We start from the raw sequence: 288,358 nt of genomic DNA, 5'->3' as shown, positions 1-288,358 counted from the left end.
GTGGCTTTAGTTGGGGGGAAATTCAGAGTACCTTTGTGAATATCTCTAATTGGTCTGTTGGAGGAGTGTAGTTTGAAGGGGATTTCGAGGTCGAGTTGGAGTTGATGATGGATGGATTTGTGTATTAGGGTGATTGATTTGTAAATGATTCTAAAATTCACTGGTAACCAATGTAGGTTTCTGAGGATGGGTGAAATGTGTTCTCCACGGCTGGTGTTGGTCAGTAATCTCGCTGCGGCATTTTGTATCATCTGCAGTGGTTTGGTGGTAGATTTGGGGAGGCCTAGGAAGAGGGCACTGCAGTAGTCTATCTTGGCAAATAGCAACGCTTGGAGGACTGTCCTGAAATCTTGGAAAAATAGTAGTGGTTTGAGTCTTTTTAGAACCTGGAGTCTGTAGAAGCAGTCTTTGGATGTGGTGTTGACCATTTTCTTTAGGTTTAGTCGATTATCTAGAAGTACCCCAAGGTCTCTCACATGCTTATGGGTGATGTAGGAGTTGTGTGGGGATGGTGGGGGGATGTTTTCTTCGTTTGAAGAGATGAGGAGGAGCTCCGTCTTCGAGGCATTAAGGACCAAGTTTAATCTATTGAGGAGGCTGGTGATAGATAGAAGGCAGTTATTCCAGTGGGCGAGCGCTTTTGAGATAGATTCTGTGATAGGGATTAGAATCTGCACGTCGTCTGCCTACAGATAATGAATTAGATTAAGATCCATTAGCAATTGGCAGAGGGGGAGGAGGTAGATATTAAAAAGGGTTGGAGATAGAGAGGATCCTTGTGGTACACCAAGAGTGGATTTTGTTAAGGGTGATTCTTTATTATTGATTTTTACTTTGAAGGTTCTATTGCAGAGGAAGGACTTGAACCAACTGTGGGCTGATCCGGAGATACCGATATCTGCTAGGCGATCCAGAAGGATGGAGTGGTTGACGGTGTCAAATGCCGCCGAGATGTCTAGCAGGACTAATAGAAAGGAGTAGCCTTTGTCTAGACCCATAATAATATGGTCTGTAAGTGAAATGAGGAGGGTTTCCGTGTTGTGTGATTTGCGGAAGCCATATTGTGAAGGGTATAAGATATTGTGATCTTCTAGGTACTCTGAAAGCTGGGTGTTTACCAGCTTCTCCGTTAGTTTGGCTAAGAATGGGAGATTGGAGATGGGTCTGAAGTTGGCTGGTTCATTAGGGTCTAAATTGTGTTTCTTAAGAAGGGGTTTGATTGCCATGGTTTTTAGACTATCTGGGTAGCTCCCTTGAGTTAGAAGGCAATTTATGATACTTGTCAAAGGTCCTGAGATCGTGTTTGGAATGAGAAGCAAGAGTTTCGAGGGGATATTATCTGCTGGATGGCTAGATGGTTTCTGTCTTTTTAGTAGGGATTCAATCTCTTTGGTGGATATAGATTCGAAGCTGTCGAGCTTGGCTCTCATGAGGGAGTGAGGATTCTCGTCTGAGGTGAGAGGTATAGTATTTGGAGGCAGAAGGGCGAGCGTATTCAGGATCTTCTGTTGAAAAAATGAAGCAAGTTCATTAGCCTTAGATAGTGCTTGTTCGTCTGGAATAGACGGAGGGGTTGATTTTGTGATTTGAGTTACGTATGAGAACAGGGCCTGGGCATCATACTGGAGATGGTGTATTTTGTTGGCATAGAATTCCCTTTTTGTTAGTAGAATAGAGGTCCTATAGTGATGTAAAAAGCCTTTGTACATTGACAGGGTAGCTGTGTTGGGGGTTTTATGCCATATATTTTCCTTGTGACGTAGCTCCTGTTTCATCTGTTTTAGTTCAGGGGTGAACCAGGGTTGATTTCCTTTTTTTGTAGGATTGATTGTTTTGGAGACTATTGGGCACCATTTGTTTGCAACTGTTTCCGTGATCTTATGCCAGGAGGATAGGGCTGAGTCAGGATTGGAAAGGTCTAGGTTCATGAGTTCCTTGGAGAGCTGATCACTAAGTATATCGGATGGGCATGATTTCCTGAATTGAATGGTAGAAAGGTGAGGAGAGGTGTGTGTCTGTTTGTCTATGGAGAAGGAGGATTCTATCAGGAAATGGTCTGACCAGGGGATTGGGGTGCAAGAGGGTTCTGATGTGCAAGAGAAATTAGAGTTGATGAAAATCAGATCCAGGGTGTGTCCTGCTTTATGTGTAGGGCTATTGATGATCTGCGTGAATCCCATAGCACTGAGGGTGGTGAGGAGCGCTTCACAATTAGAGGAGCGAGGTGTGGTGTCAGTGTGAAGGTTGAAATCACCTAAGATCATAGTTGGGAGGTCTGAGTTGATATGTTTCACAATGGATTCTATGAGTCAGCGGGCGTTGTGAGTGTCTGTCTGAGAGAGGAGAGGACTGGAAGAATGCTGAAGGCGTCTGTATGCGTGCTGGATTCGGCTGGAAGAGTGCTCTGTCCTCATCGAGAGTGCTAGGGGTTGTCTGTGTGATTGCTGGAGGTGTGTCTATTAGGGGTGTGCATTCGGATTGACCGCATTAGTAAAACGCAACTCATATTTTTTTTTTACTTAAAAAATTGATTTCGACATAAACGATCGGATTTCCCACATATCGAACATAGATATGTTCGATATGTGGGAAATCGCGATTGTTGAGCCAAAATAAAAATATAAACCCCCTCACCCTCCTTAATCCCCCCCCCCCGACTTACCACAACTCCCTGGTGATGGAGCGAGGAGTGAGGACGCCATTTCTGCAATCCTTGGCGAGAAGCATGTGACGTCGGCGGCACGTCGAGTGACGCCGGCGTCACGTGATTCCCGGCTCGTTCGCGCCGGACGGCTCGTTCGGCCCAAAAAGAACTTTTGGCCAGCTTGGGGGGGTCAGGAGGCCCCCCCAAGCTGGCCAAAAGTTCTTTTTGGGCTGAACGAGCCGTCCGGCGAGAACGAGCCGGGAATCACGTGGCGCCGCGTCACTCAGACGCGGCGTCACGTGATTCCCGGCAAGTTCGCGCCGGACGGCTCATTCGGCCCAAAAAGAACTTTTGGCCAGCTTGAGGGGGTCAGGAGGCCCCCCCCCCCAAGCTGGCCAAAAGTTCTTTTTGGGCCGAACGAGCCGTCCGGCGCGAACTTGCCGGGAATCACGTGACGTCGGCGTCACGTGATTCCGGCTCGTTCGCGCCGGACGGCTCGTTCGGCCCAAAAAGAACTTTTGGCCAGCTTGAGGGGGTCAGGAGGCCCCCCCAAGCTGGCCAAAAGTTCTTTTTGGGCCGAACGAGCCGTCCGGCGCGAACTTGCCGGGAATCACGTGACGCCGCGTCTGAGTGACGCGGCGCCACGTGATTCCCGGCAAGTTCGCACCGGACGGCTCGTTCGGCCCAAAAAGAACTTTTGGCCAGCTTGAGGGGGTCAGGAGGCCCCCCCAAGCTGGCCAAAAGTTCTTTTTGGGCCGAACGAGCCGTCCGGCGCGAACGAGCCGGGAATCACATGACGCCGCGTCACTCGACGTGCCACCGACGTCACATGCTTCTCGCCAAGGATTGCAGAAATGACGTCCTCACTCCTCGCTCCATCACCAGGGAGTTGTGGTAAGTCTGGGGGGGGGATTAAGGAGGGTGAGGGGGTTTAAATTTTTTTTTTTGCACATATGTACATATACCCAACTCATTGGATTTTTTTTATGTCCATATTGGCCGCAAGTGGGACCCCCTTTCGGACATAAAAAATATGAACATAAAATTTTGCTCTGCACATCCCTAGTGTCTATCCTGGAGGAGTTTAATAGCCACTAGTTATGAACAGTGAACTGTTTTTGGGGCTCCGGGACTTACTAACTATTTGGGACTTACTAACTATTTGGGAATATTATTTAATGTGTTTCTGTGTTTGTGCTTTTAATAGTAAGGCAGTGAATAAACAGCAGTTAGACTGTTTGTATTTTCAAATAGTCAGTCAGAAAGGCAGCTAGTAAGCAGAAGTTAGAGTGTTTGCATATTAAAAACAAACAAAAAACAAACAACAACAACAAAAAAAGAAATAAGTAGCCAGAAGTTAGAAATAAGCTAGGAGTAGTGTATACCTAAGTAAAAAGATTGAAAAGTTCAGTTCAGTTACTCACCTTGGAAAGGTGTTGAGGTAGTGTGATTTGGTTTCATTAGGTATCAACATTTGTTAATCAAGAGAGCAGTGAGTCACTCTGGCTAACTAACTGAAATTAGACTGTTTGTATTTCCCAACCCTCCCACCCCTTGCCCACCCACCCCTAGCTCATCCTTTAATTTATAGGCAGGTGCCACTTTAAAAAAAACAACAAAACCCTTATTGAGAGTTTGATCATTCCCCTGTAAGCCACTACTAGACATATAGTGAATTCACTAATACATTTAAAGGACATTAATTAGACACATTCCTACTCCCATAGCAACCTAAAATTTAAGTAGGATCTGAACAAATTTGACATGAAGGCAGCAGTCCAGCAGCAAGAGGGGGGCTTCCCAGTCTTTTGCATCGAGTGCCATATGTATGGTTTTTTACCCACCGGTGAGAAATTGTACATGTGCATGTGATGCAAAGAGCTCCTGCCTCTCAGAGAATGAGTCCAATCTCTGCAGGCTAGAGTGGCAGACCTGGAGGAGCTGAGGCAGACAGAGAGGTATATAGATAAGACCGTCAGGGACATAGTAGCCAAGTCCCAACTTCAGACTGGCAGCCCTGGTGCTGCCTTGGAGGAAGAAGGTCTCATGATTGGAGAGCATCAACCTGGTGCAGCAGGAAAGGATCCTATAGCAAGGACCTGCTCTCCAGGTGATGCATTTGTCCTTTCACACCGAGGATATCTCCCCCAAGGCCTACTGCCCAGGAGGGAAGGGTTAGGTCAGCCGTCATGGTTGGTGATTCTATTATTAGGAATAGACAGCTGGGTGACAGGTGGGCTTGAGGATCGCCTAGTAACAATGCCTACCTGGTGCGAAGGTGGCAGACCTCATGCGTCACCTAGATAGGATTTTAGACAGTGCTGGGGAGGAGCCGTCTGTCGTGGTTCATGTTGGCACCAATGTCATGTGGGAGGGAGGTTCTGGAAGTCAAATTTAGGCTCTTAGGTAGAAAGCTTAAATCCAGAACCTCCAGGGTAGCATTCTCTGAAATGCTCCCTGTTCCACACACAGGTCATCAGAGGCAGGCAGAGCTCCAGAGTCTCAATGCGTAGATGAGACGATGGTGCAAGGAAGAGGGATACAGTTTTGTTAGGAACTGATGAACCTTTTGGGGAAGGGGGAGTCTCTTGTGAAGGGATGGGCTCCACCTTAACCAGGGTGGAACCAGACTGCTGGTGCTAACCTTTAAAAAGGAGATAGAGCAGCTTTTAAACTAGAACAAAGGGGAAAGCCGACAGTCGCTCAGCAGCACATGGTTCAGAGAGAGGTATCTTCAAAGGATACTAATGATGCATTAGAATTAGGGCATCCCGACAGCGAGGTTCCAATAATAAGAAAAGTAGTCCAAGTGCCTGTAACTAAAAACTCACCTGAGCTAAAAAATTCTAATTTATCCCAATCAATTAAAAAGCAGAATGAAAACACAAACAAAAACAAACTTTGAAATGTTTGTATGCTATTGCCTGGAGTCTAGGAAGTAAGATGGGAGAATTAGAATGTATAGCAGTGAATGATGACATAGACTTAACTGGCATCTCAGAGACATCGTGGAAGGAGGACAACCAATGGGACAGTGCTATACCGGGGTACAAATTATATCAAAATGACAGAGAGGAGCACCCGGGAGGCGGTGTGGCGCTTTATGTCCAGGATGGCATAGAGTCCAACAGGATAAACATCATTTATGAGACTACATACACAATTGAATCTTTATGGGTAGAAATCCCTTGTGTGTCGGGGAAAACTATAGTGATAGGAGTATACTACTGTCCACCTGGTCAAGATGGTGAGACTGACAGTGAAATGCTAAGAGAAATTTGGGAAGCTAACCAAATTGGTAGTGCGGTAATAATGGGAGACTTCAATTAACCCAGTATTGACTGGGTAAATGTATCATCGGTACATGCTAGAGATATAAAGTTCCTGGATGGAATAAATCAGTGGTCCCCAACATTTTTTGCACCAGGGACCGGCTTCAAGGGGCGGGGTGGGGGTGGGGCAGGGGTGGGACTTTGGTCATATGGGGGCGGGGTTATGGATGAGGTTGGATTTTAGTGCATACTTATTTAATTATCGGGTGGATTTTAAAAGCCCTGCTCGCGTAAATCCGCCCGGATTTACACGAGCAGGGCCTTGCGCTCCGGCGCGCCTATTTTCCATAGGCCACCAGCGTGCGCAGTGCCCCAGGACGCATGTAGGTCCCGGGGTTTTTTGAAGGGGGCGTGTCGGGGGCGTGTCGGGGGCGAGACCGGATGATGCGGCGTTTCGGGAGCGGGGCGCGGTGTGGCGTTTCGGGGGCAGGACCGGGGGTATGGCGCCGACCCAGGGATGTAGTCCAGGCCTCTGGACCAGCCCCCGGGTCAGAAGACGACGCGCCAGCAGTCTGCTGGCGCGCGTAGATTTACGACTGCTTCTCGCAGGCGTAAATCTATGGACAAAGGTAAGGGGGGGTTTAGATAGGGCCGGGGGGGTGGGTTAGTTAGAGGAAGGGAGGGGAAGGTGAGGGGAGGGCGAAAGAGAGTTCCCTCCGAGGCCGCTCCGGTTTCGGAGCGGCCTCGGAGGGAACGGAGGCAGGCTGCGCGGCTCGGCGCGCGCCGGCTACCCAAAATCGGCAGCCTTGCGCGCGTTGATCCAGGATTTTAGAGGATATGCGCGGCTATGCGCGTATCTTATAAAATCCAGTGTACTTTTGTTTGCGCCTGCTGCGCAAACAAAAGTACGCGATCGCGCTGTTTTTAAAAATCTACCCCTATGACATTTATAAATCCTGCACCTCCAGTTCTCTAACTCTGTGCATCCACTGAAATTCCCCCAAAGAATGGAGCTTGGATGTTTCCCTTACAGCTCATAATACTAAAAGATATTCTGGTGTCACCTCACAGTAACAGCAGAACAAACACCTTCCACTGCCAGACACATTTTGAACTAACACAAAATCCCACAAAAAAAGTAATAACACCAAGGACTCAAACAATAATAACCCTACCTGTGAATAAGCAAAGGTAAATTTTAGGGATGTGCATCGTGTGCCCGATCGTCTTAACGATTGAAATCGTCTGGCAGGAGAAGAAAATCGTGTTTGTCACGATTTTTTAGTTAAAAAATCGGTTTTTCCGGTTAGTGCGCGCTAACAGAAAATGATACAATTTGACACTTTTCAGGTCAGTTAAGGTCAGTTTAGGAATGAATATGTATTCCTATTGGATGCCCTCTTATTTATTCATGTTACCAAGGTTCCCACTGACAATATATGGGAGATGGGAAATGGATACAGTTGGTAGCTTGACAAAAAAAGTAATGTGATCAGTCAATGTGACTAGAACTTGTGCCCTATCCCTGATAGCGGGAGTGTTGTGATCTTCCTGCATGCAGTGCTGTATCCCTGTTACTGGGAGTGTTGTGATCTTCCTGCACGCAGTGCCCTATCCCTGATACCAGGGGTGTTGTGATCTTCCTGCATGCAGTGCCCTATCCCTGATACCAGGGGTGTTGTGATCTTCCTGCACTGAGCAGGGATACGGTACTGCATGCAGGAAGATCACAACACTCCCGGTATCAGGGTTTAGGGCACTGTGTGCAGGAAGATCACAACACCCCTGGTATCAGGGATAGGGCACTGAGTGCAGGAAGATCACAACACTCCCTGTATCAGGGATATGGCACTGAGTGCAGGAAGATCACAACACTCCCGGTATCAGGGATAGGGCACTGTGTGCAGGAAGATCACAACACTCCCTGTATCAGGGATATGGCACTGAGTGCAGGAAGATCACAACACTCCCGGTATCAGGGATAGGGCACTGTGTGCAGGAAGATCACAACACTCCTGGTATTAGGGATAGGGCACTGCATGCAGGAAGATCACAACACCCCTGGTATCAGGGATAGGGCACTGCGTGCAGGAAGATCACAACACTCCTGATATTAGGGATAGGGCACTGCATGCAGGAAGATCACAACACTCCCGGTATCAGGGATAGGGCACTGTGTGCAGGAAGATCACAACACTCCCGGTATCAGGGATATGGCACTGAGTGCAGGAAGATCACAACACTCGCGGTATCAGGGATAGGGCACTGTGTGCAGGAAGATCATAACACTCCCAGTATCAGGCATAGGGCACTGTGTGCAGGAAGATCACAACACTCCTGGTATTAAGGATAGGGCACTGTGTGCAGGAAGATCACAACACTCCTGGTATTAGGGATAGGGCACTGCATGCAGGAAGATCACAACACTCCCGGTATCAGGGATAGGGCAGGGCACAAGTTCTAGTCACATTGACTATTCACATTACTTTTTTTGTCAAGCTACCAACTGTTTCCATTTCCCATCCCCCATATATTGTCAGTGGGAACCTTGGTAACATGAATAAATAAGAGGGCAGCCAATAGGAATACATATTCATTCCTAAACTGACCTTAACTGACCTGAATAGTGTCAAATTGTATCATTTTCTGTTAGTGCGCACTAACAATGGTTAGTGCACACTAACTCCCGGTTAGTGTGTACTAACTTCCGTTAGTGCGCACTAACTCCCGGTTAGTGCGCACTAATCGAAAAAAACGATTTTTTAGCTAAAAAATCGTGCCAAACACAATTTTCTTCTCCTGCCAGACGATTTCGATCATTAAGACAATCGGGCACATGATTCACATCTCTACTCTCTGCCTCTTGGTCCCGGTGTCCCCGTGCTTGCTTGACGCTACAGATCCGCCATATTCCTGACGACGTAAGGGCACGCGCGTGTGCTCCAGACTTGTACCAGCAAGGGTGCAAACCTCAGGGGTGTCCCCCTGTAGTGACGTCATCAATTTCCACTTTAAAAGGTCTTTGCTAACCTCTAACGAGTTAGCAAGGAACTCCAACTGGACTTGCTTCGGCAGTCCACGATACTTGCAACAACGATCCGAGTCAGCCGGGGAATCCGTCCCCACTGCTCGGCCTTTTCAAACTTACTACGTGTACCCACTCCACGAGGGCTCCGCTCTCTATTCTTGATTTCAGATTGCCGGAATACTCAGAAGACTCCTCATTGCCTGGAAGTGATCACGGACATGAACACAATGAGTTCTGTTATACATAGGAATCGGTACTCTCTCCACGAGGGTCTAAATTCCTATAGCTCTGAAGACTCCCTTCTGTCCAAGACATTATCGCAGGTACGGAGATCGAGAGTTAGATTGGCAAGATTGCAGATAGGAACCGGTACTCGATTCACGAGGGCCCATGTTCCTAGAATCCTTTACAGACTCTCTTCTATGCTAGAAGAGATTTCATATACAGCTATTGCAAGTTCTTATTACAGACTGTGTAGAGGAACCCGTGCTCGTCTACGGCTCCTGTTCCTGAATATACTGAAGACTCTCTGAGGCATATAGACCATTGCAGACATCTACCATTGTGAGTGTACCATCTTGTATCCAGTATACCCTGTCTACTCACTCCTTCTAGTCTCTCTCTACATCTCAGTGACCCAGAGATTACATTCCAGTATCAGAAGGACTTCAGCCCTCCCGGACACCTTGATTCTCTACTGCCACCACTGGTGGTCCAGCTTCCAGCTTAATAAAGAACTATTTGTGCTTACTTCATATTCTAGCCTAGCCGGTGGTTCCTCTCAGGATCTCCTCCTGGGGGCTCTGTCATCTGCCATCGGCCCAGGGATTCACCACTTCCTCCTAGTGGTCATTTCTTACACTACTATCACTCTGTGAGAGCCAACCACTACAGACCACTAGCACCGCTCACGGAAGTTTTATATAGACTACTACCTTCTCTTTCTTTGGGACTTGCCAGCAGCCTATATATAACAGATTGCTACTCCATAGCGGAGGCATGATTGATTGCTATCTCAGTAGCGAAGTACAATATCCTATTGTTTGCTCCTCTCCTCAGAAGAATATCATAGAACAGATTGCCGCCTCCTCTTCCCTGGGGAGTTGGTCCTTAACAGCTTGCTACCTTCCTTTCTTACAGGACTAACTCTGCCCTCCTGGCGGGGTCAGCACTACAGATAGCTAACTCCTCCCTTCTGGAGGAGCAGATCATGACAGATTGCTACTCCTCCTCCTTTCAAGAGAAAAGCAGAACAGTTGCCAACTCCGCCCTCCTAGCAGGGTGAGTGACAGCAGATTGCTAACTCCTTCCCTCTGGAGGAGGAGAGTGCTAACACACTGCAACGTTATATATACTGTGACATCAGCTTGCTATGTCTCCATTTGCTGGCAGAGGAGCATAACCCACTGGTCCTGAGTCCATCTGTTTACAGGTAAGTAATTTCTCCATTAGTCTCATTGAAGCATTTTTCATTGGGCCATAGACTTCAATTGGAAACATAAATGAATACAATTAACTTTTTTTGTTTAATTCATGGATCCCCTCCATTTGTTTTGGGGGTCAATGAATGAAATGAAAATGGTCTCATTTATTGTATTTTACCCATTTGTTTCAAAGGAATGTACATCCCTAGTATTGTGCTAGCAGGAGTGGAATATACAGCCTTTTTTTTATTGTTGTATGACTGCTGCTGATGCAGGATATTGTCCATGTATATGATAGATGAGGTTCTACTGGCCAGTGCCCCCCAACTTTGCTGACTTTTGTGTAAGGGGGTTATGAGATACTGAGACTATGGCAGCAATACAGGGATTGACTATATAGCATGATCGGAATAAGGGGAAGTTTTGTAACTAGCATCCTGGGATTGCTGTCCTTTCATGGAGAGGATAGCTGTGAGTAAAAGATGCAGAATAAAGATTAGTATATAGATGAGAGAAAGTGTGTTTTCTTTATTTGGATACATGTTAGCCTCACATTATATTTTACAGCTCACTTTGGCATTGGCTGCTTATTTTCTAATTGTGAAATGCTTTTCTTTTTCTGTGTATGAAAGCTGGGATTTTTCCAATTGATTGTGGTACAGGGAAGCCCCATTATAGTAAGTTATCTGAAACATCAAAACAGAGCAAACTATGACCTAAATCCTGCAAAATAAATTACGTGTATTTTGCTTTCTGTTCCCAAATAGTGTTTGAAAAAAAAAATAGAATTTATGCCCTCATTTGGGCATTTAGTGAAACTCAACAGGACAATCATAGGTAGAGTCCCAGCACAGATTTTATATCAATATTAGGATGCCAACAGTGTTTTATTTTTATTGTATAGAGATATTTAGCCCAGATTTTAGTCATTTCTGTCACTGACAAAGAAATTGGCTGAAATTGTAGAACATAACAGGTTTCATGCTGAAAAACAATACTTAAAATACATCATTGCTGAAAAATGTACATGTTGCATTAATGTGCATTTCCTGTATATGCTCCTTGACTTGTTTCCTGAGCTTACTGGTTAATAGAACTTTTCGGTGCCTTTAGCCCTCCAGGGTATGGAGTTGATGCAAGCCAATGCTTTCTTTTCTTTATTTCCTACATCATTAAGAAAAAGTATTCTGAAATTTGAACCTTTGCCCTGCTATCTGGCTATTGTTTATAGTGATAGATGAAACTGATAGAAGACAGGTTTCTGTGATTAAAGCACAAAACTGAGCAAAGAGAAACCAAACCTTTTTGATTAGTAAACTTAGATAACAATGATATAATATCATCTACTACTATTACTGGTACTGGTACTATTTAACACTTTAATAGTGCTACTTGACGTATGCAGCACTGTAAAAAAACATGTAAGAGATAGTCCCTTCTCAGTAGAGCTTACAAAATAATCAAGACAAACATAGAGGGCAAAACAGATTTTGGGAATTTCATTTATTAAAACAATGGTTAAAAATTAATGAGGCTGTGATATAGAAACATAGAAATGACAACAGAAAAGGACCAAATGGTCCATCTAGTCTGCCCAGCAAGCTTATGGTAGTAACTGCTGACCATACAACCCACCTTTATAATTATCAGTTTCCCAGACTGTCAAAGACAGAGCCCTTATTGGTTGCTGTTTGAGTCCAATTCCCCATTACCTCTTGCCATTGAAGCAGAGAGCAATGTTTGAGTTGCATCAACAGCAACTCAACTAGCTCCTGGTTACTGGTTAAGGGTAGTAACCAGGAGCAAAAGAGTCTAAAAGCAAAGGAGTGTATAGTGTTGTAAGAAGAAACGTCCTCATCAACTGACTTAGACAATGTAATGGAGGAAAGGAGAGACAAAACAGTAATGGAGAGGATGTGAGGGTCGACAGCTTAGAGATTTCTTAAGATGATGGTGGTGACTGGATGAGACTGTGGTGGAGGGTGGTTTAGTGTGAAAGTTATCAGATGATGATTTGATAGAGCAGCGCTTCTCAACCGGTGTGTCGCCAAGCACCAGCAGGTGTGTCGCGTGCTCCAGGTCTCTCCCGCTGCTCTTCCTTCTCTGCTGCCGTTGCCACCGGTCTATCAGTATGTTCAAGCCCAGTGGGAACAGCAGCAGTGGTAGAAGAAGCAGTGGCACCTGCGGCTGGCCTTTTCTTCTTCCCACGCCCCTGCCCCCCCCCCCCCCCGTGACCCGGAACAGGAAGTGATACGCGGTGCACAGGAAGGAGAAAGAGCCGTGCTGCATGGAAAAATAGCAGCGGCGGCAGCAGCAGCAGCCCCCGAGTAATCAAAGCAGCCGGTAATCGAGAAAGGAGACAGCAGCATGAGCCTCCCGCGGCCAATGGGATTCTTCTTTCTTGGCCTGTGAGGGCTGGAGGAGGAGGCTGCTGCAGCTACCATTTTTGCCCGGGGGGAGGAAGAGGAAGTGAGTGAGAGAAAGAGAGAGAAGCAGCCAGCCTGCCTGTGTGTGATTGAGAGCATGTGTGTGATTGAGAGAAACTGGTCAGAGAGCTGATGTGTGTGTATATGTGAGAGACAATGAAAGTGACTGCTCAGGGAGATGACTGATGTGTATTTGAGATTGTGAGACATTAGTCAGGGAGGTGACTGATGTGTGTGTGTGAGAGAGAGAGAAAAAGCATGGAAGTGAGAACTCAGGGTATGTAAGAAAGCATGGGCGTAAGAAGCCTGGTGTTGTGGTGTGTGTGTGTGTGAGAGAGAGAGAGAGAGAGAGATAGCATGGTAGTGGGAAGCCTGTGTGTGTGTGCATGCATGAGAGAGAGAGACTGGTTGGTAAGGTGACGGTGTGTGTGAGAGAAAGAGACTGGTGTGTGTGAATGTGAGAGAAAGAATGTGATTCAGGGAATGAGAAGCCTGTGCACGTGGAGAGCGAGCATGGAAATGAGAGATAGACTGGGGTGTGTGTAACAGAGAGAAAGTGATTATGGGAATGAGAAGCCTGTGCATGTGAAGAGAGCATGGGTGTGAGAAACCTGGGTGTGTGTGAGAGACAGCATGGGAGGGAGAAGCCTGTATATCTGAAAGAGAACATGGGAGTGGGAAGCCTGTGTGTGTGTGTGTGTGCGTGTGTGTGTATGCATGAGAGAGATCAGGTGACTGGTGTGTGTTTGTGTGTATGTGTGTGTGTGAGAGAGAGAGAGAGAAAGAAAGTGATTATGGGAATGAGAAGCCTGTGCATGTGAAGAGTGAGCATGGGAATGAGAAACCTGGGTTTGTGTGAGACACAGCATGGGAGTGAGAAGCCTGTATATCTGAAAGAGAACATGGGAGTGGGAAGTCTGTGTGTGTGTGTGTGTGTGTGTGTGCATGTGTGTGTATGCATGAGAGAGGTCAGGTGACTGGTGTGTGTTTGGGTGTATGTGTGTGTGTGTGTGTGAGAGAAAGAAAGTGATTATGGGAATAAGAAGCCTGTGTATGTGGAGAGAACAAGCATGGGAGTGAGAGACTGGTGAGTGTGTGTGTGTGTGTGTGTGAGACAGAGAAAGTGATTATGAGAGTGAGAAGCCCATATATGTAAGTAGAACAAGGGAGTGGGAAGCCAGTGTGTGTGTATGGCATGAAAGAAACTGTTCAGGAAGGTGACTGGTGTGTGTGTGTCAAAGACTGTTTGGGAGATGATTGGTGTATGAGAGACAGAAACTGGTCATGGGGGCATGACTGGTATGGTGTGTGAGTGAGAGACATGGGCACTAAGGAAGAGGACCATGAGTATAGAGCTTAGCTTCTACTGCTGCTTCTGGCATGTGCCACGGCCTGCTTGGAAGGGGAGTAGGAGAGCTGCTGGAGGGGGTAAGTAAAGGTGGCTTTTTAAGTTTATTTTTCTTGATTGACTGCCATTTTAATTATTTAATATTATGTGATGTCTGCTTTTTTGAAATATTTTATTGGTGTTTGGAGAATGTTTAATAGTTTTTATGAGTTTTTAATTATTGGATGTTATTCTGTTCATAGCTGTTTTCAAACATTTATTCTCCTTATTAGTATAGGTTTACAATTATTTCTGTGTGGGGATCTATAGCTGTTTGCTAGTTCTGTTTTCCTAATAAGAGGTGTATTGGTTTTTAGGGCCTGATTTAATATTTGTAGTGTTGCCTTTTCATAGATAGGGTTGCTCCTGTTTGAGTGTATTCCATAATACAGGTGTAACTGTGTGCAGATTAGTTTATATGCATTACTACAGATCCTGGGAGTATGTTAGGTCGGTTCTGTGTCTGTTACTGAGATTAGATATTTTACTAGCATGTAAGCATTTGTATCAGTCTTATTTGTTGTGTTTTCTCAAGAGGACATGCATTGGTGGTAAACTGCTGTCTTTTCATAAGTAGGGCTATTGAGCCTGGAAGTAGAAGGAGTTTGAGTTGCTGTTACTGAGATGACACCAGAACCAGAATATCTTTTTTGTAGGGTGAGTTGTATGGTGAATGTCATAATTCTGCTTTACATCCATTATTGTGGGTCAGGGGGTTCCCGTGAATGCAAACTATACTTTTACATCTAGCCCCGTGAGGATCATGGGTCAGTGTGTCATGCATGTGAGAACCATCTGTCAGGTGTGTCCTGACAGAAAAAAGGTTGAGAACCACTGTGATAGAGGATGAACTGAGGTGAAGAAATCTGAGAGACAGCAGTTGGAGGAAAAGATTAGGTCAAGACAATGGCCATGCTTGTGAATAGTGGTGGTAGAGCAGAGTTGGAGATCAAATGAAGAGGTTAAAGAAAGGAGTTTTGAGGCTTAAGAATCAGAGGGTTCATCAACATGGGGCCTACAATTACCAAGAATAAGGGAAGGGGAAGATGGGTTGAGGAAGAAGGAAAGCCAGGAATCAAAGTTAGTGAGAAAAGAAAAGGGGGATTTATCAGGTGATGGATAAATGACAGCTAACTGGAGAGATAGTGATGTGAATAGATGGATGGATTGGACCTCAAAGGAATAAAAAGAGTGAAACTGAGGTGAAAGAAGGAGTTAAAACCTACAGGATGAAGAGAGTTACAGTCCAACACCATCATTGCGGCCTACTGTTTGAGGTGTATAGGAAAAAAGATAACCACCATGACAGAGAGCAGCAACTAGGGGTGTGCATTCGTATTGAACATAAATGTAAAACGCTACTTTTTTTTTTTTAACTTAAAAAAGTGATAAGACATAAACGATCGGATTTCCAACTTATTCAACATAGCTATGTTGAATAAGTTGGAAATCGCGATTGTTGATCCAAAATAAAAATTTAAACCCCTCACCTTCCTTAATCCCCCCCCAAAGACTTACCACAACTCCCTGGTGATCCAGCGAGGAGTGAGGACGCCATTTCTGAAAGCCTTTCCGAGGAGCACGTGATGTCGGCGCCACGTCGGAGTGACGCGGCGTCACGTGATTCCCTGCGGGTTCGCGCCGGAACACTCGTTCGGCCCAAAAGGAACTTTTGGCCAGCTTGGGGGGGTCAGGAGGCCCCCCCAAGCTGGCCAAAAGTTCCTTTTGGGCCGAATGAGGGTGCCGGAGGGAACTCGCGGGGAATCACGTGACGCCGCGTCACGCCGACGTCACGTGATTCCCCGCGGGGTCGCTTCCGGGCTCCTCGTTCGGCCCAAAAGGAACTTTTGGCCAGCTTGGGGGTGTCAGGAGGCCCCCCCAAGCTGGCCAAAAGTTCCTTTTGGGCCGAACGAGGATCCCGGAAGCGACCCCGCGGGGAATCACGTGACGTCGGCGCCACGTCGCAGTGACGCGGCGTCACGTGATTCCCCGCGAGTTACCTCTGGCACCCTCATTTGGCCCAAAAGGAACTTTTGGCCAGCTTGGGGGTGTGAGGAGGCCCCCCCAAGCTGGCCAAAAGTTCCTTTTGGGCCGAACGAGCGTTCCGGCGCGAACCCGCGGGGAATCACGTGACGCCGACGTCACGTGCTCCTTGCAAAGTTGGTCACAAATGGCGTCCTGACCCCGCTGGACCACCAGGGAGTTGTGGTAAGTCTTGGGGGGGGGGGGGATTAAGGAGCGTGAGGGGTTTAAATTTTTATTTGCACATATGGACATATACTCAACTCATTGAATTCTGTTTATGTCCATATTGACCACAAATGGGACCCCCTTTGGACATATGGACATATGAACTTAAACTTTTGCTCTGCACATCCCTAGCAGCAACTGAAGCAGAGTCCTGAGGGGAAAGCCAGGTATCAGTCAAAGCAACTAGATGAAGAGTATGAGAGATAAAGATGTCATGAAAATAGGCAAGCTTTTTGGAAATAGAGTGTGAATCTATTTAGATTCATATTCCGCTTTTTGCAGATCTTCAAAGTGGATTACATTCAGGTACTGTAAGTATTTCTCTAACCCCAGAGAGCTTACAATCCAAGTTTGTATCTGAGGCAATGGAGAATAAAGTGACTTACCCACCGTCACAAGGCACAACAGCAGAACTTGAACACTGTTTTCCTGGTTCAGAGCCCACTGCTCTAACCACTAGGCTACTCCTCCACTCACAATTCCACAAGGAGCACGAGAAAGTAAGAGATGAGGGAAGAAGAAGGGCAATAGTGATAAGATTGGAGGGGTAGCTGTTTGATATTGTAGACAGGTCAACAAAAAGAAATAGGAAATAAAGAGAACATAGTTTAAATGCTTGAGGACTGGTGTCAGTGCAAGAGAGGCATCCAACATTTCTGTTCAGTTGTCAGCAACGAGCAGGAAGGAACATAAGATTCAGTTCTAGAGCAGACAGGCTGCTAGCATTTAAGAAAAGCATTTGCTAGACTGAAAACTTCCTCTGATGCATTGGAATGCACTGGGGCATGCATGTGATTCTGGAATGGCCCAGCAGTACTTGGGACAGGCAAATGAGAGAATGCTGGTGGAAACATGGAAAACCCACAATAGAGTAGCTCCTGGAAAAGTATTTCAAATTATTTGTTTCAGGCAGGAGTGGTAATGGGGTGCCCTGCATTTGTTCCCTAACCTGTGCCAGGATGGTTATGTATGGTTTTGGTGTCCACAAAATTCCTTGAGACAGCTCTCCAGATTCGACAGGGATCCGGTCCTCATTTTGCCCTATAAAGCACTGTGATCAATGACAGCCTTTCTAAACAGCACAGACTTTTAGGGATTTGCAGAAGGAAAAAATGTGTTTCGATTTGGTTTTCATTTTGCCGGGACCCAAATTCGATGCTTAGTTTCATAGGGGGAAAAAACAATTCATTGATTAGTTTTATTTGTTTTTCATTTTCCCATTAAAATCAATGGGGGAAGTATTTGCAGCCTATTTTTGCTGCAGAATTGGGATTTTTTTTATCAATTCTAATGAAACTTCTGGGGAGCAATTATCAGAACGAGAAAAGAGCTCCAAGGCACTTAGACTGTGGCAAAGTGGCACCAAAGTGGCATGAATAGCCTAAGGCACTGTAAAGGGGCAAAGAGGTACCAGGAGTGGCAAGAGTGCTTTAACAGAGGTGCAAAGCAGCAGCGAGAGTGTCAAAAACACCATTGTTTGAGGTCAGGCCCTTGTAGGGACGTAAGGCCTAGATGGACAGGCACAGCATTAGAGGTCAGGCCCGTGTAAGGACATAAGGCCTGGACGGACAGGCACAGCATTAGAAGTCAAGCCCTTGTAAGGACGTAAGGCCTGGACAGTGGATGGACAGGTACAGCATTTGAGGTCAGGCCCTTGTAGGGATATAAGGCCTGGACGGACAGGTGCAGCGTTAGAGGTAAGGCCCTTGTAGGGATGTAAGGCCTGGATGGACAGGCACAGCATCTGAAGTCAGGCCCTTGTAGGGTACATAAGGCCTGGATGGACAGGCACAGCATTAGAGATCAGGCCCTTGTAGGGACATAAGGCCTGGATGGATAGGCACAGCGTTTGAGGTCAGCACCTTGTAGGGACGTAAGGCCTGTACGGACAGGCACAGTGTTTGAGGTCAAGCCATTGTAAATACCCAGAAGTTATTAACTGTACTTATGCACTTCAGCTGATGACAAAGGAACTTGAAGAGCTCTCAGAAATAACAAAACCGCTACTCAAGTCCAAATCTACAATATCAACCTATGTTGACTTTGTAGTTTACACAGTGCCTCTGTAAACTATGGGAACACGGAGGATGAACTAGAGAGCAACTACCACCAGTTTTCTATAGTACTAGAAACATTATTGTTGGCACCTAAGAAAGATTTAGGGAAAATGGCTCATATTATAAAGGTCATGAAAACTATTGAGCACATGAAATATGCATGCCTCAAACATCTTCAGTCAGCTTTTTATGTTCTTACATTCCAAATGTTGCAAAACAGGAAAAAGAATATTCTGGAAAGAAGTGATGCAATAATACATGAAACTGAAATTAGAAATACTAGAACTAAACAGAGACAGGCACAGCATTTGAGGTCAGGCCCTTGTAGGGACGTACGGCCTGTCAGTGGACAGACTGGCACAGTGTTTCAGGTCAGGTACATGTGCTGATATTATCTGGAGCATAAGAGGTAGTTGGAGCTGCTGCAAGGCTTTTAATTGCTTTTATTCATCTTGCCATTCACAGGGAAAATTTGGAAACCCAAGCAAAGGCATGTTTATTTTCAAAAACACTTAGCATTTCCATCAACTCTGGTGCCAGCCTTGAGCGGTGGGGGCTCATGATATCCCCTGTCATTGAAAATACACGTTCACTGGGCACACTGGTTGGTGGACATGACAGATATCACTGAGCCACTTTGTCTAGGTGTGGCCAGACAGTGGACTTGTGTGCCTAATATGCCAGCGGATCTGTCTGCATTTCCTCTGTGGGTTCTGAGACATACCGTGTCACTGACATTTGTGCTAGTGTCTCCTTTGCTTGGGAGGGCTGAGAGTCCTTCATGCCAGCTGCTTTCTCTCTAGCCCATTCCAGAACAGATGATTTTTTATGGACAACATGGCTTTGGCGTACTGAAGTGGAGGAGGAAGTACTAGCTGTCGCTGATAGAGTGCTGCTCCTGCTTGGGCTAGCACTACTCTCTGAAGTGCCTGCTGTTTCCTCCTCTGCTACATGCCTAATCTGTCTCTGCCTATGGTACTCCTGTTCATGGACTTTTAATAACAGCAGGTCCTTCACAAATATGAGACAATCAGACTATAGGGTGAGTTTCCCTTTCACACGGGGATCACAGACTGTGGCGAGCATGTATGTGCAGTCTTCTGTTAAAGGTCTTAATCTCTCTTGTACCTGCTTCTGCAAAAAGTCCAGACAATGCAGCACCTCTGTTGTCATTCCCTCTTCCTGTTTAAAGCCCTCAAAATTTTCCTACAGAAAATTAACTTTAGGGATGATGTCAGCCATGATGGTACTTCTGGAACTCATCTCCTCCATGGCATCCTTGAAGGGCTGCAGGATTTTTACTAGCTGACTCATGATTAACCAATCATGATGCCCTAGGGGACTATACACACCTATGTCTATTGCCGCAGAAAGTTCATGAAGGAGTATCTGCTAGGGGTGTGCATTCGGATTGACCGCATTAGTAAAACGCAACTCATATTTTTTTTTTACTTAAAAAATTGATTCGACATAAACGATCGGATTTCCCACATATCGAACATAGATATGTTCGATATGTGGGAAATCGCGATTGTTGAGCCAAAATAAAAATATAAACCCCCTCACCCTCCTTAATCCCCCCCCCCCCGACTTACCACAACTCATGGTGATGGAGCGAGGAGTGAGGATGCCATTTCTGCAATCCTTGGCGAGAAGCATGTGAGGTCGGCGGCACGTCGAGTGACGCCGGCGTCACGTGATTCCCGGCTCGTTCGCGCCGGACGGCTCGTTCGGCCCAAAAAGAACTTTTGGCCAGCTTGGGGGGGCCTCCTGACCCCCTCAAGCTGGCCAAAAGTTCTTTTTGGGCCGAACGAGCCGTCCGGCGCGAACGAGCCGGGAATCACGTGGCGCCGCATCACTCAGACGCGACGTCACGTGATTCCCGGCAAGTTCGCGCCGGACGGCTCGTTCGGCCCAAAAAGAACTTTTGGCCAGCTTGAGGGGGTCAGGAGGCCCCCCCAAGCTGGCCAAAAGTTCTTTTTGGGCCGAACGAGCCGTCCAGCGCGAACTTGCCGGGAATCACGTGACGTCGCGTCTGAGTGACGCGGCGCCACGTGATTCCCGGCTCGTTCGCGCCGGACGGCTCGTTCGGCCCAAAAAGAACTTTTGGCCAGCTTGGGGGGGTCAGGAGGCCCCCCCAAGCTGGCCAAAAGTTCTTTTTGGGCCGAACGAGCCGTCCGGCGCGAACGAGCCGGGAATCACGTGACGCCGCGTCACTCGACGTGCCACCGACGTCACATGCTTCTCGCCAAGGATTGCAGAAATGACGTCCTCACTCCTCGCTCGATCACCAGGGAGTTGTGGTAAGTCTGGGGGGGGATTAAGGAGGGTGAGGGGGTTTAATTTTTTTTTTTGCACATATGTACATATACCCAACTCATTTGATTTTTTTTATGTCCATATTGGCCGCAAGTGGGACCCCCTTTCGGACATAAAAAATATGAACATAAAATTTTGCTCTGCACATCCCTAGTATCTGCTGCTCCACTAACCTCTGCAGCATCATATAGTTGGAATTCCACCGGGTGGCAATGTCTTGAATCACTGCTTTTGTTGGAGAACCTGTCCCGCCTTCACACTTATATGGAAGTGTGCTGCTATATTCCTGCAGTTGTGTATTAATGTATGCAGTTATGCATTCTCTCAGTGATTGGACTCCAACCCCAGAGCTGACTTCACTACCAAGTGCACAGTGTGTGCAAAACATCGGATGTTCTGAAAGCCCCCGTCACATATTGCCTTTACCATGTTTGCACCATTGTCTGTGACAAAGAACCCTATCTGAAGATTCCTGTCTCATTGGTGTAGATACCAGCCCACCAGCATCTGTCCGATGCATGCTAGAATATTGGCTGAGGTATGGGCATCGTCTATCAGGTGGGTGTGCAGTAAAGCCCACCTCCACCCTGCCCCTGCTTCAGCCAAGTCCCACCAGTGTGCTGTCAGAGAGGGGTAAGAGTGTGCAGCATTCAGTGCGGTCCAGATATCGCAGGTGAAATGCACACTCCCCTCTGCCTTAGCTAGCAGAGCTTGGATGTGACTGCGACACTGGTTATACAGGCTGGGGATGACCTTTCTGCTAAATGTGGTTCTGGAGGGGACTTTGTAATTTGGAACTAAGACCTTCAGCAAATGCTTGAAACCCACATTCTCCACTATCTGCAAGGGCTGGTCAACAAGGGCAATCATTTCTCCAATGCTCCTTGAGGCTGCCTGCCTCCTTCCCCGGGATAGCGTTACCGAACACCACCCTATTTCCTCCATGGTGGGTTGTCGCTTCTGACCCATGGCAGGGGGTTTCTGGCCTGCCACCTGACTGCTAGAAGGGGCTGAGGGCATGGGGTGACTTTGCTCCTTTTCAACCACTTTACCTGCCTGGAAAAAGGGGTCCCCTGAGTGGTACTACCACCATCCCCAGATGCCAGTACTGTTGGGTGTTGCTTCTGCATATGATGATTCATGCCAAAATTAGTTAGATATCCCTTTGCTTGCTTCTGCTAATAGCCCTGGCACAGTAATTACACTGAGCAAAACGCGAGTTCTCTGTCACTTTAAAGTGGCTCCAGATCACAGATTTATTTCGTGATCCCTTCTTTATAGCCTTCGGGGTGGACGTTGGCACTGGAGCTGAAGTAATGGGTGCACCCTGAGAAGCAATGCCAGGGGCATCAGTCACACTCTGTGCCTGCGCTGAATGTTCTTCCTCCTCATTATCATCAGTTTCATCTCTCCCCTGCAGCACTGAAGTGGAGGCTGACAGTATTAAATAATTCTCTTAAACCTTCTTCAGCTATTAATTCTTCCATTTCTGATGATGAGAATCCCACACAAGATGATTCTTCATTGGAATCAGAAGCAAACAGTGCCTGCGCTACATTTTCAATGCTAAGTCGAGTCTGCTGTCGCACTGCCCTTTTGTCTTGCATGACTCAGCCTCCCCTTCCTTCACCTCCAAAACTACAGGGTCAGAAACAGGTGGTGGCGATGCATCATCTTTAAATTTCAGTTTTTTACAGATGGAACTGCCTGCCCCTCCAGAGATTTTAGATTGGAACAGTTCCCTTTTTAATTTTAATGGGGGACTGGCACTGCCTTTTGAGGTGCCTCCTCTGCCAGTGCCTCCTCTGCCAGTCCCAATCACTCGACAACGTCTAGCTTTCCCTGACATCATGGATTTAATGTCACTGCCTACTAGGGATTTCAATTAAAATAATTATTTCCAAAAGAGACCTACTGGAGATTTGGCTTCAAAGAGCACTGGTGTCGCAATATATGTGAGTCTGCAAAACTGCCCACAGATGCAGTACCTTGAGGCACACTACAACTGGAACCGCTGTATGTGCACACACCAAATTGTAACTACAAAAGAGGCCTACTGGGGTTTTGGCTTCAAAGAGCCCTGCTGTCCCAATATATGTGAGTCTGCAAAACTGCCCACAGATGCAGTGCCTTGATGTACACTACAACTGGGACCGCTGTATGTAGACACACCAAACTTGTAACTACAAAAGAGGCCTACTGGGGATTTGGCTTCAAAGAGCACTGTTGTCCCAATATATTTATTTATTTATTTATATATTTATTTGTTTTTATATACTGATGTTCGATTTTACAGGAAAGCGTTTCCTTTTGTCTAATACAGGGAACGTTTATAACAGCAACAATATAAATAGATAAAAAGTTAAACAAATAGTCAAGGTGTAGTTATTATATATTACAAGATAACATCTATAACTGAATGATGGTTAAACAAATTAACAAAGATATATATATATTATATATCAATTCAGTATACAGGGAATTGAGGTGGAGGTAGGCTCAGGGGCTTCTCTTGTTAGTTACAACATAACAACTATGACAGATTAGCAGTTGGGCAAATATCAAAGAGGTAGATATTGCAGGAAGACAAGTGTTGATGGATTTGGGGGGGGGGGGGGGGGGGAATGGAGGAGGAAGTTAACTAATGTGGTAACGGTAATATTTTTCCATGGATGTTTGGGGAAAGGGTCTGGTTTGGGATTAGGTCATGTTATTGCTGGAAAGGCTTTGTGAAATAGCCAAGTTTTAAGGTTTTTCTTGAAAGATTGAGTTTATGGATCTGTTCTTAGTCCAATAGGGAGTTTGTTCCACAGTGTGGGGCCGGCAAGTGATAGCGCTTGTTCCCTTGTTGATAACCTGTGTGTTGCTTTCGGGGATGATGTTTGTAGGAGTCCGGTGTTTGAGTAGCGAAGGTTCCTTGGTGGAGTGTGGAGGTGAAGGGGTGTAGTCAGCCAGCTGGGTTTGTCGTTGTTGAGAGTTTTATGTATGATGGATAAAGCCTTGTATTGGATTCTCTGATGGACGAGCAGCCAGTGCAGTTCTTTGAGGATGGGGGTGATGTGTTCTGATCTTCTGCTATTTGTGAGGGCTCTAGCAGTGGCGCTTTGAAGTAGATGGATAGGTTTAAGGGTAGATGCTGGGAGACCTACTAGTAGGGAGTTGCAGTAGCTGAGTTTAGAAAACAGAAGGGCCTGAAGGACAGTTCGGAAGTCTTGTGGGTAAAGAAGTTGTTTGAGTTTTCTTAGGAGCTGGAGTTTGTGGAATCCATCTCTTAACATGCTGTTAATGTGTCTTTTGAAGTTTGTTTGGCTATCTAGGACAATGCCTAGGTGTTTTACTGAGGAGAGTGTCTAGTTTTTTAGTTGATGTGTGATGGGGTCAGTGGCGGGAGGTGGAGTAGGTTTGTTGGATATGTATAGGATTTCTGTTTTGTTGTGATTGAGAGTGAGGGATAGCTGAGAGAGTAGGTGTTTTATTGTAATTAGGTGGGAGTTCCATTTATTTAGGGTTTGTTCCATTGAGACTGTAATTGGGAGTAGAATTTGCATGTCATCGGCATATACATAGTGAAGCAATCCCAGTCTGTTTAGGAGTTTGCACAGGGGGGTCATGTAAATGTTGAACAGTATGGATGAAAGGGAGAAGCCTTGAGGAACACCGTGGGGAAGGGGGATCTGCATGGATTCAGTGTCGTTGATTCTGACTTTGTAGGACCTGTTGGATAGGTATGAACTGAACCAGTTAAGCGTTGCACCTTGTAGGCCAGTTTCTCTTATTGAAAGCCGCGGAGATGTCAAGGAGGATGAGTAAATAAGAGTAATCATAGTCCAGTCCTCTGAGGATTGTGTCCGATAGGGAGAGTAGCAGGGTTTTGGTGCTGAGGGATGTTCTGAATCCGTGTTGGGCTGGATATAGTATGTTGTGTATGTCCAGGTGATCAGAGAGTTGACAGTTCACAATACAATACAGTCATCAAGACGTGACGTCACGACGTTTGGCGTCACGGCATGTGACGTCACGTCTTGAGCGGCCAATTGCATGCACAGGGGCCGCTTTCCCCCGTGCAGGCGTCCATCTTCACCGGGAGGGGAGCCACGATCCGTTTCTGCTGATGGCCGTCTCCTCCGGAGGGCTGCAAAAAAAAGTAAGTCGCTTGGTCGCTTCACACTGCCAGTTTTCTCTCCCCTCCTCCCGGAGCAAGGCTGCTTTTCTCGCCTTGCCTCGGGAGGAGGGGTGAGGGACTGGCCATCCCGAGCGTAGGATTGCCCGTCCTCTCTTCCCTCTCTCTCTTGCAACTTTTTTTTCCGATTTTTTTTGCTTTTGTTCCTTCGGGAGGAGGGGAGAGGACTGGGGCTGCCCCGGAGACCAGCACCCATGGACACAGCCAGGGCAGGAAAGCGGGGGCTGGGGGAAAGTTTGCCGCCTACCCTTACCCCTGCCTCTAACGCAGGGGTAGGGGTAGGCGGTAAGTTAGCAGATTAAACGTGCGGCAAAACGGCAGGGTAAAGAAGGGATAGTCGGGGCGCGCGTTACTGTATGGCAGGGAATAGCTAATTCGATCGTTTGCATGCAATATACATGCCGCGTGCGGAAGGGGTTGCCCGGGGATTTTAGGACGCGGTAGGAGTAGGTTAAAGGGGATAGTGTATCGCAGGAAGGGCTAAAGCGGCCAGAAAGTGAGTAGAACGCGAGTTAGGAGCGGGGTAAACGCGGCCGCACTTTACTGGATCGATCTGTTTGTGGGTGGGGGTTTCTATAATTTTTTTGAAGCCGATTGCATTCATGGACTCAGTGAGAAGTTGGCAGGTAGATGTGGGAGGAGTTCTGTCCATGTGTATGTTGAAGTCGCCTAGAACTATTGTAGGGATGTCCATGTTAATGTTGTTTGCAATGGTTTCTATTAGTGGGGATAGGTTTTGTTTAAGGAGTCTTGGTGGTGCATAGATGAGGAGGATTTGGAGGTTCTTTGATTTAAAGAGACCTATTTCGAAGGGGGGGGGGAAAGGTTGATGGGGTGGATTTTGAATTTGAGTTTCTTTGATGCTATGAAAAGCAGGCCGCCTCCTTTTATGTGAGTCTTCAAACCTCCCCACAGATGCAGGGCCTTGATGTACACTACAACTGGGACCACTGTATGTGCACACACCAAACTTGTAACTACAAAAGAGGCGTACTGGGAATTTGGCTTCAAAGAGCACCGCTGTCCCAATATATATGAGTCTGCTAAACTACCCACAGATGCAGTGCCTTGATGTACACTACAACTGGAACCGCTGTATGTGCACACACCAAACTTGTAACTGCAAAAGAGGCCTACTGGGGATTTGGATTAAAAGAGCACTACTGTCCCAATATATGTGAGTCTGCAAAACTGCCCACAGGTGCACGATGCAGTGCCTTGATGTACACTACAACTGCGACTGCTGTTTGTGCACACAACAAACTTGTAACTACAAAAGAGGCCTATTGGGGATTTGGATTAAAAGAGCACTGCTGTCCCAATATGTGAGTCTGCAAAACTGCCCACAGATGCAGTGTAGTACCTTTATGTACACTACAACTGAGTCTGCTCTGTGTACACAATTCCTAGTGATGCTGCTTCTAGTTTTAAAATACCAACTCACACTATCTCCCACCCACACCCTGCCTGTGCCTGCAACTACCTACCCCAGGTGGATAAGATAAGCAGCAAAATGCCACTGCTAGCAGCTTGTCTCAGAGGGAGAGACAAAGAGACTGTCTGAGATTAAAAAAAAAAAAAGTGCGGTCAAAAAATGCCTGGCAGGCTGGCACTGCAGCAAAACCGAACAAAGAACTTTTTCAATGGAACATTCTATCAAAGTAGCTAGCAATTGAATATATCTCCCATGCACATCACCCAAAACCTGCCTGGAACCTACCCCAAGGGGGTAAGATCAGCAGCAAAATTCCACTGCTAGCAGCTTGTCTCATTGGGAGAGACAGAGATACCATCTGAGATCAATAAAAAAAAGTACCGTCAAAAATAGCCTGGCTAGCTGGCACTACAGCAGAAATGAACAAATATCTTTTTCAATGGGAAATTCTATCAAAGTAGCTAGCAATTGAATACAGATTTGAGACACTTGGACTAGCTCTGAGAAAAGCCACCATCCCCGGACCACCTTCTCGGACCACCCCCGCAAAGAAAGAGCGTGGCACGCCACGTGCTTAAGGTATAAATAGTTCAGTGTCATCAGGAACAACGTCACAGAGCACTGAGTGAGAGCGGTGATTGGCTGCATTAGAAAAATGCTTAACTCTGATAGGTTGCATTCTCGTCTCCTTGCCAACCTGTCTGACCCACTCTATGACAGGGCTGTGAGGTCACTTATGACTGACAGGAAAGGGCTGATTTTTCTTATGGATACTCCCACATGGCCTTCTCCTATTTCAAACGGCCACTAAGAAATCACTACGAACCAAAAGAATGAAACTAATATGATATGTTTAATTTGTGGGGAATTGCCATGCGTTTTGCGAACCCATGAATAAAACGAATAGGGACTTATGTGTTGCGGATTGCACATTCGTTGAAAACAAATGGACATCCTTACAGGCTTTCTCATGGTCTTTTGGAGGTGAGAAAGCTAGTGGAGGGTTACCATTAAGGAGGTCAAGTGACTATCCCCTGGGATTTCTGGGCATTTGTTATTTTGAAATGCAATTTGAATATAATAGCGTTGGCTGGCACCTGTGCCATGCTATGGGGAAGTTTGACAGAGATAACATGTGAGAGGATGAACAATTTTAAATCTGAAAGTCTTAGTTATGACATCAAAGATGTATTGATTTCTTTGGAAAAAAAAAGTGTATGGAGAGGTTCTTGAAGAGAGAGATCCTCATGGACTGAGTTCAGATGCAGAGATGTGTTGTGCTGCTGACTAGAGAGGCTGCTGTTTGCCATAAGGAGTTTGCAGCTGCTGAGGGAGCAGTATGGGACACTAATATGTGTTTTGTGAGAGCAAGAAGAGAATGTTTTAAACATTTGGAATAAGGTAAAATGAAAACAAGGTTAAAACATTGAAGAGAGACAGTTAAATGTTTAAGATCTGCTGGGGACACAGAATTTTAGACCTAGCATAAGCAAGCACAAGAGGAACACTGTATATAAATGTTTACAAACTATAGAGTTGGAAGTGAGAATTTGACAATTTTCTGCCTGTAAGAGGTTAATCACTTTGCTGATCTGTATTACCAGTATAAAGTGAATGATATTACCAGTATCAAGTGAATGAGTGACAAGTAAAGTAAGGACATTTGGGACTCAGATCCAGTAACATTTATCCCCAGCGTCACTGCATAAATTGAAACATTGCCACCCAGTGCTCTGAATTTAAGACTTTATATGGGCCTAGATTCACAAAATCCTATAAATTTCAGATGAATAATACCTGTGATAAGGAATAGGGTTGTGGCTAGGATAAATGGATGCTCCTGGAGAGAGAGAGACTCTTTATAAAGATCTTAAATTAGTCAACTATTTATACCACTATAGGAGGATCATCTAGTAACTCAAGGTGAGGTTTTGGTGGGGGACTAGGGTTTTGGGGCCAGTTTTACATGCATAGTCAGATGTGGAACAACACAGTGAAGACTGGATGTGATTTGGAATGAGAAAAGATACACAAAGATGAGATTTCTCCAATGTTCTCTTGCCCTAACTTGATGCATCTATACCTGAGTACTATCAATTTTAGTGGTATAAATAGATGACAAATATGTGTGCTACCCTAGAGGCCTCCTCTCTCTCTATCTCTCTCTCCCCAAAAACAGAATTCACAAGTTCCATTTCAGGCATATCACATAGTTTAACATCAGGAAAAAAGGTATAGCTATTTCCAGCATTAAAAACATGTGATAACACACTGCATTAATGCCCCTCATTTTTATAAACTCCTCCTCTTTAAATCCATTAAAAAAATTTGCATTCGCAACTCACAATGCGATAAATAGCACATGCGTTATGGCATTATCAGGGAGATTTGAAGGAATAAGAGAATGTGATTTTTTTTCTTCCAAGATCCTCACTGATCTAGTTTGCTGATCCCTCTGCAAGTAGATAGAGCTTGCTGCAATTTTCTTCTGTTTCTCTCTAAGATAAGCAAGTGCAATTAGACGATGAAGATTCTCACCAAGCAAGATATTAGCATTTGTAGAAGATTGCGGTGGTAGTAGCCAATTACACTCTGTAATTTTATTTAAAGCATAGGGAAGAATTTTCTTTCTTTAGGAGAGGAACATCATCTGAGGAACCTGTGCTCCAAGGTTACTGAGGACCAGAGGAAGAGAGGCAGTGGAAAAAAAAGGTCAACAATAGAGTTCCAGCAGCACCAGCTTCAACTGCTAGCCAATGGCATCCAAGTAACTGGAAGGAGAGGGCCATACTTCTGTCTGTAACAGATAAGTGGTTGCACTCACTAGAACACAAAAACACAAAGTATAGAGAAAGAGAGGAAAAGGACAGACATCAACAGAGGCTACAAACATATAAATAAAACCACAGAAAGAAAGAAGGGCAGAGAAAAAATTACTTTCTGTTTCTTGCTAATTGCATTAGTTGAAATTTGATAACTGATTTCATCTGGAGGGAAATGAGAAGGAAAATACCAAAGTATCAAAACCTTAAGTTTATCTGATAGTTCACATAGCCTTGCAAATTCTGCAATGAACTGTTATTGAGTGAATCATATAGATATTAGATACTTCTCTGAGAGAGCTTATTGTACTGTTCTTATTTAATGAGAAGTGAAGATCCTGAAATTTTAAAAATAACCTGTGCAATATCTAGAAACTTTTACTATTAGTACAACTTTATTTTTATTACTGGTGTTTTTTTGTTTCTGTTTAACCTTATTTTCTTTTATTCTAAACAATGAATCTTGTTATTTACTAGCAGAAGATATCCAACTCCCTGCTTCCCCTCCCAACCTCTGGGAGCCTCACTGGCTGGATGGAGGTTCCCAAACACACAAAATTCCCCATAGGAAGAGGGCAACATGTAGAACCCCTCTGGGTTGTAACGTTGGCTCCAGTACCACCCGCATACCCAACACCACTTCGAACACTTTAGCCTCCATAATGGAGAGAGTCATCATTTCACTGGTTGCCTATTGGGGGCACTACAATATGCACTGATGAGATGAACATTGCTTTGGAGGGCCAGGGTTGGGATTGATATCCCCTGCTACGAGTAGAAGGATGAGCAGGAGAACATGTAGAAGAGAAGTAGATGTGTGATGACAGCAACAAGAATGAGATGTTATCAGGGAGAGTGGAGATAGCTGGATGAGAATAAGAAAATTGAGAAGTTCAAGAGCAGGGACATTTCAAATGACAGAATGGCAGGTGAGATAAAGAATGTAGGAAATGGGGAAGGTGGACTTGATGTTAGTAGTGGTTTGCAGCAAGGAGAATACCTAAATGAAAAGCCATGGCAGATGGGAGGAAAGTACCCTAAAGTGTATGCAATCCAGGTATTTCTGGTTTTGACTTCAGATCCTATGGACATACAACAGTTATTTTTCTATTTATTTATTTATTTTGAATTTTGTAGATTCCACTTATATCGAGAAATATCTTTGTATGCTATAGAAATAAAACATTGAAAATCATGATACATATTAACATATTTGGTCATACTACTCATACAATACAACAACAACATGATGTATTGTTTTTGTGGTTCTTTACAGTATCAGATGTGCCACTTTCTCAAAAAAGAATAGTGTAATTTATTATTTAACATTATTCGGCATCTAAACCTTAGTTTTCTCTGTTGGGGAATGATGAGCTGATATCATACAGCACTATTTATAGAATGGCATCTGAAAATGAGTACAGTGACCAAATAGAATTCTTAAGACATTTCTGAATTTTCTATGAGGAAAATGCTAAACACTAAAATGTGCATTTTGAAAACTACATACATTGTCAAAATTGATCTTTTTTTGGTGGTGGTAAAGAGAATATAAAAGAGTCTAAACCTTGATATCAACAAACAGAGTTTAAAAGGAAATATAAAGGACTATCACTCACTAGTAGGTAATGTCTTAAGGTGTCTAGTCTTATGATCTGCACTATATTTATTTATTTATTTATTTATTTATTGGTTTTTATATACCGGAAGTTCCTGTATACAATACATATCACTCCGGTTCACATTTAACAGATATAGCTATCGCCGGGTAGGCGGTTTACATGGAACATATTAAATATAATATAATGAACAGAAGAACTATAATACAGTGTAATATATTATATTAAGAAACAACTAAGATCAACTTAGGTAACAACTTGGAACAAAAAACTGACTCAATGTGAGCATTACATTATTGTGGTAAGACAAGGCTGGATGTTTGTTCTTCCTGCTTTAGCTCTCTGGGAAAGCTTGAAGGAAGAGCCAAGTCTTGAGTTTCACCTTGAACGTTGTGTGGCACGGTTCTAGGCGGAGGTCCGGTGGTAGTGAGTTCCAGAGTGACGGGCCCGCTGTGGATAGAGCGCGTTTCCTCAGGGTAGATTTTGCAGGTTGGGTGATCATTCTGTTCTGGTATGCCCTTCTGGTTGGTTTGTTAGAAGAGTGTAGTTGAAGCTGGAAAGTTAGGTTGAGGGGGGAGATGTTATGTAGTGCCTTGTGAACCATCATGCAGGTCTTGAACTGGATCCTATATTTGATGGGGAGCCAGTGGAGGTGCTGTAGGATTGGGGTGATATGGTCCCTTTTTTTGGCATTGGTAAGGATCCTTGCAGTGGCATTCAGAACCATCTGGAGTGGCTTGGTAGTGTATGCTGGAAGGCCCTGCAGGAGTGAATTACAGTAGTCTAATTTAGTTAGAATGATGGCTTGGAGTACTGTGCGGAAATCCCTATAGAGTAGAAGGGGCTTTAGTTTCTTTAGCACTTGTAGTTTAAAGAAGCATTCTTTTGTGGTGTTATTTATGAATTTATTGAGGCTGAGTTTGTCGTCAAGTAGTACACCCCAGTAAAGCATGATGAAGTTTGTTTTTAAACATACAGAATATCAGGGGAAAAGGTAATAGATAATAACCACTGCTATTACTAGCAACAGTAACATGGAATAGACTTAGTTTTTGGGTACTTGCCAGGTTCTTATGGCCTGGATTGGCCACTGTTGGAAACAGGATGCTGAGCTTGATGGACCCTTGGTCTGACCCAGTATGGCATGCTCGTATGTTCTTATCTGGTAAGCTATGTACACTAATGCTCCTAATATGAAAAAAAAAGTCCCAGATCTAAATGCAGTCATTGAAGAGGCTGACTTTGAAATAGTGGTGGTCTCAGATACATGGTATACAGAGAACCACAACTGGGATATAATTATACCAAGCTATAATCTATTCAAGAAAGACAGGATAGGAAGAAAGGGAGGAGGAGTGGTGCTATATATAAAAAATAATATTAAAGCAACAGAACGACAGGGCTTATGGGGTAAGAGGAGGCATTGTGCGTTAATCTGAAAAAAAGAGAATTGATTAGAGGGAAGAGCGCTAACGTCACACTAGCACCAGGGACTATAGAAAGCACCCTGTGAGGTACCTGGGGGTTCCCACAGACGTTTTCACCATCCAGGCTTCCCAGAGATCCTGAGGTCCTGCACCTTCTCTCTCCTGGAGGAGGTTTATTGTCGGAAGAGCATTGAAATCACACTAGCACCAGGGACTAAAGCGAATGCCCTGCAGTGCACAGCTGCCAGCGTGCTGAAGCTGCATGCCCCTTGGATCAATGGAAAGAAAGAGGAAGGGTAAGGTTTTACCATTTCTCTAATACACTGCAACCAGTTAGAGGACCCATGGATCTTCATCTCCAATGTCTGAGTGCCTCTGCGATGGGTAATCTTAGCTAGGAAACATCAGAAGTCTCTCTTAGTCCAGCAGAATGTAATGCCTCTATTTTATCTCTCCCCAATGTGATTATTGAGAGGAATGTTTTGCTTGAAATGGGCCCAAGGGAATCTAGCTTGTGCCTAATAGAAGGCAACCAAGGATGGCTGCCAGCCTTTAGTTCCTCTCCTATTAATCTCCCATTGACTGAATATCAAGCGAGAATATTGTCTCCATCTGCTAATGGTGAAGGCTCTGCAGTTGTCAGAACATTGATCCCAATAGTAGTGCCTCTTCCACACATTCTGGGTGCGTTGAGAGCTGGTGAGAATATTTTTTAACCAGTTGACATCACTCTAAGAGACATTTAAAAAGTTGTTACAAGAACTGAGACATCCTTAGCACACACAGTTTCACAATTGTGCAAGTTTTCCGCTGGACTATGGTGAAATTGTCTGATTATAGAGCACAGAATGGAATCAGATGAAACTCAAATTCTTCCCTTAACTAGTAAGGTTACTAATTTGCAAGCTTCTGCAATGGTGGACATGAAGGATAATGTTCTCTTCATCATAAATTAGAACTAATGTAAGATTTAAGATTTAAGATTGCTGAATTTTCTGAAATCTATGTTACTGTAGTGTCCACTAAGGAGTTACTTAAAAAGTATTTTCATGAGACATTGCAATATGATGCCGATAAAGAAATTCAGCTCTCACAATGTTTTTATATGCCTGAGATGAAGAAAAATCCTTCTATGAAGGAGGGAGCTCTGGATAAACTGGTTCCATTTGAGAGCTCTGACTTTACAGCTTTGCCTCAGGATTCACAAGATCCAATTACCTCTAGAGTCATCTTTATTATCACTTGTGTTTGAGAATCTGACAAGGATTTCATTTTGATGCAGAATTTCAAAAATAAGTACCAGATGTTTTGTGGTCAAAGGGTTCAAAAATTCCCTGATGTTGCAAGGGACACCCTGTTGAGACAGAGAGCTTTTTTACAACTTAAGCAGTGGGTCATCTCCCTGGGTGTATCCTTTTTATTAAAATGCCCTTGTAAGTTGGTTGTATCAGGGTAATAAGTTTATCTTTTTGGATCCCATACATCTGGAAAAATTCCTAAATGATAAAGCTGTGTGAAAACTTATTGAGATACTGGGGCTTATATACTGTATATATATCATTTCTGTACTCTGCTTGGATGGTAGCTACACTTTTTTGTTTTCTTTATTTAATTTCTTCCCCCCCCCCCCCCCCCCAGTTTTTAGATGGGAAGTTGAGATGTATAATGAAATTAACTTTTCCTTGTGAAAAGCTTAAATGTTCCTTTGATAATCCATCCGATGTGGATTTATTCATGTTCTTCTATTCATGATTAAATGCTAATAAAAAGATAAAAAAAAATATTAAAGCAACAGAATGGCAGGGCTTACGAGGTAAGAGGAGGCATTGTGCATTAATCTGGAAAGAGAGAATTGAATATCCATTTACATTGGTGTGATATACAGACCGCCTTTGCAGCAGAACAAATGGATAGAGATTTAATTGAAGACATTCAGAGAATTGCTATGAAAGAGGAGGTGCTATTGCTAGGTGATTTCAATATGCCAGATGTTGATTGGAACATCCCAGCAGCAGAATTATCTAGAAGCAGGGAAATCCTGGATTCTCTTGGATCCCCTCCTTTTCAGGTCAAACGTGGTCATTACTGTGTAATATGTTTTCTTCGTGTACTGCAGGGACATATCGTCCATATGCCCAGTGATGCAAAGGCACCACCAACTTTAAATCGGGGCCTGCCATGCATCATTGACTTTAGATGCTGTTAGCAGCAGTGTTCCTTCTAACAGGAGTGCAAACCGTGCAATTGCATGGGATGGCAGGGGTCTAAAAAAGAAAAAGAATGAAGAGGGCCACCAATGGACACCATCCCGCTGGTGGTGAAGAAAAGAAGAGGCCCGTGAGGCCACTGGTGGACCCCATCCCACCAGCAATGAAAAAAAAGGAGGCCCATATAAGATCTGACCAGGAGCAGAAGGGACTCAGTCAGCTGCTTCTCCTCCTCCTGTGCCAGCTCCATGGTATTCAAAACTTGCAGCATTACCACTTCCTTTATGCTGGTCTCATGCACTGCAAAAGCAGCATAAAGGAAGTGTTAGCCTTTCAACTTTTTAAATATTGTGGGGCCAGCATAGGAGGAGAAGCAGCTGAATGGGACCCTCCTGCTCCTGATTGGATCATGCATGGGCCTCTTCTTTTTATTTCACCACTGGTGGAATGGGGTCTATGGGGGCTAACGAGCCTCTTCTTCACCACCGATGAGATAGGGTTCACTGGCAGCCTGTGTGTCAGAGATCATGGGAACCTGCCTGGGTTGTGTGTGTGTGTGTGTGTGTGTAAGAAAGAGAGCATGGGCATCTGCTTGGGTGTGTGTTTGTGTAAGAATATGGGAGCTTGCCTGCCTTGGGGTATGTGTGTGCTTATGTGTGTGTGTGTGTGTGAGAGAGAGAGAGAATGGGTCTGCCGGTGGATCCCAACCTTCATGTAGCCAAAGTGAAGAGGAAAGCCCAGTGCTATAGGTAAATCCCAATGAAAGAACTGCTGGAGATGTCCAGGTGTGTATGATAGAGGAAGCATGTATGTGAGAATGTATATGTTTGTGTGTATAGATATAAGAAAGACAGGAGCAAGTTTGTGCAACCCAATCCCAATATCAGGGCAAATGGAAATCAAAAGTTCTGAGGTATGAAGAGCATGAATCTTTTCTTTATCCTTAGTTTTATTTTTTGGGTATTATTGTCTACTATTTTGAAATATTTTATTGGTGTTTGGGAAATAAAAAAAAATTGTATGAGCTTTTAATTATTTGAGCTATTGTTTTTTAAATATTTTTATTAATATTTTTATTAGTATATTTTTATTATGATTATATTTTTATTATATTTCTTGATTATATTGTTTGATGTTTAAGGAATGTAATGGTTCTGTTTTTCAATTGTCGCACTGCATAGAAAATCTGGCTTGTTGCAATTTCTAGTACAGTTTTTGCTTGTATGTTTCTATTTATGCTTTATGGTTGTTTTATTCTGTGTTTGATGAGGGTCTGTTTGTGTTCTATATGTGTGACTGAGGTTATGTATTCTCCTTTTATGTATGTAAGCCTCTTTCTGTAAGCCGCTTAGATTTATAATCCAATTGTATAGGCAGTATATAAGAATTTTAAAATAAATACATTAAATTAAATAAATAATAAGAAATGCATTGGTATTTTAGGGCCTGGTATACTAATTGTGGTGCTACCTTTTCATAGATAGGCTTGATACTGTTTGCGTGCTGGCATTTAGTGCTGTTTTGGTATGGGAAGTTTATTATATTGTAATTGTAATTCTGTTTAATCATGGCTTTCTGAAGGTCAAGCACATATCCAACAAGTGTTACAATAGGCTTATTGGTTGCAAGTGTCTTTTTTGCAGGGATTTCAGTTAGGCACCACAGCTATGTTTGTAAGTATGATGCAAGTGCTATTTTTACCTTATAATAGTGTACTTTGATCTTTTTCATGTAAAATATATTATAAATGTATAATTCTTAAGTGTATATGTGAAGGGATGGGTGCTGGACACCTGATACCCTTGCACTGGCCAGGGGTTCTGGGGGAGGGGTAAAGACCCAGGCATTGGGGGAGGTGTCAGTTTTTAAATGTTATATAACTGGAGGGAGCTGGGCTTTTTTTGATAGGCCCAGGATGAGACTGAATGAATGGGAGGGGGTGGGGGGGGGGGGGGGGATCAGCACAGTAATTGTTTGCACAGGGCAGCAAAAAACCTAGTGTGTTCTTGTACTGTGCCTCTGCCTCCTTTCCTCCAGCTCCAGAGCAGACATTAAGGCTTAAGCTTGGAGCTGGCATACATTCATCTAATCAGAAATAACATTGTCCCTGGGCCAACTAGCCTACTGGGAAGAGAGTGTACTGCAATTGCCTCCTTCCACTTCCTTTTTAAGCTGCCTGTTGCCATAATGTCCATGCTGGGCTGGATGGCCTGGTAAAGAGGTGGGTCTGCTGTTTGGAAGCCAGGAAGAAAGAAAATAGGAAATGCTCATGCTACTGGGCAGAAAAGTGGAGAGAAAGAGCAGTAAAGACAGGCAGAAGGTGGAGTGGGGAAAGAGAGAAGATGCTGGGATATTGGTCATAGAAATGATGGAGCTCGGGGAGATGGTGGGCAAAGACTGAGGAGGAGAGGCTGCTCAGGGGTGGTGGGCAGAGGGAATAGAGGAGATTAGGAGGATGGTGGGGGTGGGTGGGTAGCCGAAATAGTGTGTCAGGATGAGGGGAATAAGGTGGGAAGAGGGTGGGTGTGAGAGGGGGACTCGGGAATAATGGGTAGAGTTGGGGTTAGGGGAATGATGGGCAGAAGAGGGGCAGTTAGGGAAGTGCAGGGTAGAGGGTATGGGATCTTCTGGCCTACAATCAGCAGCATCTGGAGAGGATAGGAGTAAGGCTGGGGGCAATAGTGACAATGTTATTTTCACTTTTGCACTGCACAGTTTGACTTCTTGTGGTTTCCAGTTTTGTCTGCATATGTCTATTTTTAATTTGTGGCTTCTTATTTTGAATTTGGTGAGCACCTGTCTGTGTTTTTCATATGTGACCAATGTGAGGGATTTTGCTAGTGTATAGTTTCTGTGTAGAGGTCTAATTGCAGCCTGGCTTGTTCCTTTTTTTTTTTTTTTCAATTAGAGAGGTGTATTGTGTTCTCTGGTCCAATGTAATATTTGTAGTATTGCTTTTCCTTGTATAGAATTGTTGTGGTTGAGTCTTGGAAATTAGTGCTGTTTCGGTATGGCAGATTTGTGCAGTGAATTGTGAGCCATCACAAGATGAATTTGAAAGTATGCATCACAACAAGGGTATTGAACTTTATTTGCAAAAATAAGGTGATTTATTGTATCACCAAAACATTTATTGCTCTCCGCATCCTCTTGACCATCCTTGTTTCTATCACCAGTGGTGAGCGAAGCTTTCCAAACTATAGTTGATCAAAGCATGTATTTATTCCTCAATGATGCAAAAAATGCTTGGCCTATCCACTTTATCAATAAAATTTGAAATTTATGTTAGAATGCTAAATTTGTATATACTAAATAACACTCCTTAAAAGTTTGACGACCTCAAAATGATATACTCAACACAATGTCAACATTGAAATACCTTTAAATTGACTCTGGAATCTAGAACGGAATCCCAATATTCATAATTTCATATACACCTGGTATGGGTTTAATCGACCTTCATAACACCCCATAGTATTTAGGGCATTACTGCTCAATTTTTAAACCGCTGAAGGGGCCATTTTTAATCACTGGTCATATTCAGTCCTACAATCAAAAATATTTTTACTTCTTTTTCTATTTGCTTTTTTTCTTTTTTCCTTTTTTTAAATATATTAAAATCAATATAGTATGGAAATCATGGTGCTTTCCTTTCACCAATATCACAGCTCTATTCAGTTTAAATTCAGGTACTTCCCTTGAGTAGATAATAGAGTTCAGTCCAACGTGATCACGTTTCACGTCCCAGCTGCCTCAGGGACTTCTCTGGTATCTAGTTTACATTCCGTTACTCAGGTATCATGGGATTATTCTCAATTTTATTTCATGTTTCTTCTAAAAAGAAAAAGACATTATCACAACCACATTCATGGGATTTCAACTTTCTTGACTTACTGATCCGTGAGCATTTTCATTACGTCCTCGTAGCATTGGAGATGCTTCCTACTAAACTCTCTATTTTGTCTTACATTTATACGCATGCCCGTGATTTGATCTGTGGGCAGGCTACTCTTGATTGTGCACAGATAAGAACATAAGAACATAAGAAAATGCCATACTGGGTCAGACCAAGGGTCCATCAAGCCCAGCATCCTGCCTCCAACAGTGGCCAATCCAGATGATTGGGATGTCTCTGCTGATGTTCCCTTCATAAGTAGATAGTCTCTATTCACATACAGTGCTCTTCAATATACTTTCTTCACATGGGGTATGGGATATCCTCTCTGTATAAACTGATCGGCCATTTCTTTGGCCTGATGTTTGAAATCAGTTTTTAAATGCATAAGTGCCGCAGTCTCAAAAATTATCCCAGAGATATCCCAAAACAGACTATAGTCCTGAGACACACCATGAAGTCTGCTCACATTAGTCAGGTCATCCGTGACCATTGGAAAATCTTACAAGAAATACATCCAATCTTCAAAGATCCAATATGGTTTGCATATAGTAGGGGCTCCAATGTTAAAAATCATGTAGTGCACGCCAGTAATAAAGTCCTTGTTGTAACCCCATTAGCGACAGAATGTAAAGGCTGTAGCTATTGCACATTGTACATATTAAAACATTCACATCCAACAGAAAATAATATAATAACATTAATCAAAACTTATAAAAACAAATACAATAAAAATCAATAAAATACTAAAATTAACAAACCATTCTTACCATAAACACTTCCTACTAACACTAAAATTAAAGGGACAGGAAGGCAAGGGTAAGAGGAAAACCCTTAATTAGCAAAGGCCTGCTCAAACAGCCAGGGTATAATTTGATGTTTTAATTATTAAATTTTTTAATCATCAGATGTTTTGAAAAGTGTTATTTGTGTTTGGGAAATAGAACAAATTTAGGCAAGAGTTTTAATAATTGGATATTCATTGGCTGTTGGTTTTAATATTATGAATGATGTTTTATTGCTTGATATTTTGCAGGGAATGATAATTATAATGTTTCTGTTTTTCCATTGTTGCACTACATAATACAGTTGGGCATAGTTTCCTTGTACAGTTTTTGTTGGCACTTTTCTATTTATACCTTATAGTCATTCTATTCTGTATTTGGTGAGGGTCTATCTCTATTTTAAAGGTTCAGTTTCTGTGTAACTAATTCTTGTTGTGAAAATAATGGTACTTATCACTGGCTTTGACGGCAATATGGTCATCTCTTCCTCATGTTACACGTGCCGGCCGCAGCAGACCTGTGGCCCGGCCCCCACACCATTCTCAGACAAATCCAGTGCCTGGTTCATTATCCCTGGTGGTGGTGGGCTACCGGCTCCGTCCTCGGGCCACCCCTGGTGCCTCTGGCTCAGCTACAAATACTTGTGCTCCGCATCGGGCCTTGCCGGGTAGCTCGCAGAGAGACACCATCACTCAGTGCCATGCCCCTCCTTAGGAGAGCGCGCACGCATCACTATGTCTTAAGTAGGGCCCGCGGCAGGAACCTAGCCACAGCCCCGAATGATGACATCAGCAGAGCTCTGGTACTTAAGCCTGAACTCCGCTCCTAAGGATTGCCTTTGCAAGGTCTCCACGCTGGTCATGTACTCATTGCCTCCTGGTGATTCCTCCTCATTCTTGGTTCCTAATCCTCGCTGGCTCCTGTTCCTGGTTTCTTCGTTCCTGTGTTCATGATCTTTAACCTTCCTTGGATTGCCTCCTTGGACCTTGACTTCTGCTGTGCCTGACCACATCATTGACTCTCTGCAAGCCCGGAACTCTGCTTTGCCTGACCACGCCGTTGACTCTCTCCAAGCCCGGACCTCTGCTTTGCCTGACCATGCCGTTGATTCCCTCCAAGCCCAGACCTCTGCATTGTCTGACTACTCTATTGCCTCTCTCCAAGTCCGGACCTCTGCTTTGCCTGACAATTCCATTGCCTCTTTCCAAGCCCAGACCTCCACATTGCCTGACTACTCCATTGCCTCTCTCCGAGCTTGGACATCTGCATTGCCTGACTTCTCTATTGCCTCTCTCTAAGCCCAGATCTCTGCATCACTTGACTATGCTTTTGACTCTCTCCTCGTCCAGACCTCAGCCTAGTTTGTCACTGCTTCCAGATTGTCACTGGCCCTGACTCCAGCTTGCCTTATGAAGCCTCTTCAGTCTTCGTCCTGGACTTGGCCTATTCAGGCTTCAACCTGTTCTTACTCGGGTGCTGCCTGTCTGACTTTGGTTCTATTGGTGCCTGGATCTCCGGGACACCGCCTTATCCAGTACAGACTTCTTCTCTCCACTGTTGCTGCCTCTGGGCTGACATCTCGATCCTTCCATCGACGATGACATACGGAAGCCCACCTAAGTCCAGCCAGCCCCGGTACCCAAAGGCTCAACCTGCGGGGAACGAGGGCTGGTATTGGTGAAGCGCCAGCCGGCCTCCGTCCTTCAGCCCACTCCGCCTGCTGATGGTGGGGACCCGTAGGATTCCTGCTAAGGGTAGCGTCAACCCCACCTCAGCCCAAGGGTCCACCTCCAGTGCAACACCTCATTTCTATTTTAAACAGAAATTTTCCCTTTATTAATGTCACTTGCATGCAGAAAGCATATTTAAATGTTCTTGCATAACATATTTTTTCATTCAAATATTTTATTGTAACTGCTGTTAGTAGATTAGGTGATTGTTTTAAGGGATGGACTTAACCAATGTTCCCTCTAATGGCTGGATTGCTTTGAGCATAAAATGATAGACTTTTTGCATTAAAGAAAGTAGTGCTCACAGGGTAATATAACCAAAATTGTTTGCACACAGAAACCCAATCCTTAGAGGGAACACTGTTTTCCTCTGTGCTCCCCCTGGTCCCATTCCTCCCCTACTCTTCCCCTGTCCCAATTGGCACATTGTGCTGCATTTTAAATATGGGTGCCTCCTCCCTCCTGCAGCTCCGTTGTGAAAGCATCCCCTCTTCCAACCACGGAGCTCTGCATTTACAGATGCCCGCATGGTTCAAATATCTGCTGATAGAACTGTGCGGCCCGGTGCAGTTCGAAACAGCAGATGTTTGAACCATTAAGGGCCCCCCAAAAAAGCCCCCCATGGTTAAAACAGGTGATGTTTTCAATATGGACTGCAGGAGAGAGGAGGCATCTGGACAGTGCAGGAGAAGAATATGACTGAAGAAGGAAGCATGGGGAAACGGAAAGCAGGCATGGGGGCAGGGGACAACAGAAGAAGAATGAGACGCAGAGAGCAGAGACTGAGGGGTTGATCAAGGGAAGAATGGTATGGGGAGAGCATGGGAAGAATGGGATGCAGGGATGCAGGGAGACCAGATACTGGGGAGGAGAGCAGTAGAAGAATAGGGACTCGGGAGAGCAGGGACTTGTAGATTGGGGACAGGGTTAAGAGCTAGAACTCTTGACAAAGATCAGGACAGTGGGGACTTGGCAATTGAGTGGGTACTAGTGGGGGTGTTAGATTAGCTGGGGAGAGTAAGTGTGAGAGTGTGAGATGGGAGAAAGTGAAAGGGGCTGAAGGGTGTTGAATGATTAAGAGGTGGTGTGAATGAAAGGCAGTAGATAAGGGTTGAGGGTGCTGTGGAGGGTAGTGGGGAAAGGGATAGATCTCTGATTTAGTGACTGAGGGTGAGAATGGACTGGGGATATGAAAAGAGGGGTAATAGGAAGCAGGTGGGGAGTAAGAGAAAGAAGAATGGATTGGAGGAGGCTAGGGAAGAAAAGAGTGATAGGTAAAGAAGAGGGGCTGGTGAGGGAATAAGAGGCAAAGGAAAGTAAATGACAATAGAGTGAGTGCAGAGGGAGTGGAAGTGGGGGACCAGAGAATGGGTGAAAAAACAGAGGGGAATAGGATGCTGGAAAAGGAGTGAGAGACGTGGTAATGGGAGAGCTAGAGGGGGTTGAGGTAGGAAATGGAAAACTGGAAGATAGGTGAGAGATGAAGAGGAAGATTGAGGACTGAAGTGTTGTGTAATGGGTGTTTTAGTGTGCCCTTGGGCCTCAACCTGACCACAGACAGATCCAGCACCGAACCGAGGGTTGGCAATGTGTCCCAGGATGGCAGAGACACGGTCTTACCCTCTGCTGGGCCTGCAACCTCCCAGCGCCAACAACATGATGATGTTGATAGAAGAACGGTCCTCTGACCGTTCCGAGCCCTTTCGGACCTGCCGCTTGGATCGGCATGGAGCAGCAGGCCAGCCTGAGCTTGAGGGCAGACGGAGGCCTTGACATGAAGACATGACACCAAGGCAGTTGAAGACATGACACCAGGGCTGTTGAAGACATGACACCAAGGCTGTTGAAGACATGACAACAAGGCTGATGAAGACATGACACTAAGGCTGATGCAACAGTATCAGAGACAAGACGAGGAACTTGACGAAGTCAAGATGGGATGAGAAGCTGGGCAGGTAGACATTGGCATTGTCTCTCAGGGCACCCTACTCAACCCACCTTCATGGGCGGACCCAATGGGCTGGTCGCGGACCACCCTGTCTCACTACGTGCCCTACACAGCCCAAGAAGGCTGGTCACGGACCACGAGGAGAGCAGGACGAGCACAGGGAAGAATCCAGCCAAGGCAGAACTTCGACGACAGAGCCAGATGTTATCCGAAGGACCACAAAGGCTGGCAGGACAAGACGGCTCAGGAGCACAGGACACCAGTCCACTGCTGGCATCTCCCATGACAAAGCTGCATCACCCGGAGATCCTCAGCCGGCAGAACAGAAGGCTCTGGAGCAAGAACGAACACCAAGGAGGGCTGGAACACCAGGAAGTGATACACCAGGAGATGAGACACCAGGACACCTGGACGGGGACCTCAGGCAATGAAGTCATGGCATGACGAGAAGACAAGACAAGATGAGGAGCTCCATGAAGAAGACAGAAGACCTGATGGAGCTCTGGCAGGTAGGAGCCTCCAGAGTAAAGTAATTCCGATGCAAGGCAAAGAACAATGGCAAAACCAGCCCTTTTATAGGGCTGAAGCAGGAAATAGTCAGAAGGTGGAGCCCAGGGCATATCCGGCCATGGGCCCTTTAAATACTAAAGAGAGGCGTGGCTGCGCACCTAGAGGAAGGAAGCAGGGCTGTGCAGGACCATGGACAGTGGTCCTGCACCGACATTGCCAATGCAGACGCAGGGCTGGGTCTGGAGGCAAGCCCTGAAGATGGCAGCGGCTCCAGCTGCTGCAGGAGGTCCCGAGGGCGGCTCCAGCCGCCAATCAAGCTCGGGGATGCGGCCTCCTGCCGCGAAGGTGATAACAGTGGCGGCGGCAGCTCCGTGCCGTGAAGGTCAGAAGTCCGTGGCTCCGGCCACAGTGAAGAGCGACCCGATGGGCGGCCTCAGGGCGCAGGTGGGAAACGAGTTTGCAGCTTTGGCCACATGGGAAGGCCCGACTTCGGCAGCATCCGTGCCACGTCGGGTGAAGAAGGCAGCAGAAAAGGTGAGCGGAGCCTGCTCTTGGGGATTAGCTCCACGGGCAGGGTTCATAACATGAAGGGCTAGAGAAGGGAATAGAGAGGGGAGAAGAAGGGTGAAATGTAATTGTTAGTTAGTAGAAAGGCAAAGAAGAGGGAAATGGAGAAAAAGATGAAAGTAAAGGATCAATGTCTGAGACAGATGAAGGGAAGGAAGGGAAGAAGACAAGAGGAGAGGTGAAATGGAAAGTGGAAGGGAGAACAAGAGACCAGGACTAACTCAACCACAAAAATAAAATGCCCCGACCAACAAAGATAGAAAATATTTTATTTTCAGTTTATAGAGTGGAATATGTCAGCTTTGGAATGTGCATTTCTTATATCTTTGCATTTTGCTCATTTCAGTAGGAAATGTATTTCTGTTTCATTTTCATTGGTGTTGCTCTGCAGTCAGGCTTCTCAGGGTTTCCATTTCAGTTTTTATTGCATTTTTTCTTTTCTTAATTTGTGGTCAGTTTGTGTCCTGTGTGTGCATGAGTGAGGTGAGGGATTCTGCTGGCATGTAGTGCCTGACTTGTTCTGTTTTCCCAGTAGAAGGTGTAGTGGTGCTCCAAGGCCTATAGTAATATGTGCAGTGCTGCCTCTTCCCAGGTACAATTATTGATGTTTGAGTCCTGGGAGTTAGCTTGTTATGGTTTGGCAGGTTTTCTATACAGATTCTGAGTGTTTATTTTGAAGGATTTTGTGTTATTTCACAATGTTTCTGGCAGTAGATGTTTGTGTGACTGTTACTGAGGTGACAACAGAATTTGAATTTTTTTTTTTTTTTGGTATGGTGAATTGGTGAATGCCTGTATCTTGGTAAGAGTAGCATCCCTCGCCACAGGCAGCAGATTGCCTTGAGCCATTCCTGACTGTTGGCACCATTTACCGATAAAGTAAAGCTCTGCTCCTGCTCTGCGCTACCAACATTCTGAATTACTTCCTACAGCCTGATGTCATGATCAAAGGCCGGCTCAATGTTGCACATGTTAGCATGTCAAAGGAGATATTTTGGGCCTGGCCTTTGTTGATGATGTCAGGCTAGGGAGGCAGCTCAGAGGTTTGATCACATGGAACCAGCAAATTTTCTGATGCACCACCAACTTCAGAAGTCATTCTACACCCTTGATTTGCTGCTAATATGTTTGAACACTCCAGTACTGTTTTGATCTGTTTTTTCTATCTCAGGTTTGTAATTGAATGGCTTTATTTGAAAACTCATAAATAAATAGTAAAAAAAAATCTCAAACCCATCCTCGAATCTGCCCCAGAATGCTGTCTTTGTTAAGATCTTACTTACCCCACCAACATTTTTTGATTGTGATAGAATATTCAAAATAAACATAACACTTATAAACAATATTTTTGCATTTTTCCTCATCTGTAGTCATAAAGATGAATTTTAAAAGACTGGTGCATGGCAAAACTGGGAGATACACGCAAATATGTTGGACTGGCATACCCCGAGCGGATTTTAAAAGCTGCCCGTGAACGCGCATATGTCTAGCTACATGCACAAATGAAAAGTTGCAAAAAGGGGGTGGGGATGTGGGCGTGGTCTGGGCGGGGCATAGGCATTCCTAGATTTCAACTTCGCATTTGCGTCAAAATACGTATACGCACAGGCTTGCGCTGGGATCCCCTGCTGCATAACTTTACTTCTGCTCTGGATGACAAGTAAGTAATAAAATAAAGAGAAATAGGCAGATCGGCGGAGTATAATGTGTCGGGGCTAACAGGGGAAAACGGAGGCAAGTAAACTAGGGGGGTTTGGAAGTCCTATTCATTACCTGGGCGAACTGGGAGCGAACTGTGAAAACTGGTAATGTCGTCAGGAAGCATGTGTTTTAAAATCCCCCCACTTATGCAGAAGAAGTGGCCTTTGCGCACGTAGGTACGCATCCACTTTCAATTGCGTGCATGCATACACACATTTAAGATATTTTATAACGTGTGCTTATACGTTCTTGTGCCATAAAATAGCCGTCTCCCTGGGCATGGGCCGAAGAATGCGTGCACATGTGCGCCCACATGTCTGTTTAAAAGTTACCATCCCTGGATATAAATGTATTCTTATGAGCTTTTCCATTCTCAGTGTTAGTGCTTTTCACTCTCTTGCCTTTTACTAGATATCGTCCAAAAGGTTATATTGAATGACTTCATATTAGCACACAAAATCATTATTTCCTTCTCAGAAGAGAAGTGGGAGAAGACAGAATTAGGACTGTGCTTCATCAACACAATATTTATAGTCAAGCGAAAAAAAAAAACATTTCAGCTCTGCAAACCTTAAGTTTGTGGCCAGTCTGCCAGACAGTATCTGGAAATTGTTTTGTGTGTTTTGATTAAATGCAGATTCCTTTAGTTTAATTTAGCTTAGTTTAACAAAAAATAAAACAGAGTCCTGTTTAAGCCCTCCATGTCCTTTGTTTTCCTTTGGTCAGGATCTAAGATAAATGAGATGACCAATTAGTGATCCCAGCATGCCTTGCTAAGCAAGTGACCTCTTTGTTCACAGCATAAATTTAGTATAATTTACTTTTAATATTATTGCAAAGTATAAAATTCTGTCTGAAGAATAAATGGGAAACAAATGACAAAATAATTGGTATATTGATGCCTTTGCAGTTTTTACTACAACTACACAGCAATACGCTTTTGCCTCTAAAGCTGTATTGCTAATACACTGAACCTTCTTTTCTACATCAAAAGATGAAGATGAAATAATGAAATATTCTAGCTGGAAGAAATTAAAATGCAATTCACAGTTCTGGTCCAAAGAGCTTATCTGCTTCTAAACATTCCAACACAGTTTAAAAAAATAATATTTTTATTTGTAATGTGAAAGACATATCTGTTATTTTATCAAGCATCAAGTCTGTTTTTCTTTCATAAATCCATTAACTGTGTGCAGTTCATTTAGATTAGTTGGTTTTCAGGCTGCTAGAGGAATTTTTCTCATGGTCAGTTTGACAGCTCGGGTAGAAGGTGGGATGGTGGGAGGCAGAAAAAAGTATGCAACTTAAAGATATGTTTTTCACACAAAGATATTACTTGCTGTATGTATGCCCTGATACTTTTTCTGACCTTTCCAACTATTGTACTGTATGATACTTGCATTGTCTTCTATATGGCAGTCTCTCTACTGTATGCCAGTTTTAAATTCCATTGGTACTTGCCTGGAATTTGGGAAGGAGAAGAGCCAAAAGGAGTAGCATGTGGGATCAGTTTTAAAAGGAACTGGACAACCTTTTGGGGAAGGGGGAGACTTTTCTGAAAGGACGGGCTAATGGCGATACCTTAACTGAAAGCATTCCTTAAAGCTTGCAGGTGAGGGCAAGGAAGGGTGGCAGAAAACAGCTTCATTCCCTTTGGGTGAAAAACGAAATCTCTGATCAAGACACTTCTCTCTCCATGGTCACTGCGACCTCCTCTTGGACTGGGCAAACAGGCACAAAGCTCTGCCTGTCAAAAGGTTCAGGACAAAACTGTGAGCAAACTTCTGAAAACTTCATACATCTTTCTGCTTCTTTCTCTTCCCTCCGATCCACTTCTAGAGACCTGTCAGGGCAGTGTTTCTCCTCTCTGTCCTAAGCTGAGGGCACACTAAAAACAATCCTTCTCCCATGAAATCAAATCTACACTGCCACACACTTACAAGGGCTCACTCCCCATTGTGGTCTGGGAGATCATCAACTATAGGCAGCTGCTGGGGGAGGATCTATGTAGGAACGCTGTCTCCATTTAAGCTGATTTCCATCCTAAGGGCCGGATTTTCAAAAGGTTACATGAGTAAAACCGGAGGATTTACGCACTTAGCCGGTCATACGTGCGCTGGGTCTATTTTCAAAAGGCCTGGTGACACGCGTAAAGCCCCGGGAAGCGTGTAAGTCCTGGGGCTTGCAAAAAGGGGCGATCCGGGGGTGGGGCGGGGCCAGAGGCTCCAGGCACAGCGGCCATTTGCTGCTGTGCTGGGGATCGCGTGCCGGCAGTTGCCCGGCTCGCGCAACTTATTTCAGCCCCAGGGCTGAAGTAAGTTTTGGAATAAAAGAAAAAAAAATAAAAAGGTAGGGGGGAAAGGGCGGGGGAGGAAGGGGAAGGGAAGGTGGGGTGGGGAGTAGGGAACGGGGGAAGGCAGTATAGCTTAGCACGGGCTCAGTGAGCATGTGCACAATTGTGCACCCCCTTGTGCGCGCTGACCCCCGATTTTATAACATGTCCATGTGTGCACGCCAGGTAGCACGCGCACATGGATTTGCTCACGCTGGTTTGAAAATCTACCCCTAAGGCTGGGAGCTAGGGTCAATTAATGGCTGACCAAAGATTAGTATATTATTTCATACAGACAATATCATATAACATGTTTTAAATACACAATCCTTTATTAAATGTTACTTCAATATTCCAACATTGATTATATATCAATATTTTAAACACACTGTAAAACCTTTACCATATGACACAGTGGATAAAATACAACTATATACCAAATACACAATCACTTAAATATTCTCCCTAAAAAATATATCTCATTCATTCAGACATTCACACTACCTGTTCCCCGTAGGGACACATTAAAATTCACACCACCTCCCAATACACATATTATATTACCATTACCTATATATATCCAAATATTTTTTGTCAACAACCTGGGTATTCTTTCACTATTTTTTTCTCTATTATTATACTCCTATACATTTATCATTGACTCTACAATCCCACAATTGTCTTACAACATAACTAAGAACCACACCACACTCCTCCCCATGAATTCCACACCTAACTACATGGGGACCCAACTTATACACGCTGCAAAAAACCTTGGAATAACAATTGACAACGAACTAAACCTCAAGCAACACATTTCCATAGTGATCAAAGATGGATTCTTTAAACTACAAACCCTGAAAAAGCTCAAACCCCTCCTTCATGCCCAAGACTATCGAACCATCCTCGAAACAATACTCTTTTCCAAGCTCGACTATTGCAACACACTCCTCCTTGGCCTCCCTTCTTCTCCCCTCAGACCTTTGCAGGTACTACAAAACGCCGCCGCCATATCCATCACAAACAACAAAAAAATGTGACCACATTACCCCCATTCTCAAAGACCTGCACTGGCTACCCATCAACCACAGAATCCAATACAAAACCCTAACCCTCATACATAAAAAAATCGTCAACAATAAGATGGACTGGTTAAATTCAGCTCTACTCTCATACACACCACATAGAAACCTCTAGGGATGTGCAGCAGGGACGGATACGTTCGATTCGGTATTCATATTCGTCGGGACCCAAATCCGTTACATCCATTTTCGGGGGGACCCCAATTCGTCCATTAGTTATGTATGATATTCATTTCCCATTAAAGTAAAAAAAACAAACCATACCAACCCTTTAAATTTAATCAACTACAACACCCCACCCTCCTGACCCCCCCAAGACTTGCCAAAAGTCCCTGGTGGTCCAGTGGGGGTCCTGGAGCGATCTCCTGCACTCGGGCCGTCAGCTGTCGGTATTCAAAATGGCGCTGATAGCCTTTGCCCTTTCTATGTCACAGGGGCTACTGGTGCCATTGGTCGGCCCCTGTGACATAGAAAGGGCAAAGGCTATTGGCGCCATTTTGAATACCGGCAGCCGACGGTCTGAGTGCAGGACAATGCTCCAGGACCCCCGCTGGACCACGAGAGACTTTTAGCAAGTCTTGGGGGGGGTCAGGGGTTTTATTTGTTAGTGATATGTTGCATTCGTGGGGGTTCGCCATAAGTTTCAGAACCCCATGAATGCAACAAATAGGGACCTATATGTTGCGGATTGCGCATTTGTTCAAAACGAATGCACATCCCTAAAAACCTCTGATCCACCGACTTAGGGCTCCTCACTGTCCCCACCTCCAAAGCAGTACACCTTTTCTCAATGCGAAAATGCGCCATATCAGTAGCCGGCCCCACACTATGGAACTCCCTCCCACCACATCTCAGAACGGAACCCTCGACTCAAATCTTAAAAAAACACCTCAAAACATGGCTGTTCCTGAAAACCTTCCTGCCAGAAACTTAGCCCTCCTCGCCCAAGCCCCCTCCCACTGCATATAAGTGAGTCCTCATTCCTCCATAATTGTACCTCCGATGAATGTATCTCCCATCTAAGCCTTGTTTATGACATGCAAGCCACCCATTCTCCTTGTCTCAAGTGTATCAGTTAGTTCCCTGTTAATCAAGCTAGATGCCCCAAATTACCCAGTAAAGAGTAAAATTTTCCAAATCATATTGTAAAATGCTAACCGCCCTAAGTCCTACTGTTTCTATCATGCAAGTCACCCATTTTCCTTGGCACACTTGTAATATTTAGTTCCCTGTTAACTGTTCTAGATGTTCCAATTGCCACTGTAAATAGTTAAATGTTCCAAATCATATTTTAAAATGTTAACCATTCTAAGTTACTCTGTAAGCTACATTGTGAAAATAAGCAGCCCATGCTTTATTTACTGTTCAGTTACATGTGAACCGATGTGATATCTTGATCGAATGTCGGTATACAAAAGCCAAAAAATTAAATAAATAAAAATGGTAAAGGTTTTACAGTGTGTTTAAAATATTGATATATAATTAATGTTGGAATATTGATGTAACATTTAATAAAGGATCGTGTATTTAAAATTTGTTATATGATATTGACTGTATGAAATAATATACAGGTTCCCTTATTTGTGTGATATATTCATTAAGTAAGGAAGTGACAGACTCTCTGGTTTGTTACAATAAACGGTGACCAAAGATTTGGCCACAATCGTATTTGAGAAATGTTTCTGTTCTATTTGCTGTATTAAAGCTTTTAATTTTGCATTTATGAAACTGCAAAATGTATGCTAAATCAATGAGCTAAACAAATCATGCAAATCAGCTTATTAATGATTTAGCATGAACAAAAATATTTGCAAAATTTAACTACACCTCATTCATTCATTTCATTTCATTTGTATACCATCGTTCTATTTAAAAATACAATCACGGTGGTTCACAGAAATGAAAAACATTTATACATTTAAAAAATAATACAAATACATACATTCAAAAACAAACAGAAAAAGAAAACCAAGCCATTGTTAATTAGCAGGGTATTTTCTATTGAGATTATTTCTGCACTCCCCTTCCATAAAGACCCCCAACTTAATCTTTCTCAAAAGCAACTCTGAACAGCCACATTTTTAACTCTTTCTTGAAAACGTTGAAGTCCTTTTGTTACCTTAAATGTTCAGGTAAAATATTCCACAGTCTTGGACCAACAATGGATAGAGCTATTTCCCTAACTTCAGATAAGTATGCGCTCTGTATTGATGGAATAGTAAGAAAACCTTTGTTAGCAGATCTCAGATTACATTGTGGGAAGTGGAAATATAATGCTGCTCCTAACCATTCAGAGTTTTTATTGTGTATTATTTTATGAATAGTGGTTAAAACCTTGGGTTGTATTCTTTGTTTAAATGGAAGCCAATGCAAGGCCTTCAATACAGGAGTAATATGATCATGCTTTTTACATCCCGATATTACTCAAGCAGTGGCATTCTGCAACAGCTGCATAGATCTTAATGTTGTAGCTGGTAAGCCCCCCCCCCCCCAAAAAAAAGGCATTACAGTACTCAAAACTGGAGAAAAGCATAGTTAGCAAGACAGTATGGAAGTCACATGGGTTAAGTAATGTTTTAAACCGTTTTAGTAGACAGAGTTTATTATAACCAGATTTAATCATTCCAGTGATATGTTTTTTCATAAATAGCTACTTATCTATTATCATGCCTAAATCCTAAGCATATTCAGCTAACTCAAACCTATGGGGCGGATTTTCAGAGCCCTGCTCGCGTAAATCCGCCCAAAACCGGGCGGATTTATGCGAGCAGGGCCCTGCGCGCCGGGAAGCCTATTTTACATAGGCCTCCCGGCGCGCGCAGAGCCCCGGGACTCGCGTAAGTCCCGGGGTTCTCCGAGGGGGGCGTGTCGGGGGCGGGCCCGGTCGTCGCGGCGTTTCGGGGGCGTGTCGGCAGCGTTTTGGGGGCGGGTACGGGGGCGAGGCTACGGCCCGGGGCGGTCCGGGGGCGTGGCCGCGCCCTCCGTACCCGCCCCCAGGTCGCGGCCCGGCGCATCCCCCGACAAAGGTAAGGGGGGGGGTTTAGACAGGGCCGGGCGGGTGGGTTAGGTAGGGGAAGGGAGGGGAAGGTGAGGGGAGGGCAAAGGAAAGTTCCCTCCGAGGCCGCTCCGATTTCGGAGCGGCCTTGGAGGGAACAGGGGTAGGCTGCGCGGCTCGGCGCGCACCGGCTATACAAAATTCATAGCCTTGCGCGCGCCATCTACTAAAATCCAGCGTACTTTTGTTTACGCCTGGAGCGCAAACAAAAGTAGGCTATTCGCGCGCCTTTTAAAATCCGCCCCTATTTGTTCCTATTGTAATCTGCTATGGAGCATTGATAATATTTTTCTGCACAACCAGATAATTTCTGTCTTTTCAGTGTTCAGTACTAATTTGAGGTGAGAAAATAGTCTTTGAATAGCAGAGGAAAATATTCAGAGTCTTTAAAGTATAGTCCATTGATTTTTCTTTTGGTACAATAAATTTTAAGTCATCCACATAAAAATAAAAGTTAAGACCCAAGCCAGATAATAATTTTCACAATGGTAATAAGTACAAATTAAATAAAATTTCTGGTAGGGATGAAACCTGTGGGACCCCAGTCATTATCATTTTTTGATCAGATAACATATCATCTATTTTGACTCTAAAAGAATGTCACAGGGGCTACCAGTGCCATTGGTCGGCCCCTGTGACATAGAAAGGGCAAAGGCTATTGGCGCCATTTTGAATACTGGCAGCCGACGGCCCGAGTGCAAGAGATCGCTCCAGGACCCCCGCTGGGCCACCAGGGACTTTTAGCAAGTCTTGGGGGGGTTAGAGGTTTTATTTGTTAGTGATATGTTGCATTCGTGGGGGTTCGCCAAACGTTTCAGAACCCCATGAATGCAACAAATAGGGACCTATATGTTGCGGATTGCGTATTTGTTCAAAACGAATGCACATCCCTAAAAACCTCTGATCCACCGACTTAGGGCTCCTCACCGTCCCCACCTCCAAAGCAGTACACCTTTTCTCAATGCGAAAACGCGCCATATCAGTAGCCGGCCCCACAGTATGGGACTCCCTCCCACCACATCTCAGAACAGAACCCTCGACTCAAATCTTCAAAAAACACCTCAAAACATGGCTATTCCTGAAAACCTGCATCTTTCTGGGAAGGTGCGGCATCAGGAGGCAGCAAGGATGGGCCCAGGCTGGAAATAAGAATGGAAGGTCACGGGATGAGCTCACGGTTTGCCAAGTGCAACTTTCAGAAATTGGTGAGAGAGGATGGGGGTGAGTTGGTGGTTAGTTGGAGTTTTGAAGGAGTTTTTTCTAGTGATTGAGTGAGTTATCCTGTTTTATATTCTCATCCATTTTCCTTTACCTTTCTCTTTATCGTCATTTACGTTCTCTCTATTTAATCCCCAGCTTCTTTTCTATGCTCCAAGTTGTATCACTCCCTTGTTTTATTGTAACTGCATACCTTAACCTTCTCTTGTTTAATGTTTTATTATTATTATTACTACAACGATTATTATTATTATTATTAAGATAAATGTTTCTTACCTTTTTTTGTTACCTATCTACTTGTTAATTGTAAACCGACATGATGCGATATCTATTGCGAATGCCGGTATAGAAAAACTTAAAATAAATAAATAAATAAATAAATCTGTGTGTAGAAGTTATTGTGTGTTTGCCTTTTTTGACTGTCCCTTTATGTGGAGGAAAGGATTAGTGAAGGAGTGTTGATGAGAGTAGTAGTGGAGGAACAGTGTGGAGAGAAATGGTCAAGGAGTGGTGAGGAGAGGAGTAGTGGTAGAGAGAGGAGTGGCGGAGATGTTGTGAGAAGTGGTGGAGGAGTGGTGAGATGCAGGAAAGTACTGAGCAAAGAAGGCATGGAGAGAGAGGAGAAGCATAAGAAGAGGGAGGAGGAAGGCAGGAATGGTAACAGGAGTAGGAGTAGGGACAGTATGAGTAGGGATAGGAAGGAGGGAAGGTATAGGAGGAGGCAGGAGGGGGTAGGGGCTAGGCAGTTGATTGTGGCAGGAGGACAATGTCAGGGTAGGGTGGGTGAGTTGTCAGAACAGGTGAAGGAGGGAGGAAGGGAGGGGAGCAGGGAGCGGGAGTGAATGTGATGATATTGATACCTCTCCAGAACTGGAAGTGGCAATTGATCCTCTGGCAGCCAGGCAGCAGGTCAGCCACATCTACACACTTACAAGTTCAGAGTGGAGTGCAACAAGCTACTCATAGCTGGGATCCCTGAGAATTGTAACCTGCTCTTCAGAAACTGGGTTGCAAAGACCTCCAGGGCTGCTAAGGGCCAGATATGGTGCACCATAGCCCAAGTGATATCTCAATGCAGTGGCATCAAGAGGACTGGAGAGCAGGTGGCACAACACTACTGGTCAATATACAAAAAACATACAGGGTTTTCACCACAGGAAATTATAATCATGAACAATATAACAACAACCTGTGTGTGTATTTTTCTATGAAAATGTATTTAAACAAATTATATCCAAAGTTCATTTAAAATGTATAATACATACAAAACAGTATACATTTATTCATATAAACTCATACACTCTCCATATTCCTACCAATACAAATTTATCACACATAAATTACACATCAAAAAGCTTGTTAAACACTCCCCCTTCAATTTTTCATTGTATTATATATATGTATCATCCACGGTGGTACCCTCCTTTCCATTTCTCTTCATTTCCTCTTGTTCTGTTTCATTGTAAATACTTCACAACATTTTCCTCTTCCCAACAAGAGACTCCTGTTTCACCCAAGATTTCATCAGGGGATGTAACAGCTATTTTACACAGGATCATCACTAATGTGACAGGGAGCCATGTATCTAAAATCTTCCCGTTGCTCAAAATCCCAAACCAAATCTTGGATGATACATATATATATATGATACAACAAAAAATTGAAGGGGAGAGAGAGGAGAGAGACCGGAGGGCCCTGTTACCTACCCGCATCGGAGAGAGTCCCCGGGACATTCATTTTGGGACTTTTAGTCAATATCTACAGCCCTGAGGAGCCTTTCCAGGGCGTTCCTCCTGGTGACATCATCGGGCCGCGTCTGCCGCTATTTAAACAAGCGGCAGACGAGAGATCTCCAGGAGAGAGAGGAGAGAGACCGGAGGGCCTGGTTACCTACCCGCATTGGAGAGAGTCCCCGGGACATTCATTTTGGGACTTTTAGTCAATATCTACAGCCCTGAGGAGCCTTTCCAGGGCGTTCCTCCTGGTGACATCATCGGGCCGCGTCTGCCGCTATTTAAACAAGCGGCGGACGGCGCGTTGTGCCGTCGGCGCGCTCTGTAAGGGGCGCGCGGCTTTGACCGGCTTAGACCGGCGAAGGCGAGGAGGCGAGAACCCCTGTCCACCCTCTACTCACGGAGGTATTTATATACCAATACTCTTCGCTTCTCTTTTCACAAATTTTGGTTATTTAAATAAGGGAGAAGAATACCTAGGTGAAAACTATTGTTATATTTTTTTTCTCCGTTGTGAGTGGCTTCCTAATAAAGGGATGCCACACACTAAACGGAAGGGGAAGGTAAGGCAGGATGCCTCGACCCCAGCCCGACCTATACCCATTCAAACCACTTTGCCAGGATTCTATCTTAAAGCAGGTAAAGAAACCCCGGAGAATCCCGTTATAATGGAGAGTGGAGAGCAAGCACTCACATTATTGGGAGATGTGAGCCTAAGTCCCGGGGCCCCAAAGACACCGACCCCACCAAAGAGCATTGCATCGCCCAGTGAACCAGGCTTATTTCAAAGATGGATGGCGTCCTTGGAATCAAGCCCGATCGAGGAGGTGAAAGGCGTAGAGACAGCAATGCCAGAAAAAGTAAGAGGAGATTATCCTCTTACTGATGAAAAGGGCCTCTGTCCAATTAGAGACAGAGAGATAACCGGCATAAGAACTGCACCGGTTAATGGATTGGAAAATTCTTCTTTACCAGATGGCATAGATATCTCTGAGAATCCCAATGTTCAGCTCTTACAAAATGAAGGGGACCCATTTAGAAGGGATACTGAAAATGTTAATTGGAAATTATATGGAAGGCAGTGAATGTAATTCATAAGGATACTGGGAAGTTAAATTTAAATGTAAGTGATATGCAAAAAGTAATATCAAATATGAATCCATTGGTAGTAAACAATGAGTTAGCAATTAAAAAGGTAGAACAGGAAATAACTCAGCTGAAACAAACCCAGACAACTATTATAAAGGGTGAAACAATGCTCTCTAGGAAAGTAGAGATGTTAGAAAATAGCATTCGACAAGTAAATTTGCGGATGGTCAATTTTCCTAAGTGTAGATTGACCTCCCCAAAAGAACAGTTGAAAAACTATCTCCAGGAGATTTTATTATTCCCTCCTGAGAAAATACCAAAAATAGTAAGTGCTTATTTTATTAATTGGAAAAATGCTGAGGAAATATCAGAGCAGCCAGAAACAACTTTGAATGTAACAGCTTTGATAGAGACGTCTTTTAGTGCTCAAGCTGAAAGGAAGGGTACATTATTGGTAAAATTTTCCCCTTCATCTGAAAGGGAAAAAATATTGAAAACATTTTTGGAAAAAAGGTCCTCTTTATATCTTGGCCAAAAGATATGGGTATACCCTGATGTTGCTAGGGAAACTCAGCTGAGAAGGAAAAAGTTTTTGGTATTAGCTAACCAGGCGAGAACATTTGGAATTAACCTAGCTGTTAGATTTCCATGTAAAATAATGATGTATGTTGAAGGTAAGAAATATATATATTATGAGCCAGAACATCTTGAGAATTTCTTAGAAGAATATCGTAGTCATAGGAGGGAAGATCAGTCCTAATCCAAGACATAATTGGGTTTACAGTAAATCCTGCAAATACCTTTATATTTTGTTCCTTAGGGAAGTTCCTTTTCTTTTTATATTCTTGCTTATTATCTCTACCTGAGTATCTTGTTTAGTACTTTGGAAATAAGAAAGAAAGAAGTTTAAATGATATAATAAGATGTATGTAATTATGTATCTTATTTCTTGTTTGAAAGTTCAATTGTATTATTGAATTATGTAATTTGAAATTCAGAAAAAAAAAATTGAAGGGGGAGTGTTTAACAAAAATTTTGATGTGTAATTTATATGTGATAAATTTGTATTGGTATCAATGTGGAGAGTGTATAAGTTTATATGAATCAATGTATACTGTTTTGTATGTATTATACATTTTAAATGAATTTTGGATATAATTTGTTTAAATAAATTTTCATTAAAAAATACACACACAGGTTGTTGTTATATTGTTCACAACACTACTGGGACGTGAAAACACAGTTAAAGAATAAGCAGGAACAAATACATGCAGCAGGCAGGAGGAGGAGCAGTTGATTCAACAGCTGTGACTGGATGTATTTTAGGGGATGGACGAGGCACTGGACATGATGTGAGCCGGGGTCGGTAAACAGAGATGTGCATTCATTAGGCCATTCATTTCGACTATGTGCATGTTTCTCCTGATTGAAAGGTATGCACTCAAAACTGATTGTGTGCATAGGCTCGGGTAGGCACCCACAAACACGCATACCAGTGGTTTTGTACATGTACAAGCCAATCATAAGATATTGTGCACAACTGCAGAAACAAATCATGAGATTCTGTGAACCATGTCTCTGTGATAGCAACGATGTCCAGTTCTGCCTCTGTCATTAGGGCCTGCAGATCTGGGATTTTATTTCCCAAACTATGAGCATTTGTAGTCATAGCTTTCCAGGTACTCTCTTTACGGTTATTGCTTTTCCTGTACTCCTTATGAGACTTTAGTTGAGATTTGTTATTCACTTTACTCTTTCCTTTTGCAGTTGTGCCATTGATGACAAGAGTTATCCATCTAATTAGCTTTTTCTTTTGGTTATGGATCTTGAAATTCTGCATGCATTGGTTTTTTCTCTTTTCTGGTAACACATCAATGTTTTTCTCTAGAATTTCTTCAGTTAATATAGGGAGGGCTGTATGTTCTTGTTGCATTTGATACTGTGTGTGTCTCCTTGTTACAGTTCTAATTCTACCAGAGCCCACTGTGATCCTGTTTTTTAATGATTTACTTGATGAACTGATTGAGTGGGGGGGGTATACTTGTTGGCTTCCCATCTGTCAAGAATGGGTGACTGTGGGACACATGTGTTATCCTACCTGAGTCTACTGTATTTCTTTTTCTTGACTCCTGGTTATTCTTTGGTGTTGGGGAATTATTTTCTGAGTAATGCAATGTGGATCCATAAAGTCAAGAGGCTGCCAATGAAGAGTGGGTGACTCGCCAGAATGATGGCTACTGCCTGGAGTCAATACCCTTATTAAATAAACATACACATGCTTACTGTGACTCCAACATCGCTCTAAGCTTCAACAGCAAGAGGAAATGTGGAAAAAAGGATTCGCACTCACAAAGAGGGGAGTAGCTGGCTTGTTACGGCGGTTACTACCCCAAATCAAATAAGCCTGATACTTCACTTTCAATGCATATACAGCATAGTTCTCTGATTCAACGGCAGGGGAGAAGAAAAACTGATACTTCACACATCCAGCAGAGCTCTCTGCTTCAACGGCAGGGGAGAAGAAAAAAGGGTTCGCACTCACAAAGCGGGGAGTAGCTGGCTTGTTACGGCGGTTACTACCCCAAACCAAATGTGCCTGATACTTCACTTTCGATGCACATCCAGCATGGCTCTCTGCTTCAACAGCATGGGAGAAGACTGATACTTCAAGCATATCCAGCATAGCTCCGTGCTTCAACAGCAGGGGAGAAGAAAAACAACCGATAAGGGCTGTATAACATAGTCTGGGTAAAACAAATAAGCATGGGTGTAGCTTGCTTATTGCGGCGGCTACTACCCCTAACTAATCAAGCTAGATATTTCACTTGGATGCAGCTCCATCACTGCTCTCTACATTAAAGGTGGGGGTGGAAGGGAAATAGAACCAAGAGCTAAGAGAAACAGATAAGTATGAGAGAAAAAATGTGTGAAGCTTGCTGGGCAGACTGGATGGGCCATTTGGTCTTCTTCTGCCGTCATTTCTATGTTTCTATGAATGGCTGGAAAAAAAAATAACAAATGCACATCCTTACCGGTAAGTGAAATCACTTGTAAATGTGAAGTCTGTTACAGATGGCCACACCTTTTTTGCATAGGATGTGCACATTGAATGATGCAAAGTGCACATCTTATGCAAAACAGTACAATGTGCACTTCTTCGGTTCATACTTAAATCTTCTTCTTTGTTTCCATAGCTCTCACGCAGGAAACTGCTGGTCCTAGCTGTGAAGCCCTAGGTACCAGCAGCACAGCCCCAGGTCTTAGCAGCCCCCTTTGAAATAGATGCAGAGACTCAGTGGAAGTAAGGAAGAGGAGAAGGAGCAGCAGCAGCAGTTGCTACTTGAACCCCTTCAGTTTTCCTTAACCCTTGACACCAGCCCTATTCCTCTCTGGCTTTAGGGAAGGAACTGCCTTGTAATAGGAGGAACTAGCCCAGTTGCCACCTGCCTCCAGCACACCACATGATCAGCAGGATGTACAAGAGAACCAGCCTGAATGCGCAGCCCATGAGCCCAGTGATGGAACCACAGAGACCATCTCAGCGACCACCAACCCCACTACTTGCAGCACCAACAGTGGATCCAACAGTGCAGACCACACTAGACAGCATTGAGAGGAGGTATGGGCTGCAAAGTCACCATATACGGGCAGAAATGGTCCGACTGAGGAGGGTTCAGGTCGCCCCTACCCAGGCCATTCAGCAGCAGACAGCAGCCCTTACACAGGGCTTAACAACCATCTCAACCTCCATCAATAATTTGACAACAGCCATCCTACAACTAATTCAGCATTTGCCACAGCTTGCACCCATGCTATCACCCTCCTTGCAGGAGTCCACTTCATGAAGCAGGCCCAGCTATCAGGATAGAGCCAGGGTAGGACAGCTAAAAAAAGGCCACCCCCAGCCAGCAAAAAGCCCCAGGGAGAAAAAGGTCCATGAAACCAACTGGTGCCAACCAACCCTTAACAATTGCACTCAAAGATGTAAGTTCTAACCAAGCTAGGTCTGTCTTCACTACAGAGTCCCTGTGCTAGCTAGATGGACCTATCTTGTCTATAGAGTTCCTGTGCCAGCTATATGGAAGAAGACTGCTGGGCAAAATCTGTCTTCACAGTTCTGGTACCAGCTTTCTGATGTGGCTAGTCTGCCAGTGCTGTCCTGCTGCTTCCGTCTTATGCCCTCCTCTATGCCTTGCCTGTAGTCCACTCTCCTTGCTGTGGTGTCTAGTCATGGTCCTGCAGCTGTTTCATCTCATCAAGTCTCATCTCATCCTGCTGCTGTCTCATCTCTGGGGGCTACTGCCTCCATGCTGCTCTCTCCAGCCACCATGCTGCAATCTCCAGACGTGGAACTTTTGCCTCCATGCTGTCTCTCAAGTCCTGGTCCTGCTGCCTGTTATGTCAAAAGTGCTGCTGTGGTCCTTTGCAGTCCCTTTTGAGTGCACTCTTTCAACATGGACTGCTGGGGACTTTCTTTTGAACTTTGCTACCATGGCCATTTGCTGTCCCTATTGAGTGCACGTTTTCAACATGGATTGTTGGAGGCCTTCTCTTAAACTTTGCTGCCAAAGCCCTTTGCTGTCCCTTTTGAGTGCACTCTTTTAACATGGACTGTTGGGATCTTTACTTGCCATCACATTGTTGTACTGGAATCAGTTCTAACATTAGAGCTGTACTGTAGAAATTGTGTTTCCACTCCCACTTCCTAGGTTCTTTCCTGTAATCATCATTTTGCCAAAGGATCAGATCATTTTTTTTGTATATGTAGTGTTGCCAATTCTAACAATGGATGTAGTAAAGTCTGATCTCTGTGTTGTTAATGTCTCTTGTTTGCATACATTATTTAAATATTTGCTTCCATGACCTTAAGGGAAATTAATAACACTGAGATCAGACTTTACTACTAGGTATCTACATATCAACAACCAAAGGCAGTGAAGGAGTGGTGAGGAGAATGAGGATGTTTGCCTGATTCCAAGCAACCACTAATCACCAACAGACCTCGTTCCCTCTATCCAGAAATCGTCCACAACCCAACATCAAGGGATCTCCTTGGAGCAGTATCACGGAATCAATAGCCAATAAACTCTGCCCTAAAATGACGAAAACCATTAATTGGTCACAAAAAAAGAAACAACCCTGGTTCTCCCCTGAACTTAAACAAATGGTGTTGGAACCCACGAGAGAAGGTGCTATACTCGACTTATTGCTCAATAATGCAGATAATGTCTCAGATGTCCAGGTGGGCGCCCACCTCAGCAGCAGTGATCATCGAACGGTATGGTTTAATATCACTAATAGAATAGGGAAAAGAACCACAAAGACCCGAGTTTTACAGTTCAAAAACACAGACTTTGAGGAAATGGGAAAGTACCTGGAGGAAGAACTTAAAGGATGGGAGAACGAGAGAGATGTGGATCAGCAGTGGACCAATCTAAAAGGAGCAATCACCAAGGCAACTGCTCTATATGTTAGAAACATAAAGAAAAGCAAAAGAAAATTGAAACCTATCTGGTTCTCAAAGGAGGTGGCTGACAAAATTAAAGCTAAAAGAACAGCATTCAAGAAATATAAAGGATCCCAAAGGGAGGAGCACAAAGAAGAATATTTGTATCAACTGAGGGAAACGAAGAAAACAATCAAGTTGGCAAAAAATCAAGCAGAAGAGAGGATTGCCAAGGATATAAAAAATGGTGACAAAACATTTTTCAGATACATCAGCGAAAAGAGAAAGGTCCAAAGTGGTATAGTGAAATTGAAAGGTGGTAATGATCAATGTGTGGAGACAGACGAAGAAATGGCAGAAATATTAAACGAATACTTCAGCTCTGTGTTCACTAAAGAAGACCCTGGAGAAGGACCATCTCTACACAACAAGAAACTGGAGGGAAGTGGAATAGATGAAAATCCTTTTACAGTAGAAAATGTGTGGGAAGAGCTAAAGAACCTGAAAGTGGACAAAGCCATGGGGCCTGATGGGATTCATCCAAGGATATTGAGGGAGCTCAGAGATGTTCTGGCGGGTCCGCTGTGTGACCTGTTCAATAGATCCCTAGAAACGGGAGTGGTGCCGAGAGACTGGAGAAGAGTGGTGGTGGTCCCGCTTCACAAGAGTGGGAACAGGGAGGAGGCTGGCAACTACAGGCCGGTTAGCCTCACTTCGGTGGTGGGAAAAGTAATGGAGTCTCTGCTGAAAGAGAGAATAGTGAACTATCTACAGTCCGGAGAATTGATGGACCAGAGGCAACATGGATTCACCAGGGGAAGATCCTGTCAGACAAATCTGATTGACTTTTTTGACTGGGTAACCAAGGAATTGGACCAAGGAAGAGCACTCGATATCATATACTTGGATTTCAGCAAAGCTTTTGATACGGTTCCGCACAGGAGACTGGTGAATAAAACGAGAAGCTTGGGAGTGAGTGACAAGGTGGTGACCTGGATTGCAAATTGGTTGACGGACAGAAGACAATGTGTGATGGTAAATGGAACCTTCTCTGAAGAGAGAGCGGTTTTAAGTGGTGTACCGCAAGGATCGGTGTTGGGACAGGTCCTGTTCAATATCTTTGTGAGCGACATTGCGGACGGGATAGAAGGTAAGGTTTGTCTTTTTGCGGATGACACTAAGATCTGCAACAGAGTGGACACGCCGGAAGGAGTGGAGAGAATGAGACGGGATCTAAGGAAACTGGAAGAGTGGTCGAAGATATGGCAGCTGAGATTCAATGCCAAGAAGTGCAAAGTCATGCATATGGGGAGCGGAAATCCGAATGAACTGTATTCGATGGGGGGGGAAAGGCTGACGTGCACGGAGCAGGAGAGGGACCTTGGGGTGATAGTGTCTAATGATATGAAGTCTGCGAAACAATGCGACAAGGCGATAGCAAAAGCCAGAAGAATGCTGGGCTGCATAGAGAGAGGAATATCGAGTAAGAAAAGGGAAGTGATTATTCCCTTGTACAGGTCCTTGGTGAGGCCTCACCTGGAGTACTGTGTTCAGTTCTGGAGACCGTATCTACAAAAAGACAAAGACAAGATGGAAGCGGTACAGAGAAGGGCAACCAGGAAGGTGGAGGATCTTCATCACATGACGTACGAGGAGAGATTGAAGAATCTAAATATGTACACCCTGGAGGAAAGGAGGAGCAGAGGTGATATGATACAGACTTTCAGATACTTGAAAGGTTTTAATGATCCAAAGGCAACAACAAACCTTTACCATAAGAAAAAAATCAGCAGAACCAGGGGTCACGATTTGAAGCTCCAGGGAGGAAGATTCAGAACCAATGTCAGGAAGTATTTCTTCACGGAGAGGGTGGTGGATGCCTGGAATGCCCTTCCGGAGGAAGTGGTGAAGACCAGAACTGTGAAGGACTTCAAAGGGGCGTGGGATAAACACTGTGGATCCATAAAGTCAAGAGGCTGCCAATGAAGAGTAGGTGACTCGCCACAATGATGGCTACTGCCTGGAGACAATACCCTTATTCAATAAACATACACATGGTTACTGTGACTCCAACATCACTCTAAGCTTCAACAGCAAGAGGAAATGTGGAAAAAAGGATTTGCACTCACAAAGACGGGAGTAGCTGGCTTGTTACGGCGGTTACCACCCCAAACCAAATATCCAAATTACTACCTCCACCTTCCTCTATTCCTGATGCCTTTCAACTAGCTTGATCACTCCATTCTTATACTTCACTTTCAATGCATATCCAGCATAGTTCTCTGCTTCAACAGCAGGGGAAAAGAAAAACTGTTACTTCACACATCCAGCAGAGCTCTCTGCTTAAACGGCAGGGGAGAAGAAAAAAGGGTTCTCACTCACAAAGCGAGGAGTAGCTGGCTTGTTACGGCGGTTACTACCCCAAACCAAATGTACCTGATACTTTACTCTCGACGCATATCCAGCATGGCTCTCTGCTTCAACGGCATGGGAGAAAGACTGATACATCACAAATTTCCAGCATAGCTCTCTGCTTCAACGGCAGGGGAAAAGAAAAACTGATACTTCACGCATATCCAGCATAACTTCAACGGCAGGAGAGAAGAAAAAAGGATTCACACTCACAAAGCGGGGAGTAGCTGGCTTGTTACGGCGGTTACTACCCCAAACCAAATGTGCCTGATACTTCACTTTCGATGCATATCCAGCATAGCTCTCTGCTTCAACGGCAGGGGAGAAGAAAAAAAGTGATACCTCACGCATATCCAGCATAGCTCCCTGCTTCAACGGCAGGGGAGAAGATAAACAACCAATAAGGGCTGTATAACATAATCTGGGTAAAAACAAATAAGCATGGGTGTAGCTTGCTTATTGCGGCGGTTACTACCCCTACTACCTCTAACTAATCAAGCTAGATATTTCACTTGGATGCAGCTCCATCACCGCTCTCTACATTAATGGCGGGGGTGGAAGGGAATTAGAACCAAGAGCTAAGAGAAACAGATAAGTTTATTAAGTTAGTCAGTGCTCTAGAGATGGTGCTGGGGATAAGGAGCAGAAGTTTGGTAGGGATGTGGTCCGTCGGATGGCTGGCAGGTTTCATATTCTTAAGGGTGGATTCTATCTCCAGGGTGGTAGTGGGTTCGAAGGAGTCGAGGGTGGCTCTAGGGTGATGGGTGGGATTAGAGTCTAGGGCTGGGGGCATAGGGTTAGTGGGGAGAAGTGCAAGTGTGTTTGTAATTTTATCCTGAAAGAAGCGTGCTAGTTCATTGGCTTTTGATTGAGCCTGTTTATCAGGGATGGTGGGGGCAGAGGGTTTAGTGAGTTGGTATACGAAGGAAAACAGAGCCCTGGCATCATATTGTATATCGTGGATTCTGCTTGCATAGAATTCTTTTTTGTCTGTAGAAGAGAGATCTTGTATAGATGGAGGGTACGTTTGTAATCTGATAGTGTTGTGGTATTGGGGTTATTACGCCATAAGCCTTCTTTGTGTCTGAGGTCTAGCTTCATCCATAGGCTATCGATTCCGTATAGCCGGCGCGCGCCGAGCCGCGCAGCCTACCTCCGTTCCCTCCGAGGCCGCTCCGAAATCGGAGCGGCCTCGGAGGGAACTTTCTTTTACCCTCCCCTCACCTTCCCCTCCCTTCCCCTACCTAACCCACCCGCCCGGCCCTGTCTAAACCCCACCCTTACCTTTGTCGGGGGATTTACGCCTCCCAGAGGGAGACGTAAATCCCCGCGCGCCAGCGGGCCGCTAGCGCGCCGGGACGTGACCTGGGGGCGGGTCTAGAGGGCGTGGCCATGCCCCCGGACCACCCCGGGCCATAACCACGCCCCGGGCCCGCCCCCGAAACACTCCCGACACGCCCCGAAAACGCCGCACGGCCCGCCCCCGACACACCCCCCTCTGAAAACCCCGGGACTTACACGAGTTCCGGGGCTCTGCGCGCGCCGGTAGGCCTATGTAAAATAGGCGCACCGGCGCGCAGGGCCCTGCTCGCCTAAATCCGCCCGGATTTAGGCGGATTTAGGCGAGCAGGGCTCTTAAAATCCGCCCCAATGTGCGGTGGCTTTTTTCTAGGATATCCCTTTGTGTGACTACCCTATTACTCAGCCACTGTAGTTTATTCTTCAATCTTTTTATTCAAAAACCGCTTTTTATATTTATTTTTAAGATTTTTATTTTGTTTTTCTGTGCTTCTTTTTCTCCCCCCAGCGTTTCATCTGCCCCCCCCCCTGATATTTATCACTTCTATGCTGATACTTATCTAAGAGCGTGAAGGTTATCAGTCATTTAATGCCACTCATGTAGGTCCGGATCCGCCCGCTCGACATTGGCCATGTTTCGGCACGTACTGCCTGCTTCATGGGCCGCGGGAGCAAACTGTTATGTGTCCGAAATTCAGGTCCACCAGTAAGGAAGAACATCTATTATCTTTAAAAGACAACTATAATAAAAGATAGGTATATAAATCTTATATTAAAAATTAAAAATGTATTCCTGCCACTATTCAGGTTTATATATACTCACTGTTTATGGTGCATGACAACGTTTATGTGAATGGCGCCTTCATTTGTGTTCCGGCGTCTCTCTCTACTCTGCGGCTTTTAACTTCACCCTGGGCCAATCCCCGTTTGCCCCTCCAGAATGAGACTGAGAGCACCCTAGGATGCTTACTGGTCATGTTAGTTCGTGCCGTCACCAGTTAAAACTTTATTGATAGTTTGATAGACCATTAGCTCCGGTTCCCTTCTTTTTATTGTGTGCCTTTTTTATTTAGTGTTTCATTATTTGTTTTTCTGTTTTTCATTTTACTATTTTTCTATTAAGAATCCTCTTTTATTTTTTAACCACGATTCAAAAATAAGTAATTTTACTTTTCACTCGGACCTGATGAACCTGATGAACCTGATGTGTGCTTGTTCTTTCTGGACCTAATGGAGCCCTGATTATCGAATGTAATGAATGTACTCTATGTATGACCGACCTGATGGTAACCTATCTTTACTCTTCTCCATCCACCTTTATTGTATCATTGCCCCGATCCCAGAGTTTCTTCTGCCCGCCTATATCATATTATTCCCCCGATCCCGGGGCTTTCTCTTCTGTTTGAAGAGCCACCCCATGCGTTTAGATGGTTATTGTTTCTATAGTGTCTGAGTAAATGTCAAGTACTATACTTTTCATTTAAATGCGATTTGCATATCGTTCATTATAGTGTCCTGTTTTTTACCCCTGCACATATTTTGATTGTCCCTCGCTGGGTGAGGCACTCTTAGACCCATTTTTTGTATCATTCATTGAAATGTCCCGCACCCTTCCCTTACATTCATTTTATGGGTGCCCCTCATTAGTCCTATTACCCGATCCCAGAGTTCCTTCTGCCCGCCTATATCCTATTACTCCCCCGGTCCCGGGGTTCTCTCTTCTATTCAAAGAACTACCCCGTACATTTAGATAGTTGTTGTTTCCAAAGTATCTGAATACATTTATATCAAGTTCTGTACTTTCTGTTCAAATATGTTTTGTGCCATTAATTGGGATGTCCCGCACCTTGCCTTTGCATCCATTATATGGATGCCCCTCATTAGATGAAACACAATTGCTACTATTGGAGCTCTTTTTTATTCGTTTATGGGAATACATAAGTTCTTGTGTGTTGTTCTTTTTCTAAACATCGGTCCTGTTATCCTAAAAGATAGACCACTCTATTTCATGATTTAACCCTTTTGGGACAACTGTGTCCCATGTGTAAATAAATCTTTGTTCCATCTGTAGGAGTTTTAAATTCAAATCTCCCCCTCGTGGGTGTTGCTGCATCTGAAAAACCACTGCCACTGTTAATTCTTGTGCCTGGTGTTCTGTTGCTTGCCAATGTTCTACTAATGGTGCTCCCTCTATTTGGTGCTTCAGGCGGCTTAGATGTTCCTGTATCCTTGTCTTGATCTTCCATGTGGTCTTCCCTATATATACCTTATTGCATGGGCACCATAGTGCATATAACACGTTGGCCGATGCACACATATAGTGATCCTTTAGGTAAAATGTTCTCCATCCTGGTATTTCCAAGTGTGTGCCATTATATATGTACACACATGCGCTGCACTTTCCACATGGTACTTGGCCTGCTATATGTGTCACTCCTTGTGTTGTTTCTGGTAACAAATGAGATTGTACTACAAGATCCTTCAGGTTTTTGGCCCTAGTTAATGCAAACATGGCTTTTTCCTGAAAAATGGGGTGCATCTCTAACAGGGACCAATGTCTCAAAATGCTCCTTTTTAATTGTTGCGTGTGAGGTGTAAATGGCAACACACAAACTATTCTGTCATTTGTCTGTTTTGATTTTGTTTGTAAAAGCAAATCTCTATTGGCCCATCTGGCCCTCTTATAGGCCTTACTTATGACAGATCTGGGATATCCCCGTTGGAGGAATCTGTTCTTCATGTCCTCTGCTTGGATCTTAAATTCTGTCACCGTTGAACATAATCTCCTAAGTCGTAGGAACTGGCCTACTGGTAGATTGTCCCTCAAATGATATGGGTGGAATGAAGAATAATGTAATAACATATTCCTATCTGTGGGTTTATGAAAGATAGAAAAACTGAACTCTCCCTGGTTCAGTGTGATTTGTAGGGATGTGAATCATTTTTGAACGATTAAAATTATCGTCAGATAATTTTAAAATCGTCCAAAATCGTTTGAGTGCACAATACAATACAAATGCCCCCGATTTATCGTCAGGGGATTTGTATTGTATTGTTAAATAGGGCGCGGGAAAACCGGCACACCAAAAAACCCAAAAGTCCCTGGGGGTCCAGCGGGGGTCCGGGGGAGATCTCCTGCACGTGTGACGTCGGGAGCCAGGAACCAAAATGGCGCCGGCGCTACCTTTGCCCTGTCACATGATAAGAATCCAAAAAAACATATAAGGGAATAATTGCTCGGTGGTACTCCTGTACGGTGGTAGTCCTGTGAGGATGACCAATTTATGGTTATCCTCTTGTATACCTCCGTCTATTATTCTTTTATTAAGTTTTATTTTACCAACATTTTCTGCTTTTTGAAATTTTCCGTTTTTCTTAAAATCCCTTCTCCCCTGCTGCTTTTCCGCCCCACCGGTGTTTTATTTGATACTTATCGGGTCGTCACCTCTACAATGTCTCATGGGTGCGGAGCTGCTTGTCCGACACGGGCCATGTTTCGGCACGGAGTGCCTGCTTCAGGGACTGTGGGAGAATCAGCTGTGTCCTACTCTGGTTTCACAGCGTTTGGCGAACCTTCAGTACATGAAGAAATCATTTCAAATAACACAAGCTTTCTGTAAACTTTGTATCTTATTTAATAACACAAGAACCACTTAGCTTTCTAAAAAAACTTACTGTTATGTCGCTTTCCTTTGTCATACTCGGGACGCCCGTAGTGCTTATCTGGGCGTTGTCTTTATTCTAGCCGTTTATATAGACCTGCTTGGGCAACCTACCTCCTCCTCTTTTTCCAAACTGAGGATGTCTCAGATGTAACTAATCACAATTGTGTTTTGAATTTCCGGTGTGAGCAGAGCTAATTGTTGTTCTGTGGGTGGCTTTGAAGCATCATAGGGCGTTTACCAGGCGGAGCTGATTGCTTTCAATTTTTCCTACTGGCGGGCGGGCCAAATTCAACCGGGGGCATCTTCTAGGCGGGGCTAATCGCTTTCAATTTTTTCTTTTCTTTTGGTAGGCGGGTCCGATACCGCCCGGGGCGTTTTCCAGGCGGGTCTAGTTGCTCTCAATTTTGTTTTTCCCTTTTTACAGGCGAGTCTCTCAGACGGGGCTGATCTCTTTCAATTTGATGCTTCAACTTTTTCTGTTCTAATGATAGGCAGATCCTGTTGTTCTGCGTAATCATTGATCACACATCTCCCACAGTCCCTGAAGCAGGCACTCCGTGCCGAAACATGGCCCGTGTCGGACAAGCAGCTCCGCACCCATGAGACATTGTAGAGGTGACGACCCGATAAGTATCAAATAAAACACAGGTGGGGCGGAAAAGCAGCAGGGGAGAAGGGATTTTAAGAAAAACGGAAAATTTCAAAAAGCAGAAAATGTTGGTAAAATAAAACTTAATAAAAGAATAATAGACGGAGGTATACAAGAGGATAACCATAAATTGGTCATCCTCACAGGACTACCACCGTACAGGAGTACCACCGAGCAATTATTCCCTTATATGTTTTTGTTGGATTATTATTATTGAAAGGGAAAGAGGTTGGTTAGTGACTGTCATATGATAAGGGCAAAGGGCCACCGGCGCCATTTCTCAATGCAGCCGTGGCCAGAGAGAGAGGGAGATTGCGCCGGGAGCCCCCCACTGGACCCCAGGTAATTTAAAACATTTTGGGGGGGTTCGGGAGGGTGGGGGATTTGTTTTAAAGGTTCGGGGTGGGTTTTAGGGTTTTTTTGGTGTGCCGGTTTTTCCGCCCTCCCCCGATTTACGATTTTTAACGATTTTTTAAAAATAAAAAACACGACGATCAGATTTCCCTCCCCCCCCAGCCAAAATCGATCGTTAAGACGATCGATCACACGATTCACACCCCTAGTGATTTGTATATCCAAGAATGCGACCTGCTGTTTGTCGTATTGGCTGGTGAATTGTAAATGGGGATTCCGGCCATTAAGCCACTGATTGAATTGCAACAGTCTTTCTTCCTCCCCATGACAGATCATAAAAATATCATCTATGAACCTCTTCTATAGATATATATTTACTATATGTAAACCATAGTGATAAGTAACTCTGTTATTTGAACTTCGGTATAGAAAAGTTATAAATAAAATAAATATATCTGTTGTCCCATATCCATTTCTTCTCAAACGCTGCCACATATAAATTTGCAAGGTCGGGAGCCATTGTGGCTTCCATTGCTGTACCCTTTGTCTGTTTGTAATATTGTCCTAAGAAGGTAAAATAGTTTTGTCTCAATGCTATTTCCACGAGTTCAATAATGAATGTATTTGGTGTCCTCTGCCGTGTTTGCACCTCTGTTAGTACCTCTGTAATGGTGGTCAATGCTCTGTAATGGTGGTCAATGTGGGACATTGGAATATAATGCTGCGATGTCAATAGTGACCAGAAACATTGACCTCTGTGTTTGTTGGTATTCCTGTAGTATAGTAATCAGGTGGGTGGAATCTTGAATGTATGCGGGCATTTGTGGTACAAATTTTCTCAATGCACGATCTACAAATCGAGATAGTGGATCTAGTAAAGACCCCTTTGAGGATACTATTGGTCAGCCGGGCAGTTGTGTCAATGATTTGTGTATTTTGGGTACTGTGTAAAATACCGGATAGACCGGATGATCTACAGTAAGCAATGGGAGCCACAATGGCTCCTGATCTTGCAAATTTATATGTTTATTTTATTTTATTTAAAGCTTTTTTATACCGGCATTCATGATAAAATCACATCATGCCGGTTTAAAAGTAACAAGGGGGGTGATAACCTAGAACATTTAACAGGTGACGAGAAGCAAAAAAGTTACAATAAAACAGGGGAAGCAGGAACTGGGAGAAGACAAGAAGCCAGAATAGTTTTAGGAGTAAGAACAAAAAAGGAACAGCTATTTACATAGTGCTGGAATGTAACTTGGTGGTTGTTGCAGTCAGTCCGTTAGGTCCATTGGAGGAGTCAGTGAGATTCAGGAAAGGCTTGTCTAAATAGCCAAGTCTTAAGTCTTTTTCTAAATGTTAATAAGCATGGTTCCTGTCTAAGATCTGGGGGAATTGCGTTCCAGATAGAAGGTCCCGCTGTGGAGAAGGTTTGTTCCCTGAAGGCGAGGTGGTATGTCGCTTTGGATTGGGGGACATGTAGCGATGGCTTCTCTGATGGGTCTGAATGAGGAGTGTAGTTTGAGCGGGATTTGAAGGCTAAGAGGGGCTTGGGAATGGATGGTTTTATGGATGATGGTAATGGACCTATGGAGGATTCTGAAATGTATTGGTAACCAGTGCAGATTTTTGAGAATGGGAGAAATGTGATCTCTTCTTCTGGTGTTTGTCAGAATTCTAGCTACCGCGTTTTGGAGCATCTGAAGAGGTTTAATGGAGGAGGAAGGGAGACCTAGCAAGATGGAGTTGCAGTAATCTATCTTGGAGAAGATCACGGCTTGGAGAACTGTTCTGAAGTCCTGGAAGTGGAGGAGTGGTTTGACTCTTTTTAGTATTTGCAATTTGTAGAAGCTGTCCTTGGTGGTGCGGTTGATGAATGATTTTAAATTCAGCCTGTTGTCAATTAAAACTCCTAGGTCTCTTGCTTGGGTGACAAAGATGTTAGATGGTGCGCTTTGTGTGATATTGCTGTTTTCCGGGGAGATGAGGAGGAGTTCCGTCTTAGCTGCATTTAGTATCATATAATATGTCTTAGCTGCGTTTAGTATCATATAATATGTGGCAGGGTTTGAGAAGAAATGGATATGGGACAACAGATATAGTAACTATATATATCTATGGAAGAGGTTCATAGATGATATTTTTATGATCTGGTATAGGGAGGAAGAAACACTGTTGCAATCTATGAGGAGGTAACACATCAGCAGCTTCTTTTGAGAATACATCTTGGTAAGATGCATATTGAGGCGGCAACCCAGGCAACAATGGGGTAGTTGGCATGCATGGTATTGGAGAGACTTCCATTAAGCATTTATCATGACAATCTGGACCCCAACGTGAAAGCTCCAACGTGGTCTGGTTGAATTGTGGCATGTGTTTCTGCAGCCACGGTAGCCTAAATACCAAAGGGAGCATGGCCTTCTCTAGCACAAAGAAGGAAGTAGTCTCTGTATGAAGAGCACAGGTACGCAAGCTCACTGGTTCTGTAAGCAGAGTTACTTCACCTGTTAAGGGCTCTCCATGAATAGAGGATAATAGGAATGGAGGCATCATAGTAGTGGTAGGGATCCGCAAAAGTTCGACTAGTCGTTTCAAAATGAAATTTCCTCCTGCCCCAGAGTCTACTAAGGCAAGGGTCTGATATTCCAAACGCCCGCAGATTAAAGATACTGGAAGAGAGAATGGAGGAGAGGGTGCAGTTAGACTTAAGAAGAGTCCTCCCACAGGACTTACGTCTGCCAGCTTCCCGGACATATAGGGCATGTTTGTACAGTGTGACCAGCTTGTCCACAATACATGCATAGTCCCAACCTCTTTCGGACTTGTCTCTCTTTAGAAGTTAAAAACTGCGGGCCAATTGCATTGGTTCTTCTTTGCCAGCAGCAGGCCCTGGGAGTGTAGTCCTGGGTGCAAACTTGACACAAATCTCTCCCTGGAGTGGTCTTCTGGGACTCTTGATCTCTTGAACTTTATCGCGAATTTGGCAATCAATCTTTGTTGCCAACTGCACAAGTTCCACTAAGGTCTTGGGCATCTCACGAGTCACCACTTCATCTTTCAACCGGGCGTTCAGGCCTTCAAAAGATAGGGTTTTCAGGCACCTAGGGTCCCAACATAATTCAGAAGCCAACATCTTGAATTCAAGGGCGAAGTCTGGTAAAGGTTTGTTACCTTGTTTTAGATGAACCAAAGTTGATCCTGCTATCGAGAACCGGGCAGGGTCATCAAATACTGACTTAAATAGTTAAAGAAACCCAGCAAGATCATTCAGGATTCATTGTGCTCCCACAGTGGTGAGGTCCAAGCCAGTGCTCTTCCATCCAGATACAAAAGGTTATTTTATTTATTTATTTAGTGCTTTTATATACCGACATTCATGATACAGATCATATCATATCGGTTTACATGGAACATAGGGAAATAACATTAAAATAAGCAAGATGAAGCGAAAGTTACAATAAAACAGGGGTACTCAAAACTGTGAATAAGAGAAGCCAATGGCAGAGGAACTCTGAACTAAACTAGATATAAGTGGTCTTGGCATACGCTGTAGGGAAATGGTTAGGTTGCAGAGAAAAGTGCATGCAACACTGATTAATAAATCCTCTATGCTTCCAAACTTCACCCGCGAAGCGTGTCGGAGCAGAGCCAGGCACTGTAGACTTGACAGTCACTTCTGGCGGTGTAACTTCTTTACCTGCGGCAGCCGGTGTATTCATCTGTGCATGTAGCTGATTAAAGGCAACAGTCAAGTTGTCTAATGAATTCTGTTGTTCGGAGATTATCTGGGCCAGGCCTAGAATGGCCTGTAAAGTTGTGAGATGAGACAAATCTATGGAGTTAGCAATCTGTTAGGGTTTGAAGTGTTGGAGTGGATTCTTGGGTACTGCGGAGATGGCCACTCCCACGGGGAGGAGCCCCATGAGGAACCACAGTACTAGGCTAGACTCTATACACGCAGACACAGAGAAGTTTTATTTATTTTATTTATTTATTTTATTTGTATGCTTTTATATACCGAAGTTTAGCGAAAAGCCTTCACTCCGGTTTACAGGTATAACAACAGTTTACAGGTGTAACAACAACAGGTATAACATCAGTTTACAAAAAGATCAACATTTACATTCATAACTGTGGGAGGTGGTATACGCCTTCACTCTGAAGAACAATTAAGAGAACATAGGTTTATAAGAACAGACATGAGGATTAGAAAGTAGGGATGTGAATCGTTTTTTGACGATTTAAAATATCGTCCGATATATTTTAAATCGTCAAAAATCGTTAGAGCCGCGATACAATAACAATTCCCCCGATTTATCGTCAAAAAATCGTAAATCGGGGGAAGGGGGAGGGGAAGGGGGAGGGCGCGAAAACCGGCACACTAAAACAACCCTAAAACCCACCCCAACCCTTTAAAATAAATCCCCCACCCTCCCGAACCCCCCCAAAATGCCTTAAATTACCTGGGGTCCAGAGGAAGGGTCCCGGTGTGATCTTTTACTCTCGGACCTCTGACCTCCGTGCGTTGTAGAAATAAAATGGCACAGGCGCTACCTTTGACCTGTCATATGACAGCCCGGCGCCATTTTGTTTTTTTGTCTCCCAATGTCAGGAGCGTAGGAGATCGCTCCCGGACCCCCGCTGGACCCCCAGGGACTTTTGGCCAGCTTGCCGAATGGCCGGCGCCATTTTGCGCAAAATGGCACTGGCCGTACAGCAACACGAATCGACTGCAGGAGGTCATTCCGGACCCCCGCTGGACTTTTGGCAAGTCTTGTGGGGGTCAGGAGGCCCCCCCAAGCTGGCCAAAAGTCCCTGGGGGTCCAGCGGGGGTCCGGGAGCGATCTCCTACCGCGAATCGTTTTTCCATACGGAAAAATGATTCGACTGCAGGAGGTTGTTCCGGACCCTCGCTGGACTTTTGGCAAGTCTTGTGGGGGTCAGGAGGCCCCCCCAAGCTGGCCAAAAGTCCCTGGGGGTCCAGCGGGGGTCCGGGAGCGATCTCCTACCGCAAATCGTTTTTCCGTATGGAAAAATGATTCGACTGCAGGAGGTCGTTCCGGACCCCCGCTGGACTTTTGGCAAGTCTTGTGGGGGTCAGGAGGCCCCCCCAAGCTGGCCAAAAGTCCCTGGGGGTCCAGCGGGGGTCCGGGAGCGATTTCCTACGCTCCTGACATCGGGGGACAAAAAAACAAAATGGCGCCGGCACCATTTTGTTTCTACAACGCACGGAGGTCCGAGGTCCGAGAGTAAAAGATCACACCGGGACCCTTCCTCTGGACCCCAGGTAATTAAAGGCATTTTGGGGGGATTCGGGAGGGTGGGGGATTTATTTTAAAGGGTCGGGGTGGGTTTTAGGGTTGTTTTAGTGTGCTGGTTTTCCCGCCCTCCCCCCCCACTGGACCCCAGGTAATTTAAGGCATTTTGGGGGGGTTCGGGAGGGTGGGGGGATTTATTTTAAAGGGTCGGGTGGGTTTTAGGGATGTTTTAGTGTGCCGGTTTTCGATTTACACGATTTACACGATTTACACGATATTTAAAAAACCCAAACTGCGACGATCCGATTCCCTCCCCCTCCCAGCCGAAATCGATCGTTAAGACGATCGATCACACGATTCACATCTCTATTAGAAAGTAACTGTGGAGGTGTTAAAACTAGAGACAAAGTTGTACTTATTGTACAGCTCGATGGTACTGCCCAGGGAGCAGGCAGCAGTGAAGGTAACCCAGTGAAGTAGTCCAGGGGTCCTCAGCAGAGGAAACCAGTGTCACACTCAAGTAGGTGATAGGCAGTAGAGATGTGAATCGTGTCCTCGATCGTCTTAACGATCGATTTCGGCTGGGAGGGGGAGGGAATCGTATTGTTGCCGTTTGGGGGGGTAAAATATCGTGAAAAATCGTGAAAAATCGTAAAAAATCGAAAAAATGTAAAATCGCAAAACCGGCACATTAAAACCCCCTAAAACCCACCCCCGACCCTTTAAATTAAATCCCCCCCCCTCCCGAACCCCCCCCCCCCCAAATGACTTAAATAACCTGCGGGTCCAGTGGCGGTCCGGAACGGCAGCGGTCCGGAACGGGCTCCTGCTACTGAATCTTGTTGTCTTCAGCCGGCGCCATTTTCCAAAATGGCGCCGAAAAATGGCGGCGGCCATAGACGAACACGATTGGATGGCAGGAGGTCCTTCCGGACCCCCGCTGGACTTTTGGCAAGTCTTGTGGGGGTCAGGAGGCCCCCCCCAAGCTGGCCAAAAGTTCCTGGAGGTCCAGCGGGGGTCAGGGAGCGATTTCCCGCCGCGAATCGTTTTCGTACGGAAAATGGCGCCGGCAGGAGATCGACTGCAGGAGGTCGTTCAGCGAGGGTTCCGGCGCCTCGCTGAACGACCTCCTGCAGTCGATCTCCTGCCGGCGCCATTTTCCGTACGAAAACGATTTGCGGCGGGAAATCGCTCCCTGACCCCCGCTGGACCTCCAGGAACTTTTGGCCAGCTTGGGTGGGGCCTCCTGACCCCCACAAGACTTGCCAAAAGTCCAGCGGGGGTCCGGAAGGACCTCCTGCCGTCCAATCGTGTTCATCTATGGCCGCCGCCATTTTTCGGCGCCATTTTGGAAAATGGCGCCGGCTGAAGACAACAAGATTCAGTAGCAGGAGCCCGTTCCGGACCGCTGCCGTTCCGGACCGCCGCTGGACCCGCAGGTTATTTAAGTCATTGGGGGGGGGGGTTCGGGAGGGTGGGGGATTTAATTTAAAGGGTCGGGGGTGGGTTTTAGGGGGTTTTAGTGTGCCGGCTCACGATTCTAACGATTTATAACGATAAATCATTAGAATCTCTATTGTATTGTGTTCCATAACGGTTTAAGACGATATTAAAATTATCGGATGATAATTTTAATCGTCTTAAACTGATTCACATCCCTAATAGGCAGCATGGCGTAGCAGGAACAGGTCCCGGATGGGAATACCGAGCGCTGAAGCTGAAGATGAGACAGACTGGAAAGGTTAGTACTCACTGAAGGTCCTGGCAGGCAGAAGTAGTTCAGTGGCAGGCACCAGATAAGGGAAAGCAGGCCCTCGAGGAGTGAGTACCCCAAGATAGGTACCTGAAATAGAGCAGAAGAGCCCCCGAGGTACCCAGGTTAGTGGAGAGATACCCCGAAGGGTAGAGAGAGCTTCCTGTGGCAGCTGGGAAGTGGCAGAGCAGCTTAGACTAGAGGCAATCCAATCCTTGATAACTCAGTTTGTTAGCAAACGAAGGGCAGGCTAAATACCAGGATGTGATGAAGTCACTTGGAGGGGACGCCCCCGAGGTTCCCGCCATGACATGGATAAAGACGTGGGTGGCGTGCGTGCGCGCACCCTAGGAGGCCCTCAGAAAATCATGGTGAACACCATCGCCGTTGCCGATCTGGGGACACCGGAAAGAGCGGCATGAAGATGTGGCAGCAGCCATCTTCCCAAGGCTTGAGGAGAGAGAAGGATGAAAGGTGAGGCACAGAAGTTGAAGCCATTTGAGACCGACGGACGCAACAAACAGAGTGCAACAAAGAGCCAAGCCCTACGGGACACCCATCTTTAATGCCAGCCATGAGTAATGCTCTGAAGATATGTGAACTCTTTGGGGCAGATTTTAAAACATACGCGCGAGCGAACATTTGTTCACACAACCCGGCGCGCACAAATGTACGCCCGATTTTATAACATGCCAGAGGCAGGCACGCAATCCCCTTATGCCGGAGTCCTCAGCCAGGCCTCCCGGACTGGCCCTGGACCGCCCAGCCACACCCCGGACCGCCACACCATGCTCCAAGAGCACCTGCCCTGCCCCCGTCCTGCCCCCTGCTCACCCATTCAGAAAAGCCTCGGGACATACACGGGTCCCCCGGGCTTTACGTGCGCCACCGGGCCTTTTGAAAATAGGCCTGACGTGCGTAGGTCTTTGAAAATCTGCCCCTTTGAGTTCTATCAGAAAGATAAGAGGAAAACCAATTCAAGGCAGCATCACCAATAGCATTTTCACTGAATCTATTCAGTAAAATGGCATGATCAAGACATACCAAAACATAGCTAGAACCATTGTTGAAGTCTCATTTCATAACATGGAGACAAGAGATTAACACAATTTCTGTGCTTAGACATTTACAAAGGCCACATTGGAATTGTTCAAGAATAAGATTATCTTGAATGAACTCATCAAGCTGTTTCAGCACTGCCGATTTGATGATTTTAGCAACATAGGCAAGTGATGAAATGGATCTATAATTTTTAAAATCTTTTGGGTCAATGTCATGTTTTTTTAGAAGAGGGTGAATCATGGCCTCTTTCAGCCTAAAAAGTGTGTGGCTATGGGGGCAGAGTTAGAGCAGGGAAACAAAGTTAGGATCTTAACACTGATTTTCAGAACTAGGCACCTAATTTGGAAGCCTAAACCTAGGCAAATAAATAGCAGTCCTACATTCAGGACTTTTGGGGTCCTAAATTTAAGTAATTTTCTGTTGAAAACTTAGACCCTAAATTTGGCTGAAAATAGGCACCTAATTTATAAACCTAAAAAGCAGTCACTAGACTTTTAAAAGCATTTTTTATGGGGAACTTTAGTCACTATAATAACATGCAATAAAATAATGCCAGAGTTTTAACTATCTGGGCATACTAGGCACCTCTTTATGCAGATCAAATTAGCAATAAAACACTCACTAACCTTTATTTAATTCCTCCAGAAAGGTTACATACTGTGAAAGGATGTTGAGCTCCCAGAAAAAACAGATTGAAAGATTATCTCCTCATTATAAGGAACTATGGCAGAAGACAGTGTTGATGGCATAACACCACACATACTAACAGAAAGTTGGAATGAAGTTCTACATGCAGTTGAGAGAAGATGACTGGGTGAGTATCTAAGGGAAGGATATGAGATGTTTATGAAATTCTTACACCCTGAGAACAGGGTCCTTGTGTTTTTTGTTTGACTTGATCCTTGTTCAACTGAAGAGTGTTAAAGGGGGTGTGGCAGTTAAGGTACATACCTTCACATCTGGTAGACTTGCCCATTTGTGCAATACATTAGGCACCAGGTGGAGATAGAACTATCAAATATACATGGTATCAGGTTATCCTTCTCAGTCAAACCATGCCTGTAGAATGTTTGGGACAATGACTCTATAATAAGATATGTTAAAAAGTTAACTTTTCAGTGTATTCACATTGTCAGATTTGCAATGAAAATCCAGTGGAAACAGAGACCCAGAAATAAGGTGTGGAGGTCTCAAACAATGTTCATTGTTGAATGATTGACCTGTGTCACAGCTTGGGGTACCACTAAGGGTTACTCCCAGAACAGGAGCAGGCCTGCACCCAGGAACAGGGCTGGTCAAATGCCAGGGTCTTCTGCCTGAACTGGACACCTCCCTCTCGAGTTGAGATCCCAGGTTTTGGTGGCCAGCAGGACTTAGCAGGGATGGAAGAATACCCACTGAGGCAGAGCTGGGCTACAGGATACTGAAAGGTGTCCACAAAAAATAAGAAACAGAGAGTGCACCACAGGACAGTCAGGCAGACAGACAAAAAAGTACAAAACCCCAGAAGACAGAACAAGAGCCAAAAACAGAGCAAAATAGAAAACAAGAACAGAAACAGACAGGGTACCAGAAATCCAAAACTAAGGTCAAACAAGCAGGATAAACAATGCACAAATAAGACACAGGACACCACTGGAAAATTTAGAACTCATAGATTTACAGTAACCTCTTGATAGCATTTTCTAAATTTTCCAGTGATTTCCATGATTTCTTCAGCAGAATTATTCAAACTGTATGTGTGAGATAACCTTAGTATTTCATCAAGTGCTATGCCTTTCATCAGGAAGGCATTTTACCTTCCTGATAACAGAAGGACAGAGGCGGGAGTGGATGGCCAGGTACCATCTCAAAAGAAGAGTATTCCTTTGATATTTCAGCTATCATGGAATATATGGTGGTAGATGAAGCATGTAGCACCACTCTCTTGGTGACATTTACCTCTCAGCAGGATCATGACTTGATTCTCCGACTGCTTTTCCACTGTGCACAAGCTTTGTTTATGGGGTCCAAAGTTAAGATATTTCCTGATTTGTGTTGAGCTTAGCAGGATCCTAGGAGAAAATCTTTACTAATGCATCAAGAGGTTATAGATTTAGGGGCTCATTTTTTCCTTAGATATTCTTTTGCTTTAGAAAAGTTTGTTTTCTTTAAACCTTCTCAACTTTGTTTCTTTATTGATTCTAGAACTCCTAGGGATGTTTGATCTTTTGGATCTTCAAATATGTCTGGGGCACGTAGATTGTGGGTCTGATCCTGCTTTACATTTGGGGGGGGGGGGGGGGGTGTTCCAGGAGTAAATTTCTTATTATTTTTTCCTTGAATTCTTCTTAGTTTTTCTGGTTCATTGTGATCTATGTAAATAATTGTCTGTTATTGGTTTTTTCTCTTACTTGCTATTTTCTTTCCATTGTCATCAGAGTGACTGATGTTTTTTGTTTTCCTTTACAAAACTATTCTTGTATTTAATTTTGTGAAAGTTATAAAGAATTAAAAAATAAAAAACAAGATACAGGAGGCTACGATAATAGGGCCAAACACACAGCCAAGAACTAGGACTAGGAGAAGAACCAGGAGAACAGAGGCCACGACTAGGATCACAGTTGACTCCAAGCTGAGGCAAAGTACTCTGATTAAGATAGGTTGTTAAGGCTGTGACAGTACAGGAAACATGGCCACCAGCAGGACTTCCAAACTATAGGGCTTGCAGAATTGAGCAGCAGGGAACGTGGCCCACTGAGGGCCCCTTCTGCCAGAAGATAAGCACTGCACAGATATCCTCATAATGAGGCAGATTTTCAAAGACCTACGCACTTAAATCCAGGAGGATTTACGTGCGTAGGGGGGTTACATGTGCCGGGCCTATTTTCAAATGTCCCAGCAGCGCGCGTAAAGCCCTGGGACGCGTGTAAGTCCCGGGACTTGAAAAAAAGGGTGGGGCGAGGTGGGGCATGGGCGGTCCAGGGTGGTGCATGGGCGGGGTCAGCGGCTCCTGGCACAGCGGCCATTTGCCGCTGTGTCAGAGATTGTGCGCCTGGAGGCAGGCACAAAAGGTAAAATAAAGATCGGGGGGGTTAGAGTAGGGCTGGGAGGGGAAGGTTAGGGGAAGGGGTGGGAAAGTCAGGCTAGGGGGAAGGGACGTTCCCTCTCAGGCCACTCCGATTTTGGAATGACCTAGGAGGGAACGGAGGAAGCCAGCGTGGCTCGGTGCATACAAGGTGCACAATTCTGCACCTCCTTGCGCGTACCGACCCCTGATTTTATAACATGCGCACGCCTGTGCACACATGTTATAAAATCGGGTGTATATGTGTGCACGCCAGGTAGCGTGCGCACATAGAGGCCGCGCGCTACCCCAATCTGTTCCTTAAGAAATGACTTAGAAGGTTTTCTTGAAAGAATATAATCCATTCTGGAATTACTATGAACTAACAGCTTGAGCCATATTGTTTCAGTGCTGGTGGAAAGGTGTCTGGAGGCCCTAGGCGGTGGTGTCGTCTTGTGATATCTGTCTCTCTCTCTCTCTCTAAATGACCCCAGTTCCTCAAAGAAATACATACCCAAAAACACCTTCCAGCTCCATGCCTCACCCACGCCACTTCTCATTAAGAACATAAGAACATGCCATACTGGGTCAGACCAAGAGTCCATCAAGCCCAGCATCCTGTTTCCAACAGTGGCCAATCCAGGCCATAAGAACCTGGCAATCCAGGCCATAAGAACCTGGCAAGTATTTCATCCTATCTTTCAAAACTGCCACCCTTACTGCCTATTCTGCCGCCTCACACACTTCCAGCACCCCAGGCCATTCTCTACCCTACCTAATGCTGCTGCTTGCCTGTGTTGCTTTAAAATACTAAGTGCTGTTTGAATGTATAAGTGAATTTATGTGCAAAAGCATAGGTATGAACTTCTGAGTTGTACTACAATGCATCTTGTTTGATCAATAAATTCAAAAAGGGGCAGCATGTTAATATTTTGGGTGGGTGCTATATGACAGTATAAAGGAAGATGTTTTTCAAACTAGTTCTCTTATTTTTAACAAAGCATAAAATGATTTAATAGAGTCTAAACCTCCCTGACAGGAAATAATGAGAGCTGCAAAACTTGGGCAATATTATGTTCCTGACTTACTCTTAACAGTGTGGATTCTGTACCTTTTGTATCCAAATAATCAAGGGAGAAATTTGGATGCACTTTGCTCTTTTCACAGGAAAAGCCTGGTTGTTAAGATGTAAAATGGACATATCTGGCTACTGCTTATGACATATACTAATGTCATCCCCTGAGAAAGAGTTCACATTCAAAACATGGATCCATGTCAAGATTGAGCTTAGTAATATTTTTATTACGCATAAAAAAAATACTGAAAACATTATGTGGATTTATGGACAATGTTTTGGACTGAAGATTAGTTGTAAGAAAGAAACTTATTGGCCATGAGTTACCTGAGTGAGACTGATTTTATTACTTATCTATGATACTTTTATTAGGAATTGATAATCATTTATTATGTAATTATGATTCTGACAAAGGTGGTAATATTTATGTTATATCATTAATTTTTGATTGTTTAGTTGTGAACCACTTAGATGTATTGATACTGTGGGATATAAGTGCTCTTAAATATATAAACAACAATAAATCGACTGGTCCTTGGTTCTATATCCTCCTCTTTGGATGCCCTTCTTTTATATTACCACAATGCTATTAAAATCTATATGATCATATATTCTATTTGCTTCTAGTGCAATGGATAGCTACTAGGGTGTAGGTAGACTCACTATTGTTTGATAATATTTAGAAATGTTGCTTGGGTCTTCTGTTGTGATTGTGGCATTGTGGACCCTTTATTGCTGTGGAGATGACTCCGCCCATGGGGAGGGGCCCTGTGGGGAACCACAGCGATAGGCTAAACTCAGATAGCAGACACAGAATTAATGGAAGGCTTTATTGTACTGCTGTAGATAGATGGTATGAAGCAGGAAGGTAAGGCACTGAGGTCCGCGAGGTGCCAATATGTTCAACAGTCTCAGATGTAGAATCTCACCCAGATGTTCAAGAGAGGTGGGGACCCGCAGTGCGGGCAATGCCGAGCCTGGTGGGTGGAGTTGGAGCACCGGATCATAAAGGTACTCACAGAAGTGTAGGCATCTTTCTGGTAGTGAGATGGTGGGACCGAAGGTCCGTGGTACAGGATACATAGACTGGAAGGCCCTCGAGGAGTGAGTACCTGATAGGTTGGAGATCCGAAAAGAATAAGAAAGAGAGACCCCCGAGGAGCGGTTGTCTCAGTTAGTAGAGGCCCCAAAGGATGGAAGCGAGAGACCCCTGAGGAGCAGGTGTCTTGAGCTTCTAAAGGAGCGAAGCCCTTGGAGTGTAGAGCGGCGTCTAAGCATGTAGCTTAGAGAAGCTTAACCGAAGTCCTTGCTAACTCAAAGGTGGTAGCGAAGCCGAGGCTTTAAATACCTGGAGGTATTGACATCATGCGGTGGGGACACCCCCGAGGTTCCCACTATGACTTGTATTTGAGCGTAAGAGATGGGCACGCACGCGCCCTAGGAGGCCATGGGAGTGAGCATGGCAGACTGGAACGGCCATGCTAAGCTGGAGCTGCCGAGGCCCTCGGCACTCAGCACCGGAGGCAGCCATCCTGCCCAAGGAGGAGGAAAAGGGAAGAAAAATGGTAAGGTAGAGCGGTCACAGCTGTCTGCGACCGATGGACGCAATAGTCTTCCTTGAGAAGGAGAATTGTTCTTTATGTTATCAACTTTTGTGGTGCTGATTCTGAGTGTTTGGTCAACTGATTTTTGCAGTTTTCCAGATCTTGGTGGAGAGATGTTTACTGCTTGAGCCAAAAATCAGGTACCCTATCAAGGCCAAGGCTCTTTCAATTTAGGGCTCTTTTAACCTGGCTTCCTACTTTCTCATTATTACTTCAGGCCTCTCCACAGTTAGGATGTTTTCCCTTTCTATATTCTCCTATATGCTGAATACCTAATCTGCTTCTCTGTTATATTCTACAAGATCCTCATATATATGGTTGCCAACTGGTTTCCGATTTTATGGGCAGGTTGATCCAGTCCTGATTTTATCCCACTGCATGTAAGAAATTGTAGTTTTGGGTTTGTTAATGCATGCATAGGTAAGTTGAAACTACAGATCCCTGTATGCAATGGGATAAAACTAGGACTGGATCAAACTGTCCTGAAATTCTGGAACCAGTATATATATATATATATATATATATATATATATATATATATATATATATATATATATACAAAAAACCCCCAACATACAACCGCGGGGAACTGTAAGCACTATTGTTATATTTAATAAGTCAAATGCAATATGTGATATTTTTCAGAAATATGAATCTTTTATTAAATGTTTTAACAAATGTACTAATAATTTAAGTGAAAAATCATGTATAAATGACATTAAATATTTCAATACATACTAAAATCTAACTATTAGTCCAATTAATGATAAACCCCAGTCTTCTCCTGTATCTGTCCTCAATCTGACCCTAATTGAACTAAATATACCCTAACCTCATTGATGTTGACATGGGTCTATACAAAGGAATACACCACTTATTGTTTTAACAATCTTGTATATTATATCTTAATGTGCATTACTTATTCAAAAGCAGTTAATATATAATAGTAGTGTAATTCCTTTGATGGAATCTCTCTGTTGTCCCGACAAGGTCCTCGTTTCGCCAATGTTGGCTTCTTCAGGGGAATACTTCTATTGAGACCACACATCAATGAAAACAAAAAACTTCCATCACCCGCATCTGAAAGCATAAAGCTCTTATTATATCAAACTCAACACTTCATCTACTAAGTCAATATATACCAATTTTGTCACATAAATCCATATATTGCAACCAACACAGTTTTAAAACATTGTATTTATAACGAAATGTTCATTACTGATTGAAAATTAATAGTAAATAAATGGTGAGCTTCCAAAAAACTTATATCCTGATGTCCACTCCTACCTGCGTTTTGAACGGAGTGGATTCAGAAAAAACACATTCTATTCAATCCGGCTCATTGGCTCCTTAAATCTTAATATGTAAAATCTCCCGAATAGGAATGTGTTCCTACAAAATAATTCAAAAAAAGAAAATTTACATCCCCATCTTTTTGCTAGCTATATATATATATATATATATATATATGTGATTCTCCCAAATTTTTCTGCTTCAATTTTATAAGTGCACTAATGATCTTTCCCAGTTCCCATCTCCCCTTTCTATTTTCTTCATCTCTCTTCTGCTGCATGATCCCACTGGTACTAAATTTTGCCAAGTAACAGCCCCGAGCATCAGGGAGGTACATTTCACAAAAATACATAAAACTTTCTGTATTTATTCCAATTACCTTTTTATTTAAATTGATAATAGATGCATATTTTTAAAGCTCATAACAAAGGAAATGATGTATTTCCAGATATTTTCCCTCTTGTACTTGCTAATGTCATGAATATGAAGAGATGCCTTCAGGTACTCAGAGAAAGATTTATTGCATTCTTTTATTCTACCCCCTTACTTTCAACCTGAGGCTAAATGCAAGGGAGGAATGAAGAAATTAAACAAACCTAGCAGTGTGCACAGGAACATTTTTCAGTTTGGTTTCCATTTTTTGTTCATTTGTTTTAGTTGTCAAGTTCATTTAATTTGTTATTAAGGATATGCCTTCATTTGAAACAAATAGGTAATCCAAAACAAAGCAGGGCATTTTTATTATGTTTCATTAAAAATGAAACAAATTGAGTGTGCCCCTGAAAATAACAAAAATGTTTATTTTCATTCATTTTTGGATCCCATTCAAGTCCATTGGGCAAGTAAAACTGCAGGGTTTTATTTCTAATAAAGCCAAGCCAGTAAAGCAACCGAAGTTAGAGTGCCCGGAGCCAAGGTGAGAAAGGACAAGGAAGGAATAGTAATAATCAAGGGCAAGCATCTTCATGGATTGTCAATGAGGTCCTCTATTTTTCTCAACCTGAAATTGAAACAACTTTTGAGCAGTCACCAATTTCTTACCTCATTTTTCTGTTGGATTTCAGACAGAGAGTTTAAGTCTCTGAAGCTCTTTGAACCAGAGAACAATAAGAAAAATATTTAGAAAGTAAAGGAAATAGATCTGGGGTTTGTGTGGAATTTTGAAATGAGCCCACTCCAGCATAACCAAAAGTATGCACGTACTAAAGTTCCCAAGTATGTGTAGCAAAGGCTTGAGGGAGTGGAAAGCAGCATGGATAACCAATAGGATAAGATGAGATCTATAGGTGGTCAGTTTGGGGAGGCCAGGTATGGAAGAGAGGGGACGTGATAAAGTAAAGCCCTGCTCTAATAAGAGCCATGGTGGGAGAGAGGGAAAGGCAATGTGATCAGGAAACCAGACAAGACCCTTTTGTAAAAGAAAGGACAAGTGGTAGCTGACAAAATTGGGGAAATTGACACCACCCCATTGTCGAGATAGTTTAAGGGTGCACAATGAAATGCGGGGGGGGGGGGGGGGGATTGTTCCATAAGAAGCAAGATAGCATACTATCAATTGTGTGGTAAAAGAAGGGGGAGGGGCGAAGAACGGGAAGCTTTTTAAAATAAAATTAATTTGGGGAGCCAGTACCATTTTGATGGTGTCTAAATGACCCCACCAATAGAGAAAGAGAGGGGACCACCGCTGAAGCCCACCAGTAGTTAGGGAAATTATCCGATCTCTAGCTTTAGATAGTGTGTGCGAAATAGAGGGATAATAATAGATGCTTAATTATTTCTGACCCTCAAGTGAACTGGGGTAGTTGGGAAGTGAGACTGGTTGCTCAGTTGTTGAGGGGCATCAGCTCAGACTTATTCCAATTAACATGATAACCTGAGATGACACCGAAGGAAGAGATGTGCTATATAATCTGAGGAATGGTATATATAGGATGGCGAATAAAAATGAGGACATCATCCGCATATGCCGCCAACTTAAATTCATGGCCAAAGGAAGTGATACCCTTCACAGCAGGATCTTGATGGAGAGAGAGCAGAAGAGGTTCCAGAGAAATATTAAAGAGGTATGGAGAAAAAGGGCACCCTTGGCATGTTCTTCTCTGAAGAGTAATTGGCTGAGACAGAGAACCAATGACTGAGAGGTAGGAGATTGGAGAGTGGTATAAACTTTTAGTTAGGGACAGAAAAGTATTGCCATACCCCATCCAATATAAGACTTCAAAAAGGTAATCCCACTCCACATGCTCAAAAGCTTTCTCAGCAACTAATGACAAAGCAACCAGGGGCTCTGAGATTTCATTAGAGAGATGTATAAGCTTTAAAAATAATCAGGCATTATCTGTGATTGATCTTCCAGCCATGAAACCAGATTGAGAGGGATGTAACAGGGTGCCAATAACATGAGAGAATCGTTGAGTCAATATTTTAGTAAATATTTTATAGTCCACGTTGAGTAGGGATAATGGTCTGTAGTTGGAAACTAATAGAGGATCCATATTAGGTTGAAAAAGAAACAGAAAAAAATGGAGGCAGGGAAGGCATTCAAAATAAGAGGAATGAGTATATATGAGAGGGTACTCCATGGGAGAGGGAAATAGCTAGACATTGTTAAAAGGAAGAGGGGGCAAAGCTGAAGGGGTGGGGGTGAATAGAAAAAAAGGCACACTTAAAAAAGAAAATCACACTCCTAAGGTCCCACAATGGGAAAAACAATGTGATGAGGGTGGCCGGAAAAGGAAACAGGGTGCTCCGAATTTCCTCTAAACAGCAATGTGTGGATGGAGCCCCAGATATTAGGGAGAGCAGCCAAAAAGGGAACTAAAAGTAACTATGAAAAGCCGATAATAAGGTGAACAGGTAGTGCCTGGTGGCTCCCAAAAAAAAAGGAAAAGAAATAAGGTAATAACATCCACAATAATGGAATAGGCAGAAATATGCAAAAAACTACACTAGAGTTCCCTTCAGGCACATCGGGTGCAGAATGGAGAGTCAGATCCAATGTTCAAAAAAGGTAGAGAGATGAACTAAAGTAGCACTGACCAAAATCAAGTCATCATAGAAGAGTCAGATCAGAGGCCATCTAGAAAAATAGTGAGCTCCACCGGATCATCATAGTAAGTGGTGGCATTGTTGTAGGTGATCCGCATCCGGGCGGGGTATAAGATATCATATTGAGCACTAGAGATGTGAATCGTGTCCTCGATCGTCTTAACGATCGATTTCGGCTGGGAGGGGGAGGGAATCGTATTGTTGCCGTTTGGGGGGGTAAAATATCGTGAAAAATCGTAAAATCGTGAGCCGGCACATTAAAACCCCCTAAAACCCACCCCCGACCCTTTAAATTAAATCCCCCACCCTCCCGAACCCCCCCCAAATGACTTAAAGAACCTGGGTGTCCAGCGGCGTCCGGAACGGCAGCGGTCCGGAACGGGCTCCTGCTATTGAATCTTGTTGTCTTCAGCCGGCGCCATTTTCCAAAATGGCGCCGAAAAATGGCGGCGGCCATAGACCAACACGATTCCACGGCAGGAGGTCCTTCCGGACCCCCGCTGGACTTTTGGCAAGTCTTGTGGGGGTCAGGAGGCCCCCCCCCCAAGCTGGCCAAAAGTTCCTGGAGGTCCAGCGGGGGTCAGGGAGCGATTTCCCGCCGCAAATCGTTTTCCGTACGGAAAATGGCGCCGGCAGGAGATCGACTGCAGGAGGTCGTTCAGCGAGGCGCCGGAACCCTCGCTGAACGACCTCCTGCAGTCGATCTCCTGCCGGCGCCATTTTCCATACGGAAAACGATTCGCGGCGGGAAATCGCTCCCTGACCCCCGCTGGACCTCCAGGAACTTTTGGCCAGCTTGGGGGGGGCCTCCTGACCCCCACAAGACTTGCCAAAAGTCCAGCGGGGGTCCGGAAGGACCTCCTGCCGTGGAATCGTGTTGGTCTATGGCCGCTGCCATTTTTCGGCGCCATTTTGGAAAATGGCGCCGGCTGAAGACAACAAGATTCAATAGCAGGAGCCCGTTCCGGACCGCTGCCGTTCCGGACCGCTGCTGGACACCCAGGTTATTTAAGTCATTTGGGGGGGGGTTCGGGAGGGTGGGGGATTTAATTTAAAGGGTCGGGGGTGGGTTTTAGGAGGTTTTAGTGTGCCGGCTCACGATTCTAACGATTTATAACGATAAATCGTTAGAATCTCTATTGTATTGTGTTCCATAACGGTTTAAGACGATATTAAAATTATCGTCTAATAGAGGCACCCTTGGCATGTTCCTTGGCATGGTAATTTTAATCGTCGAAAAACGATTCACATCCCTATTGAGCACCAAGGGTGCGTAGACGAGGGCGCAGGCCAAGAAAGACCTTCCGATGCATCACGGTGGTTTTAGCGACATCTGGAACAAATATTAACCGGATCCCCTCATAGGTTATAGGCATTTTGGATCGAGCTGTAGACAAAATCTGTAAAACCCGGTCTGTCAGCTAAGATTTAGTGTTAAAAAATGCGAAGTCATATATTTGTTGTGGAGGTGGACCCTTGGCCCGAGGTGGGGTTGGCACTACCTGTGAGGGAGAACCCCTACAGGTCCCCACCGTCAAGAGGCGAAGCAAGACGGGAAGCAGAGGCAAGCAGGAACTTTGCCAATACCAGCCCATGTTCCCCACAGTTTGAGCCCTTGGGTACTGGGACCAGCTGGTCTTAGGTGGGCCTCTGCATGGATGATCCTGGGGACGGCCAAGTGTGAAGTGTGATGAAGAAAAACTAGGATCCAGTCCAGAGGCCACAGCAGATAACGAAGTCAAGTCGGGTCCGATCCAGGGATCAGAGGCAGGCAGCAAACTCATAGTCAGGAGTAATCCAGGTCAAGAGCCAAGGTTGGTCCAGAGAGCAAGGAGAAGGAACTGGAGCAGGAACGGAAGCTGGAATGCAGGAACTGGAACAAAGCAGGAATGGATACTGGAACTCAGGAACTGAAGCAAAGCAGGAATGGATATTGCCTTATATACCCTGAGCCATTGATGTCATCAGTAGGGGCTGCAGGAGCTTTTCCCGCCACTGCTTCTTTAAATCTTGGCGGGTGGCGTGCGCACGCACCTAGGAGCAGGAGGCTGAGAAGGACAGCGGCACTGGCACATCCCACGTGACCGCAGCTGCTGGAGGAGGAGAGGAAGTGTGGGCCAGCAGAGGGGAATCCCTCACCAAGCCAGAAGTTCTCAGGACATGCGACAGCAGCACGGTTGCGAAGACGGCTGCCCACTGCTCCGAGAGAAGGAGGGGCTGAGCTCGGGGCCCTGCATTGGCGGGTAAGAGATCCTGGCCCAAGGCCTCTAAGGCTGGGAATCGCAACAATATTTGGCTGCAAACCCCAAAGGGAGCTGTACAGCACAGATAGTAAAATTATTTTTATGTATGAATCAAGAGTGGGAATTAGAGATGATCATATTTTATGATCTCAAGGTAGACAAATAGGTTGATAAGGTGATGGCAAAAGCCATAAAAATGCTTGCGTGTATAGGGAGAGGAATATTCAGCAGAGAAAAAGAACATGATATTGACCTGTATAAGTCTATAGTGAGACCTAATTTAGAATATTGTGTACAATTCTGGTGGCTGCACATTTAAAATGATTCAAACTGAATGGAGTTGGTCCAGGGAGTCACTGCTAAAATGATTTGTGGTCTTCATTTTAAGGAGTGTGGGTAGAGATTTGAAAATCTAAACATTTATAATCTAGAGAAAAGGTAGGATAGGGGAGATATGATAGAGACATTTAAAATGCCTCCAACATATCTATACACAGGAGGCAGATTTTTTTCAATGGAAAAGAGGCTCTGTAATGAAGGATCATGGGATGAGGATGAAAGAGGGTAAACTCAGGCGTAACCTAAGGAAATATTTCTTTATAGTGAGGTGAGTGGATGTATGGATTTCTCCACCACTTCCCAGTGGTTAGTTGCAGCATGGTGATAGTGTTACATGCATTCCTACCTAGAAGCCATCCCCTGGTGATATGGACTTCCTGGAAGTGGTCACAAATTCCTGACAGTGAGAGGCTGTAGGCATCATGTCTGGATCACAAAAACCTGGGCACAATGTCCAAGATGATGTCTTGGCAGTTGTGGTAGGTGGCCTTGTCTCTCCTTGGTGCTGTTATAGAGATGTGAGTACAATTGATAGCCCCCAGGACAGGGGAAGCATACTATATTGTAGAAATCAGTCATTATTTGTTGTTGTTACTGTATGCTCTGGGAAAATGATATATATTATTGAGTTTTCCTGAGAATCGCAGCCAAAAAAATATTCTATACATGTGGAGGTGCAGATGAGCTTATTCTAGCTGTGACCCTTAGAGCTTTCAGAAAGGTGCCAGTAACCAACAAAGCCAGGTCAGTAGTGATCTTGATGAGTACTGATAAGCAATATTCCCTCAACGTTTTGAAAGTCTGTATGGTTAAAAGGATTCTTTTTGTGCAAATTTGTGAAAGTTGTGCTCTGTGTGTTGCAACCAGGAATGTGGACTCTTGAGCCGCCTTGTGGAGAAGAGTTAGAAGAGAAGATGGACTCCAAAGAAGAGAAGACCGGGTTGGCGGCAGGTTGACTGAGAACCGTGTAGAAACTTCATCCTGGAAGTCCGTGGCACACCCGAGAGGAGCTCGTGAGCACCCGGACCGCAGGGACTTAGGCGAGAGTATTGAGGAAGAAGTCTTCACCCTGGAAGTCCAAGATCCCCCCAGGAGAAGCCTGTGAGGACCTTGACCGCTGGGACTTAGGCGACGGTGATGCGAAGCGATTAGAAGATGATCCAGGTGACGAAACAGGTGGCAGACAGGAGAAGCGGAAGAGAAGAACATAAGAACATAAGAACATAAGAAAATGCCATACTGGGTCAGACCAAGGCTCCATCAAGCCCAGCATCCTGTTTCCAACAGTGGCCAATCCAGGCCATAAGAACCTGGCAAGTACCCAAAAACTAAGTCTATTCCATGCAACCATTGCTAATGGCAGTGGCTATTCTCTAAGTGAACCTAATAGCAGGTAATGGACTTCTCCTCCAAGAACTTATCCAATCCTTTTTTAAACACAGCTATACTAACTGCACGAACCACATTCTCTGGCAACAAATTCCAGAGTTAATTGTGCGTTGAGTAAAAAAGAACTTTCTCCGATTAGTTTTAAATGTGCCCCATGCTAACTTCATGGAGTGCCCCCTAGTCTTTCTACTATCCAAAAGAGTAAATAACCAATTCACATCTACCCGTTCTAGACCTCTCATGATTTTAAACACCTCTATCATATCCCCCCTCAGTCGTCTCTTCTCCAAGCTGAAAAGTCCTAACCTCTTTAGTCTTTCCTCATAGGGGAGCTGTTCCATTCCCCTTATCATTTTGGTAGCCCTTCTCTGTACCTCCTCCATCGCAATTATATCTTTTTTGAGATGCGGCGACCAGAATTGTACACAGTATTCAAGGTGCGGTCTCACCATGGAGCGATACAGAGGCATTATGACATTATCCGTTTTATTCATCATTCCTTTTCTAATAATTCCCAACATTCTGTTTGCTTTTTTGACTGCTGCAGCACACTGCACCGACAATTTCAATGTGTTATCCACTATGACACCTAGATCTCTTTCTTGGGTTGTAGCAACTAATATGGAACCCAACATTGTGTAATTATAGCATGGGTTATTTTTCCCTATATGCATCACCTTGCACTTATCCACATTAAATTTCATCTGCCATTTGGATGCCCAATTTTCCAGTCTCACAAGGTCTTCCTGCAATTTATCACAATCTGCTTGTGATTTAACTACTCTGAACAATTTTGTGTCATCTGCAAATTTGATTATCTCACTCGTCGTATTTCTTTCCAGATCATTTATAAATATATTGAACAGTAAGGGTCCCAATACAGATCCCTGAGGCATTCCACTGTCCACTCCCTTCCACTGAGAAAATTGCCCATTTAATCCTACTCTCTGTTTCCTGTCTTTTAGCCAGTTTGCAATCCACGAAAGGACATCGCCACCTACCCCATGACTTTTTACTTTTCCTAGAAGCCTCTCATGAGGAACTTTGTCAAACGCCTTCTGAAAATCCAAGTATACTATATCTACCAGTTCACCTTTATCCACATGTTTATTAACTCCTTCAAAAAAGTGAAGCAGATTTGTGAGGCAAGACTTGCCCTGGGTAAAGCCATGCTGACTTTGTTCCATTAAACCATGTCTTTCTATATGTTCTGTGATTTTGATGTTTAGAACACTTTCCACTATTTTTCCTGGCACTGAAGTCAGGCTAACCGGTCTGAGATCAAAAGCCAGAGAGTCAAGCTATGGAATTTGAAACTGATCTGGATCAGCAGGGCAGGAGCTGTAGAGTCTGGAGCTGGAATCACAGGAGCTGGAGTCACATATCAGGAGCAGAAGTCACAGGAACAGAAGTCACAGAATAGAGACGAATCACAGGAGCTGGAGTCGTAGGATGGCAAAAAGACTCTGAAGCAAAACTCTGTTGCTAAGCGATTCTAAACAGTCAGACGCTGGCTTAAGTACTTTGCCGGCGTCTGACGTCAACCAGGGGGCTGTCCTTTGCCTGCAGGTGCTGAACCATTAGCAGGACATTTCCTCGCACGCGCTCCCCGAAGGGGCAGAGCCAAAATCAGACCTCGGCGATGTCTCCCTCATGGAGACGCCGCTGCAACGCGGCCTGGCAGGCCCAGCTCTCTCCACGACTCGGCCCGGCCTCCCTTGAAAGAACCAAGGTAAGGACCTGGTCTCTAGTCTAGCAACTGGGACCGCAACTGTACCCCCTCCTTTACGCCCTCTCTTCGAGGGACCGGTTTATCAGGATGATCCAAATGAAATTGTTGCAAAAGTGTTTTGTCTAAGATGTTTTGAGCTGGTTCCCAGGTGTTGTCCTCAGGACCGCAACCCTCCCATGCCAGTAGGTATTCCCATCGTCGATGGAAAAAACGAACATCGAGAACTTACGGACTTGGTATGTCACATCATTTTGGGTGGAAGCTTCCGCAGGTTCTAGAGACCAACGATGGTATCTGAAAGGATCAGTGGTTTTAATAAAGAAACATGAAACACATTATGTAAACGTAAAGTAGTGGGTAGGAGTAGCCGGTAAGATACTAGCCCTAATCTCTCTGCCACACAAAAAGGACCACAATACTTGGGAGCTAATTTTTTAGATGGAACCCTAAGATGAAGGTTCTTCGTACTCAACCAAACTCTATCACCAGGAAGAAACACAGGTACAGGTCGTCAATGTCGGTCTGCACATTTTTTGGCTAGTTTTGTAGATTGAGAAAGTCTCTGTTGAACCGAGTTCCAGAGGTTGTGCAACTGTAGTGCGGACAGATGAGCAGCTGGTGAAGGAACGGATATTGGAAGAGGCATGGGAGGTCCGAGTTGCCTCCCATATACTACTTGAAAGGGTGACCTTCCAGTAACCGAATGTGTGTGATTGTTGTAGGAAAACTCGGCCCAAGGAAGTAGTGAAACCCAGTTATCTTGCTTCTCGGTAGAAAAGATACGTAGGAATGTCTTCAAAGAACGATTCATCCGTTCGGTCTGCCCATTTCTTTGAGGATGAAAGGCCATAGACAAATTGAGCTGGACTCCAAACGTCTTACATAACGCCCTCCAGTATCGGGTGGTAAACTTAGGTCCCCGGTCTGATACGATGCTTTGTGGTAGACCATGGACTCGAAAGATGTGCTGGATGAATAATTGGGCCAATTCTGGTGCCAAAGGTAATTTGGGAAGAGGCACAAAGTGGGCCATCTTGGAGAAACTGTCCACTGTTACCCAGATGACTGTATTTCCCTCAGAATTAGGCAAATCCACCACAAAATCCGTGGCAATGTGAGTCCAGGGCTCTATTGGTATGGGCAAGGGTTGCAAAAGACCCCAAGGTTTTCCTGTTTGAGGTTTCTGTTTAGCACAGGTGGGACACGAGCTAACATAAGTATAAACATCCCGTCTTATACTAGGCCACCAATAATATCTGTTCAGAAGATCCAGAGTTCTTTCGCGGTCAGCATGACCACTAATGAGGGAGTCATGGGCCCAACTAAGAATCTCCCGACGATTTCATCTAGGAACCACTGTCTTCCCAAGAGAACTTACCCTCTTAGAAGAAACGTTGATCTTTGCCGGATCAATAATGTACTGAGGAAATTCTCCCTCCTCCTCTAATTCAGAAGTGCGAGACAATGCATCCGCCCGGATGTTCTCAGCTGCGGGTCGGTAACGTAATGTGAAATCAAAGCGGTTGAAAAACAGAGACCAATGAGCTTGCCTAGGGTTTAGGCGTTGTGCTTGACTCAAAAATTCTAAATTCTTGTGGTCAGTATATACTGTGATAGGATGAATGGCGCCTTCAAGCCATTGTCTCCATTCTTTGAATGCCAATTTGATGGCCAAAAGTTCTTTGTCTCCAATACTATAATTACATTCTGCCACGGAGAACTTCTTGGAGAAGTACGAACAAGGCCACAATTTTCCCGTACTAGATATTTGAATGAGAACAGCACCTACCGCTGTATTGGAAGCATCCACTTCCACTATAAAAGGATGTAGCGGATCAGGATGGTGAAGACAAGTATCCTGTAGGAAAGCTTCTTTAAGATCCTCAGCCTGACAAGCTGGTTGTGGCCAATCCACGGCATCCGCCCCCTTCTTGGTAAGGGCGGTAAGAGGAGCAACTACCCTGAGGGAATAATGAGGAATAAATTGTCCGTAAAAGTTTGTGAATCCGAGGAAACGTTGTAAAGCCTTTATTCCTCTAGAGCACGGTCAGTCCTTTATAGCAGACATCTTTTCTGGGTCCATTTGAAACCCTGCTGTGGAGACAATGTATCCAAGAAACGGTAGGGACTGCTGCTCAAACATACATTTCTCAAGTTTTGCATACAAATGATTGTCCAGAAGAATTTGTAGCACTTGTCTCACATGCTTCCGATGCGATTCTAGATCTCTAGAATAAATTAGTACATCATCCAAATAGACTATGACAGAAGTTTGTAACATTTCGCGAAGCACTTCGTTCATCAGATGCTGGAAGACTGCTGGGGCGTTGCATAGTCCAAACGGCATTACTAAATACTCATAATGTCCGTCCCTAGTATTGAAAGCAGTCTTCCATTCATCTCCAGGTCTAATGAGGACTAGATTGTAAGCACCACGTAAATCAAGTTTAGTGAAAATGTTGGCACCTTGTAGTCTATCCAAAATTTCAGGAATTAGCGGAAGAGGATAACGATCCCTCTTAGTGATGGCGTTCAGGCCTCTGAAATTGATACAAGATCTCAAGGAGCCATCCTTTTTCCCTACAAAGAAAAAACCCGCTCCAGTGGGTGATTTAGACGGTCAGAGATATATTGTGACATAGCTCTTGTTTCAGGCAAGGATAAGGGGTAAACCCTTCCTCGAGGCGGTGTGATTCCCAGTAGAAGTTCTATAGCACAATCAAAAGGGCGATGCTGTGGTAATATCTCCGCCTTCTTTTTGGAAAAACTTCTGTAAAATCTGCATAAGGCAAAGGAAGCAATACAGAGGTATGAAGTAAAGGCATACTTGGGACGCATGGAATCTGGAGACAATGGTTGAAGCAAAAAGGACTCCATTGAGCAATTTGTAAAGTGTCCCAGTGAATGACAGGAGAGTGCTGCTGTTACCATGGTAATCCCAGTACTACAGGATGGACTGCCTTTTCCAGAATGAAAAAAGAAATCTCCTCTGAATGAAGAACTCCAGTTGGAAGCGTGAGAGAAGCTGTGCGAGCAGAGATACATCCTGGGAGCACGGTTCCTTGAATAGAAGTGATCCACAGTGGGGGGGTTACATGGAAGAATGGGAATTTGTAGCTCCTGCACCAGATCAGACAAAATGAAATTCCCTCCGGCTCCAGAGTCAATGAAAGCAAGAGTCTCGAAAGTCCCTCCAGAATATTTCAATGTAACAGGAACAGTGCATTGAGGAGCAGAATTAACGCAGCCTAGGAGTATCTCCTCCATACAGCCTAGGCTCTGGCATTTTCCGGCCGATCTATACACTGAGCTAGAAAGTGGCCCTTGCTGCCACAATACAAGCATAAGCCCAATGTTCGATGTCGTCTCCTCTCCTCCGCCGTCAGAGGTGTTCGCCCTAACTGCATGGGCTCCTCCACTGTTGTTTCTGAAAAGGCAGTTCCTTGAGCACCAGAAGAAGTCAATGGTCGGTTAAACATGGGTGCCAATGATACAGTCCGATGAAGCGGGCGTACCTCCTTTGCCCTCTGCTGACGACAACGGTCAATTCTTCTGGCCAAATCTATTACTGCATTGAGGTCATCAGGAATGTCCCTGGCGGCCAGCTCATCTTTGATGCATGGTGACAGCCCCTCTAGGAAAACTCCTCGCAGACGATCATCTCACCAACCAACCTCCAGAGCAAGGGTGCGAAACTCAATCGCATAATCTGCTAAGGAACGGGAACCTTGACGTAACTGCAGAAACTCCGAAGTTCCAGTGGAGAAGCGTGCCGGTTCGTCAAAGGCCTGTTTGAAACTGACAGTAAAGTGCTGCAGGTTATTTAAAAGAGGATCATTACGTTCCCACATGGGAGACGCCCAATTCAGCGCCTTCCCATCTAGAAGCGACAGGATATAGGCCACTTTTATAGCATCTGTAGGAAACTGGCTGGGTAGAAGAGAGAATCTAATGTAACATTGGTTAGATTTGCAAAAGATATGCAGATTGCCCAAGTCCAAACTACAAAAATTACACAAACTAATATATAGAATGTAGTCTTTCAAAAGGATAACATTATATAAGATAAAATTGTTAATTTACAGCATTTATCTTACCTGTTGTGAGCTTTTATATACAGATTAGTGGAGACAACAGCCATAGTATACAGTCTGCACCTTCACATTTTCATCACAAAGGTAAATGTCAGTATTATAATGGTATATCAGCAAGGCAGGTCACACCAGTGTCTAGTGAAGATCTCAATATGTTCTATGACCCCTTGGGCAAGATTGAGTTCAAAGTATATTACCAAGGAGATTTGTGTGTCACTCAATGGCTGAGAGAATGGTTTGAAAAATATCTCACAATGGTACATTCCTACAGTTTTTTTTTCCATTTGTGGCTGTCTTATACAAATGGGACTCCGCCTGAGGGAGCAGTTTGCTCAGACAATATAGCAGTGGTTCAGTCAGTCAATCAGTCAACTAACAATCTGCCAAATGTGCCAGGATGGATGTTTTGTTAAGGATTTTTGTCTTATGCTGCTTACACTTGAATATGCAACCAGAGTAAAACATATCCCCAGCATTGGCTTTGCCTCATTTTCGATCTCTTTACAGGAGCCTAGCCCCAGGGATGGATGAGCAAAGGAGCAGCAGCACTAGAGGAATTATGGAAAATTGGGATACTGCAGCTCCTTTACCAATCCCTCACCTCACCTTCTGTATCCTTATATATATATATATATATATATATATATATATATATATATATATATATATATATATATATATATATCAAACAAAAAAACTTTTGGCACTATCGTCTCCTCAAGTGCTATCTGCTCATATATTGATCAAAAAAACCCCCAACGTGAATTACGTGGGAGATACCTAGCACCCCTTACATATGATAATCCAATTTAAATACCCCACAAAATTTAAAAATATCAACTTTTTATTAGTATTTTGACATGCACCTTACAAATATATTAATACAAAATTGTATCACATACATTATTATTACATACATTAAAATATCTAGTTAGTCCAATGAATGTTAGCCCTCAATTTCTCACCTGATTGCTAAACTCAATCTTACCCTCATTGGACTATTATCCTCACTATAACGTTGTACTTGGTCTCCTGTAAATGAATCCACCACTTAGTTATTAAACAATTTTATCTGCATAGCCTAATTACCACTGCTATGCCCATCAATCTTAACAGAAATTAGTGGCGTATTCTATCTTGATGGTTCCATCTTCCGTCCCGACAAGGACCTTGTTTCGCCAATGTTGGCTTCTTCAGGGGAATACTTGCATAGAGACCAAACATCAACAAAGACCAATATCTTCTATTTCATATATCTGAAAATCACACAACTGTATTAAGACAAATTGTTAGCATCATTCCCCCCTAACATCCATTATTATATGTATACCCACTCTTCAACAATATTCAAACATATTCATTAACCCATTATTTATTATCATCAATATTCAAAAATATACCATGATGATTCATTAATAATTACAACTGAAACCACAATATTTAAAAATTCTATCCTGATACCCACTCCTACCTAGACTTTAAAGGAGTGGATTCAGACCAACACATTCAATTCACTCTGGCTAAGTAGCTCCAAAATTTAATTGTTAGAAAACTCCCGAATATGAATGTGAACCTATAAAGTAATTTCAAAAAAAGAATTTTTCTTTATTCAATTAAATCCCCAAATTTAAGGCAATTTTTAAAAGTTAATGATTTCAAAAAATGGCTCAATTATGCTTTTTAATCTGGCATCGTCTCAAGATGTTCCCGCAGAAAAACAAATAGAACTTTACCTTTGCCTCATCACAAATTCATCTCTACCGGCGTCAACCATGGATAAATGCTTTCTAAAATTGTTCTTTGATTCACCACCTATAAACATCACAAATTGCATTTTTTCATTACTTTAGCACCTGAGACTAAACAAATAGCACTTTCTCCCGTTATCTTTATGCCTATTTAAATTACCTCTTCTTCCGCAGTAAAAACTACTATATTTTCACTATGATGTTAAAGGTTCAAGCTCTTCTCAAACTTCCAAATAACTCTCAAAACAACTGCACGCTACTGCTGTTCAATTTCTTCTCACTCAACTTCAAAGTTGTTCCTGGTAATTCTCAACCACCTTCATTGTCTATAAATTTAAAATCAAATAGGTAACAACTCAAGCAGTTCTCTATCAACCTCCTATATCACAAACATCTGTCGCGCTCACCTTCTCAATGTTAAACCGTGCGTCGTCCTCAAAGGTTTTTCCATAATGAAACTTCTCCTATCAAAACTGCCCTTATATACACCTCCATGGTTTACTATAACATCCAATCCCAACTCACGTCCAAATCTCTCTCCAATCTGTACTCTTCTAAAGAATACGCCTCCACGGTTTACTATTGCATCCAATCCCAACTCACGTCCAAAACTCTCTCCAATCAATGCTCTTCTAAAGAATACGTATCATACGTAATTATTTCCTTCCCCCATACGTACTACCTATTCCTCTCCCCGTACATTGCTCTCTCACTTACACGAATGCTTCCCATTCTATTGTGGCATTAAGTCCCTTAGGTGCTGTAGTTTGCCAATAATAGATAAATCTTTGCTCTGTTTGCCGCAAATCTTGGGAAATATGTCCACCTCTTCTATTTAAATGTTGCTGTAATATGCAGAATTTTAACTGATCTTCTGTGTGGCCATAATCTTGCCAATGTTTAACCAATGGAGATTCAAGTTTACCAGTATGTATACAACTCCTATGTTGTATAATCCGGGTCCGTATTGGTAATTTGGTCTGACCAATATATAATTTCTGACATGGACATAAAATAACATATATCACTTTATCTGTACCACAATCAAAATGATGACTCAATACCTGTTTATATGGCATAGTGGGATGCTGAAAACTCTGTGTCTCTATAACATGCTTGCAAACAGAGCATCCCTGGCACTTATATTGACCAGGAGTTTGTCCTGTATCTGTTATCTGTGAGTCAGAATGTACTAATAAATCTCGTAAGTTTCGCCCTCTAGTTTTAGCAAATACGGGTTTGTTTTTTAGAGAATCATGAAGTGTTAAGACGTGCCAGTGTTGCAATATAATATCTTGTATCTTATGTGTTCTCTGTGAGTAAGGAAGTACGCATACTAGTCTATCTTCTTCACTACGTTGTCGTATTTGAAGTAATGATGTTCGATCTGCATATAGACCTCTCTTATACGCTTTCCTGATAATCTTATTTGGATATCCTCTTGCTGCAAACTTATCCCGCATTGACTCTGCTTGTTTTTTATATTCATCCGTGCCACTACATAACCGTCGCAGTCTCAAAAACTGTCCTGCAGGGATATTTGTTCGAAGATTCTGTGGATGGAAACTGCTGAAGTGCAACAAATTATTGCGATCTGTCGTTTTTACATGTATGGAAGTGACCAATCGTCGATCTTGCTTATATATTTGTAAATCCAGGAACGAAATGGAATATTCATGTGATGAGAAAGTAAACTGTAAATTAACGTCTAATGAATTCATCCACAGTTTAAACTCGGAGAAAGCCTGTAAAGACCCCGTCCAGATAAAGAATACATCATCAATGAAACGTACCCAACACAAAATTTTGGACCAATGAGATGACATATAAATGTACCGTTCCTCGAATTCTGCGACATACAGGCAGGCCACCTGCCTGTATGTCGTATCCTCATCTATATATATATATATATAGATGAGGATACAGAAGGCTCAAGCTTTTTCTGACAACCAGGCTAGGGCCCAGGTCTCATTCCTACTTATTTATTAGTTGAATATCTCATGAAGGCCAGACAGGAAGTATTGACTAAGGACACTGTAACAATACACTTTGCAGTGTTATCCTTCTTTTCGAAAATACAGGGTGAAAGGGACCCTACATCTCTAAAGCCTAATAAGCCTTTCATGTTCAATTTTCAAAAAGCCATTGATCAGCCAAAAAAACTGTTTAATTTTATCCAGTTATCTTTAGGTGAATTTTCAATTGAACCTAACAATCCTAGTTTGACTGATTAGATTTAGCACAACTCTCTGCAACTGAATTCCTTGGCCAAAATTTACCCATTAGCCAACTGATCCCTAAATTAAAAAAAAATCCCCCTCCTTGCACTCAATATAAAATAAAATTTTCCTTTGTCATGATCCCTCTTTCTCCCCCCTTCTTCATCGTTCGCTTTCTCCCCTCCTAACCCCAAACTCCACCCCTTAGAGCCTTCCTAAACCCACTGCAAGTGACCTCAGGCTGTGCCACCAGAAGGACTCAACTCTTCCTTCATGTCATCTTGGTACCCATCTCTGCTCTGACATAGAAGGGAAATATGAAAATTGTAAAAGATAGATTTATTTTTAAAGATTGAAAGATTGAAATAGAGTAGGAGATGAGGAAATGGTATGCAAAAGAAAATATGTATGTAAAATCTAGTAAAATTTGTACAAATGTTAAAATAGCAACCATAGCAATAATGGAACTGTGCTGGAGTGGTTTTACTGCAACAAATGTCAGAAACATCTCTGAAATTAGAGGCCAATCAAGAGCTGATTAGTGAACAAGTTATCCAGCTAAAGTTAGCAGGATAACTTGTAGGGATGTGAATCGTTTTAGGACGATTAAAATTATCGTCCGATAATTTTAATATCGTCTTAAACCGTTATGGAACACAATACAATAGAGATTCTAACGATTTATCGTTATAAATCGTTAGAATCGTGAGCCGGCACACTAAAACCCCCTAAAACCCACCCCCGACCCTTTAAATTAAATCCCCCACCCTCCCGAACCCCCCCCCAAATGAGTTAAATAACCTGCGGGTCCAGCGGCGGTCCGGAACGGCAGCGGTCCGGAACGGGCTCCTGCTCCTGAATCTTGTTGTCCTCAGCCGGCGCCATTTTCCAAAATGGCGCCGAAAAATGGCGGCGGCCATAGACGAACATGATTGGACGGCAGGAGGTCCTTCCGGACCCCCGCTGGACTTTTGGCAAGTCTCGTGGGGGTCAGGAGGCCCCCCACAAGCTGGCCAAAAGTTCCTGGAGGTCCAGCGGGGGTCAGGGAGCGATTTCCCGCCGCGAATCGTTTTCGTACAGAAAATGGCGCCGGCAGGAGATCGACTGCAGGAGGTTGTTCAGCGAGGCGCCGGAACCCTCGCTGAACGACCTCCTGCAGTCGATCTCCTGCCGGCGCCATTTTCCGTATGAAAACGATTCGCGGCGGGAAATCGCTCCCTGACCCCCGCTGGACCTCCAGGAACTTTTGGCCAGCTTGTGGGGGGCCTCCTGACCCCCACGAGACTTGCCAAAAGTCCAGCGGGGGTCCGGAAGGACCTCCTGCCGTCCAATCGTGTTCGTCTATGGCCGCCGCCATTTTTCGGCGCCATTTTGGAAAATGGCGCCGGCTGAAGACAACAAGATTCAGGAGCAGGAGCCCGTTCCGGACCGCTGCCGTTCCGGACCGCCGCTGGACCCGCAGGTTATTTAACTCATTTGGGGGGGGTTCGGGAGGGTGGGGGATTTAATTTAAAGGGTCGGGGGTGGGTTTTAGGGGGTTTTAATGTGCCGGTTTTGCGATTTTTAGATTTTTAGATTTTTCACGATTTTTCACGATATTTTACCCCCCCAAACGGCAACAATACGATTCCCTCCCCCTCCCAGCCGAAATCGATCGTTAAGACGATCGAGGACACGATTCACATCCCTATAACTTGTCCTGAATATTGATTGGGATAAATATCATGCTGAATATACTAGAGGTGTGAATCGTGTGCCCTATCGTCTTAACGATCAAAATCGTCTGGCAGGAGAAGAAAATCGTGTTTGGCACAATTTTTTAGTTAAAAAATCGTTTTTTTCCGATTAGTGCGCACTAACAGGAGTTAGTGCGCACTAACCGGGAGTTAGTGCGCACTAACAGAAAATGATACAATTTGACACTTTTTAGGTCAGTTAAGGTCAGTTTAGGAATGAATATGTATTCCTATTGGCTGCCCTCTTATTTATTCATGTTACCAAGGTTCCCACGGACAATATATGGGGGATGGGAAATGGAAACAGTTGGTAGCTTGACAAACAAAGTAATGTGATCAGTCAATGTGACTAGAACTTGTGCCCTAACCCTGACACCAGGGGTGTTGTGATCTTCCTGCACACAGTGCCCTATCCCTGATACCAGGGGTGTTGTGATCTTCCTGCACACAGTGCCCTAACCCTGATACCAGGGGTGTTGTGATCTTCCTGCATGCAGTGCCCTATCCCTAATACCAGGAGTGTTGTGATCTTCCTGCACACAGTGCCCTAACCCTGATACCAGGGGTGTTGTGATCTTCCTGCATGCAGTGCCATATCCCTGATAATGGGAGTGTTGTGATCTTCCTGCACACAGTGCCCTAACCCTGATACCAGGGGTGTTGTGATCTTCCTGCATGCAGTGCCCTATCCCTGATACCAGGAGTGTTGTGACCTTTCTACACGCAGTGCCCTATCCCTGATACCAGGGGTGTTGTGATCTTTCTACACACAGTGCCCTAACCCTGATACCAGGAATGTTGTGATCTTCCTGCACGCAGTGCCCTATCCCTGATACTGGGAGTGCCCTATCCCTGATACTGGGAGTGTTGTGATCTTCCGGCACACAGTGCCCTAACCCTGATACCAAGAGTGTTGTGATCTTCCTGCACGCAGTGCCCTATCCCTTATACCAGGGGTGCTGTGATCTTCCTGCATGCAGTGCCGTATCCCTGATATCGGGAGTGTTGTGATCTTCCTGCACACAGTGCCCTATCCCTGATACTGGGAGTGCCCTATCCCTGATACTAGGAGTGTTGTGATCTTCCGGCACACAGTGCCCTAACCCTGATACCGGGAGTGTTGTGATCTTCCTGCACGCAGTGCCCTATTCCCTGATAACAGGGGTGTTGTGATCTTTCTACACGCAGTGCCCTAACCCTGATACCAGGAGTGTTATGATCTTCCTCCACACAGTGCCCTATCCCTGATACTGGGAGTGCCCTATCCCTGATACTGTGAGTGTTGTGATCTTCCGGCACACAGTGCCCTAACCCTGATACTGAGAGTGTTGTGATCTTCCTGCACACAGTGCCCTATCCCTGATACCAGGGGTGCTGTGATCTTCCTGCATGCAGTGCCGTATCCCTGATATCGGGAGTGTTGTGATCTTCCTGCACACAGTGCCCTATCCCTGATACTGGGAGTGCCCTATCCCTGATACTGGGAGTGTTGTGATCTTCCGGCACACAGTGCCCTAACTATGATACCGGGAGTGTTGTGATCTTCCTGCACGCAGTGCCCTATTCCCTGATAACAGGGGTGTTGTGATCTTCCTGCAGTCAGTGCATTATCCTGATACTGGGAGTGTTGTGATCTTCCAGTACACAGTGCCCTAACCCTGATACTGGGAGTGTTGTGATCTTCCTGCACGCAGTGCCCTATCCCTGATAGCAGGTGTGTTGTGATCTTCCTGCACTCAGTGCCATATCCTGATACTGGGAATGTTGTGATCTTCCGGCACACAGTGCCCTAACCCTGATACCGGGAGTGTTGTGATCTTCCTGCACACATCCCGGTATCAGGGATAGGGCACTGTGTGCAGGAAGATCACAACACTCCAGGTATCAGGGTTAGGGCACTGTGTGCAGGAAGTTCACAACACTCCAGGTATCAGGGATAGGGCACTCTGTGCAGGAAGATCACAACACTCCAGGTATCAGGGTTAGGGCACTGTGTGCAGGAAGATCACAACACTCCAGGTATCAGGGTTAGGGCACTGTGTGCAGGAAGATCACAACACTCCAGGTATTAGGGTTAGGGCACTGTGTGCAGAAAGATCACAACACTTCAGGTATCAGGGATAGGGCCTTGAGTGCGGAAAGATCACAACACCCCTGGTATCAGGGATAGGGCACTGTGTGCAGGAAGATCACAACACTCCAGGTATCAGGGTAGGGCACTGTATCCAGGTATCAGGGATAGGGCACTGCCTGCAGGAAGATCCCAACACCCCTGGTATCAGGGATAGGGCACTGCCTGCAGAAAGATCACAACACTCCCGGTATCAGGGATATGGCACTGCATGCAGGATGATCACAACACTCCCGGTATCAAGGAATAGGGCACAAGTTCTAGTCACATTGACTGATCACATTACTTTTTTTGTCAAGCTACCAACAGTTTCCATTTCCCATCCCCCCAACCATCACCTCAGTGGGGACCTTGGTAACATCAATAAATAAGAGGGCAGCCAGCCAATAGGAATACATATTTATTCCTAACTGACCTGAAAAGTGTCAATTTGTATCATTTTCTGTTACTCTTAGTGAGTTTCCATTTCCATTTAGTGCATTTTTATTTCCCATCCCCCCAACCATCACCTCAGTGGGAACCTTGGTAACATCAATAGATAAGAGGGCAGCCAGCCAATAGGAATACATATTCATTCCTAACTGACCTGGAAAGTGTCAATTTGTATCATTTTCTGTTAGTGCGCACTAACTCCCGATTAGTGCGCACTAACACGATTTAACGATTTTTAACGATATATCGTTAAAATTTCTATTGAATTCTGTTTCTTAATGATTTAAGACGATATTAAAAGTATTGGACAATAATTTTAATCGTTGAAAAACGATTCACATCCCTAGAATATACATTTCTAAAATTATCTGGCTACCTGCAGCCAGAAACTTTAAAACCTAACCAGCTATGTTTGAATATAACTGGTTAGGTTTTAAAGTTATCCTGGTACATGTACCTAGGTAACTTTCCACTTAATTGGATATATTCAAAATATATCTGGTTAGGTGGTTGTAAACTTGAACAAAAAAGAAAAAAAAACTTTGAAGCTTTTAGACTCTATTTCTCCAATTCGGAATTCTCTGCTCCCTGAAAATAACTAAAACTAATTGCTGGCTCATTAACTGATCCTCCCTACGTACCCACCCCATCAAATAAAAAATAGATATCATAAAGGATAGAGACACGATGGAGAAGATCCAGAGAAGAACAACCAAAATTGTTGTGGGGTCTATCTAGGAAGACTTATAAGGAGAGACTGAAGGATCTAAATATGTATACACTGCTGGAGAGGAGGTGCAGGGAGATATGATGCAGATCTTCAGATACCTAAAAGGTTTTAATGACGTATGAACTTGAACCTTTTCTGTTGAAAAGCAGACAGTAGAATTAGAGGTCACAAAATGAAACTCCAAGGGGGTCAACTCAGAATCAACATCAGGAACTATTTCTTCCGGGAGAGAATGGTGGATGTCTAGATTGTCCTTTCAGACAAGACAGTGAGGACAAAAACAGTAAACAAATTGAAAAAAGTATGGGTTAAATACAGTGGATCCCTAAAGGCTAGAGCATGGAATTAAAGAAAAGGGTCATGGGTTAGTCTGCATGGATCAGCAAATACTACCCGTAAGCAATTAGCATTCATAATTTTGACATGATTGCAACATTGCTCTCCACTTCAACGGTGGAGGTAAAAGAGGAATTGGATTCAGATGACAACCAACACTGGGCCCTGACTTTTATGGTCCGGAGTACTGATACACAGACATCAGGGATAAAGCACAGGACTGCTTCTATGGCTAAGTTCAAAAACAAAGCACATTCAAACAGCATTGTCTGAATTATCAAGGCTGCTCTCCCCGTAATATTACTACCCTTATCATAAGGCTTGAGGGTAACCTGCAAGGAGCGGCAGTTACTACCCTGAATTTAAACCTGGGGGTATTCTACATAGAGTGGCAGTTACAACCATAGAAAACTTGCTGGGTAGACTGGATGGACCAAATAGTCTTTTTCTGTCAGCATTACTATGCTTCCCTCTGCAACCCCTAGACCAGGATCACAAAAAACCCTTTCGGGCGGGTAGTAATCTCTTACCCACTCCTGGTGTGTCCAGAATTGTTCTGACAATGTTGGAAGTATACATTGAGAAACTGAATAAGGCATAAATAGGGATCATTTGAAATCTCACAATCATATGTCTGAAATCCAATATCTAATAGGTAAATAAATCCGGGTGGAATTACACGTGATGTTCACATTCCCTCGTGTTCCTTTTCACTTACATTCTATTCCTTTCTCTTATGCCTTATGAGTCTCTGTTCATACACTGGTATATTGGTATTCACATTACCTCAAGTATATGATTAAATTCACGTTTCCTACACAGGGCCCTCATTTCGCCCACTCGGGCTTCGTCAGGGGAAATGTATGTGTCTAAGGTACCAAAAACAAATGTTAGTCATCAACCACCATATTTCTATTACTAACTTAACTGATGAATGCAATTACATAATAACAATTTGGCTAAATGGTTTTTTTTTGTTATTAATGAAAAGTGGTTTAGGCGGTGTATCTTTGTCTTTTAACAGCTACTAGAAAGCTAAGATATAGAAGCCTTTTGAATTGGCATTGGAATACAGAAAACTCCCTATAGCAATTGTAATATCAGATGGTTGTTTGGTGAGTTTCTGGCACTTGGAATATCATTATCTTTTCATACACTACATAGAAAATGGTTGTTGGTGTATTTTTGTTTTTTTTAACAGCTCCAGAGAAATTTAAGATACGGAGCCCATTGGATTGATACTTGGGTTAATTGCGAGATTACAGTTCTTCATTTAGCCAGAGTTGTTATCAAGTAATTACATCCATCAGTTGAGTTAGTATCTACTGCACTGTGCAGGTTACCCCCTTGCTTATCAGTTAACCAGACTGTAAAAGCAGAGAACAATGTTTGTATCAGGCTTAGTGATTAAAGGTAGTAAATGCTGCATCAGCTAGTTATCCCCATGTTTATTTGTTCCCCAAACTGTAAAAGTTGGGTCCCTCATTGGTTGCTATCTGAATCCAATTCTCCTTTTCTCATTGCTGTTGAAGCAGAGAGCAATGATGGAGTTGCATTAGCAGCAAGTTACCCCTAGTTACACCTTGCTCACTTTTCTTTTTTTCCAACCTCTAGCCTTTAGGGATCCAAAGTGTTTATCCCATGCCCATTTGAAGTCCTTGACTGTTTTCATCTTCACCACCTCTTCTGGAAGGGCACTCCAGGCATTCACCACCCTCTCCATGAAGAAATATTTCCTGACATTGGTTCCGAGTCATCCTCCCTGGAGTTTCATTTCATGACTCCTAGTTCTATTGATTTCTTTCCAATGGAAAAGGTTTGATGATTGTGCATTATTAATACCTTTCAGATATCTGAAGTTCTGTATCATATCTCCCCTGCACCTCTTCTTCCAGGGTATACATAGTCAGATCATTCAGCTTCTCCTCATAAGTCTTCCAATGCTGACCCCTCCCATTTTGGTTGCTCTTCTTTGGACCACCTCTATCCTGACTTTTTCCTTTTTGAGATACGGGCACCAGTATTGAACACAGTACTCCAGATGAGGCCTCACCAAGGACATGTAGAAGGACATTATCACCTCTTTTTTCTTACTGGTTATTCCTCTCTCTATGCAGCCCAGAATTCTTCTAGCCTTGTCACATTGCTTTTCCTTCTTTAGATCATTATACACTTTCACACCAAGGTCCCTCTCCCAATCCGTGTGCATTAGTCTTTCACTGCCCATCACATAAAGCTCTTTTGGATTGCAGCACCCCAGATGCATAACTCTGCACTTCTTGGTATTGTATCCCAGATCTTCGACCACTCTTCAAGTTTTCTTAAATCATTTTTCATTCTCTCTACTCCTTCAGACATGTCCACTAGAGTTGTGAATCGGAACCGGAATCGGTTCGGATTCCGGTTCCGATTCACATGTGGGTTTTTTTCCATCGGGCCAGATCGCGTTTTGTTTATCGGCTGCGCCCCAGCCGATAAACAAAAAACCCACCCCGACCCTTTAAAAGTAACCCTTTAGCTTTCCCCACCCTCCTGACCCCCCAAAAAACTTTTTACATGTACCTGGTGGTCCAGTGGGGGTCCCGGAAGCGATCTCCCACGATCTCCCGCTCCGGGCCGTCCTCCTGCTTCCGGGCCATCGGCTGCCGCTAATCAAAATGGCGCCGATGGCCCTTTGCCCTTACCATATGACAGGGTATTTGTGCCATTGGGCGGATCCTGTCACATGGTAGGAGCACTGGATGGCCGGCGCCATCTTGTGCTCCTACCATGTGACAGGGGCTGACCAATGGCACCGGTAGCCCCTGTGACATAGTAAGGGCAAAGGCTATCGGTGCCATTTTGAATACTGGCAGCTGACGGTCTGAGTGCAGGAGGTCACTCCCGTCCCCTGCTGGACTTTTGGCAAGTCTTGTGGGGGTCAGGAGGGTCCCCCAAGACTTGCCAAAAGCCCCTGGTGGTCCAGTGGGGGTCCAGGAGCAATCTCCTGCACTCGGGCCAATGGCTGCCAGTAATCAAAATGGCCCCGATAGCCTTTGGCCTTACTATGTCACAGGGGCTACCGGTGCCATTAGTCAGCCCCTGTCACATGGTAGGAGCACAAGATGGCGCCGGCTCCTACCATGTGACAGGATCCAGCCAATGGCACGGATACCCTGTCATATGGTAAGGGCAAAGGGCCATCGGCGTCATTTTGATTAGTGGCAGCCGATGGCCCGGGAGCCGGAGGACGGCCCGGAGCGGAAGATCACGGGAGATCGCTCCCGGGACCCCCACTGGACCACCAAGTACCTGTAAAAAGGTTTTGGGGGGGGGGGGGGTCGGGAGGGTGGGGGAAGCTAAGGGGTTACTTTTAAAGGGTCGGGGTGGGTTTAGGGGTTATTTTTGTGTGCCATTTTTTCCGCCCTCCCCCAAAACAATAAGGGAACCCCCACGATCAATATTGTGGGGTTTTCCTATTGTTTTGGGGAGCCCCTGATTTCTGACGATTTTGAAAATATTGACGATATTTTCAATCGTCCGAAGCCCGATTCACATCCTTAATGTCCACTATGTTGCAGATCTTATTATCATCTGCAAATAGACAAACTTTACCTTCTATTCCTTCCACCAGGACACTCACAAAAATATTGAACAGAATCAGTCCCAAAACTGATCCCTGTGGCATGCCATTAACACTGTTCTTTCTTCAGAGTAGGTTCCATTTACCATTACACACTGTCTCCTGTCAGCCAATCAGTTTGCAATCCAAGTTACTACCTTGGCAACCACTCCCAAGTTTCTTATTTTGTTCACGAGTCTCCGATGTGGGACCGTATCAAAAGCTTTATTAAAATCCAAGTAAATCACACTGAGTACTCTTCCCTGATCCAATTCTCTAGTCACCAATCAAAAAAATCAATCATATTTGTCTGACAGTACCTTTCCCTTGTGAATCCATGCTGCCTCAGTCGAACAACCCACCGGATTGTACATAGTTCACTATCCTTTCCTATCTCAGAGTCTCCATTAATTTTCCCACCACAGAGGTAAGGGTAACCAGCCTGTAGTTTCCAGTCTGCTCTCTGCTCCCACTCTTGTGAAGTGGGACCACCACCATTCTTCTCCAATTTTGCGGCACCATTCCAGTTTCTAGGGATCTATTGAACGGGTCCTTCAGCAGACCTGCCAGCATATCTCTGCGCTCCCTCAGTACCTCATCTGGCCCCATGGCCTTGTCTACTTTCAGATTTCCTAGCTCTTCCCATACATTCTCTTCTGTAAACGGAGTTTTGTCTATTTCACCCCCATCCACAGTCTGGTTAACTGGTGACGGTACTTCTCCAGGGTCTTCTTTAGTGAACACAGAACTGAAGTATTTGTTTAATATTTCAGCCATTTCTTCATCCATCTCCACACATTGATCTTTGTCAGCTTTCAATTTCACTACACAACTTTGGACCTTTCTTCTTTCTCTGATATATTTGAAAAATGTTTTGTCACCTCACTTTACCTCTTTGGCAATCCTTTCTTCCATCTGACTTTTTGCTTTCTTGATTTCTTTCTTCATCTCCCTTAGTTTCACCAGATATTCTTCCCCGTGTTCCTCTTTTTGGGATCCTATATATTTCTAGAAGGTTTTTGCTTTTATTTTATCAGCCACCTCCTTTGAGAACCAGATCGGTTTCTTATTTCTCTTACTTGCTATCCCCCCTCCCTACCCCCCTACAGAATCCTTCCCCTTATCCAACCCCCTACTTAAACCCCCCTCAGACATGAATTTCCCCCCTCTCCCTCCTCTGAAAAGTTTGCTTAGTTCCCCTCCCCTCCAAACACCTTCTATTCTCCCCCTGAAATCACCTCCCAGGCCCCTGCCCCCCCAACATACATACATACCCCCCACCCAGCTTTCGCTTTTCCCCCTTATACCCCCTGCACTAAATTCTCACTATCACCAATTATACATTGTTCCAGCATAATAATGTTAGAATATGTTATAGTTTCTCAGCATAATAATGTTCTTATTTTAACCGACCCTTCCTCCAATGTTATAGCTTAGAATATGTTATATATAGTTTTTCAGCATAATAATGTTCTTATCTTAGCCAACCCCTCCTCCAAGTTTCCATATTCCCTGTTTCTTGTAAACCGACATGATGTTTCTACGAATATAAAAGCGAATATACGAATATACGAATATGCGAATATACGAATATGCGAATATACGAATATTCGTAGAAACATGATGTTTCTACGAATATAAAAGCTGTGAAATAAATAAACATATAGATTTGTTGCCTTTGTAATTGCTCCTTTTATTTTGGTCCACTGTTGTTCCACCTCTCTCATTTTCTCCCAGTCTTCTAGTTCTACCTCCAGGTAGATCTCCATTTTGACAAAGTCCGTATTTTGAAATTCAAAACTCAGGTCTTTGTGTGACTTCTCTCTATCCTATTTGCAATATTAAAACATACCATTTGATGATCACTGGTGCTGAGGTGGGCACCCACTTGGATATTAGAGACTTTGTCCCCATTAGAGAGCACTAGATAGAATATAACTCCCTCCCTTGTGGGTTCCATTACCATTTATTTGAACAGAGCTCCTTACAGGGCATCCACTATCTCTCTACTTCTGGTAGATTCTGCAGAAGAGATTCTCCAGTCTATGTCCGGCAGATTAAAATCTCCAACCATCATCACTTCTGCCTTCTTTCCCACCTTTTGGATGCCTTCAACCAGATCTATGTCTAGTTCTTCCATTTGAGTCAGAGGCCTGTAAACCACTCCAAGTAAAAATGGATGCATCATCTTTTTTTTAGGATGGCCCATAAAGCTTCTTCTCTACCCACATTCCTTGTAGTTCAATTGCTTGGATATTGTTTTTGACAAAAAGAGCTACTCCTCCCCCTTTTCTGTCCTCTCTGTCCATCCTTAACAAGTTATAGACCGGTATGGCCTTATTCTAATCATGAGAATCTATGACCCATGTCTCTGTAACAGCAACAGTGTCCAAGTCTGCCTCCACCATTAGGCCTGCAGGTCTGGGATTTTATTACCCAAACTATGAGCATTTGTAGTCATAGCTTTTCAATTTTCTCCCTTGATTTGTTGCTCTTCCTAGCACCTTTTCTTTTTTGAGCTAATTGATTTTGTTATTTTCTCCTCCCATTTCTTGTATTTCTTGGGGGTGATATGTCAATTTCATTGATCATCTCCTGCCAACCCCATTCTTTAGTTTAAATGTCTAATAATAAATTATCTGAATTTCTCGCTTAGCATCCTCCTTCCGACTTCAGACAAATGTAGGCCATCCTTACCATATAGCCTTTTACTGCTCCAATTTCTCCATACTACCAATCTGTACTGCCACTGAGCCAGTGGGTTGGCCCAATTATATTAGTTTTGGGAATGCAATTCGGTATAGCTTATTCAAGATTCAAATTGGTGGCAGAAAATACTTTAAAGCTCATAATCCGTAAGTGCCAAATTCTGTAATTGCCAGCTTAGTGACTGCCAATGTCATACAGACTTTATTTTTAGTTATGCCTTGAGAGTTAGTATATCAGTCCCTGTGTTCTAATTCTGGCATTCATACTGCATGTTCATCATTTCCAGTCTGGAGATGCTACTGTCCTTCATACAGCTGAGCAGAAGTGACCTAAGAGGATGCATTTGTGAAAGTAAATCAAGTTCCAATGATTCCTGGATGCTCTGAATTAAATAAAGAAAAACAAATCTGGATGTTTGACAAGAATTGAACACCAATTCTTGGCTTTCTTCCTACCCATGATATTTTGTAAAACTTTTATACTGCACTGAAATTGAAAAGACTTGTGGTAGGAAATCCAATTATAGTACACATTTTGCAGAGGAGAATTACTGTATTTCATTTCTCCAACAATGTTTGACCCAACTGAATATTTAGTAGGGATGTGAATCGTTTTAGGACGATTAAAATTATCGTCCGATAATTTTAATATCGTCTTAAACCGTTATGGAACACAATACAATACAGATTCTAACGATTTATCGTTATAAATCGTTAGAATCGTGAGCCAGCACACTAAAACCCCCTAAAACCCACCCCCGACCCTTTAAATTAAATCCCCCACCCTCCCGAACCCCCCCCAAATAACTTAAATAACCTGCGGGTCCAGCGGCGGTCCGGAACGGCAGCGGTCCGGAACGGGCTCCTGCTCTGAATCTTGTCGTCTTCAGCCGGCGCCATTTTCCAAAATGGCGCCGAAAAATGGCGGCGGCCATAGACGAAAAAGATTGGACGGCAGGAGGTCCTTCCGGACCCCCGCTGGACTTTTGGCAAGTCTTGTGGGGGTCAGAAGGCCCCCCACAAGCTGGCCAAAAGTTCCTGGAGGTCCAGCGGGGGTCAGGGAGCGATTTCCCGCCGCGAATCGTTTTCGTACGGAAAATGGCGCCGGCAGGAGATCGACTGCAGGAGGTCGTTCAGCGAGGGTTCCGGCGCCTCGCTGAACGACCTCCTGCAGTCGATCTCCTGCCGGCGCCATTTTCCGTACGAAAACGATTCGCGGCGGGAAATCGCTCCCTGACCCCCGCTGGACCTCCAGGAACTTTTGGCCAGCTTGTGGGGGGCCTCCTGACCCCCACGAGACTTGCCAAAAGTCCAGCGGGGGTCCGGAAGGACCTCCTGCCGTCCAATCTTTTTCGTCTATGGCCGCCGCCATTTTTCGGCGCCATTTTGGAAAATGGCGCCGGCTGAAGACGACAAGATTCAGAGCAGGAGCCCGTTCCGGACCGCTGCCGTTCCGGACCGCCGCTGGACCCGCAGGTTATTTAAGTTATTTGGGGGGGGTTCGGGAGGGTGGGGGATTTAATTTAAAGGGTCGGGGGTGGGTTTTAGGGGGTTTTAGTGTGCCGGTTTTTCGATTTTTCGATTTTTCGATTTTTCACGATTTTTAACGATTTTTCACGATATTTTACCCCCCCAAACGGCAACAATACGATTCCCTCCCCCTCCCAGCCGAAATCGATCGTTAAGACGATCGAGGACACGATTCACATCCCTAATATTTAGTGATGTGGCTATCAGGAAAATAAATCAAGTAAGAATTAGACCTTTCAAAGAAAGATAAGGAGTCAAGATTTGCTGAGGGCCAGCAGTTCCATGTCTGAGATTCCAAGTGTTTCACTGAATTAGTCATTTTCAGCTCTAGGTCAAGGAGCTCATCCATCCCAGATAAAGAGGATTAGTTTCAAGAACTGTGTGCAGCTCTGTATATGTGCACATATGGTCACTTGGAGATCTGTGAAATTATTTTATAACTCATGTGTATCAGATATGTGGGAATTATAAAATAAGAAAAAGTGTAGCCCCAACATATTTTAATGGGAGCTATGCCCCATTATGACAGCTAAAACGGAATAGAATACAGAAGAGGGCTGAGTTAGACCACAGCTCAGCTGGGGGAGGGGAGGACTACAACTCCCAGAGGGCAAAACAGCTGAAGGGAGAGGAAGTTGGGCAAGGCCAGGAACCAGGTGGTGTGCTGATTAAAGGAGAGTAGCCACATACAGGAAACTGGTGGGAGTGACAGGAGAAGGAGGACAGCGGAGAAGGGAGCAACTAATAACTAATTGCAGCAGGAAGCCCTGGTGGATTGTTGGGGTGAAGTAGGAAAACACTGAGGTATGTGTGTTTTCTTTGAAATGTGTTTTCTTCAGCTGTTGCATTTTCCTACAGAAGGGGAGGACTCAACCCGCCTTAGATCTGGGGAGACACCTGAGCTGGGGAAGGGAAGGGCACTGCTGGGATTGTGACTGAATTAGACCCCTGAAAGCAGGCCAAGCTTCAGGGAACTGCATTTAAAAAAGGACTTGGCTATTATAAGTGGTGAGTCTGGGACGGGCACAGCTGGAACTCAACTCTGTTATGGAGGAACCATTGGGCTAGGACAGAGCCCAGCTTTAGCGCCGGAATTTAAAAGCCTTTTCTGCCGTAGACTGTACCATGGAGACAGGCAAAGTCAGAAGGCATGAATATGAAGGAACTGTTGGTCTCTGATAAGGCCGAACTCTTGGAACTGTGTTCAAGGCTAGTGCTACTATAGGCTGGGGTGCAGGGGCAGGCACAACCTGGCTGGATTTTATTTTGGGAAAAAACCGTGGCTTTTACTGAAAAGTTCTGCTTACAACTCAAGTGAGTGTGTGGGCTTACCTTTGCTTAAAGCCACATCCAGACATCATGAGACATTGGGATACTGCAGCAGGGAACCACTGGAAGAAGCTCTAGCAGCAGAACCCCACCCGGTGAGTGGTTACAATATGCACATATGTATGCTCACACACATATATATGCATTGTTTTGAAAGCTAACATTTCAATGCTTTGAAGTATTTACTTTCTCTTCCAATTTAAAAATGTATGCACTTATATTTCACATGAGGAAAAAGTAAGACTTTCTTGAGTAAAACCCAATTTATGCGCAGAAGTTGGTATATTTTAAAACATGCATGTTATGGGCATGGAGCCTTGGATCGAAGTAGAGCTGCCGCAACCTGCAGGGTGCAGCATTACAGGTCACCACTGTTGGCTTATGGAGTCAAGAGAGACAGGAGTCCAACTGGAGCTTTGACTATACCAGCCCATGTTCCCCTCGGGTTGAGCCTTTGGGTGCCAGGGATGGCAGGTCTTAGATGGAAGCCTCTGCTGATGATCTAAAGAACCATCGCTGAAGCTGAGATGTGCAGGCAAAGTCAGGGACAATCTCGTGAAAAGGCTGGCAGTGATCCAGGAGGGTCCTGTGGTCAGGCAGTGGTCAGTGATCAGCAATGCATGAACAATGTAATTATGTATACATAATGAACCTATGTCCCCCCCTCATCCCACCCCCCATCCCCCACCCCCCCAGGCATGGCGGAGCTTTGAAAAAACTGCAGTTTGATCCAAAGTCATCATAAACAAAAAAGGACTGTATGCCTTAATAGCTCCCCTATGAGGAAAGGCTGAAGAGGTTGGGGCTGTTCAGCTTGGAGAAGAGAAGGCTGAGGGGGGATATGATAGAGGTCTTTAAGATCATGAGAGGTCTTGAACGAGTAGATGTGACTCAGTTATTTACACTTTCGAATAATAGAAGGACTAGGGGGCATTCCATGAAGTTAGCAAGTAACACATTTAAGACTAATCGGAGAAAATTCTTTTTCACTCAACGCACAATAAAGCTCTGGAATTTGTTGCCAGAGGATGTGGTTAGTCAGGAGTCCCCCCCAAGACTTGCCAAAAGTCCCTGGTGGTCCAGCGGGGGTCCTGGAGCGATCTCCTGCTCTCGAGCCATCGGCTGTCGGTATTCAAAATGGCGCCGATAGCCTTTGTCCTTACTATGTCACAGGGGATACTGGTGCCATTGGTCGGCTCCTGTGACATAGTAAGGGCAAAGGCTATCGGCGCCATTTTGAATACCGACAGCCGACGGCCCGAGTGCAAGAGATCGCTCCAGGATCCCCGCTGACCACCAGGGACATTTGGCAAGTCTTGGGGGGGTCAGGAGGGTGGGGGGTTGTAGTAAATTAAATTTAAAGGGTTGGGATAGGATGGGGTTTTTTTTGGGAAACAAATACATATGTAACTAATGAATGGATCGGGGTCCCCCGAGAACGGATGCAACGGATTTGGGTCCCGACGAATCTGAATACCGAATGGGACAAATCCGTCCCTGCTGCACATCCCTAGCACCAATGTTCAAATCCACCTCAATCATAGGACTTGCAGGTCTTGCCCAAACTATGAGCATTTGTGCTCATAGCCTTCCAGCTTTTGTCGATAAAGTTTTCTGCTTCTCTTAGACTTGTTTTGTACTTATTTGGTTGACTTTTGTTATCCCCTGCACCCATTTCTTTCTATTTTTATTTATATTAGGGGGCAATACTCCAATGTCCTTCTCCCACCCCCATCATATAGTTTAAAAGTCTTATGGCATAGGATTTGAATTTATCTCTTAGAATCCTTTTTCCTGCCACACACACATTTTATGGTTTGGGAAAACAAATAAGCATGGGGGAAACTTACTAGTATGGCAGTTACTAACCTTAACCAATAAGCCTTCATACTGTTGATGCAACTCAAACATTTCTCTCTGCTTCAATGTCAAGCGGTAATGGGGAATTGGACTTAAACAGTAACTAACAAGGGCCCTGACTTTGACGGTTTGGGAAACTGATAAGTATGGGGGTGATGTGTTTGCCGCGGCAGATTCTACCATAAGATTGTTGGGCAGACTGGATGGACCATTATGTCATTTTCTGCTGTCATTTCTCTGTTTCTATGTAACTTCAATACCCAGAAATGGAAAGAAAGGGAATAGGAAAAAGTAACTCAGATCCTACAGATAATAATTTAATCTTCAGACCATTTCTGCATATGGAGGAGATGTCCATTTTCTTCTCCTTCGTAAAATGTTCCTTCCCCTCACAAACATACAGAACGTGGTTTCAGTTGGTCGAGGTGCTCTCTGTATGACAGATGTCTTAATAGACTCTACCCTTTTCTGATGTCAGAATGGTAGATATATTAGGGAGGCATACCACTTACCACTGAGATAGGTGAAGTACTGGTATAAAACCCACTGTGCCCTGCTAGAAGAAGGAGTCATCTTGGAAGAGTATTGGGAATTGAATTTGGAGTAGGATTCTAAACCCTAGTATACAGGTAAGTGTGTATAGAGACCTCTCCCACTGAGGAGCTTCATAGAGAGAGTCCTGCAAGGTTGGAGAGGAGGAGTGGAAATTCCTGGATGGAAGTTCCTGAGAGGAGGAAAGAATTTGCCAGCCAGTGGATTGGTGTACTGGGGGTTGCTGAGTGAAATAGTATCCAGCCTGAGAAGGTCATAAGAATCAAATGCTGATCCCAATATCATCTGACCATGACTCTAAGTAGTAGGAGAAAAGAAATGTATTGTAGAAGAGATAAGAAACAGCTACCACAACAGTTTCTGGGAGGGCATAGAGAGAAGAAGGGATACCTGCATGGAAGAGCTAACTAGTTGGAGAAAAGAGGGAAGAGACTGTGATTTTGTGCTTTTATTTTTACTTTTTTGGACTCTGTTGCTGTATTGGTGCACTGCTCAAGGGTGCTGGTTTCGGATTTTGTGTTTGCCACCAGTGTTATTTTGAACAATAATGCTGGGCTGAAGAGTGACTTTTTTCCAACTGTGAAGAGATTGAATGGTGTGCGGAGCTCCCAAGTGTGAGTAAAATTCCTAAATCCTTGAATACTTGTGTTTCCATCCTGTGTGAGATTCTTGGAACATTCAAGAGTCCTTGTATGTTCTATGGCTCTCTCTGTATGACCCCTGCTCAGGCCCAGAACGAGACTGGGGCTACAAGTATTTTTTCTATTCTGTTTAGCATGGCTGCTTATTTTGGTTTATTAATAAAGCAGGGATAATCAGCATGCTTAAGGATATAGGTTTGATCACCACATTCTCAGGCAACTACTTTAATATATTTCTAATGAGGTATCTTTATTTCCCAACGTATTTGTGTTAGCATAATCACTCAATAATAAGAGATCTTGCATTTCTTTTAGCCAAGAACAACATGACAATGTCTATATTGAAGAACTTTCAAAGAAGTAAGGGACAAAGCTGCATTAGTGAGAAGCATTTTCCTTTTCCTGTTTAATACAATCTTTTTTTTAATACCTGTTTTCTCTAATCATTTGCAATGGCTACAACTCTGCACATACAATTTTAGCAATTCCCTAAAATGGTTGTAACTGAAGCAACTGCTAATTTTAGGTGCTGGTCTCTTTTCACCTGTATTATGTACTTTTCTGTTTATATGATGTTTGTAAATAAAATTAAAATGACAAAGAAGTCAATATTCAAAAGGGGTTTGTTTAGATAACTTGGGAGTTAGCCAGATAAACCCAAAGATTTGAATAACTGGCCCCTTTAACTGGATGCATTTTATCTGGCTAAGTCATTAACTATATAATATTTATCTGGATACAATGGAGGTCTTTTGAGTGTATTGCAGGGTAGAGTCAACTTAGCCAAATATCTTATCCAACTAACTCCAATATTCAGAATTAGCCAGATAAGTTATTCAGCTAAGCTTGGACCGTGCCTCATCTGAGAGTTAGTTACGTGTACTCAGATAACTTTACCTTAACCAGCTCTATTCAAATGCTAAATCTGGTTAAGCACTGAAAACACATTTTAAATAACGTTAGTGAGCCTGCAGGCCCAATCCCCCTACCCCACTTACATACAAACATACTTCACGTATCTTCCTTAGGACTTTGCCAGCTTTAACATGTGTATGTAAGCAGATTTTAAAACATGATGCCATTCCCAGTTTCTCCAATTAGTCCACCAGTTTGCTCAGTCAATCTCAAAGTCATCCAGATCCCTCTGGTTCTTTATCCTGCATGCCTCCCAGTTGATCCAGACCCCTCACCCTGTCGTGTTATCTCTAAAATGTGATTTCTGCAGACTTGCTCCTCGTTAGGAGCAGCAGTAGACAGACAGCTAACAAGCCACCGTGTGCTGCGGCCTTCGGTTTTAAAATACTGAGTTATGCGCATAACTCTTGGCCCTGCCCCAGAACAACCTTGTTCTACCCCCAAATCTGCCCCTTTTCTGACCCCTTTTTCTTTTTTACTCATGTACATGTATATACAGACATAATTTCTGGCTTTTAAAATACATGGCTCTCTCGTGCATTCCAGATACTTTCGCATAATGGCATTTTAGCATGAGCAACACCTTTAAAATTAATCTCTAAATGTGTTAAACTAATATCAGGCACTGTGACTGATCCCTCCCTCCCCAAGCCCCCCAAAAGAAAGGAGCAATGTTGCCAGCCTATTGGCTCGATGAGCAGCTCCAGTCTCTCCCTCCATAATTGCCTTTTCCTCAATCCCATCCCCCCAACCCCTCCCCCCCTGGACAACCAGGACCTTGGTGCAATCGGACCACTCCCAGAAGCTTCCAGTTTTTAACTAAAAAAGGACATGAATCAATGTAGTTAATGTTGTTAACATTGTCAGTGTTTCAAATGAAAGCACATTCTTAGAGCTAACTAGATCTCTTTGAAAATTCATCCCTTATTGAAGCAGAGAAAAGCATTAGCACATCTGTCCCTTAGCTACTAGTAATAATCTTAGACATACATGGTGGGGCCTCCTGAGATCATAAGATATCAGAATGAAAATGCTAGTCAGTTTTTTCAAAATATTAGCTTACCTGTTTCTTGTGGGTCTGTCTTTTATTTTTGGTTTATCGATGGAGATTCTTCTTTCTTTTCATTTTTTTTATACTATACTGAATTTAATCTAACTTTGTACTTGCTTGTAATAAAATCCATGCATAACTGAAATGTTCCTCTTCTGTGCACGATTTGTTTGAATACTTGAAGATATTATTTTGGGGATATTTAGCCCGTTTGTCCCCAACGGTGATCTAGTGAATCCTTGGATTTCAGAAGAAACCTAACTATTCAGTATAAAAGAAAAAAAGATGAAATGATAATAAGCTGTCTTCTCTTGTTCAGTGTTCTGGCAGAGTACAGTAAATGCAAGGCACAATTTCTTCCTCAAAAATTGCAATTGATGCATGACAGTAGTTGGCTGTGTTCCAGAAAAGGAGTAGCTGCCATATGTAACAATAGAATTACCCCAGATTAATGCAACTTTTCTGATTTAGTGCTGGTTCAGAATTGCTTTCTGTGTTATGAAACCAAGATCTTGAGAGTTTTCATTCTATTCCAATGCTAGAGGTGTTAATGATTACCCTAAGATAGGTTTATTGCCACTCCAGCTCTAAGGTATTCATAGCCTCACCATATCTAATGCCCGACCAGTTAAGTTTCCATTAAATATAGAACTGTTTTCAAGTAATTTAACTGAATACAATTTAACACAATTTCATTTATTTTGCTTTGGATGGAAATAGATTCTGTAGGATAAGGTAAGGCAAAAGCATGAAGTAATGTAGATTACCTCAATTTCAGAAAATAGATGCCAATTTAGATACATTTTTTACACACATTCTCATTGTTAGAGAAGCAATACAACAATCCTTATTATATAAGAATTCAGCTAAAACAGCATAAACCTGTTGGCAGAGAAAACATTATATTATCTATAATATAAAACATAAATCTATGGATTGGGACATGGAGATTAGAATAGGCAAAATGAGAGATTGGTCAATGGTCATTGGTTTTCATTCAATGGTGACTGCGACCTGAATGATTTGTATACATGTGAGTGGGCTAATTCAAGGATTATATGTGCAAAGGACATACAGAAAGACCCAAATTGTTTGACTGAATCAAAGTGGTTAAGTAGGTGAAATGTAGATGAAAAGGGACATTATAAAATATTTTATGTAGACAATGAAAGTGAAACAATGGTCAGAGCCAAAGGGATATTAAGCCTCACATATTATGAGTGAGTCTCAGGCAACAGGAGAGTGTCTCATTCTTATATGCAGTGAGAATCTCCTCAAACCCGTCAGATTCATCCTCCAGGATCCTTCTAATAAGAGCCTCAGGTTTCAGTGAGCCCTAACCTTACTGCCTGCAGAAGGTACAGTTATTTAGCTAGCAGGTTAGGTGTGCACCTCGCAACCAAAACAGCCAGCTGAGCTCCACGGGTGCCACCCAGCATAAGCCATGCCTGGCTGGCCCTGAAAATAAAATTATTGGGAGAGCCCTGAAGACAGGGCAGCCCTGCGACTATTCTAGCTGCCTGCCTCAGAGGTAAGCAGGGCAGCCAGTCTCGGGCAGATTGGGATGAAAAGATAACAACATTTATTTATTTATTTGTTTATTTATTTAGGGATTTTATATACCGATTTTCTTGATAAAGATCAAATCAACTCGGTTTACATAGAACGATAGTACATTAACAATAACTAGTCAAACCTCAGAAGAGGAGACAGATATGATAAATCAGACATCACTGATAAATCCCTGAGTTCCCACTCCCAAACTATTCACTCTCTTCAGCCTCCACACCAGGCAGCAGCAGAGCAAAGCCAGTAAGTTCAGCGCTTCTTTAGCCTGCTAATCCTGCTGCTGGGGGCCTCTCCTTCCTATGCAGTTCATATTCACATCAACCGTTTGATATGAGGAAGAGAGAACTATGAGCAGCAGGAGAAATGGGCTAAAGAAAGGCCAAGCCCACTATCTCCTCTCTCCTACCCGCTGAGCTGGACTGTGGCAGTAGCAGTACTGAAGGGAGGGGCGTGCTATGGTTTTGAGTTGTTGGATTCTTGGGTACTGCGGTGATGACGGGAGGAGCCCCGTATGGAACCGCAGTACTAGGTTAGACTCTATACACACAGACACAGAGAACTTGTATTTATTATACAGCTTGATGGTGCTGTCCGGGGAGAGGCAGCAGTGAGGTAACCCAGTAGAAGTAGTCCAGGGGTCCTCAGCAGAGGAGACCAGTCCCACAATCGAGTAGATGGTAGGCAGCGAGGGTAGTAGATGGAAGTCCCGGATGCAGACTCCGAGTGCTGAAGGTGAGACAGTCTGATAAGGTTAGTTACTCACTGAAGTAGATAGCTGTATTGATGAAGATCCTGGCAGGCAGAAGTAGATCAGTAAGAAACCAGGGTAGGAAGAACAGGCCCTCAAGGAGTGAGTACCCAAGTTAGCAATGAAGTACCCCGAAGGGCAGAGAGAGAGCTTCCTGCGGAAGCTAGGAAGTGGCAGAGCAGCTTAGACCGGAGGCAATCCAATCCTTGCTAACTCGGTTTGCTAGCAAATGAAGGGCAGGCTAAATACCAGGATGTGAGGACATCACTCGGAGGGGACGCCCCCGAGGTTCCCGCCATGAAGTGGATAAAGACGTGGATGGCTTGTGTGCACGCACCCTAGGAGGCCCTCAGGAAAATCATGGTGAACACCGGAGAGAGCGGCATGAAGAGAGAGAAGGAAGAAAGGTGAGGCACAGAGGTCGAAGCCGTCTGAGACCGACGGATGCAACAGGGCAATAAGTGAGAGTGAAGCACTTGAACTGCAGGGGAAAGAAATTTGTGGCACATCTCTCTCCCCTCTCCCTTCCCACAGGAAGGGAGAGGGGAGAGAGATTAACTATAGGGGGTAGTTGAGACACAGGTACTAGGAAGAGGGGTGGAAGTGAAAGGCGAGACCTCAACTGGAGGAGAAGACAGGGTAGAAGTTGAACTGCAGACACTGAGGGGAGGTGAGAGAATGAAACACCAACACTGGGTGGAGGAGAAGAGATGAAATGTGAGCAATTGGGGGAGGGGAAAGTCATGCCAAGTCTCGCACATTTTGCATGAGTCACACACAGTTGGAGGGTGGCTCATGTTCACTCTTAATAAGCCCTGCCTCTCTTGTACCAGAGCGTCCACTACGAATCAGAAAAATGAATATAGAGCTGGGGGCTGGAGCAAGGGGGGGGGGGGGGGCTAGCAAGGTTCCCCAGTCTCCAGTACCTGAAGAAATTAAGGAGAAGATGGGGATTAGGATGTGCATTCACTGAGAGAAGGAGGCAGTGGCTGAAGGGGGAAATTGATGAGGGATGCTGGTGGGGGAAAATGAGGAGGGGAGTGATGACTGAGACTACTGGGGTGATGAGGTTGATGATTGAGAGCTGAAGGGTAGCAGCAATTAGGAAATGTGCAGAGACTGATGGCAAAGGGGGGGGGAGTGGTCGCTGGAGGGTGCACTGACGGAAATAATAAAGAGTTGGTGGAGGGGGAATAAGGAGATAGGACAGAGCAGAGGAGTGAAGAAATGACTAAGGATTAAGAGAGGAGGGAAAGGAATGACTATTATACACACATACGCTCATGCATATACAGACACAGACACACACACATCCGTGCATGCATACTATAAAAAAAAAACAAAAAACCTTTGAAAAGATGGATTCCATGGTTCATGGAGTACACTTTTCAAATCTTTTTTCACCTATTAATGAATTACAATTTAAAATAAATCAAATAAAGTTAAATATAATTTTGTGTTGCTTCTATCATTTGCAAAACAGTGCAACTGTCAGATCTCTTCAAAATTATACCTTACAACCATCACCTAAATTATCTCATTGTTTGGCCTGCAATTTAATTTATTGCGGTGATAACACTCTCTCTTTGGGATGGACCATCCTTATCATCTTAAAAAATACACAGGGAGAGGCATAATTGTGAGCCCACTGGGGACAGGGAAATACCTACAGTATCTGAATGTAATCTGCTTCAAAGTGCTGAAAAGCGGAGTATAAAATAAAAAGATAAATAAATAGGAAGTAATGATACCTCAAGTACAGTCCATTGGTGAGACCTTAGCTAGAATATTGTGTCCCAGTTCTGGAGGCAGAACATCTTGTAGCGCTGCTATGGGAGAGAACACCAGGGGGTGCTCACCAATGCGAGACAAGATGGGTGCCCTTGCGATGAGACGATCCTAGGCTGAAACCCGGGGACCTCTCCCGGACCTGCACGCCTGGGGGCTAGGCATAGCCAGAGTCCAGAGCATCGGAGAACTATATAAAAGATGGCCTCCAGGCGGAAATCCAGGACATCAGGATGAACTCCTTGGACACACAATGAAGGGTAGCCGGGACGGACGAAACGGACGTCCCGAAGACTACAGACCTAGGAGGTGACAGACAGACATGGAGGTCCTTGGCTCCGAGGATGGAGAAGACTGACCAGTGCCCTACATCCCCCAGCTGGGGTGGTCACAGACCACTGGGCCGCAGTGGGCCCTACCAACCCAGCTGGGCTGGTCACGGACCACGCTGGGAGAGATCCAACGAAGCCTTGGACATCTGTACAAGACGGACATCAGACAATGACTAGGCCAAGGAACATCAGGACTGGAAGACATCAGGGCTGGAACGGACATCAGGACTGGAAGACATCAAGGCTGGGATGGAACATCAGGACTGGAACAGAAGACAGGTCAAGGAACATCCAAGGAAGAGAACAGGAACAGGATGACGAAGGATCCAACAAAGATACAGGAATGCCATGCAGGAGCAGAGAGCAGGAAGCCCAAGAGAACATACTCCATGCAAAGGCAAAGCTGGAATGACTGAAGAACCCTTTTATGGGGTGAAGCAGGAAACACCCAAAGCGGAGCTTGCAGGTGGGACCAGAGGGATCACTCCCTCCTGGTCCTTTAACTCAGGCTGAAAGACATGGGCCTGCCTCTAGGGAGAGGAAGCAGGAAGCAGTGCAGTACCCTGGACAGCGGCCCTGCTGCACAGAAGACTGCAGAGCAGAAGCAGAAGCTGGAATTAGGCCTCACAGATGTGAGGCAGCTCCCTGCCGCAGGAGGTGAACCGAGAGGATTCCGGGCGCTAAGCAAGCCCGGGGATGCAGGCCCTCTCCCCACGGAGGGCCCAAGGTAGGTGGGTGGCCTCCAGGCCACATGTAGACATCAGGCGGCGGCTTCCTAGCCGCATAGAAATAGCAGCGCAGCTCCTGCCACGATAGGAGTGCAGGGATAGCCTCCGGGCTGCAGAGGCTGCAGGAGCACAGCTCTGGCTGCAGGAGAGAGCCCTGGCATGGCTCCTGCTGCTACAAGGAACCCCGGCATGGCTCCTGCCATGCCGGTGATGACATCAGGATGACATCAGGAGTCAGGCCGAGCCGGTCTGAAGAAAGGTAAGAGCCTCCTTGTAGCCTTGCCATGAGCAGGGACCTGGAGAGCCAGATGATTGGGCAACAGTCTCACTGCTTTCAGTAGTGTACAGTAATCCTCTGTCACAAGGGGGTCATGCTTTAGATGATGAAGAGCACTATCCAACTCATTGCAGCATTGGAAACTGAGAAAGGCTAGCCTATTAGACCCAGGAGATCACACTCAGTAATGTCAAAAAGAAAGTCCATAGATGAAGTGCTGTGTTCTAAAACAAAAGTAATGTTTACTGAATCCAAAAATAGGCAGTCCACTATTACAAACATAGAAGATTGTACAGAAATGCAAAAAATGAGCTTCTTACAGAAGCTGAATAGAAGGGTAAAGGCAGGATTCTACACTTGCTCTCCCCAAGGCTTCAACTCTTCTAAAAGCCCCACCAGAGAGCAAGAAAGTCCTCTTCTTCCATTTAGAAATGGTAGCACGCTGATTGATTGGGGACCCAATCTCCTGAACCAACTTCTCTATCCCTTAGACCTTGGTATAAGAAATACTTCTGAGTCTAGATGCAGATGCCTCCCCCCGCGGAATCCACTGCAATCTTCAAATGGAAAAGAGAGATAAACCACCCTCTCTCTTTTTGGAGCCTTGTACAGGACAAACATGTCTGTTTCAGTTCATTTTTTTTTTTGTTTTGTTTTTCATTTCATTAATGATTTTTTTGTTGTTTGGTCTATTTCCTGAACTGAAAAAAACAGTTAAAAAGCCAAAAAAACACCACCCCAAAACAAAAATAAACCAAAATGAATCTTCCTGAAGCCCTCCATCCCTCTTCTTGCACTACAAAGACAACCGTGGAGCTCAGACCTACATGGCTGGACTTAGCCAAGCCCAGCCCAGTCGGGGCCTCCCTGGGCCCCTCCAACCTCCCCTTCTGCCCCTGAAAGAAAATTGCAAGGGCTGGGCCTATCTGGTTGAGCCAAGCCGGAGTCTCCCCAGGTCCCTCCTACTCCTCTGAAAAACTTTGCCAGCCCCACTTACTCCCTTCCTTGGAAGCAGGTCCCACCAGATGAAAAAGGGCATGAGTGATGCCCACTTACCACTTCTCTGCCTCCAGTGCTTTAAAAATGGTGCTGGCTTAACTGAGGCTGGTGCTGAAGTGGTGTCTCTTTGGTGCCACTCTTAGGTGCAGCCCACACCTTTATGTTGTACAACCATCTGTGAGGAAGCTCTAAAAGAGATAGAAAGAGGACCTGGAGTGAATCCTCGGACTTCAGCACAGTAGGAGTAGCATAGAGGGCCTGAAGTCTACAGGTCAGTTAGATTTTAATGCTAGGAGTCTGGCACAGATTTGACAACCAGAGAAGCATAAATGTATACTTTATACAGATCTAAGAATAGCAAAGAGGAAAACATGAAGGTAAAGATGTTTTATTACAGGGAAATCTGTGAAAAACAGATGCTAGCAGTTAGGGTTGGAACCATTTGATAACTATTGTGACACAGAAAAATCAGATGGTACAGAGGTTTAAGTTTTTCTCTTGATATTAGGAGGAAGGTGACGGCACAGATGTTTACATTACAGCACTAATAACCTTGCCATTCACATGTAATTTTGGAAATGTAAAAGATTCCCTATTTCGGATTACTTGTGGCACATCAGTCTCCGCTATGCAGGAACAACTAGTGAGATAAGTAGATCTCACCCTTGATGAATGCCACTAAATTTTAAGGACAGCAAGACTGTCTAAACATAAGAAAACTCTCTCATAAAGTTACCGTGAAAGATGTCAAGAAGCTAGAATGAGACAGACCATCAGCAAAAATAACCATTAGAATTCAGTGCATATACAGTGGGCAGTTGCACAAATGGAAAAAATAAGAAATGTCCAATTTATGGGAAAGAGTGAAAGCATTGTGATAAGAAGAATAATTTCTGAAGTCTGTGCCACAGCTACCCACCTAACAAGCACAGAATACATGATGTAAGGAGAGCGTGAAATTTTGTGTGTACAATTTACAAATTCAAAACATCGGGAAATACAAATATTATAGAAGATGGGAGATGACAAGTCAGCCACATTTGCTATATTGATGCAAGAATGCTTGTGGATTGTGGTGTCACCACCATTGTATTCCAATGAACCTTTTGAGCGACAGCATTCCCCTCAAAAAATGTCAAAGGTTTCAACAGTGTGCCACAAGACACTGTGAGTCCACATGGGAAGTGCTGCCTGGCTATAAGGGACCTGTGTATTTGGAAACAGCATTGGCTAGAATTTATGGTGATTGTCAGGGTAGATATGCATATCCACTCACTGCAGGGCAGCTGGGATGCACAGGCCATGGAATTCAGTACAACTAACATACTCTCATGATTACAAACAGGACAACCAGTAAAATCCTTGCTTCCCATTCTATCCGATTTTAGAGATATATTCCAGGGCATTGGATGTTTCAAAGATAGTCTGCTCTTGAAACTAGGTCCACAGGTACAACCAGTAATACTGCCCAGTGCAGAATTATATTACTTCTAATGATTGCACCAAAGGAAGAATTGATAAGCCTTCAATGTAATGGCATCATAATGGCAGCTGAAACAAACACTGATTGGGTTAGCCTAATAGTAGTGAGAAAGTCATATATTAAACCAAGAATCTGCATAGATCCAAAATCCCTCAACAGAGACCTCAAAAGAAGTTACTACACTCTGCCGACCATAGAGGGTGCATTACCAGACCTAGCTATGAAGCAAATGTTCACAATTTGTGATGTCAAATGGGTTTGTGCTTTTCATGTTTATTTTTAATTTGTTACCTTTCTGTTTTTATCTGTTAAACTGGCTTTTATTTTGTACATGGTCTCGATTTTCTACTAATTGGAAAAGTGATTAAGTAAGTAATAAATAAACATAGAACTAAATGACCAATCCAGCCACATGACAACTTTCTGTACACCATTTGGCAGGTATCACTTGTTGAGAATGGAAATGAGAATCAGCCTGCCTCCAAAAGTTTCCCAGTCAAATTGAGCCAGACTTTAGGACTACCAGGCATTAAGATTGTGGTGGACAATATTCATGTTCTCAGAGAAAGGGATGAAAAGAAAGAAGCCATAAGAGATCATGATGACCAACTACACCAACTCTTTGACAGATGTTGAACAAAGAATATTAAGCTGAATGCTGACAAACAGAAGTACCCTATCCAGCCCAATCCAGATAATGAAAAAGCCATTAAGCAAATGCCAGGTCACAGGATGTCAAGGGAGAGCAGCTCATCGTTGTCTAAGGAGTATATTTTCTAAGCTTCTGGTAATTTTCTCTGAAGAAGAAAATGCTGCAAGATTCACTAACCTGCAGATTGGAGAATAACAGGATGGTAAATCCTGTGGGAAAATACTTCAAGCAAAGAACTTGCAGCTTGGCAGCCCTGAATAAAAGCCATGTGATAACAGCCCCACATACTGGGGATACCATCTATTAAAGGAACAGTTTGGACCCAGATCTCTCCCCTGGAGGAGCGTAAACATCAATAGTAGGGGTGGTCCATTGAGACCCTTCTCCTACTCCGACTGCAGGATTATGCAGTCAAAGAGTATAAAATAAGTAAGTGAATGGGTGGTAGCCCCTCCCTTTGCTTTAAAAATAAATTCAGACCCCCTAATCTTCCCTACTCCCATTCCTCCATCAGTACCACAATCCACTTGCCATTATCCCTGGTGGTCTAGCAGAAGACTCAGTACCCCCAAGGCATGCAGGGCCAGAGACTCCATTTTCAAAATAGTGTCCTTTTGCCCTGAAACCAAGAGGTACCATTTTGAAAATGAAGTTGCTGGCCCTACATGCCTGCGGAGGAGGGACTTTGGGACAGGGGAAGGGGCTACCACCTGATCACTTATTATCTACTTTTTATACTTTGGCCACATAATTCTGTACTGTGGGGTGGGATTTTTGCATTCTACTGGGAGGGGGAGCTCTGGAGCCAAACTGCCCCTTTAAGGCATGAACCCAGGAGCATCAGAATGTGTGTTAAAGTTGGCTATGCCTCTTGAGGTGTAACTAGCTTTCCTTTAGGTAACGCAGCTTGCAAATTGTAAACTAAGTTGTGTTATTTGTTTAGTATACATTTTAATTGCAATGGACTAATTTGCATGCTATTATTTATATTTGCTTATAAATCAGCTCATTTTCGTGTCGAGTTGTTGTGTCAGTATTTTCACACACATCTTAGGTTCATGCCCTGAAATACCGATACCCTGCCCAGATCATGCCCATGCCCTGCCGCTTTTTGAAAATTTTGAGATATGTGCACTGCTGGAGATACGCGGGTATCTTGGCCCACACGAGGCTGACTTCTTCATGCATCCCATAATTAATGCACGCATTGGGATTTTAAAATTCACCTCATAATGAGGTTTTTGTTCAAGGGAGTTAGGATCATTATACCAACAGCTTTATGACAGGATATCATAAGCTGAATTCATTAGGGATGTACATTTGTTTGAAACAAATGTGATGAAAAATTCCATTTTTGTTTCATTTGTGGTCCTCTGAAATGAATGGCAGGCTTCCATGAAATGAACACAATTTTCGCTTCAATTTATTCATGTTTCTCATGAACATCTACAGCACAAGTAAAAAAAAGTGGCAGCTAGATTCCCCTCTATTTCTTCAAGGTAAATTAGCAACCAACCAATGCCAGTGAGATCCTAGTCTGACCAGAGTCAAGGAAGCAGCAGGGGAAAAGACAGGGAGAAGGACATATCAAGGTCAAGCGTTTTTCTAACCAGCCTATATCTGGCATCTGCATCAATTAATGCTGACATCCTCTTACTGAAAGGTTGGAGCATCTGCACACTCCAATTTGAGATTTACTTCTCTGGTGGATTTCACAGGGGAAAGTTCTATTTTCTGAAGCTCCATTTGTGTGAAAGAAAAAGTTAAAAAAGAGAAAAGAACGAGAGAGAAGAAGTTGAGCAAAGAAAGGGCTTTGTTCTTATCTTTACTGCTACAGTGCTGTCTGTTCATTGGAGTAAAGTAGTGAGGAAAAGCGGTGAACAAGGCAAACTTTTACTGCCATAACCAAGACTCTACCTTTGGGAGTCGAGCTGTCATTCTGACTTGCTGCAGGACCCCTGATGCTACGCATTGAGGGTCTTGCTTTTACTCTGCCATGCTGCCATATCCTGGCTAATAAAAACTATGATGTTTTCTCGATCCCTAGAGTAAATAAAAGAGGTGTAGGTCTATTACTAATCATAGAAAAGACATTTAAATGTTAATTGCAACCAGCCACACCTCCGATGAATCACAAAATCGCCATTTTTGATACCAACCACTTTCAAATTTGCCTTATCTACTGTCCACCTAGCCTCCTAGCGTTAAACATCTCTCCACTAATCGAATTTCTAACTACTCACCTAAATTCATCAAAACCAACCATCATATTAGGTGATTTTAACCTTCAGATGGACATTCATCCGCTATCAAATACATGCCAAACACTGATGGACATAATGAATGCGCTAGGATTCAAACTAATCACAGACAAACCAACACATGAAGCAGGACATCAATGACAACTTGCTAGAGAACATAAACACAGACTACACTCAAATCCCATGGTCAGATCACTTCCTCATACAATCAGATTTAAAGCTTTCCGACCCAATAGAATAACAAAGAAAGGAACCAGTTGAATTTAAATATCGCCCACCCTACAATATAGATTAGACATACTAAAAGATAAATTACAGGATAAACTACAAGATTTTAACCACACGGATAGCTCCACTGCAACAAATGCATGGCTTAATCAGACTACGAAAATAGCAGACAAAATAAACCCCATAAAAAATATATGCATTAAATAGCCAAAACAAATAAATCCATGGCATAATGAACAAATAAAAGGAGTAAAACAAAATCTAAGAAAGAAGGAAAAAGAACAACTGAAAATTTAGTGAAATACTGAAAACAACTGGCCCAAATCCTGGATGCTAAGAAAAAATATTTCAGCTCTAAAATAGAAACACCCCTCAAAACCTACCCGAGACCCGCTGCAATGAAGTAGCACATTTTTTAAAAGAGAAAATTGAGAATTTAAGAACCAAGATTCTGAAAACAAATAAACAAGAGGTAAAACTGCACACTAGGGATGTCACACAATGGTCTTCATTCAGTGAGGTATCAAATATAGAAGTAGAGACCATGTTAAAAAATTAAACCCTTCTCCCCATACAATGGACACCCTTCCCATTAAAGAATTTAAAAAAAATAACTGATATAGCTACCCCACCACTAACAAAAATAATAAACCTATCTCTTCAAGAAGGATCTATGCCCAACTAACTGAAAAGAGCTATTATCAAGCCCATCATCAAGAAAAAAAATCTAGACCCCCAAAACCTGAATAATTATAGGCCAGTATCTAGCTTACCACCTATAGCAAAACTAATAGAAAAAAAGTCCAAAAACAATTATCGGAACATCTAGAAAACAATAACATACTATATCCTGCACAACATGGATTTCGCAAACATTATTGCACTGAAACATTACTACTATCACTGCCAGACTATGTTCTAAGAGGCTTTGATAGTGGTACACACTATCTTCTTTTTTATTAGACCTTTCCTCAGCTTTTGACACAGTAAATCATGAAATATTTATCAAAAGACTTGAAGAAATAGGATTACACAATAGCACAAAAACCTGGTTCAAATCATATTTAAATAATAGATATTTTCAGGGTCAAATCAAAAACACAATGTCTGAAAAAGTAAACTTACAAACAGGAGTTCCACAAGGATCAGCATTGGTAACACTCTTTAATATTTACCTCCTCTCGCTATGCCACTTACTTGCTGGTCTTGGTATTATACATTACATATATGCAGACGACATACAGCTAATTTTACCCATCGACGACACAATTGAAAAAACAATAAAATTAGCCAACATATTTCTGGACATAATCAAACAGCTATTAAACGAAATGGAGCTAGTAATAAATATTGATAAAACTGAATTCATACACCTGGAACGAAAAAACATAAACCAAATCCAATCACCAATTATGCTAAAAAATAACCAAAAAGTAGAATTAGCAGAAAAAGTGTGTAACCTAGGTGTAATAATAGACTCTGAACTAAGCATGAAACAAGACACATCACTGAAAGTTAAGGAAGGATACACCAAACTAATGGTCTTAGGAAGTTAAAACCTCTACTAATGTTATGGTCCCGGTCGCGATGGTCACGACCCGGCCCTCACCTCCTTGGTCCTGTTCTGTCTCCGAGAGCCTGCGGCCTGTTTTGCAGCATCCCCAAGGGGGGGATGCCACTGAGAAACCCTTCCTGGATGCCATCTCCTTAAGTGCGCACGCGCAGGAGCCGCGCTTATGAAGGCCTTTTCCCGCTACTGAAGGCTCCACCTTACCCCTGACGTCAGACGCTGTGGCCTATGTAAGGCTGCCGTGGAGCCCAGAACTTTGCCTTGCAACGGGGTTCCTTGCAGTTCCCAGTTGCTCCAAGCCCCAGAGCGTGCTATTGCGTTAACAGCTCCGTTCCTGCCTAAGACTTGCTACGCTTCTGTGTCCAAGTCCTGTCTTTGCTCCCGCTTGGTTCCAGTAACCTGTCCTGCTTCAGTGCTTGCTTGGTTCCAATAACCTGTCCTGCTTCAGTTCCAGCTTGGTTCCAGTACCTGTCCTGCTTCAGTGCTTGCCTGGTTCCAGTAACTTGTCCTGCTTCAGTTCCAGCTTGGATCCAGTACCTGTCCGGCTTCAGTTCCAGTTTGGTTCCAGTAACCTGTCCGGCTTCAGTTCCAGCTTGGATCCAGTACCTGTCCTGCTTCAGTTCCTGCCTGATTCCGGATCTTTGCCCGACTGCTTCAGCTCCAGCTTCCGTGATCTCCTAAGTCCCAGCGGCCGGGCTCCTACGGGCTCCTCCCGGGGGAGCTCCGGCTTCCAGGGTGAATCCCCTAAGTCCCAAGCGGCTGGGCTCCTACGGGCTCCTCCCGGGGGAGTACCAGCTTCCTGGGTGAAGCTCACCGTCCATCGCCTGCCTCGTATCTGCCTCCCGGCCTGCCCTCAAGCAGACTATAGTCCATCTCTCTCCAGTCTCCCGCAGGCCGACCCAAGGGTCCACTAAAACAGCTTATTCACAACAACTAACACTATCAAATTTCTGAACAGTACTACAAGCTCTTAATTTTGCAAGTACTGACTATTGCAATGCGCTATTCCTTAGACTACCTCAAGTGACAACACGACCACTGCAAGTATTACAAAATTCAGCCGCAAGAATATTGACAGGTAAAAGAAAAAGAGACCACATTACTGGAACGCTCGCAGAACTACACTGGTTACCCATTGAACAAAGAGTACATTACAAAGCACTATGCACAATACACAAACTAATTCATGACGAAAAAGCGGAATGGCTGACCACAGCACTACGTGTACATGTACCACACAGAAATCTGAGGTCGGCCAATAAGGCACTGCTGACTGTTCCATCTGTTAAATCAGCCAAACTTACACAAGTAAGGGAGCGAGCACTGTCTTTGGTAGGGCCCACATTATGGAATTCCATGCCACTCGAGACAAGACTGCAGAGGAAATTCAAACTTTTCAAGATAAGCCTAAAAACCTGACTTTATAAACAGGCTTTTTATAAAGAGAATGGTGAACTAAATTAAGATCTGTACTCGGCACCAAAATAATTTTTTGCTAGTTTTTATTTTTTCCTCACAACTAAATACACATTTAAGTATTAAAACTGTTATATATACTGCAACAAAACTTATCAAACTAATACAAACAAATCAACATCTAGTTTTTATATTAAAAGAACAATGTTACTGCTATATTGGCATCTCTATAATGTACTATCTATCTTTACAATTTTTATATGCCTTGATGTAAACCGTTGTGATGGTAAATTAACTTGACGGTACAGAAAAGATTTTAAATAAATAAATACATAAATGTTACACCTTGGAGGTCTTGCTGCCACTTTGCCTTGTGGTCATACCCCTGATGCTTAACCACTTTCCCAACTCAAAAATGGAGATTTTACATGGAAAAGGGATATTCAAAGTAGAGTATTCTGAGATATAAATATAATTTACAACAATATGTATATTTCATTTACATACACTGCAAAAATGACACTTGGAACCCATATAGTATTATGCCTATAGTAAAGTGCATTGGGTTTGGGTTTGGCCCACAGAAAGCCACAAATAAACTGAACTGCAATTACAATACAGTAAACTTTCTCTACCATAACTTCCAGCACTCAAACAGCAACAACCCTACCTATGAAAGTTAACATTGCAAATATTACACCAGCCCCAAAACACCAATATACCTCCAATTAGGAAAACAGAACAAGCCAGGCTATTATAGATCCCTATACATAAAATACACACTAGCAAAATACCTCACCTTGGTCACACATACAGAATACAGATAGACCCTCACCAAATACAGAATAAAGAGACCATAAAATATAAATAGAAACATACAAACAAAAACTGAACTAGAAACTGCAACCAGCCAGACTCTATATGATTTGTAACAATGAAAAAACAGACATCACTGTTTCTCATTCATCAAATAATAAAATCAAGAAATATAAAACATTCATAACACTAAACCAAACTAATAAAAATAATATTTCGAAACTGCTGACAAATAGAATAACATCCAATAGCTAATCACATATAAAATTAAAAAAAAATGTTCCAAAAACCACCACAATATTTCAAGATACTCGACACATCAGATGACAAGCAATAATTCAAACCAACAAGGATAAAAAGAAATTATCTGCTTATCATACCTGGAAACTTTGATTTCCAGTCACTCTGAGATTGTTGTTGTGGTTTAGTGCAGAGGAAAGGTGGAGGGTGAAGGGCTGCACACAAACCTTATACTCTCTCATATGCCCATATTTCTAGCACATACATGTTCATTCTCTCACACATGCTTTCTCAAACTCACACACACTCTTCTCCCCCTCCAGAACATACAATTCACAGCATTCTCCACCTTCGGCCCAGTGGACTCCACATTCCTCCTGGGACATGTGCTGATGCTACCACTGCTCCGTTCTGCCAGTCACATACAGTCAAAACTGCTCTCTCTCCTTCTGGCTGCAGCCATTGTGCCACCTCTTTTCCACCCATGCAAGCCCACATAACTCAGCTTCCTCTTCCAGTACTATGCAAGCAGGAAGAACAAGGAGGAACAATTACTGCAATTCTGTTACTGCTGCTCTGCCCCTAGAACGGGTGCTCTATGCAGTCACTTTCTCCACCTAGTGCTTCTACCAGTCCTGCACTCTCTCAGTCTTGCTTCCTCTCTGTTTCCCACCATTTCCTCTCACTCTCCTCTTCCTTCTCACTCATACCCACTTCCATTTCCTTCCCTCTCCTCTTACTCACACCCTTCTTCCTTCCCACTCCCTCATTCACTCCCTTTCTTTCCCTCTGTCACTCTTACCCCCTTCTTTCTCACTCATTCACACCTCTGCCATTCTCTCCCCACCCTTTCCCTTATCACTAACATCACCCTGGGTCTTCCCTTGATCTTGTGGGGTCTTCTTATTGCTGTTGGAGAGTGGGAAGCCCACCAGCATATCATCCTGTGGAACTGCAGGGTCATTTTATTGCTGGCAGGGAGTGGAAACCTTCCAGCATGTCATCCTGTGAGGGCAGTGCCACTGACACAGGGTCCTGTTATTACTGGTGGAGAATAGGAACATAGCCAGCAGGTTGGTGCTGTGGGGTCCTTTTATTGCTGGTGGGAGGTGGGAACCCTGCCAGTACATCATTCCATGCCACTGCAGGGTCCTGTTGTTGATGGCGAGAAGTAGGAAACCTGCTAGTGCATCTGTACCGCAGGGTCCTCTTATTATTGGTGGAGAGTGAATCCTTCCAGTACATCATCCTGTGGTGCCTAGCACTGCGGGATCTTTAAATTGCTGGTAGGAGTGTGAACCATGCCAGAATGTCATTTCACTGTGCCTTCCTATTGCTGGTGGGGAATGGGAAACCTGTCATTACATCATTCTGCACCAACATGGGTCTTCCTGCCAGTAGGATATGGAAACCCCGCTGGTGTTGGCATTCATAATACAAGGTGAGGTGGCCACCAGGGTATTTTGGAGGATACTTGCTGCCACCCTGAAAATGTTGCCATCTCACCTTGCCTAACTGTAAAACTACCCTTGTGGCAGCGCCAGCTTGAGGGAAAGCAGTTTTAAAACCTGAAAAGCCACAATCTTCTCTGGGAAAAGTGGTACTTTCTCTCTATAAGCAGGTTTTGTCATGATAAAAGGGAGTTAGTGATTTTTAAAGAGAAGGCATTGCCACTTTTCTCTCTTATAGCATAGGCCAGCATAAAATGACATGGGTTTAAACTAGGAAGTTAGACTTCCCTTTTTTGCCATGAGAAGGAAAGAAAATATAAGTGAGAAATGTATTCTCATAGACAATAATAGAAGCTGTATATCTGCATCAGGAACATTTTTGATGATACTATACTGATATAATCATCTGATGGGGAATCAATTTATTCTTCTTTAACTAAAGAATAATATCACTTTATATGAGTTTGTAGATGTTTCCAAGATGTTGCTTTTATTTTAAGGTAGTTATACCATAAACTTTGAAGTATATTACAATTCCATCAATTTTACATTAAAATTTAATTAATTTCAAGTTCAATCTTGCACAAAGCCTCCTGATGCCATGGACATGATAAAATTCAGAAGAGATATGCAGAATTTTCATTTCTATCTCAAAGGTCGGAGATGCTTCTAATTAAACTGAAAACTGTAACTTTCATATAGCAAGTAATGGCAAGGACACTCTCTTCTAAACTGATAGATCCAGTCCAGATTTGGATACACATCCTTCTCTGCCCTCTCGAATGGATTGACAGGAAACTCTGAGAGAACTTTCCAAAGACTTTGGAGAAGTGATTCTTGCTTCCAGTCCTGGAGGGCTGCAAATGGGTTGGGTTTTCAGGATATCCAGAATAAATATGAATGAGATCAATATTTATGTTCATTGACTCGATAGCATGCAAATCGATCTCATGCATATTCATTCAGGATATCCTGAATACCCAAATCAATGGTGATCCTCCAGGACAGGAAGTGAATGCCACTGGTCTGGAGAATTACAGAAGATTCACTCAGGCAGAGACTCTTTCACTTGTGAGAGTCTTCTTATACCATCTACAGATACAACCTATCTCCTATAGATCGGGGTGTGGGGGGGAGAAGAAGGTATACTCTACTATATCAGGCCTTTAAATGGAGAAATACATATCTTTAAATAATGCTGAGACAATTGATATAAAGCTAAAAAACAAATGAATATATAGCAAACATTGTAAATCTAAGCTAATGATATTAACTAAAAAATGTAATGAGATATATATTTCTATACTTATCAGAAGTACATAAGTCTAAATGTGCAACTTTCATTTAATCTATTAAGGGGTTTCTATTACAATTGGTTTTGGAGGTATAATAAGAGATACATTTTTATATCCCCAAAACATGGGCCTTTTGTCAAATTTCAGTAAAGGTATGGGAAAAAGCAGAGATTCTCAAATTCATTCTTTAGTGCATAATGAATTATTTTATTGTACTGAATATGAATATGTCAGATGCTTCCTTTAGTATTTAATAAAGATCTGATATTTTAGAAAGGATTAAGAATCAATTGTTCAAAAATAAAATGACAAGATAAAAACAATGGGGCAAGTATTGAAAAAAAGCTGAGCTTCTAAATTTAGGCTGCTAATTGGAAGATGTATCAAGACACAATAGGGATCTAATGCGCGTTAAACTGTATATCGCACGAAAGAGCCGTATTGTGGAAATATTGCATGATATATGTAAAATTTTGCATGGCTCTGCCCAGATGTCCTCCTCTATTATAATGATCTGCTATGCATATGATTTTCAGCTCATTACTAGGCAATTCTATGTTAATAATTTATAGTGGCTGACTGAGAAACTGGTTAACAGCGATAAATTAATGATGCCTCCCTAGGTATCAATAAATCTAGTGTAGGAGCTACAGGACCCTCACGCAAGTCCCGAGGCTCCAATGTTAGATTTAAAGGGGCATGCAAAATGTAAAATTACTCAGCAAAAAAGAAGTTGAGTGGATGTCAAGGCTGACCACTGACTCAATCCAGGGCCACCGCTTGAAGTGGCACCGACACCCCAAAGTAATAAATAATAGATTTGAGGCTACATGAAGTGATAGTCCACCCTCAACATTGTCATCAATACATAGTGCCCCCACCTCCCTTTCCAAAGTCCTCAAGGCTGCCACTGCCACCCCATACTTCTACCCTCACCCCAATAATTATCCAAAATCTTGGGGGTATAGTGTCCCAGTTACCTCCCCCTCCCCATCCTACCTCCGTCCCCCTAATGTCAGAAAAAGCTCATTGCTATTTATTTTCAAATTACCCGAATTCCATGCATTCCCACACAAGTGGTTCATGGTAGTTAGTGGGAACACCCCCTCCCAGCCTCTGTTCATCCCTTGTGATCCCTCTCCCACTCCCCCCAAGCTTTCAAAAATTGAAAACTTTCCTGCAATAGGGCTCAGAGATGTCCTACCCACGCACATGTTATAAAATCCAGGGTCGGCACATGCAAGGGGGTGCACACCGAGCCCAAGGGGAGCCCCGATGGCTTTCCCCGTTCCCTCAGAGGCCGCTCCGAAATTGGAGCGGCCTCTGAGGGAACTTTTTTTGGATCCCCCCCCCCCCCCCCGGCCCTACCTAAATTCCCCCCCCCCCCCCCCCACCTTGTTCGATAGAGTTACGTGCCGGCTGGCCAGGTCCCGACACAGGCCGCTGTGTCGGGGAACTCGGTCATGCCCCCCAGACCACCCCGGTCTGCAGAGACGCCCCCCAGACACGCCCCCGGACTGCCCATTTTAGCAAGCCCTGGGACATACACACGTCCCGGGGCTTGCACACGCCGCCGAGCCTATGCAAAATAGGCTCGGCGCGCACAGGGGCAGATTTCCTCAGGTTACATGTGTATGTTACGCGTGTAGCTTTTGAAAATCTGCCCCTTAATGAGTATTCATTTCCTAAACCATGGCTGTGCACAAGTTAGGAGAACGGACACTCGTAAAATTTTGTGTTCATTTTCCTAGCCCTCTGACAGCCACCTCTCCTAGGTGCTCAATGTTGAGGAGGCGTTAGGAACTCAGACCTTTCCCTATTGCCTCCTTTCTACTGTGGCAGCCCATTTAAATATTAAATTGTGTGCCTGGGAGAGGTGGATCGGCGTACATTAATGAGCAAATGTTAAATTCCCCCGCACGCAAAATCCAGGGGTTACGTTCATGACCGGGCTTTGCGTGCGCCGCGCTCATTTTAGAAGGGGCCCAGCCATGCGTGTAACCTCCATTATGCGCACAAGAGCCGGGCTTTGGAATAGGGGTGCCCAGGGGGCAGGGAGGAGCTGGAGACTGCCGGTACAGTGGCCATTTGCTGCTGTGCCGGGGGATTGCGGGGCTTCTAGTAAATGTTCAAAAGGCTAACACCAAAAGTTAGAAGCCTAAACTCTTTGAAATTGGTCCCTTTATTATAAATGTTTTATCTATCTATCTATATATTTATATATAGGTATATATTAGGGATGTGAATCGTTTTAGGACGATTAAAATTATCGTCCGATAATTTTAATATCGTCTTAAACCGTTATGGAACACAATACAATACAGATTCTAACGATTTATCGTTATAAATCGTTAGAATCGTGAGCCGGCACACTAAAACCCCCTAAAACCCACCCCCGACCCTTTAAATTAAATCCCCCACCCCCAATAACTTAAATAACCTGCGGGTCCAGCGGCGGTCCGGAACGGCAGCGGTCCGGAACGGGCTCCTGCTCCTGAATCTTGTCATCTTCAGCCGGCGCCATTTTCCAAAATGGCGCCGAAAAATGGCGGCGGCCATAGACGAAAAAGATTGGACGGCAGGAGGTCCTTCCGGACCCCCGCTGGACTTTTGGCAAGTCTCGTGGGGGTCAGGAGGCCCCCCACAAGCTGGCCAAAAGTTCCTGGAGGTCCAGCGGGGGTCAGGGAGCGATTTCCCGCCGCGAATCGTTTTCGTACGGAAAATGGCACCGGCAGGAGATCGACTGCAGGAGGTCGTTCAGCGAGGGTTCCGGCGCCTCGCTGAACGACCTCCTGCAGTCGATCTCCTGCCGGCGCCATTTTCCGTACGAAAACGATTCGCGGCGGGAAATCGCTCCCTGACCCCCGCTGGACCTCCAGGAACTTTTGGCCAGCTTGTGGGGGGCCTCCTGACCCCCACGAGACTTGCCAAAAGTCCAGCGGGGGTCCGGAAGGACCTCCTGCCGTCCAATCTTTTTCGTCTATGGCCGCTGCCATTTTTCGGCGCCATTTTGGAAAATGGCGCCGGCTGAAGACGACAAGATTCAGGAGCAGGAGCCCGTTCCGGACCGCTGCCGTTCCGGACCGCCGCTGGACCCGCAGGTTATTTAAGTTATTTGGGGGGGGGTTCGGGAGGGTGAGGGATTTAATTTAAAGGGTCGGGGGTGGGTTTTAGGGGGTTTTAATGTGCCGGTTTTTTGATTTTTCGATTTTTAACGATTTTTCACGATTTTTCACGATATTTTACCCCCCCAAACGGCAACAATACGATTCCCTCCCCCTCCCAGCCGAAATCGATCGTTAAGACGATCGAGGACACGATTCACATCCCTAGTATATATATATATGAGGTGAATAGGCCAAGTTGGTAATAGATCAGCAATCACACTTTGTTTCCTGTGAGTATCTGGCTAGGCAGGATCTGACTAGTGCATGCTTGGGAGAACACTAGGGAATACCAAGTGACCAGTTTGGGAAACTAACAATTTAATCAACAGTCCAAATTCGCAAATGTGAACCCTTGTCACTCAGCCAAACAAATATTGATTGCATACACATTAAAAAAAAAAATAGCCAGGCTTGTGAATAAAAGTTAATAAAATTCAGTTAGAACATACTTAGCTCTTGGTGTGGGTTTTTTTTTTTTTTTTTTTTTTTTTTTAATCCTTTTTATTACCATTTTCTCCTTTTCTCCACTCCGGCCCCTCCTATCATATTCAAGATGACACATTTGCCCTTTGTATCCAGAAGGGCTACAGGAACGTCTCCCTTCTACTAGCATTTGTCATAAGTACTGGAACATGTGTCCTGCACTTTAGTGCCAGCATTATGACCTGAACCACAATGCTATTCTACCAAGTTACTTTCAAAACCTGCAGAAGGCCAGTGAAAACAAAATTGTTACTGAATAAAAGATAAAGTAAAAGTGATTTCCCATTTTGTGTCTGTGGGGAAAAATGCTTCGTACACATGGCTTTCAATCCTTTCTAATTTAAATATTGAAAAGTCAAGTTTTAAATGTATCACTGCAGGTTTAATCAAAGGTAGATATCTTTCTTTTCTCATTTTGAAAGAATGGAAGACACAGCTCTAATGGAGTCACTGCAGCTTCTAGACAAAATGTTCAAGACAGCCACAGCAGATGTGAACACATTTCTCCAGTTCTGTTCAGACTGCAATGGCTGCCAGTGGTATGGAGGACAGTGTAAAAATCCTCACAATAAAATATAAGGTCCTCCATTCACAGGCATCATTTGGTATCAGTGCATTACTGATAATGTATGTTTCATTCAAATCCCTGCATTCACAAAGAAACTTTTTTTGGTGATATTCCATGTGAGAGTCACTTATTTGTGTGAAACTAGGGATCAAACTTTCACTATAGCAGGCCTGAAAATGTGAAAGGCTCTGCTAGACACAATAAAGGCTGAAACACTTTTGCAAGAACCTTAAAGCAGTATTTACTAAGGCATTTGCCATGTTGCAGGTCCACCTGACTTGTTAGTATATAGATGGTTAAGGTGAGTTTATATTTATTTATTTTATTTAACAAACTTATATTCTGCTGATTCCTCAAAATATTCATTGTGGATTATACTAGTGAGGTCCAATGTAGTATGGTTTAATATATTTGTATTTTATTTTTATTTTATGTAGGTCATTTGGAACTCACCTAGAATTTAAGATACAGTGAGCAAGAAGTTATTTTTAAATTCAATTAAATACATTTAAATGAAATTACATTAAAACTGAATTTTGAGTTTGGTGTTCCCCAATTCCTTCAGGAAAGAAGAAATGTACATTGTATTACCTTGCAGTGGATTAATACTTGGAGGTAGCTACTAGGTTGGAAAAGCAATTAAAAATTAAAATAGTGGTTGTTTATAACATCTTAAGGTCTGTAAAATAACAATAGTACTTTTCATAATCAATCTGTGAAGACTGTCATTCATATAGTTCAGGCCCAAAATCCCAAAAGTCTGTGTCGGTCTTTCATATTCTACTTCGGCTTCTTCTACATAGGACCATAGACATGATAAAATGGAAAAATCCACGCAAAAGCTATGAAAGACATTTATCACAGTTTATTTCCTTTGACATGGCAGCTAAAACTGGTCTTGTTCTATAATTGCTCATGTGCATAATTTCCCCATACAAATGAAGCTGCAGTTAATACTTCTCAAAGAATGTATAGCCGATGAAATGGGATAGCAAATTCTAGTGAAGTAGCTATTATAGAAACAAAATTGCTAACTACTCTGCCATCAAACAGAACATTATGAGCAGGCATGGTGTATGAAAAGAAGTGAAAAGGAAGAAGTTCATTATCTACACAAAACCACACACTCAACTAGAAACAAGCAAAGATCACAGTTTTACAGATGTGGTATTTACAGGGAATATTTTCCAACATGGCCAGCAGAAAAGATTACTAAAGAAAGGCACATTTTGCAAATACATTCAAACATTACCTGCCATAAATTCATGAAATCCAGAGCATTTTAGGGAAATAAGCTTTGTTTTCTCTCTGGTATCAGGATATTTTTAAAAGCTTCCAATTTCTCATTAAAATTGAATTGAAACTACCAACAAAAATAATTCTGGCTTTTAGACTGGCCCGGTGGCTTGTGGATATACTGCATGTTGCCAAGCAGAGGCACTCTGCACCCAGGGTATGCTGCGTACCTTCAGTCTTTTTGATGGAAGGCAATTTTCAGACAGACAATTTATGTGCCCAAAATGTTATTTACTTGTGTAAATGGTTTAGAAAATTATCTTAAATCCTTGCACTATCAGAGTAAAGAAATCCGGAAGCACAATCAGAAATGAATTTTTCTAAAATATTTTGTTGAACGATGAAAACCCTAAACTTAAGGGAAAAAGCACAGAACATCCAAAAGGTATTCCAGTTAAATAAAGCACACATTTATTTTATTTAGCAAATGCAAATAAAATCAATGGCCTCTTCATGTGCTGTGAGTGTTCAATGTTATTTATTTACCTCTTAATTTATAGAGGAGACACTCTATAATATGTGACATAATTTGTATCTCTCCATAAGTGTACAGTGGGTTAGCTCTAAGATCCCCAATCATAGATATTTTCTGAGCAGTAGCCTTTCCCTGTTTTGAATCTATGTAGCAGGGGGTCATACTTGTTATATTAGTCCAAAGCCAACAAGTTGATGTGTGGGTTTTAACTTAAAGAATTTGCTTGTGACTTCCTATGATTCACATTCTTTGAGAAAAAATGTGTCTGCAGACAAAGATTGATCAGGGAGATTGCTCCATAAGGGGGGTCATGAGGAAAAGCAAGCTTTAGGATTATAGGGATCCCATACATTTCCTTCCAATAATTGTGTCCCGTGTCCAAGGAAATTTATTTGGAGTAAAAGTATGGGGTATGTTCCATTCATAAGAGCACTTTTATGAGGGTGTGTTGCAGTGGGACATGCCTGTGAGTGGATAACTAAACCCCATCTAAATAGTTCAGTCAGAAGTGGGAGCATCTGCAGAATCAGAAGCAGGAGACTGTTAGCTCTCTCCAAGGAGCAAGGGAGGGGAAAGCCAAGCTGAATTTTCCATTTCCACTGTACATCTTAATGTCCAACGATCAAGGGAAAGATGGAGTATGAATCAATTACTCAAGATTTGGAAGAAATTCTTGCTCTAATATTTTTTAGGAAAGGAGTCATATCCTTGGATTAATATGCATACATTTGAAAATGCAAAGTGTGCATATTGTTTAATCTCTTGACTTAAACACTCCCACCCCCCATTCCTGGGGAAGCCTCTTTTGAATCTAGCTAAGTATGCATACTATTTATTTTATTTATTTATTTAACAGTTTTATATACCGAAGTTCTAGCAACAAAGTTACTAATCAATTTGGTTTACATTGTAACAATAAAATTGACAGAATGTAGAATAATGTCTTACAGAGAACAGGGAAGATTTAACTTGGAAAAATAAAATAAAATAACTTAATGAGAACAATAAATAACTTCAACGGAGTAAGGAGAGTACAATTTAAACAACAAAATAATTTAGGAGAATATATGTTCGGAATTGAATGAGTTGGGCCTGAGGTCGAATATTGAAAAGATCAGAATAGTTATTGGGATTAGGAGAATGCTTGATTAAACAACCAAGTCTTGAGTCTCTTTTTAAAGGTGGGAGTCGATTGTTCCAATCTCAGGTCAGGAGGGAGAGAGTTCCAGAGTTTAGGTCCAGCGGTGGAAAGAGCTCTTTTACTAAGAGAAGTTTTGAGCGGATGGGCCTTAAGCGTGCCTCTCTGGGCTAGCCTCGTTGGACGGGAAGAGGTGTGAAGTTGTAAAGGGATGGTGAGTTCAATTGTATTTTTAACTGCTGTGATAGGAACAATTTTCAACCAGGTAATCTGCCTGGGTAAAAACCCATTGATCTGGATAAATTCCTTTTAAAATTATCCACATAATGCATATGTTTTGTAAGACGGTTCCATTGATTATATGTTGAAAAACAAACAATCCTCTTACATTGTACTTATATTTTTCAGAAGAATTGTCAATATATCAGGATTTTTATTAGAAGCGGAAAAGCTTTTCCTCAGGAATCTATGTCTGGAACATAATAAAACATTGTGTAATAAATAAAGATCATATGCTTCAATTTATATCACTTTTATCTTATTTTCCTATGTTAAAGTTATGAATTCTGTCTTTTAGAGGTAGTAGATTGTTGAAATAATGGCAATGGTTAAATAATATGCCCATTAAAATAGACTGTGATGTCCAGTAATCTTTCCTTACAACAGGAATTTCACTCAGTATTTTTCTACTATTAAAATATATTGGAAAGAAAGAAAATATTAGATTAAAAATGTTTAGTATACTAGGTCTTCAATGCAGTTCTTAACCCCAACTCAGTTGACCCCAATTTACAAACTATGAAATATAATACATATGAACTGCTGCAGTTTTCCAGAACTGTCTCAACCTCCCCTTGCAGCTGAGTCCAAAGACTGTGTTGTATCATGTTAAAACATAATGCAATCTCAGTTCACCATAAATCAAACATGTCTTTTAACCCAGAGAGAATCCCTATGAGATGAAATGCAAAAACATGAAGCAAACATAAGAAAACATCAGAGTTCCTTAGGATAGTTAGTTTGCGGAACTAGATTGGTACAGGGTTGCAGAACCTTTCACCTCTTGAGTTATCTGTTGAAATATAGCTTAGACCTGGGGAGAGGAAATTTATTAACAATTTGGAAAGTGGTGAGCGATGTGAAATGAAGTGTTGGCTTTACTCCTGATCCCAAATGGATACTAATTGGCAACCTCAGTAGAGAGACCAGGGACTGATTGGACATGCAGACTGAATTTGAATTAGTCTCTTACTCTGAAAAGTGAGACCTTTCAGAAAAAGGATAAAGCATTTGCTCAATATAGCACAGCTTGCCTATTTCTTGGAAGACTCTGGCTTTTGATTTCAAAAGCTCTGAATTCATTTAAAAAGGAATAGTATATGGAAGCCAAGTCATAAAATCATTTTTATGCATATTTGATTTCTTTTCTGTTTGAATGTCAGAGAAGTCTTTTATCAATTACAAACTTATTTGATATGTTGGAAAGGCTAAAGGATACTAAGGGACCTTTTCACTAAAGTAAGGTAAAAATGTAACATGCACACTAAATAATCACTTAGCATAGGAGGCACAATATTATTTTATATTTCTGCTAAAATAAAACTACTTCAGAGAGTGCACAAAAAAACCCATGTACACAAGAGCACAAAGTATACATGCACATAGTACACATAAAAATGTTATGTGCCAACTTATCAAGAGAGATTTCATCCCTTTAATTTCCTCTCCCCCCTTTAAGGCTGGCTCCTTCTCTCCCCACAGAAGATTGATTCTCCACACCAAGGCCAACCTCACCATATGATTCAATCCCTCCCTCCCTCAACATCTAGCTCTGAATCCCCCTTCAATCTTTGAAATATCAAATCCAGACACCCCTGTCAAAGTCCCTACTGCAACATGAAGGCCAGTTTCAACATTAAGATCCCCTGTGATAGTGGTAAAGTGCTACTATGTGGCATCAATCAGCTGAGTACAGAGATGCCCATAGAAAAGCTTGCACATCCCTCCTGCTGGAGAAAATTGGAACTCTTCAGAATGGTAAGGATTCATTCCAGGAAGTTGAGAGGTCAGGCCACTTCTGATGGGGGCAGCCTTAATGGGGTGAGGGGGGTGGCTAGAGGGTATGAGTATAGGGGTTTTCAGTGCTTGGCAGGGATTATATCTTGATGATGGTCAATCTCCTTTCATGTTGGATTGGGTTTTGAAGGGGAATCTTGGCTTGATGTTGAAGCAATCAAACTTGGAAGGGATGGTTTGGGTTTAAGAAGTTAAGACATTCCATGCTTGCAGAGACAAATGGTCCCTCTAGCCTAGGATCCTGTCCAATCCTAGTCACTTCGAACTATCTGGCAGATTCCAATGGAGAAAATCATGTCATATTGCTGAATCCCAGAAGTAAGAGATGGAAAATCACAAGTCTTACTGGCTAATAACTGTTAATGGACTTGAATTTGTCCCAACTTTTTTTAAACCCAGCTATATTATTTGCCTTGCAAAATCATTCAACAAATTTCTCAACTTAATTGTAAGTTGACTGAAAAAAAGCCTTTCTTAAATTTGTTTCAATTAGTATCAATTAGAAAAATACCAAAAATAGAATCCTCACAAAATTCCAAGGGATAAAACTCTCTTTCAGTCTCTATTGTGAAGAGTCAATACTGCCCCACCTCAATGGTGAAAAGGGTAAGTCTTCTCAACCCTGGCCTGTCCCTTTTCCATCCAGGATGAGAAATTCACAAAAGGAGAAAATAAAACTTCTAAAAAAATAACTTAAAAACAGTTCACTAAATACAAAAATCCTGAGGTAAACTCTTCCAGGTAGGGAGTGCACTAATCAGGGAGAGCCTCATTCATCTTCAAAGGTCTCAGGCTGTGAGGCCCAAAACAAAAGACCACAACAAAACAGATCTTTACTCTTCAAACTCCAACCAAAATTGCCACAATATACTCTCTATTCCCTTCCCTTATCACACAGGAGCTCACCTCTCCAGCAGACTTCAAAAAAGGTGCTATTAAAAGCAGTACGTCCTTCTCTTATCTCATTAACCCCAGAACTTGTCCTAGGATCATCTAGTGCAGACCTAGAAGGTTTCTACAGATGATTTCTATTATACTACCAACTGGTGATCAGATTGAATGCTCACATATTTTGCTGTATTCAGTGAAACTGACTAATAGATTAACTTCTGATTTAAGTAGAAGTGCCTGATTTAAGTAGAGTTTTTCTTGCCTGGTGGATTTCTCCCATCTTCTCTGGTCATACCTATGTGAATAGCAATTATCCTGACCAACCCTGCATAATTATTATCATTTTACTTGTCCTTATTTCTATGGCCCAGATTACTCAGGTCACTATAATCTTCAGTTTTTGCACACTAAGACTATTAATTGTTTTGATTGTTAACAATCCAGTGTGAGCACTGAGAGGAGAGCATCACTTTGCTGGTGGCTAAAGAGAATTGGTAAGAGCTGCTTTGGGACTTTTTTTTAGAACTTAAGCATTTTAGGGAGAATTAACGATTTGGGTATACTTTTTATTGTGTTTTTGTCTCTATATTAAATAGCTATTCAGAGGTAGGAAAATGCCAGAAGTCTTATGTGTTTATTTTAAATAGCTAATCAGAGCAGGCAAAAACTAGGAGTTTTGTGGAGTTTTGTGGGTTTGTTTTTTACCCACCATGTGGCACCCAGTGCAAAGAGCTCTTGTCTCTCAGAGAACATCTGATCTCTGGAGGCTAGCGTGGCTGACCTGGAGGAGCTGAGGAAGACAGAGAGGTATATAGATGAGACCTTCAAGAACATAGTAGCCAAGTCCCAACTCCAGTCTGGCAACCCTGGTACTGCCTTGGAGGTGGCAGGTCTCCTTGTCAAAGTGCATTAACCTGGTGCAACAGGAAATTATCTTGTAGCAAGGACCTGCTCCCCAGGTGTTGCCTTGTCCTCTTGCATCAAGGATGTGGCTCCCAGGCCTACTGCCCAGGAGGGAAGGGTTAGGTCAGCCATAATAGCTGGTGAATCAATTATTAGGAAAGCAGATAGCTGAGTGGTTGGTGGGTGTTAGTATTACCTGGTAACATGGCTACCTGGTGTGAAGGTGGCCAGACCTCATGTGGCACATAGATAGGATTTTAGACAGTGCTGGGAAGGAGCCAACTGTCATGGTACATGTGGGCACCGACATAAGAAAATTTGGAAGTGAGGTTCTGGAAGCCAAATTTAGGCTCTTATTTAGAAAGCTGAAATCCAGGGGGGCGGTCATGAGCAGCGACAAAGATGGCTGACTGAACTAATGGCTCCTCATGACCTACACATGTTTCAGTGAATGTCTCTCGCTCCTGACTAGAAACCTTACTGAATTCAGTGGATACTCCATGTTTGAGATGGATGCGGTGAAACCTGGTAAAATTGAAGTCACTTTTCCGGCTAGCACCGGCAATAAAAGACTGAAACAAGATCCACCTTCGCCAGAGAAGGCCACACAGGCAGAAATATAGCATTGGCTGAATTAGTGCTAGCCGAATTAAAGCAACTCAAGGACATGATGCAATTAAATGTTGAAAACATGACTGCGATTCACACGGAAATTACCAGAATGGCCCAACAACGCTTTTCAACAATGTTCAGATGCCGTAGAATCGCAGACCACATCACTTCCACAACTCACGCAAAAAGTTGAACAGCTGCAAAAGGATTTGGAAGATTTGTCGAATCACAATCGTCGTAGTAACATTCACCCCTAGGTGTCCATGAAGGTTTGGAATATGCAGATATACCCGCCTTTGTTGTGAATCTTATCTCTGAAAGTCTTCACATACAATTTACACAGCTGTTAGAGATTGAAAGGGAGCATTGAACTCCTTCGCGGCCCTTGCAAAACTCAAGGTTTCCCCACCCTATTATTTTCAAGCTGCTCCGATACCCTCAAGTGCTTCATAGTCAGTCAGTGAAATCACCATTAACCCACCAAGGTCATACAATTTTGTTTGTTCCAGATTTAGCTAAAATGACTACAGTTAAGCGGAAGGCCTTTTTGGTGTTGCGTCCATGACTGCAAGCATTAGAGGCAAGATATGGCCTCTTGTACCCTGCCCGAATGCGAGTGACATGTCATAAGCAAACAAAAACTTTGATTCTCCAGAAGATTTGCACACCTTCTTGTTATCTTTGGAAGAAAGTCAGGAAATGGGAACATGATTTATGATCTCTGGGGCCAAGCTTTGTACAACCTACAGTGTCTACCACATTACCCTGGAGTTCATGACTTTCTATTACCAATGTGCACTCGTGCAGTCATATTACATGTAGAACTAATACTTGGTCGTGAGAATATTCAACATTGAACAGGATTTTTCACTAGAGCACACTCTTCAACCCACAACAGAAGATCCTTCATTATGTTACTCTTGTTATTGATATGTCTGAGACTTCTGAACATATGATGGGGCTGAGTAATGGTTAAGCTATGCTGTGGATTTGATCAGCCGTTGGTCTCTCCTCCTGAGGTCCATTAGCGACTTGTGACCAGCTATGCTGGATGTAATTCTATACTACTGTTTTTTCCACATATCTGTTTCCATGTTATTTTTAACTTTTTTTCTTCTGCAGAATAAACAGTTACTGTGTTATACTTTACATAGGCTTCAAACTAACAAAAACAATTTATGGGAGATGTTATTCTATTATTCATTTGTCCCCATATGGCTAATACATCTTCTTTACAGGTGGTTTCCCTGGATGTTAATGGTTTGTCTCATCCGATTAAAAAGGAAGAAAATTCTTACCTACCTCAGCTTTTTACATGCTGATGTTGCAATGATTCAAGAAACTCACTTGACGGCCGCAGTATCCATTAAACTTAAACAAGCCTGGGTAGGAGAAATTATTTTTACTCCCACCCTTCATAAGAAGCAGGAGTGGCTCTTATTTCATAAAAGATTGGATGCCCGAAATCACTGCCATTCTTCTGACCCAGAGGGACGCTGGTTTTGTGCCAGAGTGGAGATTAATGATGAAAGCTTCATTTTTTCAATCTCTATGCTCCTAATATAGATGATCCAGCCTTTCCAAACTGTTTTTTTCCCAGTCCCTAGAGGCTGGCTTCTTTCCCCTAATTTTAGGGGGAGACTTTAATATGCCCTTGGACAATTTTATGGACAGGAAATCTCACTCCAGAGCTCATAAAGAACTACTGGATTTAATGGATTCTGCCAACCTTATTGATCCTTGATGATTGTTACACCCCACAGATAAGGATTATACCTTTTTCTCACATCTACACTCCACCTACTCTAGGATAGATTATTTTTTTAATTTCCTCTAAGCTCACCCCCCATATCCAGGAAGCCCACATATATCCGATTTTAATATCAGATCATGCAGTGATCTCTTTCAAATTTTCTTACCTCCTCAAGACAAATTTTGGAGGTTTAACTCCTCATTGGAGGAATCAGAATTTCACACATTTCTTAATCCTAAAATTGTGGAATATTTTTCTCTCAATGACACTACTTATGGGATTGTAAGCTTAGCCCTGAAGGAGTATGTCAGGGGTTAACTCTAACTTCCCTCTTTCTCCAGCATACACTGGAGACAGCAGAATTGTGCAAGTTTCCTCCTGGCCCTAACTGAGACAGGAAATCTGTCTGACAAACAACCTGCCTGCCCCAGAAATAGATCTCAAACTGTAGCAATCCGAAACTGCTCCCTGCTTACTTCCTCTCGCACTTAGTCAGCTAGTTCAACACATCTTAAACTGTCTCAATGTCCAGCTTATGACCTTTTCCCCTCCCGGCCTGCCAGCTTACGCGTAGTCAGCATAAAGGCCAGGAAAGGACATTTATGGTTTGACGCTGTGACAGACAATGAATGATGTATGTATTTGCAAGGACCCAATGATGTTATGACAAATCTGCATGCCATGCTATGCTATGGAATAATGTACAATAAAAAGGGGCCCCAGGGAAGGAGGAGGAGAGGTGACCTTCCCGGGGACACACTTCACCACGAATTCTGCCTGATGTGTCTTCATTACAACACTACTGAGGTCTCTACTTTCACTCTGTGGGCGGCCTTCAAAACTACTATCAGAGGGAGCATTATGAGGTTTAGTATTATGCATCATAAAAAACAGGCAAACTAGCCAAATTGCATTCTGAAGAAGCTCACTTAGAACAAATACATATTAGTAGTTCATCCCCTAGTATGTTAACAGCTTTATTTAAGGCAAAAATGAATACAATAAATTATTAAGCTATCAAGTGGTAAAGATATTTTTGTGCGGAAGGCCCACTACTACGCAGAGAATAATAAATGTGGACATATCTTGGCAAACTATAAAAAAAAAAAAAAAAGAGAGAGAGAGAAAACAAATACATGCCCTTAAATCACCCTCCAGACAACTAGTGGTGACTGATAAGGAAATACTACAGGAATTTTGCAATTTTTATTATGGGTTATATAGTTCCAAAGCATCTCCCTTGATGTCTGACATAAACCAATTCCTTTCATGATGGTCCCATCCCACATTAACCACCTGCACAGCAGTTTAAATTAGAGCATCCGATCTCTTTAGTAGACATTTCCAATGTCATCTCAGCATTGAAGCCAGGGAAGCTCCAGGGCCAGATGACTTTCTAGTAGATTTCTATCAAGCTTTACGGTCCAATTTTATGCCTTATATGCATAGATTCTATACGTTTCTAGCTTCCTCCCCTGACTCTGAACCTTTTTTCAATGAAGCATGTGTGGTGGTTCTTCCAAAGCCAGGTAGAGATCCACAAATGGTTTCCAATTACCGACCTATATCTTTACTTAACACAGATTAAAACATTTTTACCAAAATTTTGGCTATTTGATTAACTGATGTCATGGAATCCCTGATCCATCTAGATCAATCTGGTTTTATTAAAAAACGCTTGATTTCTAATAACGCACGCTTATTTCTGCATATACAAAACCACGTGCAATCTGCACAAAATCCAGTAATTGCAATGTCATTAGATGCTGAAAAAGCATTTGATAGAGTAGAATGGAAGTTTTTATTTGCTACCCTACAGTGGTTTGGTTTTGGGCCGACATTTGCATCATGGGTTCAATTGCTCTATTACAACCCACAAGCATTTATATACTTAAATAATAGAATTTCTTCATGATTTACCCTCCAATGTGGAACTAGACAGGGATGTCCATTATCACCCTTGTTATTCAACCTGGCTTTAAAACCCCTTCTACTTGCCATCAGGCAAACACCAGATGTGCAAGGCATTATGTATGCTACATAAATGTACAAACATTCTGCTTACACTGATGATGTTCTTCTTTATCTAGCTAATCCAAATTCTTCTTTACCTTCATTGTTTTCAATCATCTCTGGTTATTTTTCTCTCTCTGGATATCAAGTAAACTGGCACAAAATTGAAATACTGCCCTTGAATTTCTTGGGAATGCAGGAGGATTTAACTGCATATCCTTTTAAGAGCCAATCACAAGGGCTTAAATATTTGGGAATATGTTTCTTGTCCTAGCTCCACATTTAAATTTCAGAGTCTCTATGATCCAGTTATATTTTTCTAAGGATTTTTATAAACAAGTGGATCGCTTGCTTTCACGATTTTTATGGAATAATAAAACCCCTAGAATAGCTTTAATGAAATTGAAAGCAGAGAAATATCAGGGAGGTATTAACTTTCCAAATTTTTTTTAGGTATCAAGCATATATTTTTCAGCAAGGATACTTTTGGTTAGGAGAACTGTTTGCGTTCCATATACCTGGAGGGTCTATCGTCGAAAATCAAGGACGAGATGGCAGCTCGTGAACTACCAAGGTCCTTAGACTCTATCATAGACTTAGTAACCCGGATAGACCGTCGCCTGCAAGAAAGAGCTCGTGAGGGAGCTAACTCCAGAAGAACCAACTCTAGGAACGCTTCTCGTCCAGTACTGACTATTTCACAAACTGCATCTGCTTCCGGAGGAAATACAGAAGAACCTATGCAACTAGGGCGTGATCCTCTTTCTCCTGAGAAACGACAAAGATGCCGTCGTGCAGGCCTCTGCATGTACTGTGGAGGAACGGGTCACCTCATAGCCCATAGCCCGATCCGTCCGGGAAACTTCAAAGCCTAGGCTCCGGCGGGGGAGTAACCATAGGCATTACCTCTCCAGCTCCCCCACTCACTCTTCGGATCTCTTTGGCACAGAAGGATCTCCAATTCTCCACCATGGCTTTAGTAGACTCTGGTGCAGGCGGGAGTTTCATCCTTCAAGATATCGTGGAGAAACTCCATATTCCTCTTCAACTTTGCCCCATGCCATTGATCAAATCCTCTATTCATGGAGGTCCTCTACCAGGAAGGATAACCCATCAGACTGTCCCTCTGGGGTGTCACATTGCCCCCAAACATTACGAACACATTTTGTTTTATGTCATACAGAAAGCCATACATCCCGTGGTATTGGGTATTCCCTGGTTACAACGTCATAACCCTCAGTTTGATTGGACTACCCTGAAACTTATGCAATGGCGATCTGCTTGTCAAGAGACTTGTCTTCGGGGATCCATACCAACCGACAGATACGTCTGCATCGTACGGCTTGAGGGCCTGCCTGCACCGTATAGTCAATTTGCAGATGTTTTTTCTAAACAAACTGCAGATATCTTGCCTCCGCATCGAGATTTTGACTGTGCCATTAACTTAGTTCCAGGAGCCTCGCCTCCCCGAGGGAAGGTCAATGCATTATCCGCTTCAGAGACTCAGGCGATGACCAGCTATATTCAGGAAAATCTACAAAAGGGGTTCATTCATAGCTCTACGTCGCCAGCTGGAGCTGGTTTTTTCTTTGTAGGGAAAAAGGATGGAGCTCTGAGGCCATGTATTGATTTCCGCGGACTCAATGCTATCACCATCAAAGATCGCTACCCATTGCCTCTGATCGCTGAACTTTTTGATCGTTTACAGGGGGCCCAGATATTTTCCAAATTAGACCTCCGAGGGGCCTACAATCTAATCAGAATTCGTGAAGGTGATGAATGGAAAACTGCTTTTAATACCAGAGATGGACATTACGAATACCTGGTTATGCCGTTTGGATTAACTAATGCCCCTGCAATATTCCAACACTTTGTTAATGAAATATTCCGAGACCTACTTTACATCTGCGTTGTGGTCTATTTGGACGACATTCTTATTTTCTCGTCCAATTTGCAAGCACACAGACAACACGTCTTTCAGGTGTTACAGCGGCTAAGGGAGAACAGACTGTATGCTAAGCTTGAAAAATGTATTTTTGAAAAAGAGTCCTTACCCTTCCTGGGTTACATTATATCTAAACAAGGATTTCAAATGGATCCCACCAAGCTGAAATGCATTAAAGAATGGCCTTAGCCTAATGGACTGCGTGCGCTTCAGCGTTTTCTGGGTTTTGCGAATTATTACCGCAGTTTTATTCAGAATTTTTCTTAATTAGCCGCCCCTCTGACTGCACTGACCCGCAAAGGAGCCAACATCAAGGCATGGCCTGTGGAGGCCGAGGAAGCATTTCAAGCACTTAAAGACTCCTTCCTTCGACAACCATATCTTCGGCATCCCGACCCCCAAGCGCCCGTTTGTCGTTGAAGTTGATGCATCGGCTGAAGGAGTTGGAGCTGTCCTGAGTCAGATGACTGCATCAGGTGCAGCACATCCTTGTTCATACTTCTCCAAAAAATTCTCAGCGGCAGAACGTAATTACTCCATTGGAGATAAGGAGATTCTTGCTATCAAGATGGCACTAGAAGAATGGCGACTGTGGTTGGAGGGAGCTCAACATCGCATAACCATCTTTACTGATCACAAAAATTTAACATATCTGCAACAAGCTCAATGGTTAAACCCGCGTCAAGCCCATTGGGCCCTCTTTTTCACTCGCTTCAACTTTGAATTACGGTATCGCCCTGCCGACAAGAACGTTAAGGCTGATGCCTTATCCTGATCATTCTCCACAGAGGATATTGAGGATGCTGAACAACACATCATTGATCCGGCTCATATCATCCTGTCCGCTACTTTCACAGTACCACCTGGGAAGACTGTGGTGCCTAAGCGGCTTCGCAATAAAATTTTCGCTTGGGGCCATGATTCCAGATTGGCAGGACACCCCGGACGACTACGAACACAGGCGCTCTTACAGCAGTATTATTGGTGGCCAGAGATGCATAAAGATATACGAGCCTATGTTGATTCATGTCCAGTCTGCGCACAACATAAAGTCCTCACCAGAAAACCTTGGGGCCTGTTACAACCCTTACCCATTCCCACTAGACCATGGACACACATCTCCACAGATTTTATAGTGGAACTACCTCCATCTGATGGCAACACGGTGATATGGGTAGTGGTAGATCATTTTTCTAAAATGGCCCATTTTATTCCACTCCCCTCCCTCCCGTCTGCTCCACGACTGGCTCAATTGTTCATGCTGCACATCTTTCGCCTACATGGACTGCCTCAACATATCACCTAGGACCGGGGGTTGCAGTTCACGGCTCGATATTGGCTCAACCTCTGCAAGAAACTCCAGATTTCGTTGGATTTTACTACGGCATTCCACCCTCAGGCTAATGGTCAGGCAGAGCGCACTAATCGTACGCTAAAACAATTTCTACGTTTTTCTGTCAACTCTCGACAACACGACTGGGCATCACTTCTTTCCTGGGAGTTTTCGCATAATTCACATGCTGGGACCTCTACAGGGGCATCCCCCTTTCAGATTGTCTTCGGTCGCCAACCCCGTCCGCCTTTGCCTGTACCCCTACCTGTTCCATCTCCAGCAGCTCAGTTAACAGCTACACAACTGAAACAACTTTGGGCTCATACTCAAAAGATGCTACAGTAAGCAGCCCGCTCCGCTAAGAAATTCGCTGATCGACATCGACGCCAGGCTCCTCAGTTTCATCCCGGGGAGAAAGTGTGGCTCAGCATACGGCATATCCGTCTGAGAGTTCCTTCCATGAGACTGGCTCCTCGTTACATTGGACCTTTCCCTGTACTGCGACAATTAGGTCCAGTAACCTACCAACTTTGGTTACCTGCTACATTATGAATTCACAATTCATTCCATGTGTCTCTTCTAAAACCATTGATCCTCAGATATCCTAGTCGGAAGCCACTCGAGCCTGTGCACCATCAAGCAATGGATGAGACTATTTATCAAGTACGTGAGGTGTTGGATGTTTGGAGACGGGGCACCATTTGGGAATACCTCCTAGCTTGGGAGGGATTTGGCCCGGAGGAGAACTCTTGGGAACCGGCAAAGAACATATTGGACAAATCTCTGCTCAAAGACTTTCATTCAAAATACCCTGGTAAACCCAAACCTTCTAGGGGGAGGCCTAAAGGAGGGGATACTGTTAGCAGTGGCGGCCGTGGCAGGCCATGACCGGGACCAGGTGTCATGGCTGCCGGCCGCGGCCGACCGCAACTGAGGCCAGGCCGACGGACACAACCTAAATAGCTTACCCGGGTCGGGTTGGTCGAGGGCGCCCGCGGGGCAGGCAGCCCTTTCCTCTCTCTCTCCCGGCCGCTGCCATGGCTGAGATCGGCAGCATGGCTCCGCGGCAGTCTGGCTTCTCCCCCTCTGCTCCTTAGAGCTGCGCGCACGGCTGAGAGAGATTCTTAAAGGAGCCATGACAGGAAGTGTCATGGCTCCCCCTGAAGCTCCTCCCCTGGATTCCTGCACTTAAGGCAAGGGCTGAGCATTCAGTCCTTGCCTTGGTATTGAGGTTCCTGCCTGAGTGTGTTCCTGGCTCCTGGTTCTTCGTTCTTCGTCCCGCTCTTCTCCCCTGCTCCGTGGATTGATTCTTGGCTTCTGACTTCTGGACTGGTGGACGTGTCTTCTCCTGGCTTGACTCTGGTACGGTGTTGGATCCTTCTCCTGGCTTGACCCCGGTACGGCGTTGAACCCTTCTCCTGGCTTGACCCCGGTACGGCTCTGGACCATTCTCCTGCTTTGACCCTGAACTGGACTCGGACCCTGCTGGTACACTGATTCTCGGGCCGATTTTGGACTCTCTTTGACTCCATCGTCAGACTGTTTCGACCTGCTGGAGGCGCCAGCCGTCTGGAACCCACGGCCTGCAGGAGGCTCCTGCATCCAGACCTTCTACAGTCTTCAGAGGAGTCGCCTAAGTCCTAGCGGCTTGACCCCTACGGGCTCCTCCTGGGGGGGGGGGGGGTTTGCGTGCTTCCAGGGTGAAGTCTTCTAGCAAGTCTCTTCAGTCCAAGTGGCCTCGCCCTTCAACGGTAGTCATCTACCTTGAGACAGGGTCCACTTTCATAACAGGAACCAGGCTGCTGGTGTTAACCTTTAAAAAGAAGATAGAGCAGCTGTTAAACTAGAACAAAAGGGAAAGCCGACATGCACTCAGAAGTGCATGGTTCAGAGGGAAGTATATTCAAAGGATACTAATGAAGCATTAGAGTTAGGGCATCCTAACAAAGAGGTTCCAATAATAAGAAAAGAAGTCCAAGTGCCTATAATTAAAAAGCTCACCTAAGCTAAAAGATTCCTATGTATCCCTGTCAACTGAAGATATAGCATATTAGTAAACTTAATTTCTCATGTGGGTACTCCCCACTGGAAGCATAGTGGTAATTCATAGTCCAGACCAAGGGGTGGCCACAAGTGTATAGTACTGAATGAAGAGGTAGATATAATTGGCATAAACCTGGTGGAAGGAGTATAACCAATGGACACTGATACCAGGGTATACATTATATCAAAATGATAGGATGGATCAAATTGGTGGAGGGGTGGTGCTATATGTTAAAGAGGGCATATAGTGAAACAGAATAAATGTTCTTTAGGAAAGAAAATGCAATATTGAATCTTTATGCACAGAAATTCCATGTAAAAGGAGGGATAAAATAGCAGTAGGGGAGCATTTCCATCCTCCTAATCAGAATGAACAGACCAAAAGAAGGATCTTGGGGGTAATAGTATCTGCTGATCTGAAGGCGGCAAAACAATGTGGCAAGTTGATAGCTAAAGCCAGAAGAATGCTGGACTGCACAGAGAGAGGAATAACCAGTAAGAAAATGAATGTGATAATTCCCTTGTACAGGCCCTTGGTGAGGCCTCACCTGGACTACTGTGTCCATTCTGGAACCCGAATCTCAAAAAGGATAGAGATAGGATGGAGGCGGTCCAGAGAAGGGCAACCAAAATGGTGTGGGGTCATTATCGGAATACTTATGAGGAGAAGCTGAAAGATCTAAATATGTATACCCTGGAAGAGAGGAGGTGCAGGGGAGACATGATACAGACCTTCAGATACCTGAAAGGTTTTAAAGATGCACAAACTTCTAACCTTTTCCTTTGGAAAGAAATCAGTAGAACTAAGGGTCATGAAATGAAACTCCAGGGGGGGTGACTCAGAATAAACACCAGAAAATAATTCCTTCATGGAGAGCATGGTGGATACCTGGAATGTCCTTCAGGAGGAGGTGATGAAGATGAAAACAGTCAAAGAATTCAAAGTATCATGGACAAACTCTGTGGATCCCTAAGGCCTAGAGGATGGACATGAAGAAAAGAGGGCATGGGGGAACTTGCTGGTGTGGCAGTTACTACCCTTAACCAATAAGCCTTGATACTTTTGATGGAACTGCAACATTGTTCCCTGCTTCAACAGCAGAGGGATAAAGGGAGTTGGATTCAGAAAATGGTCTGGGGAACTGTTAAGCATGGCGGTATTCTGCACAGAGCGGCAATTACTATTTTTATCAGAAGACAAGGTATTACTAACTAGATATGTGAATCGTGTGCCAGATCGTCTTAACGATCAGATTTGGCTGGGGGGGGGGGGGGGGGGGAAATCTGATCGTTAAGATATGTGAATTGGAATCATTTCCGATTCCAATTCACATCGCTAATTTTTTTTTTAGGGAGGACCGCGCCGCTAAAAAAAAAAAAACCCACACAACCCTTTAAATCGACCCCCCCCCCCTCACCCCCCCCCCAAAACCTTTTAAAATTAGCTGGTGGTCCAGGGGGGCCTCGGGGAGAGATCCAGGGGGGCCTCAGGGAGAGATTTCCCGTTCCCAGGCATCAGCTGTTCTAAAAATAAAATGGCGCCGATGCCCCTTTGCCCTTACCATGTGACAGGGTATCCGTGCCATTGGCCGGCCCCTGTCACATGGTAGGAGCACTGGATGGCCGGCGCCATCTTTAAAGATGGTGATGGCCATCTTTACTCATCAGCCCCTATTATAGAGTATAGTATAATAGGGGCTGATGAGTAAAGATGGCGCCGGCCATCCAGTGCTCCTACCATGTGACAGGGGCCGGCCAATGGCACGGATACCCTGTCACATGGTAAGGGCAAAGGGGCATTGGCGCCATTTTTTTTTAGAACAGCTGATGCCTGGGAACGGGAAATCTCTCCTCGAGGCCCCCACCCTCCCTAAAAAAAAAGGGTTGGGAGGGTGGGGGAGGCTAAGGGGGGTCGATTTAAAGGGTCGGGTGGGTTTTTTTTTTTTAAATCGGGCCATCGGCGCCATTTTAATAAGTGGCAGCCAAAATGGCACCGATGGTCTGAGAGCAGGAGATCGCGCCGGGACCCCCCCCCCCCCCACTGGACCACCAGGTAACAACATTTTGGGGGGGTTCAGGAGGGTGGGGGAGGGTAAGGAATTAGTTTTAAAGGGTTGGGGTGGGTTTAGGGGTTGTTTTGGTGTGCCGGTTTTCCCACCCTCCCCCAAATAATTACCGTGCCCTATTTAATGATACAATACAAATGCCCCTGACGATAAATCGGGGGCATTTGTATTGTATCGTGCACTCTAACGATTTAGAACGATTTTAAAATTATCTGACAATAATTTTAATCGTTCAAAAACGATTCACATCCCTATTACTAACCTTAACCAATAAGCCTTGATGCTTTTGACGAAACTACAACATCTCTTTTCACTTTGTAAGCAGAGGAAAAGGAATTGGATGCAGATGACCACCACCAAACAGGCCCTGATTTTTACGGCCTGCGGTACTAATACACTGACATTTTAATTTTTTTTATTTATTTTATTTAAAGCTTTTTATATACCAGCATTCGTAGGGCACATCATGTCGGTTTACAGGTAACGGTGAAAGGAAATTACAATGAACGATGATAGCAGGATAGATAGATAAATGAAAGTACATTTTTATAGAAGGTCAACGAGCAATATAAAATTTGGTTGAACTAAATGGATTTTTAGGTTATCCATATTAAAATTAAATAAACATATGAACATAATCAATATTAGGTAGATATATGAACTTATGTACAAATGATGGCAAGGGGTAAAAGGGGGCTAGGAGGGAGGGGGCAGGGAAGGAGATAGAGCTGAGGTGGGGGGTGTGGAGGGGGTGCAGGGATGGATGTGGGGCAAGGAGGGCTGGGGTGATTCAGAGGAAAACATTGCCGGGGGGGGGGGGGGGAAGGGGCAGGGTAGGAGGGGAGGTAGTGGGGCGATGGGGATGGGGCGGGGAAGGGAGCTGAAGTGGTTCGGAAGAGGTCACTGATTAGGATTGAGAGGAGTTGGGGTAGGCCTGTTTAAAAAGCCAAGTGAAAAGGTACAGGACAGCTTCTAAGGCCAACTCCATAAGAAAAACACATCAACACTAACTGAATTTTCAAGAAAGCTCAACGAATAACTGCACGGAGTGGCAGTTGCTACCCTTAAGAGAAACATGGAGTAATCTGCACGGTATGGCACATACTATCATAAGAAGATTGCTAGACAAACTGGATGGATCATTTGGCTCTTTTCTGCTATCATTACTATGCTACTATTTACTAGGGATGTGCAGAGCAAAATTTTATGTTCATATTTTTTATGTCCGAAAGGGGGTCCCACTTGCGGCCAATATGGACATAAAAAAAATCCAATGAGTTGGGTATATGTACATATGTGCAAAAAAAAAATGTAAACCCCCTCACCCTCCTTAATCCCCCCCCCAGACTTACCACAACTCCCTGGTGATGGAGCGAGGAGTGAGGACGCCATTTCTGCAATCCTTGGCGAGAAGCATGTGACATCGGCGGCACGTCGAGTGACGCGGCGTCACGTGATTCCCGGCTCGTTCGCGCCGGACGGCTCGTTCGGCCCAAAAAGAACTTTTGGCCAGCTTGGGGGGGCCTCCTGACCCCCCCAAGCTGGCCAAAAGTTCTTTTTGGGCCGAACGAGCCATCCGGCGCGAACGAGCCGGGAATCACGTGACGCCGGCGTCACTCGACGTGCCGCCGACGTCACATGCTTCTCGCCAAGGATTGCAGAAATGGCGTCCTCACTCCTCGCTCCATCACCAGGGAGTTGTGGTAAGTCGGGGGGGGGGGGGGATTAAGGAGGGTGAGGGGGTTTATATTTTTATTTTGGCTCAACAATCGCGATTTCCCACATATCGAACATATCTATGTTCGATATGTGGGAAATCCGATCGTTTATGTCGAATCAATTTTTTAAGTAAAAAAAAAATATGAGTTGCGTTTTACTAATGCGGTCAATCCGAATGCACACCCCTACTATTTACTATGAAATGATGAAAGAAATTAGGGAAGCTAACAAAATCAGCAGCACAGTAATAATGGGTGATTTCAATTTACCCAATATTGACTGGGTGAATGTCATATCAGGATATGCTAGAGAGGTGAAGTTCATACATGAAATAAATGCTTCATGGAGCAGCTGGTATAAGAAACAACAAGAGAGGGAGCTATTTTAGGCCTAGTCCATAGTGGAAATCAGGTTTTAGTGAGAGGCAACAGTGTTGCAGCCACTTGGCAATAGTGATCACAATATGATCAAATCTGACTTAAGAACTGGAGGGAGGACACTAAAGAAATCTACTGTGATAACATTTAACTTTCAAAAGGGTGATTAAATCAAATGAGGACAATAGTTATGAAAAACTGAAAGGAGTAGGTAGTGAAATACTAACAGAAATTAGGTAAGCTAACAAATTAGGCAACCCTGTAATAATGGGAGATTTCAATTACCCTAATGGTGATTGGGTAAATGTCTCAAGACATGGTAGGGATGAAACATTTCTAGATGCAAAAATGATTGCTTCATGGAGTAACTGGTCTTGGCACAGACAATAAGGGAGAATACTCTAGTTCTAATCCTCACTATGAAGCAGGAGCTGGTGCAAGAGAAACAGTGAAGGGGCTGCTTGTTAGTAGTTAGAGATGTGATTCAGCCGAACCTTTTGGTTCGGCCTTCGTTATAAGCCTGCCGCGGGAAATTTCGTTTCCTGCGGTTTGGAGCAATTTTTTTCGGCTGTCCCGAACCGAAAGAAAACAAAACAAAATACCCCAACCCCTTAGATTTAATTAATTACAACCCCCCACCTTCCTGACCACCCAAAAACATACCAAAAGTCCCTGGTGGTCCAGCGGGTGTCCCGGGAGCGATCACCCACTCTCGGGCCATCAGCTGCCAGTAAACAAAATGGCGCCATGGCCCTTTGCCCTTACCATGTGACAGGGGCTATCGGTGCCATTGGCCGGACTCTGTCACATGGTAGGAGCAATGGATGGCTGGTGCCATCTTAAAAAATGGCACGGGCCATCCATTGCTCCTACCATGTGACAGAGGCCGACCAATGGCATCGATAGCCCGTCACATGATAAGGGCAAAATGCCATCAGCACCATTTTGATTAGTGGCAGCCGATGGCCTGAGAGAGGGAGATCACTCCTGGGACTCCGCTGGACTACCAGGGACTTTCAGTATGTCTTGGGGGGGGGGGGGGGGGGGGTTGCAATTAATTAAATTTGAAGGGTTGGGGTGGGTTTGGGGTTTGTTTTTTTAATGTGCCCTTCCCCCCCCAAACAATAAGAAAACCGCACAAATTTTGTGGGTTTTCCTTTCGTCGACCCCCCTGAAATGGGACAAAATAGGAAATATCATCTATATTTCCTATTTCGTCGCAAACGAATGTACATCCCTAGTTATCATAACCTAATCAAATTTAGCATAATCACTGAAGGGAGAACACCAAGGAAAATTTCTTCAATTGAGAAAGGTAAATAGTGGAGTGATACAGTGATTTGTAATGGGACCAGTGCCTAGAAAAGGGAGTGATGAATGAGGTGACCAGATTTGCAGATGACTCAAAATTATTCAAAGTAGTTACATCACAAACTAATTGTGAGGAATTGCAAGAGACCCTTACAAGACTGAGGCAGATGATAGATAATGTGGATTCCATATTAGGCATCACTACTCAGGAAAAGGATCTTGGAGACGTTTGGACAATATTTTGAAAATCTCAGCTCAGTATGCAGTGGTAATCCAAAAAGCCATTTTGGAGGCCATAGTGGCTCCCATAGCAGTGCCCTTGATCTGTTGAAAATGTTTCCCAACAAATATAAAATAGTTCCATTTCAGGCAAGGGATGCCAAACCACAAAAGAAACCAGTGGGAACCTGAACAGAAGATGGTCTAAACTTTAGAAAAAAAAAGTGTGACTCAATTTTCTAGGATTCTAATCCAGAATAATTCTTTCAATAGTGCTTTAATAGAAAATTCTTAGAAACACAGAAACATAGAAATGAGAGCAGAAAAGGGCCAAATTGTCAATCCAGTCTACCCAGCAAGCTTATTGTAGTATCTGCTGTTCTGTGAACGTTATTCCCATGCTTATCAGTTTCCAAAACTGTAAATGTCAGGGCCCTCATTGGTTGCTGTTTGAATCCAAATCCCTGTTACACCTTGCCATTGAAGCAGAGAGCAATGTTAGAGTTCCATCAAAGTATAAGGCTTATTGGTTAAGGGTAGTAACCACCACACAGGAAGTTACACACATACTTGTTTCTCCAGATCATAAAAGTCAGGACCTTCATTGGTTACTGTTGAAATCTATTTCCTTTTTTCCGACCTGCCATGGAAGCAGAAAGCCATGATGGGAGTTGCATCAAGAGTATTTAGGCTTATTGGTTAAGGGTAGTAACTGCCACACCAGCAAATTACCCTCAAGCATTCTTTTCTTCATTTCCATCCTCTGGCCTTTAGAGGCTCACAGTGTTTATCCCATGCTCCTTTGAATTCTTTCAGGGTTATCATCTTCACCACTTCCTCTGGAATGACATTCCACGCATCCAAACTCTCCGTGAAGAAATATTTCCTGACGTTGGTTCTGAGTCATCCTCCATGGAATTTCATTTTGTGACCCTTAGTTCTACTGATTTATTTCCAATAGACAAGGTTTGTCGAATGTGCATTACTAAAATTTTTCAGGTATCTGTATTATATCTCCCCTCCTCTCTTCTAGGGTATACATATTTAGATCCTTCAGCTTCTCCTCATAGGCCTTCTCATGCTGACCCCAACCATTTTGGTCACTCTTCTCTCGACCACCTCCAACCTTATTTTGTCCCTCTAGAATTGAATGCAGTACTCCAAGGGTGGCCTCACCAAGGACATTATTACCTCCTTTTACTTACTGGTTAATTTATTCCTCTATGCAGGCCAGCATTCTTCTGGCTTTAGCTATTGCCTTGTTACATTGCTTCGCCATCTGGCATACCCCAAGCTTTCTCTCTTGCTCCATGCACAACAGCCTTTTACCTCCTATCACATACAGCTTTTTTGGATTACTGCACCCCAATACACATGACTCTGCACTTCTTAGCATTGAATCCCAGCTCTCAAATCTTTGACCTCTTTTCCAGCTTTCTTAAATCCCTTTTCATTATCTCTACTCCTTCAGATATGTCCATCCTATTGCAGATCTTAGTATCATCTGCAAATAGACAAATTTTACTTTCTATTCCTTCTGCAATGTTGCTCACATAATATCTTTTAAACCAGACATTTTTTGTGTTTCATTTCATAATCACATCAACAACAGATCAGGGGGACAATTTCCTAAAATGAATGAAAATGAAAAATTTCAGGGCTTTTGGAACCATTTTCAAGTCATTTTGGATTTAATAAAATGGAACAAAATTAGCAATTTTTAGTTTGGATTAACATTTAGTTTTAAAAGAATGCACATCCCTAGTGTGTTTGGGGTGTATGAATTTGTGATTGGTGGATGTGAGGGTGTGTATGTATATACAGTATGTGAAGGGAGGTGTGGGTTTTGTGTGTTGGGGGATATATTTATTTGTGGGTGTGTGTGGAGGGGTGTATGTGAGGATATGCATGTGACTGTCAAGACTATGGGTATGTGGAGAGATGGGGCTGTGTGCATGTGTATTCAAGGTGTGGAGTGATGCCTTCGGTCACTAGCTAAGTCAGTTATTTTTCCCTTTCCATCCCTGCGTGTGTTGCTATGGGGAAAGTGCTGGAAGGTTTGGGGGAGGGGGAAGCATTGGAATGGAGAATTGGTCAGCATTCTAACAGTTCTAGCAGCTTCAAATAGAAAAGTTGGGCTTTTTTGGGGGATGTTCACTTCTCTAAAAATATTGACCTACTGTTTATGGTTTTCAAACATATCCAACATATTCACATTTTCTTCCTGTATACCATATTTTGTGAATTCTCACCCCTATATTTGCCCATGGAAGAAAGCACAGATGAACAGACAGAGAAAAGGATAGGCACCAATCCATTTTAGATAACTCTTGTCAACATTCATTATGTTAGAAAGCATAAATACAAACTCAATAATGAAACTGAGCCTCATTCATGTAAATGGATAGTTAATTGGGAGACTCATATAGGTACAGGAAAAAAAGGAAAAACAACTGGCTAAAGAAGAAATATAGTTGGAAATATCGTGCAGTGTTACTTCTGCAACCACAGGTAGAGGAATGTCAGACAGAGGAATGTTAAGGAAAGGTCAATTTAAAAGATGTGAGAATGATAATTGCAGCACAGATCAGTGGATTACAGATCAGATGGTTCATAGTCTGCTTAGATAAAACAGTAAAACAGACAAATGCAGAGTTTATAAAACAGAATTGGAAATAGTTATACATGATGTGGTTTTTTTTTTGTTATTGGTGTGTTTTTTAATGTTGAAGATTACGTATTGTGAAATGCTTCACACCACCGTGGTACCTGTCCACCACTCCTTTACAACCAGGCCGCTTCTGCCCCTGGCCTCTGGGCTCCTTTTGCAATGCCCTGCAGCCCTTTTAAAGCCCTGGCTTCAAAATGGGCCTCCACTGCCCTAGCCTGGCTAGGGCTCCTCCGTGAGCTGGGGCTAGTAAATAAAGTTAGCCAAGCTCCCCCCAAAATAACATATAAACACAAGTTATATAAACAGTCTGTATTGCTCCAGAAAAGTCCTTTTGCTACTCCCTCCCAGTTCAACAGCTGGGTTTTCAAAATATCTCCTGTTCTTCAGAACACAAAAGTAATGCTTAGGCTTTTTAGCCAGCCGCTGCTGCCCTGCTAGGAGATTGCACATCTCTCCCCAACTCCCCTATGTTGTGCTATAGTCAGCGGTCTTCCCAAACCAAAATCTAGTAAGAGCCCACTCTTGAAAACAAGCAAAAACAAGGAATATTTCTCTCAGTGTTTAAAATCTCCCTTCCCCCAACCATATCACTCACGCCATTTCCATGGCTGACTGTGAGGACTCCTCTGTCAACAAATCCACCTCCATGAGACTTCCCTCTTCCTCTGAAGAGCAGGCCTCTTTATGCCAGTTCCACCATTCAGGTACACCCCCCTCTTCAATTACCATTGGTTCAAGTGTATCTGATTCACTATTATGGCATATAGCTGGCTGCTCTGTTTCCTCCCCTACCCATGGGTCAAGCTGTGCCTCTAAGAGCTTGGGAGTTGTAGTTCTTCTAGCCCTCTCTAACACCCGCTGGTGTCTAACCCGAGTGTTGGTTGTGCTTTTCTTCACATTATTCCGGCTTTTCTGCCCCACATAAGGTTGTGCTTCATCACAGTATGTATCCATGTGATCCACCAAGATCTGTGAATTAGTGGAACACAAATGTTCCAAATTAATAAACAAATAAATAAATAAAGGCCTATATATGGAAAGGTATAATAAAATAGCACAGCTCATCACTGAAAACTGTGCTGTAAATATTATATCACTGGACCTGAAAAGTAGGGATATGCAGGCCCCAATATTTCCTTTCGGTTCATTTTTTTCTTTTTCAGGATGGAGAAGCTTTGAGTTTTAATTTGCTTAACATTTATTTCAGTTCAGTTTGTTTGCTGAACCAAAATAAACATTAAAAAAAACAAATAAAAAATAAGCCAACATGAGGCTTCTTGAGTTCTTCCAACCACTTTCCTGCTTTCCATAAAATCTGCCAGGAATTGAGATATCCACGACCCCTATTTACTTCTTCTATGGGGATCTTGGATAGAGAAAGAGATAGGATCAATGATCACTTGCCCCTGCCCTACTGGTATCCTTTGGAAAATGCCACCAGATGGCCCTGAAATAGGCACCATAGTGACATGAAAATGATGGCAGCTTCAGGGCCATTTTCTTCTATGGCTGTACAAACATAAGGTCACACCAGTCCTAAAGCACCCAATTAAAAGGGGGGAATGGCTGTCCAGTGATACAGAAATTAATATCAGCCAAGGACCCAAATTCTAAGCTCAATAATGGTGTAAGTACACAATATAGTCTTATATATAGCAGACCTCATACAAGATATACGTATTTCATGCTAATTAGCATAAGTATACCGCAGTATAATCATTGGTCATATAGTGTCCAGAATTTTTTCAAGAATTTTCTTCTGCATACGTGAACATTAAAGCCCGTTGGCATATTGTGAGAAAAGTAACATTGCAAATTTTGCATAACATTTCAAGCAAAGCACTTAGCTTAGTAGTTCCGAGGAGTAAGCAGAGACATGGAGGTGAGGACGTGCACGATGGCAAGCCCGACACGGACCGTGTTTCGGCTTCAAAAGCCTTCTTCAAGGGCAAATAGTATCTGCAAGTCAAACACATTATGAGTAAAGGAACATCACATCATGGATCATGCATATATAAATATTGTGTGGCAGTGGTACCAACGTGTGAGTGGAATGACAGCATCTTAAGCAGTGATATTGTTTCTCCTCTACCGGAGGGGACGCTCTCGCGCCATTTTTCAATGAACTGCAACCAATCAAAATTCAGGCTCCACCCAGGAAATGACGCACATGGTTGCTAGGTGATTTACAACAAAGAATACCATTCAATAGCTGCATTGAGCCCTTCGGGTTCTACACATCGTAATTGAAATATCCAGCGCTGTTCCTACAAATTGAGAAGTTTCTGAAGATCTCCTCCTCTCTTTGTAGGGAGAATACGGTCAATGACCCGCCATTTAAGGTCAGTGAATTGATGTTTGTTGTCGAGGCAATGCTGGACAATTGGTGCATTGATTTTGCCCGTATTCACACAACTGCGATGTTCGATTAGACGTGTCCTGATGTTACGTTTTGTTCTACCAACATAAATTTTAGTGCATGGGCAAACAATTATGTAAATCACATGAGTAGAAAGACAGGTCGAATGAAAATAAGCCTTATGGGTCATGCCTGCATTATCAGTCCAAAGGGGGCCATCCAGAGATTGTGCACACATTGAACATTTACCACAAGCCCAGTGGCCGGGAGTTTACCACATTTACCACTGCCACACAATATTTATATATGCATGATCCATGATGTGATGTTCCTTTACTCATAATGTGTTTGACTTGCAGATACTATTTGCCCTTGAAGAAGGCTTTTGAAGCCGAAACACGGTCCGTGTCGGGCTTGCCATCGTGCACGTCCTCACCTCCATGTCTCTGCTTACTCCTCGGAACTACTAAGCTAAGTGCTTTGCTTGAAATGTTATGCAAAATTTGCAATGTTACTTTTCTCACAATATGCCAACGGGCTTTAATGTTCACGTATGCAGAAGAAAATTCTTGAAAAAATTCTGGACACTATATGACCAATGATTATACTGCGGTATACTTATGCTAATTAGCATGAAATACGTATATCTTGTATGAGGTCTGCTATATATAAGACTATATTGTGTACTTACACCATTATTGAGCTTAGAATTTGGGTCCTTGGCTGATATTAATTTCTGTACAAACATAAGGCCATACAAGAAGATGGCACTAGACTGCCCTGAGACTGCTAACATTTTGACCTCACTATGGTGCCATTCTTAGGGCCAGATGGCACTATTTTTACAGGGATAGCGGGGAGGTAGAAAGTTTCACAAATGGGCATAGATCATGCCCCTTTATTCAGGATTCTTAAGTGGGTAATAGGGAGACAGTTTTTGGGGGGATGGATCAAAGGGGACCAAAGAGGCACTGGCTGGATTAGGTTCAGTCCAGCCAGAGTAGCACAGGCCATAGTTTATTGGCAGGGACCTAGAGGAGGCCAAAGGGAGCCCCGGAAAGTTCCAGGGATGCCCATGAAGTATTGGGAAGGAGCATCAGGGTCCCAGGAGGATGCCAAGGAGACCATATTTTAGAATAAATAGATAATTCTTGAAAATGTTTGTGTATTTTCAGTCAAGGACATTTTTTGTTTGTTCTATTTAGAATAAACTGAAAATGGCCTTTTTCAGTTCAGATGTGCATATCCCTACCGAAATGCATTCCGATATATATATTTGTTTATTTATTTGCATATTTATCCATGTATTTAATTAAAATCTTTTTTTTTTTAATTTATTCAGATCACAACTCTGACAAAATTGCAGAGAATGAAGATGTTGTAATCACCTGGGAAATTTCCATTCCAGCAAAAAAGGCTTGATGCAAGAAAATCAGATGTGTTAAAGGACAAAAATACAAGAATCGTACTAATAGAAATGTCAGTTCCATATGACTATTCTGTATAACATATGGAGTGAGAAAAGAACCTCAATTACCAAATTATGCAATCTGAGACCAAGAAAATGTGATAGAAACAGTCCCAAATGTATTGAATACATTAGGCCTGATTAAAAAGAACTTCCAAGTGCTCCTTGATATGCTTCTTATACATATACCTTTATCTATTTATTTATTTGTTTATTTAAACAAACTTGTAATCTCAGCAGATTACAAGTAACATATACATAAATATTTCATGACAGCACTAATACATCATGAAACAGCATTTGATAATAAAACAAGTAATAAAAAACAATAGTCATGAGAAGAAAGACAAATATTCATTAATAACCAGTGAACCTAAGTTGTGTCAGGAAAGGCTGCAGAGAAAAAAACATGTTTTTAGCTGCTTTCTGAGCCATAATAGGTCATTCTCTGCTCTGAAATCATCTGAGAGACATTTCCAAAGTATAGGCCCAGCTATACAGAAAATTTGTTTACGGAATATCGATATATGAGCTTGCTTGTGAAAGGGTATTTCAATGAGATTTTGAATAGCTGAGTGGAGACACAAAGTAGGACAGTACCTGCATATTGAAGAGATGGTTAAGGATGTGAATCGTGTGCCCGATCGTTGTAACGATCGGGTTCGGCTGGAGGGAGAAAAAAATCTGATCGGTAGAGATGTGAATCAGAATCGGTTCCGATTCCAATTCACATCGCTAATTTCTTTTAGTGAGGCCCAAGCCGATAAAAAAAAAAACCCCACCCCGACCCTTTAAAATTGACCCCTTAGCTTCCCCCACCCTCCCGAACCCCCCAAAAACTTTTTACAAATACCTGGTGATCTAGTGGAAGTCCCGGGAGCGACCTCCCGATCTCAGGCCGTCGGCTGTGCTAATAAAAATTGTGCCGATGGCCCTTTGCCCTTACCATGTGACAGGGTATCCGTGCCATTGGCCGGCCCCTGTCACATGGTAGGAGCACTGGATAGCCGGCGCCATCTTTAAAAATGGCCATGCTGTTTGGCAACCATGCAGCCAAGACCTTTAACTAAAAAATGGATACAATGTAATAACTATAACAAATGAGGGGAAAATGGGATATGTATTACAAAATATAATTATCAAATATGTTAAAAATCAATGAAAGGTTGGAGGTTGAGAAGAGGGAGAAACAAGAGAGGGATGGGAAAGAGTGTTGTAGTTGATAAAATAGAAGGAAGGGGGATGGGAAAAAGGGGAGTAAAGGGGAAGGTATAATTGAAAGTGATAGAGGGGTTATTGATCTTAAGACATTGTAAATGCTTTATTGAAAAGCCAAGTTTTTAATTTTTTCTTGAAAGTTTTAGTAGCTTCTTCAAGCCTTATTTCTATGGGTAACGTATTCCATAAAGCTGGTCCTGCAATAGAAAAAGCACATTCTCTTGTATATTGATGGTGTATCATTCTTGGTGAAGAAGTTAAGAGAAGCCCAGTATTTGTTGAACATAGGTTTCTAAGAGAGTCTTTAAAAAGAAGTGTGTCTTTCATCCATTCAGTTTTATTATTATAGAGAGCTTTGTGGATTAGAGTTAGGGTTTTATATATTATCCTGTGAGAGACTGGTAACCAAAGAAGTTGTTTAAGAATCGGAGTGCTAAGTTCTGTTCTTTTGCAGTTGGATAAAGATCTAGCTGCTGCATTTTGTAGAAGCTGTAAAGGTTTTATAGTTGAGATTTATTTATTTATTTGTTTATAGTTAAGCACCTTCACAGTGAGGGGTATTTTGGATTTCCTGGGCTGGTGGCTCAAGTTACATAGCTGCATTGTTCTCTTTTTCTTCTCTACTGCACTTTACTTAAATGGCTGCATCATCAAACCTCTGGCTCTTGTGAGAGGGGGTTTCTGAATCATATCCTATGCAAAAAAGAAGATGGAAAGGCCTTACTTGTTTTGGAAAAAAACAAAACCCCTTTTATGATGAATTTAAGTCTGGTCCCTCCTATAAAACACATTACATATTATGCATTATCCTTTACAATATGTGTGACCATCATTTTTTCTTTTCATTTATGCAATTATGCTCTTTGAATGCCATCAAAATCTCACATAGGACAGAGGGAACACACTGAATATACTCATGGAAGGATTTACGTACAAAAGAAGGGCCAGAAACCCTAAATAGTTCTCCATACTTCAATCACCTCACTATCCTCCCTATCCTCAGTATCCGCACTGCCCCCCCCCCCCCAGCATAGGGAATGAGAAAAAAAGTAAAAAAAAACAAAACAGATATAGAAAAAGAACAGATAACCCACTACATTAAGATAAATTCCTATGCCTCATGAAGTAATTTGATAAACTCCAATTTATCACCTCACTTATTCGTATTTTGCTAGTTAATTATTGTTATAGTTGAAAACCGCACACACAGTGCTATATTTATTAATCAGATTACTTATATTAAACAAGAAAAAGGAAGAATTAAGATGAATTAATACTATTTTTGTTACTTTCCTTTTTTGCATCTTTCCCTTCTCCCCCTCTTTCACCCCACCATCCCCCTCTACCTATCATTTCACTATTGTTATTGTTTTCTTCTTTTGCAACTATGTATAATTTATCTGATTGTTGGTTTGATTCTGTAAACCGTTGTGATGGCTAAACCGAATGACGGTATATAAAACCGAATACATAAAATAAAAATAAATAAAATAAGAAAAAAGGAAGAAAAAACATTTTTTTTGGGATGGAGTGGAAAGTTTCATATGTTCTTTTATTCACATTACCCCATGGTAATGGCATGTTAATTCTTTTAATCATTAACGATCCACCTCCAACCACTTTGTTTTTATGTATAGAGCGTACCAAAAAATATAAAAAAGGTGTCAAAAAAACTCTTCTATACAATTTCATCAAGATAAGTTTTCTTTAAAAGTTATGTCTCAACTATGAATTCAAGCACTGCCGATAGCTTAAATTGTTCTCCATATTTTAAAACAATGCTGCAAACATATTCAAAACCGACCTGAATTTAAGTTGTTACCGTCCGCCCAACGGGGCCACGTTTCAGACCACCCAGGTTGGAAATAGTTTGGAATTCAAGCTGAAAACAGGATCTGTAGAGGAGTTGCAATGAGCTGAATCAAGGGGACAAAGAAAACGATGGATTGGATACACTAACATCACCTGAGGAAAGATCTGCGCGTGCACGTTATAAAATCGGGCATACATCTGTGCGCGCCAGGTAGCGAGCACACATGTACGCCCACCTGCTGCTTTGAAAATCCCGGCCACACGCGTAAATCCCAGGGACGTGTGTAAGTCCCAGGGCCTCAGAACGGGGTGGGGAGGTCTGGGGTGGGGCGGGTGGGGCTAGAGGCACCTGGTACAGTGGCCATTTGCAGGAGCAAATGGTAAGACAAAGATTTGGGAGGGGGGTTAGGATAGGGCTAGGGGCAGGAAGGTTAGGGTAAAGGGTAGGAAGGTTAGTATAGGGGGTGGGGAAGTTCCCTCCCAGGCCGCTCCTAAATTGGTGCGGACTGGGAGGGAACTGCGGAAGGCTGCGGGCGTCGGCGCGCGCAGGTTGCACAAATGCGTAGCACCCCTTTTGCGTGCGCCGACCCCTGATTTTATAACATGCGCGCACCGGTAGCGCACGCGTGTCCATGTGTGCGCGCCGGGTAGCGCACGCACATGGATGTGTGCGCACATATTTTTTAAATCTACCCCTTAGTGAATCAGGTTTAGTTGATTAGGTATAGTTGAATATGTAGACAAAGTGAACTGATTACAGTTAACTGGTTAACTTTGCTCTGCTGAAGCAGAACACCAGCCTCAAAACAACTAGTGATACAGTTGATTGTTACATTGTTAAAGCAACTCCTTTTTTTGTTAACTTTCACTTGGCGATGCATGCATGTTATAAAATATAATTCCCATGTGCACATGCACGCCGATTTTAATATTGACGTATGCATGTGTGGACGGGTGTCATATAACATGCGCAATGGGGAGGATTTTAACAAAATACATGTGGCGACGCAAGTAAGTCTTTCCCAGTTCCCTCCCAGTCTGCTCCAATTAAGAAGAGGACTGGGAGGGATCTTACCTATCCCCCTAACTACCCTTCCTACCTTTTCCCCTTTCCTTCTAAACCCCTAACCCCTACCTAGCTAGCCAACATTTTTTTGTTTTCAAACTTACTGCTCCTTCCCAAGCAGAAGTAACTACCGCACCCCAGCCAGCTGCCAGCACGCGCTTCCCCAGGACAGCATCTAATGGCATTATCCTGCCCCACCCCCACCTCATCCACCCACCCGGAGTCTCCCCCCCCCCCCCCCCCCCCCGGCCCTCCCCTTTTGGATGGCCGGACACTTCTGTGCGTACCGAGAGATAGACGCATAGCTGGCTATTTCTAAAATGTGCTTGGTGCGTGCATGGCCCGGCTGCACACATATCTCCAGGATTTTATGCACACAGGCTCTTTAAAATTAGGGCTTATGTGTTTGGCTGCATATTTGGTCAACTCTAACCATACAAATCGTTTATGATTAGATGTAGGACAGCCATTTATACAGTGTTGTCTAATCTATATAAAATTAGCTGGCTAGTGCTAAATGATGTGATATCCTGCACATTTTGAAAACCCAACCCTGGCCACACCCAGACCTGACACTTTTTTGTCAGGCTAATTCTGTGCACACAGCAATTTTGTGTGTCCAAAATTTAGCAGGATAATGAATATGGTGAGGGGATATTTAAATGATTAGATGTACGCAGTTAAAAGCTGATTTTAACCAAGTAAATCTTTTGAGTATTGACCATGTTGAGCTTTTAGAAACACAGAAACATAGAAATGACTGCAGAAAAAGACCAAACGGCCCATCCAGTCTGCCCAGCAAGTTTCACACTTGTTTTTTTTTCTCATACTTATCTGTTACTCTTGGCTCTTAGTAATCTTTTGGTTCTATTTCCCTTCCACCCCCACCATTAATGTAGAGAGCAGTGCTGGAACTGCATCTAAGTGAAATATCTAGCCCAATTAGTTAGGGGTAGTAACCAGCCGTGTATTGTATACTGTGTGTTGCTTGCAAATAAAGAATAGTTATTCTGGGATGTTTGTATGTTGGCATGATATCTAGGTTTTATACATTTATGTTTTCCAGTACACTCTAATTTATCTTGTTCTTCATTATAGCAATTATTTCCTTTCTATTTGTTCATAATCCACAGGCTATTTTATTTTCATGGTTCTTGTCATTTTAGGCATACTTTAGCAAAATGTTTGAAATAAATGATGGTGGTAATGATCATAGTGAAACAGCATTAGTGGACTAGCATCTTGCAGTTTCTATTTTTCCCAGTTTTTCTTGTCCAGCAACATCCAGCAAAGATGCAAGAACCCCCCCCCCCCACACACACACACATACACACACACACACACTCACAAATCACCACTCATCTGTTGAGATTAGGACATAGTCTCACTGTTGTCATGCAAGAATTATCTTCTTCAGTGATATAGAAATGTTATATGTACTGGATGGTACTATGTATCACTGTTTGACTGTCTGTTGTCTCTTTTCTGTTGGTGCAGTATTCCAGGAGGTAGCAAGGAAAAAAAAAAAAAACCAACCCTCCCACCCCAATCACTCTGCTACATATACTTCTGTATCTATATCTATTCCTTACAGCTGCACTCTAGGTAGATGTTTTATAGACTGTCAGGCCACACGGCTGGTTTGGATTGTGAGGAATTACTTTTCAAGAGAACAAGGCAGTTTCTATTTTTGACATTTCAGCAATGAGACCACTTGTACATTATGACCCAGTTTGATTTACCATAAGAAAATAAGAGTGCTGTAATTTGTGAAAGACATTTATTACATGAGTCAAAAAAAAAAAAAAGAAGCTTAACGTTTCTGTCCATCCCCATATGGTTTTGTTTTAATCTTACTCTATTCACATATGAAATTTTGCTTGGCTGTCTTCATTTTCTTAGTCAATCTTGATTAATGGCCTTCAAAGTAAAAATAATTGGCCTGCATCAGGCTTGTTTTATAACTCTTGTTCACAAAGAATGTGAAAGGCTGGAAAATGAGCCTAAACAGAAGGAATGCATTACGTTAGCCTTTGAGAAAGAGCAGTCCTCCAGTTGTGTTTCACTGTGTATTTTTATAAGAGGCGCCTCCTTGACCGTCCATGATATTTCAGAGATGTGGTGCCAAAAGCTTATGTATACTCCATCAAGCTGACCATGTCACATCTAAAGTCTCCAAACAGCCTCATATATTCAGTCAACAATAAGCATGCACAGTAGAGCAAACAGCTTAAAAATAAATGATCAAGGTGACACAGTTTATGAAAGCCAAGGCAAAATACTTTAGGACTTTATTGTCTTTGCAGCTAAGGGCTTTCTTAGAGGATGCCCCTTGGATACTCTTGTTGGGGCTTTTTATCTTTACTTAAATCATACATTCCTCATGGTTGTGCATGGTTTAGGAATAGATTTCCTAAAGCTGGAAGAACAACTTGATTTCCTCAGTCACATAAATTGGAAGAGCTTAAAGCAGTATTTCTGGCTAGACTGCTCAGAACATCAGCTTGCATATTTCTTGACTCAGTTGTTTCCTCTTTTTTGCTTCATTCTGAAGTTCCCATTCTTTTTGAGGTAATATGTTACATTGCTAAGATTTTTTAAACATTTTTTAAAAATGAAATTTTGACTCTCTTTTGAAAGATCTCCTAGTCTGTTCCTCAGCAGTTTGTGCTATGTTATTATTTTACAAACAGAAGGATGATAACTGCATATAGTTATGAAGTATGGACATGAAGTATTTTTATGATAATAAAAGAGATTGAAAACTGTAAAGAGGCATACACTTGGGGTTCAGTAGTCTATGGGAGCAGTATTTGATAGGTGGTGAAGAGCTGATATACACCAACCAGGAAGGAGATCTCAGTGTGATAGTTTCTGATTGTCTCAAAATAGTGCAACAGTAAGATAAGGCAGTTTCCTAAGCCAGAGAGATGCTGGAGTGCATATGGAGAGGCATAACCACTAGTAGAAGAAAGAGGTGATAATGACTCTAGACAGATTATTGGTGAGGCCTCATCTTGAGTATTATGTTCAGTTCTGGAAGCCGTATCTCAGAAAGCATATGCAGACATTAAAGATGGTCCAAAGATAGGTAACCAAAATAGTGAAGGCTTTGTAACAAAGCCTTAAGAGAATGAAGGATCTGAATATATATACCCTAGAAGGAAAAAGGGATAGAGGTGCTATGATGCTAGGGGTGTTTGTTTTGTTTTAACTTGTTACTTTATAAATGTGCATTTTTTGAACCAAAGAACATAAGAAACACTGTCAAAAAATCACAATCACCAGGTTAGATCCCAAGGAATAGGCCCAATCCTTCTTGTTATTAAGCAGGGAAAAGACGTAGCTTTATCCAAGTCTACATGGTTAATAGTAGTTTATGGACTCTTCCTCCAGGACCTTGTGTAAACTCTTTTTAAACCCAGTTATGCTATCTACATTCACCACATCTTCTAGCAACAAATTATAGTTTAATGGTGCACTGAGTGAAAACATACTTTCTTTGATTTGCTTTAAATGTGCTACCTATTAGCTTCATAACATGTCTCCTAGTACTATTGGAAAGGACAAATAATTATTCCCTATTTATCCATTTTACCCCACTCATGATTCTTTAGACCTCTATTATATCTCCTTTCAGCCATCTCTTCTTCAGACTGAAGATCCCTAACCTGTTTAACCTTTCCTCATAGGGGAGACATGTTATCATTTTAATTGCCCTTCTCTGTACCTTTTCTAATTACACTAGATCTTTTTTTGAGATGGAATTAAAAGAACTGCACACAATACTCAAGGTATGATAGCATTATAGATGGACAGAAAAGGATTATGATATCTTCCTATTTATTTTCCATTTCTTTCCTAATAATTCCTAACATTCTATTTTCTTTTAACCACCATCACACAGTGAGCCAAGGATTTCAAAGTATTACCTTGGATGGTGACATCTGATATAGAGCCCAACAGTATGCACCTATAATTTGGATTATTCTTTCCTGTAATCAACACTATGCAATTGTACACTTGAAATTTCCTCTGCCATCTGAACACCCAATTCTCCAGTCTCACAAGGTCCTCTTGCAATTCATCACAGTAGACTTGTGATTTAAATACTTTGGATAATTGTGTGTCATTTGCAAATTTGATAACTTCACTCCTCACTCCCTTTTTCAAATCATTTATAAATATATTAAAAGCACTGGTCCAATACAGATCCCTTGTGTATTTCACTGTTTACCTTTCTCCATTAAGATAAATGATTATTCAGTCCTACTCTGTTTTCTGTCTTTTAGCCAATTTACAATCCTCCTATCCTATTACTCTTTAATTTCATGATGAGCCTTTCATGAGGGACTTTATCAAATACTGACCTAGAATCATCATATTGCTATAAATATAGCTAAAATAGCACTCATCCTAAAAAGGGGTGTGGTTAGGCTAATTTTTCTGCTACTATTCTTGTATTATTTTCACATCGCACACTGAGTAAGGCTTTTATTGTGAATGGTGGTTTGGGCTCCTGGTGAGAGAGAAAGAGAGAGAAAGTGAGAAAGAATTAGAAAGAAAGAAAGAAAAGGAGAGAGAAAGAGATTCACAAAAAAGTTAACTATTTATACCACTGTAAGATGGACACTAATGACTCAGGGTCAGGTTTGTGGGAGTGAGGTGGGCTTTAGGGGGCAGTTTTACATGCACAGTCATATATACGTACAGCACAGTTACCATCAGTGAAGATGTAATGTGATTTGGAGTGATGAAAGTTGAAAAAAGAATAGATTTGTACCATTTACTCTCTACCTAGCTTGATTGCAGCTAGGCAGAAAGTGTATTAAGCTAGGTAGAAAGAACATAGTACAAATCTACTTTTCTTTCAACTTTCATCACTCCAAATCACATTACATCTTCACTGATGGTAACTGTGCTGTTTGTATGTATGACCGTGCATGTACATTTTTCCCCCAAAACCATCCCACCCAACAAACCTCACCCCAAGTTCATAATGTCCCCTTTTACAGTGGTATAAAAAGTTCAAATGCATGTGAGCCTCCACAGAAGATCTCTCTCTCTCTGTGTCTCTGTCTCTCTCCCTCTCATTCTCTCCCTCCCCCCGAACCAGCATTTGCAATAAATACCGGTAACGCAGGCATAATTCACAGAAAAAATGTGTAGCTATTTGCAACATTAAATCCCACGATAGTGTGAATTATTTTATCGCACGACACGTTAACCAACCCTCATTTTCATTTACTCCGCCCAAACTCTTCCCACTCGAATACTAATTATAAATTTGTATACGCATTTCGTGATGTGGTATTTATCATGTACGTTACAGTGTTATTGCAGGCATTAGGGTCTTAATGCACATGATAATGCCCTAACACATTTTGATAAATGATCCTGACCTCCGATACCCTGCTCAAAAAAGAACTAAGCAAATAATTCATTTACTTTTTCTACTATGATCTTGTCTTCCCTGAGTGCTTATTTTATCTGTTGGATTCATGGACCCTTGAGCTGGCTAGAACTGATGATGGTACACCATGGGAAGGTCCACCGTGGAGGTTGTAGCCGGGAGGTGGTCCAAGCCAGGAGACCAGCTGAATCTTCACCACTGGAAGCCCAAGATCCCCCCGGGAGAAGCCCTTGAGAATCCAGGCCGCTTGGACTTACGTACGGTCTCCTGAGGGCGAGTATCCAAAGAGAAGTCCAGGAGTGCGGAGAAGAGGAGAAGCTGGAACCAGGAGGCCAACCGGAACTTCACCACTGGAAGCATGAGGTCCCCCCAGGAGGACTCTGTGAGGGCCTGAGCCGCTTGGACTTAGGCGAGGCCTCCTGGATGGAGCGGTCTGAATAAACCAGGATTCAGGGCAGGCGGCTGACAGCAGAACTAAAGATGAACCAAGGTCGAGGCAGGCAGCGAACGGAATGCCAGGAGATGAGCCAAAGTCAGGAGTCAGAGGACAAGCCGAAGACAGAAGCCAGTGGATGAGCCGAAGTCAGAAGCCAGTGGATGAGCCGAAGTGAAAAGGAAGAGCAAGAAAGGAACAGCAGCTAGCACACTCCAAGGAATCAACCTTGTTGCAAGGCCAGGAGTGTAGCTAGTTGCAGGGTTTGAAACCCTGAGAGCATATGACGTCATCCCTGGGGTGGTGCTGAGTCTCCCGCGCTGGCCCCTTTAAATGCTGAGCCCCTGCGTGTGCGCACGGTATGGGGCGGGGCCAGCTACAGCGTATCAGTGGCGTTTTCCTTGAGGAGGAAATGCCACAGGCAGGAGTTAGGTAGGCCGGATCAGGCCACAGCGACACTGCAGCGTCTCGGACCGTCTCCAAGGTAGGAGGGGGGACTGCGTTATGTCCCGGGACTGCAACAGTACCCCTCCCTCTTATGCCCCCTTCCCAGGGGTTTGGGCTTTGCAAGATGGTCCAAGTGGAACTGGCGAAGAAGAGTTTTGTCCAGGATGTTGGAGGCCAACTCCCATGTATTCTCTTCGGGGCCATACCCCTCCCAGAAGAAGAGGTATTCCAATCTACGATGGTGGAACCGCACATCCAAAACCTCCTTCACTTGATAGATGATGTCCTGTTTAGCTGCTGGTTTGGTGGGCTCAGGGGGCTTGTGGTGGAAAATGAACAGGATCAAAGGTTTGAGGAGCAACACATGGAAGATGTTGTGAATCTTCAGGGTGGATGGAAGGCGTAGACGGTAGGAAACTGCACCAACTTGCTCCACTACGGCAAACAGGCCGATATACCTAGGAGCTAGTCGCATGTAGGGAATCTGCAGTCGAATGTTCTTGGTGCTCAGCCACACATTATCCCCGGGGAGAAATACAGGAGCAGGACGTCGTAGTCTGTCTGCATATTTCTTTGCAGTAATGGAAGTCTGTCGTAGTTTCTCCTGAGTGGATTTCCAAAGGTCACGTAACTGTCATGCTGTGAGTTGTGCTGCAGGGGACAGAATTGTCAGAGGCAAAGGCAAGGGAGGTCTCAGCCGCTTCCCGTAGACCAAGTAGAAGGGAGACCTGTTGGTAGCAGAGTGTCGATGGTGGTTATAGGAAAATTCTGCCCAAGGCAGTAAAGCCACCCAGTCGTTTTGTTGGTCTCCTACGAAGGCTGGAAGGAATGCTTTTAAGGTTCAGTTTGTACATTCCTCTTGGCCATTGCCTTGTAGGAGAAAGGCTGTAGTGAAGTCAAGTTGGACCCCAAACTTCTTGCAGAGAGCTTTCCAGTATTTGGCCGTGAACTGCGAACCTCTGTCCGAATTAATATGGAGGGGGAGCCTGTGTAGACGAAAGATGTGGTGAGTGAAGAGTTGCACAAGTTTGGGCATGGTAGGCAACTTGGTAAGAGGCACAAAGTGAGCCATTTTTTAAAATCTGTCGACCGTGACCCATATCATGGTTTTCTCGTCTGAAGAGGGCAAGTCCAATATGAAGTCAATGGACAGATGGGTCCATGGCTCTGTTGGAATGGGTAATGGTTGAAGGAGCCCCAGGGGCGGCTGGGCAGGGGTTTATGTCGAGCACAAGTAGGACAGGAATTGACATATAAACGAACGTCCTTCTTTACCTGAGGCCACCAGTAGTACTCGTTCATTAGTTCAAGGTCGGGGCAATTCCAGGATGACCCGCTGTCAGCAATTCATGAGCCCATGGCAACACCATCTTGTGCAAATGAGCAGGCACCACTGTCTTGCCCATGGGGACCACTTCTGAAACTGAAAGGAGGACCTTGGCAAGGTCTAGGATGTATTATGGCGGATTTGGGGTATCTTCAGTCTCTGCAATGCGGGAGAGAGCATCCGCCTGAACTTTCTTAAAGGTTGGCCTGTAGCAGAGAAGGAAGTTGAACCGGCTAAAAAACATGGACCACCAGACTTGTCGGGGGTTGAGGTGTTGAGCTCGGCACAGAAATTCTAGGTTCTTGAGATCCCTATAGACAATAACAGGATGTTGGACCCCTTTTAGCCACTGGCGCCATTCTTCCAAAGCCAGCTTAATGGCCAACAGCTCCTCTTCCCCAATACTGTAATTCTTTTCAGCGGGTGAAAACTTCCAAGGCAACGTTTTGCCTTTACTGGATACTTGGCTTAGGACCGCTCCTACCGCAAGGTCGGATGCATCAACCTCCACAACAAACTGACACTGAGGGTCTGGATGGTGGAGACATACGTCGTGGAGAAAGGCTCTCTTCAGCTCCAGGAAAGCACTTTGTGCCGCTTGAGACCAATCTTTGGCATCAGCACCTTTCTTGGTAAGGGCAGTGAGCGGAACCACCATCTGGGAGTAATGCGGTATAAACTGGTGAAATCAAGGAAGCGTTGGAGTGCCTTGATCCCCATCGGTCGAGGCCAATCCCTGATAGCCGCTATTTTGGATCCATGTGGAAACCCATGGAGGACACAATGTATCCCAGAAATGGCAAGGATTCTTCTTCGAACTGGCATTTCTCTAGTTTGGCATAGAGACTGTTGTCTAGCAGTTTTTGTAGTACTTGTCGAATATGCAGGTGGTGCGTGGCCAGGTCCTTAGAATAAATCAGCACATTGTCTAAATATACTATGATGGAGGTGTGCAACATCTCCCTTAAGACTTTATTCATCAGATTTTGGAAAATCGCAGGGGCGTTACACAAGCCAAATGGCATGACCAAGTACTCATAATGCCTGTCCCTAGTGTTGAATGCAGTTTTCCACTCATCGCCTCGTCGTATCCTGACCAGGTTGTACGCACCCCGAAGGTCCAGTTTAGTGAAAATCTTGGCTCCCTGTAGGCGGTCTAGAAGTTTGGGAATCAATGGCAGAGGATATCTGTCACATCGCGTAATGGCTTTGAGACCACGGTAATCTCTGCAGGGTCTGAACGTGCCATCTTTCTTTGCCACAAAAAAGAACCCAGCTCTGGCAGGGGAATTGGATGGCTGGATGAAGCCCCGGTTTAGATTCTCTTGGATGTAGCTGGACATGGCTCGAGTTTCCGGAAGTGACAAGGGGTATACCCGCCCCCTGGGAGGAGTGGAGCCTGGCACCATGTTTATGGCACAATCAAAGGGCCTATGTTTGGGGAGGAGTTCGGCCTTCTCCTTAGAAAAGACGTCTAGATAGTCCTGATAGTGTGTGGGTATAGTCACAGAAGTGGTCAGGAGGGGGACGCAGGGCTGTGAGACCATAGCCAGGCAGGAGATAAAACAGGACAGACTCCAAGATGTGACTTGAAGAGTATCCCAGTGAATAATTGGGGAGTGTTTTTGGAGCCAAGGCAAGCCCAAGACGATCGGATGAATGGATCTCTCCAGTACGAGGAATGAGATTTCTCAGTGTGCAGGAGGCCGGTGTGGAGAGTTAAGGGCTTAGTGTTGGTGGTAATACTCCCTGGGAGGGTAGTTCCTTGGATAGAGGAAACTTGGAGCGGAGGGAGAAGGGGCTGCATGGCAATCTGTAATTGCTGGAAGAGGTCCTTAAAGATAAAGTTCCCTCCAGCTCCGGAGTCAATCAGAGCCAATGTATTGAAGGAACAGCCAGGATATTCTATGGTGCAGTGAGAAGCGATGTTGGCATTTCCTAGGATCAGCTCCCCGATGAGACCTAGGACCTGGCGTTTCCCGGGCATTCGTCACATTGCGCCAAGAAATGCCCCTTGTTTAAACAATATAAGCAGAGGCCGAGCGAGCTTCGGCGTCTTCTTTCCTCCGGGGAGAAAGAGCCTCTCCCTAACTGCATGGGCTCTACCCCTTGGCTGCCTGAAGGCTTAGGGGAGGAAGCCATTGACTGAGAACCTGCGGGCAGTAAATTCAATGGTCTTCAGGCATATTCCCTTCATGGGAGCGTTGTTGGAGTCAGCGGTCGATCCATTCCGCCATCTAAATCATCAGGAAGATCTCTTGCTGCCAACTCATCTCTAAGGCGTGAAGACAGACCTTCTAAGGAAATCCCATGGAGACTGTCCTCCCTCCAGTCCAGTTCAGGTGCCAACGTACAGAATTCCACCGCGTACTCGGCTAGTGAGTGGGTGCCCTGGCGTGGCCACAATAACTTGGTAACCGCTGTAGACTTGCGAGCGGGCTCATCAATTATCTGTTTAAAAGCAGACACAAATTTTTCCAGGTCCCCCAGGATGGGGATCTTACGTTCCCATAATGGCGAGGCCCAGGCCAGGGACTTGCCTTCCAGCAGGGAAATGATGTAGCTGGTCTTCACCAGATCTGACGAAAACTGTGTTGGCAGGAGAGTAAAGCATACAAAACATTGGTTGAGGAAGCCACGACATTGTTTGGCTTCTCCTGCGTACCTGGACGGGGCTGGCAGCTGCGTAGTCATCGAAGGTCCAAGGCTCGGCACCGAAACAGACATAGGGTGGGGGGTGCTATGGGAGGCACAGAGTCCAGACAACTTGCTAGTCTCTCCACTGTCGCGGTCAGAACATCTAATCAATGTTGCTGCTGTTGTAGCCTCTGAGCAATGCCCAGAATGGCCTGGAGGCAGGCAATGTCCGCCGGGTCCATGGCCTTACAAACTGTTGGATTCGTGGACCCTTGAGCCGGCTAGAACTGATGATGGCGCACCGTGGGAAGGCCCACCGTGGAGGTTGTAGCCATGAGGTGGTCCAAGCCAGGTGACCAGCCGAATCTTTACCACTGGAAGCCCGAGATCCCCCTGGGAGAAGCCCTTGAGGATCCAGGCCGCTTGGACTTATGTACGGTCTCCTGAGGGTGAGTATCCGAAGAGAAGTCCAGAAGTGCGGAGAAGAGGAGAAGCTGGAACCAGGAGGCCAACCGGAACTTCACCACTGGAAGCCAAGGTCCCCCCAGGAGGAGCCCGGGAGGACCCGAGCCGCTTGGACTTAGGCAAGGCCTCCTGGATGGAGCGGTCTGGCGAAGAAGAGCAGAAGGAAGGAAGAAACCAGGATTCAGGGCAGGCGGCTGACAGCAGAACTGAAGACGAACCAAGGTCGAGGCAGGCAGCGAGCAGAATACCAGGAGACAAGCCGAAGTCAGGAGTCAGAGGACAAGCCGGAGACAGAAGCCAGTGGATGAGCCGAAGTCAAAAGGAAGAGCAAGACAGGAACAGCAACTAGCATACTCCAAGGAGTCAACCTCATTGCAAGGTCAGGAGTGTAGCTAGTTGCAGGGTTTGAAACCCTGAGAGCATCTGATGTCATCCTCGAGGTGGTGCTCCCGCGCTGGCCCCTTTAAATGCTGGGCCCTTGGGCGCGCTAGGGGGCGGGGCAAGCTACAGCGCATCGGCGGTATTTCCCTTGAGGAGGACCGCCATGGGCAAGAGCCAGGTAGGCCAGATCAGGCCACAGCGACACCACAGCGTTTCGGCCATCCCGAGGTAGGAAGAGGGACCGGGGTATAGCCCGGGACCGTGACATTATCCCTCAGTCATTTAGTGTTCCGATCGACTACCTCACAGGCTTTTTGCTTTGAATGTACTTGGAAATTTTATTTTTGGCTTTTGCATTTCTGTCAAGCTTCCTGCCAAATCTTCTACTAGACAGCTTTATTACTACTTTACTTCTAACTTGCCAGTGCTTATGTTCTATCCTATTTTCTTATTTTGGATCTGCTTTCCAGTTTTTGAAAGATATCCTTTTGACATTAATAGCCTCTTAACCTTCACCATTTAACCACAAGACAGTTGTTTCTCATGATATTGTACTTATATACCAAAAATCAATTTTATTCATGTATGACGTTATGCACATTTTATGTATGTAATAAAAGAAACTGTGACAAAAAGAGAATGAAATAAAACAAAATGACCTGAATGAAATGTTTTCTGTTCACACCCCTATATGATACAGACATTTAAATATCTGAAAGGATTCAATACATAAGAAGCACAGTTTGTGAAATGGAAAGAAAATTGCAGAGCTCAGGGTCATGAAATAAAGCTCTAAGGGTCTAGACTCAGGAAAAAGATCATGAAAGATTTTTTCACGGAGAGGATGATGGATTCCAGAGGAAGCGGTGGAAACAAATATGGCAATTGAATTGAAAAAGTGTGGAATAAACCTTGAGGATCCCTAGTAGCAAGAGAATGATAATAAAGCACTGAGTTAACCTGCACGTGGTGGAATTACAACCCTAAAAGACACATGGGAGAAAGGGAATTGGTTTGGGTTTTCATATGGGAATTTGTGTGCACGTCTATCCAGAATAGAATGGTCACTACTGAAGAGACTGGAAGGGTCATTTTGGTCTTTGCCTGCAATTAATTACTGTTACTGTATAACTGATTTAGATTAAATCCAGGCTATCTAAACCCAGTGGTCTAGGTAGTCACAGTCTATATAGGATAAACCACAAATTGGATCAGATAATGTAGATAAATTCAGACTATTCTTGAGTTGACTGCCATCTTCATATTAATGTATTTGGATCTTTATGGTCTGACTGGATTCAAATATTTTCAGATTCATACTTAAAATCAACATATTTGGAAACTGATGCTAATACTGATGCTATTTCTAAAAATATTTACATAAGTCCAGAGTAATAGTAACACATTTGAGTTAAAAAATAAGTCAGAAGTCAGATTCAAAATGAGTTGAAGCTAACCCCAGTTAGACAAATAATTTGTCAAATAGAGATGTAAAGTCCACTTGAACTGGAAGACTCTTGTGAGATGTCATCCCACTTTGATGTCAATCCAATGCTATTAATGCCTTAGAACTTCCCAAGCTGCTGTTTGGACATTGTGATCCATGATGGCTCTCCTTAGAACTATGGCAGTGGTTCCCAAAACTGTCCTGGGGATTCCCAGCCAATCTGGTTTCAGGATATTATCCACATTTAATTTGCATGCCATGGAGACAGTGCATGCAAATCTATCTCATACATATTCATTATAGTTATATTGAAAATCAAACTGGCTGGGGGTCCCCTAGGATAGGTTTGGGAATCACTTCATGGATTAATACCTTTCTGGTTTGAAGGCTGTTCTTTCTGTATTTGGTTGGGCATTTACTAGTAGTCTATGGAATTTCTGTGTCTTGCCATTGCAAGAAACAGTTCATTCTTGAGAAATCAAGGCCCTTGCAAGCTGTACTATTTCCCTTGAAGCAGTACCTTGGTTATCAGCATCCATTTGGCCTTATGCTTCCATAGTACAACAAAAAAATATATATATTTCTTGACTAGCTTTTGCTTTTACATTCCTTTCATCAGGTCAAAACCACACTACTTTATAGTACAACAAAAAATGAGCAGAGTGTGTGTATATGTAGCCTGTGTCCTGTTAAAACAAAGTGCTGAAAGCTGTTACATTTTCATGACATCCAAATGCTGTGGGGAAAACCTGTTTATGGAGAGTCAGAACTTAAATCAGCATATCTGCTCTCATCTCTTCCAACTAATTCTTATATCATTATGCTTTAGAAACACTTCATTACTTTTCCCACTGTAAGGCAACAATCAACACAACAAAATGCTATTTGTACTCAGTTTTGTATGTTTTTCCCTTTATTTTTCTTATAGCTCTACTGTTACAATAAGTTGACCTGTGTGATACAATACTTTGGTACATCTGTAAATAGGGTAGGTAATTTTGAAACAGTTTGGATGGCAGTAAAGTCTGCGTGTACATTTTCAAAGTTGACATAGGTGCATAAGTTCACCTTGAAAATCCTTGGGTAATTGGATGAGTACACACACAAATTAAATCGCACAAAGTTGCAAATGCTCTAATTAGGATGTAACTTGTGTGGGGTAATTTTTGTACACAGTTTTTAAAATAAAAAAATATGCATTGTCAGTCACGACTCTGTCTCAACTCTGCCTCCCAGAATTCAGAATTCCTCTCTTCACTGTGCATAAAAGTACACACAAAATCGAGTCTCACGCACACAGGCTCTCTCCATCACACACAGGCTCTCTCCCTTCAAACACACTAACATTCACAGTCTCTTCCTCACACACATATATACACACAGTCTCTCCCTCACACACAGACTCCCCTCTCTTCTGGTCCTTTTCTTCTAAGTCCTGCCAGGCCTTTGCCACTTTATTCGGCTGCCATGGGATGGGCTCTGTGGTGTGCTGCCGGGCTTCTATCATTCTTTTTGGCTGCCTCGGTAAAGGCTATATAGCAGGAGTAGCCAACTCCGGTTCTCAAAAGCCACAAACAGGGCAAGTTTTCAGGATATCCACAATGAATATGCATGAAATAGAATTGCATGCACTGCTACCAATGTATACAGATCTATCTCATGCATATTCATTGTGGATGTCCTGAAAACCAGGTCTCTTTGTGGCTTTCAAGGACCAGAGTTAGCCACCCCTGCTATATAGTGAGTGATAATGCAGGGGTGCTCAAACCAGTCCTACAGGCCACCCCAGCCAGTTGGTTTTTCAGGACATCCTTAATGAATATACATGAGAATTTTCTTGCATGCACTGTGTATGCAAATATTTCAAATGCATATTCATTATTTATTTATTTATTTATTTATTTAACACTTTTTATATACCGGCATTCGTAGGACACATCATGTCGGTTCACAAGTAACTGAGAAAGGAAATTACAATGAACGAGGATAGAGGGCTAACTGGAAAATAATTGGATAATATATGATACTGGGAAATATGAAAGTACAAGGAGAGAGAGTCAACGAGCAGGGATACAACTTTGTAGAACGAAATGGACTTTGATTATCCATGTTAAGTTTAGGTATGCATCAGAATGTTAAGGAGGCGTGTGCACTTATGAACTTAACATATGAACTTATTTACAGTATAAAGGAGGTATGTGCACTTATGTACAATTAAATGCAGGGGCAGGGAGAGTAGGGAGGGAGGGAGCGAGGAGGGGAAAGGAGAGGAGGGGGTGGGGGGAACAAGGGTACGTTAAGGCAATGGCACTTTCAAGGAAAGGTTGCTAAGGGGTGAAGGGAGGGGTGGGGGGAGGCTGCGGGGCACTGGGGAAGGGTGTGGGGGAGGGAGCAGGGGGGGAGCTGGAATGGTAAGGGGGAGGTTAAGGAGAGGGTGTGTAGGCTGAGCGGGAGCTGAAATGGTTCAAAGAAGGACAATGACTAGGATTGGGAGGAGTTGGGGTATGCCTGTTTAAAGAGCCATGTCTTGATTCCTTTTTTGAAATGGCAAAGGGACGGTTCTAAGCGGAGTTTAGCAGGGAGGGAGTTTCAGAGGGTGAGACCCGCAATGGAGAAGGCTCTGTCCCTGATAGTAGTAAGGTGCCCAATTTTGAGTGAGGGGGTTTGGAGGGTGCCAGCGAGGGAGTTTCTGGTGGGGCGATTAGTTTGACGGAACTGTGGCATATCTTCAAGCCAGGGGGAGTTGTTTTTGTATAATGTGTTATGGAGGATAGTACGTGTTTTGTATTGGGAATGGAAGGAAATGGGGAGTCAATGGAGATCTTGTAGTATGGGAGTGATATGGTCAGTTTTTCTGGTGTTTGTTAAGATTCTAGCCATAGCATTTTGGAGGATTTGAAGGGGTTTAATAGTGGAGGCTGGGAGACCTATGAGACGGGAGTTGCAATAGTCGATTTTAGATAGTATGGTGGTTTGCATAACAGTGCGGAAGTCGTGGGCGTGGAGGAGGGGCTTCAGTTTTTTGAGGGTTTGAAGTTTATAGAAGCCCCCTTTTAGCAGTGATTTAATGTGGGATTTGAAGCTTAGCTGATTGTCTAGGGAAACTCCTAAATCTCTGACACTGGGCGGTAGTGTGTGAGCTTGTGAGGTGTTTTGAATCATTTGGTGGATCGAGTCGATTGGTTGATTTGTTAGGATATGGATTTCTGTTTTAGAGGTGTTGAGTGCAAGGTGGAGATTGGAGAGGAGAGAATTGATGGATGTCAGACAAATTTCCCAGTACTGCAGGGTTTCAATAAGGGATTTGCGAATGGGAATGAGTATTTGTACGTCATCTGCATATAAGAAAAATTTTAGTCCTAGTTTAGAGAGTAAGTGGCAGAGTGGGAGTAGATATATATTGAAGAGGGTGGATGATAAAGAGGAGCCTTGTGGTACGCCTTGTGTGAGGGGAATGTGAGCGGATTCGAAATTGTCAAGCTTGACTAAGTACTTTCTGTGGTCAAGGTATGAGGAGAACCAGGATAGGGCTGTATTTGAGATGCCTATCTCCGCTAACCGTGATATTAGGATTTGATGGTTCACGGTATTGAAAGCGGCTGAGATATCAAGAAGGGCAAGTATATAGGATTGTCCGTGGTCCATGCCTTTGAGGACGGTGTCATTAGGGATATCCTGAAAATCTGACTGCCCTGGGAGGCCCATAGGGCTGGTTTGAACACCCCTGTGCTAAGGCATCAGTTGGGGCAGAGGCAAATTTGTCAGTGTTATGTTCCCTGGGTTGCAGGGTGCTTTCAGAATCTGGCCCTCTGCTGGATGAAAGCTGCTGTCACTTTTGCTATTGTTAAGGATAGGGCTGGCAATGGGCCTTGCATTTCAGATAACTCTTATCTATGGGCCCCTAGTTATTCTGGGTCCGGGGAAACTGCCTCTTTTGCCAATAGGTAAAAGTGGCCCTGTTCTAACGTATGCAATTACGAAGAAAACTTTTCTTGCTAAAAAATAGGAGGTAACTGTTCTGGGAGCCACCTTCATGCTGAAATTTCCTTGTAGGTGAGATGCAATTGTGGAAAGCAAAATATGTTTTTAGAAATCCATTGCAGCTGGATGGATTTTTGTAGAATGGAGTCAACCTAATAATAGCTCTGAAGAGATACAGTTATCTAAGTATGGGTTTATTAAGGAATATCTTGATTATTGCATGAATATGAAAGGTTTATAGATGCCCCTTAATTGGATCTAGTATGATTTTTGTATCCTCTTTATTATTGTCTACTATTTCTTTTTCTGTTCCATGGTACTTCCTATTTTCAAGAGTTTCTTGAATGTATAGATTTGAAAAATTGAGTAAATAAATAACTTTAAAAAGTATGCATACAAATAACTATTATCTTAAACAGAGTAAGTGCAGAAGTTGTAAAATAGCTGCCTCCCTGCAAGAACTGTGGATTATTAATCACAGAGGGGTAGATTTTATAAATCTACGCGCGCGCGTACTTTTGTTCGCGCACCAGGCACGAACAAAAGTACGCCAGATTTTATAAGATACACGCGTAGCCACGCGGATCTTATAAATTCCATGGTCGGCGCGCGCAAGGGGATGCACATTTATGCAACTTGCGCGCGCCGAGCCCAGCGCGCGCTGCCCGTTCCCTCCGAGGCCACTCCGAAATCGAAGCGGCCTTGGAGAGAAATTTCCTTCCACCCCCCTGCATCTTCCCCTCCCTAACCCACCCCCCCGGCCCTATCTAAACCTTCCCCCTACCTTTGTTGGGAAAGTTATGCCAGGCAGGCATAACTCTGTGTGCGCGTAACCCTTTTAAAATCCGGCCCAGAGGTTCCAATTATTTTCTGCCTAAAATAAATACATGTACTTTTCTAAAATAGGTGCACAACCTACATTAATATCATATGTGCATACCGACACACACAACAATATTTTCCAAGCGGAGATACACAATATTTTATAAACTGTGCTACTGCTGCCACACAACTTATAAAATACAGCTTTAAGTTTGGACACATTACCTTATACATATAAGGGCTGACGGGTGCATACTATTCCCTCTCTCTGTGTAATTTTGAAAATCAAACTTGATGAGGGGAGTTTTGTAACAGTCCACCCAGGTCTAAAGTCTGCACGTACTTCCTACCTGCAGACTTTATCCCAAATTTATGAAGCAAACTTATTCACATAAGGCAGCTTTGAAAATTTACAGGTGGCCCCAGTCCGCATGCTAACGTATGTGTTCCTGACCAGGTATAACTTTGTGCATGGAGATTTTATATGCAGACTTTGGAAAATCAAAAGCATGAATCAAACTCCTTTTCCTACCCCGCCCCCAGAATGCAGGTAAAAGTATGGACAAAAGTGGATTTTGCATGTTCTTTTACCTACAGAACCTATGGGATGCTCTTCAAAGCGCAACTTATGTGTAATAGAACAGGGTTTTATGCATGTAAAGTGCATTGAAAATCCAGGCCTATCACTTTGATCCAATTGCACTTCCCCCATTGTTTTCCATGAAATAGATCCACACAAATATTTCTGAGCAATATTAAAAGGAGGCTGTGCGATGATTAAAATGGTGGAAAGATCTGATTTTAGCTTCTTGCCGTTCAATGTTTGGGAGGGAGATGCCATGCTGTGATCATGCTCTGTGCATTTCCTCTGCCTTATTGCGTATTAGAGATATGCATTAGTTTTTCCCAAATTAGGCAATTTCAATGAAATTGTCTAATTCGGCATGGTTCGGGGGAACCAAGAAAACGAATGGAATTATTATGAAATTTCGGAAAAATTCATTTTTCAGGTTAGCGCGCAATAACTTTGACCTGAAAAAGAAAAAAAACCCAAACCGCAGGAAAAACGAAATTTCCCGTGGGGGCCCCGAAAACAAAGCCCGAAACAATTTAAAAAAAAGATGCACATCTATATTGCATATTGTAATGAAGGTTATAATGCATTGCCAGAGAACAGGGGCTGTACTAAAACTTGCCCAGAAGGAACTGACATGGCCTTACCATCTACATGAGGCCTTTCAGTAGCTTCTTCCAGGGCCTGAATATGATTATAGGTATTTTCCCAAGGCAGAAAAAACACTTTTGATGGAAATTTGTCTGTGTCCCAAATGGGGATGAAGCCCATTCTATACTATATGGGGATGAAGTTCATTCTATACTATAAAATATTATTAACTGAAAATAGCAGCTCTGTACTTTACTTGATACATTTTGAATGGCGTTATACACTTGGAAGAGGGGCCAGCTTCTTTAGCAAGAAGACTGTATAGTCACTGGCATGATAGAAGATAAGAAATATCATTTCAATAGTTTCATTCCATCTTTGAAATTTGTCATAAAAGCAACTATCATTTTTCTGTCCCTTTCAGAAACAAATTTGAAATACCCTACCCTTGCTGCAAGATACACATTCAATATGCATATCACTACTTTAATCAGGGGCTGCTTTTTTGTCACAGGAACTTTAAAGATTCCTGCATATCTTAAGTACTTGAGCTCCCCTGTGCTGTTTCAATTGCTTATGCATAAGCAATGACTCTATGCAAACAGTAACATTTCCCAACAGACTATGACATGCAGTCATTCCTGGCTCATAGGAGGTCCAACAATGTACTTCATTTTCTGTCAGTAGTAGCTGGTTCATCTCATTCCATTTAGAATTTGTCTTCTCATTTCATAATGTGGTCCTTGCAAAATGTCATAAATATGGTGCTCCGGGAGAGTAGCAGTATGGATAGAAGCTCAAAAGCTTCTGTGGGGGTTTTTCGGTTGTTGCTGTTATTGTTGTTATAAAAGAATATGTTAGTGCAGCACGGCAATGCATTAACCTACAATAGACAGGATGAGTGATCTTGGCACAGAAGGCGCATGTGGTAAAAATGTGGTTATCTTGTAATTCCTGGGACGGGTGTTTACCCCTGCTGGCAGCATCCCATCAGCCATACAATGAACGGTCACATATTGTTTTAATGAGAAAAAAAAAGGCTTGTTAAAGAAATATCAGTTTTAGATGGGCCACTGCTGCATTTTTTTTTCCCCGTTAGTTACAAAAAGAAGCTTTAATGGGATGTGGTGGTTTTTGCAGGATGCAGGATAGATAACACATTTTATGAGGCACATGCACGGGGAGGGCTGGCATAAGGCTTACTTTTTTTTTCAAACAAATCTTCACGTACTTGCTTTATTCTGTTTTTAACTTCTGAGAGGATGGGTTTCTCAACTGAGTGAAATCTCCTTAGTGTGGTTTCTGGCAGGCAAAGCAAAAACGTACTTTTAGAGCTCATTTTGATGCCACCGCCAGAATACTCCATAACTCTTTTATCAGTTACCCACATTGCTGTAATATGTTAAACAAAGCATCCCATAAATGTGTTTTAACACCTTATAAATAATGTAATAGCATATTATCACATTAATAAATGATCTACAAATGACGTACCATTGTACCATCTGTAAACCATTTGTAGCACAACCCCCTCTAGGGTTACCATTTTAGGTTTTGCTTCAATAAAAATTAATTCCTCTGAAGTCAACGTTTTCTTCTTAACCATAGAAAAGAAAAGCCCAGAGCTCTGACATTTAAGAAAAGTTATGGGATGCAATTTGCTGTGCTGTCATATGTTTTCTCAACTTTTCTGTAACTGAAAACAGTCTCTAAAAAGAGCCTTCCCCCCTCTTCCTCTAACAAAGGCATGTCCTAGTTGATTTTATATTAAAAAAAAAAAAAATCATACACAACAATGCTGCTTGCCAGCTTTTATGATACTAATGAAAATTTGGTCCCGAGCATAAAAATTGTCTGGAATAGCGCCTGAAATTTTTCCTATCGCAGATGTTTCAACAGAAGGTGCTTGCATGCCATTCGTTAATGCACCAGACGGGACTCAGTGTGACCACCGCTATAACCAGTAAGTAACACATGCAGCGTGCGTGCCGCTGTGCCAAGTCCTCCGGCTGTTGTGTGCGTCTCGTATCCTGCAGATTGAAACATACCTTGATGTCACTGTATTGTCACTGAATGATAATATTTGGGGATCGTTGTGCTGTATAAGGTCCTGTCAAGAAAATGGGAGGTCTGTTCCAAGCACATGTCTGATGAGCATTACAATTGGAAAACTGCTTAAATGGATGTCAATACTAATGTTTTATATTGACCCCATTTTTTTTTTTTTTTTTTTTTAGTTTTTCTATTTGTTTATTTTTTTTCCCCTTTTGGCTGTCTCTCAACTGCCAGCAGACTTGAGCTGCATTGCAGAGACTAGAATACCTTTTTCAATCAAAAATGATGTTAAAATTCATTCTAAAGCACTCTATAATTAAAGTGGCACATGGAAATACTGTAATTATCAATGCACTGAAAGGATTTTACACATTTGCACATGCAGAACATTTCTTCAATTTTTTTTTTTTTTTTACATGATTTCAGAAATATGTAGAACAACAATAGTTGAAGTCAGAGGGAATCAAAGCACTTCAGCATCTTCCCCTGAGTCCATTCGTGTGGTCTTTGGGCAATAGGCATATTCTACATTGTGTAGGACTTAAGCTACAAAATGCTGAAATGCCCACTGCAAATCAAGACCCGTCCTACTGCCTTGAAATGTAGTGAGGTATTAATATGCATGTGTGGCAGAGACAGACAAATGTAGAATAATTAAAGGCAGAAAGAAAGAAAGATGTGGTTGTTCAAGGAATAATTCTGATTGCCTTGGGTAGCTGAGAAGGAATGTTTCATTCTTCAGGTCATCAGATTATCTGAATAGTTCCAGGAAAGGGTTTTTTTTTTTTTAATTTTTTTGCTTATCTCAGGAGAAAAACATGGTGAGCACAAGAGTAGATGTTGGGAAATACTACTAATGACCTTATGGTATATGTTGGACCCCTGAAGACCATATTTCAAAACCTTTTGTCCCATGTTGGGCTTATGCAGCACTTTTAAAACTGGAGTCTTGGGAGGAGAAAAGTGAATTGATTGATGTTTGGTCATGGATCCAGCCTCTCTGTGCCTTCTTCATTCTGAAATAAGCATACTGTGCAACTGTTCCCAAATATAGAGACTTGGATAATTTGGCCTTGCAGCAGGGTGTATTTATGTATGACAGTCTGACACTCAGTAATAATAACATGGCATGGGTAATGGAAAGAATAAATTAAAATGATCTTTACTGCTCTTCTTGCTTACTGTTGTTAAGAAAAATAAGCTTAGCTGAAACCTTTCAAAACAACTTGCAGTGGAATGTAGTAGAGAACAGAGATATGAATCTAAAAAGTCTGATCTGACCCCTCCTTCATACCATTCTCTATTTGACTTAAAGAGTCACTTTGCTTCCCATGTTTAAACATATAATACAAGCTCTTATGGGCAGGGACATTGTAATCACATGAGTTATATTGTACAACATATTGAACACAGGGCACTTTGCTGTGTAAACAATAAATGCTGTTATTAAATATGGGCTGGATCCACCCTCACGTAAAGGTAGATTTTAAGAGCCGCACGAGAGTGCAAATGTCTGCACATTTGCCGGCACACATATGGACACGCCTATTTTATAACAAGCGCGTAAATCCTGTCTTAAGCGTGTAAGGGGGAAAGTTTAGTAGGTACACGCGGCGATGCAATAGGCCTATTTCTCAGTTCCCTCTCAGTTCGCTCCAGTAAAGGAGTGGACTTCTAAACACCCTACCTAACTTGCCTTTCTTTTACCCTACGACCCCTAAAACACCGCTGAACACACTTTTTTTTTTTCTTTTTCACTACTTACACGCTGTCCATAGCAGAAGCAAGTTACACAGTTGAGGGATCCCAGCACACTCTAGAGCAGTTGCAGCCTGCCCATGCCCTGCCCATGCCACGCCCACATCCCGCCCCTTTTTTATCAAATCTTTTTTTCCGCATCCTGGGAGATACGTGCGTCAGCACGGGCCTTTTAACATCTGCTCATGCGGCCGAGTCACGTGCGTATTTCCCGGTTTTTGCCACACATAGCTTTTAAAATCTGCCCTTTAGGACTTCGAGATAATTCTGCCCTGACGTGCATATTAAACCGAACTCCGAAAAGGATGTGACATCAATACAGTATATGGGCAAGAAACCAGAAACACTTGTCCACATTTCCTTTTACTTGCTACTTCATTTAAATATTTCAAACATGTATGTGAACAATATAGCAGTAGCAGCACACCTCCTATAAAGGAAAACACCATTGGCTTTAGAAAGTACAAACCGAATCATAATCAACTGCAGTCCTGGAAGGTAAACATGTATTCAAACCTCATCAAATAAAATAACTTTGTCTATATCTGCACAATGCACACTACCTGGTCTTTAATTAATAAACAAACATATGTCATAAGAAATACAAAAAGCCCAAATAAACCACCCTCAAATAATTAACAAATGTGTAACAAAAAGAGATAGTCACTTGATATCTCACTTACACATTGACATCATAATAAGGTCACTCAAGTCACCATAAAGTCATGAGAACTTGGGCATGGTTTCTAATCACATACCAAAGAAAAAGATACCAGACTCAAATGTAATTGTAATGCACCAATAGTGTCTTTTGATACAACTGTATAAGGGACAGGAGCAGTCCCCAGTAGCTCCTATCCTGCCAGATCCAATCTAAAACCAGCAGTCTCAGGGCCATCCAGCACCAAGAAGTTTAACATCAGCATCATTTTTAAATTAGAGCCAGTGGGGATAGAAGCAATTAATGTGATTGTTATAGTTGTGCCTTAGGGGTAGATTTTATAACATACGCACGTGCGTCCATGTGTGTGCAGTTCCTGGCTCGTGCACATGGATGTGCTGATTTTATAACATGCACGTGCATGTTATAAAATCCAATTAATTGGAGCAGACTGGAAGAGAACTTCCCTACCAACCTACCTAAACCCCCTTCCTCCTCCCCTCTCCTCACCACCCCCTTAACCCACCCCAAAAACTTGTGTTCCAGTTCCTGCTTCCTGGCATAAGACGTCTCGGGTACCCGCTCCTCAGGGGCCCTCTCCACGTTTTGGCTATCCGCTCCTTGGAAGGCCTGACACTTGGGACTTCTGCCTGCCCCGTTCCCCCGGGGCTTCCCTGGAAACATCGCTACTCTTTTCGTGTGTACCCTGCTCTGCAGACTACTTCCAGTTCTACTGAGGACCTCTCTGGTGTACCCCGCTTCGTGAACCATTACCATCTCTATGGAGGACTCCCTCGGGTGTCACCCGCTCTGCGGGACTTTACCAACTCTACTGAGGACCTCATCGGTTTTCACCACTCTGCAGACCTCTATCATCTCTACTGAGGACCCTCACCAGACCATTACCATCTCTACTAAGGATCTCATCGGCGAACCCCACTCTGCGGACCACTACCGTCTCTGCTAAGGACATTCTTCGGTGTACCCCACTCTGCGGGCCACTACCATCCCTACTGAAGACCTCATCGGTGTACCCCACTCTGTGGACCATTACCAACTCTATGGAGGTATCCTCTCTGGGTATCCCCCATTCCACCAACCCTGTATCTCTGGCTCTGTGAGACCTCCTCTCTGGCACCCCGTGCTCCATGGCTGGTGCCACTCTATCTCTTTAATAAAGACTCTAGACTGATACTGTGTCTAATGTCAGTTGAGACCTTGCCTCCCGACGGTGAGGCTCACGGGGCTCCTCCCTATGGGCGGTACCATCTCTCACCTTGGCCCCGGGCCCACATACTAACTAACCCTAACAGCCAGAGACAGAGCCTCACCTACAGCTGAAGAAAAAGAGCGAAGAGCAGGATCTGGAGTCATTTGTCTCATTCATCCCCAATGACCTGACAAGGGAATCCATAGAAATGGCCACCATGATCATTGTAACCACCTTATCACCACATGTGCAGGAGGAGGAGAAAGGGCAGCCTGCTGAAAAAGCTAAAGTGGTAGCTGCAGTACTTTCTGTTCCTTTGGGATCAGGGTCACCATTACCAATCTAGCAAGGTCAGCAGGGACCACAGGCACTCCCACAGCTTTCAGATGTCTCCATGGACAGTATCCAACAGCATATCCATCAGGAGAGGTGCATAACAGGATATCCATAACAGAGAGGTGCAGATGCTGCATCATGCCCAGCAGCAGCAAACAGTCATACATTCTCAGAAACTGAACACATTGATAGCATCTGTCAACAATCTGAATACAAACCTCATTACTGCGATAAGCAACTGCAACATACCATGACCCTGCAAGCAGTCCAGGCATTTCAGCAGGCAGCCCCCAGTCCCGCATCAACATCAACAGTATTGCAGAAGTGGACGCTTAGACTGAGGGGAATTGGCGCAACCTGCAGGGAGGAGCCCTGCAGGTCTCCACCATAGGAAGGCAGAGTTGGCTGGAACAGAGGCCCAACTGGAGCTTCACCAATACCAGCCTTCATTCCCCTTAATTTATTGAGCCCTTGGGTGCCAGGTCCAGCTGGACTTAGGTGCAGGCCTCTGTGGTGGTGAAGATCTGTTGCTTAGAAGAGGTTGAATGCCAGCACGATGAAAAAAGTGAGTCAGGAAGATCAGTGGTTGAGACAGGCAGCAGGCAAACAGAAACAGGTTCAGGCTGTGGTCAGAGGTGGGTAGAGTTCACTCAGTGTCGTGGTTCAGGCAGTGGTGAATGGAGGCAGAGTTCAAGCAGTAACAGTAAGCAGGTAGTGGTCAGGGGCAGGTGGAGGTCAAGCAGCATCGAGGTCCAATCAGAGGACAAGCCAGAAGACTAACCCAAAGTCTAAACCAGAGGTCCAATCCAAGGTCAAAGCCAGAAGTCCAATCTGATGAGACGAGAAACAAAGAAGGGAAGGGAGGATGGGGAGCCACAGGAGCTAGACAAGATGTTGAAGACAAGTGAAGGGAAGACTGACCAAGAAGACAAGAACTCAGAAGACAAGCCAGACTGCCAAGCAACCAGGAAAATGACACACAGTGGAATCAGGTTCCAGGAAGCAAGGATCTGGAACCATGAAAGCAGGAACGCAAAGGCAAAGCACTTCTCCAACTGAGTTGATCTATTTCTGAGAAGTTGGAAGGGTATACAGACAGGCTCTTTATACAGGATAACCCATGATGTCATCAGATGGCTCCATAGATGTTTTCCCAGTGTGCTTATGGAAGCCCTGCAGCAGGACCCGCAGCAGTGTAAGCATCGGCCTAACCATGCTGTTACGAGTGGCTGTGTCCCAGCCAGATGGATCTGTTACATCATGGGGAGATTTCCAGGACAAGCTCGGGCTGGAGGTAAGAGCAGCAGGTCATGAGATGGACCTGCAGTCCATTGAGCGCAACAGTACCCACTCCTTTAACCCCCCCGAGGGTTTAGGTTTCTTGGGTGTGTGGCATGAAATTCCTTGAGGAGTCTCTTGTCCAAAATATTGGAAGCAGGTTCCCATGTGTTTTCCTCCAGGCCATGTGCCCTCTAAGAGATAAAGTATTTTCATCTCTTGCCATGGCATCTGATGTTCAGGACCTTTTTCATCTGATAGATGAGATAGTCTTCAGTGGAAATTTCTTGAGGTTCTGGTGGTCTTCTGGAGGGCCAGGAGAGAATCAAAGGCTTCAGAAGTGAGCCATGAAATATGTTGTGGATTCCTAGGGAGGCTAGTAGCCATAACTGGTAAGTTAGTGGGCCCAGTTGTGCAGGATAAGGAATGGCCTGATGTACTGGGGGGGGGGGGGTCGCATGGAAGGTACTGAAGCTGGATGTGATAGGTGCTAAGCCAGACCTTTTCCCTAACAGATTGTGGCGCTGGCCTATGGTGTGCATCCATATTTTTTCTGTCTCTCTCAGCCACTTTCTAAAGCATGTTCTTTGTGTGGACCTAGAGTTCTTGGAGCACCTGAGCTATCAATTGAACCGCCGGCGAGGGAATGGTCAATGGGATAGGCAAAGGAGGTGACAGCTGTCTTCTATAAACAATTTGGAAGGGAGATGATCTTGTAGTGGTGCTGATGTGGAATTTGTGGGAAAACTCCACTCATGGAAGGAAAGTGACCCAGTTTTCTTGATGGTCATTTACATAGGCTCTAGGAAAGCCTTTCTGTGTTCTATTGGTCCGTTCAGACTGGCCATTAGCTTGGGGGGTGGTATGCCATCATATAGTCCAAGGAAATACATTTTTTATAGAGGGAGTGCCAGTACTTGGCTGTAAACTGAGCCCCATGGTCAGAAATAATATGTTTGGGCAGGCCCTGCAAGTGGAAGATGTGGTGCGTGAATAGTTAGTCCAGCTTCAGGGCCATGGGAAGTCTAGGAAGCAGGATAAAATGCACCATCTTTGAGAACCGGTCGACTACTAACCAATTATGGAGCATTTTGAGAGAGGGAGGTCCACCACAAAGTCAGTAGACAAATGGGTCTGGCAACAGCGGTAACAGGGTCGTCCCACCAAAGATTTTTGTTGTGTGCAAGTGGGACAAGAGTCCACATAGGCCCAGACATTTCAATGCATCTGGGGCCACCAGTAGTATTGCTGGAACATTGCGAGAGTTTTGGCCTCTCCGGGGTAACCTGCAACATGGAAGTCATGAGACCACTTTAACATGTTTTCTAGGAGTCTATATGGAATAATCATTTTCCTTAGTGGTATGGTAATGGTTGTGGTCAGAAGGGTCTGGGCTGGAACAATAATGTGCCTTGGTGAATCTGGGTTTTCTGCCAGAAAGGACTAGGGGAGGGCCTCTGCTCTGATGTTCATGGTAGCTGGCCGGTACCTCAACTTGATGTCAAAACGGTGATAGTGACCAATGGGCTTGGTGGGTGTTCAGCCGTTGAGCATGATGAAGATGTTCTAAGTTTTTGTGTTTGGAATAAATAGTAGTGCGATGTTCAGTACCTTTGAGCCAATGGCACCATTCCTCAAGTGCAAGCTTGATGGCCAACAGTTCTCTGTATCTGATCCTATAGTTGCATTCTGTGGAGGAGAATTTCCATGAGAAAAAGGAGAATGGGTGAAGGACTCCTGTGTCGGAGTGCTGACTCAGTACTGTTCCTACCTCCAGCGAGGAATTGTCGACTTCAAGGATAAAGGGACTCATGGGGTCATGGTGATGGAGGCATGGCTTTTGAAAGAATGCATCCTTCAGTTCTTGGAAGGCAATGACCGATTCCAAAGGCCAGGCTTTGGTGTTGGCTCCTTTTCGAGTGAGTGTCATGAGTGGAGCCACAATCTCGGTCTGACCCAATAGAGCAACTTTTTATGTTCTTATGTATGGCACCCAAAACATTAGGGAACTATGCTACAGCATAGAAATCTGTCTTCAAGGCTGAAGTTCATGCTTCTATGAGGGAAATTGGATATGATCCTAAATATGGAGGTGCAAGGCTTGAAGCACCTGGTGCAAAGACCTTAAAAGGCTTGTTTGTAACATGCTTCTACAATGCTGACAGTTGCCTGAAAGGAGTCAGAAACAAGGAATTACAGTGAGCTTAACAGTTTAAAGGCCTGAAATTGCATTGGCCCTGTCTGTGACAGGATCCATTCCATCTTTCAGCAATTCATGTAATATCATGATGGCCTGTCAGCTCAATCAGTACCTCCAGATCACCTATTCTTCAGAAAGACCAAGCAATGTGGTACAGGCACAAAATATTCACTCCTACTGAGTCTGATGTCTTCTATTATGTGGTGTGAGACCCCCAGCCCCTTGTAGGACCACCTGCCCTAGATGCCCTTATGCCTCTTGCTGTAGCCCGGGCATGGGTAGCATTTCAGGCTCCCTGGCCTCTCACTGCTGTTGATTTGCTTCCCTCATCTGAAATGTAGCCAAAAGCAAACTATAATGGGAAAATATTTTGAGAAACAACTATGACAGTTAGGAAGCTCTATTTATTGGTCTAAAGCTTGGTATGTGGGTCAGGAGGATTTGGGCCAGAAAATATTGTTCAGAAATAACCAATTTTCATGTGAAATGTCATTACCCAAATAACAACAACTCCTGAGTTGTTGTTTTTTTTTTTTTTTTTTTTACCAGTTTTTGCAATATTTCCTGATCTTGTGCACGATATTTTACCATGAGGAGTGGTAAAATTCCTTTATCAGCATAATTTGCATGCATTTTCTATATTTGCATAAAATTTGTGCTAAAAGGATTAAATATGCCATGTGATAAATTTCAATAATATATATGAATAATATATATGAATAACGAGATGTGATACATTTCTGCACAATGCAAAAAGTTATCATGCGGTCAGCTATCTTACATGTGATAGGCTATGCCCTATCGCAGCATAGTGAATGACCACCAGAATAAATAAAGAGTGAACATGATAAACAAATACTTTTCTTCAGTATTCACTGAATAAGGGATTGGAGAAGGTCCACTAATAGTTGGCAAAGGGTACATATGGTATATTAGGGATATGCCTTCATTTGAAATGAATGGATAAAACACAACAAATGAGTCTATTTTTTATTCATTTGTGGATGCTTAAAATGAATAGACATGGCCAATGAATGAATCAAACATGTTTTACTTATTTGTTTGTGTATTCCATTCAGGAATTGGTGAGCAGCCTAGTAGTTAGAGCACTTAGCTAAAATGCAGCAAAGCCAGGGTTCAAATCCCATTGTTGCTTCTTATGATCGTGTGCAAATCACTTTACCCTCCATTACATTAGGTACAAATTTAGAGGTTCATTTACTAAACATTTTCCCATAGACATAAAATAGGAGAAATGCCTTAATAAATCAGGCCTTTAGATTGTAAGCTGCTGGGGACAGAGAAATACCTGAATGTAATCCACTTTGAAAGTGCCTGAAAAGCAAAATATAAATAAAATAACTGGAACTATAGAAACCAACTCTTCCCTGTGTGACATCAGAGGTGAGTCAGGACAAGCTGGCAAGGAGAGCAGACAGAGGACAAATCTCAATGCAGCATCTTTTTAAATAGTCAATAGCTACTATCTGGATCAAGTGACATTGACCTACTCCCACTATAAATTCTGAGCACATGGAAGAAGCTCTGTATTTTCTCTCTAGTACTTCGTAGAAAAAGACTTTTGCTGAGAAGCTCTCTCAGATTAAAAAAAAAGTTGGAAACTTTTGGATTTGGACTTGGTAAAGGGTTACTTCAGATTTTTTTCTGTTGCAATAATCTTGCTCACTATGTCAGAAAAACAGAGGAAGTGGCACTGCTGCTTTTTTTCTTCACTGGGGAATAGTCAGGGTTGAAGTGTGGAGATTGCAGCAGAGCTAGTGATTTTTTTTTGCCTTTGTCTTGTCTTAATGTCTGAAATAAGAGAGCAGTAACAAATGGAAAAGAAGACGAATCTTACCAGGCAGCTAATCTTTTTGGCTCTGTTTAGCTAACAGTCTTTTCTGTGTGCCAAAGCAGTCAGCTGGCACTGAGAGTGCACACACAGCACAGCACACATACATATGGGTGTAGCATCCATAGGGTGCAGTGGTGCATAGCAACCACCAATTTTAAAAAGGGGTGTATTGTGCACCATCAACTATGGATGCTATCATCTCCACAATGGCTCTCCCCCCTCCAAAAGGATTGCTCCCTCCACTTGCTTATTTTATTCAGTGCAGTGACTGTGTGATTAATGTACCCTGGTGCCATCTTCACAGCTGCATGACCAGTGGGGGAAGACTTCCATGTTCATGCAGGAAGCCTGCTGCTGTTGTCACCTTGTTGATTATTATAGCTCCTCCTCCTCAAGACAGTGATAAAGAGGAGATGTGCGTGGACATGTGTGTGCAATGCATGCACACAAACACATGCAGGCATGGTCAGGGCTGATGCCTTTGCCATGCCTGTGGCTGCTAGAAAAAGCCAAGATCTGTGTGGCAATCTAAGGCATGAGGAGTCTGAATGCTTCCAGTGGGGATGGCCAGATCAGCTATTCCTAATTTCCTATCTTCTGCCACTGCTGCTCAGTCCCATCCCACAGTCAATGTGAGAATGGCTGCATTTGCAAATGCCAGTGAGCCAGCAGTCAGGTAAAGGCATGACTAAAATGGTCCATGAAACATCTGTTTAAGGCTTTGGGGGTTGTATGGAATGGGAGCTGTCTTTGTAATGGACCATGTATTTGCGGGGGGCTCAAGTTTAGGAATATAAATGGTGGGGTCTGTGGAGGCTGTCTTGGGAGATGGATCATATGTTTTGGGGGTAAGGGTCATGGATGCATATGAGGAGAACTGGAGAGGCTTTCTGGGGGACAGATTACATGTTCGGAGGGCTCAGGTTCAGTGATGCATATAGGGGGTACAGGGGGCTCTTTTGGGGATGAATCATGTAGTTGGGAGCAGCTTTATGTATCTACTTTCCTTCATGTGCTCTGCACTCCCAAAGCAAAGGGCTGCTGGAGATTTCATCCATTTGCCAAGCACATTTAGGTAAGGTTAGAGATCAGGCCTTTTCAGTGGCTGACTGATCCTATAGAGCATGCTAGGACATCATCTCATATCCCTGAGTCCCCCAAACATGTGACCAATCCCCCACATAGCCTCTTCAGACTCCTCATATGCATCCCTGACCCTATGGTTTCTAAACACATGATATACCCTCCTAGACCCCCCAATACCCATCCTTATCCCTGAACCCAACTTCCCAAACATGATTCATTTTCCAAGGCAGCTGCCCCAGACCCCACCATATACATTCCTATGCATCATCCCTAGATCCCATTTTAAAATTTGGTGTTTCAAACATGTGAGCCAGAGAGCCTGCTAGGGCATGATAGATCATGTATTTGAGGGGCTCAGAGTCAAGGATGTATATGGTGGGAGGCTCTCTGGGGGATGGATCACTTGCAAGAGGGTCAGATATAATTCTGTTGGAGGATCCCAAAATTATATTTTTGTCACATGGCAGCAGCAAATTTTCTGGTGCACCACCAACTTCAGCAGTCACCCTGGTCCCTGCGCATACACTGTGTTGCGTCCGTCGGTCTCAGACGGCTTCGACCTCTGTGCCTCACCTTTCTCTCTGCTCTCCCCGCTAGCCTTGGGAAGATGGCTACCGCCACGTCTGCTTGCCACTCTCTCCGGCATCCCCGGAACGGCTATGGCAAGGCTATCCGCCATGTTTCTCCTGAGGGCCTCCTAGGGTGAGTGCGTGCATGCCACCCACATCTTTATCCACATCATGGCGGGAACCTCGGGGGCATCCCCCTTGAGTGACATCACACCATTCGGGTATTTAGCCTGCACTTCGTTTGCTAACAATTCAAGTTAGCAAGGATTGAATACGCCTCCGGTCTAAGCTACTCTGCCGCTTCCGTGCTGCCGCTGGAAGCTCTCTCTGCCCTTCGGGGTATTTCATCTAACCTGGGTACCCGCTCCTCGGGGGCCCTTTGCTTTCTTTCAGGTGCCTATCTGGGATACCAGGTACTCGCTCCTCGAGGGCCTGCTCTCCCTGCTTTGGTGCCTGCAAGCCAACTACTTCTGGCTGCTGGTATCTACAACATTACAGCTACCAACTTAGTGAGTAGTCTAACTTTTGTCAGTCTGTCTCATCTACAGCTCAGCACTGGAAACCTGCATCCGGAACTCCCTATACTATCATGTGCTGCTAACATCTACCATTGTGAGACGGGTCTCCTCTGCTGAGGGTCCCTGGACTGCTACTACTGAATAACCTCACTGCTGCCACCTCTGGTGGTATCATCCAGCTGTATAATAAAAGACAAATCTCTGTGTTTGTGTGTCTCGAGTCTAGCCTAGTTCTGCGGTTCCTAACGGGGCTCCTCCCCGTGGGAGTGGCCAGCACCGCAGTACCCAAGAATCCACTCTAACACCTCAAAACCATAACACACTGTATATGAATCTGTATATATGTGTGTTTATGTGTGTGTATATGTGTGTATATGCATATTCTTCACACTGTGAGTAGGGGTATGTTATGGTTATTGATGTTTGGGTGAATCCTTGGACACTGTGGCAGCTGACCATGCCCATGGGGGCAGTCCCGTGAGGGACCACAGTGTCAGGCTAGACCCTGGACACACAAACACAGATTTCAATCTTTTATTAAACAGTTTTGGAAACCACCAGAGGTGGCAGTAGTGAGTAGTGGAAGTTGAGCCCGGCTGGGCAGGTTTCCCACAGAATACTGGAACAGCGAATCCTCTGCTAGGCTGTTCTGTAGTGGAAAGAGACTGAGAGCTATGAGTACACAATAAGAAGCATTCAGAGTCCCAGGTAGAATTAGGAGAAATTCCAAGACAGGGAGAACAGGCCCTCGAGGAGCGAGTACCTGATCCCTTAGAGCAGAGAGACTCCGTTGTATTGTACTCATGTAGCAGTAACAGAGATTCCACTAGACGAGAGGTCTGGCACCGGAACAGAGGAGAGACCCTCGAGGAGCGAGTACCTGGTTCCAGTGAAGCAGTACTGTGTAATAGATGGTAGTTGTACTCACCGATGGAAACTGTTAGTGAAGTCTTCCAAGTAGAAGGGTTTGAAGATGCAGGCAGCGACTCAGGGAACATGGGCCATCAAGGAGTGAGTACCGGTTTCCTGATAGCAGCTGAAAGAAGCAGAAGAGGCCCCCAAGGAGCAGGTACCCTGTTAGCAACCCTGAAGGGTGTAAGAGTTCCAGATAGCGCTGGAGTGGCAGAGCAGCTTCGGTACGGAGAGTGAATCCCATTCGTAGAGTTACCGTTGCTAACTCGATGAGCTACCAAATACTGTAGGCTTAAATATCCGGGCAGCATGACATCATATCAGGGGGACGCTCCTGAGGTTCGCACTAATGTGGAAATAAAGATTAGGGCGGAGTGTGTGCGTGCACCCTAAGGTTCCATGGAGGAGCATGGCGAGAGGCAGCACCAAAGCTGGTCCGGGGACGCTGAAGAGGATGGAAAACAGACGCCGCTGCAGCCAGTAGTCCGAGGTGAGCAGGAGGAGTGCAAGCAGTCAAAGACCGATGGTCACAACAGGGTACAATATCAATAAATATTAAATCCATTTGTGATATCCAAACCTGCAGTAGGCATTGCACTTTAAATTCTACCATCACTTAGTGGAAAATGAAGCGAGGGAACCGCAGCCCTGGCAGGGGTAGAGGATTTGCTGCAGAGATAGCCCAGAATAGGAGCAGAGATAAGGCAGTGCCACCCCAAAATTGCAAATAAACTTTTCTATCCTCAGGAAGGCAACTCATGGCAGAAAAAATTGAAATTTAGAGAGCATTTACAACTCCTACCTGTTCCTCTCCCTCTTGTTTTGAAGTAAGAACTATCTAAGGCTAGCATTAGCAGGACAGGGGCAGCAGAAATGCAACATCCCAAGCCAGCAGCATGCTCCTCTATGGTTATTGCTTCTGAGGCAGTGCAGGCAGTATTTTTACCAATTGATTCTGAGGAAGAATCTTCACTGGAATTCTATGAATCAAAACTTGAAGAGCTAGTAACTGAAGAAAATTTGGGAGGATTAGTCAGTAGCATCTTAGCCTCCAGTATGGTGTGGAGGAAATAGATGATACTTAGATTGTTGAAATCTACCCCAGGAAGAGCAGGCCATGTTGGTAGAAAGCATGAGTGATGCCTCTAGCATTTTTTTTCTCAGGTCCATCCTCATCCTCAACTGTAGTGCTAGTATTAGTCCTCAAGGATGTAGAGAAGAAATTGTGGAATACATACCTGATTTGGAAGAACTTTAAAGTTAAGGGACCTGCATTTTACTAAGTGTAATCACTGTAGTAAGGATATCAGATGAGAGACGCAAGTAGGGCATCTGACAAACCTTGTAGTATCACATCAGGGGAGGGTGACAGTAATAGGTTGAGGACCCATTCTACCAATTCAAGTAAAAGCCAAAGAAAAGGGGGTTGAATAGGGGTAGATAATTCCCCAGCTGATCCTATGGCTTCTTCCACCAGTCAGGCTGCAGGCCAACAGACCTCTTCCATGAGTATGCAGCAGCAACCCCTCATAGAGAAAATGGCATGGTGTTCTGTATCAATATCCTGGAGCAAGAGGCAGGCAGCACCCAAGGTAGTAACAAGGAATATCAGGGAAATGACTGCCCTGGATGACAAGTCCCTGGAGACAGTGGATAATAAGGGCATTAAGTTGCTGCTGCATGTGTTAACCTCAATTACAAAATCCCTTCCAGGATCTCATTTAGTACACAGGTTATCCCCACCCTGTACAACCAGTACCATAGTAGCATGCAGGCACAGCTGACTAAGGCAGAGGTGAGTAGCATGATTTCATAAGTGATAACTGGACCATCGCAAATGATGCACCTGCTTACCTCTTCCTGATGGCATACAGATAGAACCTGTCCAAGGTAGGGGCAAGCAGCAGCTCTAATTGGGATTGAGCAGCAGGATGCAAGTAGGTTGTCTTGCATACCCAGCTGATGGATAGCTGCCATACTTCGTTCAATATTCTATCAGCCTGTGAGGATGAGCAAACAGGCTTCACTCTTCTGAAGTCAGAAACCATGTTGACTCAGCTTTTCTGTAGTAAAATACACTTTATTCACCAACAACAAACACAGTACCGAGAATCACTGCCTACCTTTGCAATAATCAGCTCTCCCTGCTGTCTTTGACAGAATAGATTAACAGGAGCTGCCTCTCCTGGAGACTCAGGGCCTTTTAAACTCAGTTGGGCCTACACTCTTATCCATGCCAGCTAGTCTCGCCCTCTGACTTCTTCCCTGTCCCCGCAGGGTTCCACCCAGAGAGCTCTCTCCCTCTATTGGGTTTAAGGTGGATCAGGCTTCTAGCATGGTCCTATACATACAAACAGGGGAAAACGGGGTCACTCTATAATATATCCCCCTCAGCTTGGATCCGTTGGCCCAAGTGACACTACTTCACTCTTGATCACATCCAGGGAAGCACCATGTACCCAACTCCTTTTCAACTGGCCTCCCACCAGCTAAGCTTGGGGATGAGGATGTAGGGTCATGCTCACTCCCACACCTTAGAGTCACCCCAGACAATATTCATAGTACCACCCACTGTGGCCCTACCCAGTGTATGCTCATAGTTCTTTATCTGAGGCCATTCTTGGCTCTGGGTTCCACTTCCAACCTAGCAGGACTCCTTGAACTGGATGTGGGACTTGCAGTAAGTACTCCTCAGTCATCTTTATGATTATTTGCACTCCTCAGCACTCTCTGGCAATTACATCACAACTCTCGCAATCTCCTCTTTGCTGCCACACATTGGATCCTCTGTACCCCCACTCACTAGGGACTCCATGGTCTTTTCAGACTCTTCAATTGGCTCCTTGGCAGTGACTCTCTCAGGTTCCTCAATACTGCCTCTCACACGCCAACCGGTACTGCCCCTTTCTGGGCAGTAAGTATTGCCCTCCTCAGGGCTCTCTGTGACCTCTCTCTCAGGGTTCTTCACAGCCCCATTCTCTGGGTTTCCCATAGAGTTGTTTCTTGGCTCTCAATAGTGTTTGGGCACCTTGCAGGGTCTTCTTTACAACCATCTGCTGCACCAGCCTCAGGCAGCATAGTCAATGTAAAAGCTACATGGGCTCCAGCCCCATTGCTGCTTTCTGCTACAAACAGCTGTTGTGTTTCTTCAGCTTCCAGGAACCCTTCCACCTTGCCTGGCTTCATTTCTGGGTGGCTGGGAGTTTTTCCCAAGCCAATCACTAGCATAATGTTCTCTATGGAGAGCTGACTTAGCTCTTTCTCCATTTGGGACACCTTTGTGGCATTCTACTATAGTTCAGTGTAGGGACTTCATGGCACATGCTTACAGCAGCTTCTGGCCTTCTAGGAGGCTTTGAGCCAGCACTTGCCAATTAACTCCAGTCATGCGTCCACTGCAGTATACCCACTGGATCCAGACCAGGTTTATGGTATTACTGCCTAGGCCTTTAAACTGTCTGACTTCTACACATGCTAGAAGTTTCACTTTCTGCTTGGACCACATCCTATTGCACCCATAGTGCATAACTGCTTTTCCCTTTTTTATCTTTCAAAAGGGAAAAAAAAGCTTAAAAAATACTGTCTCACGGGTGCTAACTACACCGTTGTCAAAAGCCCTAAACTCTGGATACAGCTAGGCAAGATTACACAAAACAAACATAATCTTGCCTAGCTTCCAGGGTCCACAGTCCACTCACTAACTAAAGGCAGTTTCAGGCTTTTTCTTTGTTTGTTTGTTTTGCTACTCCAGCAGCACTGTTCAGCTTCAGTGTGCTCTCAGAGCCTCACCCTTTTGCCTCCAAGTGTTTGGAAGGCTACACAGACCTCTCTGGAGGCTTGGGTTTTTCTTTGTGCAAGGCTTAGAGAAAAAGAAATCCCATGCATGACATCATATTGAGGATGACCAAAAAGGCACTTCTGGAGTTAGAAACCACTCTGACTCCAAATTTTCTGAAGTAAATTGCACTTTATTCACCAACAAACACAGTACTGAGAACCACTGCCTACCTCTGCAATATTCATCTCTCCCTGCTGTCTTAGACAGGATAGATTATCAGGAGCTGCCACTCCTTTAGACTCGGGGCCTCTAGAACCCAGCTGGGCTTATACTCTTATCCCTGTCAGCTGGTTCCACCCTCTGGACTCTTCCCTGCCCCCCGCAGGGTCCTGCCCCAGAGCTCTCGCCCTCCATGGGGTTTAAGATGGACCAGGCTTCTAGCCTGGCCCTACACTTACAAACAAGGGGAAAGGGATCACTCCATTACACAGTGATAAGAAAGATGCTCAAGGGTTGGCAGCTAGACCAGAGAGGCAGTAGTCTTTGGACAGGTTTCTTTGTGATAGACAGGAGGCTGGTGAATAAAATGAGAAGTTTGGAAGTGAGTGCCAAGGTGGTGGCCTGGATTGCAAACTGGTTGACAAACGACAATGTGTGATGGTAAATTGAACTTACTCTAAAGAGAGAGTGGTGTTAAGCGGAGTGCTGCAAGGATCGGTGTTGGGACCAGTCCTGTTCAATATCTATGTGAGCGACATAGCGGACGAGATAGAAGGTAAGGTTTGTCTGTTTGTGGATGACACTAAGATCTGCAACAGAGTGGACACACCAGAAGGAGTGGAGAGAATGAAACGGGATTTAAGGAAGCTGGAAGAGTGGTCGAAGATATGGCAGCTGAGATTCAATGCCAAGAAATGCAAAGTCATGCATATAGGGTGTGGAAATCCGAAAGAACTGTATTCAATGGGGGGTGAAGGGCTGATGTCCATGGAGCAGGAGAGAGACCTAAGGGTGATAGTGTCTAATGATCTGAAGTCGGCGAAACAATGTGACAAGGTGATAGCTAAAGCCAGAAGAATGCTGGGCTGCATAGAAAGAAGAATATCGAGTTAGGCCTCACCTGGAGTACTGTGCTCAGTTCTGGAGTCCATATCTACGAAGGGATAGAGACAGGATGGAGGCAGTCCAGAGAAGGGCGACCAAAAAGGTGGAGGGTCTTCATCGAATGTCTTATGAGGAGAGATTGAAGAATCTAAATATGTACATCCTGAAGGAAAGGAAGAGCAGAGGTGATATGATACAGACTTTCAGATACTTGAAAGGTTGTAATGATCCAAAGATAACGACAAACATTTTCCATCGGAAAAAAATCTGCAGAACCAGGGGTCATGATTTAAAACTCCGGGGAGGAAGATTCAGATCCAATATCAGGAAGTATTTCTTCACGGAGAGGGTGATGGATGCCTGGAATGCCCTTCCAGAGGAAGTGGTGAAGACCAGAACTGTGAAGGACTTCAAAGGGGTGTGGGATAAACACTGTGGATCCATAAAGTCTAGAGGATGTGTATGAAGAGTGGGTGGCTTGCGGGAATGATGGCTACTACCTGAGATAATACCCTTATTCAATAAACATACACAGTTAATGCGACTCCAACATTGCTCTAAGCTTCAATGGCAAGAGGTAATGTGGGGAAAAAAAAAAAAGGATTTCCATTCACATAAAAGCAGGGAGTAGCTTGCTTGTTACAGTGCATACTACTCCAAACCAAATAAGCCTAATACTTCACTTTCAATGCTTATCCAGCATAGCTCTCTGCTTCAACGGCAAGGGAGAAAGACTGATACTTCATGCACATCCAGCATTGCTCTCTGCTTCAACGGTAAGGTAGAAAGACTGATACTTCACTTTCAATGCATATCCAGCATAGCTCTCTGCTTCAATGGCAGGGGGAATGAAGAAAAGTGGATCTATATACAGACAACAACCAACAAGGACTGAATTACATAGTCGGGGTAAACAAGCATAGGTGTAGCTTGCTTATTGCAGCGGTTACTATCCCTAACTAATTAAGCTAGATATTTCACTTAGTTGCATTTCCAACACTGCTCTCTACATTAATGGAGGGGGGAAGGGAAACAGAACCAAAAAGGTTACTAAGGGCCAAGAGTAACAGATAAGTATGAAAAAAAAAAGAGTGCCAAAGCTTGCTGGGCAGACTGGATGGGCCGTTGGTCTTCTTCTGCCGTCATTTCTATGTTTCTATGTTTCTATATTGTGAAAAATATGAGAAAGGCAATAGAAGTTGGTGTCTTCCAAAGTATCCGCTGCTTTACACACTTGCTGCACTTGGTGGTGAAGGTTACCCTCTTGCTGGGACCCAAGGATGATGGGAATCCAGCCCTCAAGGACCTGATAGAGATGTGTAGGAAACAGCAGAGCATTTCCATTATAGTGTGAAGGATAGGCAGCTTCTTAATGAGAAGCATGAAGAATTTGGATGCCTCGTGGACGTCTGATTCACTATGTTGGCACCTGCTGGAACTCTACCCATCTGATGGAGCAACAGATACCTCTTCATGATCTGTATCTGGAAACAGACTGCCTGATTCACTAAGGATTTTCGCCCATTCTGAGTCTACCTTGATGAATCAGGCCCAGAAAAAGGTATGGCTTGCCCCCTGGTCGTCATGATTGTGTAGTGATTAGGCAGTTGAATTCAATTGTGAAATGTTTCAAGGATGCCACAGAGGATCTGAGTCCCAGAAGTGCCACTCTGGGTGGGGTAATCCCAATAGTAAATATTTTGGAGGTAAAATTAGAGGGTTTCTATGAGCAAGAAGGAATGGAAGTAGAAGGGTTGCAGTTTCTAGTCTCCTTGCAGAAGCAGTTGAAAATGAGATGAAACCTGACAGTAAACAATACATGCATTTTTGCTACACTTTGTGATCTTGGTTGAAAGGGAGTATCCCCCTCCAGTCCCAGCATCTCACATCTATGAAGGAGATGATGGTAGCTATGGTATGTGAACAGGACTGCCATAGGCAGAAGCACAGTCAGGGTGCAGAACATGAAAGAGTGGCTGATCCAGAGAGTAGTGTAAGCAGGAACAACATCCTGTGAGCTACCACTTCCTCCCCCACCTTAATATGCTAAAGCCATGTTGCCCACCAAGAATCATTTCTCCTGACATAGGTCCTAGCTAAAGCAGTTGACAAAGGCAAAGGAGCCTGTAGCAGAAATTTCTATGAAATGCAATCTCTCAGAGCCCATTGAGGACATGGACACAGATGCATTAGTATATTGGGCACACAAATCTGCAGTCTGGCCACAGCTAGCCAAGGGACTCAGCACTATCTTTCCTATCCAACAACTAGCAAACCAAGTGAACATGCCTTCTCAATGGCAGAAGACATTGTGAATCCTCACAGTTCTAGGTTGGTGCCAGACATGATGGGAAAGGTTGTTTTTTTTTTAATCAATTCAACTTTTCAGGGCTTTTCAGAATTTCCATGTGAGTGTCAAGATGACTGATTGCCCCTATGAGTCTTGTTTCTACTCTGCCTACTTGCCATGCCTAAGACATACCACCTTAGAATTTTGCTACCACCCTGCCTACCATTCATGTCCCATATGTACCCACTTAGGAGTCTTGCTGCCACTTTGCCTACCCACTACGTCCCAGTTGTACTACCTTAGGATCTTGTTACGGCTTGCCTACCTGCCATGCCCCAGATGTATCACCTTTGGGGTCACGCTCTTAATATGCCTAACTTCCATGCCTATAATGTACTAGCAGGGAGTTTTGCTTCCTCTCTGTTGTTTGCTGTTTGGATCTCAGTCTAGCTCTCCCACTCTGCTTCATATTGGTTATTTTGAGGGGTTTTGTCCCAAGAAAACAATTTAAAGAAATACATTCAAAACAAGTTTCTCCTCCCCACCTCTCTTTTCTGGTTCTTTGTTTTGTTTTACCACTTGACAAACCGAGCCTAGTTCTCCCACCATACATCTTTGTTGGGTTACTGGGATGTTTTGTCCCCAGGAAAATAATTTGGAAAAAAGTAAAGTTCTCCTCCCATCTTAGATCTTTTCTGTTTTTCTATCTTGCTGTAATGGCCAGTCTAGGCCTTTGTGCTGTTTGCAATTGACTACTACACACTATTCTTTGGCTGTTTAGAAACATTTCTTCTATGTGCAGTGGACTGCTCTTAGCCTTGCGGTTTTTTGATGCCTTTGTGCTGTTTGTGATTCCTCTCACAATCAGATACATTTTAAAAGGAGTGCGTGTGCACCCATAAAAGTGCGTATTGGCTTGCAAGCAAAGATATGCTTAATTTTATAGCATGTATATCATTTAAAATACTCCTGCCACATGTATGCAGCCTTTACATGCATATTTTAATAACATGCTCGCACAAGTGAGAGAGAGATACAGAAAGAACGCACCTTTGTTAGAGAGAGAATCTGACACTCTATATATCTCCCACTGTAAGAGGGGCACTTTCAACTCAGGTTGGGTTTTTTTTTTTGGGGGGGGGGGGCAATGTTACAAGGGTCTGCACCCTAGGCAGACCAATGTATCACCACCTCCCTAAAACCCACCCTGAGTTAAAAGTGGCCCTCTTACAGTGGGGGATATATAGAGTGTCAGATTCTCTCTCTCCCTCTCCCTTTCCCTCTCCATCCCCTCAGTGTTCATGGCTCAAGATCTCCAAACTTGCTCCTCATCAGGACCAACAGTAAATTTATGCAAGTAATATGGCAACACATACCATGATCTGTCTTTGTAAAATGTGGGTTTATGTGCTTAAGTATTGGCCCCACCCCTTTTCTGCCAGCTTATTCTTGATGTGCACATAGGTATGACACATGTACTTCCTGGCTTCTTAAAATTTATGTGTGGCCCACATATGTATGTTTGGGGCTGCTTTTGCATGAGCAATGCTTTCAAAATCTACCTGTATATGCCTTAGGGGTATAGAAAGATTTGTGCTGCTTATGATTCCCTGCTCTGTATTCCTTGTGGTTATAGACACATTTGTGCTGTTTGTGATTCCCCACACTGTAAGCCTTGGGGGTTTTGATGCTTTTATGTTATTGCAATTGCCTGCATGGTACATCTTAGAGGTGTAGAAAAATGTGTGCTATTTGGTATTTTCTACATTGTATACTTTGGGGGTTTTGGAACCTGTATGCTGTTTTCAATTTTCTGCACTGTATACCTTGGGGGTTTTGAATGCTTTGTGCTGTTTGTGATTCATCACACTATGTCCTGGGGTCAGTGCTCATCCACATGTATTAGCTCTACATTCGCCACAGTTAATCAAGTATCAGATAGAATGATGACTGATTTATTGAGTCATTCATAGTTTCACCCTACCGGGCATATGTATATAACATGTGCATGATTCAATCTGTACAGTTTGACAAAAACATATGTTATTAGTTGGATCAACCACATTCCTCCTGTTGATGCAGGCATCCTTCACTCTCACTGGTTTTTTGGTGCTTTTCAAATTCCCTTCCTACAGTACTTGCTGACTTTTGGCCTTGCCCTGGGTATCCGTTGCTTTGTATGCTTGCTGCACCACTCTCTGGGATTTTGATGCTATTCTTCCTCCTCCCACCTAAGCCCTTGACATACGCCATGTGGAGTTTTTGGCTATTCTTGTTGTGTTGCTCTGCTCCTACTATTTCAGTTTTTCAAAAACAGAAGAGCGACTGCAGCCACCGTTCCAAACCACTTTTCATACCTTAGGGTGCTTCCTCCACTGCTCTGGCTGTCTTTCAGGTTCTTCCTAAATTCCTTTACCCTATGATATAAGCTGACGTTTGGTCTTTCCCTGACAGTATGTTTCTTTGCACACTTGTTGCACCACTCCTCAGGCTTTTGATGTCACTCTTCCTCCTTCCTCAGCCCTCGAGGTATGCCTTGGACGTTTTGATGACTTTATACTGTTTGTGGTTTTCTGCATTATGCCCTGTGGGTCAACGCTCATTGCATGTATTAGATCTAAAATCACCACAGTTATATAGGTAACAGATGGAACCACAACTGATTTAATGAGCCATTTGCAGTTTCACTGTACTGGCAATGTATACTTTGTAACCCCATCCCGGTGTTCCTGTCCTGCACAGACAGAGTCATAAAAGAATTTGTAAACTCTTTGTGGCTGGAATCTCTCCTGGCTAGCACTAGCATGGCTCTTTCTCTTCTCCAAGGCTATTTTCTTTTGGTGGTGGGGAAGGGGAAGTTTACTTCCAAGGGCAAGAGTGTTAGGGGTGACCCTTTTTACCTTCTTCTTTGTCTCTCAGAGAGGGACACTGTTTCCTCAATGTGGTGATGTATGTGTCAATAACCACATGAGAGTCCCTTGGTTGGTGTCCAAAATTAAACTTCTTTACTGTTGCAAAACGTCAGATGTCAATGGCACAATTAAACTTAATCCTCAGTACCACAGGGTTTCTTAGTTTGTTGCAGCCTCTTTTCTCTATCTGTGCAGGATTATCTAACACCAGGATAAGGGAACTTCTACCCTCTGGGGCTAGGAAAAAATAGTCCACAGGGTATTCCTTAGATGGGCAGGATATCCTTTCCAAACTGGGAGAAATAGAAAGCCACTGTCTCTGCTCAAAGAGCACAAATCTCTCTCAAGGTGCCAGACTCCTGTTAGGTGTCCCCAGTGTTCTTAATTAATTATTTCTTTACTCATTTTTAGCTGGGTTTCAGTATTCTCTTGGTTCAGACAAACCCCTGATAGGAGGGATCCAGGTTGGAACAACAGCTCGGGTTGTTCCTTCTGATTGGCAGGAAGAGGGACAGCCAAAACTTCCTCCAAGATCTTCTTACAAAACATCTTCTTTCCCAAACTGATATTAACACTGGATGATCCTGGCTATGGGTCACTACCTCCTCTGTCCTCTCTGAGGGTGTTGAGGGTCAGTTCTTCCTTAACCTGGGCAGTCCCAGACTCAGAGTTTCCCGTGCCCTGAGCCCAGGTGATGCACAGGGTTTCACCACATTTCCTACAAAACAAATTAATCTCTTCAAAAGCCCCAAAATAGCCCCAGGATGTAGGCCTTCCCCACCAAGGAGTGGAAAGGAAAGGCAAATCCCTGACTCAGCTCACAAACTCCCAGCAGAGTTTGCTGGGGCCCTTAAAGCAGGTCCAAAAATCCAAATTAGGAAAAAACTCCAAAGACCTCCACTAATTTCAAAATCAGCTCACACTACCCCTGATCCCTTTGTGGAGTGCTGCTATAAAATCTCACAAAGGGGCCGGCCATTCCAGCTCTCTGAAAGGGAGGGGATGCATTTAAGTGGTTCCTACCTGCCTCTCTAACCTGTACTGCACTAACATTAAATGGAATACACAGGGCTTTTTCATAACAGAACTGGAGAGCCCGTTACAATAGTTAAAAACTGACAGAGACATAAGTTACTGGTAGGATCAATCAGGTAGCTATGCCTCCAACTGGATCAAGCATCCCCCACTATAGCTGCCTTTCAGCTGCTGCCCAAGTCCCTTTCCCCTAGGGTACTTGCTGACTCTTAGTATTTGCCCTGGTCATCCTTTGCTCTACCCCTCAGGCCCTTCATGCCCCTTCAGGTATCACTTTGCCCAACCTATTCCCTTGGGGTTTTGATGCCATTCTTCCTCAGCCTTTGAGGTACACTTTGGAGGTTTTCCAGTCACTCTTCTTATTGTTTTACTCTGCTCCTGCTGTTTCTGTTTTTAATAACCAACACCACTACTGCCTCCCCTACTCCACACCAGACTTGGCAACAGTCTCCTCTGCTCCAGGTTTCTTTGATGTTCTTTACAAATCCCCTTCCCCTACGGTACTTGCTGACTCTTGGTACTTGCCCTAGCCATCTGTTGTTTTGCATGCTTACAGCAACACCTCAGGCCCCTTATGTCACTCCTGGTACCACTTTTCTCTCCTTGTGTCTCGGGCTTTTGATGCCATTCACCTCCCACCTCAGCCCTTGAAGTACACCTTAAGAGGTTTTCATCCTCTCTTCTAGCTGCATTACTCTGCTCCTACTGTTTCTGTTTTTAATCACCAGTGCCATTGCTCCAAGACAGACTTGGAACCTTAGGGTGCTTTCTCCTCTGCTAAAGGTGTCATTGAGATTCTTTCAAAATCCCCTTCCCCCATGGAACTTGGCAACTTGCTACTCTTGGTCTTGCCCTGTCCATCCAATGCCTTACCCACTTGATTATCTTTAATGGTCTTGGACATTTTCTTCAAACCCATTCTCTTACTGTTCTTACCATTATTAGTCTCATCCAGTATGTAGTCTTTGATGAATTATGTCACAGCAAAAGGCAAGAATAGGACTGCACTCCATTATAATTATTGCTTATGAGGTAAGGGTGATGTCTCAGGCGTCATCAGGTGTTGATTTTCTTTCCTTCACCAACCCCCCTTCTTGGATTGGCTGTTTCTTTTTTCCAGGTAGACTTGAGTTGTTTGACTGTCTCTGTCCTGTGGCTGTCCTGGGTCTGCTTACTTCATTATTTGTGGAAGGAAGCTTATAGCCTTTAAATCAAAAGTGTAGATAAGATAAATTGGATGTATTATTATTCTAGTCAAAAGTTCCTCATCTTGATTTTCTGTTGAATCATGCATGTCAGCTTCTCTGATATGAAGTCTGTGGTCCTCTTGCAGAGTGAATATTCATATTGTACAATCAAACCTCTGGTATCAGACAATCAACCATTCCATGAGCTTTGCTAGATCTTTGTAATTTACAAACTCTACAGCACATCCTGCTTCACAGTTTATGAAATACCATGTATCAATACTCTGAAAGTGCATACATTTCAGTACATTCACATCTTTCTAATGCAGGGATCCACATAGTTTATATACTTATTTTATAAAAGTATGCACTTATATTTAATGTGTTAAATAAATAATTGTCATATGTGCTCAAATAGTTCTCTTTACTGATTATGCATGGGCAAGTCTTTTTTTAAAGTTAACTGATGTATGTGTATATCTCGCTTTATGAAAATACTAATGCACATACTTCCAAGCACCAGTTTGCCCAGACCTGCTCCAGTTGACACAGACCTTCACCATCTGATCCAAACCCACTTGCTCCAATCACCCCACCCAAAATTGGAGATTTAATTTTTTTGACTTGATTAGGAGGTAAAAAGGCATGCATGCATGCTTAATGAAGTATGCGTGAGTTTTGTTTAAAAAAATATTAAATACATAAATATGCGCATAATTCAAAACCATGCCCAGGAATACTCTCAAAATAACCTCTTTATATATGCATTCTTTTCCATGTTGCCATAACATTATGGGTGTACTTCTGCCCTTTTTAACATTTGCTTATCACATACAGAGGCTACTTACGCATGTACAGTATATGCAATTTTATATGCACACCCACATATAAGCCTATCAAAATCCACCTCTTGGGAGTAAATTTTCAAGGAGTTATGTGCATAAAAGTAGCATGTATGCATGTAAGTAGCTTATATTTGCTTATAAACATAAAAAATAGGTGCGTATTTTCGGTTTGTCACTCACCTTTACCTGCATAAAAAAGGGGCTGTCTAGGGGGGGGTTCTATGATGGGGCCAAGAGAAATGCACGTAAGTTGATATTTTATAAGAGATTTATACAAATACATTAGGCAACTTATTCATGGAATTTTACACCTGCTAATTTTCTTGTGCAATTGGTAACAAAAGTAATATACTTTTGCATGAAAAAATATAGACCCTTATGTATATAAAATAAGTAGGAAAAGTATGCGATTTTAAAGGTAAATTGTAAGAACTTGACGTGTGCAAAACCTGGGAGATACCGTGCATGACCGGGCTGAGTGCACACCAAGTGCATTTTGAAAGCAGACCGGCCACACACATATCTCCCAGTATGCGTGGAAGTGCTGGGCTCTGTGAAAAAAGTGGGCCAAGGGCAGTGTCTGGGTGGGGTGGGGGCCAGCACCATTAGGCGCTGACCCAGAGATGTGCACTCTGGGAGTCAGCCGGCGCATGGAACGAACTTCATCTCTTCAGAGAATGTAAGTTCTAAAACAAAAGAAAAAAGGTTTTAGGGACCAGGGAGGAGAGGGGAAAAGGGAGGCAGAGTAGGTAGGGGATTAGGGAAGGTCCCTCCCAGTGCACGAACCATGTGCACATGGATGCGTGTGCGCATCTTTTAAAATCTACCTCTTAATGCATTGCAGGTATTCATATGCAACCAGACATATGCATATTTTATAATTCTGCATGTACCTGATACATGCAGGTAATAAAACACTTTAGAAGATCTTTGTGCAGCCATAATCACATGTATATGGGGCCTCATGGAGCTCTTTGAAACTTATCAGGTATGCGCAGATTATAAAATATGCATGTTTGGTTCTGCATGAATACCTGCAGGGCCTTAAAAGCATATACTTTCCTACCTATTTTATAAACATATGCATGTATATTTTACACATGGAAAAAAATATAACTTGATCATGTAAAACCCTGATTTATATGCTGGTGTAATTGAAATTGCTAGTTTGCCAATAACTCCATTAGTTCACCCAGGTCTTCTTCAGATCATTGAAATTTCTTGTTTTTCATCCTGAATTAGCCCAGTTCACCCAGGCCTCTCATCCCACCAATAGCAGACAATATGCCAGTCTGAAATCAATTGTGCTAGATAATCAGCAAGTGTAAAATTGCACTAAGACACCTAAGTTATTTGCATAAATCTCTAATAAAATAGCAACTTATGTGCATTCATCATGACACCCACCATGGAACACTCCTAGACTGACCCATTGTGCAGATAAATGTTGCATAAAACTGAAAATATGCATGAAATTTTATGTTTATTAAATAGCATGTATGCAAACTACTTGCACATGTCTGTGCTACTTTTACACGCATAACTCCTTTGAACTTTTACTCCTAAATGTTTATCCATCATATAAACACTAAGGGGTAGATTTTAAAATGCTATGATCGCATGCTACCCGGCACGCACACATGAATGTGCGATTTTATAACATGTTATAAAATGCCGGGTCGGCGCATGCAAGGGGGGAACAGATATGCAAGTACGCACAGTGACGCATCGAGACCTTCCCCAGTTCTCTCCCAGTCCACTCCAATTAAGGAGCGGACTGGGAGGGAACTTCCCAACCCCATAGCCTAACCTCCCTTCCCCTTCCCCTCTCCTGCCCTCCCCCTCCCCCTATCCTAAATACCCCCAAATTCCTTATCTTACCCTTTGCTCCTGCTTCCGAAGAGCAAGTTGTGCATGCCTGTGCCCTGATGGCGTGCGATCCCCAAGCACAGTGGCAAATGCTTGGCAAATGCATGTAAGCCCCTTTGGTTAGCCCCGGGGCTTACACGCATCCCAGGGGTTTACACGCATGGCCGGGCCCTTTGAAAATTGGCCCGGTGCACAGAAGAGCATGCCATGCACGTAAACCCTCGGGTTTTATGGGTGTAAGTTTTGAAAATCTGGCCGCAAATTTATTGTATGATGCTTGAGATAATATTTGAAGAAGTTATCCACAAATGGATGAAGCACATAACATAAGAAACAAAATGTATTTCAAATAGAGGGCAATCTTCAAACAGCCCATATAAGAATGTTGACAAAATGCCTGTAAATTAAATTGACTTTTATAGTATACTGCATTGAAATTTATATAACACAAACAAATTAACACACATGAAGTGAAACTCTTTCCAGGGCTTTACTTGTGCGTGTTAATTTATTTGCATGCTCTTTCACATCAAAAGTATGTACATGAGTCAGACAAACTGAACAAAATCACTGTGAACCTGGAAGATGTAGTAGGCCAGATTGGCAAACTAAAGAGTAGCAAATCACTTGGACCGGATGGTATGCATCCTAGGGTACTGAAGGAACTAAAAAATGAAATTTCTGATCTATTAGTTAAAATTTGTAACCTATCATTAAAATCATCCATTGCACCTGAAGACTGGAGGGTGGCCAATGTAACCCCAATATTTAAAAAGGGCTCCAGGGGCGCTCCGGGTAACTATAGACCAGTGAGCCTGACTTCAGTGCCGGGAAAAATAGTAGAAACTATTTTCAAGATCAAAATCGTAGAGCATATGGAAAGACATGGTTTAATGGAACACAGTCAACATGGATTTACCCAAGGGAAGTCTTGCCTAACAAATCTGCTTCATTTGTTTGAAGGGGTTAATAAACATGTGGATAAAGGTGAACCGGTAGATGTAGTATATTTGGATTTTCAGAAGGCATTTGACAAAGTCCCTCATAAGAGGCTTCTAAGAAAACTAAAAAGTCATGGGTTAGGAGGCGATGTCCTTTCATGGATTACAAACTGGTTAAAAGAAAAGAAACAGAGTATGATTAAATGGTCAATTTTCTCAGTGGGAATGGGTAAACAATGGAGTGCTTCAGGGATCTGTACTTGGACCAGTGCTTTTCAATATATATATATAAATGAACTGGAAAGGAATACGACGAGTGAGGTTATCAAATTTGCAGATGATACAAAATTATTCAGAGTAGTTAAATCACAAGCAGATTGTGATACATTACAGGAGGACCTTGCAAGACTGGAAGATTGGGCATCCAAATGGCAGATGAAATTTAATGTGGACACGTGCAAGGTGTTACATATAGGGAAAAATAACCCTTGCTGTAGTTACACGATGTTAGGTTCCATATTAGGAGCTACCACCCAAGAAAAAGATCTAGTCGTCATAGTGCATAATACTTTAAAATCGTCGGCTCAGTGTGCTGCAGCAGTCAAAAAAGCAAACAGAATGTTAAGAATTATTAGGAAGGGAATGGTTAATAAAACGGAAAATGTCATAATGCCTCTATATCGCTCCATGGTGAGACTGCAGCTTGAATACTGTGTACAATTCTGGTCGCCGCATCTAAAAAAAGATATAGTTGCGATGGAGAAGGTACAGAGAAGGGCAACCAAAATGATAAAGGGGATGGAACAGCTCCCCTATGAGGAAAGGCTGAAGAGGTTAGGGCTCTTTAGCTTGGAGAAGAGATGGCTGAGGGGGGATATGATAGAGGTCTTTAAGATCATGAGAGGTCTTGAATGAGTAGATGTGAATCGGTTATTTACACTTTCGAATAATGGAAGGACTAGGGGGCATTCCATGAAGTTAGCAAGTAGCACATTTAAGACTAATTGGAGAACATTCTTTTTCACTCAACGAACAATAAAGCTCTGGAATTTGTTGCCAGAGGATGTGGTTAGTGCAGTTAGTGTAGCTGGGTTCAAAAAAGGTTTGGATAAGTTCTTGGAGGAGATGTCCATTAATGGCTATTAATCAAGTTTACTTAGGGAATAGCTGTTAGCGGCGTCGGCCACGGTAGGCCGCGACCGGGACCGTGTGTCATGGCCGCCGGCCGCGGCCAACCACGACTGAGGCAAGGCCGACGGGCGTAGCAAAACTAACTCACCCGGATAGCCGGGTATGGTTGAGGGTGCCTGCAGGGGCAGGCAGCCCTTCTTCTCTCTCTCTCGGCCGCTGCCATCGCTGAGTTGGCAGCGTGGCTCCGCGGCAATCCGGCTCCTCCTCCTCTGCTCTTTAGAGCCACGTGCGCGGCTGAAGGAAATTCTTAAAGGAGCCATGACAGGAAGTGTCATGGCTCCCCCTGAAGCTCCTCTCCTGGTTTCCTGTACTTAAGGCAAGGGCTGAGCATTCAGTCCTTGCCTTGGTATTGAGGTTCCTGCCTGAGTGTGTTCCTGGCTCCTGGTTCTTGGTTCTTCGTCCCGCACTTCTCCCCTGCTCCGTGGATTGATTCTTGGGTTATGACCTCTGGACTGGTGGACGTGTCTTCTCCTGGCTTGATCCTGGTACGGCGTTGGACCTTCTTCTGGCTTGACCCCGGAACGGCGTTGGACCCTTCTCCTGGCTTGACTCCGGTACGGCTCTGGACCCTTCTCCTGCTTTGACCCTGGACTGGACTCGGATCTTGCTGGTATATTGATTCTCAGACCGGCTTTGGACTCTTCTTTGACTCCGTCCTCAGACTGTCTCGACCTGCTGGAGGCACCAGCCGTCTGGAACCCACGACCTGCAGGAGGTGCCTGCATCCAGACCTTCTACAGTCTTCAGAGGAGTCACCTAAGTCCCAGCGGCCGGACACCTACGGTCTCCTCCTGGGGGGGGTTGCGTGCTTCCAGGGTGAAGTCTTCTAGCAAGTCTCTTCAGTCCAAGAGGCCTTTCCCTTTGACGGTAGTCATCTACCTCAAAACAAGGGTCCACTGTCATAACAATAGCCACTGCTATTAATTGCATGAGTAGCATGGCATCTTATTAGTGTTTGGGTAATTGCCAGGTTCTTGTGGCCTGGTTTGGCCTCTGTTGGAAACAGGATGCTGGGCTTGATGGACCCTTGGTCTGACCCAGCATGGCAATTTCTTATGTTATTGTTCTTAGTATTTTGTAAAAATGGTGCTTAGCTATGAAAAGTTCTTGAAGTTAGGTTCAGTGTATGGGTAGTTAATCGAGGGTTGTGGTCTAGACTGCAAGCCATCAAGCACCAGAATGCGGCACCTCATATGTGTGTGTTTCTGGTATAGGAGGCACTTATTTTCCAAGGTAAGATATTTAGGAGCAAGTTCTCACATCCTTTTGAACTAGATATTAGATATGTGGTTGTTATAAGCTATGCTTTCATGACAGTGCTGACTGTAACTCAGGGAACAGGCAAGGACAAAGTTGTCGTGTCTATGGGTTTCTTGATGCTCTAGTCAGTAGGAAATAGGCAAACCATGTCAACATCTCCCTAATGGACATATAATGAACATACCTGTGGCATCCTCCTATCTCATATGCAGCCACTACAGTCACTCCCCATGCTTGAGATGCAACTTCTGGGACTTCTTCTCGAAACCCATATCTGCTGCTTTTGACATTGAGAATCACTCCTTGATTCTCTAACCTTACTTGTATTTCAGGACTCTGTCCTGTCTTGGTTCTCTTCTTACCTCTTCTATAATATTTTAGTGTTTCCTCTGGCAGATCCTCCTCTACTGTCATCCCACTATCAATTGGTGTGCCTCAGGGTTCTGTCCTGGACCCTCTTCTTTCCTCTGTATACTAATCCTTTTTGTGCTCTGATTTCCTCTTATGACTTTCAATACCATCTTTATGCTGATAATTCCTAGATTTACCTTTCTACACCAGAAATGTTAACAGGAATCTAGCCCCAATATCAGCTTGCTTGTCTGACATTGGAAGTCCCATCACCACCTTAAGCTCAACATGATCAAGACAAACCTCCTTATCGTTTCCTCCAAGGCACTTTCCCCTACCTCCTTTCTCTTGTTCTGTGGATAGTCTATAACCTTGGCATAATCTTCGACTTTTCTATCCTTCACTACACATATCCAAAGGACTGCTAAAATGTACCGTTTCTCTCTCTAGAATATCACCAAAATCTTTCTCTTCCTTTCTAAACACCTACCAGAACCCTTATCCAATCTTTCATCACCTTCCGCTTAGATCATTGCAAACTGCTCCTCACAGGTATCCCAGTGAGCTATCTCTCTCCACTACAATTTATCCAAAATTCAGTTGTGTAACTTATCTTTTGCTAAAGTTGCTACACCCATATACTCCCTCTTCTCAAGTCACTACATTGGCACCCTATCCATTCCTGCATACAATTCAAGCTCTAATTATCTTCAAGAGCCTTCACTATGTGGCTCCATGCTACCTCTCCTCTCATATTTCTTTCTACACCCTCCTCGTGCATTCCGCTCATCAGGCAAGTCACTCCTGTCTACTGTATGCCCTTGTCTTCTACTGCCAATTCCCGACTTCATGCTTTCACTTAACTGCACCATATGCTTAGAATAGACTTCCTGATCTGGTGTGTCATGATCCCTCTCTTGCCTTATTTAAATCCCATCTAAAACCCCCCATTTTTTAAGCTGTTTTTAAATCTTAAACCCTGATTGTCCTGCTAACTGCCTCATTAATTTTTAACCATTTTCTTAATAAATGAAATTTCCCAAGTCTCTTTTGCCCTGTAAGTTGTCTTGATTAGATTGTAAAAATCGTCCTAAATCGTTAGAGTGCACAATACAATACAAATGCCCCCGATTTATCATCAGGGGCATTTGTATTGTATCGTTAAATAGGGCACGGGAATTATTTGGGGGAGGGCGGGAAAACCGGCACACCAAAACAACCCCTAAACCCACCCCGACCCTTTAAAACCAATTCCTTACCCTCCCCCCACCCTCCCAAAACCCCCTAAAATGTTAAATTATCTGGTGGTCCAGTGGGGGGGGTCCCGGCGCGATCTCCTGCTCTCGGGCCATTGGCGCCATTTTGGCTGCCCCTAATTAAAATGGCGCCGATGGCTCGATAAAAAAAAACAAAAACCCGACCCTTTAAATCAACCCCCCTTAGCCTCCCCCACCCTCCCGACCCTTTTTTTTTTTTAGGGAGGCCCGCGCCGCTAAAAAAAAACCCCACCCGACCCTTTAAATCGACCCCACCCTCCCGACCCCCCCCCAAAAAAACCTTTTAAAATTACCTGGTAGTCCAGGGGGGCCTCGGGGAGAGATTTCCCGTTCCCAGGCATCAGCTGTTCTAAAAAAAAATGGCGCCGATGCCCCTTTGCCCTTACCATGTGACAGGGTATCCGTGCCATTGGCCGGCCCCTGTCACATGGTAGGAGCACTGGATGGCCGGCGCCATCTTTAAAGATGACGCCGGCCATCTTTACTCATCAGCCCCTATTATAGAGTATAGCTGATGCCTGGGAACGGGAAATCTCTCCCCGAGGCCCCCCTGGATCTCTCCTCTCCCCGAGGCCCCCATGGATCTCTCCCCGAGGCCCCTCAAGGCCCCCCTGGACCACCAGGTAATTTTAAAAGGTTTTGGGGGGGTTGGGATGGTGGGGTCGATTTAAAGGGTTGGGTGGGTTGTTTTTTTTTTAGCAGCGCGGGCCTCCCTAAAAAAAAAATTAGCGATGTGAATTGGAATCGGAAATGATTCCAATTCACATATCTTAACGATCAGATTTCCCCCCCCCCCCCCCCAGCCAAATCTGATCGTTAAGACGATCTGGCACACGATTCACATCTCTACTTGACAGCACATAGCAAGTGTCCTGGTTTACATTGCAGGCATACACAAAGTTTTAAATCAATTATGTTGATATATTAGCACTTACTTAGGTCAGGGTCTCACAAGTCTGCTTCCTGGTCTGCACAGCTTGGCCCTCAGCTTTCGTATTGCTCAAAACACTGAGGTGTTCCAATTTACCAGAGTTTATTTTTGAAATCCTGAGGACCAATACAGTTTGTCTGCAGAATCACTAGGTTTACATCTAGGATTAATGCAGACTCCTAGCCTATATTTCCCCAAACCATCTTATGGCTTAGAGGCAAAGCATCTGATTTCAACTGATGCACACCCCAGCTTGAGGCCAGCCAGAATACTTCAGCCCTTAATCACCCCCTTCCCCCCTGAGGTTATCTTTGGGTACCTCAAGAAACCTCCCAGATCTAGTCTAATGCCAATAACATTACTGTGCTCCAATCTGGTTCTTACAACTAAAATCCACCCTCCTAGGTGTAAAGCCTATATTTAAAAATCCCTGAAAAGATAAGTGTATATTAAATTCAGGTGCATGTATAAGAGCACCTCTCTATAGCTGAGAATTCTACTTCGCTCTTAACAGTCTCTCCCCCCAACCAATAGTCCCACTCTTAAAAGAACACAGTTAAAACCCTGCAATAGTTACTGTGTCTCAGCCTCCTATGGCTATCACCTTTTTTGTCCTTTGAGGTTGAATTTCCTCCATAGTCCAGTAGAGGGGTGCTCTGAGTCAGCTAAAGCCAGATCTGGTTCCTCCCAATCCACAAACCTGAGTTACTTTTCATTAACCCTCACAGCCTCTTGTTCCACATGGTCTGAGAAAATGTCAACACAAGAAGCCCTCACCTGGAATGAAGCCATTTAAAGCCGGAAAGATTGATTCATCATTGAGAGTTTGTCTATTTATTCTGAGCACTTTTCTGACGAACTGTCTTTATTTTTCTGCCCTGAAGCAGCATGTACCAAAGTGTGGACAACCTCAGTGTTTGCTGTCACAAACCAGAGTTGAAGAAGTTTATCAGTGTGTGATTTCTCAGAGAAGTAGTTGGCCTTGTGGAGGACAAGCATCTTTTTGAAAATAAGTGCTTTTGATGTGATATAACTTTCATTGATTTTCACTTGTTAAAAAATGTCAGGATTCATTGAATTAAGTTAAGATTCACAAAAAAGGGGTTTTTTTTAAACCTATTATGGCAGTTTTTATCATGAGTTCATAACATCTAAATCAGTGGTATTGACGGGCATTCTGAACTTTTCCCTTATTGAATATATGGTGTTTCCAGTGACTTTTTTGGCTTTAGATTTGTTTTTTGGGTGTTTTTTTTTTTGTATTCTGCTGAAATCAATTGCTTTTTGTGTTTGATTTTAATGATGATGAACTTCTCCACCAACTCTAGCACTAACCATAAATGATGTGGACTTAATGTCTTCTGCCAGTGAGACTATTCATTCACTAGGCATGTTTCTTGATTGCAAGAAAGGGAATGTTATAGGCAACCTTGGCCAGGTCTGGTCAGAGCATGGCCTTATGTGCCCAGTATGCCAAAAGATCTCTGGCATATCCTTGATGGGCTCTGTGAGATAGCAGCATGTCATGGAAATTTGTTTTTCAGTCTCATTTCTGGAAGGCGGAGGCTGTACTGCCAACGGCTGTAACTATGACCTGTTCTAGGAGAGCTGTTCTGTGGGGGCAATGGGGTTGGGGGTGCTTAAAGGTAGGGGAGGAAGAGATAGCTGACAAGGTGCTGCTTATGCTGACAATACTTTGTGGGGTAGCCACTTTTTCCCTGTTTTATATTTTCCCCATTACCCTTCTGCCTCTGGTGCTCCTGCTCCTACATCTCAAACACCAGCATCTACTTCCAGTAAATTAGACAGTGCGACTGGAGGGTGATACACCCTTTCACTTGAGGGTCACACAGCATGACTAGCATCTTAGTATCCTTCTGAATAAGAGGAATTAGCCTTTCTGGCACCTGCTGCTGCACGGAGTCCACAAGCAACAACACCTTTGTTCTCCCCCCAAACCCAACCCCTATTAGTTTTCACCCCAGCATTCTCTACCCGCTTCAGCCTGACCTTAGCACTTTCCACCTAAACCCTACCTCAGCATTCATTTGACCTCAGCAACAAATATATCTACTTTATGACATCTGCCAGAATGCTGGGTACTTGTGACCCAGATTAGACACTGTCAGAAACAGGATTTTAGCCTTGATAGACCTTAGCCTGACTCAGCATGGCATATTTAATCATATTCTTATGATTAGTTAGTTAGCAATAGTTATTGTTTACCTAATTTAAAAAAATGACTGAAGAAGCAAGTTGACAGGTAAACCATTGAAATTCTGCATGAGTACAGAGCAGGAATAAAAAACCTGAGCAAAATTCTTGGCATGACTTGGGGTGTTCATGCCACGGATCCTGCTATTTTGCTCCTCTTTACATGCATTGGAATCATTTCACAGTCGTTAGTGCTCTTTTCCCTCTTTGAGAGCCTTTGGGTTTCATGCCACTTTTGGTGCTGCTTTGCTCCTCTCTAAGCACCTTGGGGTTTTGATGCCTCTGGGTTACTTTGCCCTGTCACAGTGTCTTGGACTACTCATGTCACTCTTGGTACCATTTTTACACAGTTTCAATGCCTTGGAATGTTCTTCCATATGCTGCTGATGTCTGCCTGCAAGTTTCACTAAACTTGAATTTAAAAAAAACAAAACATTTTGGAGCCCACAGTAGGGTTTATTGATTTCCCCATTGATTTTAATAGGAAATGAATAAAAGAATGATACAAATAAATGAAAATAATGTTTTTGTTTGAAACAAACAAAATTAAGTATGTAAGCAAATGAATCAAATAAATGAACACAATTTTTTTTCCATTCACATCCCTAATCTTCTGTTACATTTGGTGGCTCACAGGATGGCCCCATGAGCTACTGCACTCATCCCAGACCACGATGGCTTCTTTCCTCAGCATGGACACCACTAATGAGGGAGCATCACACTCATCCCAAGTCTCTGCCATTGCCTGGTTAGCTCACAAGCTAAAACAGAAACAAGACTAACTGAATATGATGGCCAATTATCTTCAGGGTATGTCTGTCCATCCAGCTCCCACAGCACCTGCTCTGACACCTCCAGTACAGCCTGAAACTCCCACACTTCATCTGCCTCCTCCTCCAAGGTACGATGGCAATCCACCTTTGAATCAATACTGGATGCAATTTGAATTGCAAGCACCCCTTTTTCCATCTGATCAGGTTAAGGTTGCATATATCTTATCCCTGTTGGGTGGTTCTTCCCTAGCCCGGACATCACCTCTTTAGGAGAGAGATGACCCACTCCTTGGGAATCTGAACAACTTCTTGTGAGATGTCTGCATGATTTTTGATGAGCTGGGCAGCATGTACTCCATGGTGACTGAGCTTTTTCAGATCCAACAAGGCTCTTAGTCGGTAGGGGATTACACAGATCATTTTTGCACACTAGCATCTGAACTCCATTTGTGCATTGACAGCTTAATCACTATCTTCAGGCAAGGGCTGTCAGAATGTATCAAAGATAAGCTGGCCGGCCGGAATTTGCCTGGAAGGGTTAATAAGTCTGGCTATATGTCTGGACTTCAGATTTCAAGAATGAGCCCAAGAGAGGGACTTGGCTCCTCATTCCATTTGCTTCATCCCTAGTTACCAGCATCCAGTGTTTTCCAGGTCATCTCCAGAGCTGGGACCATCATAGGAGGAGTACGTGCAAGCAGATCACCTCAAGTTATCCTCTGAGGGGCAGCAGAGGTGCCAATACCTCAACTTGTGCTTATATTATACCACCTCTGGGCACTTCACAAATTATTGACTGGTCAAGCTGGAAACTTCAGAACCTAGGTGTGGTAGAAGAGGCCATACTAGGTCTACCATGCTCCTCTCCACAAATTCTATTGACAATATGTCTTTCATTTCAAGGTACCCATTTTCTAGATACCAGCGCTGTTGAACACTGAGGTCTCAATCTCTTCTGTTTATGGAGAGCCTCTACATGTAAACATCACGATGACCACTGTTCTGCTTGCTATGCAGACAGGCCTCCTGAACAGAGAACTAATTAGCATGTATGTGCTTTCCAAGGTGGTCAATGCTGTCATATTAGTTCTACCTTGGTTCATGCTGTAACAGCCATACATTGATTGGAGTACACTAATTTCACCAGATGGGAATCCTGTGTTGTGACCTCGGTAGAAGTGTGGACCCTTGACCTATGCTGGGGTTGGCACTACCCGGTAGGAAGGCCTACCATGGGTCCCCAGTGACAGGAGGCAAGGAAGACGGGAAGCAGGGGCCAGCTGGAACTTCACCAATACCAATCCTGTTCCCTGCGGGTTGAGCCCGGATGGGTTTAGGTAGGCCCCTGTGGAGATGCGGGAAGTAGAGTAGACATGTTCTGGTCCGATGGTCAGTGGCAGGGGGCAATCAGGCAACATGAGGTCCAGTCCAATGGTCGGTGGCAGGCGGCAATCAGGCAACATGAGGTCCAGTCCAATGGTCAAGCCGAGGAATCTGTCTGGAGGGAGAAGGAGGATACTGGGGTCTGGAACAAGCAAAGGAAGGCAGGAACATGGACAGGAACAGGAACAGGACTATGACGAGGAGCTCGGACAGGCGGGCAGGCGAAGACAGGAACCGTGCAAAAGCAGGATCCAACGAAGAAGCAGCGAGAGGCAGCTATGAGACCTGTTGCCAAGTCGTCTGTCCTGGGTTGCTGCAAGGAATATATAGGGGAGAGGCCTGATGTGAACAGGAGGGGCTGGCGGCATCTCCATGCCGCGGGCCCTTTAAATTCACGTGGGGGCCAAGATGGCCGACACTGGCGACATCCCTGCTTGGGAGGAGGATGCTGCAGCCCCGGCGACGCGAGAGGAGCGTGGGCCCTGCTGAGGCTTCGGAGTGGCAAGGGCGTGACGGGGAGTTGATTCAGAGCTGATAGGCTTAATATCCTGCTGCCATGTGCATTGTCGCTCCAAGGTCTTGCCTGTTGTGCATCTCACCCATTCAGTTATCCTAGAACTGGGTCTGCCATCGCAATATGCAGAGTATGCAGCTGTCTTTAGAAAACAGCAGGCAGAGGTCCTTCCACAACATCACTCCTATGACTGTTCCATTGACTTGATTCTAGGGAAGGTATCGCCCAGGGATAGAGTCTATCCTCTCTCCATGCCAGAAACAGAGGACATGTCTAAATATATCAAAGAAAATCTGGACAGAGTGTTCATTTGTCCTTCTTCGTTTCCTGCTGGGGTAGGCTTCTTTTTCGTGGGAAGAAAAGATGTTTCACTATGCCTTCATTGACTACTGTGGGCTCAGTGCAATTGCCAAGAAGAACTGATATTCACTTCCATTGATCAGAGAGCTCTTCTATTGCCGCAGTGGGGTGCAGATATTTAACAAGCTTGTCTTCTGGAGGGTGTATAAGTTGATTAGGATCTGAGAGGGTGACAAAATATAGACCACTTTTAATATCAGGGGTGGCCACTATGAATATCTGGTGATGCCCCCACGGTCTTTCAGTTTATGGTCAATGAGATTTTTCAGGATCTTCTCTATTCTCATGTGATGGTATATCTGGTTGATATCCTAGTCTTTTCAAGATCATTAAAAGAACATTGAGATCCTGTGAAGTAAGTTAAGAGGCTCTGTGAGCACCACCTTTATACAAAATTAGAAAAATGTATATTCGCATAGAAGAAACTCCTGTTCCTTGGCTATATTATTTCCTGGCAAGGCCTATGCATGGACCTGGAGAAACTGAAAGCCATCTTGGAGTGACCTCAACCGATGGGTCTCAAGGCCCTGCAGTTCTTCCTCATGTTTGTGAACTATTATAGGCAATTCATTCATGGTTCCTTGATGTTGGCTGCACTGCTCACAGCTCTTGCCAAAAAGGGTTCAGATACCAAGAATTGGACATACGGCGCTATTCAGGCATTTAAGCGCCTCAAAGAAGAATTCACTCATGACCTGTGCCTGCACTATCTAGACCCTTCTAAGCCATTCATACTAGAGGTAGATGCTTTTACCCTCGGCGTAGGGGCTGTCCTCTTACAGCATAACAACCATGGAACTCTCATAAACTGCTCCTATTTCTCTAAAAAATTTAATTACACAGAGAGAAGCTACACCATTGGAAATCATGAGCTGCTTGTTGTGTTTCCCTGCCGCGTCCACTCCATAGCCGGGCCTGCTCACATTTCCCGTCCATCCACAAGCTCTGGCCTATCCCTCTCTGCAGCCAGTATGCAACGTTCCCGGCTCCCCCATGCTCAGGCATCAGTCCAGGCCTCACGGCGAGGCGAGGCGTCCTCCATGGCATCAGCCCCACCTCTAGGCACAGCGCGTGGATCACCCGGCCTCTTAAAGGGTGAGGGGAAGATCCCAGCTCCACGGTGCGCCCTGATTGATGGCTGCAGTAAAGGAAGTGATCTGACACCACTTCCTCGCCTTGGCAATCGTGACATTCACTCCGGTGTCTCTAGTTTGCCTTCCAGAGTCTCTTGTTCCAGTGTCTCTTATTATAGTGTCTCTTGTTCCAGCGTCTCCTGTTCCAGCATCTGCTGTGTCTCCTGTTCTAGCGTCTCCTGTTCCTTCATCTCTTCATCCCTGGTAATACCCTTCAGACTGAACTCACGGTACTGACCATTGCTTGCTTCTGACTACTCCTGATTGCTATCCGGACCTGACTTCTGCCTGACCACTGACTACTCTTGATAGCTGCCTGGAACCGAACCCTGCCTGTACTCTGACCATTCCTGATTGCTGCCTGGAACTTGACCTCTGCCTGACCTGACTACTCCTGGATTGACTACAGGTACTGACCCCTGCTTTGGCTGACCATTCTGGACTGATACTCTGGCCTTGATCCTCGCTATCCACTCGGACACTCTCTTCTGGCCTCCTGTGACCTATGAACACTCCTGTCTGAACATCGACCACGCACCCTTGTTCATGGTGGGCACTCCTCCTCTGAACTTTCTCTCTAGGAGACCCTGTGAGGCTCACCTAAGACTAGGTGGCCCGGGTAACCAAGGGCTCAACCTGAGAGAACCCCAGGTTGCTATTGGTGAAGCTCCAGCTCTCCTCCTGTGCTCCACCTCCTGTTGGCAGGCGCTCTCCGGGTCCAACCAGAGGGCTGTACCAATCCTGAACCAGGGCAAGGGTCCACCTCCAGTGCAACAGGTTGCCAAGGCCATGGACTCAGTGGAGTCTCCCGCCTTGCAGGCCATCCCTGGCCTAGCCACTAATGTCCAAGAGCAACAGCAAACCCTGGAAGCATTGACTTCATCTGTGGAGAGACTACGGTCTCAACTAGAGGATTCTGTTATGGCCAATTCAGGAGTTTGGGCTCAAACCCCGCCTCCACGGGCATCGCTGACCCTTCCAGCTCCACCCCATTTTAATGGGGATCCATGCCTCTGCTAAGGCTTCCTCAACCAATGTTTTATGCAATTCACATTACAGCCTTCACTGTTTCCAAGTGAAACTACCAAGATGAGCTTCATCCTGTCATGCCTGGAGGGGAAAGCCCTGGCATGGGCTTCCCCACTTTGGGAGCATTCTAATGACATCCTCCACCACCTCTCACACTTCATTTCCATTTTCAAGTGGACATTCAAGGACCCCTGCTGCCAGGCGGTTATGGGTCACCAGCTTCTCCACCTCTCCATCAAGGCTCGCATTCACTCACCAAATTCACAGAAGAATTCAGGACACTAGCCACAGAACTGGGGTGGCAAGAGGACTGCCTACGGACAATCTATCTGGATGGCTTGTCTTCTGCCCTCAAGAACGAGCTGGCTGCTCGTGAGATTCCCACATCTCTGGATGACCTGATTTCCCTGGTTGATAAGATTGATCACTGCCTATGTCAGCAGGAGATAAAGGTCTCCCAGCCTCCTGCCTCACACCCAGCCTGGGCTATAAGTCCCCAGTTGAAGGCCTTACCAGCACCTCCTCCATCACCAGAGGAGCTGATGCAGATCAATCGCGGGCGCTTGTCTCCTGAAGAGTGCCTTCGACGCAAGAAAGAAGGCCTTTGCCTATACTGTGGTGGTTCCGGACATCTCCTGCAATCCTGCCCCGTGTGTCCGGGAAACTGCAGAGCCTAAGCCTGGTGGGGATCCTGAGCTTGTCACTACTGTTACTGGACTCTTGCCCCATCTGTGCACAGCAAAAACCTCCGACTGGCCAACCTTGGGGACTCCTCCAACCTCTTCCAGCTCCCACCGAACCCTGGTCGAGCATATCCACTGACTTCAATGCCGATCTATGCCCATCAAAAGGCAACATGGTCTTCTGGGTTATCATCGACCACTTTTCAAAAATGGCCCACTTTGTTCCACTACAGAGTCTCCCTTCAGCTCCCGAATTGGCAAAGCTCTTCCTGAAAAATGTATTCCGCTTACATGGATTACCCAAAGAGATTGTTTCTGATTGTGGGCCACAATTCGCTTCCAAGTACTGTAAGTCTCTGTGTTAAAAGCTTGACATTACTCTGAATGTGACCTCGGCTTACCATCCACTCAGACACTCTCTTCTGGCCTCCTGTGACCTCTGAACACTCCTGTCTGAACATTGACCATACACCCTTGTTCATGGTGGGCACTCCTCAGAACTTTCTCTCTAGGAGACCCTGCGAGGCCCACCTAAGACCAGGTGGCCCGGGTAACCAAGGGCTCAACCTGAGGGAACCCTGGGTTGCTATTGGTGAAGCTGCAGCTAGCCTCTGTCTCCTCCTGTGCTCCACTTCCTAGTGGCAGGCGCCCTCCGGGTCTGACCGGAGGGCCGCACCAATCCTGCACCAGGCCAAGGGTCCACCTCCAGTGCAACACTGCTAGCAGTGAAACTAGCCTTAAAGGAATGGTGACATCTAATAGAAGGGAACAGATACCCTGTGACTATCTATATAGGCCATAAAAATCTGGAACACTTGGCACAAGCACAACTGAACACATGGCAAGCCTGCTGGTCTCTATTTTTCAAATGATTTAACTTTGAGATGTGATATTGCCCTGCAGAATAAAATCAACAGGCTGATGCCCACTCATGGTCCTTTGATACTGAAGTCTCTATGAATCCCCTACAACATATAACTGACTCCACAAGGATTGTGGTCTCTTCTTCAGTAACAGTTCCACCTGAGAAGACTGTTGCTCCTCAGTGACTACATCAGAAAGTTATTCAATGGGTCCACAACTCCCATGGTTTTGGCCACCCAGGCATCACCAGAACCCTGGAGTTAATTTTATAGCACTACAGGTGACTTCAGATGAAGACCAATGTGAAGCAATGTGTAGAGTCATGCCCCATATGTCATGCCCCATATGTGCTCATTTGACCCTCTCACCTTCTTTTTTTCTCTCCCTACCCCATCTGACCCTCTCCCCACCCTTCTGACCCTCGCCCATTCTACACCCCCCCACCCTCTCCTTCCCCCCCTTCTTTACTCTAGGTTCCCTCCTCTTCTTCCCCCCCAATCATCCTTATTGCTTATTTAACCTACTTGTTAATATCAACTTGTACATTTGTATATATTTCTCGTATTATTCTCCCCTGCCCTTGTTAATCCCTACCTATTAATGTTATTATTGTAAAGCCTGTTGCTAATTTATGTTACATTGTGAACCGAGGTGATGTTTTGCAAACGTGCCTCGGTATATAAGAAACCTCTAAATAAATAAATAAATAAATAAATCTAAAGCTCAACCTTGGGATTGTTACAGTACTGCCAGCTGCCAAGGAACCCTGAGCCCAGTTGGCCACTGACTTTGTCACTTACCTTCCCTTCTTAAATGGCAACACCACTATATGGGTAGTGGTAGATCATTTTTCAAAGATGGCCCTTTTCATGCCTCTCCATTTTCTTCCTTCAGCATATGAATTGGAGAACCTCTTCATCTAACACATCTTCCATCTGCATGGGTGCCCTCTTCATATCCTCTAGGATCAGGGAGTACAGTTTACAGCCCACTTCTGTAAAAGCTTGTGCAAGAAATTTGGAATTACCTTGGATTACACTTCAGACTATCACCCCCAGAGCAGTGGGCAAACTACTAAATCAGGCTCTAAATGTGTTCCTAATATCCTACGTAAACCAACTTGGCATCCCTACTTTCATGGGCAGAGTTCTGCCACAATAATCACATGAGCAGCTCAACCGAGTCCTCATCCTTGTATATGGTATTCAGTCATCACCCTCATATGCCAAAGCCTGTCGCAGTCTCCATCACCTGTCCTGCAGTCAATTTAATGGGACAGGAACTGCAGGACCTCTTGCAAAAAACACACCACTTCCTGGAGCATTCAGCAAGGCATTTCAAGAAGCACGTGAACTAAAAACATCATCCAGTATCTCAACTCCAGCCTGGGGATCTAGTTTGCCTTAGTATGAAAAACCTAAACCTGAAAATGCCCTCACTGAAATTGGTCCCAATATTTGTGGGGCCATTTCCTATTGTGCAACAGGTGGGCCAATATCCTAAAAACTGAAATTAACCCTGACTCCAGATTCATGACATATTCCATCTATTCATGTTGAAACCATCAATCTTATCTTGGCCAACCAGTCTGCCCCTCAAGCCCACAGAAATTGCAGAAGAAGAAGACACCCAATACAAATTTGAGGGGATCTTGGATTCCAGGAAACTCAGTACTTAATTTCTTGGAAGAGCTTTCAACCTGAAAAGAATTCCTGGGAGTTAGCATCTAATCTCCAAGCTTCACAACAATTATGACATTTCCACAAGAGATTCCCCAAAAAGCCAAGCTAGCTGTTTGTTTAGGCCTTGTAGGGTTGCCTACAAGGCAGCAGCAACCTCGCTTCCATGCTGTTTATCACTTCTTTTTTTTTTAATTTTCTGTTTATTAATTTTCATAGATATTACAAGACATATATGTTGAAAAAGAAATAGAGGTTGGTACATATAATAATAACAGGTAACATCATTTAAACAAAGCATTTACATGTTTATAACAAGCTCCTTTAAGTCCACAAACAAGATCCGCCCGACGGCTAAGGAAAATACAAAAACATACTAAATTACCAAGAAGAAAAGTTATGTACGGCTAGGCGACCGCGGATACTACTTTAAAGACAGATATCAGCCTACTAAAGGAGAGTCAGGAAGAACAGACTCAGCTTCAGAATTTGAAAGCATAAGTTTATCACATAAGAAAGTAGAGAGTTGAGAAGGAACAAGGAATATATATCTTAAATCCTTATATTTTACTATGCATTTGCATGGAAATTTTATAATAAATGTTCCACCAATTTGCAATACTCTCAGATGCATTAAGATAAACTGTCGTCTTTTTTCTGGGTTTGACGAGATACATCAGGATAGATTCTAATCTTCATTTGGAGGAAAGGTTGCATTCAGTATTTGAAAAAAAACGAAGAACCCATTCCTGGTCGGCTTCAAAAACAAAAGTAACAACCATAGTAGCAGGCTGTACTATAGCTGTATCTGATGTTTCTAATAAAGTAAAAATATCCAAATTAGAAGAAAGAATATCCATGCCTGGCTTGTCTTGTTCTTGTTTCTTGTAAGGCAGAATATAGAAGATCTTAGAAGTAGGAGGAACAACTTCATCAGGAATTTTAAAATGTTCAACCAAGAATTTCTTGAACATTTTTTTGGCTCCCACCTGAGGGAGTTTAGGAAAGTTCACAAAACGTAGGTTTCTGCTATGGATTGTATTCTCCAAATTTTCAATCTTAAATTGAATTAAAGAATTTTCTTTAATCCAGTGCTCTTGAACATTAGCAATCTGTTGAGACTCCTGCAGGATCTTTACCAGATCTTCTTCGGTTTTCTTTTTAGACTGTTCCAAGTAAAAAATTGTATTCTCTATTAAGTTGACTCTTTGTATTATAGGATTCAATTGTTGAGAAATAGAATTTCCTAACAGGCCGATACAGTAAAGCGCGGCCGCGGTTACCCTGCTTCTAACCCGCTTCTAACTCACAATTTGGCCGCGTAAGTCCAACCCGCGATTCACTATCCCTTTTAACTCATCCTTACTGCTTCTTTAAATCAACTGGTAATCCTTTCCGCCCACAGCATGTATATGAGATGTAAACGCTCTGATTAGCTATTCCCTCCCATACAGTCATGTGCGCCCTGATTATCTCCTTTGTAACCTGTAGTTTTGCCGTGCATTTAACCTGCTAACTTACCGCCTACCCTTACCCCTGCGTTAGTGTGGAGCGTCAGGTCAGAGAGATGAAATTTCATGGGCAAACGACCCCCTCACCCCCCAGGACCCTTACCCTGGCATTAGTGTGGTGTGACAGCAATAGGCAGGCTCCGATCAAAATCCCCCCCTCCCGAAGCAAGGTGCAGGGTGAAAATCGGCTCGACATGTCATTAAAAGAAAAGTAAATAAAGTGTAATAAAAGTAAACTTACTGCATGTGAATTTTCTTTGAACAGTCCTCTCTCCTCTCCTCCCGAGGCACGCACTGCGACTCCCCTGCCTCCCGGGGGCAGCCGGCGGTGAAAGCGGCTTCCAGCAGCCTCCACTGGCAAAGGTGGATGAATGGACGCCCGTACGCCTGGATGAATGCACGCCCGCCGGCGAAGGTGAGTGAATGAATGCATGCCAGTATGCGGCGGGAGCCGGCGGGCGTGTATTCATTCACTCACCTTCGCCGGCGGGCGTGCATTCATCCAGGCGGAGGGAGCCGGCGGGCATGCATTCATCCAGGCGGAGGGAGCCGGCAGCGAAAGTGGCTTCCAGCAGCCCCCGCCAGTGGTGAATGAATGCACGCCTGTTACGCCTGTGCGTGCAATTTGAGAGCTCAAGGCGTGACGTCACGATGTTTGACGTCACGGCGTGTGACTTCGATGTTCACTAATGCACTGCCTTGAGCGCCCAAATTGCACACACAGGGGTGCATTCATTCACCTTCGCCGGCGGGGGGCTGCTGGAAGCTGCTTTCGTGCTGGCTCCCCCCGGGAGGCAGGGGAGCCGCAGTACGCGCCTTGGGAGGAGGAGAGAGAGAGAGGACTGTTCAAAGAAAATTCACATGCAGTAAGTTTACTTTTATTACACTTTATTCACTTTTGTTTTAATTTTCGCCCTGCCTTGCTTTGGGAGGGGGGGGGGGGGGAGAGGACTTGCAATCCCCCCTGGTACCTGTCATTTAAAACGTCATTTGAATGACAGTTGAAATGACAGGTACCAGCGCACCCAGGATACTGTATAGGCGCTGTATAGCGCTCTATACAGTAAAATGGATTGCGCAGGCCTAATGCTTCACGGACGCTTCTCGGATGCGGCTTGCATTTGCATGCTATTTCAATACAGTATCGAGCGGTAGGTGATCCGAACTGTGCGTGCGGCAAATGCGGGTGCGCCCGCCCGTAACGCACCTCTTCCTACCGCTCCTTACTGTATCGGCCTGATAGTTAGTTATTGTTTCCCATATATTTTACAAGGTAATATTTAAGGGTCTTATCAGCGTTGGAGCAACAATTTCTCTGAGAGGAATATGACTGTTGCCTTGAGAAAGTTCATCCAGCGTCTCACACACTCCATTAGGCTGACTGGCCAGGCCCTCCACTGGGCCTCCAATGGTTTTCTCTCTCCTGAGATCTTGGCATCTCCTGACTCCACTTCAGCAAAAGAACCTCCCAATTCAACTGGCGTCCCAACCAACAGGTGACCCTGATCTCTGGTAGCAGCCGGGTTTGCTGGTGGTTGTCTGTCTATCAGGGACAAAGATGTAAGGGAGTCTGGAGACAAGGTAGCTAAAACCTTTTCAGCCCCTCTCTCCAAGGATGGTTCACCCGACACTGCCATCTGCAGAACATGTGTGTCCATTGGCCCCAAACATAAGGAACTCGGAGGAGCCGCAGGGTCAGCTCTTTCCTTCGCCCGACTTTTACGTGCGGAATGTGGCATCGCACGGAGGAAAGGTGAGTGAAAGAAAAAATCAAAACGGAGCTGAGCTCACGCCATCCTCCATCCGCTCAGCTGGTGCCATCTTGGGTGGGCCTTACTCTCCTATCACATCTTCTTTAGAAACACTATCAATATAGGGCTTGATATTCCCTTTTTATTAGGCTAAGAACACACGTTGATTTACATTTAATGGGTTATTTCTTTTGTTTATATATATCAGCTTCCAGCAGCTGCCTCTTTGAGGGTGTCAGGCATTGGCGAGAGGAGAGGACAGTTGGTGAGTTGCTTAGTGGTTAGCAGTAGTAACTGCTGCAATAAGCAAGCTACACCCATGCTTATTTGTTTACCCAGACTATGTAATTCAGTCTTTGTTGGTGGTTGTCTGACTATAAATCCCCTTTTCTTCATCCCCCCTGCCATTGAAGCAGAGTGCTATGCTGGATATGCAATGAAAGTGAAGTATCAGGCTTATTTGGTTTGGGGTAGTAACCACTAGGGATGTGAATCGGGCTTCGGACGATTGAAAATATCGTCGATATTTTCAAAATTATCAGAAATCGAGGGCTCTCCCAAAAGATAGGAAAACCCCATGATATTGTTCGTGGAGGTTCCCTTATCATTTTGGAGGAGGGTGGGAAAAACGGCACACAAAAATAACCCCTAAACCCACCCCGACCCTTTAAAACTAATCCCTTAGCTTCCGCCACCATCCGACTCCCCCAAAAACGTTTTACAGGTACCTGGTGGTCCAGTGGGGGTCCCGGGAGTGATCTCCCACTCCCAGGCCGTTGGTTGCCACTAATCAAAATGGCGCCGATGGCCCTTTGCCCTTACCATGTGACAGGGTATCCATGCCATTGGCCGGCCCCTGTCACATGGTGGGAGCACTGGATGGCCGGCGCCATTTTTAAAGATGGCGCTAGGTTTCCTACCAGGTTTCACTGTGATAGTGAAACCTGGTAGGAATCTGATTATAAGTGGCTCTTACAGACCTATTTCTTTCATCAATATGGATTTTTAAATTTTGGCAAGAATTTTAGCTGAGCAGCTCAACCAGATTATATCTCAGTTAGTCCATTCAAATCAAGCAGGTTTTATACCTAATAGAATGGCGGCCAACAATGAATGCAAAATAATTAACATCATCTGATGGTTTAAAAAAAGAAAAAAATCTTCCATCCTATACATCATTGATGCTGAAAAAGCATTTGATATGGTCCACTTGTCCTTTTTGTTTAAAACTTAGATAAAATGCACTTTGGGTCCCATTTTATAGGATGGATTAGGAAACTATATGAGAATCCACAAGCCTGTTTTAAAGTCAATGAGGGTATGGGGAAAGATTTGTGGTTGATAGGGGAACAAGACAAGGGTGGTCACTCTCCCTGCTTTTATTTGTTTTGTTCTTGGAAACTTTTGCTATAAGAATCTCAAATATCAGGGGCATATAACTTAGTAATAATCACTTGAAAGTATCATTGTTTGCTGATGACATTTTGTTCACCCTGACCAATCCATGTGATTCACTTGGAGGGTCGTAAATGAGATGGACCAGTTCAGTGCTGTCTCAGGCTTTAAAGTTAATATTGACAAATCAGAGATATTAAATGTCTCAGTGATGAACCAGAGTATAAAGTATATTAGGCAGAAATGTCCTTTTAAATGGGCTAAGCAGAAAACTAAGTATTTGGGGGTCTATATCAGTGACTGTGTTGAAGATGTGTTCCCTCTGGTAAAGTCTATAGGAAAATATATGGATAAGAATTTTTGAGGGCTGGAAGAATAAAGGGATTCATCATACTGAACAGGTGATGACAGGGGGTAAAATCTGGACCCAAAAAGCAAAGCGGAAGCCGATCCAGTTGGCTGTACAGCAGTAAAAACAAAGAGAATCGGTAGTTGGAAATGCCCTTTATTTAGTGATGCCCGACTCTGGCCGAGTTATGATTTTAGTTATATACGTTTTAATAATCGCTTTTATTTGGTAGGTTATCCCACGGATTCCATTTCATTCATTTTTAAATTAATATCATATTGACATTATCAGTGGTTTATCATCATCATATAGATATGATTGTTGTATTGAATCAGCATTTCAGTTGGGGATGTTTCAATTAGGACTACTTTGAGAAAGCAAGGTCTTTATATGACAAGCTAATTATTAATTTTTGCAGGAGGTCAATTTAACTGTCAGTCAGAACTTTTTACATGTGACTGGCTGATTTCTTATGAATTTTTTTTTTTTTAATTCTTTATTTATCAATTTTCAAAATTTAATACATACAAATACACTTTGCATTTAGAATTACAGAATATTGTGTTATCAAAATTTAAGTAAATATGAATAATCCCTTATTAATTAACAATAATCTGTTTATCAAATAAGAAAATAAGAAAAGCACTGTCTATATTATTTGAGCGCATTACATCAAGCAAAACGACTAGTCATAGTAGAAATATAAAATCTTCCCCTCTTATTTATTACTTTCTGCCTGCTCCTCAATCCCCAACAGGTTTTTAAGATGTTCAGGATTTGTAAACTGGTAGTCCTGCCCTTTAAATCTCACGGCACACTTACAAGGGTATTTCAATAGAAATTGTCCCCCACTATCAATTACATTTTTCCTAAATGCCAAAAATCTCTTCCTTCTTATTTGCGTGGACCGCACTAAATCTGGATAGATCCAGATTTTTTGCCCATAAAAGATTTTACCTCTATTCCTGAAGAAGTACTTTTGAATGTTCTCTTTATCAGAAACAAATGCGAAAGTTACTAACATTGTACCACGTTTTTCAACAAGTTTCATCAGGAAATCTGTGATATTCAAAGATTGTTCTATACCTATTTTCAGACCCTTATCTACCACTTCCTCATTTTCTACCACTTTCCCTCCTTCTTTTGCTATAGCTTTTGTGTTTACAAAGAAAGCTCTCGTTATTGTTGGTATACATTGTTCTGGTAGTTTTAACACTTGGATCACATAAGACCTAAACAGTTCTACCGGGCTAACTTTCTCAATTTTGGGGAAGTTTATAACCCTTAAATTCAGTGCACGTGTGTAGTTTTCTAAACTTTCAATCTTTTTCTGAATTTCATCCTCTGCCTTAATTTGTAAACTTTGTATTTTTTCTACCTGATCTACCCTTTTTTCAATACCAAGGATCTGTTTTTGCTGTCCTGCCAAAATATCAGAATTCTTTTTTACTACAACATTTGTTTCTTGTACTACATCTGCAAGTTTTAAAATAGAAGAATTGAGCTTAGCAATATAGTTCCAAAGAGTCTCCATTGTAATAATACCAGGTTTTACAATTATTTTCTGGGGGTTCTTTTTTTCCATATTTCCTTGCAATGGATGTAATGGTAACTGTTCCAATTTCTTCTCATTTTTTGGTGTGCTGCCCTGATTAGGTATAAACTCTTGAGCCTCAGGACTTCCCAGTTCAGAGGATATAGTTGACACATGTGTTCCTTCTAACAACTCTTGGGGTAATTCTTGGGGTCCTTCCCCATTTTTACCAGGTGGGCTTGGTGTCTCAGGCGCCCCCGGACTTAGTGTGATGTTTTCGGCCATAGGGGGAGATTTCCGCTCCAAATCTTCCCCAATCGCGGCCCCCTCCACAGGGGTATTTAGAGGTGAATTTAACCACTCAGAAACAGATCTCTGATTTGGTTCTGAATTCACACCAAGAGAAGGCTTGATTCTTGCCTTTCTCTTAGTGTGAGGCATGATGCAAACAGTTAAAAAAAAAAAAGCAAAGAGTTCTGTATTATGAATGGTTCCTTATATATTTTTTCAATGCTTTACTTAGGAGGCTCTAGAGAGAGAAAACCCCCTTTCCTACCTGGGACGTTGTCTGTAAAACGAAAAACAAAGAAGAATCAATATAATCAAGTACTTAACTTTTCCAGTGTTTTCCCGGGAATCCAGCAAATGCGGTCGAAGCCGGTCAAAGCCGTGGCGCCCCTTAGGTGCGTGGCTTCGGCAGCACACCGACGGCAGCTACGCGCCGAAGGGGAGCCTCTTTTACCTCTACTTCCGGCTCCTCCTTCTTACGTAGCCGCTGCTGGTTGGTGTCAGTCCGTCGGGGCAGTTTAGTCTACCCCCGGGTATCCCACGAAGCAATTCTGAAGCAATTATCCAAGTCCCGGTGGACTAGAAAAGAAGTTACCGCCTCCAGGTAGGGCAAGATCTCTCTCTCTGCCTCCTCTTATGAAATTTTTAACTTTAGAATTTCCATTTTACTGTTGGGTAGAGCTGTTTTTGATATTATTAATTTTCTTCACATAGGGATTTGATGAGCTCACATATTTTTGTGGCGATTGCAGGCTGATATCAGCCCTGGTCTTATTGAGTAAGCATTCATTTCTTGCATGATCAGTACATTGTTTTCCTAACACAAAGTCCATCTTTCCAACACTACATTGTCTATGTACCAACACAGTTACTCATTTTATGATTATGTATGTATGACTCCACATATTTCTGCGTACCATTGTGTTTTTATCACATTTGTATGTTTTAATTCGAGTTTTGTGTTTGTACACTTATACATGTTGTTTATTGATTTTAATTTTGTGTGTGATTTTAATTGTTTTATATCTGGTTTCAGTTGCCCCTGAGGCAGCTCTATGAGAAAGAGTGAAACTCGGCCAGAGTCGGGCATCACTAAATAAAGGGTGTTTCCAACTACAGGGGGTAAAATCTTAAATTTTAACAATGTGATTAATTTGCTGAAAAAATGAATAGTGAACTATCTATAGTCGGAAGAATTGCTGGACCAGAGGCAGCATGGATTCACCAGGGGAAGATCCTATCAAACAAATCTGATTGACTTTTTTGACTGGGTGACTAGGGAATTGGATAGAGGAAGAGCGCTTGATGTCATCTATTTGGATTTCAGCAAAGCTTTTGATACGGTCCTGTACAGGAGGCTTGTGAATAAAATGAGAAGCTTAGGAGTGAGTGCCGAGGTGGTGGTCTGGATTGCTAACTGGTTGACGGACAGAAGACAATGTGTGATGTAAATATAACTTACTCTGAAGAGAGAGCAGTGTTAAGTGGAGTGCCGCAAGGATCGGTGTTGGGACTGGTCCTCTTCAATATCTTTGTGAGCAACATTGCAGACGGGATAGAAGGTAAGGTTTGTCTTTTTGCGAATGACACTAAGATCTGCAACAGAGTGGAAATGCTGGAAGAAGTGGAGAGAATGAGACGGGATTTAAGGAAGCTGGAAGAGTGGTCGAAGATATGGCATCTGAGATTCAATGCCAAGACGTGCAGAGTCATGCATATTTATTTAGAGGTTTTTTTATACCGACATTCATAGGGTAACATCATATCGGTTTCCATGAAACAAGAACATCAGCAAAAAATTGCTTTACAGAAAACTATAATAAACTGTGAACCGATAAAGTTAAAGAGACATCAATATTATTTAGTAATAATAAAATGGGAAATGATAACGTTAAAGCGAAAACAATATTATCTAGCAATATAAACTAAAAAACAGCAAGTATATTATAAATGCAATATTACTTAACAATAATGCAGCAGTTAAGTAACAAATGCATAGGGGGAAAAGAAGGAAAGGGGAGAAGAAAGGAGGCAGGGATAAAGGGAGGAGGGAGTAAATAAGCAGTTAAGTAACAAATACATAATGGATAAGGTACAATGAAGAGGTTATAAGCAACAGATTGTAGTTCCTTACGAAAGTCAGAGAAATGTAGAAGGGGTTTTCATTTTTTTAGGGTATAATCTAAAATAGCAGTCTTTTATGGTGGTTTTGATGAATTGTGGGGTGTGGAAATCCGAAAAAACTGTATTCGATGGGGGTTGAAGGGCTGATGTGCATGGAACAGGAGAAAGACCTTGGGGTGATTATGTCTTATGATTTGAAGTCGGTGAAACAATGTGACAAGGCGATAGCTAAAGCCAGAAGAATGCTGGGCTGCATAGAGAGAGGAATATCGAGTAAGAAAAGGGAAGTGATTATCCCCTTGTACAGGTCCTTGGTGAGGCCTCACTTGGAGTACTGTGCTCAGTTCTGGAAACCGTATCTCTGAAGGGACAGAGACAGGATGGAGGCGGTCCAGAGAAGGGCGACCAAAAAGGTGGATGGTCTTCATTGAATGACTTATGAGGAGAGATTGAAGAATCTAAATATGTACACCCTGGAGGAAAGGAGGAGCAGAGGTGATATGATACAGACTTTCAGATACTTGAAAGGTTTTAATGATCCAAAGACAACAACAAACCTTTTCTGTTGGAAAAAAATCAGCAGAACCAGGGGTCATGATTTGAAGCTCCAGGGAGGAAGACTTAGAACCAATGTCAGGAAGTATTTCTTCATGAAAAGGGTAGTGGATGCCTGGAACGCCCTTCCGGAGGAAGTGGTGAAGACCAAAACTGTGAAAGATTTCAAAGGCGCATAGGATAAACACTGTGGATCCATAAAGTCTAGAGGATGTGAATGAAGAGAAGAGGCATGGGGGGTGGCCTGCTGGAGTGACAGCTACTACCTAGAGATTAATACCCTTATTCAATGAACATACACACAGTTAATGCAACTCCAACATTGTTCTATGCTTCAACGGCAAGAAGAAATGTGGAAAAAAGGATTTGCATTCACAAAAAAGCGGGGGAGTAGCTTCATTCACAAATAAGTTGGGGAGTAGCTTGCTTGTTGTGGTGGTTACTAGAGATGTGAATCGGAACTGGAATCGGTTCGGATTCCAGTTCCGATTCACATCGTGGGTTTTTTTTCGTCCGGCCCGATCGCGGACGGGAGGTGGACCCTTTTTTCGTCCGGCCCGATCGCAGACGGGAGGTAGACCCTTGGCCTGGTGCAGGATTGGTAGGCTCCCTGGTCGGATGCAGAGAGCGCCTGCCACCAGGAGGCAGAGCACAGGAGGAGATAGAGGCTAGCTGGCGCTTCACTAATAGCAACCTGGGGTTCCCTCAGGTTGAGCCCTTGGTTACCTGGGCCGCCTGATCTTAGGTGGGCCTCACAGGATTTCCGAGAGAATAAGTTCAGGGGTGTGCCCACCACGAACAAGAGTGCGCGGTCGATGTTCAGGCTAGGGAGTCCGGGAGCCAGAGAAGGCCAGAACAGAGTCTCTGAATGAAGAGCGAGGATCAAGGCCAGAGTCAAGGATAGCATGGTTAGCCAAAGCAGGGGTTAATACCAGTGGTCAGTCCAAGGAAGGTCAGTCAGGCAAAGGTCAAGTTACAGGCAGTGGTCAGACATGGTCAGTGGACAGGCAGAGGTCAGTTCTAGGCAGCGTGCAGATGTGGTCAATGGAAAGCAGAGCTCAGTACCGGGCAGCATTCTGACGTGGTCGAGGAAACAGGCAGAGGTCAAATCCAGGCGGCGGTCAAACATAGTTGAAGTAACAGGCAAAAGTCAGTACTGAGAAGACAATCCAAGTGGTACTACCTGGGGAGACAAAGGAACAGGAGGACACTGGAACAGATGACGGGAACAAGACGCTGGAACAGAAGACTGGAACAAGACACTGGAACAGAAGACTGGAACAAGGCAAACTAGTTATCACAATGTGATCAACCCGATTGCCAAAGCAAGGAAGTGGGGTCAGCCCACTTCCTTTTAAGCAGCAATCAGTCAGGGCATGCCACAGAGCTGGGTTATGCCCCTGGCCTTTCAAGAGGCCAGGCGGTCCGCATGCGCATGCCTAGGGGCTGGGCCGATAACACGAAGGACGCCGAGCCCTGCCGTGAGGCCTGGTCTGGAGCAGGAGTGCAGGGGGACCGGAGATGCTGCAAGCTGGAAGTGGCCATGGAGGGGACGTGCCCGGAGCTGGTAGAAGGCATAGCGAGGTGAGCAGGCCCAGCCACGGAACACACGTGGCCGGGAAGCCCAATACCTATAATGTTTGAGCCAGCCGGGAAGGAACCCCATCACATATGTAATTAAACATATCTGCTAATGGGGCAGCTATAATATGAGAAAAACCTTTGTAATAACCTGCATTAAACCCATCTAGACCCAGTGGTTTGCCCTCTTTCAACAATTTAATAATGTTTAAAATCTCCACAGTATTGATAGGAACATTCAAGTATTGCTGTTGGGCTTGAGAAAGAATTGGTAAAGTCACTGGTAAAGTCACAAGATAATCATCAATGACATTTTCAGAGGTAACAGGGTTGCCAGTATATAACTGAACATAACAAGTTTCACCTCATATTTTCTTCAGGCTTGCATTCTGAATGTTTTACATCTAATTTGTAGGTATATGCACTTATTTATTTATTTTGTTTTGATTTAGTGCACACTAAATAAGTTAGTGTGCATGAAAATATCTATGGGGGTACATATTCAGCAGCATTTACCAGATAACCAGTTAACTCTTATTGTGCCATGCAATAGTCCTAAAGTTAGCCAGATAAACTAATCTGGCTAGCTTTAAGATAGTCCAGTATATTCAATGGTGCAGGATATACTGCTGAATATCCTGTCAAAGTTAGCCAGATAGGTTTATCTGGCTAATTTTGCAAGCCATTCAGTGGCTGAAAATTATACCCCAGTGTGCATTATATTGAAATAATATGCAGGAAATGGGATTCAGTACACACTAAGAAAAATGTTTTATGCACTAGATCAAAACAAAACAAAAAACATAAAAAATGAATTAATAAAACAAAATAAAAATATATTTTTTGTATGCTCACACTCTTTCCTATGTCTCTCATTTGGCCTTGCGTTCCATTTTTTTTAACAAATACATTTTATTACTTTAATAGCCTCTTGCAAAGGATCATTCTGGAAGTCATTTAAGGATCATTCTGGAAGTCATTTAATCTTCACCTGACCTTTTTTAACTCATGGAATACATTTTATCTAGGCTTCCAAGAAGGTGCTTGAAAATAATCTCCATGTCTCCCTCATCCTTTAACCCTCTCAACTGACCCTTTTAATTTGTTCTAAATAATTCCTCACTTTATTGTAATCTCTCTTTTTAAGTTAAATGCTATTTCAGTAATTTTATTTTTTATTTTCCCTCTAGTAATTATGCAAATTTGATTGTGTTATGATCACTGTTGCCAAGCAACTTCACCATCGATATCCCTTGAACCAGATACCCCTTCTTGTCAGTTCCAGAACCAGCTACTCTACAAAGCAGTAATTTATGGTAATAGAAACTTTACCTCTCTAGCATGCTCTGATTAGATACTCACCAAATTGATACTGAGGTAATTGAAATCTATCACTATTATGTTTCCAATTTGGAAGGTATCCTATCTAATCTCTGTTTTCATTTCAAAGTTTCTTTCATTAATCTGATCAGGTAGTATAATATCACTGCTATACTCTTCCAATTAACCATGAAAGTCCTATTCAGAGTGTAATTTTCTTCCTACAGAACTTTTATGTGACTTTGAGGCATTCTTAACATATAGTACCAACCCATTACCAGGCTGCTATGTTCTGTCAGTTTAATGTATTTTGTACCCTTGTTTCAGAATGTCCAATTTGGTCATACTCTTTCCACCAGATATTGCCTGTTATGTCTATATTTTTATTTAGTGCCATATATTTAGCTTTCCAATCTTATTTTGCAGCTTCTTGCATTTGTATCTAGACTCCTAAATTCCTTTTGTTCCTATTCACATCTCTCTAATTATTAGCAGTAGGCAAAAGTAATTTGTAATCATTCATATTTGTTTGCTCTTCATTTAAATACAGCTGAGCTACCTTAGATTTTTTTTATATCCTTTCAATCATGAAGCTCTAATTTCCCTGTTTTAACAGTATTCTTTGAAGATACCTCAATCCAAGCCATGCACTCCTGAGAGACTTTCAGCTTTCCCCCATAATCTAGTTAAAAATTTAGGTATGCATAATTGTTTCCTTCATTTCATTTGCTATGCATGCACAACATTTTATATGTATAAAACTGTACTTATGGACAGGGAGTCCACTTTTATAACATAATAACATAGTGCTTAGGACTGAAGTCCATTTTTACATTGTACATGCAGGTTTCAGCCATAATTTTTAAAGCAAACTTACTTGCATAAGTCCACTTTGAAGATTAATGGGTATGCAAGAACCCTTGCATAGCATACATATATATATATATATATATATATATATATATATACCTGCATGGGAACAGGTGTACATTTAGGGGTGAATTTTAAAAGCCAGGTGTGCACCAAAACCAGGAGATACGCGAGTATGTTGATTTCAGGGCATGCCACATGGATTTTAAAAGGCACCTGAGTACGCATGTATCTCCTGGTATATGCACAAATCAGAAGTTGCAAAGAGGGGCGGGAAATGGGAGACATCAGGCGGGCGTTGGGAAGGATATGGGTGTTCTGGGACTTTAACATGAAATGTGCACGTATTCGAAGTACTTACGAGTAGGGATGTGAATCGGTTTTCTGATGATTGAAAATATCGTACGATATTTTCAAAGTCGTCAGAAATCGGGGCTTCCTAAAACCGATAGGAAAACCCCACGAAATTGTTCGTGGGGGTTCTCTTATCGTTTTGAGGGAAAAACGGCACAAAAAACAACCCCTGAACCCACCCCGACTCTTTAAAACAGATCCCTTAGCTTCCCCCACCCTCCCAACCCCCCAAAAAAACTTTTTAAAAGTACCTGGTGGTCCAGCGGGGGTCCCGGGAGTGATCTCCCGCTCTCGGGTCGTCAGCTGCCACTAATAAAAATGGTGCCGATGGCCTTTGCCCTTACCATGTGACAGGGTATCCGTGCCATTGGCCGGTCCCTGTCACATGGTAGGAGTAATGGACGGCTGGCACCATCTTTAAAAATGGCATGGGCCATCCAGTGCTCCTACCATGTGACAGGGGCCGGCCAATGGCACGGATACCCTGTCACATGGTAAGGGCAAAGGCCATCGGTGCCATTTTTATTAGTGGCAGCCGATGGACCGAGAGTGGGAGATCGCTCCCGGGACCCCCACTGGACCACCAGTTACTTTTAAAAAGTTTTGGGGGGGGGGGGGGTCGGGAGGGCGGGGGAAGCTAGGGGATCTGTTTTAAAGGGTCGGGGTGGGTTTTTTGTTTATCAGCTTGGGTGCAGCCGATAAAAAAAAAAAAAAAAAACGATCGGACTGTACGAAATAAATTTCACGATGTGAATCGGACGGTTCTGATTCACATCTCTATTTATGAGCACAAGTGTGTGCCGGGGTCCCCTGCTGCATAACTTTACAACTGCTATGGATGATGTGTAAGTAATCAAATAAAAAATTCTAGGCTAGTCAGCAGGATTTTAAGAGTTGGGGCTAACAGAGTAAAAGGGAGGCTATTTAACTCAGGGGTTAGGAAGTCCTATCTCTTACCTGATTTAACAGGGAATGAACTGGGAATACTGATAATTGTGTCAGCGCATGTCTACTAAAATCCCCCCACATATGTAGTAGAGGCAATATTTGAGCTCACATGCTGATGTCCATATCAAATTGTGCACACATGTAGATGCGTGCAGCCTATTTTATATCATGCACGCATATACATGCAAATGTTATAATATGGATGCAACCTTTGGCATGAGCCAGCATACTTAAATACATGTGCATTTGCATGCCGTTATCAAAGTTACCATCTTAATGCATACAAATGCTTTTCCAGCCCTAACTCTGCCCCCAGAAACACCTGTTTCAAGTATACCTAAAAGTATGTGTGAAATTGCTTCCACATACATGTAAACCCTCAGGATATTATTCAATAGGCTTTTGAAAATTCAGTCCATAAAGTAAGGCTTTACATGTGTAAATACAACTTTTCAGTCAGTTGAAACTAGGTGTTTAATTCCATAGTTAGGTAATTAGATCCTATTGAAAATTGACCCCTTGAATTATATATTTGGCTAGTTAAGATGGTGCTGAGAAATGACTGTATAATTCATTTGTACTGTGTGCTGACTCAACTATTCTATCTTTGTTCAATAAACATAGTTAAAATAGTAAGCAGTCCATATTAAAATGCTGCCTGGCTAGGAAAGTTAGCCAGATAAACTTAACTAGTTAACTTAAATGGGAGATTCAGCAGGATCACTGCTGAATATACCCAGCTTTTTTGAAGTTAGCTAGATAAATTTATCCAGCTAATTTTAAGACTGATATTTATCTGCCCTAAACTTATTCATACCTTAGCCATATAATGCTGAAAATGTTAAGCTGTGCATATTTCAGGACAGTTTCTGGTTGTAGACACTGATCTTTTAAACATCATTTACCAATCATACATTTTTTAAATCTGTTTTAAAAAAGGAATAAGGAGGCCCATTTTCTGTCACGGTCTGGATAGCAAAGTTAGCTGAATAAACTTATCCAGCGAACTTTGAAGTTATACTGAAAAGTGAAGCCACATTATTTAATTTTAATCAGCTATCTGAAAAGTGGTCAGCTATCATTATCTGGCTAATTTTTGAACAGCTCTCTGGCCTGACAAGATTTAGCTGGATAAGTTGTCTGGCTAACTTTGAATATTGGACTTATTTAGCTGATTAACATTACTCCTCCTCAAAATGCCTCTGGAATGTCCCTACATTATCTGGCTAAATCTTAGCTGGATAATAAGATAGCCAGCTAAAATGTAGCCAGCTAAGTGCCCAAACATTATTTTAGTGAATAACTTATGAGATATCTGTCTAAATGCTGCTGAATATGGACCTCAAGGAAACTTGGTGAAGAGTAGGCAAATTGATTTTGTAATAACAAATTAAATTTAAAAAAAATTAAAAATATTTGAGAGAAAAAGCTAAAGCTATTTCTTACATCTGTCTCCTGTATTTTGGGCTCTACAGTTTGACAGATTTATAAAAACGTTATTACAACAATCACAATATGGACATAAATCCAACCCTATTCTTTGCAGCAGAAGTTATAAAACCTTTGCACACTAATGTCCAAATACCTTTTCTGCTTCAATAGTTTGACTAGAGCTGTGGATGACTGTAGCGCTGGCACCAGATTAATTTAGATATTTTTAACCACTGGCATCCCCTTGACCCATTGACCCACTAGTATTGTTTGGAGTTGTATTAACCAGTTCCAGATATTGAAAACAGAAATTCATTTCATTTGTCAACAGATAAGAAGTTTTGACAACCTTCTCTTGAGAGCATAAAGAAAAAAATGGCATGGAGAGATTACACTGTACTAATGAAAAAAACAATGTAAAGAAGGCAAAGGAATGCCAGAGGTTGTGAACAGCCCCGGCAGACAGAGAGACTGCAATAAGAATTAAACGAGACAGAGTGCAGAGCTGCTTTGACTCCTTCACCTGCTTCTTCTCAATGTCATTATCAGGCAGGGCAGTGATACAAAACAGATTCAGTAAGTATTCCAGTAACTGTTTAAGACCACCAGGGCAAAACAAAAACATTCAGGGCCTGACACTTACCCAGGGCAGCATGCCAGGCTTATCACTTTTGGCTTAAATAAAAGACTTCTAAGAGATAATAATCACCTTTCTATTCATAAGGCCTGGGTGTGAACAAAAAGAGCCCAGTGCTTTCTCCACCACTTTACAAGGAATCTAAATCACGGGTCACTGAATGTGAACTCACAAAAAAAAATGGAAAACTTCTGTTAGTTTTTCTTTTATTTTAAATTAATAAAATCAGGATTTATCCGTAATGAGAGTGTAATATAAAGTACTAGTGAAAAGTGCTTTGCGTTGCTTAGGTAGTCAGTTTTTAACAACCTATGTGTATGTGTACTTTTGCCTGTGGATGTGGGGGCCTGTGCCTCAGTGCCTGTGTGTGTGACTGCCTGTATCTGTGTTTGAGTCTCCCTGTGCCTGCCTGTTTGTGTGTCTGTGTACGTGTCCTGTGCCTGTGTGTGGGGGGGCCTGTGGGTGAGTATTTGGGGGCCTGTGCCTATGTGTATGTGTCGGTCTGTGTCTGTATGTGTGTGTGTGTTTTTGAGGGCCTGTGTAGATGCCTGCAATTGTGTGTCTGTGGGTGCCTGTGTATGTATGTGTTTCTGTCTGCCTATGCCTTTGTGTGTGTGTGTGTGTGTGTGTATGTGTGTGTCTGCCTGTGTGAGTGCAGGCTTGTGCCTGTGTGTGTGTGTGTGTCTGTTTGTGTGAGTATTCCTGTGCCTGCCTCTGGGTGTGTCAGTACAGGTGCCTGTGGGTGTGTGCTTTTGCATGTGTGAGTCTGTTTGCATGAGCGAGCCAGTGTGTATGTGTGTATGTCTGTATGTGTATATGAGCCTGTGTCTGTGTGCAAGCCTGTGTGCACTTGTGTGAGCTTGTGCTCACTTCAATAAGCTAGTATGCACTTACATGCACCTATGTGTGTGTGCCTATGTGTGTATGCTTCTCCCTTCCTTTCCCAGTGTGTGGGAACATGATAGATAGGGCTTCACAGAGAGATCATATTAGTCAACAGAACCTGGCATTGATCAATAACAGCCCGTGCGCACCTGTGTATGTGTGCCTGTGTCTGTGGGTATGGGGGCTTGTGCTTGTGTGTTTGTTGGGTGAGTCTTTATGTGTGCCTCTGTATGTGGGGGTGTCTATGCCTATGTGTATGTGAGTCTACCTGTGCCTGTGTGTGTGTGTGTGTATCTCTGCCTGTGTGTCTCTCTGTGTGTCTGCCTGTATGTGTGTTTGTGTGTGTGTGAGCGCACACGCACCTGTGCAATTGTGTTCCTGTGTATGTGTATGCCTGTGTGTGTGTGTATGTGTCTGTGATTGTGTGGGAGCCTGACAGACAGGGCTTTCCAGACAGAGTAGATTGTCTTTGCACTGTGCACCTTTCACTGTTCTGTGTGCCACCTGTTGGCCAAACACAGATAAAACAATGTGACAGATTAACCGACATGAGACAAGCATTATTATTATTATAATATATATATATATATATATATATATATACTAGTGAAAAGTGATCAGCATTGTTCAAGTAGTCAGGTCTATAACAGTCTGTGTGTGTGTGTGTGTATGCATGTGTGTGGTGGGGGCCTGTACCTGTCTATGTTGGACAAGGGCTAATTACAGAGCAGATAGAAGCCAAGGGAGAGCTGTGAAGTGAGCCATCTTGGAGAATCGATCTACTACCACCCAGATGGTTGTGCAGCCATTAGAGAGGGGAAGGTCAGTGATGAAGTTAGTGGCCAGGTGGGTCCAAGATTCCTCAGGGGCTGGCAATGGCTGTACCAATCCCCAAGGATGAGCATGGATGCAATTATGCATGTCACAGGTGGGGCAAGACTCTTCATAGTGCTGCCCTCCTGCTTTATTTGAGGCCACTAGAAATGGTGGAAAACTAGTTCCAAGATTCTAGTGGCTTCAGGGTGCCCAGCCAGGCAGGGTAATGGGCCCATTTAAGTACCTTTCCTTGCAGTCTTTTAGAGACTACCATTTTCCTTGTAGGAACAGGAATGATAGCAGTGATCACACTTCTTGCTGGGTCAATGATGTGAGAAGGAGTTCCGAAGAGTCTTCGGTCTGAAAAGACCTATAGAGGTCATCAGTCCATTGATTCTTCTCTGCTGGATGGTACCAGAACTCAAAGTTGAAATGATTGAAAAATAATGATCATCTGGCCTGACTGGGGTTCAAGCACTGGGCTTGTGGTAGATATTCCAAATTCTTGTAGTCTATATAGATCATGATCAGATGTCTGTTACACTTCCTTCCATGGCCGGTACCACGGGAGGCGCTTACCTCCACGGCCCAGAGGCCACAGCAGCACGGGACTTTTCCAGCAGGCCATCCAACGCCGTGGATCTTCGCGGCCCATTGCCATCTTGCTGGCATGGCAGGAGCCATGCCGGGCTTCTCCCATGTGGCAGGAAGCCGCCGGTGACTGTGTGGCTTCGCAGCCTGGAGGCCGCTGAAGCCTGGACCTTTCCTGCGGCTGGTGCCACCCCCGGACCTCCTCTTCATGTCTAGATGTCGCCGACAGCATTGGGGCCTGTTTGCGGCCCTTCTCTGGCCTTCTCTGCTCTCCCATCGCAGCAGCAGCATGGCCGCTGTCCAGGGTCCTGCCCAGCTCTCTCTAGGGGTGGGCCCGCTGCTCCTTACCAGATTTAAAGGGCCAGCCAGGTGTGGCCCATTTGAACTCCTCCCAGGGAGTTGCCTGTCTTTAGCCCTACTTAAGGGCTCTTCAGTCATTCCTCCAGTGCCTTCGCAACGAGCCAGTCTTCTGAGGAGCTTCTCCTTCCTCTTGGACTCTATGTTCCTGCTCTTGCTTGGTGTTCCAGCATTTCAAGGGATCCCTCTTCATTTCATCTCTGCTGTTCTTGATCTCCGTCTCTGATGTACTGATGTTTCCGAGTCCTCCGTCTTTGATGTCCTAATGTTTCTGACGTCCTCCGTCTCTGCCATCCTGATGTTCCGGAAGGCTTGATGTCCTTGATAGCTAGAGGTCCTTATATTCCTGATCTTCCTGATGTCTGTTCCTGTGATGTTCCAGCTCCTCAAGTCCTCCAGATGTCCATCCCGAGGGTAATCTGTTTCTTCCGGTTCCTGTTCTCGGACATTGAAGCCTCGGTCAGTTGGATTCCTCTCCTGAGCCTGTCTCCGTGGTCCGTGACCAGCCTCCAGGTTGTGTAGGTCGTGCAGTGGAACAGGGTGGTCCGTGACCAGCCCATTGGGTCTGCCCATGTCGGTGGGCTGTGTAGGGCACCCTGAGGAACAGTGCCCATCTGTCTTCATCCAAGACATCCCAGTTCCTCCTGTCTCATCTGGATTTCCCAAGGTCCGTAAGAAATATCCTTGCCTCGGATGTTTCTGATGCCATGAGCCTCCATCCACTCTAGTTCTAGATGCCTTCTATGAGTGAGCTTCCATCTGCTCGCCTTTCCGGATGTCCTGATGTCTTGCGTTCCTGTTGTCAATGCCTTGTGTTCTACTCCTGAGTACTGAAGTCTTCGACTCAGCCTTCAAGCTTCAGTCCTTGTCCGCCCTAGTCTCCTGACTGGCCTGCCGCCCCTGTCACCTCCCAGCAGAATGTCCGAAAGGGCATGGAGTAGTCGGAGGACCACTCAGAGACCAACCATGTTTGGTTGGTCTCACTAGGCAGGCAGGTCGGCAGGGGCCTGGTCGTCTCCAACCCTAGACGAGGTCCATCTTACCGCAAAGAGGCACACATCTTACCCCCAAGGGCTCCCAGTCAGTGGAGCATAACAATGTCTAGCTCTCTCAAATAGATGACACCAAATTTCCAGTCAGGCCAGGATTTCTCTATCCCCAATAGTATAATTCTTTTCTGCAGGGATGAATTTCTTGGAAAAGAAAAAGCATTGCATCATAGTTCCTTGATCATTGTGTTGAGCGAGGACAGCCCCTACCCTAATGGCAGAGTCATCTACCTCCATGATGAAAGGTTTTAACAAATCTGGTTGGTGAAGTCAGAGGTCCCAAAGAAACTCCTGTTTGAAGCAGGCAAAGGCCTGAATGGCTTCATCTTCCAGTGTCTGGTGACAGCACCCTTCTAGGTAAGGGCGATGAAAGGTGCCTCCAAGGAAGAGTACCCCTGCACAAACTAGCAGTAATAATTTGCAAAGCCCAGGAAGCATTGCAATGCCTTAAGCCCTATGGGCTGAAGCCATTCTTGAATGGCTTTTATCTTCTCCGGATCCATATGCAGACCATGTCAGGAGACATATGATGTGGTAAGATTGGCTCAACCTACAGGATAGGTTCTCACTGACAGCTGGCATATCTACATTGGGAAGAGACTGGTCTCGAGTTTCATATATACCAAACCTCTTTCCCATCAGGTTGAGCCCTTGGGTTCCAGGAGCCATCAGGTCTTAGGTGAGAGTCTCTAAGGAGAAGGCAAGAGTGTAGGGTCAGTGTCAGGCTAAGGTCAGAGGCAGACAGACTAGAAGGGTTGAGTGTCCAGGCAAGGGGGCAGTAGTGGGTGACAGGCAAGAATGGTCAGTATCCAGGCAAAGGTCAGAGGCAGGCTGCAGGCAAGGATGGTCAAGGTCCAGGTGAGGATCAGATCCAAAAGCCAGTCTAAGAGCAGGTGTAAAAGACAAGAAGGACCAACTTAGAAGGGCAGGAAGGAAAACAAGGGCTAGATAAGACAAGACAGGCTAGACTGGAGAGACAGGGCAGGCTGGGTTGGAGAGATGAGGCAGGCAGGAACAGGAAGTGGAAGCAGGAGAAGCAGCAACTCACTCTACAAAGGCAATGTAGGCGATCTGTAAGTTTTTTTGACTTGACAATGGTGAGTGAGAAAAATATGCGGTTATAACAGTTATTAGATTTAGACTGATCGTTTTCAATTTTATTTAGTTGAAGATATACCAGCCACTGTGTATCCAGAAAGGACGCAGTAGCGACCCCTCCTGTAGCCCCTGAAGCAGGCACACCCGTGCCGAAACATGGCCCATGTCGGGCAAGCAGATGCGATCCTGTAAGAAGAAATAGAGACAGATGCCTCGATAAGTATTCAATCACTAACCAACGGGTCGCCTCAGCGAACAGGGAGTTGGGGTTTTATCAAAAAGAAAAAAATTGTCATAGAAAAATTATATCATTACAAAATTACGATAATAAAGAGTAATAGACGGAGCGAATAAAAAGGACAGCCACAAATTGGTTGTCCTTGAATATAGCCACCGTACAGAAAAAACACCATTACACAAGCATTCCCTTATATTGGTGTATGTTGAAGAATTATTACTGAAAGGGAAGAGGTTGGTTGATGTATACTGATGCAATTAATAGCAGTGGCTGTTCCCTAAGTAAACTTGATTAATAGCAGTTAATGGACTTCTCCTCCAAGAACTTATCCAAACCTTTTTTGAACCCAGCTACACTAACAGCACTAACCACATCCTCTGGCAACTAATTCCAGAGCTTAATTGTGCATTGAGTGAAAAATAATTTTCTCCAATTAGTCTTAAATATGCTACTTGCTAACTTCATGGAATGCCCCTTAGTCCTTCTATTATCTGAAAATGTAAATAACCGATTCAGATCAACTCGTTCAAGACTGCTCATGATCTTAAAAACCTCTATCATATCCCCTCTCAGCCGTCACTTCTCCAAGCTGAACAGCCCTAACCTACAGCCTTTCCTCATAGGAGAGCTGTTCCATCCCCTTTATCATTTTGGTTGCCCTTCTCTGTACCTTCTCCATCACAACTATATTTTTTTGAGACGCGGTGACCAGAATTGTACACAGTATTCAAGGTGCGGTCTCACCATGGAGCGATACAGAGGCATTATGATATTTTCTGTTTTATTAACCATTCCCTTCCTAATAATTTCTAACATTCTGTTTGCTTTTTTGACTGCTGCAGCACACTGAGCCGATGATTTTAAAGTATTATCCACTATGATGCCTAGATCTTTTTCCTGGGTGGTAGTTCCTAATATGGAACCTAACATTGTGTAACTACAGCAAGGACTATTTTTCCCTATGTGCAACACCTTGCACTTGTCCACATTAAATTTCATCTGCCATTTTGATGCCCAATCTTCCAGTCTTGCAAGGTCCTCCTGTAATGTATCACAATCCGCTTGTGATTTAACTACTCTGAATAATTTTGTATTGTCTACAAATTTGATAACCTCACTCGTCGTATTCCTTTCCATATCATTTATATATATATTGAAAAGCATCGGTCCAAGTACAGATCCCTGAGGCACTCCACTGTTTACCCTTTTCCACAGAGAAAATTGATCATTTAATCCTACTCTCTGTTTCCTGTCTTTTAACCAGTTTGTAGTCCACGAAAGGACATCACCTCCTATCCCATGACATTTTAGTTTTCTTAGAAGCCTCTCATGAGGGACTTTGTCAAGCGCCTTCTTAAAATCCAAATATACTACATCTACTGGTTCACCTTTATCCACATGTTTATTAACCCCTTCAAAAAAATGAAGCAGATTTGTTAGGCAAGACTTCCCTTGGGTAAATCCAGGATGATTGTGTTCCATTAAGCCATGTCTTTCTATATGCTCTACGAATTTTATCTTTAGAATAGTTTCTACTTGTTTTCCTGGCACTGAAGTCAGGCTCACTGGTCTATAGCTACCCGGATTGCCCCTGGAGCCCTTTTTAAATATTGGGGTTACATTGGCCACCCTTCAGTCTTCAGGTACAATGGAAGATTTTAATGATAGGTTACAAATTTTAACTAATAGATCAGAAATTTCATTTTTTAGTTCCTTTATTACCATAGGATGCATACCATCCAGTCCAGGTAATTTGCTACTCTTTAGTTTGTCAATCTGGCCTACTACATCTTCCCGGTTCACAGTGATTTGATTTAGTTCGTATGACTTATCACCCTTGAAAACCATCTCCGGAACTGGTATCTCCCCATTATCCTCATTAGTAAACATGGAAGCAAAGAATTCATTTAATCTTTCTGCAATGGCCTTATCTTCTCTAAGAGCCTCTTTAACTTTGGTCATCTAATGGTCCAACTGACTGCCTCACAGGTTTCTTGCTTTTAAAAGTTTTTATTAAGAGTTTTTGCCTCTGTGGCCAACTTCATTTCAAATTATCTCTTCGCCTGTATTATCAATGTTTAACACTTAACTTGACAATGCTTATGTTTTTATCCATAGATCCTGGAGGTCTTGTGCTGTAAGCTGGACTACTGGACTGCTGGGTGAGACACTGAGAGAGGAAGCAGTAGTGGAACTCATGGATGTTTGATGTAAGCAACCTGGAATGGGGAAAAGTTGTTGGAACTACAGACATGTTTGTTATGTGATAACTTAGCTCATGGTAGCAGGTTGACTCAGTCATCTTGTCTCTCATTGACATATAGGCAGAAGAAGGTTATAAAGACTTGGTTAATCTTTTCTGTTTCCCCGTTGTCTTGCAAATAGTATGCAGTGTTAAAGTCAAGTGTAATGCCAAATGTTTGACAAAGGTCCTTCCAATAGCAGGCCATGAATTGAATGCTACTGTTGGACAGATTGAGAGAGGATAATCCATGCAGTCTGAAATCATGCTGGACAAACAGATGGGTTAGCTCTGGAGCACAAGATAGTCCTGGGAGAGCTACAAAATGTGCCATCATGGAGAATTTATCCACTGTGACCCATATCTGTTAGAAAGAAGAGGGAAAGTGCATTCACCCTCTTATTCTTGGATACTTCTCGATAGCAAAGTGTTGGTGTTTGAGGTAGTTGTGGGTGGATTCTTGGGCCGTTGGCAGAGGACCACACCCCCAGGGGAAGATCCCGAGAGGGACCACCGTTCAGGCTCAGAGTATGGAGACAGACACACACTAGTTCTTTTATTAGACTATGGAACCACCAGAGGTGGCAGTAGTGAGCTGGAACACCCGCTGGGCTGTAGTCCCTCAGATACTGGAACAGAGATCCTGGATAAATGAGCTGTGGAAAAACTGAATATAATGAGTAGGCAGGGTATACAGAGTTCAGGAACAGAACCTTGATGGTAAATTTCACACAATAGCCTCTTAGAAGCAGCTCAGGAGCTGGAAAGAAGTAGGCCCTCGAGGAGTGAGTACCTGGTTCCAGGGAACGCTCTGAGAGAGAGATGGTAACTCACTGGTGTTGTAGGCAGCGATGACTTCCTGGCAGAAGTGGTATTCAGTAGCAAGTCTGGGTGTGTGGGCCCTCGAGGAGCGAGTACTGGTTCCAGACTGCGACCTGAAAGGCAAAGAGAAATGAGGCCCCCGAGGAGCGGGAACCCCTGGTAAGTCCGAGGAGGCAGAGTAGCTAGGAGCATAAGGAAACCTTTCCCTTGTAATCCAACTCCTTGCTAACTCGATTAGTTAGCAATTTCAGAGACCTTAAAAATCTGGTGGAGATGACGTCACCTCAGGGGGACACCCCTGAGGTTTGCACCACTGCTGGTACTTGAGTCAGGGCTGTGCCGCACGTGCGCCCTTAGGCTGCTGGGAAACATGGTGGAGTGCGGCGTATAGCCAGTCCGGGGATGCCGAAGATGAATGGCACGATGACGCCGCGGCAGCCAAACTTCCAACAGGCAAAGAGGGAGTCGCCAAAGAGGTAAGGTGGGTGTAGTGGAGATGTCGGGCAGTGACGGTCGCAACACAAAGCTCAGAATCAAACTGGTAGAAGAAGAAGGACCAATGAGTTTGTCTGGGTTTAAGTTGTTGAGCTTGTTGAATGTATTCCAAATTTTTATGATCAGTTTAGATCGTGATCTGATGTTTGGTTCCCTCCAGAAAGTTTTGCTATTCTTCCAGTGCCAATTTCATTGCCAGGTGTTTGATTCCCAATTGTATCATTCCTTTCATCCAAGGAAATCTTCCTGGAAAAAATGAACTTTAGCAGGAGGGTCCCTTCATCATTGTGTTGACTAAGGACAGCCATGACCACAAAGGTGGAGGTATGTACCTCTACAATGAACGGGCAATCAGGATCTGGATGTCAAAGGCAGGGTCCTTGTGAGAAGGCATGCTTAAGAAGCTGGAAGGCATTGATGGCTTCTGTGGACCAATTCCAAGTGTCAGAGCCTTTTCTGATCAGGGCAGTGAGAGATGTTGTGAAGGTGGAATACCCAGGAATAAACTGGCAGTAATAGATAGCAAATCCTAAAAAACATTGTAAGGCACAGAGGATGATCAGTTGGGTCAGTTGGGGATAGCTGTTTGCTTTGCGGGTCCATATGGAAACTGGTCCAAGAAATGATGTAGCCAAGGACGGGGAGTTCTTCTTGTTCAAAGATACATTTCTGGTGTTTAATGTAGAGGTGATGGTCTCATAGTCATTGTAGTATTTATTTGACATGTTCTTGTTTTCCACTCATCCCCTTGCTTGATACGAATGAGATAATAGGCCTCCCTTAGATCCAACTTAGTGAAGGTCTTGGCACCTTGTAAGTGGTCAAAAAGATCCAAGATGAGGAGCAGTGAGTAGGGATTCTTTTGTAATTGTATTGAGACCTCTGTAATCAATAAAGGGTCTAAGAGACCCATATTTATTGGCTACAAAAAAGAAGCTTGCACCAGTGGGGGAGGAGGATGGCTGGATAAAACCCCTTGTCAGATTCTCCTTAATATAATCACTCATAGCTTCGGTTCAGGAGGAGATAATGGGTAGACCATTCTTCATGGAGGCATCTTGTCAGAAAGGAGATTTAATCTGCAGTCATGGGACCAATGCGAGAGCAGGATTTAGGTCTGTTGTTTTGTGAATACATAAGCATAGGCAGCATACTGTGGCTGCAAGCTTAGTTTAGTCATGGCTACCATCAAGCTTGCTGGAGGCTGAATAGTAGACATACAGGTGATATCACAGGTGGAACCCCCCACATGCCAGCTCCAAGGATTTCCAATTGATTACATGTTGGTATTGCTGGAGCTAGGGCAACCCCAAGATAATTAGATTCAAAGTTCATGGGATCACATGAAGGGAAATGTTCTTCATATTGAGAAGACCAGTGTGAAGAGACAAGATGAATGTTATCTCTGTGAGTTGGCCAGGCAGAGGGTCCCTGTAGATGGAGAAACAGTCACGGGTTGCTCCAAGGTAATAGTCGGTATCCGATGCCGGTGGGCCAGGGCTTGGTGAATAAAATTTCCTCCCACTTCAGAGTCTAGGAAGGCCTTAGTGTAAAACTAGTCATGCTCAGTGGAAATGGAGACCAGTTTCAGTAGTTGGGGGAGGAAGATGTTTGACCTAGGATTGCCTCCCTGGTAAACCCTAGGCATATTAATGTATTTATTTATTTAAAAACTCTTCTATACCGTCATTAAGTTAATTCACCATCACAACGGTTTACAGAAAGGCACAATAAGGAAAAACTATAATTGGTATAGATTACAAATTATACATGTGCCAACATAAAATGGTGAGTTCCCCTGCTTCTCTGGGCAATGGGAAGCACAATACAAGCAGAGTCCAACTGCCTTCTACAAAGCTTTTTCTCTGGGGAAAGCATGGGTTCTTCTAAAGACCTGGCTTCTAGGACAGGAGCCAGAGTCAGATGGTGTTGGAACCAAAAGAGCCAGAGAGAGTGGTCACTGGGAAAATGTATTTTCCTGTGCCTTTTCAAGGAAAGGACAATTAATTCAACAGCCAATGAGATCAAGGCATCCAGTGATGTAGGATCATCTTGGTTAGCCAATTCATCCTTAATTTTGCCTGAAAGTCCCTGCCAAAATATGGTCATAATATTTTCCTCTCCCTAATTCAACTCTGAGGTTAAAGTGAGGAATTTGATGGTGTATTCTCTCATAATTTGGGCAGCCAGGTGGATCAGAAGCACGTCAACAGCCAGGGAATATGTCCAGCCAGGTTCCTCAAAGACTAGCTGAAACTGCTGGAGGAAATTAGGGAGGCTCTAGAGCAAAGTGTCCTTGCATTTCCATAGGGGGGAGGCCCAGGCTAATCCCATGCCTGAGCAATGAGAGAATGTAGGTCACTTTAGACCAGTCTGTAGGGAAAAGGCTGGACTGCAGCTCAAAGTGCATGTGGCATAGATTAATGAATCTGTGGCATTCCTTGGGATCCCCCATGTACCAAGAAGGTGCTGAGAGTTGAGGCACCAGTCTTGAGGAGAAGACAGAGCTACTGGAAGGAGAATATGCTGGAAGCAGAATCATTGGAGGTGAAGCCGAGGGCTGGGGTCAAGGTGTGTGGAGCTTCTCTAGAATACTAGTTACCTGGTTCAGCACCTCTTCTATTCTTGGACCTATTGAGCTAGGACTGGTATTGCCTGGAGTGAGGTCAAGACTTCCAGGTCCATGGAATCAGCAATCTGTAAGATTCATGGACCCTTGTGCTGTGGTAAGATTGGCTCAATTTACAGAGAAGACCCATAGGTCCTCACCGACAGCTGGCGGATCTACCCTGGGAAGAGCTTCACCTCTATCAACTCTTTTCCTCTCAGATTGAGCCTTTGGGTTCCAGGGGCAGGAAGACCTTAGGTGAGAGTTTCTAAGGATGAGACAGGCTAAGGTCAGAGGCAGGCAGCATGCAAGAATGGTCAGTATCCAGGCAAAGGTCAGAGGCAGGCTGCAGGCAAGGATGATCAAAGGTCCATGTGAGGATTAGATCCAAAAATGAGTCCGAGAGCAAGTGAAAGAGACAAGGAGAAGGACCCATATGGAAGGGCAGGAAAGAAGGCAAGGCAGGCTAGACTTGTCAGGTGAAGCAGGCTGGGCTTGAGACACAAGCAGGCTGGGCTGGAGAGATTAGGCAGACACAGGAACAGGAATCAGAAGAAGCAGCAACTCTACACAGGCAATGTTGTGACCTGTTGCTGAGGCATCTGTTCATTGCACAGCTGGGGTTTAAATAATCAGCTGCATGACATCAACTCTGGGTGCCAGTAGCAGAGGTTCCTGCTACAGGGCCTTTAAGAGTAGGTGGTGCCATGCGTGCACACCTAGGGGAACTCCTGGAGGCAGCATGGTGGTGGCATTCTTGTCCCTGTGAAGAGGAGTGCAGTGTCAGAGGGTTCCTGGGTGAGCATGTCAGCTTGCAAAGATGTCCCAAGAACCAGCAAACGTAATAGAAGCCCAGGAACTGCATTTCCTCTTGCTTGAATGTACATATCTCTATTTTAGTATATAAATGGTGTTCACAGAATCTCTGCAACACTTGTTTATATGCTCATGGTGCTGTGCCAGGGAGCTTGAGAAAATGAGGATGTCATCCAGATATACCACAACATTGGAGGACAGGAGGTCCCATAAGATCTAAGTAATTGGATTACTGCAACTCCTTACTCCTAGGCCTCCCCTACACTACCATCAAGCCCCTCCAAATATTGCAGAATGCCATGGTGAGAGACCTGACTAATACCCATAAAGCTGACCACATCACCCCCATTCTTAAGGAACTGCACTGGCTCCCCATCCCAGCCCGTATTATATACAAAACCCTCACTATCATTCACAAATCTCTCTACAACCATAATCTCTCATGGCTTGACGATCCCCCCCTGCTTCCGCTCATCCGACCGGCCATCTAGATCAGTTCATCAAGGAACCCTCCTCACCCCTTCACTCAAAACTGCACACCTCTCTTCCACCATGGAACGTGCCATCTCCATAGCGTGCCCATCCCTCTGGAATTCCATGCCCCTCGAACTCAGATTGGAAGTCTGCACAAAAAAATTCAAAAAAGGTTGAAGACTTGGCTTTTCAATCAAACCTACCCAGATCTGAACCACCCCTAGCCTTCCCCCCTCTACCTGCCCTCCCCCTCCCCTGTGTTCCTCTCTCACCCTGCTTCCATAGGCTCCCCATTTCTCTGCTAGCCCCCTCCTCGCCCTCCCCGGTCCCTCCCCTTATGACCCCATTCCAGCTCCGTCACCCCCACATTTATTACGCACCCTGCCCCCCTCCCCCTCTCAGTGCCCTCACCCCTTATCCTCAGTGCTAACACTGTACTTTGTTCCTGCATTTTGCCTCAATATATTCAACTGAATAACATGCATCCTGTTTGATGCTTCCTGTTTGATCTTTCTGTAACCTTGTAGATAATGCTTCTTATTAGTCCTTTGGACAACTGTTCATTTGTTTTGCGCTGTCCTTTTTTCCTCCCTTCTCTTTTCAGAGTTTTTCACTTCCTCGCTGTCCCTTTTCCCCTTCCCTGTTTATTGTATTTCTCCTCAGTTTTATGTAAACTGCTATGATGTCTATTCGAATAATGGTATAAAAATCTATTAAATAAAAAATAATAAAAAAGATCTCATTTACCATGTATTGGAAGACGGAGGCTGTTCTGGGTGTTGAAGGCTATCTTCCACTCATTAGCTTCCCAAATGCATTTAAGATTGTAGACCCCTGTGAGATCTAGTTTTGTGAAGATTTGCAGCCACTGCAGGTGGTCATATAGTTCCGTGATGAAGGGTAGCTGGTAATGTTTCTTTTGTGTAATAGCGTTGAGACCCCAATAGTCTATACGTGGCCTTAGTGACCCATCATCCTTCCCTATAAAGAAGAGTCCTGCTCTGGCAGGAGCTAGGACCTGGGATGAAATCCCATTCCATGTTTTCCCAGATGTAAGTAGCCATGGCTTCAGTCTCAGGGACAGAAAATGGATAGACACAGGCCTTGGGAGGCATCTTGCTGGGGAACAGATCAATCGGGTAGTTGTACGGCTTATGTGGTGGTAAGGTCTCTACCTGTAGTTTACTGAATAAATCAGTGAATGTCATGTTCTACAGTGGAAGTTCCAGAAGATCTGAGACAGATGTCCGGGCAACTGTGACTGGTGGGTGAACCTAAGAGAGACAAAATTCATGGCAGGAGAACTCTCAGCAAGCTATCTCTAGTGTCTCCCAGTGTATAGATGGGTTATGAAGCATGAGCCAGGATAATCCTAGGATTATGGGATTGTTGGCCCTGGGTAGCACACAGAAGGAACTGCTCTCCTGTTGTAGTAGCCCTTTTTGGAGAGTAAGAGGTAAGGTTCAGCATACATGGATGATATGGTAAATGCAGCGACCAGTGTGGTAGTAGGCATTGCCAAACCAAATCTTCCACAATGAAATTACCACCAGCTCCAGAATCCAGGAAGACCTCAGTGTGCATCATAGTATTCCCAGAAAGAAATCAAACTGGCACAAGTAATTGAGGAGAGATAGCAGCTTGACCTATGTTTGCTTGCTCAACCAACCATAGGCACAGCAGTTTCTTGCTTTTTCAGGGCAACGAGTGGTGAAATGCCTCTGTTCCACACAATAGAAGTATAGATTAAGCCACCTACATCTCTTTTTCTCCTCTTTGGTGAGGCGAGATCTGCCCAGTTGCATGGTTTCTTCTGTAGACAAGGTGACTGGAGTGTCAGGTGGGGGAGCCAGAGGTTGCTGGAACTTGGGAGCCAGTCAAAAGGGTTGATGGAATGCCCCTCTCTCCAGGGCTCAATCCTAGAATCAAAGATCTACCTGCATGGCCAGGGCAATGACATCCTCTAGTGTGGATGGAATGTCCAGACCTGCCAACTTGTCCTTTAGATGATCCGCCAAGCTTTGCCAAAAGATGGCCGTCTGGCTGTCCTTACTCCATTGGAGCTCTGAGGCCAGGGTTAGAAACTGGATGTGGTAATCGCTAATCCTACAGTTGCCTTGTCTTATACAGAGCAATTTAGAGGCAGTGGACGAGGCCCAACCTGGCTCATCGAAGATCAGACAAAACGGGTGAAGGAAGCCATCCAAACTCTCAATTATAGGATCATTCCATTCCCAGAGAGGTGATGCCCAGGCTAGGGCAGGGCCACCCAGCAAAGATAGGATGAAGGTTACCTTGGAACAATCAGAGGGAAAGCTGGCCACCTCAAATTCAAAATGCATTCTGCAGTGGTTGATGAAACCCCTGCAGTTTTTGGGATTACCTTCATACCTGAGCGTTGGTGGGATATGGTAGCTGCTTGACAAATTGGAGAGACAGGAGGAGGTGCCAGTGTAGGAGTGGGAAGCCACATAGACTCTATGTGAGCTGCAAGGCCTTGCAGGATGCCAGTCATGCTATATAGTTGGTCTTGCTGCTGTTGGACCTGGAATTCCAAACTGGAGTGGGCCTAAGCTAGGGACATCTCTGCCAAGCTCATGGCCTCACAAACCTGTTGCAGTTGTGAGCCATTAGGCTGTGACATGGTTGACGCAGCCTTGTAGTTGGACCTACTATGCCCACGCTGACAGCTGGAGGACACGCTCTTACTGAAACTAGTAATGGAACTTTACCTGTACCAGCCCCATTCCTCGCAAGTTGAGCCTTTGGATTCCAGGAGCCGGCAGGGCTTAGGCAAGTAGCCCTTAAGTAGTGGTCAGAGAATGTCCAGGTATGGATAGTGATCAGGGCAGGCAGCAAGCAAACAATGTCTGGATGCAGGCCAAAGGTCAATGCAGGTAGTGAGCAAATTAAATCTGGGTCCAGGCCAAGGGTCTGGGCAGGCAGCAATCCAAAAGAATGGTCAGTGTCACACTGAGAGGCAAGACAGGGCAAAACAAACAAGACAAGGCTCTGAAGACCAGGACAAGGTGGGAGAAAGGAAGGCAAGGAGGGCAGAGCAAGGGCACAACTAAGGCAAGACAAGACAGCAGGAATACAGACAGGAATTGGAACAACAAGGCAAGGCTTAGGAACAGTGAGATGAAGCATGGGATCTAGTAACATGCACTGCAAGGCAGGAGGACCTGTTGCTGAGGTATAGAGAGGAGCATGGTGGGGTTTAAGTACCTTGCCACGTGATATCATCAGGAGGAACTTCTACTGGCCTTTCCTACCATGGGGTTATCAAAGATCAATGCGTGCTCTGTGCGCACATCTAGGGACCATGCCAGCAGTGCGGGAAATGTAGTGAATGGTGGTGTCTCAGTCACGGCAGCATTTGGCTGCATGCAGGGTGAGTGTGGATGGTCATGGGGTCTTCCTGTGGCCAGCCAAATGCTACAGCTATTTAGAAGTGAGAACTTGACAAAAAATCCATAGCATTCTTAGGCCATATTATTTATTTATTTATAAAACGTATAGCCTTGTTTATCCATGAGCTATACATTTTAGAAATATCACCAGAAGGCTTAAGCAAGAACCTGTGCAAGATCTCAGCAGTGACGGAATGTCCAGTTGGTTCCAAGGGATATGAAGCAGAACACAATGCTTCTTAGGATTTGTGAATTTCTATCAGCAAATCATCTAAGACAGAGCTTCTCAAATGTTTGGCCAATGTGATCCCATTTTAGCACCTGAATATTCACATCACCCCCAGATGATGACCATAAACTATTAGCAAGGGGCAATCCCTTCCAACAATCACTCCACTCTCACCCTCCCCAAACTCCAGCTGATCCCCTCTCTCAACTTCTAGCCAATCCTGTCTCTCAAATTGTACCCCTTCTGGAGGGCCCTCCTCTCCTCTAGCTGATCCCTTTTACATCCTACAACAACTTTTATCTCCCCAGCCTACCCCTCTCTCACCCCTCCAGCCCTCTTTCACACTTCTAGTTGCTCCCTTTTCATCCCAAGCCCTTCTTATACCCCCACAATTGAACCTTTGTCATCCCATCACTCATTCCCTCCTTGCTCTCATCCTCATCTTCTCCCTTCCTATCATTCTCTTACATCCCACAGTTGCTCTTCTGCGTGCCCCCTCTCTTACCCTCCACAGCCAATCCCAAATCCTCTTCAGCTGATCCTCCTTTTAAAAACTCTTGTCAGCTGATCATCTCAAATCCCTCCTGCTTCCGATCACTCCATTCAAACAGACCCTCCCTTAAATTGGCCTGAGTCAGCATCATTTCCTTTTGGACTTCTGACCAGCTGTGGATGATAACTGGTGGAAAGAGAGAGGTAGCCTAATGAGAGAGGCAATATTTTTGGCATGGGTAGGTTCACAGTGGTGTCTGAATAGAGAGAAGCAGTGAAAATTAGGGATGTGAATCGTTTTTCAACAATTAAAATTATCATCTGATATTTTTAATATCATCTTAAATCGTTATAGAACACAATACAATAGAAATTCTAACGATTTATCGTTAAAAATTGTTAAATCGTGTTAGTGCGCACTAACAGAAAATGATACAAATTGACACTTTCCAGGTCAGTGAAGGTCAGTTAGGAATGAATATGTATTCCTATTGGCTGGCTGTGCTCTTATCTATTGATGTTACCAAGGTTCCCACTGAGGTAATGGTTGGGGGGATGTGAAATGGAAACAGTTGGAAGCTTGACAAAAAAAGTAATGTGATGATCATCACTCATGTGACTAGAACTTGTTTGTTTATTATTTTTGTTAGCAGGCACGTGAAATGCCTAGGTAGGCAGGCAGTGCACCACTCCAGCAGTCACATCATTGCTTCCTGTGCATTGCATTATGTGCACACATTGACTCCAGCTTGGGGACAAGGCAGGTCTCCTTTACTGCACACATTGACTCCAGCTTGTGGAAAAGGCAGGTCTCCTTTACAGCACACTGACTCCAGCTTGGGGACAAGGCAGGTCTCCTTTACTGCACCCATTGACTCCAGCTTGGGTACAAGGCAGGTCTCCTTTCCTGCACACAATGACTCCAGCTTGGGGAAAAGGCAGGTCTCCTTTACAGCACATTGACTCCAGCTTGGGGAAAAGGCAGGTCTCCTTACTGCACACATTGATTCCAGCTTGGGGATAAGGCAGGTCTCCTTTCCTGCACACATTGACTCCAGCTTGTGGACAAGGAAGATCTCCTTTACTGCATACACTGACTCCAGCTGGGGAAAAGGCAGGTCTCCTTTCCTGCACACATTGACTCCAGCTTGTGGAAAAGGCAGGTCTCCTTTACTGCACACACTGACTCCAGCTGGGGAAAAGGCAGGTCTCCTTTCCTGCACACATTGACTCCAGCTTGTGGAAAAGGCAGGTCTCCTTTACTGCACACATTGACTCCAGCTTGTGCCAGGGTTAGGGCACTGTGTACAGGAAGATCACAACACCCCTGGTATCAGGGTTAGGGCACAAGTTCTAGTCACATTGACTGATCACATTACTTTTTTTGTCAAGCTACCAACTGTTTCCATTTCCCATCCCCCATATACTGTCAGTGGGAACCTTGGTAACATGAATAAATAAGAGGGCAGCCAATAGGAATACATATTCATTCCTAAACTGACCTTAACTGACCTGAAAAGTGTCAAATTGTATCATTTTCTGTTAGTTTTTTCCGATTAGTGCACACTAACTAATCGGAAAAAACAATTTTTAACGATTTTTTAACTAAAAAATCGTGCCAAACACGATTTTCTTCTCCTGCCAGACGATTTCGATCGTTAAGACGATAGGGCACACGATTCACATCCCTAGTGAAAATATCTACTGACGTGTGCATACTCTGCCTTTGCTATGCCTCATGGTTGGTCCTAAGCCTGACAGTGATCTGCAAGTGATAGAGGCATTAGTAATGAAAGTCAGCATGGAGCCTGTTGCAAAGAACAAACTACTTTGTTCAATCATTGGTCTAAAACACCCACTTCCTATGGTTTCATTCACTAAAAAAATTCACTCATTTATTAATGCTCTTGATTTAAAGATTATTTTCCTCAAATTATGTAATTTTTTTTTGAAAAATAAGAGAACAAATTGATGTTTTACCTTTCCAACAAGGCAAAAATTGTTCATATTTTTAAAAAGTCCATGAAATAAACAGGCTGTGCATGAGCAGGATTATGGATTGTTGATACTTCACTTCAAAAATATCCAAACCATTCAAGTTCTTAACAGATTCATTAGTAGCAATGGTCCTTGGATTTCAATATTGAATTTTTAAGTTGCTAACAAAGCATATATGCAATTATGCATAACAAATCTTAAAATTTTTGTCCCTAGACTGTGATGGTCTTCTATTTCGCAAATTAAATCCTCAAGTTGCTAGAGGAGCATATATGCATAACTGCACTTATCTGTGTAAAGTACAGGGATTCCCACTTCAAAATACCAGACTGATCATGAACAAAATTGCCCAAGGTGAAAAATCCAATTTAGAGAAGCCGACGTTGGCCAGCATTTCACTTTTATGCTGCATCAGGGCTGAAATACTTGGCAATATGATCAACTGATTTCGACAGAGCCAAAGCTCTTAGTTATGTGAATTTTCATGTGAATTTTCCATCAAAATCAGTTGATCAGTTGCACTGAACTCTCTCAGGCTGCTTGGATGTCACTCGTACTTTGCCCAGTAAGGGAAGCCTATTGGCTATTTTGTTTACTCTCCTGCATTATTATAAGGCAGGAAGCACAGCTTATGTTTGATTTTTTTTTCAGCAAAACTGTGATGAACTGAGCTTATTGTGCCTGTGTCTTAATCAGACCCTGACACCTGTGAGCCAGTGCAATCTCACACAGCCTGCAGCATTCCCAATCCCTCTTTATGTAGGATGTCCTTTCACCATAGAAATTTATGTAAGGGCAAGGCCAATGCATGCCTTGTATATGCATGTTGGCTCACTGTCCCAATGCTGACTTCCACTACTAATGCTGTTCCTGCTCACACCTGAAGAACCCTGCCATTTGAGGCACTTGTGATCCCAGTTGAAGGTTTATCGGAGTCACGACCCACATTCTGGGAAGCCCTGATCCAAGGATTCTGTAGCAGATTAACGGGTCGATACAGTAAGGCCGCGTTAGAAAGAGTGTGGCAGTGCCGGGCGCACCCTCGTTTGCCCCACGCACTGTTCTGATCACATACCGCTCGATACTCTATTTAAATTGCTTGCAAATGCAAGCCGCGTATGCAAAGCGTTAGGGTAAGCGTTAGGCCCGCGCAACCCATTTTACTGTATAGGCGCTTAGTACACCGCCTATACAGTATCCTGGGTACGCTGGTATCTGTCATTTCAAATGTCATTTCAAATGACATTTGAAATGACAGGCACCAGGAAGTGGATCCCAACTTTAACCCAGGAAAACCTAAAAACCGAAAATCCCCTCCTCCTGAAGCGGCTCGACATGTGCCAACTTACCTTTTGTTGCTTTTCAGCCCCTTCCCTTCTCTGCCGCCCTCCGGAGGGGGCAGCCGGCGGCGAAAGCGGCTCGCAGCAGTCCCCCCCGCACAGGTCCCGGTTCTCCTGGCTCGGCAACAGCAGTACAACAGCTAGGGCTCCATCCGGCTTGCAGCGTTCCTCCTCCCCCCCCCCTCCCAGGTCCCGGTTCTCCTGGCTCGGCGTGAAGTGCCCTCTCTGGCACGAGCGAAGAGAAGTGTTCTTGTGTTGGGCAGAGCGCGCCCGTCTATGTGCTTTCATTGGCCGGAGCGCCCAAATCGACGGGCGCTCCGGCCAACGAAAGAAGGCTTCGCTTCGCTCGTGCCGGAGAGGGCACTTCATGCCGAGCCAGGAGAACCGGGACCTGCGCGGGGGGGGGGAGAAACGCTGCAAGCCGGATGGAGCCCTAGCTGTTGTACTGCTGTTGCCGAGCCAGGAGAACCGGGATCTGCGCAGGGGGGACCGCTGTGAGCCGCTTTCGCCGCCGGCTGCCCCCTCCGGAGGGCGGCAGAGAAGGATCCAGCTGCTGTCACTTCAGTGAAAGCTCAGAGAACAGTGGCCAGGAAGGTCCAGAGGAGCCATGAGAGATACAGAGTCAGGGAAAGGCCAGAAAATATTTACCCTCAAGTTGCTAGATATTTAAATTCTCTTCTGGAAGGTCCCATTGGTTCAGGGTGTGCCCTGAAGAGCAAGTTTGCTTACCATAAATGGTGTTTTCCGTAGATAATAGATGAATTAGCCATGCTGTCTGGGTATATCTTCCATGCCACTAGGTGGCAGAGCTCTCTAAGTCTCTCAAAGTCTTACAGCTAGGTGCTTCCTCCTGTATCCTGCCAGGATTACCTCAGGCTTCTCAGTCAATATCAAAGCGTTAGTTAGTAGAGATGTGAATCGTGTCCTCGATCGTCTTAACGATCGATTTCGGCTGGGAGGGGGAGGGAATCGTATTGTTGCCGTTTGGGTGTGTAAACTATCGTGAAAATCGTGAGCCAACCCCCTAAAACCCACCCCCGACCCTTTAAATTAAATCCCCCACCCTCCCGAACCCCCCCCCCCCCAAATGCTTTAAATTACCTGGGGATCCAGCGGTGGTCCAGAACGGCGGCGGTCCGGAACGGCCCCCTCAATTGAATCCTGTTGTCTTCAGCCGGTGCCATTTTGCAAAATGGCCGCCGCAAAATGGCGGCGGCCATAGATAAAAACGATTCGACGCAGGAGGTCGTTCCGGACCCCCGCTGGACTTTTGGCAAGTCTTGTGGGGGTCAGGAGGCCCCCCCAAGCTGGCCAAAAGTTCCTGGGAGTCCAGCGGGGTTCAGGAAAGCGATTTCTTGCCGCGAATCAGTTTTCCGTACGGAAAATGGCGCCGGCAGGAGATCGACTGCAGGAGGTCGTTCAGCGGGGACCCCGCTGGACTCCCAGGAACTTTTGGCCAGCTTGGGGGGGCCTCCTGACCCCCACAAGACTTGCCAAAAGTCCAGCGGGGGTCCGGAATTACCTCCTGTGTCAAATCGTTTTTGTCTATGGCCGCCGCCATTTTGCGGCGGCCATTTTGCAAAATGGCGCCGGCTGAAGACAACAGGATTCAATTGAGGGGGCCGTTCCGGACCGCCGCCGTTCTGGACCACCGCTGGATCCCCAGGTAATTTAAAGCATTTGGGGGGGGGGGTTCGGGAGGGTGGGGGATTTAATTTAAAGGGTCGGGGTGGGTTTTAGGGGGTTTTAGTGTGCCGGTTTTCTTGCCCTCCCCCTTCCCCCGATTTACAATTTTTTAACGATAAATCGGGGGAATTGGTATTGTATCGTGGCCCTAACGATTTTTGATGATTTAAAATATATCGGACGATATTTTAAATCGTCAAAAAACGATTCACATCCCTATTAGTTAGGTATGCTAGAACTGTCCAGGGAGGTGGACAGGTCAGCATGGCTAATTCATCTACTATCTACGGAAAACACCATTTACGGTAAGCAAACTTGCTCTTTTCAGGTAGATAAGCAGCTGAATTAGCCATGCTGTCTGGGAGTCCCCAGCTGATGTTCGCATATTAAGGCGTGTGTATGGAACCACATAAATGGCTGCCACCATGTGTCCCAGAACAGTGAGGATTTGTCGAGCTGGTACTGTTGCACTGTGAAGTAGTTGTAGACAGTGTGGAGAGAGCTACTGCTCTCGGGTGAGGTAGGAAAGCCTTGTCTTGGATCGTATCGATACAGGCTCCATTGAATTGTAAAGTCTGAGTAAGTTCCAGCTTCTCATAATTGTTCAGAAGTCCTAGATTGTCTAGTCAAGAAATTGTTCATAGAAGATTCGTCCATAGTAGCATTGGATTGGATGCTACTAGGAGCCAATCATCTAGATAGGGGAATATTTGCACCTCCTGTTGACAAATGTGTGCCACCGCCACTGCCATGCATTTGGTGAAAACCCTGGGGGCCGAAGTCAGGCCAAATGGAAGAACCTTGTACTGGAAATGATGGTTGTCCACCTGGAATCAAAGGTAACACCAGAAACTGGGGTGGATCATTATGTGAGCATAAGCATCTTTCAAGTCCAGTGAGCACATCCAGTCCCCGGGTTGAAGAAATGGAAGAATGGACTTGAGAGAAGTTATTTTGAACTTCTCCTTGTGGAAGTGTTTGTTGAGGGATCATAGGTCCAGAATTGGACATAAACCTCCTGATTTCTTGGGAATTAGGAAATATTGGGAATAAAATCCTTGATGATATCCCTGGGAAGGTAGCACCTGGATGCAGTGATTCTGCAGGAGAACTTGTATCTCTTGAAGGATATGTTCCTTGTGAGTTACGAATGGTTTTTGAGGAACCTAGTATGGGAGGGTTGAGAGGGATGAGAAATTGAGGGCATAGCCCTGCTGTATTATTGTTAAGACCCATTGATTCGACGTGATGTGATTCCAGACTGGAAGATAGTTGGACAACCTTCCCCCGACAGGCGGTGACGGTGGCTTTATAATCTTTAAAAACCTGACTGGGCCTTTGCTGGTTGAAGATCGGATTGCTGCCGTGGCTGATTGTACTCAGTCTTATAGTAGGTATAAGGCTTAAAAGTCTTATAGGATGACCGACGATAAGGAGTCGAGGCAGAATATTGGTGTTGTGAAGTAGTTGGATGTTGCGGCAATGTTAAGGAAAGAACTGCCATTTTCTGCTCTTTGGGGTAGATTTTCAAAAACGGCGCGTTGGAGTACTTTTGTTGGCGCTCCAGGCACCAACAAAAGTACCCGGGATTTTAGTAGATACGCACGTACCCGCTAAAATCCTGGATCGGCGCGCGCAAGGCTACCGATTTCGTGTAGCCGGCGCGCGCCGAGCCACGCAGCCTGCCTCCGTTCCCTCCGAGGCCGCTCCGAAATCGGAGCGGCCTCGGAGGGAATTCACTAACGCCCTCCCCCTCACCTTCCCCTCCCTTCCTCTACCTAACCCACCCCCCCCGGCCCTGTCTAAACCCCCCCCTACCTTTGTTGGGGGATTTACGCCTCCCAGAGGGAGAAGTAAATCCCCGCGCACCAGCGGGCCGCTGGCGCGCCTAGACGTGACCCGGGGGCGGTTCCGGAGGGCGAGGCCATGCCCCAGGACCGCCCCGGGCCGAAACCACGCCGCCGGGCTCGCCCCTGACATGCCCCGACACGCCCCCCTCGGAAAACCCCGGGACTTACGCGAATCCCGGGGCTCTGCGCGCGCCGGTAGGCCTATTGAACATAGGCGCACCGGCGCACAGGGCTCTTAAAATCCGCCCCTCTGAGTTTTGTGACAGAATCAGTGAACTGATCTGCAAACAAATTTTCTGGACAACTTGATAAATTTGCCAATTTGTTGTGGACATCATGTCGAGTAAAGGCATTTGCACCGGTAACATAGCACTTCCCTGCGTCGATGCTTCAATGCGTCGATGCATCGGTGCATCAATGCGTCGATCTGTTCCTGGTGTGTTGGTGCTTCGAGGTTTCGACTCAAAGCCGGTGCTGCTGCGTTGATGCGTCAATCTCGACGCCCACATCGGTGAAGCATGTGGCCACGATGCAACCGACGCATCTCCCGCGCTCAGAGCCGATTTTCGGCTGGCAGCTAGCGGTCGATGACCTGACCTAGGGGGCTCGATGGAAGAGGCCCTTTGCTTCAAGGGGGACTTCTTCTTCAGTGTTGGAGCTGGAACTGATCGGACAGAGACTTCTGAAGAGGCATAAGAACCCGAAGACCTGGATCTCAGCTCATTATGTTCTCTCTGCCTCCGGTCCTGAGGAGACATTCTCCTGCGGTCTTTACAAGTTGTCTGGTCGTGGGTCCCGAGGCAGAAGTGGCAGGAGATGTGGCTATCTGTAGCCAACATTAACTTGCCACAGGAACAGAACTTTAATCCTGGACGAGGCATCTGACATCGTGGATTCTGTAGTTATGTTACCTGTGGTGTTTTTTCTTATAATTTAAAAAATTTTAAAGACTTTTTTCCTCACAGAAGTAATTTTATCTCTGGAGAAAGAGCTCCGTGTGCCTAATGGTCTTGTGGAAAAAAATGAACTGAGGAGCCTGAGGTAATCCTGTCAGGACACAGGAGGGATCACCTAGCTGTAAGACTTTGAGAGACTTAGAGAGCTCTGCCACCTAGTGGCACGGAAGACGTACCCAGACAGCATGGCTAATTCAGCTGCTTATCTACTTGAAAATAGTGATAGTATATAAGGAGAGCAACAAGAACACTCTTTTGCAGGTAAAACAATCTCCTGGGATATGTGCTCTGGAACCTCTATGCATTTGGCCTTGTTCCAACTCTGAAGCTCCTGTGTTCCTATTCTGTATCCACTTCTAGTAATCCTGCTCCACTGTTCCTGCTCCACACTTTTCTTCTGTTACAGCTACAAGCTGAGACACCTCCTAAACCAGGCTCTGTTCTACCAGTCTTGGCTCAACCTTCATTTGACCGTCCAATCTTGTCAGGTGTATCTCTTCCTGAACTTATTCCTAGCAACTGGATGTATCCATACACCAAGAGTAAATTTATTTCCTTGTGCAAAACATTTTTTAAAATCAACCTAATAAACGAAGGTTGACTGACGTGCCGCAAATGCGCAGTAGAGAGCAACTCTACCGCGCATGCGAGCACGTCGGTCACAGTGTGCCTCTTAAAAATAAAAATGGCGCTGTAGGAGCGGCAGCCCGAAGACCCGGAGCGGCGGGAGCAGCGGCACCGGCCCGAAGACCCGGAGCGGCGGCCCGAAGACCCGGAGCGGCAGGAGCGGCGGCCCGAAGACCCGGAGCGGCGGGAGCGGCAGCGGCGGCCCGAAGAGCGGCGGCGGCGGCACCGGCCCGAAGACCCAGGCTGGAGCGGCGGCCCGAAGACCCGGAGCGGCGGCCCGAAGACCCGGAGCGGCAGGAGCGGCGGCCCGAAGACCCGGAGCGGCGGCGGCATGCGCGCGAGGGAGGGACAGACGGACGGAAGTCTGTCCCTCCCTCGCGCGCATGCCGCCGCCTCTTCGGGCCGGTGCCGCCGCCGCCGCTCTTCGGGCCGCCGCTGCCGCTCCCGCCACTCCGGGTCTTCGGGCCGCCGCTCCGGGTCTTCAGGCCGCCGCTCCTGCCGCTCCGGGTCTTCGGGCCGCCGCTCTGGGTCTTCGCGGAGATCGACTGAGGGGAGGAGGGAGGGGAGGGAGGAGAGAGGAGTGACTCAGGGGAGGGGGGAGAGAGGAGTGACTCAGGGGGAGGAGGGAGGAGTGACTGATTGAGGGGAGGGGGGAGGGAGGAGTGACTGAGGGGAGGGAGGAGTGACTCAGGGGAGGGGGGAGAGAGGAGTGACTCAGGGGAGGAGGGAGGGGGAGAGAGGAGTAACTGGGGGGAGGGGGGAGTGACTGAGGGGAGTGACTGGGGGAGGGGGAGATAGGAGTGACTGAGGGAGGGAGGAGGGGGGAGTGACTGAGGGGAGGAGGGGGGGGAGAGAGAGGAGTGACTGAGGGGAGAGAGTGGGGGAGGTGGGAGGGAGCATGAGGGGGAAGGAAATGATCCAAAAAAAAAATGTTAATGTAGCCCATTTTAACGGGCTTAACGGCTTGTAAATACATAAATAAATCTTCTGTGGTAACTGTCTCTTTCACTTTCTACTGGTTTGCAAAAGTGATTTCCTCTGCCTTCCCAATCCACCCACCCTGAGCAGCATCACCACTCACCTTTCCCACATCACAGGAAATCCCTCTGCACAGCATAATGGATGGACAGACAGGACTTGTTCCTGTTTTCCTGTAGTAATATGGTGCCAGGCTTACTTCATAAGCAGACCTGGGGGTGGGGGAGTTGGTTGTGACTGGAGTTTTCCAGTCCAAACGGTCATGGCAGTGTGGTTTGAATTCAAACCACTCATGATAAGGGAACTGATTGGTTTCCAGGCATGGGGATGGTCAGGTAGTGGGAGGAGTTTGGGGGTTTTGAGGGCTGTGCACGGCAGTGTGAAGTGCACGTGCATGCTAATGTTGTCACCACTGCATCCCACCCTCCCGTTCTTAATTAATATTCTGTTTGCTGTTGGGTATTGTTCTATCGTTGCAGCCTGGGGGCGGGTAGCCCGAGCCTATTGGGGGCTCGGACTGCTGCTGAATGATTGGCTGACTTGATGGTGGTCATGTCTGGATTTCCTGTGAGAACAACTGGGTGCAGTTGTCCCACGTATGGCTCCTTGCTGGACAGTGGTGGAGGTCTACATACATGGCCCCTTGCTGGGTGGTGGCAGGGGTTGTGGGTGCGGTTATTGTTAATGCCGGTAACTTACAGACCGGGTAGCCTGGTGGTATTCATCTTGCTGGCTGGTGGGGGATGTGTACTGTGGATTGGTTATTTTTGCTTTTTTGGGCACCTGGTTATTACTTTGTAAAAAAGCTGTGGCCTATTTTGATTCTACTCTGTTGTCAGTGTATTTGTGTTGATCTTTGTCAAAGGGCGGGTGTGGGGAGAAGTGTATATCCTGGCTACCCATATCACATATTACCCTTAAATCCTGAAATGAATCTCTGCTGCGACAGCATCATGCATTCCTACAGAGTGATATAGTATCATAGTAACATTGTAAATGACAGGAGATAAAAACCAAAGGGGTAGATTTTAAAAGGTTGCACACGTGCGTCATTGTGTGCATGCTACCCGGTGTGCACACATGGATGCCAGATTTTATAGCATGTGCACACAGGTGCATGCATGTTATAAAATCAGGGGTCGGCGCGAGCGCAAGGGGGTGCACAATTGTGCAACTTGCGTGCCGATGCCTGCGGCCTTCCCCCGTTCCCTCCCAGGCTGCTCTGATTTCAGAGCAGCCTGGGAGGGAACTTCCTAACCCCCTAACCTAACCTCCCTTCCCATTCCCCTAACCCTACCAGCCCCTAGCCCTATCCTAACCCCCCCCCCCCCCCACCTTTATTTTACCTGTTGCGCACACCGGCAGCCTACTGGCACGCGATCCTCCAACACAGCAGCAAATGGCTGCTGTGCTGGAGACCTCTGGACTGCCCCGCCCCCTCCCCACTCCTTTTTCACAGCCCCGGGACATACGCGTGTCCTAGGGATTTATGCGTATCGCCGGGCCTTTCTAAAATAGGCCCGTCGTGCGTAACCCCACTTATGCGCATAAATCCAATGGATTTACGTGCGTAGGCTTTTTTTAAATCTACCCCAAAATGTTCCATCTAATCTGTCCAGCAATTTTTTTATGGTATTAGTAGCTGTCACTCCATGCAGGTTACCCCCAAGCAGAAATGTAAACTTTAGGTGTAATAGAAAAATTACCTCATTTTTTCATTTGGCTCTTCAAACAGGCATACACATAACACCTCTCCAAATATTGCTCCAACTACCAACTTGTACATAGCTATACTCTACATTTATTGCTCTACCTACCAACTTCTACTTAGTTATACTCATTCATGTTAAATCTATACGTTCATCTATACATGGATCCATAAAGTCTAGAGGATGTGAATGAAGAGAAGAGACACGGGGGTGGCTTGCTTGCAGGAATGACGGCTACTACCTGGAGATTAATATCCTTATTCAATAAACATACACACGGTTAATGCGACTCCAACATTGCTCTATGCTTCAGTGGCAAGAGAAAATGTGGAAAAAAGGATTTGCATCCACAAAAAAGCAGGGGAGTAGCTTGCTTGTTATGGCGGTTACTACCCCAAACCAAATAAGCCTGATACTTCACTTTCAATGCACATCCAGCATAGCTCTCTGCTTCAACAACAGGGAGAATGAAGAACAGATGATTTATATTCAGCATCAACCAACAAGGAATGAATTACATAGTCTGGGTAAATAAATAAGCATGGGTGTAGCTTGCTTGTTACGGCAGTTACTACCCTGAATCAATTAAGCTTGATACGTCACTTGGAATACATATCCAGCGCAGCTCACTGCTTCAACGACAGGGGAGAATGAAGTAAAGAGGATTTATATTCAGACAACCAACTAGGACTGAATTGCACAGGCAGGGTAAACCAACGTGGGAGTAGCTTGCTTATTACGGCGGTTACTACCCCAAACCAATCAGCTAGATTTGTCACTTAGATGCAGCTCCAGCACTGCTGTCTACATCCATGGTGGGGGTAGAAGGGAATTGGAACCAAAAAGTTACTAATAAGAGCCCTGACCTCAGTGGTCAGAGTAACAGATAAGTATGAAAACAAATAGGTGTGAAAGCTTGCTGGGCAGACTGGATGGGCCGTTTGGTCTTCTTCTGCCATCACTTCTATGTTTCCATGTTTCACCATATTATAAACCTGTACTTAGTTTTTAACTATTATTTATATATCTGTTAACCCTATATATTACCAATTGTTCCATGTAATTGTTACGCTACCCTATATAAAGGCAATGTTCCTTGTAAACTGATACGATGTGCCGCTGTGCCTGGGATTGCGGGTCGGCTGTTGGCCGGCGCGCGTAAGTTACATCTGCTGGGAGGCAGGCGTAACTTCTTCAACAAATGTAAGGGGGGGTTCTAGGTAGGGCTGGGGAGCGGGTTAGGTAGGGGAAGGGAGGGGAAGATGTGGGGGGGGGGGGGTGGTAGAAGGAAAGTTCCCTCCGAGGCCTCGGAGGGAACGGAGGCAGGCTGTGCGGCTCGGCGTGCGCAAGTTGCACAATTGTGCACCCCCTTGCACGCGCCAACCCTGGATTTTATAACATGCGCGTGGCTGCTCGTGCATGTTATAAAATCGGGCATAGATTTGTTCGCGCCAGGTTGCGCGAACAAATCTGCGCCCACGTGCAGGTTTTAAAATCTGCCCCTGTATTTGCCACAAGCTCTTTGAATTCCATTACTATTTTTCCCTTCATCACCTCTTCCAGGAGGGCATTCTATGCATCTACCACCCTTTCTATGAAGAAATATTTCCTGACATTGTTCCTGAGTCTTCCCCCTTGGAGTTTCATATTGTGACATGTAATTTTACAACTTCCTTTCCATCAGACAAGACTTGATTTTTGTGCATCATTAAATCCTTTCAGCTATTTGAAAGTCTGTATCATATCTCCCCTGTCTCTTCTCTCCTCCAGGGTATACATATTAAGGTCCCAATAGGTATCCCCCTAAGCATCAGAATCATCCCCACTCCCACCTTCGCTCCTCCTAATATACAACTCTCCCAGTGCAATAGGAAAGCCTCTATCAAGACTTCCCAGGCAGAGCCCCCCTCTTTCTCCACAGACACATAAAGCATGCTCCTACTCAGCCACCCTTTCTAACCCAGGTTTTTCCAGCATGGAGAGACAGAAAACTTCACAGAAGAAGGGATATCAAAGCCCTCCTGCCTGCACTGGTAACTGGCCACAGAATGATGCTTCACTATATATTGTGAATGACCTACTCCAAAACAGAGGATGAAGCTTCTAGTGAGACAAAGTTGGTGCTTTCCCCCTTTTTTGGAAGGTAATTTTACCCCCAGAAGGACGGATGAACAAACACAGAACCCTTTTACATAGTGCTTTCAAATATTCTGTATATTGAAATACATAAAAATGAACCTACTGTGCTTAATAGAAACATTTTGACTGTGCAAAGCTGATACAGTGGCAAGTAATGTTCCCCAAAGCTGCAGATTCCCCCAAGGAACAGTGACTCATGAATTAGAAGATGATGATAGTGGATACATAACTCAAACAGACAAATAGACAAACTGAAGCAGATAAATATTAGCCCTTTGATCTGTCTCATCCCAGTATCTTTACAGGTGAGAAATGAATCTATCTTTACATGTGGGATGCATTTCCTTTGACAGATCATCCTTAAAACCCTCCATTATTTTTCCTCTCAAACACTCCACATCCCACCTGGCATGTCCTATGCTTAAAATGTCTCAATATAACATAGCAACAACGTCTGATATATGATTTTCCCTTTAGAGAATCATGTCCAAAGAATATTTCTTCATGCTTGAGAAGCTTATCTATTAGGAGATTAATCTTTCTGGGGGAGACATCAGCTTCTCTCATAGGAAACAGGTTGCTATGCACATATGAGCGGAAGTATCAGATCTTCACCATCTAGTCTTCTTAAAATTCAGACACCTTCTTTGACTAGACATAGAATTTTATCTGTAGTTCCCTAACTTCAAGATAAATGTAATATCAGGCATTAAAATCAACAGGTAATGCATATCATCTGCTGATTTTACTACTCACATTAATCGACTATTTTAAATTTAATGACAAAACATAGACTGTGCTGAATGGTGCCACATTAAAATGACCAGATTAATTAGCCTAGTGTGAGCAGAAATAACCTCATTTAAAGTTATACATCCCTTTCAGAGGATGTAATTTATATGGATCCCTGACAGAGTTCCTGTGTCTGTTTTATTGACTTTATTATGAATGTTTTATTGTATGCTGCTGCAGGCTTCTTATTAGTG

The sequence above is a fragment of the Rhinatrema bivittatum genome, chromosome 2, assembly GCF_901001135.1.
Source record: "Rhinatrema bivittatum chromosome 2, aRhiBiv1.1, whole genome shotgun sequence".
NCBI classification, from domain to species: Eukaryota; Metazoa; Chordata; class Amphibia; order Gymnophiona; family Rhinatrematidae; genus Rhinatrema; species Rhinatrema bivittatum.
The sequence above is the reverse complement of the archived record's forward strand: the minus strand, read 5'-3'. Positions refer to the sequence as shown.